Source organism: Staurois parvus, unplaced genomic scaffold (genome assembly GCF_062004578.1).
Source record: "Staurois parvus isolate SC_StPar_1 unplaced genomic scaffold, SC_StPar_1.0 ptg000634l, whole genome shotgun sequence".
NCBI lineage: Eukaryota > Metazoa > Chordata > Amphibia > Anura > Ranidae > Staurois > Staurois parvus.
In genome coordinates, this window is record NW_028318430.1 from 806516 (window position 1) to 1050308 (window position 243793).

A 243793-nucleotide genomic window follows, 5' to 3' on the forward strand; every position below is an offset into this window, starting at 1 on the left:
ATTGTTGGGTGGTCAGAGGGGCCTAAAGAAAGTGCAGTGTTGGGAAAAGAAAAGTGGCAGTTGGTGTCTAAAAGAGAATGTAAATTGAAATGAGTTGGGGGAGTGAGAGAGGGGAAGAGGGTCGGGGAGAGAGAGAGGAGGTGGAAAGGAGAGGGAGGGGAAACCCTAACCTCTCCTTTGCCTTGAGTTTTTTTTTTTCTTCCCCTCCTGTATCCACGACTCCCTCGCCCCTTTTTCCTCCCTTTATGCTAAGAGTTTATACAATAAGCTGTCCTCTGTTCCTGGAAGTGGGGTAAAGAAATGGAGGACCTTGGACAGGCATATTGATTGATAAAGTAGGAGGATTAGGTAGGTAGGAGGGAACCCTGAGGAAGATTAGTAGGAAATGGCGGGATGGCAAGAGGCCAAAAATGCTACCAAATTCTAGACCCCCAATGTTGTAAGCTAGGGGTCAGAGCAGGCATGCGTGTTTTGAGCCTCACCTTAAAATAGGAATCGTTAGTGGGAATAAACCACAACAGATTCCAGGGCATGGGTTTTTTAAGAGTAATATGGGAAAGAGGAAGGGAGGGCGGGAAGAGTGGGGGAAGGCGGGAGGTTGGACGGTGGAAAGAAGGGGGGGGAGGGCTAGATGGGGTGGGGAAAATGTCCATGTTCCAAATTGTCTATATTTCTATCCCTCTAAATGGAAATTTAGAGGAGAAGAGAAATAGTATTAGAAATGAGTTTGATCAATTTTATAACTTATAATGTGAAAGGATTAAACACTCTGACCAAAATACATAAGATACTTAGGGAACTACACCAATACTCTATAGATGTAGTGTTTCTACAAGACACACAGATATCTCATGATACAAATGTCAAGTTATACTCGAGGTATTATCCAACCTGGTATTATGCTGACTCACCAATAAAAAGGGCCAAAGGAGTAGCAATTGGGTTTTCAAAAAATGTAAGATTCACTTTGGAAAAAAGACTGGTTGATCCAGAAGGTCGGTTTCTATTTCTGAGAGGAAACCTCCAAGGACTAGAATGTATATTAGTTAACATTTACTGTCCGAATAAAAATCCAGTAGTATTCCTTGAGTGTATGTTAAAAAAAGTATAGATTTTAAAAGGGGTAGTCTAATTGTGGCAGGAGATTTTAATTTCTGTATGAATCCATGGATGGATATGTCATCACGTGCACAGAGAGAAGGTGGTAAAAAATTTAAATCAGTGAAAAAGATGTTATATCAGTGCCAACTGATTGACACTTGGAGAGTGAAACACCCAAGAGAAAGAGATTATACCTTCTTTTCTCCAGTGCATGGATCGTATTCGCAACTGGATTATATATTTATTGAGCATAGACAATTGGAATAGATGGTTAAATCTAACATAGAAGTAATGTCTATATCTGATCATGCAATTGTCACAATGAGACTGCGGGTAGGAGGGGAGTGGAATAAAATAACTATGTGGAGATTAAATGAGATGCTTATAAAAGATCCTGAAATAATGAAAAGATTCAAGAAGAAATGAAAGCAATATTTTGTATCTAACGAGACTTTGGAGGTATCAGTTGCTACAATCTGGGAGGCACATAAGGCATATATCAGTGGAATCCTTATCTCGATAGGGTTGGAAAAAAAGAATGACCGGGAGAAAAAAAATAATCTCAAAAGAGAAGAGCTAAAAGATCTTATGGAACAGGAAATGAGGAGGATTTTTAATAAGGTTTCAAAAGAAAGATATCAGTGGGGGAATAGACCAGGAAAATAATTATAGAAAAAATTAAGGGAAAAGAAATCGAAGAATTTTATAGAAAAAATTAAAGATGAAACAAGAGAAATTGTGCATTCCACCACTGATATCGCTAACACGTTTCAAAAATATTACAGCAGGTTGTATGATGTAAATACTAAGAACCAGAAAGAGAGGATGAAAAGAAGAAAAAAAGGCAGATATATTTAAAGTGGAGCTGCACACAAAAGGGGAAGTTCCGCTTTAAAGACTGGTCCTCCATTCCCCATTAAGGATTGGCACCTTTGGGGGGCGGGGGGGGGGAGCTGGTACCCGAACCTGACAGGTACCCGCTCCCACTTCTGCTCCGATCGCCTAGGTGTCCTCCCTTCCTTCCTCCCCATAGTCTTTTGGGACACGTGACAGGTCCCAGAAGACTACAGGACCATTCAGGAGGCATAGCGCTACTTGCGCATGTGCAGTGGGCATCTAGCTGTGAAGCCGCAAGCTGTCACAGATGGGTGCCCACACTGAAGATGCCGGCGCCCAGGGAGAGAAAACGACTTGTGATCGGCTGTCGATGTTAGGGCAGCGCGCTCTGTAAGCCGTTCCGTATTTTTCTCCCATTGCGATGTGGTGAGGTGTTGTGCTTGGTGTTCTCCTGTAGCACTGGATTTGTTCTCTGACAAGTGACTACGGGTGGAGGATTGTCTGCAATTATCACCCGGCCCGTCGAGGACGAGTCTTATTTCGAAGAGAGATAAGCAGAAATATTTCATTGAAGAACTTTAAACCTCCACTGGAAAATACACAAGACTTTATCCATAACGCCCAAGATTGTTTTTCACGGAAAATGTCACCATTGCCTTTTATTGAGGAAGAGATTGAAAATGAAAAGATGAGACTGAATTTACATGATAAAATGAGGACTTCATAAACCAGAATATGGAGGATGGGCTCCTGAAGTGAAGGAAAACATGGAAGTAATACTGTTACCAGGGATATCGTGATAAGCTTATGAATACTACCAGAGGATTAAAATAGGATTGGAATCCTTCCTACTGGACTTTTTTATATTTGTTTTGGTGGACTTTTGATTTGGACTTTAATTGGACTATTTTTTTATTAATTTTATATGTATTTATTTTTGGGAATATTTGGGTAGATAATATTAAGATTATTCACGTGGTATGGTGAAAGAAAGGTTATATTATATCACCTATTAGTCCCCATTTGGACTAGTTTATATATATAATTTTTTAATATTTTTTCACTTTTATTCACCATCACTTTAGATCCCATTTAGGATCTATTCACTTTTGTACCATAATTTCTAGTATTGGTTCACTTTGTTCACTTCTGGATCCATTGAGGATCAGGTCACGGTTAGATATCTGAAGATCCCAGGAGGATATATTACTTTTACATTTATTTATAATATATATCAGGTCATATTATGTGGAACTCCTCTTTAAAAGAGGCTTGTTTGCCAAGATCGTCAGAAGCAAACTTATTAGCCTTAGAAAGAGCAATCACCCAGGAGAAAATCATTATGACACTGAAGAGTATGGCTGCAGGAAAGAGTCCAGGACCTGATGGATATACGGTGTTATATTATAAGAAATTTAAAGAATATTGGTTCCTAAAATATGTACAGTATCTCACAGAAGTGAGTACACCCCTCACATTTTTGTAAATATTTTATTATATCTTTTCATGTGACAACACTGAAGAAATGACACTTTGCTACAATGTAAAGTAGTGAGTGTACAGCTTGTATAACAGTGTAAATTTGCTGTCCTCTCAAAGTAACTCATCAAACAGCCATTAATGTCTAAACTGCTGGCAACAAAAGCGAGTACACCCTTAAGTAAAAATGTCCAAATTGGGCCCAATTAGCCATTTTCCCTCCCCGATGTCATGTGACTTGTTAGTGTTACAAGGTCTCAGATGTGAATGGGGAGCAGGTGTGTTAAATTTAGTGTTATCGCTCACACTCTCTCATACTGATCACTGGAAGTTCAACATGGCACCTCATGGCATAGAACTCTCTGAGGATCTGAAAAAAAGAATTGTTGCTCTACATAAAGGGGCCTAGGCTATAAGAAGATTGCCAAGACCCTGAAACTGAGCTGCAGAATGGTGGCCAAGACCATAACAGGTTTAACAGGACAGATTCCAATCAGTACAGGCATCGCCATGGTCGACCAAAGAAGTTGAGTGCACGTGCTCAGCGTCATATCCAGAGGTTGTCTTTGGGAAATAGACATATGAGTGCTGCCAGCATTGCTGCAGAGGTTGAAGTGGTGGGGGGTGAGCCTGTCAGTGCTCAGACCATAAGCCGAACACTGCATCAGATTGGTCTGCATGGCTGTCGTCCCAGAAGGAATCTAAAGATGATGCACAAGAAAGCCTGCAAACAGTTTGCTGAAGACAAGCAGACTAAGGACATGGATTACTGGAACCATGTCCTGTGGTCTGATGAGACCAAGATAAACTCATTAGGTTCAGATGGTGTCAAGTGTGTGTGGCAGCAACCAGGTGAGGAGTACAAAGACAGGTGCGTCTTGCCTACAGTCAAGCATGGTGGTGGGTGTGTCATGGTCCGGGGCTGCATGGTTGCTGCCGGCACTGGGGAGCTACAGTTCATTGAGGGAACCATGAATGCCAACATGTACTGTGACATACTGAAGCAGATCATGATCCCCTCCCTTCGGAGACTGGCCACCGGGCAGTATTCCAACATGATAACGGCCCCAAACACACCTCCAAGATGACCACTGCCTTGCTAAAGAATCTGAGGGTAAAGGTGATGGAGTGGCCAAGCATGTCTCTAGACCTAAACTCTGAGCATCTGTGGGGCATCCTCAAACGGAAATTGGAGGAGCACAAGGTCTCTAACATCCACCAGCTCCGTGATGTTGTCATGGAGGAGTGGAAGAGGAGTCCAGTGGCAACCTGTGAAGCTCTGGTGAACTCCATGCCCAAGAGGGTTAAGGCAGTGCTAGAAAATAATGGTGGCCACACAAAATTTTGACACTTTGGGCCCAATTTGGACATTTTCATTTAGGGGTGTACTCACTTTTGTTGCCAGCAGTTAAGACATTAATGGCTGTGTGTTGAGTTATTTTGAGGGGACAGCAAATTTACACTGTTATACAAGCTGTACACTCACTACTTTACATTGTAGCAAAGTGTAATTTCTTCAGTGTTGTCACATGAAAAGCTAGAATAAAATACTTACAAAAATGTTAGGGGTGTACTCACTTCTGTGAGATACTGTACATATATAAACGCGTGAGGAGAGGGATTGAAAATGAGAGAAGAATCACTGCAAGCATATATAACAATTATTAAAAGGGAAGGATGGCTCACAGTGCACTAGCTAGAGACCTATATCACTATTAACCACTTGCTCTCCTGAGGATTTACCCCGTTCCTGACCAGGCCATTTTTTGCGTTACGGCGCTGCGTTATTTTAACTGGCAATTGCGAGTCATGCAATGCTGCACACAAATTAAATTTATGTCCTTTTTTTCCCACGAATTGAGCTTTCTTTTGGTGGTATTTGATTGTCTGTGCGTTTTTTATTTTTTTGTGCTTTGAAAAAAAAAAGACCAACAATTTTGAGAAAATTTTTTTTTACTTTTTACTATTAAACATGTCCAGTAAAAATTTTTTAAAACTTTTCTAAAAAAGAAATCTCAATACATGTAAATTAATTGGTTTACGTGAAAGTTATAGCCTTTACAAATGGCGGTATAGATATTGGAATTTTTTATTTTTACTAGTAATGGTGGCGATCAGCGACTTATAGCGGGACTGCGGCGGACATCCTGACACTGGAGGGAACAGACTTGGTGTCACTGACATCCCCAGTGACACCAATAGTGATCAATGCTAAAAAAAAAAAAAAAAAAAAGGACTGACACTGTACTAATGGCACTGGGCAGGAAGGGGTTAGCATGAGGGGGTGATCAAAGGGTTAACTGTGTGTAGGGAGTGTTTTACTAGGGACCCGTGTCAGTGTGCTGCACTATAATCACACTGCTCTAGTTGGCTGTGCTATGCATAGCCATCCAGAGCAGTGTGCCCAAGCTGACAGGGAGGAGGACTGTTAGTAAACAAACCAGTCCTCCTCCCTGTCGGAGATCTTCGGAAATCACCGGGCACCGGCGAGTATTTAACGTCCGGGACCCGGTGATTGACAGCCGTGGCTGTGAACGGCAGTGCGGGTAGGACGCGCGGCTTGCACTCTCCCTATCCGGAAATGCAAAATCAAGTATATATATGTGATTTTGTGCATCCGTGCTGCCCTGTAGCAGTATTTCTACTATAGGGCAGACAGGAAGCGGTTAAACATAGACACAAAACTATACTCTAAAGTACTAGCAACTAGGGTGAAAAAGCTGATGCAGGAGTGAATACATTCCTGGCAGAGAAGGGAGGGACAATGGTCTGAGATCACTGCTCCTTCTACAAAAATCAAGGAGAGAGAAGTTTCCAACAATAGTCCTGTCAATTGATTGATGCTGAAAAAGCTTTTGACAGGGTAGACTGGGGATTCATGATAGACACATTTAGAGGCATTAGAATTAGGGCCCACAATGTTAAAGTGGATAAAAGGGCTTTATAGTGGCCCATCAGCGGCTGTAAAGGTTAACGGGTTTCACGGAAAAACCTTTCACGGTTTTTCAAAATGTATACATTTGTAATCTCCCTGGAACCACTGTTAGCGATGGTAAGAAAGAGTGTAGATGTAATAGGAATTAAGATAGGCGACATGGAACATAAGGTAGCGGCGTACGCAGATGACATGCTGTTTTATATTGTGAACCCTAGATTAACGTTACCTAACTTAATGAGATTATTAAAATACTATGGAGAGTTATACATTTTAAAATTAACCCCTCAATGTCAGAGATATTGAATATTAATGTCTCAAAGATAGAGAAACAGACCTTACAAAAAGATTTTCCATTCACATGGAGAGAAAGAGAATGAAGCTATTTAGGAATAAAGTTAACTTCCACAATAAAGAACCTATACCAGGCAAACTATATCCCACTAATAAATAAAATAAAGGGTGAATTGAGGAAATTCTCAATGGGATGGCTTTCCTGGATAGGTCGTATAAATATGGTAAAGATGGTGATAGTACCAAAAATCTTCTATAAGTTTCATGTGCTCCCGGTACATATACCAGGGTCTTTCTTTCTGACATAAAAAAAATGATACTCAGGTTTATATGGGTAAATAAGAAACCAAGAATTAAATATGAAGTTTTGAGTAAAAGTGGAAAGGGGGTTTAAACTTGCCTAATTTTAGGAAATATTATATTTGGGTGATATCATCACGCAGAGTAGATTGGACACATAACTCACAAGGGAAATGTTGGGTAAAAATGGAAGGTACATTAAGTAAGGCACAATTAGAGAGGATTATCTGGTTGCCACGAGTTTCGTATAATGGATGAAAATACTAGCACTTTTGACACGGAAGGTATTAAAGGTTTGGGATGCAATGCACAAGCAAATGGGATGGAAGTATAATTCAATATTAATTCTTCTGGTGAGAATGGAGTTTTTTCCACCAGGGAAAGATAATATATCAGGGAAATCTATAAAAAAAAAATAGAAATGCACATTTAAAGGATATAGTAGATAAGGGGAAACTATGTTCTTTTCAAGATTTAAAGAGTAAAAAAAAAATATTTTTCACATTAGATAAATGGCGGTATTATCAACTAGGACATTTTGTTGCAGTGCTTCCACAGCCACTGAGGACGGTTGAGGACATGTATCCATTTGAAAAAAATGTTGAGTTCAAATACAGCTCCAAAACATGCCACTCTAGGATTTATAAGATCCTTATTGAATTGACTGGTTCTGATCCTTCATTGTTCTTAGAGAAATATTTAAATTAACACATGGGGCGATGAATATGAACACAGTTGAAATTAATTATAAATGTTTGGTGAGATGGTATATTATAACTAGTGTGGCACATAAACAATGATCAGAAGTTTCACCTTTATGTTGAAGGGGGTGTGGGACTAAGGCAGTGTTTCTCAACTCCAGTCCTCATGGACCCCCAACAGGTCATGTTTTCAGGATTTCCATTATTTTGCACAGGTGATTTGATCAGTTTCACTGCCTTAGTAATTACCACAGCTGTTTCATCTGAGGGAAATCCTGAAAACATGACCTGTTGGGGGTCCATGAGGACTGGAGTTGAGAAACACTGGACTAAGGGAACAATGGCACATATATGGTGGGAATGTCCTAAAATACAGAAGTTTTGGCAAGAAATAATCCAATATATACAGGAGATACTGGGGATCACCATACAGGAGGACCCGTGGGTTTGTTTATTCCATAAATTTATGATTTTAGTGAAACAATATAAAAATAGGGTATTATTTCATCTAATTAACACGGCCAAAGGACTTATTCCCAAATTCTGGCAAGTCGAAGAGCCCTCAAAAATAAAGGATTGGATAAATAGAGTTGAATGTATATATAAGATGGAGGAGTTATATCATATTTAGGAAGATAAAATGGAAAAATTCAGAAAAGTGTGGCGTAGATGGTACAATATTAAAACATCCAAAAAATATCTGGAAGTGGTCAGAGTATAAAGTGTAAAGAGTAGGAAGAGTTTAAATCGAGTAGTAGTAGTGTCTCTCATGAAGGAAAGAGAGAGAGGCGGCATGAGAAAAGGGAGGTAAATATACACAGAAGAATATAGGACGAACTGGAAGTAAAGAAAGTGGAATATGGGCAGGGGGAAATTTAATGGGGAGGGGTGGAAAGATGGTGGGAGGGGCAGGGAATAGGTAAATTTATGTGAAAACGTATTTTTAAATTGTTTGATACACTGTTGATTTTTGTAGTAAAAAAATAATAAAAGATATAATAAAAAAAAAACAAAACAGGTACCCACTAACATATATATATACAGTCATGGCCGAAATTGTTGGCACCCTTGATATTTCTCCAGGAAATCATGTATTTCTCACGAAACGTATTGCATTAACACATGTTTTGCTATACACATGTTTATTCCCTTTGTGTGTATTGGGACAAAACAAAAAAAGGGAGGAAAGAAAGCAAATTCGACATAATGTCACACAAACCTCCAAAAATGGGCTGGACAAAAGTATTGGCACCCTTTCACAACTGCGGATAAATAAGAATGTTACAAGCATGTGATGCTCCTGTAAACTCACCTGGGGCAAGTAACAGGTGTGGGCAATATAGAAATCACACCTGAAAGCAGATAAAAAGGAGAGACGTTCACTTAACCTTTGCATTGTGTGTCTGTCTGTGCCACACTAAGCATGGACAACAGAAAGAGGAGACGAGAACTGTCTGAGGACCTGAGAACCAAAATTGTGGCAAAATATCAACAATCTCAAGGTTACAAGTCCATCTCCAGAGAACTAGATTTGCCTTTGTCCACAGTGCGCAACATTATCAAGAAGTTTGCAACCCATGGCACTGTAGCTAATCTCCCTGGTCGTGGACGGATGAGGAAAATTGATGAAAGATTGCAACGCAGAATAGTCCGGATGGTGGATAAGCAGCCCCAAACATGTTCCAAAGACATTCAAGCTGTCCTGCAGGCTCAGGGAGCATCAGTGTCAGCGCGAACTATCCGTCGACATTTAAATGAAATGAAACGCTATGGCAGGAGACCCAGGAGGACCCCACTGCTGACACAGAGACATAAAAAAGCAAGACTACAGTTTGCCAAAATGTACTTGAGTAAGCCAAAAGCCTTCTGGGAAAACGTCTTGTGGACAGATGAGACCAAGATAGAGCTTTTCGGTAAAGCACATCATTCTACTGTTTACCGAAAACGGAATGAGGCCTACAAAGAACAAAACACAGTACCTACGGTAAAATATGGTGGAGGTTCAATGATGTTTTGGGGTTGTTTTGCTGCCTCTGGCACTGGGTGCCTTGACTGTGTGCAAGGCATCATGAAATCTGAGGATTACCAAAGGATTTTGGGTCGCACTGTAGGGCCCAGTGTCAGAAAGCTGGGTTTGCGTCCAAGATCCTGGGTCTTCCAGCAGGACAATGACCCCAAACATACGTCAAAAAGCACTCAGAAATGGATGGCAAAGAAGCGCTGGAGAGTTCTGAAGTGGCCAGCAATGAGCCCAGATCTAAATCCCATTGAACACCTGTGGAGAGATCTTAAAATTGCTGTTGGGAAAAGGTGTCCTTCCAATAAGAGAGACCTGGAGCTGTTTGCAAAGGAAGAGTGGTCCAAAATTCCGGGTGAGAGGTGTCAGAAGCTTATTGATGGTTATAGGAAGCGACTGATTTCAGTTATGTTTTCCAAAGGGTGTGCAACCAAATATTAAGTTAAGGGTGCCAATACTTTTGTCCAGCCCATTTTTGGGGTTTTGTGTGACATTATGTCATATTTGCTTTTCTGCCTCTGTTTTATATTTGTTCCAATACATACAAAGGGAATAAACATGTGTATAGCAAAACATGTGTTAATGCAATACCTTTTTTGTGTGAAATACTTGATTTTCAGGAAAAATATCAAGGGTGCCAACAATTTCGGCCATGACTGTATATATATATATATATATATATATATATATATATAAAATGTGCCAACAGTAGAAGAGGAGGGGTGAAAGAAGCAGAAAAGCGGAACTTCAACTTTTGAGTGAAGTTCAGCTTTAAGTAAGCTGTATAATTAACTACCCAGCTATTATGTGAGCGCTGTCTGAATTTTTCTATACTTTGCAGTGAACCTTTCAGAGGATTGGGTTTTTGCACTCAGCTGTAAGGCCCCATGCATTAGCTAACCTCTCCTAAATGCCTTTCCTCTTGTCAAACGTGTTTTTTTTTTCAGAAAAAAATGCTTAACACGTATAAATGCGCTTGGGCTCATCAAGCACTTGGGCATTAATCAATTAAAAAAAAATATAACTGTCCTGCACCTCGGAGTACATTAACTGTCAAAGGTGAGTACTCTGCTGCCACTCATTACCCCAGACTCTTACTGGATTTTCTGACCTACATATTTCAAAATGGGTCTAATAAGCTCCACAACACCCCTGTCTCTGTGTCCTCTGTTCCTTCCAATAGTGCAGCCAGAATCCTGAATAGGCCTGGTACAAGTGATCATATTGCCACTATCCTGGAATCCTTGCACTGGCTACCTGTCAGGTTTCACATAAACTTTCGGACCCTCTTGCTCACCTATAAAGCTCTTCATGACTTGGCACCCCATTTTCTCTCTGAACTTTTATCAACTTACTCCTCCCATTGTAACCTCCGCTCCTCAAATTCTCGTCTCTGTGTGTTCCCCTTACTTACCTAGACTCAATGGGAGATAGAATCTTCTCCTACTATGTTCCAAAACTCTGGAATTCACTTCCAAAGGACATCAGAGTCATCTGCCTAAAACTCATTCAAATCAGTTCTAAAAACTGTTTTCTTTACACAAGCTTTCATGTAACTGTCCCTTTTATCCTTTATTTTATCATTTGTATTTCTTGTGTTTTCTTTGTAAAGCGCTTTGAGAAGCTATGTTTAAAGGAGCTATATAAAATAAAGTTTATTACTATTATTAGTGCTTTCCCTTCAGTGTTTCCACCTCTTCCCCTTGTACATCCCACAGAAATGGGGAACATCAGGGGGTGTGTTTTGTTCAGCTGCTGGGGGTTGGTATTGGGAGCACTCAAGGGCTGGTGGACATTTGAAATATCAATAAATCATTTAATTGGCCAGAATTTTGACCATCGAGTGAATTAACACCAAAGTGCTTGACCTGCACATTGCACATTTAGGCGCATTTACAGGTGTCTAGCGTCTTTTCTGGCGAAACGCAGATGCTGCTGGAGGCACTGGTCGTGGGTTTTCTTTCTACTAGATAATACAAACTTGCTAAATTATATCAGTAAAAACATATCCATACCATACTAACCCAAACTAGTACAGATATAAAATTACTAATATATAGTGGTTGTAAGCCCTTACATATACCTACTGAAGTGACTAGCCTCAAGTGATACAAAATATGGAGCAGACAGAAACGACACTTAGTACTCTGTATTGCTGAATTGAGACAAGTACACACTATAGAAGGATATGCTTTGTAGGTATTTTAGGTTTACAACCACTTTACTGTCAGTAAAAACGTCACATTCAGTTTCAAAGGAAAGCACATAAATAACATAGTCCATGCATTGTCTAATACATAAAAGGCAAATTCAAGCATGTGATGTATTTGTAACTAAAGATTTGTGGCTCTATTTGGAAGATGGTCAATAGCAAAGGTTTACAGGTAAGCAAATTTGGGATACATTCCAGCAAGATACGTTCAAAGCAGGATCTTGATATTGGCCAAACCAAGTGCCAAACTTTGGGGTTGATGGATCCCAGCAACTTAAGCTAGGTACACACGGTCCAAAAATCGGCTGGGTCATCAGCAACCAACCAACATTTAGACCATGTGTACAGCTGTCCTTCTGACAAATGCTGGTCTAAGGACATGCTGGAAAACCAGCATCCAATCAGTGCTCGTAGGATTTGTGTGTTCTGGTGGGGGGAGTCCCTGTCAGAACAAAATGAACCAGCAGGAAAGATCACTGCACTAACATCACTTAAGCCTAGCACACACGTTTTTTTTCGTTCGACCCAGTGAGCTGAACGAAAAAGACTGACAGCTCAGGAGGGGTCACTGTACTAACTATCCAATGTTAGTACAGTGATTTCCCCCACTGTGCTATTATGTTCTGACAGGGAGGATGGCCCCCCTTGGCTGAGAGCGCTGATCGGGAACTGATCGGCAGACCTTTTTCGGTCATGCCCCTTCGACAGAAGTCGGCTCGGCTGCCATACACACGGGCCAAATGTTGGCCAGGTTCTATTGAACCGGCCAATGCCACCTGACATTCGATCCGTGTACTAGGCTTTAGATAGTACAGCGATCTCAGTTTTTTTTTTCGTTCAGCCTGCTGGGTTGAATGAAAAAGAAACACATTGTGTGTACCAAGCTTTATGATACAATGAAATACAACTATTCTCCACCATTAGATATCCACTCAGCAAAATGTTGACTTCTCAAGGACATACTGTATAAATAATGAGTGGCATGAGCCTTTCTGAACAAACAGCAAAATAGGCATACGCGAACATAGAATGCTCTCTACTTAGATATCAGAACCTGTAGTTCAGAAGTATATTCTGTGTGATACAGCAGGCATATGCTAGATGATATGGCTTCTAAAGTATAGATGTAATCCATATACTGACAGTGCGCAAGAAATTATAAGATCAGATCTACGGTTGATAAAGGTCACAGCTATTTATACTGAATGTGAATGGCTGTTGTACCAGTCAGCATCCAAAATGTACAGGTAATGCCTGATGCAAATATCAATAAATGGGTGCAGCGCTAAAGCATAATGTGCAACATAATACGTATTAAATACAAAGATAAAATGGATAATAAATGAATAAAACCTTAATGACATAAGGTGCAAAAAATATATTGGGTGCAAAATAATGTCACCATGTGGTGACCGTAGTGAGTGAATGTCCCAAATAAAACAGCCAACGTGAGGATCTTGTACAATAAACGTGTGTGGAAATCTGATCCAGGGTGGTAGATGATAAATCGGATTAAGTAAAATGCGCACTCACCAGAAGTGTGCTAATACACGCATTTGAGATATAGCCTGTCTCATCAGGTATTACTCAGGTCATCTGCTCCCAGGTCAGGCCAGGTTCCTATACACCGTCTGGTCCCATCTGAATTGGGTGCTCTGGGTTCCTTGATGTGTATCACCGTCTGGAGTCACCTTTAAAGCAGGCTCACAAGTAGAGCCCAATAAGGGACACCACATAGTGTGAAACTGTATAGGGAACTTTATTCCATCAAAGACAGGTGTAAACAATAATAAAAAGAATAATTCTTTATTTTTTAATGCCTCATGCAAAGTTTAATCAAGTCACTAAGATTCTCAGCCAACATGCATCTCTGTTGTGCAGATAAAATGGTCAATCAAATGTGCATAGAGTATGTTATGTACTCCGATCAGCCATAACTTTATGACCACTGGCAGGTTAAGTGAATAACACTGATTACGTCATTACAACGGCATCTGAAAGTCCGTGGAATATATTAGGCAGCAAGTAAACATGTCCATGAAGTTGATGTGTTGAAACAGAAAAACTAATCATTGCAGACCAATCAGGGTGGGCATATCGACCCATGTCCACAGCCAAAAGTGCTTACAATGGGCACATGAGTATCAGAACTGGACAATGGAAGAAGGCGATCTGATGACTTATGTTTTTTTTACAGCTTGTGGATGGCTGGGTGCGTGTGCTTTGGTTATCTGGGGAAGAGAAGGCACCAGTGTGCACAATGGGGAAGAAAGCAAGACGGCAGAGGTAGTGTGATGCTTTGGGAAATGTTCTGCTAGGAAACCTTAGACCTGCCATTTATGTGGATGTTACTTTGACATGTACCGCCTTCCTAAACATTCTTAGTGACCAAGCACACCCCTCCATGGAAACGGTATATCCTGATGGCAGTGGCCTCTTTTAGCAGGATAATGCACCCTGCAAAAATGGTTCAAGAATGGTTTGAGGAACACAACGATTTTGAGGTGTTGACTTGGCCTCCATATTCTCCAGTTCTCAATCCAATCAAGCATCCAGCATGTGCTGGGAAAACAAATCAGATCCATGAAGGCCCCACCTCACAACTTACATTACATAAAGGATCTGCCTACTGAGAGAACTTGGTGCCAGATACCACACTATACTTCCAAAGGTCTAGCAGAGTCCATGCATTGACAGACCATGGCTGTTTTGGTGGCAAAAATGGGACCTACTCAATATTTAGTTGGTATTCATAAATTTACAGCTGATCGGTATATATTATAAGTTCTTAGATTGATGTTGGATTCCCTGCTCTGTAGAGATGTGCATCTAAACCCGCAGTGGGCTTGCAGGTGTGGGAACTTCAGGGAAATCGCATGGTGCTTTTTCCCTGCAGCAGCAGTTTGAAAAAGGCACATGCACCCTTTTTCTGCGGAAAACGCGGGCACAGCCCTTGCAAATACAGGCTGCAACCCTGCACAGGTGTGAACTAGGGCTCAAAGTAGGCTGGAAAATAACAGACCTACTGGCCAGATCATCAGGTGAAAATAAAGGACAAGAGCCAAAAAAAAAACAAAAAAAGACAAGTAAAGCAGCCACCACATCTAAGAATCTAAAAGTGCAATTTATTACATTTTTGTTTTTGGGTTTAATACCAGTAAGTCTGGATCGAATTTATTCGATTTTGTTAAAATAAATTAGAATGTTAGGAAGTGGGTAGGAATAAGCGTTAAAACATATCTAAACCCAAAAACAAAAATGTAATAATGCAACTTCTACCAATCCTAATGCAGGCCATAGATGATGAGATTTCCTGCAATCACGAGCTGCACGGACAGCAAGGAGCCGTCCCTGCCAGGGAAACACAGTGATTATTGCCAGAAGCTATAGCCACGGTCAATAATCACATGTAAAAATACAACATGTACCCAAGTCGATCCATCAGTCTGTCCATAGAGGGTTCCAATCTCGGCCATTCCCTGCTGAACTGTTTTTTATCCACCTGGTGATCCAAACCGGTAACACACTTCTTGTCTTAGAATGGCTCCTCTATCTGTGGAGGGGCAAAGGCAACACCCTAGGGCAGCAGCATTGTCTGTTGATGGTAGTGTTACATGGACTACAAGATTTAACAATGTCCTTTGGGAATAATAAAGTATTCTATACCTGAATTTAGATAAACTTTACATAAGTGACCAACAATTCAATCAGTCAAAGAAATGTTTTTTTCCTTTTGTGATAAATATTTTAATCAAATGTATGAAAGTTGAACATTGTAAGCACTCCTGTCAGCATTTAATTTGTCTCAACACCCTGACTTTGACTTTTGCTGTACAACGTGGTTAAAGGAAGCTGAAAAATAATAACAGCAGGATCAAAAAGGTCAAAAAACTAAGTTACATCGGGGACCAAGAAAAAAAAAAAAAAGTAACAGGTGCGTTAATGCTAGTGACAGACTGCATTATATATGTTATTTTTTATTTTGCCTTTAGTACCACTTTAATGCTAGCAGGTATCTTTAGGAATGAGGCTAATGGTGATAATTTGCATATAAATGGAATTCAAATTTTTTTATTATGTATTGTTCTTTAAAAATATTTGAAAATATGAAAAATGTTGGAACGGAGTGATAGGTTAATTGGATCCTTATTGCTCCTAAGTCTCATTTTAATGGTTTAGGATAAACTTTGTTCATATACCTGGGAAAACTTATCAACTGTAATTCTCATTATATATATTTTTTTACTGATTAAATACAACAGTAAAAATGCAGATGCTGCAATTAATTAATAATAAAAAAAAGGCAAAAAAAAAAAGGCAGAGAAAAGTGCTTTTGGCCAAAGCAGCCATCTCCTTAGACAGCAGGATGATAGGACAAAGTACTACATGCATATTATCATCTGGGGAACAGAACAAATTAATAGGAATTGAAAATATATGGTACAATATACCATATTTTCATGATCTCCATTTACCAGAGAAATTTCTACATTGTTGTGCTCCAATTTGTTCAATTGCTGTTGAGTGCCACCAATTCCCTTCATCTGCCACACCCAGCAGGTATTGTTCATTCTGCCCCCTCTTCATAATCCTACACATGTGCAGTAACCTGCAGGTCTAAAGCGTGCTCTCGGCACCGCTAGCATTGTTTACCATGGGAATACAATCACATGACATTCACTGTATAAAATGTAAGAAAATCTGCTTTGGCTGCTTACTGTAAAGGAGTCATCTGGCATATTAATTGGGAGAGGTAGCCACCAGCTGACAAATCTAATAATGTGTTCATTTAGGTGGATATTTCACTGATGTTATGCTGTTGTGATATACCGTTTATTATTTCCCTTCCCTGAAAAGCTCTTTTCTACCTTTGTGATCAGTATCAATGCATGCTCCCACAAGCTTCCTCTGTCCCACAAGGCTGTGTTGGGAGTATGGCATTATGGTGACATCAACGAAGGGAGGAAGATGTTGGCATAAAAAGAACTAGTCGAATTTAATAAAATGTAAAAGGTAAAGATAAGTTACAGTGTATGCAATAATTGGCACTTTGTTTGCAGGCCTCTGTTTGCCTGAAATATTTAACTCCATATTTTTAAATAGGTAACAGGGTCTCTTTAAAGCAGGCACCTAAAACAAAAAAACAAGTTTCCGATGGTAGCTCCCACACGTCTGACAGATTCCTTATAAATAAACAACTTCAAACATAAATTAATAGACACATGAGGATTTTGTTAAATCAGTCTTTACCCATACTGTATTCTACAACAAAAGGATATTTACAATTTATACAAATTAACACATTTAAACAATGCAGATATCCAAATGGATTTAGTTAACTCTGAATTTGTAGAATTCAGAAAGCATTCGTGTAAAGTTCCATCCCAAAGCCAATGACAAGACATAGAGCAGTATCAGGGCTGCAAAGGGGTAAAGAAGGATCACTGTGTTTTTCAGAAATGGCAGCGCTGGAGAAGGAAAAAGGAATACGATTAGGGAAATAACAGTTTTTTATTTTGCAAAAAGGAGTTGAACAATTTTATAACACTTAAGATGCAACTGTCAAAACCAGAATGTGTATTTTTTACAGGGAAACTATTTCTATCAACTTGGTACACTTACCCTAGGTTCACATCAAAAATTGCATGCAATCCTGACTTTAGCAGACACACAAGGGTGCCATTCATTTTTAAAGTGCTAATTGCACCACAATGCATCTGCAACCATGGCACATTTTCATGGATGCCAAACCACATGGCACCATGTGGTTTAGTACGGTGCAATTTAAATTAAAAAAAAAAAAAAAAAAAAAGGATTGGGGATTTCCTTCCCCATGCCTCTGTGGGTAGGGCAGCCCAGTGGGCTGTCCCAGATGCAGAATACAGCTGCACTGGTGTGAATGGAGCCTTAGAGAGCAAGTCACTATGACAAGTAACATCGCTACATTTCAAATAAGGATGCACCACCATGAGAAGTAAACAACTTTTCCACACAACACAGCCCTGTCTGGCATGGCAGAACACCTGGTTTTTCAGTTTAGTTCAATAACCTCCAATCCCAGAGGAAGCCAGTTGTGGGGAAACACGTCGGGTGGGGTAATCTTGTGATGTCACCACACATCAGTCGGTGGACTGACACCGCGGCTGATTTGTATTTGTTTCATTGCTTCCTTTGTACCAAATTGAATGTAAGTGCAACATTTTATCTTAATAAACAGTATTTTTTTACTGGGTTGCACTATGAAGTTTCTTTTGTTTTAACTCTTCATATACCATTGTGGAGAGTGGTGTGGAGTATTATACTGCCTCCTGGGGAGCTCGCAGCTGTCTATCCATCCTCTTTGGAATTGGTAGTGAGAGTGTCAGTGTGGAGTCGGGATATTTTCTGGCTATTGGATCTCTATAGCTTGAGATCAATTTGGTTTAGTAAGTTTTTTGTTAAGAGCACCATTGAGCACTACAGCACTTTTTGGAAGATATATACAGCATGCAGCACTTTTTCTCCACATTGGTTTGGGGACTTTATATACCAATATTTGTGCATCATTTTTTGATTTACATGTCATATTATGGAGTATTTTTGCATTTTTATATACTATATATATTAATTGAAAACACGGTCATTTCAGTATTTATATAATTGGGGGGTTAAGTGAACAGCACACTTTGTGTATAAGTTGGTATGGCAGAACACCTGGTTTTTCAGTACACTTCAATGACTTTTATAGGTCTCCTCCCCACTTTGCAACTAGACAGCAATAGGAGTAGCAAGAGACTGACAAGCTAATCTAACTCTCTCCTCCTGTCAGCATGTTCCTTCAACTTCAGCACAATTGACTGGTTTTCTGTGCTTCTGCTCCCTTGAAACATTCTGAGCACTGCTGTACAAGGGTTTGAAAGAGACTGATACTACGTACATTCATTCAGTGCACACAAAGTAAATTTACTTTGTTGCAATTTGGGAATTAATTTAAATAAAAGCTCTTCTGGCCAGAGTCCAGCTTTAAAGCTTGTTAACTAACAGTCACATAAAGGGGAAGATTTGCTAAACTGGAACACTGGTGCAGCTGTGCACGGCAGCCAACCAACTTCTAAATTCTAGCTTGCCGATTTCAGCTTTGACAATAAAACCTGGAAGCGGATTGGTTTCATTGAAGAACTGCACCTGATTTTGCACTCTCCAGTTTGAGTAAATCCCCACCAAAATGTAGCAATTTGTTTTGTAAAGTTATCAAGTGAATAATATATACATCTCCAAGAGAAGTCATTAATTTATCTGCAAGAACATGAAATATGACTGGTTGCTATTAGTCACTGTACTTTGCACAATGTCGGAGCCCTTTGCCTACCCTTATTTAGTAATCATATTGTGTATTATGACAGCAGTCAGGGTCGTAAAGTTCTACATTTAAAGTAATGTAAGTCTTTAGAATTTCTCCTTTGCTAAAACAAATACATAAAAAGAAGGTCACAATGGCATACTTCATATACAAGATCTATACGCTAACGATAAACTACATACCTTTCAGGCTATTCGGGACAAATACCGAATTCCGGTTACCGAATATTTCACCTATATACGCTTAACCCATACCCTTCACAAGACGAAAGTACCACTCAACATAAAATTCTCAGTGACAGCACACCACTTCTTACAAAAATCTACCTACCCAAAAAAAGGTATATCGATTTTTTACACAATGCTGGTTGACTCACAGTTCACCACATATACATCATCCCTAGCAAATTGGGAAAAGATAACTCAACAACCGATACCTCCTTCCACCTGGGAGAGAACTTTCACCACTACGTTTAAGGCCTCAAAGTGTAGCTCACACTGGGAATCATACTTAAAAATACTCCATCAATGGTACTTAACACCTGTCAAACTGTCTTTATTTTATCCTCATCATCCCCAAACTTGCTGGAGACATTGTGGGGAAAGAGGCTCCCTTCTTCACTTGATGTGGGCGTGTAAATCCCTTACTTCCTACTGGAATCAAGTTTTCCAATTAATCTCCTTAATAGTAAAAACCCCAATTTCCCCAAACCCTGCTTTAGCGCTCCTCCATATTGGCATAGACAACATTCCATTGTCCTCACGCACTATTATTATACATGTCTTATCAGCTGCAAAACTGAACATCACCAGGCTCTGGCATTCTAATACCACTCCTACTCTGTCCCGCCTATTGACCGACCTTATCTTCTCCTGCGAGATGGAGAGAAACACAGCACTCCGTAATTCCTCGTACTATAAATTCAAGCCCCAATGGACTCGATGGTTACAGAATCCCAATTGTTCAATAAAATGATTTTACAACATCCCTTTATACTACATCACCTTGACAACTACGGTGCCTTCACCCCCCCCCCCCTCCTCCCCTCTCTCTTCTCTTTCTACTCCCCCTAAATACACCCACTAACGCCCCAACTGGTTCACATAAGGAAGCATACCTCTCATGTACCTTAACCGAAACTTTGCATAGTACCTCGGCCAGATGGCGAGGTGCCGTTAGCTCATTCTCTGAATGCATATTTTGCTTGTATTAATGTGAACTGCTTTATACCACTGTTTTCAAATGTTTTTGTATGTTCAAAAATCTTCTAATAAAAATATCTGAATAAAAAAAAAGAAGGTCACAGTTTTTGGAAATGTGTCAGTCTAAAATTTAATTTAAAGTGGATTTCCACCCAAACGCGGAGGCTCTGTTTATCTACCTCCCCCCTCCACTGCAACATTTGGCTCCTTTTGGGGGGGGAGGGTACCTGCTTTTGACAGGTACCCGTTCCCACTTCCAGCTCAGTTCGCTGCGACAAACTGAGCCAGAAGTTCGAGGCCCCCCCCCCCTCCAGCCTTCTGGGACATTTCACAGGTCCCAGAGGACTGTGGCCCATTCACAAAGCGCAGCATGATTCGCACATGTGCAGTAGGAAATCGGCTGTGAAGCCGCACGGCTAGATGGCATCACCAGCACCAGACAACCGATTGAAGAATCAGTTCGGAGTGAGGACACCGCTGGATCCCTGGACAGGCAAGTGCCCTAATAATAAAAGCCAGCAGCTACAGTATTTGTAGCTAACTTTTAATTTTTGGGAGGGGGTGGAACTACTCTTTAATAGAAGGAGAGTTTTTTTGCAAAAAAAAAAAAAGCTTAGGCAATTACCCATATAAACAAAAAGTGCTAAGTCTTCCTTACTAGCTGCGGTGTTGGGCGCCTGGGCGCCAAGAAGGGGCATGCTGTCTGACAACACAGCTAGTGTTTTAGGGTATCTACAAACTAAATAATGTAAAAAAAATATATATAAGTGATAATTCTTCTTTAATGTTCTACAGTTTAACAAACTTTACTACTTTTTTCTAGCTTTGGCAGGGCCTAATCTGGATTGGGTCTATGAAAATGAAAGAAGAGAAAAGTGTGTTGTCCATATCTATCAGATGCTAACAAACATTCCTCTACTGCAATCCAGGAGTAAAAACACGTAAGCAACTGGTTACTAGAGGCAGCACCTCCATTTCTAGGAATAATTTCTCAAGTTTATTTTCCAATGTTTGTAACATGTAAAGTAACATGAACAGAACACCTTGTGATTTAAAAGGGTAAAATAACTTCTTACATTAATAATATATATATTTATATATACAAACACACACTGATCAGCCATACCATTATGACCACTGACAGGTAAAGTGATAAACATGGAATATCTCATTACATCTGAAAGTGGGTGTTGATAGTAGAAAAAAATGGGCAAGTGTAAGGATTTGAGCAACTTTGACAAGAGCCATGTTGTAATGTCTAGCTGACTGGGCCACAGCAACTCCAAAACTGAAGCTCTTGTTGGATGTTTCTGGTGCGCAGTGGTCAGGACCTACTGAAAGTGGTCCAAGGAAAGGAAACCAGCAAACTGGCAACAGGGTCATGGGCGGGCATGGCTCATTGATGCACTTGAGAAGCAAAGACTGACCCATCTAGTCCAGTCCAATAGAAGAGCTACTGAAGCTCAAATTGCTGAAAAAAGGCATGCTAGTTCTAATAGCAAGGTGTCAGAACACACGGTGCATTGCAGTTCATTGTGTATTGGGCTGCGTAGCTGCAGAGTGGTCAGGGTGCCCATGCTGACCCCACAGCCAAAAGCATCTATAAAGGGCATGAGAGCATAAGAACTGGACCACAGAGTAATAAAAGAATGAAAGAAGGTGGCCTGTTCTGATGAATCACGGTTTCTTTAACATCATGTGGATAGACTGGTGCGTGTGCATCCCACTGAGCAGTGGAAAAAAGTGGCCTGGTCTGATGAATTCAAGAACGGTTTGAGGAACAGCGAGTTTGAGGTGTTGACTTGGCCTCCAAATTCTGCAGACAGTAATCCAATCAGAAATCTGTGGGATGTGCTGGAAAAACTACTCTGATCCACGGAGGCTCAAACCCCGCAACTTACAGTACTAGAAGGATCTGCTACTGACGGCTTGGTGCCAGATACCACAGCATACCTTCAAAGGTCTAGTGAAGTCCATGCCCCGGGTCATGGTGGGTGGTCATAATGTTATGGCTGACCAGTGTGTATTTATGTGTATATATACACATACATCTGAACACTTATACAAGACACTAAAGCTTACCACTATATCCAAGGAATGTAATATAGATGTAATATCCAATTGCAATCAGCCAAAACGTGTTCCCCACAAGGTAACCAATGAAGTAATCGGAAATGACAACTGCAAAAAAGGAAAAAGGGGAAAATTGTAAATGAACGCCTTACAACAAAAATTAGACAGCTTTGGGAAACATGGGTACTGCTTTACTGAGAAGTAATATAATAGGTGGTTTCGTGTATTAGATTTACATTTGTATAAAGAAATATAGTGGATAGTCTTCATGTTTTTCAGAGTGGTGCTCACTATCAATCCATAAGGGACCCATTTGATTTTTACAGCTTTGCCAACATGCCCTCTTCTGTTCAGTGGTATTAAATGCCCTGAAGTTACAGAAGCTATCAATTGAGATGTTATATCACAGCTACAGCAAGTTTTTTCTGGCCCCTGACAGCTGCCCAAGTTTTATGAAAGTAAGATTACATGATTCACCAGTGGCTTAAGCTATTCATCCACCAACATGAAAATGGAAAGAACAAAGAAAATACCATCAAATACCATTATTCAGATTTAGTGAATGCACATAAACTAAAATCCTGTGGGATTATCTTTTAATGGAAACCTGTGCTTACAGAAATATGCACGTTGCCACTGCTGACCTCTCCTTCTGAAAATGCTAGATGTCTGGCTGTCATTCTGATTCAAATGCTTCAATACATTGAGGCTGTATGGTAAAATCTGTATGGTATATTCTTAAATTGACATTTTACAGGAATCAATTGGATCAGCATTATCAAATAAATCATAGCTGCAGAAAGTGTATTTTCAATCAGCGGTGAGGTCGAAGATAACTCAGATTCCCTAGCCCCCTCTCCCTTGCCCATATGATAAAAAGAAAAACAATAAATGGCATATCAGACCTTAAATACAGACATAAAAAAAAGGTTCATACCTAGCTCAGGGTATGTATCAAAGAGGGCCAGACCAAACACAGGGGCACTAAATAGAAAAAGGGCTGCAGGGGCTCTGGAATTGAGTGGCTGCCAAGTGCTGGCTAGGCCAGACAGTTACATTTATATATCTGATATATAATTTACACTTTTATCAGGAAGGCAAGAAGAGTTGGGACAAGGGAACGTGAGTTATAATTTAAGGAAACCTGTACTAAGAGATATGCAAAAGCTTCCATTACTGACCTCCAACTTAAAAGGATATTTTGCTGTCTCAGTATTTTATGAATCACAGGCCTGGAACAGGCATACAACCAGTGAAGTGAGAACAAACTGAACTCCTGATCTCTATTCGGGTTATTGGTCAATAACTCAGAAACAGCAGCCAGGGAACTGGTATCTTCAGCAGAAGCAAGCAGCAAAGATGGCCTCCATATTCCTATATCCCAGGTTTACTTTAAGTCATTCTTTAAAGTAAAACATTTCTTACTCTTAAAAAGGCATCAGCTACTCTTAAAACAATTGTTTTTATCCAAATTTGCATAGCAGAAACATCAAATTGATTTACACTTTTGATCAACACATTGTAAAAACTAAATATAATATCAGACGCCTTAGGGATTTTCCTTACATTTTATAAAAAATAACTGGATAAAATGCAGGATAACCAGAAGCGGGTAGAAGGCATTTAAGTGCACGTCAAATGCATATCCCCATTCCACATCACAGTCTCTTCCTTGATGTTTTACCATGTACTTGTTGGAAATGAACCTGTAAAATAACATACAGAAACATATGTATTTATCACAAATGGGGAAAATGTTCTACATTTTACTTCGCTGCTATGGCTTACTTCGCTACTGTTAGAAAAAACAAACAGAACACTAGTTTTAGGTGGACAGCTCAAAATGTAGCAAACTCCCTATAAGCTCACTACTTGTAAGGGGATGTGCCGCAATATGTATATGCCCAGACAGTTCCAAAGATGAAAATAAAACAGTATACTGCCAACAATAGGTGTATGCAAAAGGTGTAAATATCATAAAAACTTTTATTGCAGCAGCTTTGACATGTCACCTAACTGATAACCACTTTTTTTCTGGTATACTATGTTTTACATACATTTGTATAATGTATAATCTTAGTGCAGCAGTGAAAAACATACCACATAAGGGTTGCAATAAGTAACCCAACACCAACACAGTCAATAAACACAATCCAAAGAAGCAGTTTCAATGTCTCGAAAAATCCCATGTGTAGGACAACTCCGAACACAATAGTGGAGACTAGAATAGGAAGAGAAAAACATACAAAGGTTACAACTTGTGAACAGCCTATATACAAGAACAAATCCTCTGAATGGCATCCCACTCTAGCTAATTCCCCATCCTGACACTTTTTCTTATGAAAGCATGAACTCATCAGCTCCAAACTTAAAGTGTAACTAAACTTGCTGGCACTTTCAGAATAATGGGCAAATATTTCTCCATCACAACCGCTGACATCTTTGCCTGGTCTTTTTCTGGGTTTTTATGTCTTTGGACATCTTGATTGACCAGGCTGGGATGTCTTAAAAAGGTAATAAACAGTGGTAAAAAAAAATACTGGTCCCCATGCAGGAAATGTCAATGTGCTAGTTTGCACCGCAGACTAGCACATTATGACAGACTTACCTAAAAAACTGATCCCTCCAGCAGTGCATTGTCACCGCTGACAGGGATTCCATCTTCACCTAGTCTTCCTTACGGCAAAGCTCTCTCAATGGAGGGCAAACTCGAGTGTACTGTCCATGGAGAGAGCAGTGCACATTTGCCGGTGACGTCACTGGCTGCTACACGAGGAATGTTTAGGAGATATTTACTGTACCTACAGGTAAGCCTTATTATATCCTTACTTGTAGGTACAAGATAAAAAAGCGGAGTTTACTACCGCTTTAACTTCCATGTTTGGGCGCAACAGTTAATTCATCCAGGCACCAAGGCATGCCGTGATTGTACATTAAGCTGTGCATATGTGGCTCCATGTACACTGAGATGAAACGTTGCTTAGAGGCAAAAGAATAACTTTTATTGAAGAGTCTTACAGAGTCTCTTCTGTAAAATAAATAAATAAATAAATAAATGTGCTTGCCAGCGATAGTTTTTAAGACATTAGTTTCACTTTAATAGTTGATGAGTTCTTAGCAGACCACACATAAAGCATTTATATTACCTATATCTGCACTCCACAATACAACTGTGCATTGGCTAGTGCAAAAGCAGGATGTGACAGGTGTAACGAGTTTTATTTGGCAACTGTCACCTGCAAACTGTAACATTACGCAAATAACAGACAAGAACTGTATTTGTTTTAATGCAAATCTGTGTTAAGATTAATAAACAGCTGTATCATATGAGTGCAGTAACCATAAAGTCAAAGTACATACCACATGCACTAAAGTGAACATCAGGAGTACAAAGGGCTGGGTTTCTGGATATGTACTGATTTGGGGAATATCAGAATATGCATGTCAAATGCAGACAAGTCCTCCTGGCTGTGCTTATAGAATTTACTGGCACCTTAACAAGCCTGAAACCATGTACATAATTTATTTTACTCAATACACAAATTATTTTAACCCCATCCCAGGGTATGTTGCCCTGCGAATACATTTATAAGCATTCTCAGTGGGTGGCTGTCATTTCCAGTAGTCACAGACAGGTAGGGTGTAAACTGATGATCAGGAATCAGCATTGTTCCCAAACATGTGATTACTTTGTCAGCTATGGCATAGTGCCAGTCAGTTGTACTGTAATGCTCATATGCTTACAAGAAACATGCTGATGGAGAAAGAAGTGTGACAGAGATGAGCTTGTTAGTCTTCTGATATCTTTTCATTGTCCAGTTAGGGGAGAGACAAGACCTGTAAGTGTTGCTTAAAGGGGATCTTCAGTCCTCACTAAACAAAATTTAGTCAGTAGCTACAAATACTGAAGCTGCTGACTTTTAATAAGAGAACACTGTCTTCGGGTCCCTGGTGCCGGCATGTTTACTTTGGGAATCCAGTTGTGACTCCTTGCGTCTTTACAACCAGCTTCTCACTGTGCATGTGCAAGCCAAGCTGTGCTTTGTGAGTGGTCTTGCAACAATCTGAGATCTGTGACATGTCCCAGAAGGCTGTGGGCAAAGGGGGGGGAGACCAACTTCCATTCTGATCGCCTAGGCAATCAGAGCAGAAGAAGAGGGAGCAGGTACCTAGCAAAATTAGGTACCTGCTCTCCCCCACGCTAAAAAACCCCAAAAGTATCCAAAAGTGGGAGAGGAGGGGAGGGAGAAGGAGGCGGAAAGGTGAAGCTTCCCCTTTTGGGTGAAGTTCCACTTTAACTTCAGCGGAGATAAATCAGGTTCCCCTGCCTTGCCAGACTTAAGAACCGGATCAGCAGAAATACAAATCCTTTAGCAGGTGAAATAGCACACATCTATATAGTTCATCTGTCTAGGCATATATTTAGTGATCTGTCTGGAGGTCACCCTTAAAATAAACCATTTATTTAACCTGCCCATATAAAAGACACAGAAAACACCTAAAAAGCTAAGACACCCTAAATAAACATATTTGAATGTACCAACATCTTTACATGAAAAGTCAAACATACTACTAGACATGAATTTTAAGGTACCACAACAATTACTGCAGACAATTCTAAAATCGATAATTTAAAAAAAATATTTTGTAAGAAAACAGCATTTTTATATTAACATTTTTTATTAAAATATATATTTTATGAAAATGCTGTGATAGAACGATCTGTATTATGGAGTAACTGATAAGGAACCTTAAAAGTCCTATCTAGAACTATGCTTCTGTGAAGACACAGACATTTAACACCAGCATCATCAGATAATTACTCCAGCCCACACATCCTTTTGAAAGACTATTGTATGTAATCAATGTGTGCAAATAACCTACCACACAGCCACATGCTTAACAGGACCAGGAATGCTGGATCATCTCTTGCCCACTGGTCTTTGGTTTGTTTCCTGCACTGGAAATTTCTGTAGACTTTCTGTGGCGAGGTAAAAAGATAGAGCATCTGCCAGAGGGCAAATTCAAAGTCCATATGCCTGAAGTGAAAGAGTCTGCGCAGATACTTATATCTCTTGGCCCCAGCAGTGTGTCTTGCTGCATCTCGAGAGCCTAGTGTGCCATTGCTCTGTGCCCGGGAATTCACAGATGTGGTGGGCAGCATTTTTTGCTGTGAATTGATGGTCTTACATAAAGCCTGCAAGAAAAAAAAAAAAATGAATATTACCATTGTTATTATTTATTACTAAGCTTCCAGTGTGCCTTGATGTGCATTTATGGCACTGTGAGAAGATGGCTAAATGTAATACCCAATTGTTGTACTCACTGGTAGATATAAAGGTCAGGCTGCCTCTGTGGGTTATCAAAGAATTCTCCAAACACTGGGGAAGATTTACAAAAAAAAATTTAGAACATCTCTTCAAGATATCAGCATTCCCAAACCTATCCACCTAAATAGGAACTTCACTCTGAGAAAACGAAATTACCTCTAATAACTGTACCTGAAAAATAAAAATAAAATGCTTTTTTTGTTTCAACACACATTGTTGAAAGGTTTTTGCTCTACCCCCCACAAAAAAAAACCTATTGTGTAAAAGGGAGGAGTAGCTGGGAGGTTAGTTTTGTGAGTGAATGTCTGCTTTGCAAGTAAAAAATCATGTAGTTTCAGTTAAAGTATTTACCAGCAAATGTGTGCCCGATCATTGAATTGTGGAAAGAATGTAAAAATAAAATGTGCGCCTCACACTGTCCAAATATGGCACTGCAAATAAATACACTGTCAGATGACAGCACTGACAGATTCAGGACTGGTGCACACTAGCTCACACTATGAACACGGGCACACAAATCAGTAAACACTGGCAAATTTATACATATGCCCGATAGCTCCTATCACTTACTCTAGTACACATAACCACCTGAGATTTACCGTGCACCTCGGAGAAACAGTCACCAGGGTGATGTAACAGTAGTTAACCAGTCCTGTCACGATCTGGAACTCCGCGCCTATCTTTTCAATGCTGAAATATGTTTTACGTAAAAAATGTGCTTTATATGTACCCTCCTGCTGGCATACAGGATGGGCTTCGGCTGATGAGAAGGGATCAACCATTCTGAGCTGCCAGCTGGAGACTGCAGCGATCGATGTTATCATGCTCTGTGCAAAGATATGATGTTCTGCAATCACTTTTAATCTACTGTGTGAGTGCAGTTTTAGGATTTTTAATAAAAGACCTAGTTTTATACAGAGAGCACTATTGGTTCTTTTTATTTGTCCTTTTATGAGCTGCATTTACCTTTCCTGGGAGCTGGACATAAGGGAAAAGAAGGTGAACATATAAAGGAGTCAATTGTTTTATGCTGATCCCAGCTGTAAAAGGGGAACACGTGCAGTAAGAAATGTTATTATTTAAAGGTCAACAGCATGAGGTTCTTTACCTGTCACTGGTTCAATCCTGTTATGGTCACGGTGGTTTTTTTCACTGTGAATTTGGATTGAAGATCACACTGAAGACTTTTGTCACATCGTTAATTTGCACAGTTTGCTGTTTGGACTGACATATGATTGGAATTAATATTAAATTATAATGATTACATTTAATGTTCGAATATTATAATCACAAGATCATGTGTATTGTTTCTATTGACACAAATGTTTTATTTATTTATTCTGAGTGCACTTTATGACATTTGGTAGCATGGCATTTTTTTCGGTATTATATAATATTCAATAAACTCAGAATGAACCAAAACAACAAGTCCTTGTTATGTGCTCTGGCACTGACCTTCATTTATCCAGTACAGAAAAACGCAGGTCACGGCAGATAGTGTGATAATGTAAGAAATTGCTGTTGGAGTGCACCATTAGAAAACTGTGGGCGACTCAACCCTTCAGCCCCTACCTATAACTGAAATACTACTATTTAGTAGTTGGACTCTTAAAATACTGATATTAGCACACGTTTATTGTCTACGTTAAATAATAATACAGACTGAATATGGATATAAGTATTATAAAATAACATCCCAATGAGCACTAATAAGCATAAAAAAAACAAACATTCTAAAAACAATAGGTGAAAAACTTGAAAACTGGTTTTTATTTAAAGAGGAGCTACAGTCTCTTAATGAAAAATGTAATAAAAACATCCCTGTGCTGCTTAAAAAATGCTTTTTTAACTTTGGATATTGTGAATATTGCACATGAACTGCTTACTTGCCAAATCCGTGGTTTACTTGCCACTGATGAAATGCTGGTGGTGGTGGCCACCTTAGGTGAAAGCATCTGAGGCAGCTGTCAGTGAGTTGTGGGATTTAGTGCAGCTGGTTTACCCAGTATACAAATCCCAATTTCACGCATGTGCATTAGTGACAGTGCCCGGTGCACTGTGTTGTCAACAGGTTGTTATAGTAATGACAGCAAAAGTGCCCACCCTGCTGTTATAGCAGCGTGCTCACAACCAAGGACCCAGAAGGAGCAGAGACAAGTGCAACTCCTCCCACTTGTGTCATTTTCTGTCTCAAAATACTGCGAGATTACACTAATAGGCATCCCAAAGACTCCTGGGATAGATGACACCGATATCCCAGGAATCCAAGGGAATCATCTAATGACGTAATTGCCTAGGTGGCCGGGACCAAAAGTGCTGCCAAAATAAATTAAAAAAGGTATTTATAAACAATAATAATAAAAATTAAAATATCCATTTAGCACTGTACTGCAGGTGGACATTGTGATCCGAGGAGGATGTCAAAATGGGTGAAGCTCTGCTTTAGCATAGAGTCAAATATGTGTAGACTCCTGAAGACCTGAGTTTTTTTTGTATGTATAATCTATAGTAACGGCAACAACAAATTGTGCAACTGCACACAGATACAAAGAATTGTAATGTACAGCATGCAGCACTCTTGGATATATCACAATGAAATGTGTTATTGCAGTTGTGTTATTCTCTTGCAGTTGTATTCCTTGATTCTATTAATGGAGGTCAGATGATTGCAACTTGTACCTTTCATTTCTGACAAGGACGTATATAGGTTCCACCTAACTTCCAAATGACATCCTCCAGGTGGTTAAAGCATAATTGTCATAACGGTTCGAATCCCAGCCACGGCACCACCTGCCTGGAGTTTGCATGTTCTCCCTGTGCCTGCATGGGTTTCCTCCGGGTACTCTGGTTTCTTCCCACACTCCAAAGACATGCTGGTAGGTTAATTGGCTCCTGTCTAAATTGTCCCTAGTATGTGTATGTATGAATGTGAGTTAGGGACCTTAGATTGTACGCCCCTTGAGGGTTAGGGACTGATGTGAATGTACAATATATATGTAAAGCGCTGTGTAAATTGACAGTGCTATAGAAGTACCTGAGATAAATAAATAAATAACAGACGCAAGGGGGAGGTAATTTCTGACCTGCTTAAAAATGCAAGTAAATGAAGTAAATAAATGTCAGACCTTTTTAAAGTGCATGCACTGGTAATTTTTTTGGTTTGTTTTGACTAGAATGCAGAAGGGCTAGATCCCCTGTCAGGTTTTTTTTATTGAACAACAACTTTAAAGTGTTACTAAACCCACAACAGTAAAATCAGTCTGTATATGCAGTAAATCATGCTTGTTATACTCACTGTAGAACCTAAGGGGTTAATCCTCTGCATTGTGTAAAAAACGCGGTTTGATCCTGACTTCTCTGATCCTTCCCTTATCTCCTGATAGACATATTATGTGAAGACACTGCACATACTCAATTTGGTGTGTATTGCTAAAGAGTTTTTTTTTTTTTTTAATTGGGAGAGGGCATGTGATCAACACAGGGCCAATCAACACTGTCCAGACAGAGGTCAAGGGTTCTGCAACCTCCTAGAGAAAACGCCTCCTACAAGCTTTAACCAGTTCTCTGCTGGATACTGAGAGAAGTCACAAGACTGCTCTAACTGCTGATGAGAAAAGGTATTTAGCAGTTTATATTGACTAAAGTAATGTTTTGTGTACTGTGGGAGATCAGATATGGTGAATGCAGGGTCCTGGATTTAGTAACACTTTAAGGCTCTTGTAATTTTCAAACGAGTGCAGATGAATGACAACCTTCAAACAAGTGCAAAAGCTCTGGCAAGGAAGCTCCCTCACAGCAAACTTCCTCCAATGGGCAATCAACAGTAGCTCAAAGCAAAGAAATATGGAAAAGATGCCAGAGAAAACAGTAGCTACACAAATCTATATTAGAACCAGTATTTATGTCTACGACCTTTCTCGCTGGGTATAAACGGGAAGATAACCTAACAGTACGTCAATTTCTCAAAGATTCTAAGCTCCGATCTAGAGAAGACATTACAAAGGCGTGGCCAGCCCTTACCTTAACGCCTTGGATGTATAGACAAATCCACCATTTTCTACGTAACTCCCCACATCTAAAGGATTATTCAAGACCGCTTACAGCTTTCGAAAAACTCTGCTTTACAGATCTCCCACAGAGGCATGTAATATCCAAATTATATTCCCTATTGGAAAGTTCCAATACATCTCACTCACTAAAGGCCTGTGCAGCCTGGCAGCATGATCTAGAAATTTCAATCTCACCTGAGGAATGGAACCACATTTACGATCACATGCATAAAGGTTCCATATGTGTTTCTACACAAGAAAGCAACTACAAAGTTTTTTCCAGATGGTACAGAGTTCCATCTGTGATTCATAAATTTGATCCTAAAGTGCCAGATTTATGCTGGCGATGCTCCCAGGCAAAAGGTACTCTTCTCCATATATGGTGGGAATGCCTGCTGCTACAGCCCTTCTGGAGAAAAGTTTTGGACACCATTAGACAAGTAACCACTTACACCCTAGACTTTACACCTGCACAATGTCTACTCCATCACTCCTCCCTTCCGGTGAGGATTTACCGTAAGTCCCTTGCATTACACATGTTAAATGCAGCAAAGCAGTGTATCCCTGTTCATTGGCGATCAGCCTATATTCCCACCGTACGAGAGTGGATTCTTAGGATCCAGAGGATTGCTGAAATGGAGGAACTGATCTCAGTGGCAAAAGATCACCCCGAGCGATTCAGGAAGACTTGGGCTTGTTGGACCCATTTCCAATCTACTGATACTTACCTTGGCTTGCTGAGGGATTGAACGAGAAAGACTTGGAGACACAGAAGGCCTCTAGAACTTTCACCTCGGCAATAACTCCATTAACGGTCATTCACTGAATTATATCGCTAATTAAAAAGATGGAATTAGAACCAGTATTTAGTTCTCCATATAGAGTAACACTGAGTGACAACTCTGTGGTTACTCTGTGGTTACTGCTTTCTCTGAGTCCACCCAAGTTGTATCCTGTGTTGAGCCCTGATTAATGGGGAAGTGTTTTTGCCTCCAAAACATGATGTCCAATTTTTATGATCTATTTATCAACAATTAAAACAACCATGGGCTCTTTGTTGTTAGTCTGACATTCCTTTCTCCAAAGTTCTTATTGCTGTTTATGTCCTTGCTGGGGAGAGGCACACTATTTGTTTGTCCTGGTGACCACTGTCACTGAGACAGAAAGTGAAAAAAAAAAATCTAAATTTTACACTTGTCACCAGAACAAAAAGTAGGGGAAATCTTGTAATAGATACATGTCCCCTTGACAAATGTATAAAAGGGATATTTCCATCACTTTGCTAAGAATGCCTTTCACTTCCTGTTATAGCTCCAGGACAGGGAGTGAAGGGAATTGTGAAATGCACAAAGACAGCGAAAAACTAATTGACAGGGGTTTTATGCATTCTATACTTTATCCAAACCTATATCACCCTATGCTCCAGCACCACACTAAACCAATGTAAGGACCATTTTTTCAGCCCCATCTGAATGTCAGAACTCCTGGCAGGAGAAAAGCTGCTTATAAAACATGCAAAAGGACCGTATTGCACATGTGTTTAGTCATGTCAAGTGTTTTGAGTGTTAACAGATTCCATTGGCCAGAATATGAATTTATTTTGGCCACTGGAATGCATTAATGCGCTAAACGCATCTACCTTTTTTGTACACTTCTGCTCCTCTCCTGAATGCGCTTTTGGTGTTTTCTTTCGGCCTATAAACACTTGTCCCCTAATATGTTTGTAAACACCTATGTGTGCATGGACATATAGTTCAACGTAGGGCTGCTTTTAGAGGCTGAACAGAAAAAACGGCAAATGTCTGTTGTCACAGAAACCACTGTGACCTGGGGGCCAGCCTCATTCCCACTGACTATGGACCCAGGAAGAAGACTCCCCCCCCCCCCTTGGGGCTACAAGGAACCGTTTCCCCAAGAGGGGTTATCACTCCCATACCTTGGTGGCCGTGAATTGTAACAGCTTCCATTTCCCTGCAATTAGGGCTGGAGGGACTGTTTTTGGGACCCCTATGCATACTGTGCCTAGTGGAACTATGTGCAGGAAGTGAATTCCAGCATATGTGTGGTTAAGGAACTTTATTTTCTGATACAGGTTTCCTGGTATCAACTATTGTTTTCCATAATTAGGTTTAGGTGATAAGCTCTCACTTTGTTTAACCGCCCTATAGCAGAAATACTACTACAGGGCAAAGCAGTGTGATTACAGTGATTACAAGCACAGGGATACAGCCTATAGTGAAACAGCACACAGTTAACCCTTTGATCACCCCTCATGTTAATCCCTTCCTGCCCAGTGCCATTAGGAGTGTCAGTGCTTTTATTTAGCACGGATCACTGTATTGGTGTCACTGGGGAGGTCAGTGACACCAAGCCAGTTCCCCCCAGTGCCAGAATGTCCACCGCAGTCCCGCTGTAAGTCGCTGATCGCCGCCATTACCAGTAAAAATAAAATACCAGTATATATACCGCCATTTGTAAATAAACCAATTAATTTACATGTATTGGGATTTTTTTTTTTTAGCAAAGACATGTCGCAGAATACATTTTGACCTAAATTTATGAAGAAATTTGATTTTTTAAATTTTTTTTACTGGACAGGTTTAATAACAAAAAGTCAAAAATATTGTTTTTTTTCTCTAAATTGTCGGTCTTTTTTTTTAACGCAAAATATTAAAAATGCACTCACAATCAAAAACCACCAAAAGAAAGCTCAATTCGTGGGGAAAAAAAGGAGGTAAATTTAATTTGGGTGCAGAGTTGCATGACCGCACAATGGTCAGTTAAAGTAACACAGTGCCGTAATGCAAAAAATGGCCTGGTCAGGAAAAGAGGCAAATCCTCTGGAGGGCAAGTGGTTAAACACCTCCTGAGTCCAGACTGCTAGGTGCCTGGAAGGAAGTTGTTTTCTTTTGTTTGTTTATGTAATGTAATTTTCTCCTGGGACTTGTAGTGTGGGTCATACCTGTCTAGAGGGAAGGTTTTTGTGTATAAATGTTGTGCTGTTTGCTAATAAAATCATTCTTTGTTTTACTCCTGCATTGGTTCTGACTAAAGCTTGGGGTAAATTTGTTATATTTTGGTTGCAGAATGGAGGAAGCTGTAGTTTGGTGGAGATACCCAGTCGGGGTGTCAGGCAGTCCATCACACCTGTAAAAGCAGAATTTTTTTAAGCCCAGAGTTCATGAAACCTTAGGAAGAAATGTAGTCTCCTTTTATGTCGCTCCACCACCGCCATGTTGGAATGTGCTCAGATATGTCAAATTGCTCTGCCCAGCCTTCATGTCTTGGCAGAGCCCTTCAGCACACACACACAGAGTGCAGAGTACTGGAAATTCATATCAACTGTCTTTACACATGAGCAGGGAAGCTGTGTGCACGCATGTGCTGCAAAACCAGCATGTGGGCAGATGTGCCACAGGGCTATTTGCAGCACAAGGCCACAACCTGTCCTTTTTTCAGCTCACATGATAGCGGTGCATTGGTATGAACTAAAATGGGACAAACTACTAAGCAACGTATTCACTCCCTTGTTATCTCTCGCTTTGACTATTGTAACTCCCTCCTCATAGGCCTACCTCATTGCAGGCTGTCCCCTCTTCAGTCTATCATGAATGCTGCTGCCAGACTCATCCACCTTAATAACCATTCTGTATCTGCCACCCCTCTCTGCCAATCCCTCCACTGGCTTCCCATTGCCCAACGGATATAATTCAAAACATTAACAATAACGTATAAAACCATTTATAACTCTGCCCCAAATTACATCACCAATCTTGTCTCCAAATATCACCCAAACCGTCCTCTCCGCTCCTCACATGACCTCCTGCTCTCTAACTCCCTTGTCTCCTCCCCCCATGCATGTCTCCAGGACTTTTCCAGAGCTTCCCCCATCCTCTGGAACTCTCTAGCACAATTTATCAGACTATCGCCTACTCTGCTCACTTTTAAGCGATCTCTGAAAACCTATCTCTTCAGGGAAGCCTATCCTGACCTCAGCTAATAATGGAATCTTCTACTCTTCCAACCAGTCCATCCCCCACAGTTACTACCTTTTGTACCACTAGCCCCTCCCTCCTAGATTGTAAGCTCCAAGGAGCAGGGCCCTCCTAACCCTCTTGTATTGTTGCTGTATTGTCTCCCGTTATATTGTAAAGCGCTGAGCAAACTGTTGGCGCTATATAAATCCTGTATAATAATAATAATAAATATGGTGAATCGTTGCCTCTGTGTGTTGGGAATGCTCACCAATGCATACAATGTGCATGGGTCCCAACGCTGTGATCACTACAGTAGCTTGTATCCTAATGATACAAGACCCTCCCTCAGAACACATCAGATATGTCTGTGATGTTTATAGCAACCAACCAAGAGCAATAGTAAACTTGACCTGAGAAGAAGGCTTCCTAACACTCTATATGAGCCATGAACAGAGTACTACCGCCTTAGAAGAGAGCTCCCACAAGCCCACCATACTGTGTATGGCTGAATACCAGCAGCCCATGATATCCCTGCTCACCCATGTACCTCGAATCCTCAGCAGTTTCCGGTAACACAGCCCAGAACACGTAGTGCCTACTGACGTCACCGACCCGGAAGCTTCTACATGCCTGGGAAGTGTAGCCGAACACAGGGCTTCAGCCAGCCTGAGAATGCGGAAGTTGTAGGAACTGTGCGACGGAAGATCGCGCTGTGCATTGTGGGTGAAAGATGGCGCCGCCCATGTAGAGCTGTCAGTTCAGGGAGGACAGAGGAGCAGAGATGCCGAAGTACTACGAGGATAAGGAGGAGGATTCTCACCCCTGTGCAGGCTCAAAGGAGGATCTGAAGAGCTGCCTGCTGGAGAGTGCCTGTGTGCTGCAGGTGGGCCTCTCTCCTCATCACCTGGCCATCTTCCATGTTTGATATGTATACGTGTAGTATAGACCTCAAACCTGCCTAGAACATTGCATTTAGAATTTACAGTCACAATAGGGCCCCACACAAGTCACAATAGGGCCCAATGTACACGGCTATCTTGGTTTGCTGGCAGAGAGATTCGCAGTAAAACGTGCTCTGTACTGCAGGGAAAGATCGAGCCCTCCGCCGATTGGACTGGAATATAGCTCAGAGAACGCCCGAGCTCATCCCCAGTCTGTATCTCATGAGAGGGATTTGTCAAAACTGGAGCAGTTATGCATGACAACCAATAGATGTCTTTCACTCATTTTCAGCTCAACTGAACAAGCTGAAGATAGAATCTGATTGGCTGCCATGTGCAACCGCTCTCCATTCTGTCTGCTCCAGTTTTGATAAATTCCCCCCATTCTGTGGCTGTGCCTCCACTGATTACATACTAATGTTTATGTGTTATCATACACTGCAGCTGGAAAGCTGTCCAGCTGTTGCCAAACTACAAGTCCCATGAGGTATTGCATGATTGACAGTTACAAGCATGACTCCCAAAGGCAGAGGCATGATGGGACTTGTAGTTTCACAACAGCTGTAGGGCCGACAGTTTGACACCCCTGCCACTGGTGTACTTAATCCACTATTAACCACTTTCCCTCTAGAGGATTAAACAACCTTCCTGACCATGCCATTTTTTGTGTTACGGCTCTTCGCTACTTTGACAATTGCATGGTTATGCAGTGCTACACCCAAATGAAATGTGTCCTTTTTTTTCCCCCACAAATAGAGCTTTCTTTTGGTGGTTGCAAAATAAAACTAAACGAGCGCTGGGTGAATAACAGTGTTAAGATAGCTGCCAGCATAAAAAGGAAAACCTCTAAAACCTCTACATGTGATATATATAAATATAAATATGCAGCGCTTGAAGACAATGTATAATCACAAATTAGTGTAATAATAAAATATACGTGTAAAACAAAGTTACAAATGGCGTACAAAGACGCAGCAGATCTCAGCCACCAGGGGGATCATACCCATAAGTGTACGTCAGGTCACAAATCACCTTCAAAAAGGGGGCTCGCAGGAACAAACAGGCCCAAGAGATAGAAGCTCCAATGGTGTAGTAATTTTATTGCAAGAAATGACATCAGAAGCAAGTAAACATGAACTTACATTCAGGAATCCAAGATGGCCATGAGGGAGGTGCCCTAACCATTGCTAGCACACCGCACGGCCTGTATGGACGGCCGGTGGCCATCTTGGATTCCTGAATTAAACTGTTGAGGCCTGGATCTAAGAATGGATTTAACTGTTGAAACCAGGGTCTAAAAATAGATCCTGGATCTAAAACTAGATCAAACCATTGACACCAGGATCTTAAAATAGATCGAACTATTGAGACCAGGATCTAAAAATAGATTCAATTGTTGAAATCAATATCTAAAAATAGATCCACGATCTAAAAGTAGATTGAACTGTTGAGACCTGGATCTAACAATGGATTGAACTATTGACACCAGGATCTAAAAGTAAATCGAACTGTTGACACCAGGGTCACAGATCAAACTGTTGAGACCAAGATCTAAAAATAGATCAGTCCATTGTTAGATCCAGGTCTCAACAGTTCAATCTATTTTTAGATCTTGGTCTCAACAGTTTGATCTGCTTTTAGACCCTGGTGTCAACAGTTCGATTTATTTTTAGATCCTGGTGTCAACAGTTCAATCCATTGTTAGATCCAGGTCTCAACAGTTTGAACTGTTGACACCAGGATCTAAAAATAAATTGAACTGTTGACACCAGGGTCTAAAAACAGATCAAACTGTTGAGACTAGGATCAAAAAATAGATCACACCATTGAGACCTGGATCTAACAAGAAATCAAACCATTGAGACCAGGATCTAAAAAAAGATTGAACTGTTGAGGCCTGAATCTAAAAATAGATGCAGGATCTAGAAATTAATCGAACTTAAATTAAGATAGATCCAGGATATAAAAATAGATTAATTTGTTGAAACCAAGATCTAAAAATAGATCCAGGATCTAAAAATAGATCAAACCATTGAGATCAGGATCTAAAAATATATTCTGGATCTAAAAATAGATTGAACTGTTGAGACCTGGATCTTAAAATAGATACTGGATCTAAAATTAGATCAAACTGTTGAGCCCATGATCTAAAATTAGATCAAACTGTTGAGACCAAGATCTAGAAATAGATCAAACTGTTGAGACCAAGATCTAAAAATAGATCAAACTGTTGAGACCAAGATCTAAAAATAGATTAAAATATTCTGAAAAGGATCTAAAAATAGAGCCAGGATCAAAAAATAGATCAAATCATTGAGACCTGGATCTAACAAGAGATCAAACCATTGAGACCAGGATCTAAAAATAGATCAAACCATTCAGACCAGGATCTAAAAATAGATCAAACTGTTGAACCTGGATCTTAAAATAGATCAAACTGTTGAGACCAAGATCTAGAAATAGATCAAACTGTTGAGACCAAGATCTAAAAATAGATCAAACTGTTGAGACCAAGATCTAAAAATAGATTAAACCATTCTGAAAAGGATCTAAAAATAGAGCCAGGATCAAAAAATAGATCAAACCATTGAGACCTGGATCTAACAAGAGATCAAACCATTGAGACCAGGATCTAAAAATAGATCAAACCATTCAGACCAGGATCTAAAAAAGATCAAACTGTTGAAACCTGGATCTTAAAATAGATCGAACTGTTGAGACCTGGATCTTAAAATAGATCGAACTACTGAGACCAGGATCTAAAATTAGATTCAATTGTTGAAACCAATATCTAAAAATAGATCTAGGATCTAAAAATAGGTTGAACTATTGACGCCAGGAACTAAAATTAGAGCAAACTGTTGAGACCAAGATCTAAAAATAGATCGAACCATTGAGACTAGGATTGAAAAATGTAATTGAGACCTGAATCTAAAAATAGATGAAACCATTGAGACTGGAATCTAAAAATAGATTGAACTGTTGAGACCAGGATCTAAAAATCGAACTGTTGAGACCTGGATCTTAAAATAGATCGAACCATTGAGACCGAGATCTAAAGATAGAACCGTTGAGACCAGGACCTAAAAATATATCGAACCGTTGAGACCAGGATCTAAAAATAGATCAGACCATTGAGACCAGGATCTAAAAATAGATCAGACCATTTAGACCAGGATCTAAAAATAGATCAAGGATCTAAAAATAGATTGAATTGTTCAAACCAAGATCTAAAAATAGATCCAGGATCTAAAACTAAATCCACGATCTAAAAATAGATCGAACTATTGACACCTGGATCTAAGAATGGATTGGACTGTTGAGACCAGGACCTAAAAATAGATCCAGGATCTAAAAATAGATCAGACCATTGAGACCAGGATCTAAAAATAGATCAGGCCATTTAGACCAGGATCTAAAAATAGATCAAGGATCTAAAAATAGATTGAATTGTTGAGACCAAGATCTGAAAATAGATCCAGGATCTAAAAATAGATCAAACTATTGACACCAGGATCTAAAAATAGATCAGACCATTGACAGCAGGATCTAAAAATACATCCTGGATTTAAAAATATATCAGACCATTGAAAACTAGGATCTAAAAATAGATTGAACTGTTGAGACCAGGATCTAAAAGTAGATTCAGGATCTAAAAATAGATTGAATGATTGAGACCAAGATCTAAAAATAGATCCAGGGTCTAAAAATAGACTGAACTGTTGACACCAGGGTCTATAAATAGATCCTCGATCTAAAAATATATCAGACCATTGACACCAGGATTTAAAAATAGATCAAACCATTGAGACCAGAATCTAAAAATAGGTTGAACTGTGTAGACCTGGATCTTAAAATAGATCGAACTGTTGAGACCTGGATCTTAAAATAGATTGAACTGTTGAGACCTGGATCTTAAAATAGATCGAACTGTTGAGACCTGGATCTTAAAATAGATCGAACTGTTGAGACCTGGATCTTAAAATAGATCGAACTGTTGAGACCTGGATCTTAAAATAGATCAAACCATTGAGACCAGGATCTAAAAATAGATCAAACCATTGAGACCTGGATCTAAAAATAGATCAAACCATTGAGACCAGGATCTAAAAATAGATCAAACCATTGAGACCAGGATCTAAAAATACATCGAACCATTGAGACCAGGATCTAAAAATACATCGAACCATTGAGACTAGGATCAAAAAATAGATTGAACCGTTGAGACCAGGACCTAAAAATAGATCGAACCGTTGAGACCAGGACCCAAAATTAGATCGAACCGTTGAGACCAGGACCTAAAAATAGATCGAACCGTTGAGACCAGGACCTAAAAATAGATCGAACCGTTGAGACCAGGACCTAAAAATAGATCGAACCGTTGAGACCAGGACCTAAAAATAGATTCTAACCGTTGAGACCAGGACCTAAAAATAGATCGAACCGTTGAGACCAGGACCTAAAATAGATCGAACCATTGAGACCAGGACCTAAAAATAGATCAAACCAATGAGACCAGGATCTAAAAATAGATGAGACCATTGAGACAAGGATCTAAAAATAGATCAAGGATCTAAAAATAGATCGAACTATTGACACGTGGATCTAAGAATGGATTGAACTGTTGAGACCAGGACCTAAAAATAGATCGAACCGTTGAGACCAGGACCTAAAAATACATCGAACCATTGAGACTAGGATCAAAAAATAGATGAAACCATTGAGACCAGGACCTAAAAATAGATCGAACCGTTGAGACCAGGACCTAAAATAGATCGAACCATTGAGACCAGGACCTAAAAATAGATCAAACCAGTGAGACCAGGATCTAAAAATAGATCAAACCAATGAGACCAGGATCTAAAAATAGATGAGACCATTGAGACAAGGATCTAAAAATAGATCGAACTATTGACACCTGGATCTAAGAATGGATTGAACTGTTGAGACCAGGACCTAAAAATAGATCCAAGATCTAAAAATAGATCAGATCATTGAGACCAGGATCTAAAAATAGATCGGGCCATTTAGACCAGGATCTCAAAATAGATCAAGGATCTAAAAATAGATTGACTTGTTGAGACCAAGATCTGAAAATAGATCCAGGATCTAAAAATAGATCAAACTATTGACACCAAGATCTAAAAATAGATCCTGGATCTAAAAATAGATCAGACCATTGACACCAGGATCTAAAAATAGATCCTGGATCTAAAAATATATCAGACCATTGACTACCAGGATCTAAAAATAGATCAAACCATTGAGACCAGGATCTAAAAACAGATTGAACTGTTGAGACCAGGATCTAAAAGTAGATTCAGGATCTAAAAATAGATTGAATGATTGAGACCAAGATCTAAAAATAGATCCAGGATCTAAAAATAGACTGAACTGTTGATACCAGGGTCTAAAATTAGATCCTTGATCTAAAAATATATCAGACCATTGACACCAGGATTTAAAAATAGATCAAACCATTGAGACCAGAATCTAAAAATAGATTGAACTGTGTAGACCAAGATCTAAAAATAGATTGAACTGGACACCAAGATCTAAAAATAGATTGAACTGTTGACACCAGGGTCTAAAAATAGATCCTAGATCTAAAAATAGATCAAACTATTTGGACCAAGATCTAATAATAGATCTACGATCTAAAAATCTAACTATTGAGACTTGGTTTTAAGAATGGATTGAACTGTTTACACCAGGGTCTAAAAATAGATGCTGGATCTAAAAATAGATCAGACCATTGAGACCGGGATCTAAAAATAGATCAGACCATTGAGGTCAGGATCTAAAAATAGATCAGACCATTGAGGTCAGGATCTAAAAATAGATCAGACCATTGAGGCCAGGATCTAAAAATAGATCAGACCATTGAGGCCAGGATCTAAAAATAGATCAGACCATTGAGGCCAGGATCTAAAAATAGATCAGACCATTGAGGCCAGGATCTAAAAATAGATCAGACCATTGAGGCCAGGATCTAAAAATAGATCAGACCATTGAGGCCAGGATCTAAAAATAGATCAGACCATTGAGGCCAGGATCTAAAAATAGATCAGACCATTGAGGCCAGGATCTAAAAATAGATCAGACCATTGAGACCAGGATCTAAAAATAGATGAAACCACTGAGACCAGGATTTAAAAATAAATACAAGATCTAAAAATCTATCAAGCTATTGATACCAGGATCTTAAAATAAATCAAACCATTGAGACTAGGATATGAAAATAGATCAAACCATTGAGACCAGGATCTAAAAATAGATCAAACCATTGAGGCCAGGATCTAAAAATAGATCAGACCATTGAGGCCAGGATCTAAAAATAGATCAGACCATTGAGGCCAGGATCTAAAAATAGATCAGACCATTGAGGCCAGGATCTAAAAATAGATCAGACCATTGAGGCCAGGATCTAAAAATAGATCAGACCATTGAGGCCAGGATCTAAAAATAGATCAGACCATTGAGACCGGGATCTAGAAATTGATCAAACCATTGAGACCGGGATCTCAAAATAGATCAAACCATTGAGACCAGGATCTCAAAATAGATCAAACCATTGAGACCAGGATCTCAAAATAGATCAAACCATTGAGACCAGGATCTAAAAATTGATCAAACCATTGAGACCAGGATCTAAAAATTGATCAAACCATTGAGACCGGGATCTAGAAATTGATCAAACCATTGAGACCAGGATCTAGAAATAGATCAAAACACTGAGACCAGGATGTAGAAATAGATCAAACCATTGAGACTAGGATGTAAAAATAGATCAAACCATTGAGACCAGGATGTAAAAATAGATCAAACCATTGAGACCAGGATCTAAAATTAAATTGAACTGTTGACACCAGGGTCTAAAAATAGATCCTGGATCTAAAAATAGATCAGACCATTGAGACCAGGATCTAAAAATAGATCAAACTATTGACACCAAGATCTAAAAATAGATCCTGGATCTAAAAATAGATCAGACCATTGACACCAGGATCTAAAAATAGATCCTGGATCTAAAAATATATCAGACCATTGACTACCAGGATCTAAAAATAGATCAAACCATTGAGACCAGGATCTAAAAACAGATTGAACTGTTGAGACCAGGATCTAAAAGTAGATTCAGGATCTAAAAATAGATTGAATGATTGAGACCAAGATCTAAAAATAGATCCAGGATCTAAAAATAGACTGAACTGTTGATACCAGGGTCTAAAATTAGATCCTTGATCTAAAAATATATCAGACCATTGACACCAGGATTTAAAAATAAATCAAACCATTGAGACCAGAATCTAAAAATAGATTGAACTGTGTAGACCAAGATCTAAAAATAGATTGAACTGGACACCAAGATCTAAAAATAGATTGAACTGTTGACACCAGGGTCTAAAAATAGATCCTAGATCTAAAAATAGATCAAACTATTTGGACCAAGATCTAATAATAGATCTACGATCTAAAAATCTAACTATTGAGACTTGGTTTTAAGAATGGATTGAACTGTTTACACCAGGGTCTAAAAATAGATGCTGGATCTAAAAATAGATCAGACCATTGAGACCGGGATCTAAAAATAGATCAGACCATTGAGGTCAGGATCTAAAAATAGATCAGACCATTGAGGTCAGGATCTAAAAATAGATCAGACCATTGAGGCCAGGATCTAAAAATAGATCAGACCATTGAGGCCAGGATCTAAAAATAGATCAGACCATTGAGGCCAGGATCTAAAAATAGATCAGACCATTGAGGCCAGGATCTAAAAATAGATCAGACCATTGAGGCCAGGATCTAAAAATAGATCAGACCATTGAGGCCAGGATCTAAAAATAGATCAGACCATTGAGGCCAGGATCTAAAAATAGATCAGACCATTGAGACCAGGATCTAAAAATAGATGAAACCACTGAGGCCAGGATTTAAAAATAAATACAAGATCTAAAAATCTATCAAGCTATTGATACCAGGATCTTAAAATAAATCAAACCATTGAGACTAGGATATGAAAATAGATCAAACCATTGAGACCAGGATCTAAAAATAGATCAAACCATTGAGACCAGGATCTAAAAATAGATCAAACCATTGAGACCAGGATCTCAAAATAGATCAAACCATTGAGACCAGGATCTCAAAATAGATCAAACCATTGAGACCAGGATCTAAAAATTGATCAAACCATTGAGACCAGGATCTAAAAATTGATCAAACCATTGAGACCGGGATCTAGAAATTGATCAAACCATTGAGACCAGGATCTAGAAATAGATCAAAACACTGAGACCAGGATGTAGAAATAGATCAAACCATTGAGACTAGGATGTAAAAATAGATCAAACCATTAAGACCAGGATGTAAAAATAGATCAAACCATTGAGACCAGGATCTAAAATTAAATTGAACTGTTGACACCAGGGTCTAAAAATAGATCCTGGATCTAAAAATAGATCAGACCATTGAGACCAGTATCTAAAAATAGATCAGACCATTAAAACCAGGATCTAAAAATAGATCAAATTGTTGAGACCTGGATCTAAGAATAGATTGAACTGTTGACACCAGGATCTAAAAATATATTGAACTGTTGACACTAGGGTCTAACAATAATCAGTGGTTCTATAAATGGTCAAGCCATTGAGACCAAGATCTGAAAATAGATTGAACTGTTGGAACCAGGATCTAAAAGTAGATCCAGGATCTAAAAATAGATCAGACCAATGAGACCAGGATCTAAAAACAGATCAAACCATTGAGACCTGGATCTAAAAATAGATTGAGATGTTGAGCCCTGGATCTAAAAATAGATCAGGATCTAAAAATAGATTAAATTGTTGAGACCAAGATCTAAAAATAAATTGAACTGTTGAGACCAGGATCTAAGAATGGATTGAACTGTTGAGACCAGGGTCTAAAAATAGATCCTGGATCAAAAAATAGATCAAAGCATTGAAACCAAGATCTGAAAATAGATCAAACCATTGAGACCAGGATCTAAAAATAGATCAAACCGTTGAGACCAGGATCTAAAAATAGATCAGACCATTGAGACCAAGATCTAAAAATAGATCCAGGATCTAAAAATAGACTGAACTGTTGACACCAGGATCTAAAAATAGATCCTGGATCTAAAAATATATCAGACTATTGAATATCAGGATCTAAAAATAGATCAAATCATTGAGACCAGGATCTAAAATGAGATAGAACCGTTGAGACGAGGATCTAAAAATAGGTTGAACTGTTGACACCAGGGTCTTAAAATAGATTGAACAGTTGAGACCGGGATCTAAAAATAGATTGAACTGTTGAGACCAGGATCTAAAAATAGATTGAACTGTTGAGACCAGGATCTAAAAATAGATTGAACTGTTGACACTAGGATCTAAGAATGGATTGAATTGTGAGACCTGGATCTAAGAATGGATTGAACTGTTGACACCAGGGTCTAAAAATAGATCCTGGATCTAAAAATAGATCAGGCCATTGAGACTAGGATCTAAAAAAATATCAAACCACGGAGACCAGGATCTAAAAATAGATCAAACTGTTGAGATCAGGATCTAAAAACAGATCAAACCATCAAGTCCAGGATCTAAAAATAGATCAAACCATTGAGACCAGGATCGAAAATTAGATCAAGGATCCTAAAAATAGATTGAACTGTTGAGACCAGGATCCTAAAAATAGATTGAACTGTCTTGAAAATAGATCGAGTTTTGTCTTGGCATCAGCAAGGGAGAAGGTCACCAGCACACCATAAAGGTGTGCTGGTGACCTTCTCTGTAGCTGATTCTGTTCAGTTCCAGCCAATGATCACTGCAGCACCCACTTATACACACAGGCATCTTTAACGCAGTAACGTGCGTGTTTGGATTGTACACTTGTCTGAGAGTCGGATACGAAGCTACATGAAGGATGGGTGGGGGAATGATATCAATCTTTTTATATGAAAGCAGTAGCATTTTTAAATATAATGCATAATACTTGTAAACTTTTATTATAATTTTTTTTTTCAATTTACCTCCGGAGTATTCGGTTACAGGTTCATATGCTGATCTGCCCTACATAGAACCCTTAAAATGATTGTAAATTTTTTTTTTATTTTAAAATTAGAAACATGTCATACTTTCCTGCTCTATGCAATGGTTTTGCATGCAGCCTCGGTCCCCCTTTTCTGGGGTCGCTTGCTGGCGCTCCTGGCTCCTCCTACCTTCAGAGTTCCCCCATAGCAAGCCGCTTGCTATGCGGGCATCTGTGCAGGCTTGATCCTTATCTGAGGAGGGAGAGAGAAAGCAGCGCTTCTTCTCCCAGGTATTGTGCTGGTTTGAGACTGGGATCAGATAAGTTTACAGGGGAGGCTGGGGAGCTGGTCACAGAAGGTTTTTTTTTTTTTATTATGTTTTTTTAAACTCTAATGCAGGGCATAGACGGTTTGTTTATCAGCCGATTTTTCATCCGAAAGAATAATCGGCCGATTTTCGCACATTTAGTGGGGCAATGGCATCGGCCGACTTTTGCCGTTCCTCCTCATTTTGTTTATCAGTCATGCTGGAAAATTCGTGAAAAACCTCCGATTTTCGCAATCATTGGTGGCAACATCTGTTTACAGAACGGATGTTTTGTTTTTTGGACGAAAAATCGGCCGATAAACAAACCGTCTATGGCCTGCATAATACATAGAATACATTAAGGCAGAAAAAGCCTTCTGCCTTTTATAATCACTTTAAAAAACTTCTTTCTCCTGCCCAGGACTACATGTCCCATGAAACATTGCGCCTCATACATTCACAAGTTCTCAGGCACTTGGTGACATGTATGGACGGTGTACTGAGCTGTAGGTGTACTGAGCTTTATGTGTATCGCATTGTGTATGCTGACATGTATACACAGTGCAGCACACATACTTCTCAGTACACCATTCATACATGTTAGTGTACATAGTGCAACACACATACAGTTCAGTACACTATTCATACATGTAAACAAATAATGCATTCTGTATGAAGGTCAGCTAATTGACTGACCACCTAATCTGTAATTTAAATTGTTGACAACTGTTTTTATTATCGATTAGAATTGATTATGTTGATTAATTGTTTCAGCCCTAGTTTTGAGAACGGTTGGGGGCAGGGACATAAAACCAGTTCTGTTGTCTGTTTACATTCAGCCCTGCTTTCAATGGGGAGTACAAGTACAGCAGGAGTGGTATCTTTAAAACTGAAAATGATTGTGCTTGGAGTTAGACTTTAATTGTGTTCATGTGTTGGAAGGTATATGTTATTAACTTGTGTTGTCTTCTTGTGCAGGAAGGAAAAACCCCCAAGCAATGTTTAAAAGAAGGCCACTGCAAATCTCTGCAAGTCAGCTTTTTTGAGTGTAAAAGATCAGTTGTAAGTCCATTTATATGTGTAAATACTGCAGTAGTACTTGGCCAACCTTGACTTCATAAATTTTGTTGCTAATGTTGCATGTTAAATATTTCTCTGTACTGCACATGCACAATTGTGAGCAATTTAAATGGCACCTAAAGGTACTCTGAAATAGCAGCACAATTTTTTTTGTCTGCATTGCCTTATTCTGCTCCACAGTGATGCAGTTGTGTTTTCTGTGTGACAGATTTTCTTTACGGCGGTAACGTTTGAAAGCCAAGCAAAACCGCACATTTAGAAAGTAAAATACATACATACGTTCATACTAAAGATACATTTTGTAAATGTGTGGCTGTTAGATTCGGTGAATTCAGTTTGATGCATGTAATTTGGAGACCATCAGAGCTGCCCCTGACCAGGATTGGCCATTGTACCCACTGTGTTCATGGAATCCTAGTAGCAGCATTTCCAAAATGTATGCTTGTACATGATCTCCCAAGTGCAGTGGGTGCATTTGATATCCTATTCAGGTGTACACAAAGTGCAAAAAAGCATCTATTTTAACTGTGGTTCCACTTTTGCAGTACAATTTGAGAACCCCACCATATGTTTTGAAATTGCGGGATGATAGCTTGAGTTAAAGTGGTTGTAAAGGATCACAGGTTTTTACCTACATGCATTCTATGCATGAAGGTGAAAAAACCTTCTCTGTGCAGCATCCCCCCCCCAGCCACCCCTATTACTCACCTAAGCCTCCTCTCGATCCAGCAATGTTCCCTGGCGTTATGGCTATCCTGAGACTCCCTCTCCTCATTGGCCGAGACAGCAGCGGGAGCCATTGGCTTCCACTGCTGTCAATCACAGCCAGTGAGCCAATGAGAAGAGAGATGTGGTGGGGCCAAGCTATGACTCTATATGGACACACGGGGCAGCGGCTGGTGAGTGCGCATGCTCGGGTGCCCCAATAGCATGTTGCTGGCTGTGGTGGCAACCGACAGGAGGGAGGGGCCAGGAGCGCCGGCAAGGGATTGGAGAAGGAGTATCCGGACTGCTGTACATAACCTCTGCACAGAGCAGGTAAGTATAGACATGTTTGTTATTTAAAGAAAAAAATTCAATAGAAAAGCAGTTGCGTACATAGGGGGTTTTCATAATCAAAAACAGGCACAGTAAAAATAATACCAAGTCACCTGTCTGTCTCTTCAGCAGCACTGCTGCTTAGGCCCCAAACCTTGGCCTATGGCTTTTTGATTGATCTATCAGACCGTCTCACACAGCATCTCTATGTTCCTGTGCCCATTTCTCAGCTCACCCAGCTATCCTGGCTCTCAAGCTCTCCTGGCTTTCTCAGCTGTTTCAGTTGCATCTCCCTGGTGCACTAGCCCACATCCTGGCCTTTTGATAGGGGATCTACTGACACCTCGGGCTCTCTCACTCCTCTGAAACCTTCAGATTACCTCGGTCCATTGGACTTGCCTAGTTGTCTCCATTCTGTCTGTCCTCCAGACTCACTTAGCCATCTCAACTCACTAAGCCCTACTGCAGCCTTTATCAATCTTTTCAACATAGAGGAACCCTTGATATAACTTTCCAGCTTCAGGAAACCCCTGCTTAAAATTACTGTCTACAACTCATGATACATTAGTGTGATGGTCAGTGGGAAGAATGCTCCTTACACTTGTGGTCAATGGGAAGAATTACCCCCTTACAGAGAGCTAAAAAGATCAACAGTGTCAGTGGGAAGTGTTCACTGCTGAAAGAACCCCCAGCAACCTCTGGAGGAACCATAGTTTAGAAACCCTTCCCTATTGTCACAAGTTAGCCTGCAGTTTCTTGTTTGTGTATTCGTACCGCCTTGCTGCAGTGCTATTCCTACCCTAATTGCTTTCACATGTGTGGCTTGTCTGATTTCACTTATGGGCATCGCCTGCTATTCTCTGGGTTTTATTTCCTTCCCTTCCATCACTTCCTGGCCCGCCTCCTAGCTACTTGTCTATATAAGACATTCTCAGTCTAGCTCACTTCTTAGTATTCTGAGCTCCCATTTGTTGCTACTCCTGTATCCTGTGTCTGACTACCTGTGTACCGACCCCAACTTTGTCCACCAACTGTGCTTGGTTTCCGCCTGTCCTGTCCTCCGCTTGTCTACTGGATTTCCTGATGTCTCCTGCTATAGTACTCTGGTCATGTGAGCATTCTCCGCATGCTCAGCTGGGTGTACCTGGGGGTCGTGACCTGGATCCAGCTTGCTGCAAGCCCTTCCCCACCATCAGGGGCCCTGGTGAAGAAGCAGACTGGGGCTTAGTCTCCATACCCTGGGGAACCCCAAGTTGGCAATCTACAAAGGCTCACTACCGCAGATGCTTGACACCTATGGACAAAGAAGCTCTCATCTCCAGCATGGAGTGCTGTCTCTTGAGTAGAACAGACCTGTCTCCTAATGGGAGATCTGAGCTATGGCTAGGCACTTTACTTGAAAGGCTGTGCGCACCTGCACTCACAGCCTGCCAGCTTCCTGCAAGACCTGGATATTGGGTGGGAGATTTTATCGCCCAAAAAAACTCTTTGAAGTCTCCAAGCTCTGGATCTCAATCTGGGAAAACCAAAAGTTAAAAAATCACTTCTCCGCTCAAAAGCAATATTCCAGAGCCCCAAACTCTGCATTTGTGCAAACCCTGTATGTTTACTACTTCTCCTTTCATAGTGGCAGAGCCTCACACTGTCACGATGTTCAAATGTTTCCGTTGGCACATACTGCTTAAATATGATTAAAAAAATATTTCTAACTTATACAGTAGTTTCTTCAGAGCAGGTGTAGGCAGCTTGAGTTTGTCCAAACTTGTTTGCAATGCGCAGTTAGGGGACATACACTCACTGCCATTTTGTTAGGTACACCTGTTCAATTGCTTGGTAACACAAATTGCTAATCAGCCAATCACATGTAGACATGGTGAAGACAACTTTCTGAAGTTCAAACCAAGCATCATAATAGGGAAGAAAGGGGATTCAAGTGACTTTGAACATGGCATGGTTGTTGGTGCTGGATGGGCTGGCTTGAGTATTTCAAAAACTGCTGATCTACTGGGATTTTCATGCACAACCATCACTACGGTTTACAGAGAATGGTCCAAAAAAGAGAAAATATCCAGTGAGCTCCAGCTGTGTGGAAGAAAATGTCTTGTTTATGTCAAAGGAGAATGGGCAGACTGGTTCAAGATGATAGGCAACAGTAATTCATGTCAATATGGACCAAAATCTCTGAAGAATGCTTCCAAGAACTTGTTGAACCTATGTCATGAAGAATTAAGGGAGGTCTGAAGCCAAAAGGGGGTCAGTACTAGCAATCCAGTACTAGCAAGATGTACCTAATAAAGTGGCCAGTGAGTGTATGTAGGGACAGTTTTTTGCACCTGCAGGCATCAACCCAGTATCCAAATTTGCAGCTGGAAATTCCCTCTTCAGCAGAAGTGGTTTTGATTGCACACAGGTGACCCTTATATTATGTCCCACCTAATTGTGGGACTTCTGAGTTAATAGGTTTGACCACATATTGTTTAGAGGTTTTCCTAGCAAAGGGGTGAATGCTTATGCAGACAATGTTGTTTTTTTTTTGTTTGTTTTTTTTTCTGTTCAAAACTGATAATTTTTTTTACATCAGACAATTGTTTAGTTTCCAGCACTTTTTTCAATACGGCACTTTTTTTTTTAAACTAATGGAACAACTGCATAGTTATGTACTGTCATGGCTAAAAATATTAGTACCCTTGCATTTCTGTCAGTGCACTACTTTTAATTGGTATGACACAAAATGGTTGAGAAACAAAAAGCCAAATCTGACACTCTGACAATCTGTTTGTTAGCACACCCCTTGGAAACGTGGATGACTGAAATAAATAGCTTCCTGTAACCATCAATGAGTTTCTTACACCGCTCTACTGAAATTGTGGACCACTGTTCTTTTGTCAACTTCTCCAGGTCTCCCAGATGCGGAAGGGTTGTTTTTCCAACTGCTGTTTTGAGATCTCTCCACAGTGCTCTATGGGATTGAGATCTGGACTCATCATCTGCTGGCCAGTTCCATACTCTCCAGTGCTTTGTCTGAAACCAATTTTTGGTGCTTTTGGATATCATTGTCCTGCTGTAAGACCCATGACCTCTGATGGAGACCCAACTTTCTGACACTGGGCCCTACATAGCACCCCAGAATTCTTTGTTAGTCTTCAGGTTTCATAATGCCATGCACACGGTCAAAACATTCAGTGCCTGAAGCAGCAAAGCAACCCCAAAACATCAAAGAACCTCCACTATGCTTGACTGTAGGGACTGTATTCTTTCCTTTAAAGGCCTCATTGCTTTTTCTGAAAACAATAAAATGATGGGCTTTACCAAAAAGCCGTAACTTTGTTTAACCTGTCCACAGCACATTCTCCCAAAAGGATTGTGGCAAACTCCAATCTGGCTTTTTATGTTTCTGTGTCAGCAGTGAGGTCCTCCTGGGTCTCCTACCATAGCATCCCTTTTCATTCAGATAGTGACGTTTAGTGCTAGCTGACAGAGTTGTACCCTGTGCCTGAAGGTCAGCTTGAATTTGTCTGGAAGTTGATCAAGGTTCTTTATCCACCATTTGAACAATCTTTTGTTGCAATCTTTGATCAGTTTTTTTTTTCGTCCACGTCCAGGGAGATTAGCTACAGTGCCAGGGGCTGTAAACTTAATGATAATGTTGTGCACAGTGAACATAGAAATATTAAAGTGGTTCTAAAGGCTCAAGGTTTTTTTTTTACCTTCCTTCATTCTATGAAGGAAGGTAAAAAGCCTTCTCTCTGCAGCATCCCCCCCTCCTCCATACTCACCTAAGCCCCCTTTTGATCCAGCGATGTTTACTAGAGTCTCAGCTATCCTGGAACTCCTTCTTCTCATTGGCTGACAATCACAGCCAGTGAGCCAGAAGAGAGGGGGTGGGGCCGAGCCGTGGCTCCGTGTATGAATGGACACATGGAGCAGTGGGTGCCTCCATAGCAAGCTGCTTGCTGTGGGGGCACCTGACAGGAGGGATGGGACAGGAGATCCTGCGGGGGACCCGAGAAGAGGAGGATCCAGGCTGCTCTGTGCAAAACCACTTCACACAGCAGGTAAGTATAGACATGTTTGTTATTTTTTCTTAAAAAATAACCCCCAAGAAAACCTTTAGAATCACTTTAAGATCTCTGGAGATGGACTTGTAACCTTGATTGTCTATGCTTTTCCACAATTTTTGTTCTCATATTCTCCAGACAAGTCTTTGCTGTTTCTCTTTTTCTTGCTCCATGTGGCCCACAGAGACACACAGCAGAAAGATTGAGTCAATTTTTCACCATTTTAACTGGTTGCCAGTGTGATTTCTATATTGTCAGCACCTGTTAATCGATTACAGATGAGTTTAGTTAAAAATTACAGGAGCATCACAAACATGGAATGCACTTATTTTTTGCAATTTTGAGTAATTGCCAATAATTTTGTTCAGTCCATTTTTGGAGTTTTGGGTGCAATGCGTCAGATTTGGCTTTTAGTTTGTCCTTTTTGTGTCATACCAATACAAACAATAGTAATAAACATAAGAATGCCTAAACATTTGTAATTGCAACAATTTTCTGAGCGAAGTGGTGCATTATCTGACAGAAATGCAGGGGTGCCAGTATTTTTGGCCATGACTGTATTAGACAAAATAAAAAGATATATTTTGTTTCATTTTATTTTCCTCTTTACTAATCTTATGTACAGTCCTGAAATAATTTTGTTTATTCTCAGCTGGACAACAGAGCACGCTTTCGAGGGAGAAAAGGTTACTGAAGTTTGGAAGATGCATTTGTCTGCACCCTACTACAAGCTGAGATCATAAATTTTGCAGGGTGCACAGTATAGTGATTTTCAATTCTTTTTCTTTCTTCTGTTCTCATTCAAAATACACACAGTGGTGACAAACTACATTTTCACAGTGTTTGATAAACAAAATATATGTTGTTAATAAAATGCATTGTTGGGAATTTTTTTTTTTTTGCAGTAGACCTCTAATTTGTATTTTTGAGACGTATAAGAGCTGAATATATTAAATTTATTTTAATTTGATGTTTGTGCTTTATGTTTTATGCTGCAGTCTCTTTTGTTTTGTTTAAATTTGTATACTTCTGTATAGATATAGGTACTTTACAAGGTAACCATATACCACTAGTGATGGACTTGATGGACTCCATGGCAGCATATGTTTGGGTAGCTCCGCCCTTTCTGCTTCCACATAGGACCCCACTCCCATAAATTTTGAGGCTGAGCCAGAGGCCTTGTTCTGTAACTAGTGTATTCATAACACTGGGAGGGGACTCATGCTGTCATGGAGTCCATCAGGAAATGAAACTTACGGTAGGAAATTTTCCTGACAGACTCCATGGCAGCATACATTTGGGAACTAACTAGCACCCAAAAAAACAAGGGTTTTTTGGGATGCTGGAAAAAGTAGGGTTTCAATCATAGCACTTTGCCAACAGAAACCTTATGGGTAAAATTTAACAGTATAAGGAAACTAGCTACACACCACAATGAGCCAGAACAGTCTTAATGGAAGACATGTCATCTCCTTACAAATATTCCTGGAACCCTTTCACACGGAGCCCACAAAGTCTGCACACTCCTGGTTGAGGGTGTTGTCACTGCTTTCATAAGAACCAAGGCCTAAGCCCTATAAGCCAGTTGGCTAGCTGGAATAACCCATCTAGCAATGATTCTGGATGGTATCTAAATCCCGCTGTCACTGCTGGAGAGAGTGATAAAGCGATATCCTAAAACTCTAAGCAAAACTGTAGCTTGTGAGCATGCTCGAAGTATCCCAATATCCAAGGAATGGAACCAGCTATCCTTATTGGTACTGCATATGGGAGGAACAAATCATTTGTTCTCATAGGATGCTGAAGCCACCTCAGATTGCAACCCAGTATGGATATAAACACTACTAGGCAGAATGCCAACAAGTTTCCCTTCTAGCCCAAAGTTCAGATCCTGGCAAACCTCCTGATTGAGGAAAAAACCCTTAGAGAGGATGACTTCATGACCGAGCCTTTACTCAAAACAAGACTGAAAGAGACCCTATCTGCAGCAGCAAGTTGCAAAAGGCTGACAGGCAGAAGAGAGGAAAGGCAGGATAACCCAGCCTCCTACCACCAGTATGCTTTAGTTGCGAAAACAATGTATCCTGAACCGTGATGAATTGGGCTTTCAGATACACAAAGAATTGCATAAGAGTCAGATGACACGTTTTGAAAGACTAGCCAGCCAACTTCTTGTAGGGCTCTTACAACTCCCTCTGTATTTTTGAAAGGGATCTCTGTCTAGAGAAGGAGTGGATCGAGAATCCAACGAGCAGACTTGTATGCTGCATAATGTCTTGACCCATGTAGAAACAGAAGTGCGTCAGAAGAGAGAGCTCTGGGGAGTTGGAAAAAGGCATTCCTCTGAACAATGGTACTCATCTTAAAATCACATTTGTTGGATTTAATTTGCCATTCCTAGAGACAGTAAAATTTGACGTTGGCTAGCAGGACTTATCTATCCTTGCTGGAGCAAAGTCATAGGCTTGAAGGTGACCAAGTGTCCGAGACCAAAGCTGTACGCTAAGATATGTATGATTGGCACAATCTGAAAAGGCCAGTAAGCATCCTCTCTCCCAGAAGTTTAGCTTTTGCTGATTTCTTGGTTGAGGATTCTCTCTTCAGTTCTTTCTGGACTTCAAGCCAGGATTGCAGGAGCAACCCTCTTTGGTGTTAGAAACTGACTCTTGAACTGCAGTCTTCTTTCATGCAGTAGACATTTACTCTGAGGCGGGAGGCCAGACTAAATGCAATCCCAGCTATTTGCTATCAAATGAAGTTTGCCCTTGAAGGGGACAGTTTAAACTATCACAAGTTTAGTGTTGAATAATATTCTTCATCCCAACTTCCATTGCATTGGAAGAGAGGCAAGGGTTAAGGCAGGTTCACAGGCTGCAACTGCAGACAGATATACCCTCTAAGATGGAGACCAACACAAAGTTACCATCAGAAGATGCTGCTCCCCCACAAGGACACACCCAATCACCATGATTGAGTATACCCCTGAAGGACACAGCATCCTCCAATGGCAACTCCATGTATCTGGCTAATCTCATGAAGTCCACGTTAACCAAATAGGTGACTCCTTATGCTGGAAAACCTCTTCCTCATAAGTGCATAATTTGACATCCTGCAGTGCAGGTAGAAGTGTCCTGGTTGGAGTTTGAACTGAGCAACCCATTGCTGCAAGGTAAATTTGCTGACCACTAAGTCACTTTGCTGCTCTGTCACTCTGTTCAATTTTGCACCACTCTTCTAGAACGAGCTTCAAGCTTAAACATCGTAGGGACCCAAATGCTACACACTCCTTTGAAAGTGCTAAAAATACTTGCATTGCAGGTACCTCTGCAGGATCTTACATTTTAGGCATCCTAACAGCCTTACAAAAGGGAAGTACAAAAACCTGCATCGTCATCCACATCTTCCTCTTAGGAAAGAGGGTTAAATTGGCCCATTGACTGGTCCTGCAAGGAAAAAAGCTTGACATTGCCAGAGCAGAGAATCCTTGCACAGGGAGAGTTGTGATAAACTTCTTTAGTGTGTCTTATGACACCCTCCTTTAGAATGTCTTGACTACCTGTGACAACTTGTTGGTCACTGTCATCTTCCTCTTTGGCTGCTTGCACAAAGCTGGAATACATACAGTGTTTTGCCTGCCAAGGAATTAGCATCACGGGCCCGTTTTATGGTGGGCATAATGCAGATCTGGAAGGACTTAATAGCAAGTGCCCATTTAGTCAGCTTCCCATACACCTGAAAGAAAAAAACTTACCCAACAAAATGCCCCTTACCTTCTTGGCAATGGCTGACTACAAGGATGAATGGCAATCCTTGATTCTAAACAGTAAGCACGTCTTGGCAAAAAACTAGCAGTAAGGAATGCAAGAACGTAAGGACTGTACAGCTTTAAAAAACCCACTGAAGGACTGACAATCTAGGTAAGGGTACCATTATGGAAGACATTGCCCCCTTCCAACTACAACCTGCATAGAGCAGTCACAGGATAGAAGGATTAGATTGCAGGCTACACAAAGACCTGGCACAGTAAAATAAATCCCTGCTAAAGAGGGACACTGCGCAAGTCTAAGGGAGAACTCCACATTGTTAAGAAAAAATATAACACGTACAATTGCTATGCAAGCCAATTATTAATTTAAAAATGACCTTCCCAATTTAAACTGCAGCTGCTGAAGTTCCTAAGCTGTCAAGGACAATGTAATAGTTGTTTCTGTTTGCTAGGTGACACAAAAACCCTAAGAGGTTAACCACTGCTAAAGGAATATTAACACTGCAGGTTCCCACATTAGAGCGCTGTGATTCCAATAGGTAATTAATGAACCAGACCCTGCTATACAGGAACAAAACCATGCTGAAACAAACCGTTATCTGTTCAGGACAGAAAAAAAGAAAAAGGTAGAAGACTGCACCAAGCTTTGATAAAATGCTGGAATGTTCTATCATCCAAAGAGCACATTCATCTCCATGTTTTAATTTTTGGTCATTTTTTCAAGTGGTTGTAAAGGCTCAAGGTTTTTACCTTTGTGCATTCTATCCATGAAGATAAAAAACCCTTTATGTGCAGCTGCCCCCCCCCCCCCCCCGTCACCCTAAAATTTACCTGAGCCCCATGACGATCCAGTGATATGCACAAGAGTCTCGGCTTGCCATGGGCTCTCCCCCTTCATTGTCTGAGCCAATGAGGAGAGAGAGAGGGGGTGGGGCCAAGCGGCAAAGCTGTGTGTGAATGGAGATGCAGAGCAGTGGCTCAGGAGCAAGGGTGCCCCCAGAGCAAGCTGTTTGCTGTGGGGGCACTTGGCAGGGAGGAGGGGCCAGGAGTGCTGGCGGGGACCTGAGGAGGATTGGGGATGCTCTTTGCAAAACCATTGCACAGAGCATGTAAATATAACATGTTTGTTATTTTTAATTTTAAAAAAAATGCCTTTAATCACTTCCCGCCCGCCATATTAGGAAATGACGGGCGGGTGGCGGTTCTCGTTCTGGAAGGACGTCATGACGTCCTCCCACTCTAACTGCACGCCCTCGGGAGCATGCGGTGCAGCAATCGGTGGTGCACTGTGCCCCTGGGAAACAGCGGATTATTGATCATTGTAAAGAGCAGATTACGTCAGCTCTGCCATGTGATCAGCTGTGTCCAATCACAGCTGATCACGTAAATAGGTTATCGGCAGTCCTCTCCTCACGCAGACGGCTCGTGAGGAGAGCCGGTAATCGCCATTCCCCAGAGGGGACATCTACACTGATCATCAGGGCACTGATGATCAATGCCCTGATGATCACTTTTATACCCAAGGAGGGTCTCGATGCCAGCATACTCAGACCTCAGGTGGGTCCCGATGCCAGCACCCTCAGACCCCAAATATGTCCCGATGCTGGCACCCTTACACCTTCAGGTGGGCCCCGATGCCAGCACCCTCAGACCCCAAATGGGTCCCAATGCTGGCACCCTTGTACCTCCAGCTGGGCCCTGATGCCAGCACCCTCAGACCCCTGAAGGGCCCTGATGCCAGCAACCTCAGACCCCAAATTGGTCCTGATGCTGGCACTCTTACACCTCCAGGTGGGCCCCGATGCCAGCACCCTCAGACCCCAGGAGGGCCCTGATGCTGGCATCCTCAGATCCCAGGTGGGTCCTGATGCCAACACCAATAGATTTCAAGTGGGCCCCAATGCAAGCACCCTCAGACCCCTGGTGGGCCTTGATACCAGCACCCTCAGTCCCCAGGAGGTCCCTGATGCCAGCACCCTCAGACTCCTTGTGGGTCCCGATGCCAGCACTTTCAGACCCCAAGTGGGTTCAGATGCCAGCACCCTTTAGAGACCTGGTGGGTCCCTATGCGAGCACTCTCAGACCCCAAGATGGCCCCTATGTCAACACCCTCAGACCCAGGTAAGCCTTGATGCCAGCACCCTCAGGCCCCAGGTGGGTCCCGATGTTGGCATCCTCAGACTTCCAGGTGGGCCCTGATGCCAGCACCTCCAGACCCCAGGTTGATCCCGATTCCAGCACCTCCAGACCCCAGGTTGATCCCAATGCCAGCACCCTCAGACCTTAGGAAGGCCCCCACACTAAAGCAGCCTGGGTCGACACTAAACAACTTCAACTGACCCTAATGGCCAGGATCGAGCCTAATGGGCTTAGCCTAATGCCTTGGCCTGTCACTGGCTGCCTGGGCTGTTACTAACAGGTTTGGGAGACACTAAAGGCCTCAGCCGGGGAGGTACGAGCAGAGAGCTGTACTTTCTGACTGAAGTAGCATGACATTACACGCAATATTTGTTGATTGCAGGTGTAATAATTTACAGGCTTCTAAAAAAAAAAATAATAAATGCACATTTTTTTTACCTGCAAGAAAATGTGCATTAATTTATAATAGTTTAAGTTACCCTTTAAGCCTATGTTATGATGACAGCCAAAGGCTTCTATGACCTATTTGCTGTCAGAGCGCCCTCCTCTCCTTGCAGCCTGTGCTGGTTGTTACAGGGGAGATGACCACATGTCTGGACTACAGCAGCCTGAAAATAGGCAATTATATTCAACTTTATTTCACAGGTTAGTTGGGACAACTGCAGCTTTATACCAAGGCTGCAGCATAGAGATGTATGGTTTCTTTTTTTTTTTAACTCTTATATCTCTCCTTTAGGGCCCATTCGCACTAGGTACTGCAGGAGAATTGCACAGGAACGCTGTAATGTGAATCGCACAATAACAGCACTTCCGTGCAGTGCGATTTCAGGCCATTCATTTTGAATGGGCTGAAATCGCACCACATTGCACCAAAAGCAGTGCATGCACTACTTTTCTAAATGCACTACAACCCAATCACATGGTAGTTTTGTACCATGCGGGCAAGCACACTGCATTTGTGACCTGTGTTTGGGGTGTCGTTAACTTTGCATTGACACCTGCTGCAGATTGCAAGGGGAGCGTGATTGGAATGGGGTGCTGGAAATCAGCAAAGGAACGCGGCTTTCCCGTACCGCATTCTAGTGTGAACAGGCTCTTAATATTGGGGAATAATGAAACAAGTGATTATAATTACATGATTTGTAGAGATATGAATAAAACACCACAACCTGGAAGAAGATTTACAACAATCATGAAACAAACTTACATAGAGGTCGGATTCTCATCACTCCACATGTGGCAAAATCGTTTGACTTTCCATCTTCAGAACTCCGTGTTGTAGATTTCTCGCATAAGAATAATCAGTCCACATAGGTATGATCAGTCCTTTACAGAGGTGTAACTAGAACCTTCAGAGCCCCAGTGCAAAAAAACATAAAGGGCCCCCCTTACCCACCCCTTCAAAAAAAAACATCTGCCAGCAATGAAAGGGTTAATCCTCTCCAGCCACCAAGGATATTCTAGCAATCAAACTTTCATTGCTAGAAGATCCCTGGTGACTGTAAAGGAATAACCCTTTCATTGCTGGCAGATGAGATCCCAGTTGGAAGTGCATGAGTAGCCCTTTCAGGTCTGTGTTGGAAGCAGATCCCTAATGGAAATGCATAATATTACCATCAGGGATTTGCTAGCAATGAAATGGTTAATCTTCTCTTGCTGGGTGCCCAGGGTCCTAGGTGCCAAAATCGTCCCCTTTGTGGCACCTGGCATCTCTTTTATTTGGGGGAGGGTCAGGGGCGGACTGACAGCTCATAGGGCCCCCCGGGCAATAGGGGATCATGGGGCCCCTGTTTCCTTCCCCACACTCAAAGCACACCCAAAAAAGCATATAAAAGGTACCAGGGGCATTGCATGGGGCCCCCTACTGACCCCGGGCCCTCGGGCAGTGCCCGAGAGCTCAAATGGTCAGTCCGCCCCTGGGGAGGGTATGGGGCAAGAGAAGGGGCACAATGTACAGACTTTAAGAATTCTTAAAGAGAACATTAGACCTGGATGTGGTCCTCTTTTTAACCATTTTGTTGCCATGTCCGTACTTCATACAGATTTGACAATGGGGGGTTTACACACAACACAATTGCTGCAGCCACCGGGATTGTGTGTAAAACTGACAAGCAGACACCTGCCTGTCAGATGGAAGATTTCAGGTGGCTGCCGCCCAAATGCTTCCACACACCCTCAGTAAAAGCGCCCCCCGCCTTATGTATTCCAGGCTTCGCTTGCCCATTTGCAGGCCTGGGACCGACCGGTGCTATCATGTAGAGGGGAGGGAGGAGAGCGGACACATATCCCCTCTCCTTCCCTTATAGTTGGTGACCCAGAAAATGATGTGTATGACATCACTTCCGAGTCTCTGTATTAGTTTCCCCACCTAGCCTAGCCGGGAAGGAATGTATTAAAATGCAATTTGTATTGCATTACATTCACTGGAGCACAGAGGAGACATTGCGGGGTCTTTTAGACCCTGCGTGTCTCATTAAAGAGAACCTGTCACTGAAAAAATCATCATATATGGGACGTTTTGTCCCCTATGTGACCAAAAAAAAAAAAGTTAAGCAAAAAAACTTTTTTTTCATTGCAAAAAATTAAAGTTACACCCAATCACACAAAATCCCCACATGTACGAAAGTAAACGCACAAGTCAGGGGCATCTACGCATGTTGTTTGCGATACACATGTTACATATCGCCGCGCACGCCAGCAATAATTCTAGCACAAGACCTCCTCTGTAACCCTAAACTGATGACCTTTAGGAGGCTTTTGAAGCGTTGCCTATAGAAAATATAGGGTATTGAAGTTTGTTGCCATTTTTCACACAATATTAAGGTTTGACAGGTTGGATATCTATTTACTTGGTGCAATCTCTTCTTTTATATTCAATGAAAATGTGGGTCATTTATTGCGTTTGGTTGTCCTAAAATTCACTTTAGTGTGTTTTTTTTTACTGAAATTACCCTTGCGGTAATATCTCGTGATCTAAAAAATTGGATCTACCACTATTTTATTCTCTAGGTCAGGGGTCTCCAAAGTGGCCCTTTACTTGTCTTTATCTGGCCCTTGGGGTACTATTCCTCCCTCTGACACCAACAATGGGGCACTATTCCTCCCTCTGACACCAACAATGGGGCACTATTCCTCCCACTTGATAAAAACGATGGGGCACTATTCCTCCCACTGATAGAAACGATGGGGCACTATTCCTCCCACTGATAGAAACGATGGGGCACTATTCTTCCAACTGATAAAAATGATGGGGCACTATTCTTCCCACTGATAGAAACGATGGGGCACTATTCTTCCCACTGATAAAAACGATGGGGCATTATTCCTCCCACTGATGCTAATGATGGGGCACTATTCCTCCCACTGATACCAATGATGGGGCATTATTCCTCCCACTGATACTAATGATGGGGCATTATTCCTCCCACTGATACCAATGATGGGGCACTATTCCTCCCACTGATACTAATGATGGGGCACTATTCCTCCCACTGATACTAATGATGGGGCACTATTCCTCCCACTGATACTAATGATGGGGCACTATTCCCCCCACTGACAGAAAGGATGGGGAACTATTCTTCCCACTGATAGAAACAATGGGGCACTATTCTTCCAACTGATAAAAACGATGGGGCACTATTCTTCCCACTGATAGAAACGATGGGGCACTATTCTTCCCACTGATAAAAATGATGGGGCATTATTCCTCCCACTGATTGAAACGATGGGGCACTATTCCTCCCACTGATAGAAACGATAGGGCATTATTCCTCCCACTGATTGAAACGATGGGGCACTATTCCTAACACTGATAGAAACGATGGGGCACTATTCTTCCCACTGATAGAAACGATGGGGCACTATTCTTCCCACTGATAGAAACGATGGGGCACTATTCTTCCCACTGATAGAAACGATGGGGCACTATTCTTCCCACTGATAAAAACGATGGGGCATTATTCCTCCCACTGATTGAAACGATGGGGCACTATTCCTCCCACTGATAGAAACGATGGGGCACTATTCCTCCCACTGATTGAAACGATGGGGCACTATTCCTAACACTGATAGAAACGATGGGGCACTATTCTTCCCACTATTATCAATGATGGGACACTATTCTTCCCACTAATATCAAATATGGGGCACTATTCGTCCCACTGATATCAAATATGGGGCACTATTCTTCCCACTGATATAAATGATGGGGCACTATTCTTCTCACGGATAGAAACGATGGGGGACTATTCTTCCCACTATTATCAATGATGGGGCACTATCCTTCCCACTGATATCAGTGATGGGGCACTATTCCTCCCACTGATACCAATGATGGGGCACTATTCTTCCCTCTGATATAAATGATTGAGCACTATTCTTCCCTCTGATATAAATGATGGGGCAATATTCCTCCCTCTGACACCAACAATGGGGCACTATTCCTCCCACTGATACTAACGATGGGGCACTATTCCTCCAACTGATAAAAACGACTGAAAGAAATGATGGAGCACTATTCTTCCCACTAATACCAATGATGGGGCACTATTCTTCCCACTGATACAATGATGGGGCACTATTCTTCCCACTGATATAAATGATGGGGCACTATTCTTCCCACTGATACCAATGATGGCGCACTATTCCTCCCACTGACACCAATGATGGGGCACTATTCTTCCCACTGATACCAATGATGGGGCACTATTCTTCCCACTGATACCAATGATGGCGCACTATTCCTCCCACTGATACCAATGATGGGGCACTATTCTTCCCACTGACAGCAATGATGGGGCACTATTCCTCCCACTGACATCAATGATGGGGCACTATTCCTCTCACTGACACCAATGATGGGGCACTATTTCTCCCACTGACACCAATGATGGGGCACAATTCTTCCCACTGATACCACTGATGGGACAATATTCCTTCCACTGACTCCAATGATGGGGCACTATTTCTCCCACTGACACCAATGATGGGGCACTATTCCTCCCACTGACACCAATGATGGGGCACTATTCCTCCCACTGACACCAATGATGGGGCACTATTCCTCCCAATGACACCAATGATGGGACACTATTCCTCCCACTGACACCAATGATGGGGCACTATTCCTCCCTCTGATACCAATGATGGGGCACTATTCCTCCCACTGACACCAATGATGGGGCACTATTCCTCCCACTGACACCAATGATGGGGCACAGTTCTTCCCACTGATACCAATGATGGGGCACTATTCTTCCCACTGATACCAATGATGGCGCACTATTCCTCCCACTGATACCAATGATGGGGCACTATTCTTCCCACTGACAGCAATGATGGGGCACTATTCCTCTCACTGACACCAATGATGGGGCACTATTTCTCCCACTGACACCAATGATGGGGCACAATTCTTCCCACTGATACCAATGATGGGACAATATTCCTTCCACTGACTCCAATGATGGGGCACTATTTCTCCCACTGACACCAATGATGGGGCACTATTCCTCCCACTGACACCAATGATGGGGCACTATTCCTCCCCATGACACCAATGATGGGACACTATTCCTCCCTCTGATACCAATGATGGGGCACTATTCCTCCCACTGACACCAATGATGGGGCACTATTCCTCCCACTGACACCAATGATGGGGCACAATTCTTCCCACTGATACCAATGATGGGGCACTATTCCTCCCACTGATATAAATGATGGGGCACTACTCCTTCCACTGACACCAATGATGGGACAATATTCCTTCCACTGACACCAATGATGGGGCACTATTCTTCCCACTAATACCAATGATGGGGCACTATTCCTCCCACTGATACCAATGATGGGGCACTATTCTTCCCACTGACAGCAATGATGGGGCACTATTCCTCCCACTGATACCAATGATGGGACAATATTCCTTCCACTGACACCAATGATGGGGCACTATTCTTCCCACTAATACCAATGATGGGGCACTATTCCTCCCACTGATACCAATGATGGGGCACTATTCTTCCCACTGACAGCAATGATGGGGCACTATTTCTCCCACTGACACCAATGAGGGGGCACAATTCTTCCCACTGATACCAATGATGGGACAATATTCCTTCCACTGACTCCAATGATGGGGCACTATTTCTCCCACTGACACCAATGATGGGGCACTATTCCTCCCACTGACACCAATGATGGGGCACTATTCCTCCCACTGACACCAATGATGGGGCACTATTCCTCCCAATGACACCAATGATGGGGCACTATTCCTCCCACTGACACCAATGATGGGGCACTATTCCTCCCTCTGACACCAATGATGGGGCACTATTCCTCCCACGGACACCAATGATGGGGCACTATTCCTCCCACTGACACCAATGATGGGGCACAATTCTTCCCACTGATACCAATGATGGGGCACTATTCTTCCCACTGATACCAATGATGGCGCACTATTCCTCCCACTGATACCAATGATGGGGCACTATTTCTCCCACTGACACCAATGATGGGGCACAATTCTTCCCACTGATACCAATGATGGGACAATATTCCTTCCACTGACTCCAATGATGGGGCACTATTTCTCCCACTGACACCAATGATGGGGCACTATTCCTCCCACTGACACCAATGATGGGGCACTATTCCTCCCAATGACACCAATGATGGGACACTATTCCTCCCACTGACACCAATGATGGGGCACTATTCCTCCCTCTGATACCAATGATGGGGCACTATTCCTCCCACTGACACCAATGATGGGGCACTATTCCTCCCACTGACACCAATGATGGGGCACAATTCTTCCCACTGATACCAATGATGGGGCACTATTCCTCCCACTGATATAAATGATGGGGCACTACTCCTTCCACTGACACCAATGATGGGACAATATTCCTTCCACTGACACCAATGATGGGGCACTATTCCTCCCACTAACACCAATGATGGGGCACTATTCCTCCCACTGACACCAATGATGGGACACTATTCCTCCCACTGACACCAATGATGGGGCACTATTCCTCCCACTGACACCAATGATGGGGCACTATTTCTCCCTCTGATACCAACGATGGGACACTATTCCTCTCACTGACACCAACGATGGGGCACTATTCCTCCCACTGACACCAACGATGGGGCACTATTCCTCCCACTGACACCAACGATGGGGCACTATTCCTCCCACTGACACCAATGATGGGGCACTATTCCTCTTCCTCCCACTGACACCAACGATGGGGCACTATTTCTCCCACTGACACCAATGATGGGGCACTATTCCTCCCACTGATACAAACGATGGGGCACTATTCCTCCCACTGACACCAATCATGGGGCACTATTCCTCCCACTGACACCAATCATGGGGCACTATTCCTCCCACTGACACCAACGATGGGGCACTATTCCTCCCACTGACACCAATGATGGGGCACTATTCCTCCCACTGACACCAATGATGGGGCACTATTCCTCCCACTGATACAAACGATGGGGCACTATTCCTCCCACTGACACCAATGATGGGGCACAATTCTTCCCACTGATACCAATGATGGGGCACTATTCCTCCCACTGATATAAATGATGGGGCACTACTCCTTCCACTGACACCAATGATGGGACAATATTCCTTCCACTGACACCAATGATGGGACAATATTCCTTCCACTGACACCAATGATGGGGCACTATTCTTCCCACTAATACCAATGATGGGGCACTATTCCTCCCACTGATACCAATGATGGGGCACTATTCTTCCCACTGACAGCAATGATGGGGCACTATTTCTCCCACTGACACCAATGATGGGGCACAATTCTTCCCACTGATACCAATGATGGGACAATATTCCTTCCACTGACTCCAATGATGGGGCACTATTTCTCCCACTGACACCAATGATGGGGCACTATTCCTCCCACTGACACCAATGATGGGGCACTATTCCTCCCACTGACACCAATGATGGGGCACTATTCCTCCCAATGACACCAATGATGGGGCACTATTCCTCCCACTGACACCAATGATGGGGCACTATTCCTCCCTCTGACACCAATGATGGGGCACTATTCCTCCCACTGACACCAATGATGGGGCACTATTCCTCCCACTGACACCAATGATGGGGCACAATTCTTCCCACTGATACCAATGATGGGGCACTATTCTTCCCACTGATACCAATGATGGCGCACTATTCCTCCCACTGACACCAATGATGGGGCACTATTTCTCCCACTGACACCAATGATGGGGCACAATTCTTCCCACTGATACCAATGATGGGACAATATTCCTTCCACTGACTCCAATGATGGGGCACTATTTCTCCCACTGACACCAATGATGGGGCACTATTCCTCCCACTGACACCAATGATGGGGCACTATTCCTCCCAATGACACCAATGATGGGACACTATTCCTCCCACTGACACCAATGATGGGGCACTATTCCTCCCTCTGATACCAATGATGGGGCACTATTCCTCCCACTGACACCAATGATGGGGCACTATTCCTCCCACTGACACCAATGATGGGGCACAATTCTTCCCACTGATACCAATGATGGGGCACTATTCCTCCCACTGATATAAATGATGGGGCACTACTCCTTCCACTGACACCAATGATGGGACAATATTCCTTCCACTGACACCAATGATGGGGCACTATTCCTCCCACTAACACCAATGATGGGGCACTATTCCTCCCACTGACACCAATGATGGGACACTATTCCTCCCACTGACACCAATGATGGGGCACTATTCCTCCCACTGACACCAATGATGGGGCACTATTCCTCCTACTGACATCAATGATGGGGCACTATTTCTCCCTCTGATACCAATGATGGGACACTATTCCTCTCACTGACACCAATGATGGGGCACTATTCCTCCCACTGACACCAACGATGGGGCACTATTCCTCCCACTGACACCAACGATGGGGCACTATTTCTCCCACTGATACCTATAGTGGGGTACCACTCTGCCTCCTAGTGACCACCAACCCTGAGGCAATATTTATTCTCACTGATGCTGGGCCCAGGACATTTTTACCCCCCCCCCCCCACTGGCCACAACCCGGCCTTCCTCAAGTCTGAAGGACAGTAGACTGGCCCTATGTTTGCAAAGTTTGGAGACCCCTGGTCTAGGGTATCTGCTTTCAGAAAATATAGAATGTTTGCGGGTTTTATGTAACCGTCAGGCTTGATATGATTTTTTTAAACGTGTGCAAACCCAGCTCTGGCAGAAAAGGGTGGAAGACCCCCACAGCGACCTGTCATCATTTGTGTGTTTGATGAGTGGTGTGGAAAGGACCATCCTCATACTCACTACTGTACTGAGTGGGGATGATGCAGACTGTTTAGGGAATTCAGCTCAGTGTATAGTTCACTCATGGCTCCCACTGCTCCCATCACAGGTCCCAGTGTTTACATAAGATGACATGTCACCCCCCCGCCCCTGTCTGTGTGATGGAGCCCAGCTGTCAGTCGTCGCCGGTGACACAGCCAGCCTCTGACCTCATTGCTCACTACAAGCACAAGACTCCGAGCTCTGAGCCGACATTGAGCAAGGAGGAGGCGGGGTCAGTGACGTCAAGGGGGCGGAGCAGGAATCTGTGCTGAGGCTGTATGTTGCTGAGAGGAACGCATCATCAACCTGCAAGGAGTGGCAGCTTCTTCCCTGCAACGAGCCATCCTGATCTCCCCTGCAACAAGCAGATCCCCCTGGAGGGATGGATGGATGGCGCCCCTGCACGGTAGGTGCACTCACTGCTGGCCTGTCAGTGTCTGTGTGATGGCCCAGCACTGATGTCTATAGACAGGACCTGTCTGTGTGCTCTCTCTCCATGGAGCATCTCTGCTACCTGCTGGAGGTAGTGAGGGCTTCCATAGGAGATGTGTGTGCTGATTGGTCCAATCAGCTGGCTGCTGGGATTGTACAAGATTCCTATTTCTTATGTTGTTCTGTGTATGGTCTGTACAGTCTGATCGGTCTTATTATTCGGCATCTTTTAGCAGTGAGGCCTCATTCACACCTGAGTGTTGCAGCAAAGTCCTGCCTGCTGCCTTTTCATGAACTTTTATGAAATCGCACGTCGTGAAGAGTTCCATCCAACACCAACCTAAGGCCTCCTGTACACAGGGTGTTAGTTCATCCCCTCTGAGCGCCGCAACGTCTGGCGGGAGAAAAATCGCCTAAAAAAACATGCCCAAAAGTTGCGTATTGCACACACGTTGAGGCGGTTCAAGCATTCGAGTGTTAATAGCTAGAGTATGAATTTATTCTGGTCATTAAAATGCTCAAACTTACCTGAATACATCTGCACATGTATAGGCGAATTCAGCGTCTCTATCCGCTCCTCTGCTGAATGCACTTGTGGTGGTGTGTGGGGTTTGGTTTTTTCTTTCTTTATAACATTTAAATACTTGTCTTCTATTATGCCTGTAAGCCCCATTCTCACATGTGATTGGACAGATCAAAATTGCATGACAGGTTACACCCTATATGTGCCCATGGAATCGTTCAAATCGGTGTGACTCCAACTTGCACCGATTTTGAAAAAGTTTCCTGCACTATTTTTGGTAATTTCATATAAGACTTACGTTGACATCTGTGCATAAAGTCACACAGATGTCAGCAAGCTCCATGTGATTTGATAGATCAAAATTGCATGACAAGTTGCACCCTATTTGCGTGCATGGATCCATTCAAATCGGTGCGACTCCGACTTGCACTGATTTTGAAAACGGTTTCTGCACTATTTTTGGCGATTTCATATGAGACTTACATTGACATCTGTGCATAAAGTCCTCCTAGATTGTAAGCTCCCAGGAGCAGGGCCCTCCTCACCCTCTTGTATTGTTGCTGTATTGTCTCCCGTTATATTGTAAAGCGCTGAGCAAACTGTATATAAATCCTGTATAATAATAACATAATAATAAAGTCGCACAGATGTTGGCAAGCTGCATGTGATTTGACAGTTGAAAATTGCATGACAAGTTGCACCCTATATGTGCCCATGGAACTGTTCAAATCGGTGCGACTCCAACTTGCACCGATTTTGAAAAAGGTTTCTGCACTATTTTTGGCGATTTTCATATGAGACGTTGACATCTGTGCATAAAGTCCTCCTAGATTGTAAGCTCCAATGATCAGGCCCTCCTATCCCTCTTGTATTGAACTGTATTGTTGCTGTATTGTCTCCCATTATATTGTAAAGCACTGAGTAAACTGTTTGCACTATATAAATCCTGTATAATAATAAAGTCGCACAGATGTCGGCAAACTGCATGTGATTTGACAGTTGAAAATCGCATGACAAGTTGCACCCTATTTGTGCCCATGGAACCATTCAAATCGGTGTGACTCCAACTTGCACCGATGTTGAAAAAGGTTCCTGCGTTATTTTTGGTGATTTCATGTGAGACTTGCGTTGACATCCGTGTATAAAGTTGCACAGATGTCGGCAAGTTGCACATGAAACCGCACTGACTGGCGGCTTTGAAATTGAGATACTTCAGCTGAAGTATTGTGATTTCAAAGCCGCATTTGGTGTGAACCAGGGCTAAACTGCAGTTTGTGCATGGACATATGGACCGACATAGAGGTGCTTTTACAGGTTGGAAAAAACGCCTATTACAGAGGTATTTTAAGCCCAGTGTGCATCAGGTCTAAAATGCAGCCCATAGATGTGAACCAACCCTTTTTACTAAGGCCCCGGTTACAGGTGTGTCTGCTCAGTTTATGCAGAGCAGACACAGAAAGAGCCTGCTCTGCTGTATGGGCAGTCTGGTGTAAACAGACTCCCCTGTCTGTTTACACCAGACTACTTCTGATCCAACCCACCTACATGGAGGAGAATAGATCCCTTTCCATTTGTTCTTAGCGGGTGTAGAGGGACACAAGTCTGTTTACACTCACTGATCAGTAAGTCCTCCTGCACACTGGACGTTTTTACAGCGGCTGTTTTTGGCTTTTGACGTTTTTTTCTGCAGCCAGTAAATGCCCCAGCATGTTATCCTATGTGTCCATGCACACATAGACTGCAATCAACGTTTTTTGGCTGGAAAAAACTCAGGACTAGTGGGTTTCTAGAGGAATTTTTTTAGCTGCAAAAACGCTCTAATGCTGGTAAATGCCGCAAACAGGTGTTTTTGGATGTTTTTTTGACCCCCCCCCAAATTTTTATTTTTTTGTAAAAAAAAACCTCTTAAAACCGCAAATGCAGGAAAATGCCGCTAAACACTTAAAAAAGCTGAAAACCTCCCGTTTTTAACCTGGCTTTACACAGCTAACGTTACCAGCGTTATGAAAACGCCCCGTGTGCATGGAGCCTTAGGGTGAATGGAGGGTCCGATCAGGTGCACCTGAAATACTGACAGGCAAACCTATTGGAGCGGACATGTGACAGGGGCCTAATGGTGACCATACACTATACAATCTCCTTTTAGATTTACCAAAGTTTTACAGTAGGACACACGTAATCTATCCAATCAGTCTGTATCTGATCTGGCACATTCTTGCACTACATAGTTGATGGTAGATATAATGGAGATTATACAGTATAGTGTATGATGAGCTTAATAACACACTGTACAATGTGAACCTCGGATGTGTCCTCCGATTTTGGATCCATGTTCCTGTAATGCCTTCTCCCCATAAAATCGAATTGCACTTACTTTGGCCTGGCAGTGGATTGGGGGGGTTGATGTCAGAGGCCACTTTTGTCTTCATGCACATGGAAGTGGTTGGTGATTTCTATTCTGCTTTCAGTTTAGAAATGATTTTTTTCTATTCTAAAAACATTTGCTAGGTTTAAAATGTGCAAATTTAGGCCTCATTCACATGGGGTGTATGCATTCATTGATCCGCATGGATTTCAGCAATGGGACTCCTGCATGGAACACCTGCACATCCATGCGGGTAAATGCGGTCCTCATACATTCAGGCAGAATTTGTTCTAAGGGAATATGTAGTATAAATCTGGTATGCGGAGCTCCGTACTTAATTTATACCTTTTGCAGGTTGGATTTAATGGCTAGTGTACACTGCAGCTGATAAACTCACATTCAGGAGCTGTTCAGCGCTTTTTTCAGCAGCCCCTGAACTCACCTTAATGTTTTCCTATGTGTCCATGTACACATAGTTGTTTACAGGTAGTTGAGTTTACAGTCGTTTTTTGAACGCACCAAACTTGCATTCAGGAGTAGATTTTACCAGCGCGCCAAGTGCTTGTAAATGCGGTTGACTGCGTTTATAAGCATTTGCGTTTAGATTCCTTTTTTTCACTGTTCCATATCCAGATGCTGTCCAGGGCCTTTTTTTCATCATCATAAATGCATGCAAAGCGTTTTCCTTGTATACAAATGAACCCGGTACACCAGGGCAGTCAGTTCCAGGTTTCACGTGAAGCAAAAAATGGTAGAACGTGCTGCATTATGTTCATGATGGGATCCATAGTGAATACAACCAGAAAAGACAGGTCATCTCAACACATACTGCTCTCTATGTTTCTGCTCTCTCTATTTCTCTCAAAATGTCTGAAATAGTTAATTTTTTACTATTTTTCAGTGCATTCTGGGCATTTGGGAAGGTCTCCTGAGGTTATCTTAAAAATGCTTCTAAACATAAACGTGGTATGCAAACACGGCTAAACTGATGTTTTTTTAACCTCCCTAGCGTCTGATTATGTCAGTATTTCTGTGCTCAAAGCAGTACATTTTTTTTTACATGGAAATATGTCGTTTTTTTATTGTAGGCCTGTAATTTTTAGGAATAACTCGCTGAAATCTGTCCCAACAAGAGTCTAGTAAACATCCCGTGTATGTTAAAATTTGAAACACGAAATCATAAATTATAATTTAATCAATAATCATAAAAAATAATAATAAATTTAATTCAATAATAAAATCACACCAAAAACACTGAAATTTGAAATATAGCGCCAAGTTCGCACATCACTGAGCAAAGTCGCAAAACCGTTTTCAGTGTCTGATGACAAATTTCCCCCATGAATCATTATCACTCAATTCTGCAAGTGGTTCTGATTTACTATCGCTGTTCTCTAGCTGGTCTAAAACCGCTTTTGACCTAAAGGGATGCTTTTTGGACACCATGGACATTTCTCAGTTTCCAGGCAGAAACAAACAGTAAAAATGCAGGCAGGGCGCAGGACAAAGCACTCGGGACAAAATGTATGTGAAATGCTTTGATACAGTAATGCTTTACTATGTGATTTTAGAGTATTCGTGAATGTCACTTTTTAAAATGTAAAATTTCCCGTCGGTTCCGGCCCCCGTACGTCCCGACAGTTGCAGGGACTGGGAGACGGATGCCGGCATCGGCCGGAGGAGATGGCCAGGGACGCTACAGGGGACACATCGCAGGAGCGCAGGACAATGTAAGTGATCGAGGGAATTCCAGAGCAACGCTGCAGGGTAGTCCTGAGTGTAGCTCGGGGTTACCGCTTTTGGAACTGATAATTAACTCCAAGCTACACTCGGGAATACCGCCAGGGAGGTTAACCTACGTTTTCCAGCAGTCAGTTTCCATCGTTCAGAAGAATTTTCCAAATGCCCCGTGTACTAATTCTTCCTATATTTTATGTTAGTATAATACATGAGCGTTTAAAGGCTTCTCTACGCCTGATGTGTTGGGGCTGCACTGGGGACTGGTGTCACAACACATAGAGAATGCAAAACACCCTTCTTGTCAATGAGGTCACTTCACCCCATAGTGTTGCGGTAATCAGGTACTTTTTTCACTTATTCACAACACGGCTGCGGTGCTTGGAACTGAATAAAAATGTCACTAGTGACATTGCAATAAAGTCCTAACAACACAGAAAAGTAAATGCTGCAGTGTTGCTGGAATTGGCTCATTGGTACTGCTCTTGGCAGCGCACACCAGGGGTGTGAATGAGCCCTAAACTCCAAACAAAAACTTTCATGTAAATACACTCACTGGCCACTGTATTAGGTACACCTGTTCAATTGCTTGGTAATGCAAATCGCTAATCAGCCAATCACATGGCAGCAACTAGACATCTAGACGTGGTGAAGACGACTTGCTGCAGTTCAAACTGAGCATCAGAATGAGGAAGAAAGGGGATTTAAGTGACTTTGAACATGGCATGGTTGTGGGTGCCATTTGAGTATTTCAAAAACTGCTGATCTACTTGGATTTTCACACACAACCATCTCTAGGGTTTACAGAGACTGGTCTGAAAAAGAGGAAATATCCAGTGAAAGGCAGTTGCGTGGATGAAAATGCCTTGTTGATGTCAGAGGAGAATGGGCAGACTGGTGGCTGTGACATTCAGATGGTAGGGTCAGAATTTGGCATAAATAACATGAAAGCATGGATCCATCCTGCCTTGTATCAACTGGTGGTGGTATTTTCTTGGTACTAGCAAGGTGTACCTAATAAAGTGGCCGGTGAGTGTATAGTTTTCAATAGCTACAAAAAAATATACATTTTATGTTTTGAGCACAGAATTCCTTTGCATACCCAGATATTATCTTGTAAAAGTAGCAATGACATCATCATGGCCTGTGCAGAGAACCGATCAAAGGGAGGGACCTAGCAGGCTCCACCCACTACAGGCTAGGTGGACAAAAGACCAGTCACCCTGTACAGGGAGAGAGCAGCAGTGACCAGTCTACTTCAGGACCGCAATGCGTATATTGTAAAGCACTGCACAAACTGTTGGCGCTATATGAATCCTGTATAATAATAATATATATGTCGCAGTTTTGAAGTGGCTTACCGAGGTTGTGGTTGTAGATGTATGCCATAAACCCGGTATTTAAAATTTTCCTCAGCCATTGCTCTTTCTCTTAAATGTAATCTAAACGGCTGATTAGCCGCTGGATCGCTTTTAGAAGCAGCAGGACCCCAGATCTCTCCATAAAAAGGACCTGTCATGCTTTATTGTTATCACAAAGGATGCTTACATTTCTTGTGATAGCAAAAAAAAGTAAAGGGAAAGTGTAAAAATAAAAGTAATAAAATCAATATTTAAGAAGCACCCCTGTCCTTATGCCCAGTGGCGAATGCATACATAGGTCATACTCATGTATGTAAATGGTGTTCGTACCACACATGTGAGGCATTGCCGTGAACATTCTAGTGTCCTATGGAGATTTTCAAGTACCATAGTTTTGCACCATTCCACGAGCAAATTTAAAGCGTGACATGTAAGGCATATATTTACTTAGCGTCATCATCTTTTATATTTAAAAAAAAAAATGGGTTATATACTGTGGGTTTTTTTTTTTTTTCCATTCATTAAAGTGTATTTTTTTCCCCCAAAAGACTGTAATTGATAAAAAACCACTGCCCAAATACCGCGTATTGAAAATTGCAACAACCAGCATTTTATTTTCTAGGGCCTTTGCTATGAAGAAATATATAATGTTTGGGAATTTTAAGTAATTTTTAATACTTATTTAAAAAAAAAAAAAAAAAAAAGAAGTGTCAGAGTGGTTATTACTGGAAGTTTCTATACAAAGGAAGTTGCACACTGGATTAATGCACAGATCTGGAAGAAATACACAAAGCACTCCTAGATTTAAGGATTTAGACAGCATTTGTTTATCCCAGGATCAGCTTTAGGCAGTCTAAACTAGTTTGCATAGATATGTAATACTATCCTTCAAGCGTAAGTTCACCTGTTCACAAAAAAGTGAAAAGGTAAATTAACACCCTACACCCTCCCCACCCTAGTCCCCGCTGCATTTACCTCTGTGGATGATTCGTTTTCACTGGTGTAGCGTTCTGGGAATTTGAAAGCTGTGGCCTTCTTCCCTTTTATTATTATTATTATTATTATTATTATTATTATTATATAGTATTTATATAGCGCCAAAGGGTATGCTCAGCGCTGTACAGTAGCAAGGGGGACAGAACATGAGACAAGACAGTAACAATACAATACACGAGGGGTTCGAGGGCCCTGCTCTTTCGAGCTTACAATCTAGGAGGGAGGGGGAGGGGGAGGTGGCACAGGAGGAAATGGCTGTGGGGGATGGAGTGGTGGGAGGAGTGGAGGAGGTTAGTTGTTAGGTGAGGTCGGGTGTTAGGTGAGGTTGGGGTAGGCTTCTCTGAAGAGGTGGGTTTTCAGGGTGCGCCTGAAGGTGAGGAGGGTAGGTGACAGTCTGATGGATTGGGGTAGGGAGTTCCAGAGGATGGGGGAAGTCCTAGAGAAGTCCTGCAATCGGGCGTGGGAGGAGAAGACCAGGGAGCTAGAGAGTAGGAGGTCCTGTGAGGAGTGGAGGGCACGGGTAGGGTAGTATTTGGGTATCAGGTCAGTTATGTAGATTGGGGCGGCATTGTGAATGGCTTTGTAGGTCAGAGTTAGCAGTTTGAATTTGATGCGTTGGGCAATTGGGAGCCAATGAAGGGATTGGCAGAGGGGGGTTGGTGAGGTGGATGAGTCTAGCCCAGGAATGGGCAAACTACGACCCGCAGGCCGTATACGGCCCGGCGGACCTTTTAATCCGGCCCGCGGAGCGTGATACAAAAAAAAACAGCCAGGGCAGGCAAACATTTGCATCATTCAGCGCGCTCAAATGCAATGATTGGCCAGTCTCGCTGCCACTCACATCCTGATAGCCAGTGATTGGCTGTCAGGATGTGTGTAGGCGGGGCAGCGAGACGAACGTGAGGGGAGCTAGGCTCCTCTCACAGTCCGCCCTGAAGACCGGAACGGCGCGGGAACACGGCGAGAAGAATGCGCGGAGCAAAGGTAAGTAAAATTTTAATTTAATTTATATTAATTCACACATACACATCATTCATCTACTCTTGGTCCGGCCCCCGGGTCCAATATATGAACCCATTGCGGCCCTCAAGTCAAAAAGTTTGCCCACCCCTGGGCTAGCCTCTGAGTTTAGGATCGACTGGCGTGGGGATAGCGTTCGTTTGGGTAGGCCAGTGAGAAGGGAATTGCAATAGTCCAGGCGTGAGATGATGAGGGAGTGTACGAGTTGTTTGGTGGTGTCTGGGGTGAGGAATGTGCGTATCTTGGAGATGTTGCGGAGGTGGAGCCTGTGGCCGATTCGTTTTCACTGGTGTAGCGTTCTGGGAATTTGAAAGCTGTGGCCTTCTTCCCTTGCTTTCTTTAGGGATACCGGGATGGACCAGAGCAATTCTGATTGGTCAAAGCAGTCATGTACCAGCACATGACCAATCAGAATCACTCTGATGCATCCCAAAACAAGACTGCGGCTTTCAAATCCCTGGGCTGCTGCACCACCTGTGTGGGCAGTGAAAGCTAATCATCCATGGAGGTAAGTGCAGCCTTAGGCTGGGCATACATTATACAATTTTCTTGAGATTTTTGGTTTAGATTTACCAAAAAACATATAATAGGAAGTCAGAATTAATAACACTTTCAATTGTATCCAATTAGGCAGGCTCTTACACTGTATAGCTGAAGGTAAATCTAAAGGAAATTGGGCAGAAATTTGACAGAAAATTGTATAGTGTATGGCCAGCCTTACACTGATTGAAATGTAGCCAGTCCAGCAGGGGCTGCAGAATTATGATCAGTTTCTGACCTCCCCCACTCAATAGAAGTCGATTATTTAATTGTGGCCACTAATCCGTACATTCTGACAGTAATGGGTACTGCTGTCAGAATGCAATGTCCTGGTGGTGGTGGTGGAGGGGGGTAGTGGGGAATTCCTCCATCCATCTTCTTTGTATGGAATAGGAGGTTTTGTTCTGTGGGCTGGCTGAATTTAAAAAAAAAAAAAAAACTTCAGCCAGCCCTACACACTGGTGTTCCTGCACGTTTACTGACTGTTGGTTTTCATAGTGATGGCATGACAGCAAGTGGATCTGGAGGTGTCCATGGTTCTGTTGGCATTTGGGAACATCTGATGCAATAGGGCATATATAATAAAAAGAAGATGTTTAGATAAACTACACAATATAGAATATTTACACTTACACCATGTCCACTGCTGCTTTATTATGGAACTATAGTGAAATCTGTCATGGCTGTGTTGTTTACATCACACAGAATTTCAGATAATCAACGACATTATTATTATACAGTATTTATATAGCGCCAACAGTTTGCACAGCGCTTTACAAAATGAAGGTAGACTTTACAGTTACAATACAATTTGGTACAAAAGGAATCAGAGGGCCCTGCTGGTTAGAGCTTACAATCTACAAGATTTACTGTAATGACTGTATTGGCGGTTGTCATAATGAATAACATTTCTGTAGTTTACAAGCAATAATTAGGTCTTTCCCAGGGATCAGATGTTTCCTGAAGACAGTTCTAAAACAGTTGTATGGGTTTAGCAGACGTTTCAAAGGATAAGTTCACTATTATACAAAAAAAAAAATAAACGCGCATTTTTTTGCAGGTAAAAAAATATGCATTTATTATTTTTTGTTACAAGAGCCTGTAAAGCATTGCACCAGCGATCAGCAGATTGCTGGTGCCATGCAGGTCTCCTGCAGACCTGTCAGTATATCTGTTTGCTCATAAGGGATGTACAGGCAAGCAGATATACTGATAGAATCAATGAACTACCATGGCGCACCATAGTGCCATGGTAGTTCCTTGAGACATACAAGCCGACAGCCACTAAGGCTGTTGGGACATGTAGTTTCTCATTCACAGTAAATGAGTGACACGGCCAAACAGGTGAAGCCCCGCATGGCTATGTGTTTTGTTTTTTTTTTTTTTCTTAATTTGACAACTAGCGAGGGTGGAGAAGATCCCCCGCTAGCTGGTCTGATCATAACATGTTACACCTGGAATATGGGTGTAACATGTTATTAAAGGTGAACTTATCCTTTAAAATTAATTGTGATTAACAAGACCTGTCCCCCTGGTATAATACAAGGCAGCCTGTTTGTCGGCCAAATGATTCACTCATCATTTCCAAATTCTTAGGTATTTGTAACATAAGACACCATCATGTACTGAAGAGGTCATCCTCTTGAGTTTGAAGTTGGATTGTAACATGGTAGCCTTGTAAAAATTCTGGTCTGAAGCCATTATCATTTGTTCTCCCAGACCAAAGGTTGGTTATGCTTTGAATATTCCTTCTGCATGAAGATTATCCCCATGTAGTGTATGTAGTTAATATAACCCGTTTTGTTGGCTAGGAAAACAATATCACAGCTTTGGCTATTTGCCCAACAACTCACCTTTTTGAATAGGTAAGGTTAAGCTGGCCATGTATGAATTAAAATTCCATCCATCTATGGGCAGGCTGGTTGTACCCAAGTCAATCAATCAACTTGGGTACAACTAGCCTCTTGGGTTTTTTACATGTGGTTACTGCCAGTGGCTATAGCTGCTAGCGATAATCATTTGTATTCTGCCAGCCGGGTAGGCTCCCCACGGGCAGAACACAGAGGCATTGTGAAAGAGATTCCCCCATCAAACTGACTGTGTTGATGGGGCAATCGAGTGATTTTTCTTTCCTTCCACCTGTAATGGAAGAAAAAAAAAAGAATGAAATTATCTATGGCTTGCCTTAATTCTGTCCTAAATTTAGAAAATTTAACTTGCACCCAGAAGAGGTAGCTCTCAAAAATGTGAGAAAATATGGTATGGGTGGCTTAAAAACCCTTCTCTTGCACCCCCTACACTTGTCATGTACAGACTGTGTGACATTTATTGTCATCAAAATAGATGAAACATGCTTATTGAAATCCATTCATACTATTTCTTATTACTACTAGGCACAATGGGTAAAGCAGTGTGTTGTTTTTTGTTTTTTTTTGTGTTTTTTTTCCCTTCAGGGTCCATGAACACTGGGCTTCAAAAAGGCTGCTTCTATGAGAGTTTTGCATTTTTTTTTTTTCTCCTGCTTGTAGAAGCAGCTCAATGTTATTCTATGTGTCCATGTATATTAGTACGCTGAGAAGCATATTTCGAGAGAAACATTTAGATGCAGAAAAAAAACCCCATCACAATTGTGTTTTTGAGAGGAGTTTTCAGGTAGAAAGAAATGCTAATTGCTCCTAAACATGGTGTTTAGAATCATTCGGCATTTTCAAGTGTACATTTTAAAATGAACAGAGGATTTTTTTGGGGAAAAAATGCCTATAAACTCTCCTAAACTCTTGTGCAATATGAGCCACTATGAGCCTTTTTATGCTGCTTTTTCTGCCAGAGGTTCTGGAAGATTTTTTTTTTTCTGCTCCTAGTGTGCATGGACCCTCAGCCAGATTCCTCCATCCATAAAAACAAGGTATACCGCAGCTTCTGATTGTCGAAGAACATATTAGAACATTTTTTTCAGAAGTTGATCAGACAATCGACTTCTGTCGAGTGGGGATGGCCACACATTATTTGCTGACCCGGACAAATTTTGCTTGGTATGGCCAGCCTAACGCAGTGAAATTTTGGACCAGTTACTTCATTATCATAAATACATTCTTTTATTAGGGCACCATACACACCTGTGCACTGTCATGCACTAGGATGCAAGGAGGGGAGCACACTGATGTGGGGGGCACACTAATGTAAAGGGAGCACACTGATGTAAGGGGAGGCAAACTGATGTAAGGATACAGTCCACTGTCCTGCCAACCCCATCCACTGCATTACTGAAAAAGACTACTGACATGCCATTCACAGTCCTACTGGCACCAGTGACGGAACTACCACGGTAGCAAAGGGTAGCACTTGAGACCGAGCTCAGGTTTTCTGCCACCATGGGGACACTGATGTAAGGTGGGGGGGCACACTGGTATAAAGAGGGGGAGCACACTGATGTAAGGAGAGGGCACACTAATTTATTGGGGGGGGGACATTGATGTAAGGAAAGACTCTGACATAAGGGGGGTACTGACGTAAGGGGGACTCTGACGTAAGGAGGAGAATTGATGTAAGCGGGGACACTGATTATAAAATGGGTGCTTTACTGTAAGAGGGCACACAGATGCAAGGAAGGACTGTGATGTAAGGGGGGCATTGATGTAAGAAGGGACAATGACATAAGGGGGAACTCTGATGTAGAAGGGGACACTGATGTAAGTTCAGTTTGCCATTTTCTCCCTGGGCACTGGATGACCTTGTCCTGCTTTCAGGATGGAAAGTGGGGAAAGGGGCCTATAAATATGTAATTTACTTGCCCCCTTCCTTTTCAGAATGGACACAGTGAGTGATCGGTACCAATATCTCCTGTGTCCATTCATTACTGCAGCATAGTAAACTATGTTTACTATGCTTCGGTTTGTGAATGAACGGGGAACTCTGTGCACGCTATTCCTGTACATTCATTCTGTTCTGTTGAGGCTGCAGGGAAGGAGATTGAGGACTGTGTCCTCAATCTTCTTCTTCTGTCTCAAAGGTGGAACATCAGAGGTATGTTTAGACCCCTGATATTTCACCAAATCCCTCCCAACTAGGCTCCTAGAAAAATTGTCAAAAATAATACAAAATAAAATAGTAAAAGAAGGACTAATATAATAACCATTAATAAATTAAAAACTACTGAAACTGTCCACTGCTCTACTGGTAATAGGGTTCATTTCCCCAGCAGGCACTCGGCAAAAAAAAAAAACAAAACTTGACAGGGCTGCTAGTCCCTTTCCTATCCAAAAAGAAAAACTTAAAAATATGGCTATAGATGCATTTCAAAGCTTAATTACCTCCTGAAACTGTTAGACATACATGGGCAACAGGCTTGAGAAACCATGATCTAGAGCAGCCATTCTCAGCCTTTTCAACACAGAAAAACCCCTGAAATACATTTCTGGTCAAAGGGGGAACCTTTGGTAAACTATCTACAACTCATGATACATTAGTGTGATGGTTGGCTCTGAGGAAGAGGTTGTGTCTTCGAAACGCGTTAGCCAGTTGGTCATCCAGGGTTCCATCGTATGGACTCAGATGTTGTTTAGATCATACATCTTGTTCAGTTTGACATGCCTGTGTTATTATGTCCATTGTGAGTATGATACCTATTTTGTTTCTTCAATTAAATTATTTAAACGATAATGCACTAGGTCGGTGCGCCCTTTTTCTGTTTCTCCATTTGTATTAGTGTGATGGTCACTGGAAAGAATGCTCTTTACGCTTATGGACATTGGGAAGAATTCCCCCCCTTTATAGATAGATAAAAAAGATCAGTGGTGTCAGTGAGAACTTATCTGAGAGGGAGAAATTTCTCATTGCTCAAGGAACGAACCCCTAGCAATCTCTGGAGGAACCCTGGTTGAGAAACCCTGATCTGGAGCTAGTGTTTTTCGTCTTTATTAAATTATCATGTATTATCATTTGGCTCGTATTTTAGGTTATTGCAGTGCTTGTCTTATCATTTATAGGTGAATTTTACACATTATTGCTTGCTAATACATGTAAATGTAGAGATTTGTAGATCAGGCATTAGTGGAAACTCTCAGTGGTTTTAATGGAATTAGAAGCATCATTGGGACTTTAATGGGGACCATGTCCCCAACTGAAGCACTTGTACCCTAGCTGCATCACCATGCTCGTATCTCAGCCTCTATCCTCATGAGAACAAGGCGCATGTGCGCCCCATCATGAGCCAAAGCACGCACACAAGGGTGGCTCAATAAAAAGGCAGCGGAACCACCTTTAGGTTGGAAATGAAGACGTGAGAAACCTCCAATGCAGAGTGCATACAAGTGACTGGCTGCAGACAGAGTAAAGATCATGCTGTAGTATGCTGCTATACATAACATTTCACACTGAATAACACTTTAATAATAATTTCTGCTTTAAATATAAATTATTTGAGTCTTTTTAAAATGTTAGGATTTTACCTTAAAAGGCAGAAATCCCTCTTTAACATGTCAACGTACGCCTATGTTTAAATCTCCCACAGGTTTAGAAAGTGGTGTAGAGTATGTTACTGGATGCCATGAGCAATAGTTCCTGTTTGCTGCTGTGTAATGCTGGCTTCCTTTCTGACCACTTGTGCTTTCATTTGTGGTTTATAGCACACTGTCAATGATTTTACCTTACAGTAAACCTTTAATGGGAGAAATACAGGGGTGGCACTGCTGTCCTTTTTGAAAATGCTAGTTAGCTGTTAGGCTGTATGATGACCAGCTCAAAGTGATTTTTTTTTTTTTGTAATTATTATTGTATTTAATTCAGAAAATGAGGTCCATATTCGCATAACGTTTATATGTGCTCAGTGTCCTGTGCTTACGTTGGGGGGGGTCCCAAACTTGTCGTCCCTTTCTCCCTGGTGTTGGGTGTCTCTTTTCGCTGGTTGGGTGCTAAGGAGACACTCGTGCCTGCCCATTTCCATCTGCAACCTAAGCCAGGTTTTGGGCATCAAACAGCTCCTGGCAAGTCACTCCTTCTCCCAGCAATTTGACTGATGGCAGCAAGAGGCTATTTCTGCTCTGCCCTCAGTGTCTGCTATAGAACAAGGGAGTTTGGGAAAGGGCACTGATTGTCACTGGACCTGCGGCATTGGCAAGGACAGCATGTTTGAGATTGGGGGAGGGGGTTAGCAAATGTGCTGGGCATTTGTACGGGGCTGTGCCCGCATTGGAAGGGTTAATCGCTCGTTTTTGTCTAGGGGAGAGATGAAAATAGATATACTTACCTGATCCTCCTCCCACAAGACTGGTCCTGTAGATCCTGCACCTTGCACTCTAGTGTTCTTGAGTCATGATATCATCAAGCCCAAAGGAAGCTCCATAGACCTGCACTGGACGTGAGGAAGCCAAGAACAGTCCACCACTGGATCGTGGGGGAGCGCTGGTTGCTGGTGGAACAGAGGATTGCGTGAGTATAAGGCTTTATCCTCTCCTTTTGGACAAAATAAGCATTAAAGGCTTGCTTTTTTTGTGCCCGGAGTTGGGCTTTAAGGTTAGAACCATTTAGCCTCAGTTCACATTAAAATGTGATGCAGAAAACTCGCGGTCCATGCACATTTCCTTCACCACTTTCAAATCACACTGTACTTGAGATCTGCAGCAGGTGTGAGAACAATCTTCAAGTGATATTAAGGGCATACATGTAACAAACATGTCTTGTGGTTTTGCACAGGGTAGCCCTGATCCTCCTCTTCTTGGGTCCTCTGCCAGCGCTCCTTGCCCCTCCCTCCTGCCAAGTTCCCTCAGAGCAAGCAGCTTGCTATGGGGGCACCCAAGCAGATTCGCTCCCAAGCTGCTGCTGCATGTCCATTCACACACAGAGCCGTGGCTCAGCCTCGCCCTCTATCTCTCCTCATTGGATCACAGGAGAGCTGAGGCTCTCGTGCACATCGCGCAATGGGCACAGATAAGTATTTGGGGAAGTAAAAAACCTTCAGCCTTTACAACCACTTTAATGACCCCCCAAACACAGGTCACAAACACAGTGCCTTTACCTGCTTCTTCTTGCATGGTACAAAACAACCATGCAATCCAGTTGCAGTGCATTCCCAAAATTGCTGCCTGCACAACTTTGGTGTGGATGCGGTGCAGTTTGAACACATTCAAAATGAATGGGCTCAATTCGCATCACACTGAATCACATGTGAGTTGTGCAGGAATTCAGTGCTCATTCCTGAGTGATTCATATCCGATTCAAAGTGTGAACCTAGGGTAAGCCTTTAGTAGTGTTCTACAGCTCCATTCACGTGGGTGATTTGCACAGCTGCAGGAATCTTTGTGTGTCCAGCCATGATCACCATAGGTAATTTCTGTGTGATCAATCACGAATATCTGTGACCACTGACAGCCTGTCATTGCATTTTACGGGCTTAGCAGCCGCAGCTATTTGCGCATGTTTGTCAATCCACAGATTCCTTCAACTGGAAATTGTAACTTGTGTAGTCACCCCTGTAAATGGATCCCAATACTGACCCATAGCCTGGATGTTATTCTGTTTCTCATGGAGTCTGATGGGTAAACTTCTGAACTTGTGTTCCTCATTCAAGCACCCTGTTGCAGATGTAATTATTGGATATGTTGCAGTGAAACTTCAGGATGAGTGACGCTCTGTGGTTAGTGACTACAGAACTAGAGACGCCTGCTGTGTATTTTCTCCCTCGTTAAATGAACCAATTTGACCTCTGGTCATGTGATGTCAATGCAGTGTCATTGTCCTAACTTTGGTATTCCTGACAGTGGCAGAACATAAACACGAGGTATGTAGCAATGGTGTGTGTTTTATGTTGTTTTTTTTTTTGCTTTGCGCTTGGTTAACATTGACCTTTTGTTTTAGGACATGCTTGAAATTTACTATCTTGTACAGATGTGGATACATTTCGTTGGTATCCTTACAGCTTGCTGAAACAGTCCTTTATTCCTCCTGAAAAGTGATTCAATTAAAAGCAATTGGCTTTGCCTATGTCATAGAGTAAATCAAAGAGAATGTGAAAAGAAAGCTTATTTATTCTGCAAAAGACATCCTAGAATGGTCTGGACAGATTTGTTGGTATCCCTAGTAAAGAATAAACATCATTGGATCATGATGATAATTTAAACTACCAGTTTTCTGTAATTGGTATGACATATGTCTGCAATCTTGTAACCATTTAGTCAATCCATTTAAAGGAGAAGTACAGCTAAAGCTCATTAGGCGGTAATTCTGTGGATCACAGGAGTGCAGTTCAATCACTCCTGTGACCTGTTTACAGCCGACAGTGGGGTAAAGGCCACTTCGGCTGATGTCACTCAGCTGGTCCAGACCGAGGAAAGATCCCGACTTTAAAGTCGGGATCCACCCAGATGTCTGGACCGGCACCTGGCTCAGCCTTTCAGCGATGCGCTGAGAGCCTGAGCCAACCCCTCCTGCCCCCTCCACAGATCAGTACTCTGCTCAGAGCAGCAGGAAGAACTGAGCGTTTCATGGTGTTCGGTCAGTTTTCACCCTTAGAACCAGTGGGGGACAGATGCAGGATTGGATCGATAAGTATATTTAAAAAGAAAAAACCCTCATACTTCTCTTTTAATGGCTGGCTCACACTAGCCCGCAGACTCTGTTGCTTATTATTGTTAGTTCTTCTTTTTATTGCCATGGGAGGGTACCAACAAACATTTTTATGTATGGCCAGCTTGTACTTTTCTGTTGTTTTCATTAGTTCTAGTTATTTGTTCTGGCTCTGCAAAACCCCTTTGTGGGCCTACTTTTTTTTTTTGCATCCAAATTATATCTGTTTTTTTTTTTGTTTGGTGACAGAAGCTCATTTTCGGTGCCCTGTTTGTGTTTAGTTAGTACTTTATTATGTTACAGTGCGGAACAAAAGTATTTGAACACCCTGCGATTTTGCAAGTTCTCCCCCTAAGACCTGTTAGTGTGCCATTAAAAAGTCCACCTCTACTCCACTCATTAATCTAACTTAGCAGCACCTGCCTGAGCTCTTTAAAGACACCTGTCCACCCCACAGTCAGTCAGATACCAACTACTACCATGGGCAAGACTAAAGAGCTGTCAAAAGACACCAGAGACAAAATTGTGGACCTCCACAAGGCTGGAAAGGGCTATGGGGCAATTGCCAAGCAGCTTGGTGAAAATAGATCAACTGTTGGAGCAATTGTTAGAAAATGGAAGAGGCTAAAGACGACTGTCAGTCTTCCTCGGTCTGGGGCTCCATGCAAGATCTCACCTCGTGGGGTATCACTGATGATAAGAAAGGTGAGGAATCAGCCCAGAACTACAAGGGAGGAGCTGGTCAATGGCACGAAGAGAGCTGGGACCACAGTTTCAAAGGTCACTTTCGGTAGAACACTACGCCGTCATGGTTTCAAATCATGCATTGCACGGAAGGTTCCCCTGCTCAAGTCATCACATGTCCAGGCCCGTCTGAAGTTTGTCAATGACCATCTGGATGATCCAGAGGAGGCATAGGAGAAAGTCATGTCGTCAGATGAGACCAAAGTAGAACTTCACTTGTTGTGTTTGGAGGAAAAAGGATGAGTTGCATCCCAAGAACACCATCCCTACTGTGAAGCATGGGGGTGGTAACATCATGCTTTGGGGGTGCTTTTCTGCGAAGGGGACAGGACAACTGCACTGTATTAAGGAGAGGATGAATGGGGCCATTTATTGTAAGATTTTGAGCAACAACCTCCTTCCCTCAGTCAGAGCATTGAAGATGGGTCGTGGCTGGGTCTTCCAACATGACAACGACCCAAAGCACACAGCCAGGATAACCAAGGAGTGGCTCTGTAAGAAGCATATCAAGGTTCTGGAGTGGCCTAGCCAGTCTCCAGACCTAAATCCAATAGAACATCTTTGGAGGGAGATGAAACTCCGTGTTGCTGAGCGACAGCCCCGAAACCTGACAGATCTAGAGGAGATCTGTGTGGAGGAGTGGGCCAAAATCCCTGTTGCAGTGTGTGCAAACCTGGTCAAGAACTACAGGAAACGTTTGACCTCTGTAATTGCAAACAAAGGCTTTTGTACCAAATATTAACACTGATTTTCTCAGGTGTTCAAATACTTATGTTCAGCAGTGCAAGGCAAATAAATTCTTTAAAAATCATACAATGTGATTTCCTGAATTTTTTTTAAATTCTGTCTGAGTGGGAATGCACCTACAATGTGAATTTCAGACCCCTCCATGATTTCTAAGTGGGAGAACTTGCAAAATCGCAGGGTGTTCAAATACTTCTGTTCCTCACTGTATATCTGGTTTTCTTTTTGTTTGGTGACAGAAGCTCATTTCCTGTACCCTGTTTGTGTTTAGTCAGTACTTTATTATGTTATATAGCTTTCTTTTGACCAATATCACCTTTTTGTTTTTGTATGTTGTCAGAGCAAAGTGACATTGACAGGTTATTTAAAGTTTCCTCATTTCTATTTTCTACATTTCTTTTTTATAAATTCTTTATTTTTCCAAGATATATTGGAACACAACATGACAAATTAATATTAGGAAAATACAAGTTTCTAATTTCCATATTTCAGCATAACACCTTTGAAAGGATAAGTTCACCCTATAACAGTGGTCGGCAAGCCGCGGCTCGCGAGCCACATGCGGCTCTTTACACATTTTAATGCGGCTCTTCTGTGTGCCGGGCGCTCGCTCCCCTCCCTCCCCTCCCCTCCCTCCTCTCCCCTCCCCTCCCTCCTCTCGGGCGGCCGCTCCCCTCCCCTCCCTCCTCTCGGGTGGCCGAGGACTCTGCAGCTAGCCCAGCAATGATTGGCCAGTCTCGCTGCCACTCACATCCTGATAGCTAGTGATTGGCTGTCAGGATGTGTGTAGGCGGGGCAGCGTGACGAACGTGAGGGGAGCTAGGCTCCTCTCACAGCCCGCCCTGAAGACCGGAACGGCGCGGGGAGCACGGCGAGAGGAATGCGCGGAGCAAAGGTAAGTGAATTGACACAGGAGGGACTTGACTTACTACTTGCTACTTACTTACTACTACTATATGAGGGATGAATTAATATGGGGGATGAATTACTATGGGGGATGAATTACTATGGGGGATGCATTACTATATGGGGGATGAATTACTATATGGGGGATGAATTACTATATGGGGGATGTATTACTATGGGGGATGAATTACTATATGGGGGAGGAATTACTATGGGGGATGAATTACTATGGGGGATGAATTACTATATGGGGGATGAATTACTATATGGGGGATGAATTACTATATGGGGGATGAATTACTATATGGGGGATGAATTACTATGGGGGATGAATTACTATATGGGGGATGAATTACTATATGGGGGATGAATTACTATGGGGGATGAATTACTATAGGGGGGATGAATTACTATATGGGGGATGAATTACTATATGGGGGATGAATTACTATATGGGGGATGAATTACTATGGGGGATGAATTACTATATGGGGGATGAATTACTATAAAAACTTATTGAAACTAAAAACAGTGTACCATCCTATGTATTTTCAGTTTTAAAAATGTGGCTTTCAAAATAAATTTCAATCGTGGTTTTGGCGAGATTTGGCTCAGTTGAAAAAAAAGGTTGCCCACCACTGCCCTATAACAAAAAATAATTAATGCATATTTATTTTTATCTGCACGGAGCCATGGTAGTCAAGCCGACAGCCGCAAAGCCTGTTGGTACTTTAGTGTTTTAATTCACAAAATACTGTGAATGAGTGACACGGCCAGGCAACCAGAGACTTGCACAAAAATTGTGACCGCTAGCAGGGGGGGGAGATCCCCTACCAGTTGTCACAACGGGGAGCGGAGGTCAGTCTGTTCGTAACATGCCACATGTTACATCCTGAATATGGGTGTAACATGTACCATGTTATGAAAGGTGAACTTCTCCTTTAGCCGTCCATAGATGGATCCAGCTATGGGTAGACTGATTGTACTCAAGTCAATCTATCAATCATGTTGGATTTTTAGCATGTGATTACTGCCAGCGGCTGTAGCCGCTAGCAGTAATCACTGTGTTCTCCTGGCAGGGACAGCTTTCTGAATTTTTGCTTGTGCCTGTATGCTATACTCCCATTTATGATAGCACCAGCATTAGTACAGTCGGGCACAGCCATTCGTGCCTATGGGAGCTGTACGCAGTACCTGGGCTTTCTGTTGATTCTGTACAGACTATATCTGTTTATGTTGGTAGAATTTCAGAATCTATTCTTGTAAGGACTTGTTCACATGGGCGTGCTACAGTGTAAAAGGCACGCGTTTATCTACATACAGGATATACAGGTGTTCCATGCATCTCCGTGCAGGCAGTCCCATTTATGTCAATTGGGACGCAACAGCTGCACAGACACAGCCACTGCCCCCTATATGGCATCCTCCCTAGCCTGATTGTCCCTGGAACACCCTTTTTCATTGATAGGATTTCAGCATTACATGTGGGAAGTCAGCATGCAAAGGCAGCCTGCCTAGGAATGCCCACCCCTCCATAAATCCACCCATCAAAGCATTTTGATATTTATATAACTCCTTTCAAGGGCCAGCCCACCTCTTGCATCAGGGCTGAGGGCTCATCAGTGGAGTAATGAGTTTTCAGAACGTCCTACCGGCCACTCCATCAGCCATGATGGAGAGATCTTTTAATCTTTTTATGCTGTGACTGCTTGTTACAATGCAATAGAACTGCAGAGAGGCCAAGCGGCCCCAAACCACCACTTCTCGGGTGCCCCTCTGGTGCTCCTGGCTCCTCCTGTCTGGGTACTGCCCACAATAGGAAGCCACTTGTGATGGGGGCACTCGTGCTGGCTCGCTCCCGAGCCTCGCTACTGCATCCAATGACATTGACAGCGAGACTCGGCCCCACCCCCTGCTCCCTCTGTCTCAGCCAAGCCAGTGAGACCTGGAACTTATGGGAGAGAAGAGCTGTAGACATGCACAGCACTGGATCAAATGAGGGCTCAAGTAGGTATGGGGGGAGGAGGGGTAAGGGGCTGATACCAACGCCTATGCATTTTTTACCTTAATACAAGGAATGCATTAACCACTTGGTGTCTGCCTTATAGCAGTTTTACTGCTACGGGGTGGCCACTCTGTGCAGAATCACGTGTGTGTGTGTGTGTGTATATATACATGATTCTGCATTTCTTGGTAGGGAGTGCGCACGCTGTCCTACCCACTGTCATTGGCTCCTGTAGATGTCAGTCACCGGGCCCTGGCCAGCGATTCATGGACTCAGCGATTGGTGGAGCAGCTGGCAAGAGAGCAATCTGTGAGTGTAAACAACACAGATCTCTCTACTGTCAGTGGGGACATGCTGGTTTTTATGTCTCTGCAAAGCAGGAAGATGAAAACCAGCATATCCCCTAGTAAAACACCAAAACGTACAAAGTTAAATCACTCCCTAACATACACTTAACCCTTTGATCGCCCCAGATGTTAACCCCATCCTGCCCAGTGTTAGTACAGTGTCAGTGCTTTTTATTACCACTGATCACTGTATTAGTGGCACTGGAGATGTCAGTGGCAGTTAGTCAGTTCCTACCCAGTGTCTGTTAGTGTCCCACTATAAGTCGCTGATTGCCGCCATTACTAATATAAAAAAATAAATAAAAGTACCAGTATATATATCATAGTTTGTAGATGCTATAATTTTCACGCAAACCAATTAATATACACTTATTGGGATTTTTCTTACCAAAGACATGTAGCAGATTGCATTTTGGCCTAAATTTATGAAGAAATTGTGTTTTTCTTATTTTTTATTGGATATGTTTCATAGCAAAAAGTAAAAAATATTGTAGGTCTTTTTTTCATTTATAGTGCAAAAAATAAATAAAACTCAGTGATGATCAAATACCGCCAAAAGAAAGACTCTATTTGTGTGAAAAAATGTATATAAATTTCATTTGTGCACAGTGTTGCATAACCGCGCAATTGTCAGTTAGCAGTGCAGTGCCGAATAGCAAAAAATGTCCTGGTTATGAAGGGGGAGGGTAAATCTTCAAGAGGGCAAGTGGTTATGGTAAAAAATGTTTAGGCTTTAGAACCACTTTAAGTGGTTGAAGCGGTGAATGTGATTTTGACCTAACATTTACTGGTGGTAATCTGTGTCATTTAAAACCACCTGTTCTTGGAGGGTTCATCTGCAGAGAATGTTTGGTAAATGTCAATTTTATTGCTTTCTAAATATTCCCTCTAGTTAAAATGCATTACCCAGGTTCAGGAGCTCAAGACATGAACTGATACATTGGTAAAATGTGTGACCATGTATTCCTGTGGGACTTTTTTACACTGATCATTTGTTTTTCAAAATTCTGCATGCTGCATTTTTTGGTGCAGGTTTGGTTCGTTAAAAAAAAAAAAAAGAAGAAAAAAAAGCACCTCCCCATTGAAATCAATGGAAAACACTGCAAAAACGCACCTGCGTTGCGTTTTTGGTGTGGTTTTTGAATCACATGTCCTTTAAAAAATGCAGCAAAAATGCATATGTGTTTTTGCCCTGGGTCAGTGCGAAAGTTGCCTTTTAGTATTACAGTATATGTACTGCAGTACCTCTGCAGAAATGTTCTGGTTTCTGTATTTGGCTATCATAGCTATATCCAAAGAAATGAATGTAATTTGTCAAGGTATTTAAAACCCAACATCATTTTTATTAGAAGTAACAATATCAAGGTATATTTGACAGATAAAGATTTATGGGAATATTCAATACACATCAGTGGGTGATAAAAGGGAAAAGAAATACAGTGAAGGAAATAAGTATTTGATCCCCTGCTGATTTTTGCCCACTCACAAAGAAATGATCAGTCTAAAAATCGAATGTTCGGTGTATTGTAACACGGAGAGACAGAATAGCAACAAAACATTCAAAAGATATGCATGTCTAACAAATTATGCCCTGATTTGCATGTTCATGAGGGAAATAAGTATTTGAACCCCTTCATAAACATGACTTAGTGCTTGGTGGCAAATCCCTTGTTGGCAATCACAGAGGTCAGCGTTTCCTGTAGTTGGCCACCAGGTTTGCACACATCTCAGGAGGGATTTTGGCCCACTCCTCTTGGCAGATCCTCTCCAAGTCATTAAGGTTTGGTGGCTGACGTTTGGCAACTTGAACTTTCATCTCCATCCACAGATTTTCAATGGGATTAAGGTCTGGAGACCGGCTAGGCCACTCCAGGACCTTAATGTGCTTCTTCTTGAGCCACTCCTTTGTTGCCGTGGCTGTGTGTTTTGGGTCATTGTCATGCTGGAACACCCATCCACGACCCATTTTCAATGCCCTGGCTGAGGGAGGAAGATTCTCACCCAAGATTTGACAAGTACATTGCCCCGTCCATCGTCCCCTTGAAGCGGTGCAGTTGTCCTGTCCCCTAAGCAGAAAAAGACTCCCAAAGCAGAATGTTTCCACCACCATGTTTGACAGTTGGGATGGTGTTCTTGGAATCATAAGCAGCATTCCTCCTCCTCCAAACACGGAGAGTTGAGTTGATGCCAAAGAGCTCGATTTTGGTCTCATCTGATCACAACACTTTCAACTAGTCCTCCTCTGCATCATTCAGATGTTCAGTGGCAAACTTCAGACGGGCCTGGACATGTGCTTTCTTGAGCAGAAGGACCTTGTGGGCACTCCCTTTAACCACTTGTCTATCAGGCACTTATAACCCCTTCCTTACCAGGCCAATTTTCAGCTTTCAGCGCTGTCGCACTTTGATGGACAATTGCGCGGTCATGCAAGGTTGTACCCATATGAAATTTTTATCATTTTTCTCATAAATAGAGCTTTCTTTTGGTGGTATTTAATTGTCGCTGGGTGTTTTTACTTTTTGCACTGATAGGCAACACTAATGAGGTGACATGCATAGGCAGCACTGATGATGGGTACTGATAGTCGGTCAGCACTGACTGGCGCAACTGCTGGGCAATGACTGGCGCAACTGCTGGGCACTGACTGGTGGCACTGACTGGCGGCACTGCTGGGTTGCACTGGCGGGCACTGCTGGGCACAGGTGGGTAGCACTGCTGGGCACAGGTGGGTGGCACTGCTGGGCACAGGTAGGTGTGTGGCCCAGGTGGGTGGCACTGCTGGGTGGCACTGATAAGCACTGCTGGGCACAGGTGGGCAGAGCTGGTGAGTGGCAATGCTGGGCACCGATCATCAGAGCACTGATCATCAGTGCCCTGATGATCGGTGCCGATCCCCGCTCTGACAACTGCCGGTTCTCGGCAGTACTTTCCTCACGCTCTGACAGCGAGAGGAAAGTGCAGCCGAGAACCGGCAATTGCATTTCCCTGTGATCAGTGTGTCACTGGACACGGCTGATCACGTGGTACCGCTGTGATTGTCCTTTTACCCCATCACGTGATCAGCTGTGTCCGCAGGACACAGTGATCACGGAGATTGCCAGGGGCGCTCAGGAGAGCGCGTTCTGGGGGCACATCATATGACGCCCTCCCAGAACTGGCCGGCCGCAGTGCAGCCGTCATTTGGCTATCTGCGGTTGGCAACTGGTTAAGAGACTGCTTCTGATCTCAGTTTGTAACCTGTATGAAAGACACCTGGTAGCCAGAAATCCTGCTGAATGATAGGGGATCAAATACTTATTTCCCTCATGAACATGCAAATCAGTGTATAATTTTTTAGACATGCATTTCTTTTGAATTTTTTGTTGCTATTCTGTCTCCGAGTTACAATACACCTACCATTTGATTTTTAGACTGATCATTTCTTTCTGAGTGGGCAAACATTCAAAATCAGCAGGGGATCAAATACTTATTTCCTTCACTGTATGGACATGTAATTCTCATCATAGTACTCAACAGAGTCATTTTTAGGTTTTTTTAGACCTGAGGAAAAATCCTGTTCTATACTTTGTTTGCTATAATACAGCAGATTTAAATGGGGATTAACATTCCAGTTCATATAATCGCTTGAGTGTCATTAATAAAGTCTTCCAACAATAGCAAAGTTTCAATTGAAGCCAAAATAAATAAATGATTACTAGCACTAGTTTAAAGCTTTATTAAACTGAAAAAAGTATTTTAATGCAATGAGTAGAAATACCTGAATTTGACTCAATTTCTGTCTCTTGTAATATCTTGTACAACAGTACAGACAGAGGGGCAGTACCTGGGGTCAGTTAAGTGCCTTACATTCATAGGTACTGACAGGAAGCGAGATGACCTGATCAATCTGTTTCTGCTCCTGGAGTCACAGGCTGAGGGTGAGGAGGTGAACTAACTGTGTTCCCAATCTGTAGCAGAGATTAATCAGGTCAGCAGACCTGGCTGTTTGGTGCGGCTGGGCTGGGTATATCTTGGAACTGGCTGGACAGTCTCCATTAACTGCTAGATACCTTCTTTCATCAGCAGTATATAGCAGTCTTGTAATTTCTATCAAGTGTCAAGCCGAGCATTGGTTAAACTTTTTGATGTTTTCATTCTCCTCTGACTGTCCTATGAGGCTGCATAACCCCTGACCCTCGGTCTGGACAGTGCTGATTGGCCCTATGCCGATCACATGCACCCTCCCAAAAAAAACCAAAAACAACATCTCTAGCAGTACACCCCAAACAGAGCATGTGCAGACTTGCCACTGCTGCTCTAACTATGGCAGATGGATTGGGTACAGCAAAATAAGGGGAGGATCATAGAAGACCGAATCAAATGGCCTTTTTACACAATGCAGAGGAGTAACCCTTTAGGTTCCAGAATGAGCATAACCAGCATGCTTTACTGCATGTACAGACTGATTTTATTGTTGTGGGTTTAGTAACACTTTAAGGGAAAACTATAGTGAATTATTAATTTGTACATATTATAACCACATGCATTGCGTTTAGTGCATGCTGACGCAGGTTAAATTCCTTTCATTTTACACGTGTTTTTTTGTTTTATTTTTTTTGCACAAGTTTTCTTGTTGCGTTTCATTGATGTGCATTTTTTTGTTTGGCTTACAGCTGGAGCCAAAATACCTATACATTTCTTTCCTCCATGCGACTTGTAGTGTAATGGGTTGTGCTATGTCTAAATGCAACTCGTTCTATTTTCACTCTGCGAGCGCCAAGGCAGAATATTGGTGTTAACTTGGAAACAATGGATTTTATCTTATTGCATTGGTTGTGAATATTGTAGCAATTAAATGCACATCCTTTTTAATGTCGCATATATTTCTCCTCTACAATATATACAATATGGTATTTCATATAGTAGCGGTCTGAATCTCCATTTATCGGCTGTCTACATATTGGGCAATGCTTTCAACAGTTATGAGATGAAATCCATTGCATCATAAACCGCTTGAAGAATGAATTGTTTTCTGTTTCAATATTTTTATTAGGAAAGTTTTGTTTTTTAGAATATAACAAGCTCAAAATACGCCATCACAAGGGCGGAGCAAAACAATAATACATAAACAGAGACATCCTGCTGACTTGTATTAGTCAAATAATGAAATGTCCAAGAATGAATTGTTTTCAGTCCACACAGCATCTCTAAAACATTAATATTAAATTGGAGAAGGGGTAGGTGAATGACACAATCTCCCCTTGTCCAATCACAGAAAGCCTTGCATTAAGTTAAAAGTCCAAGACTTTTTTCTGAATGGAGGAGGTATAAAAGGAGTGACCTGCTATGATCAATGTACTACAAGTCTCACTGCCAGATATTCTGCACTTACTTTAGTGTGTGGGCTGAATGAAAGTGGCAACCAAACGTGGGATAGGCACCACAATAAATAATTTGTTTTTATCCAACAAATGGCTCCAGATGTGTTTTTTGTTTTGTTTTTTTGTTTTTTTTACAGGATCCAGCTTTAACCTATTATTTTGTACCTTTGGATAAAAAAAACAAAATCTGCATATGTTTGCTAGGAAGGCTTATGGAGTCTGTATTTGATCTACAAAGCTAATCATGTCATGACAGGGCATCCTTGCTTGGATGAAAAGGGCTCCAAGTGTTCACCTTGCAGTAAGACAGAGGTTAATCATTTCACAGGAACCACTCAACTAGACACAGCTGCGAATGTTTGCAATTCAAATTTTCCATTGGCATGGACCATGGTGTCATCACAGACGCAGACTGACATTGCAGCTTCTCGTATATTTTTTTTTACACCAGGAATTCAAACATTTGGTATTATGTATAATACACCTTCCCTTTTTTTTAAATATAATTTAACTAACCTTGTCTATTACTTGAGCTTCAGTTCCTAAAATGTTTTAGTAATGTTTTACTGTTTGGAATGATAAACTAGAAAAGGGCAATCTCAGAGTGGTTGTCTTTTAGAGAAAAGATGATCAGTCCATTAACTGAAATGTGAGGATAGCCCTTTTAGAAAAATGATCTTTACTGTCATAAAGATTATGTTAGAGTAGGAGAGCTGAAAGGTTTGTGGGCCCTATGACATTCACAGCAGCCAGTACCCATTTGGAAGTAATGACTAAAAAAGGACGTAGTTACATGGTTATTAAAGCTGAACTCTGTGCACAGAAACTTTCATTTTAACCCTTTTCCTTAATAAACACAAATGATACAGTATAAATGCACTGTGTGTGCATCAAATTCCTTTACAAACTTGGATATTGCCTTGTAAAAGTAGCAATGACATCATCCCTGTGCTGTACATAGCTTGTGCAGAGAACTGAGCTGTAGGAGGGGCCAAGCAGGCTCCACCCACTACAGTCTGCTCACAGAACACTACAGGAGGGGGTGGAGACAAGACCAGTCACCCTGCACAAGGAGAGAAAGTAGCATGCCTGGTCTACATTGCAGGCTGTTTTCACATTGCATTATTGCACAAATCTGGAATACACAAAGCACACCAAGATTCATGGAAGAATACACATGGCATGATCTGTACAGACAATATTTGCTTATCCTGAAGTTCAGCTTTAAATATAACCATTGTCTAAGTATACTAGTGCTTAGCAAGTTACATACACCTATATTTGCACCATGATACAACAGTAGTATCCATATATATATATATATATATATATATATATATACATACTGTTTTGTCTCCTACCATGTCTAAAAGTAAACCATCCCCAATTTTATAGTGCCTATTTCTATCTTCAGTAAGTTAACCACTTGCCTACTGGGCACATTTACCCCCTTCGTGCCCAGGCCAAATTTCACCTTTCAGTGCTCACACTTTGAATGACAATTGTGCAGTCATGCAACACTGTACCCTTATGAAATGTTACCATTTTTTTCACATAAATATAGCTTTCTTTTGGCGGTATTTAATCGCCACTGGGTGTTTTAGTTTTTGCACTATAAACAAAAAAAAAAGCAAAAACGTTTGAAAGAAAAAAGTTTGCAGACAGGTCATTTTTCTCCTTTACTGATGTGTGTTGATGAGGCTGCACTGATAGGCAGAACTGAAGTTGAAGCTTACACATGGACTGACCTCACACATGATAGTTTATTGGTTGCTCGTTTCTATTTTCCCATGGTCCCTGATAGTTGCACAACGGCTCTTAAGGGTTTATGAGGGTTTTCAGTGTACTTTGGCCATTTTAACGTACCTGGGCAGTTGTAGCACATGTTCAGTTTTTAGGTCACTTCTTAAAGAAGTTTTCCAAATATTCGCTCTTTTCACATGCGTTTATGTGGGTTGATGTATTAATCATAACAGATGCTCCTTTTTTATGTCTTCTTTCCTTGTAATTGAGGTCTGTGATATTTTTATATTCTTATGGATCTGCATTTATTTCACTGGGTCCTATGGGTGGTAATTCTGGTGCGTCATTATATTAGACGCATCATTATTACTATCATTATTATTTTTATGATATATGCACTTTTTTGTATATGAATGTCATATGTGTATGGTTTTATCTTAAGGATTAGGGAGTATCCCCTCATTTCTGTATTTTGGTTTTACATTTTATATGATTTATGTTATTCTCATTTGACATAGGGATACATATATATACGTATAGTGGATCTCTGAATAGATGGGCGCCCGTGTCTCATGCACATGTGTGATATGGGATATAGGTATCAGAAGACCTGATCCCTCTTATGCCCTAGAACCGATAATATATTCATGAAGTCCCTCCTGTGGGGTATATAGCTTGATAATATCCAGAGGACTGCCGCCTGACTGTTTCCCTGTATACGGTGGATCAGTCATTCTGGCTCCAGTCCCCTCTTTCACATTTCAAATCCACTAGAAAATGGCCGCCGTCCCGGTTCGCGCATGCGCACTGTGGATCGGCTGGATGTCTATATCCAACCGAGAAAATGGGGACCGGACTATTCGCGCATGCGCAGTGGGACACGCGGCGGCCATCTTTATGGTTTCCAAACCACAGGAAAATGGCGCCCGCGCATGCGCAGTAGCGCCGATCGTCAGCAAGGCGGCGCTACTGCGGCTTGGCGCGATTTTTGAATCATATAAAGAGGCAAACAGAAGTCAGGCATGCATGGCATCACCCCTACAGTAGACGTGTATTGACACGAAACGCGTCTAGGAGGAGCCTTCGCACGCCTTGACGTTACGCCGCCGGGTCAGGAGGTCCGGCGGCCCACCTTTGGTATTTACTGGTCAGTGTATAGAATCTCTTTTTCAAGCTGCTTATACTGGCTACAGGCTGCAGGCATGCGTTTTGTAACTTTTATGGTTCACGTTATTGGATTTAATAAATAATTTTAAAACATACTACACTATGAGTATTCTTACTCCTTACATCTGGCACTGAGTTCCCATACCTCAGCCCCAGCATTTTTAGGTTCTCTGCGTGGATCCAAGGAGCAGTGTGATCCGACCAGGCCAGCATCGTCTTACCACCGACAGACCATCTGGGTACTATAAAGCAGCGCCTACATGGGACCCCGGCTACATGTAACCTGTACATGCGTATTAATATTGCGCTTCTGGTAAGCAGGCAATTTACCTATTCCTGGGATTGGATTGCACCTATACTCCCTGAGAGTCCCCCATCACTGAACTGTTTATCATCTTTAATATTCCTATATTTGATGACCGCATATATAATTGTCACTTGGATATTGTTTGTAGCGCTGCACTTTATTGTTTCTATTCTGGTTGGAAGGGCTTGTAGTTCCTTTTTTGTGCATTAGCCGCTCACTGAAGTGCGCTCACTTTTCTTTATTTTATACATATTGATGAGGCACTGATGATGCTGCACTGATATGCAGCAATGATAGGGCACTGCTGGGCAGCACTGATCATCAGTGCCCTGTTGATCCGTACCGATCTTCTCTAAAACAATTACCATTTATCGGCAGTACTTTCCTCACGCTGTGACAGCATAAGAAAAGTGAAGCCGATAACCGGCAACTGTATTTACTAGGTGATCTACTGTATCATTGGACACAGCTGATCACGTTTTAAAAGGCTGCTGTGATTGGCCTTTACCCCATCATGTGATTAGCTGTGTTCATAGGACACAGCGATCATGGAGAGCACCAGGTGGGGGCACGTGGGAGGGTGTGTTCTGGGAGGACGTCATATGATTCCCTCCCAGAAGTGGACAACTGCGCTGTAGCCCTCATTCCGCTATAGCACAGTTCTGAAGTGGTTAAAGTGGAACAAAACAATATCCTCATTCTACAAAAATAAGCCATACACATTCATTACTTAAAGCAGAAGTAAATTCTCCTTTTCAAAAAGTGCAAGCAGGCTGGCTTTTTATTGCAGAAGAGACATGCTGGTAAAACAGGTAATTTATATGTATTTCATCTGTGTATTTGTTGCCTGTAGTTCAGCTTTAAAGTGATTGTAAATGTTCATATTTATTTTTTTTTACATAATAAACATGTTATTCTTACATGCCCTGTGCATTGGTTTTGCAAAGACCAGACCTGATCCTCCTCTTCTGGTGGTCTCATGTTAGCACTCTTGGCTCCTGCCCCGCCAAGTGCCTCCATAGCAAGCCGCTTGCATTGCAGGCGCTTGTGCAGGCTTACTCCTGAGCCATGTTTTGTTTGTCCATTGACACACAGAGCACATCTCAGCCCCGCTTCCCTGTTCCTCCTCACAAGCTGTAATTGACAGCAACAGAAGCCAATGGGTCACATTGCTGCCTTTCTTTCCTGTCAGAAGGAAAAGAGTGGAGAGAGCCATTGCTCTCGTTTACAGCACTGGATCAAGAGCATGCTTAGGTAAGTATATGGGGGGATTGGAGGGGAAGGGGGGGGGGGGGGAGTAGCTACACACAGGTTTTTTTTTTTTTTTACCTCCATGCAGACTACCTTTACACTCACTTTATTTACATATGTTACATACATTACTGAATGATGCCCCTGCAGTAGGCAATTAGGTTAAAGTGATGCTAAAGTCAAAAGTTGCTTCTATGCATGAAAGTTAAAAACCTTCTGTGTGCAATACCCCCCCCCCCCAATACTCACCTAAGCCCCCTCTCAATCCAGAAATGTGCATTGGAGTCTCGGCAATCCTGGGACTTCCTCTTTTCATTGGCCGAGACAGCAGCAGGAGCCATTGGCTCACGCTACTGTCAGTCACAGCAAGTGAGCCAATGAGAAGAGAGAGAGGGCGGGGCAGAGCTGTGGCTCCATATGTGAATGGACACACGGCTTGCTCTGGGGACACCCGAGAAGAGGAGGATCCAGGCTGCTCTGTGCAAAACAACTGCACACAGCAGGTAAGTATAGACATGTTTGTTATTTAAAAGACAAATATGTCTTTAGAATCACTTTAATGTATTTGCTGCATTAGAAAAAAAAACACCCCACTACCTGTCCTACCCACCCTCATCCCTAAACACTTACCTGGCTCCTGTCACCGATTCAGCACTGTCTCAGCTGCAGCACCGCTGCCCCCACTTCCTGGTCTCAGTGGACATACTAAGGGAGACAAAGCCATAAGTTCCTGCTACTGTCAGTCAAACTGCTGTGAGGAGGGAGTGGGGGCATGACTTACCAGCGCTGTGTGTATATATGGATGCACACAGCTTGGCTGAGTGCGCATGGGTGCCTCCTTGGCACTTGGCTTGCTGAGGAGGCACCCAGAGGAGGGAGAAGGTGACTGTGCTGGCGGGGGATTGCCAGAAGAGCAGGTAATCTACATTTCTGTACAATATCATTGCGCAGAGCAGGTAAGCATTACCTCTTTTTTAGTTTAACCAAAAACAAAACAGCCTTTATCATCACTTTTTAAATTAATGTACTGTATTTTTCTGAACATTTTTATCAACTAACTTAACATACTCTTGCAGGGGCTGTGAATTGCTATGGTCCCAATAGCTCAGCCAAATGCAGAAAATGTCTTTTTTTTTTTTTTATTCTTGTAATTATTTGCCCTCATTCTCTATATCTCAAGTGATTTTCGTTTCGTCTCTGAATGTAAAACGTTACACTCCCAGAAGATCTGTAGCTCTTAGTAGAAAATTGAAATCGTTTCCTGAAAATTAATTTATTCCCTCTCTACCCTAAAGGAATGATTGGCTTTACCAAATAAATAGAACACACATTTACACATTCACTCCAATATAGAAAAGGTTTTACCTTTTAGCTCCATAAATGTCCCCTTCTCTTGGGTTTCAACATAGGAATACATCAGTAATACTGTACATGAAGAGGAGTGTTCGTAGAGGGTGGCTAATGGAAGATAAAATCAAAGAAAAAAAGAAACCTTTTATCTGACTATATTTAAAGTAGAAGTCCAGTCAAATCCTATCTAAACGTAAAACTGCTCCCTCCCCTATTCTAAGCCCTATACTAAGTAGCCTGTAGAAGAAAGATGTCTATACTTGCCTATTATGGGTGCTACAACTCAGTCGCAAGCTCTCCCAAGCAGGGGCGGACTGACAACTCATGGGGCCCCTGGGCAATAGGGGATGATGGGGCCCTGTGTCCTCATCCACACTCAAACCACACCCAAAAAAGCCTATGAAAGGTACCAGGGGCATCTCATGGGGCCCCTTACTGACCCCAGGCCCTCGGGCAGTGCCTGAGTTCCTGAGTGGTCAGTCCGCTCCTGCTCCCAAGTGGCCGGCTTCAGTGAAGAGGAGAGATTGCCGGTGCTGCAGTGCCTCAGCGGTGACATCACCCATAGGCTTACTATGGGGAATTTGTTGTTGGCTGTCCCTCCTCTACCCTGGAGCCAGCACTGGAAGGCGATCATTTGACCATACTAGAGCACCCAGGGAATAGGTAAGTCTCTCCTCTAGCATAGGTCTTCGAATGGGGGTAGGAACAGGTTTAAGTTGATAGGATTTCACTGAACTTCTACTTTAAAGACAAAAGCCGACAATAGATGGATCATTTTGTTTTTCGTTCAGCCAGTGGCCTGAATGAAAAAAAATTAAACGGAGTCACCCATTCCGGCTGATGGCCTGTAGTTCTCAATGAACTGCTAGAGCACTGATGAGCGCACTCGTAGTTTACTGATCTTCCTGTTCTCGGGTAACTGCCTGCCCGTATCGGAGGTACGGGCAGACAGCTATCCTGAGAGTTTGCAGGAGCTTTGCATTGTACCCACGATCTGTTGATTGTGGACGCAATGCTCTGCAGGCTCCTGAGAAAAAAAAATAATAAACACACATTTTTTTTTTTTAATCTGAAAAAAATTAGCATTTATTTTTTTTTTTCTTCAAAAAGTGAACTCCTCCTTTTAAGTATATCACCTTTATCAGTGGGCACTGGTTGAATGATTTAATTTTTTCTTGTTGGGATATGTTCAAAAAGTCAACAAGTGTACTTTGTTTCACAGAACTATAATTATTTACAATGGTTGAACTACTGATCTGAAATGAAGCCCATTGTTCACAATGTGCCTGTACACAGTAAACAAGTGCTGCCTATTTTTGAAAAAAACAAAAAACATTTGTGTTCCCTGTCAGTATTTTGCTCCGATGCACACAAATACGCGCATGCAAACATAAATATTAATAGATTTTGCATAGGATTGTATTGTGCATGTGAATGCTCATATGCACGTCAAACATCTGAAGTTGTGTCCAGAAATGCCGATGGTCAAACATCAGTACAGTGTGCAAGAAGCCTAAGGAATGTTATTTCAGATGTGGAAACCATGGTGTGGGTAATACTCTTCTGATCCCCATCTATGCTTGATGTATCAGTATAGTAAAATTGTGCCCTTTTCTGGCATGGATTTTAGCAAGGCATGCTAGAGGTACAGCACTCTGTATGAAATAATATGCATACTCGATGACAATATGATGGCAGCAGGGTTGGCATGATAGTGTAGGGTTTTTTATGTTTTCTAAAAAGGAAAAAATACATGCTCTTTAATGAGGGCCAGTTCACACCATAGAAACGCAGTCCAGATGTGTTCTGGATGTACGTTTTTGGTGCGTTTATGATGCATTTTGGTGCATTTTTATTTGTTTCGGTTTTTTTCCCCTACTCTTTTTCTTCTGTTTTAAAGAGGAACATGGGCATTCCAGTATGTTTTTGGCGCGTTTTTTGCGCATTCCAGTACAGTTCTGTGCAGGAAAAATGCAGCCTGTTCTACTTTTTTTTTTCTGCAACTGGAACTGCAAGCACTGATGTGAACTATGACATTGACAACCATATGACCAACTTTCTGTGTGTTCAGAGAAAAAAGCACACTGAAACACGTAGTGTGAACTGGCCCTGAAAGTCAGTGTTTTGTGATTGCTGCCTGACCTATGACACTTGCTATCAAGGACCCTTTGACTTGCCTAATTTAAACTTCTCATCGATACACCTTGTGAAAGTGTAGAGATGGTTTTTCCAAACCATCCAGTTATTTTTTAAAACTTAAAGGAGAAGTACAGCCAAAGCTCTTTTTGCTGTAGTTCTCCTGTGGATCACAGGAGTGCTGTTCGTTCTGCACTCATGTGACCCGTTTTTAGCCGACATGTCGGTTGACGTCACTCAGACTGTCCAGGATGGGGAAAGATCCCGATTTCAAAGTCGGGATCAACCCCAGTGTCTGAAGTGGCACCTGGCTCCACCTCTCAGCGAAACGCTGAGAGCCTGAGCCAGCCACTCCCGCCCCCTCCACAGCCCAGCGCTGCAGTGGGGGGACAAAGCAGAGAGCGGTGACTGACAGTCACCACTTTCTGCTCAGAACAACTGTGAAAACTCAGCGGTCATGTGATCGCTGAGTTCTCACCCTTATAGCTAGCGTGGGACAGAAGCAGCATCAGACCAATGCTGCATCCACCTAGGTATGTATAATTGGGGGGGAATAAAAAATATTTATTACAGACATTATATAGCATTGTTCATTTACACAGCACTTTTCCATAATGCACATTCACATTGGTCCCTACCCTCAAGGAGGTTACAGTCTTATTCTATAGCTAAGCCTATAAGTTCGGACAACCTTACAATGTATACAGCCTAGAGATATGGAGGATTTCATATACAGTACTAGGTGACATGGTGTATGGTTAACAACACAATGCATCAAGTGGACTAGTGTGTCTGCAATGCTGGATTTTGTGTGTGTTGAGTAAGTTGTGTGCCTCCACTTTCGCCCACATCACTTCCTGCATGCAGAAAAGATTTCCGCTGCTCTTTTTAAACATGTGTAAATGATCACTATCAATGCAGGTATAAACATACCTAGCAACAGTGCGACTTTAGACTGACATTAGTGTACTTTACAACACATGTTGTGTATAAGTTATGTAATAGCTCTATAAATTCTGAAAATGCTTTCCTTTACTCCTTCGCCAAAACAACACCAGCAAGGAATACCCCAGGAAGTTTCCAGGAAACTTTTCAGTTTTCAGTGCTGTGACATTTTGGCAGTTACTCCATCATGCAGTAGTGTACTCAAATGTAATTTACTCCTTTTTTTTCAGATATCACAGTTTTTCTATATGTCCTGTTTCTACTTCAACCCAGTCTTCAGGTGAGCTGTGGTGCCGTATGTCTTCATTTTTTCATCCCACACCGCAGCTCACTCACAGCTCTGTTTTTCTTTACATTTCTATGCACTGCAGTTTAGCACAGAAATGAATGAAATGTCACACTGCTTTAAAAGATCAAGGCGCTGATAGCCAGAATGCTAGCCTGAACCAACTCTTCTGCATGGTGAAACCATTCATGGCATGGCATTATACCATGCAAGAAGTGTGAGCGAGCCCTTTAAAGTGGTTGCAAACCTCAGACTTGAAATATAAACAAAGCATATCCTTCTATAGTGTGTACTTGTCTCAATCAGAGCACTAAATGTCATTTCTATCTGCTGCCTCCTTCCTCTGTATCTGCATGAGTCACTTCTGACAGGTTTTCCTGACATCAAGAGAAATATTGTGACAGAGGAGGGAGCTCCAGTACACAGCCTGTGATTGACAGCTTCAGCTCTGTTCCGGTGCTGGGTGAAGGGGTGTGCCCCTTCCTTCCAATTGACTTTCACAGAATTTTCTGCAGAGTATAACTTCAGCTGCCCCCCCACCTTCTGCCCTGCTTTCTGGAATCTGACCGCTGTATAAATTCAGCACGGATGTAAAGGAGAGAAGACGGCAGATACACAGGTACAATTGACGTAGGAGAATTTGTTTCATTTGTTTACATCTTGTGTATTAACAGAGGCCAGTTACTTCACTGTGTATATGGAAGGGTTTACAACCATTTTTAAGTGTTTACAGTAGAATTGTTAAAGGATAAGTTCACCTTTACAAAAATATAATAAATGTATAATTTTTCAGGTAAAGAAAATGTGCATTTATTAAATTTTTTTTGTTAGGAGCTTGTAAAGCATTGCACCCACAATCGTGCAGACTGTCTGTGTAGCTGTCTGCCCAGACCTCTGATACGGACAGGCAGTTACACAATGACAGGAAGCTCAAAGAACTACCTAGAGAGCTCAACAGCGATCTGCTCATTCATAGAGAGCTAAAAGCTGACAGCTGCAAAGTCTGACGGAACTTGTAGTGTTCCCATTTATAGAATACTGTGAATGATTGACGTAGCCGGGTGGACAGAGCCCTGCATGTTACATGTTACAACCTGCATATGACATGTAACATGTTACAAAAGGTGAGCTTATCTTTAAAAAATAAATAAATAAATAAAAACAATTTTATATTGCGTTACTGTTTTTTGCTTTCCAAATACAGATGATTGAAACCTCTACAGGACTATTGTTTATAAAGAGGCCAACATGAAACTTCCACAAAGAAATCTTTCAAACTTTACATTACTTAATGGAAGCCAGATCTTTGCAAAAGTAGGGTGTCCAACATGATCGGCAGCAATCTTCCTTCCTCTTACATAGAGTCTTTGTGAGAATGTGGAGGCCTGGCTGGTGATCACAGCCAGTGTTAAATGATTAGGTCACAGTGATCAGAAGACACAGAGCCACTGTGATTGGATCTTTTGATTTTGCCTGTGATCTTCAATGTCTAATGACAGCACGGTCACAGGCATTGAGAGTGCACATGGCATTTCAGAAAGGGATGCTTATAAATTTCCACTCAGAGTAACACCTGCCCTGACCAGTCATTTAATTACAGTAGCCATTCGTGAGGTGGTTAATCTTTGACTTGCCACTAATAATAGTGATAGTAATTTTAACAACGCATTGTATTAGTTGCCAATTTAACCTCCTAAATGTTGGACTACCACGCCACAATCGCATTGCGTGTGATTGCATTACATCCCTATTCACTTGAACGGGTCGCACTCAATGGGCAGCGGTCATGTGTTCACTCCCAGTCATTGCCTTTCAGGGGAGCTGTTGAGGTGCTGGTAAAATTGCAGATGAGCCGCAGGGTTTTAGCCCAGGTCCTGTGGTTGACAGCCAGCTTGATAGTCTGAATGCAAAGTGTTCTTGGAATGAGGAGTAGAGCTTGATACCACCATCCTGTCTCTCCACCTTGTCCAGTTGTAGAACGCTTTGCATTCTTCAGAAAATGCCAAGCATTCTATGAATGGCATCCATGCCGAAAGGCCAACCTCTTGTATTCACAATGCATCAGGCCAGCCCCTCGGCACGGAACCTGGAAGCAAATGGAGACCACTGAAGTAGCGGTGTCTACTACAGTGATTTCTAGCTTTCAGGGGCATCAGCCAGGTGTGGTCCAAGCAGGACCAATGTAACTTTGTAAAAATGTACCATGCCTGGAATCCTTCTTTGAGGTATACTGTAGGCTGTTCTTGACTTCTTCTTCTTCTAAAAGTGCTAGTTGCCTAACCATCTCCCTGGCTCCATTAGTTTTTGAGTTATTTCCCTGAAACAAGTTAGGTGTCCTGGCTTTACTTACTGTTTGGATCAGTGACTGAGAAATTATTAGGCTACATGTAAACTGGAGCTGCCTTAGACGTGAACTCTAATGGCAGCAGAAAAAAATGCTAAACGTTGCCGCGTTTAGCGCTGGGATGTTTATTCATTTCATTGGCCCGAGTACTTGCCATTGAAATGAATAAACACCCAAGGGCTAAACGCACCTAGCGTTAGGTGCGTTTTACGTGTTTTTCCCGCGTTTTGTGTTTTTTGGCCAAAACATTCCTCTCCTGAACGCGATTCTTCTGCATTGAGGAGAGAGATGTTTAACTGCCCCGAAACTCTGCTGCTCCTAAACTCTGGTAAAAAGCCTATGGTGTGCATGGATACATCGGCCTTTATTGAATTGAGTTCAGGGGCTTTGGCAAAAAAATGCCTTTAAGATAGAGGCAGACAGGATGGTTCGGTGTGGCAGAGATACGTAGATCTCGGAAACGTATAGGCAGAAATACAAATATTTCTGACAGGTAGTCTTTCTGACAGTGCCCCAATGCCGGTGTCGGTGGGAGGAACATTGCCCCGACGCCGGTGTCGGTGGGAGGAACAGTGCCCCGACGCCGGTGTCGGTAGGAGGAACAGTGCCCCGACGCCGGTGTCGGTGGCAGTCACAGTGCCCCGACGCCGGCGGCAGTCACAGTGCCCCGACGCCGGCGGCAGTCACAGTGCCCCGACGCCGGCGGCAGTCACAGTGCCCCGACGCCGGCGTCGGTGGGAGGAACAGTGCCCCGACGCCGGCGTCGGTGGGAGGAACAGTGCCCCGACGCCGGCGTCGGTGTCGGTGGGAGGAACAGTGCCCCGACGCCGGTGTCGGTAGGAGGAACAGTGCCCCGACGCCGGTGTCGGTGGCAGTCACAGTGCCCCGACGCCGGCGGCAGTCACAGTGCCCCGACGCCGGCGGCAGTCACAGTGCCCCGACGCCGGCGTCGGTGGGAGGAACAGCGCCCCGGCGTCGGTGGGAGGAACAGCGCCCCGGCGTCGGTGGGAGGAACAGCGCCCCGGCGTCGGTGGGAGGAACAGCGCCCCGGCGTCGGTGGGAGGGACAGCGCCCCGACGCCGCTGTCATTGGGAGGAAAAGTGACCCATTGTTGGGATCAGTGGGAGGAAAAGTGACCCATTGTTGGGATCAGTGGGAGGAAAAGTGACCCATTGTTGGGATCAATGGGAGGAATAGTGCTTCATATCAGTAGAAGGAAAAGAGGGCCGGATAAAAGCAAGCAAAGGGCCACATTTTGGAGAGACCTGTTCTATAGTATATCGTATTCCATTTTTTTTGTTCACATATAGTGTGTGTTTAAGGTTAGCTACATGCAAATCTGTGGATTTGCATGTCAGCATGTCATCCATAATATAAATTCATTTTTTTATCCTTTCACGGTTTGCATAGTCTCTCAGAGTACATGCAAGTGCCATGAGCTATGCCTAAATGAATTTGCATATTGTTTAAAATGAGCTGTGCAGAATATTTAAGTGTGTGAGATTTTTAGAGTACAAACACTTAGAGTCAGACTCTGGTCAGACTTGCTGTACAACATTACTTTCCTACAGAGTTGTATGGATGTATAGCTAAGTAGGTCATTTAAGTGCGACATAAAGCCCAACTCTCAGGCGTTCAAGTAGTCCTGTATTCCCTAAAAAGCCACTCCACCCCATCATGTATACTTTGTTCTACATTAGGCAAATCTTAATGCCAGGTTAAAGCGGTAGCAAACAAAAAACAAATCCCCTGGAAGGTACTGTGATAATGTGCTAGTATGCATCTCATACCAGCACAATATGAAGGACTTGCCTTAAAACAAAGCCCTCCAGCGGCTCGCTGTCACCATTCACAGGGCTTCCATCTTTTTTTTTTTTTTATTTTTTAGCAAAGACCTGTAGCAGAATACATTTTGGCCTAAATTGATGACGAAATTTTAGATTTTTTTACTGGACATGTTTATTAGCAAAAAGTCAAAAATATTTTTTTTTTCTCAAAATTGTTGGTCTTTTTTTTTTTTTTTTTTTTATAGCACAAAAAAAAAACCACACAGGCGATCAAATACCACGGAAATACAGCAATTTGTGGGAGAAAGAGGACGTATGTTTAATTTGGGTGCAGTGTTGCATGACCACGCAATTGTCAGTTAAAGTAACGCAGCGCCGCAATGCGAAAAAAATGGCCTGGTCAGGAAGGAGGGTAAATCCTCAGGAGGGCAAGTGGTTAAAATGATGTACAATTTTGAGGCACTCCTATCAGTTTTATATACTTCAGCACCACATGTAGGACAACCAATGTTTGAGATGATTTATACATGCAAAGCAAATACACTTTTGCACACTGATACTGGCATTTGTTCTCCTGCCCCAGTGCTAACAGAGAGGAATGAGGGAGAATCGCAAGGATGTTGTGCAGGTGCCAGATGTCCTCTGTATCAACCGATGACTGTGTCAGCAGTTGATAGGATGCTGGCGGCTGGTCCACACAGTGCCCACGGTTGTAATGCTGCACCATGAAAACCTGTGGCCTTGTGTTTCGTGTAACAAAAAGGCAGGCTTGATCCACTCACTGGCTTGTACACAATTTTTGAGCACTTTTTAGCCATTTTGTCAAGGCACCCCTGAAGAACTCAGAAGGCACCCCAGGGTGCCTAAGCACCCTGGTTGAAAAAGGCTGTCCCAAATGGTGCACGTATATGAGATATTCATTTTACCTACAGGTAAGCTTTATTATTACTACTGTAGTAGCAACTTTGGGAATACCAGGTAAAACTCCGAACACGAACTTGAGGAAAACAAACCTGGTTTGACCTATCCAGACTCATGTCTGCAAAGCTAAGTGGATTGAAAAACATCTCACAGGGTGTACATATTAACAATTACGGCACAATGCATATATTTCCTCTTTCACTTTTTGTACATTCAAAAGACTTTCTAAACTGTGCAAAATATAGCCTTGAATACCAGCTACAGATAAGAATACCAGCTACAGGGTGGAACACATTACTTCACAGGAAATAAGGGAGGGGGGAAATGAGCTGGTGACCTTGCTTTTGCAAACAGAGGCTGTTAGAAATGTTAAAGTTTAAAGGGGAACTCTGCAATATGTGCCACATTACCGCTTTTATCTACAATTCCCACTGTACTTCTGGCCCACTCGGATGTAAGTACTGCTGGCCTCATAGACCCCAGCACTTTAGTCATGTCTACATCTACTCCTTGCCTTGTCATTCACAAACACATAGCCCCAGGCTTTGTTATTTGAATGTCCAGGAGGAGAAGGAAGGGTGTTTTAGCTTCTGTAATCAGAATTTCTTTTGGTTTTGCTAGACATATGATGGGACTGCAAACTGCATGTAATCAGAAGGGTACTTGTATAAGGATTTTGTTTTTCTTCCCTCTTCATCTCCATCCAGATTCTTGAAATGTATTTAGGAAGGAGTCAGATCATCTTTAATGGCATCTTATGTACAAACCTTTTTTTTTTCTATAGTTATTTTAGGAACATTTAGGGCTTATTACTGCCATCTCCTGAACACCTGCCAGCTGTAGGTATACCGCCCTCTGAAAACCAATCCAGCACTGATTGCTTTTCAGAGGATGGTAAGCTTGCACAGCAAGTCTGAAGGAGACCGAAGAGCATAAAGCCTAGTCACACGATGAGAAAATTTGACAAAAATAGCTGCTTTCAGATCGATTATTCGATAATCGTTGGTACACAGCTTCCGACGTCCGATCACGTCTGATCACAACCGTTCAGACGAACGTGAGTGAAAATCTTTCTCGTTTGATAATAGAATGTACAATTTTTGTGATTAGTATAGTATTCATACGAAAATAGTCAAGGTGCCAAGACTAGAATAGAAAGATCACATTGCCTGTCCATATTATGGTCTGCTTTAAAAAAAAAATTTGCAAGCCTCTTCCTATTTTTTTTTTTTTTTTTTTTTCAAGCTGCATGATTCTACCCATAATACTTTGCATTTCCATTTGTAAAATATAACATGCATGAACATTGCAGCTCTTTTCACACTTTTATTCATCACAAGCAGTTAGAGGCAGCAAGACAACACTATGTATTTCTTCTACAGTTGAATGTAAATGAAGTAACACTTGTGGAAGAAAGAAGGCATTCAGTTTTATAAATAGGCCTGGTTCAATAGTGTGAAAGATATTTGTTAAAAAAAAAGTCTAATGCCTAGTACACACAATGAGAATATCGGACAAATGCACGAAAAACATTCAAGCTGTTCTCTTACGAGAAAAATTTTCGTGCTTGCCCGTTCGGTTATTTTTGCATGATGAGTTGTGATCGGCTCTCAAAAGCTACTAACGAACTTGACTCCCAATATGCAGTACTTGGTGTCTGAGAAGCCAGTGCTGGGAAAAGGTCATCTCCTTTCCAACTCCCCCAGAAAAAGAGCACTAAATTCTTCCTTCCAGTACAAATCTACCCCCTGCTGAAATCCTCCCTCCCACCACAAATCTTTGCCCCCCCCCAGCACAAATGTTCTTCCCCTCCAAGCAAAAATCCTTTCCTCCAGCACAAACCCCCCCCCCCCCAAAAAAAAATCCCCTCCTAGCACAAATCCCCCTCCCCAATTGTCCCTACTAGCATAGCCCCCTCCCCCTAAAAAAAAAAATCCCCTCCTAGTACAAATCCCCCCCCCCTTTAAAATATTACTTTTCTAGCACAATCCCTCCCAAATGCTAACTTCTAGCACATATCCTTTTTCCTCCATCCCAAATCACCACTCCTAGCATACCTCCCCAAATTTCCCCTCCTGTAACAATTCTTACCCCTTGTCGCAGCCCCCCCCCCAAATTCCCCCTCCCATCACAAATCCCCTCCCCCAAATCACATCGTGGTGCCCCCACATCTCACATGATGCCACAGTGCCCAGGGCAGCCACCCCTACTGCCCACCCCTTGTCCTGGCTCTGTGAGCAGCCATTTGCTAGGCCTGAGCACTGGTAACAGGGGCTTGTTCATTCATCTACAATTGTTGAGTAAGTGGTTAGTGGTCAGCACTTTTGCTATGCAGCACTGGGATCCTCATTTTTAATCCCTGGAGGACACTATCTGCATGGAGTTTGCATGTTCTTCCTTTGCCTGGGTGGTTTTCCTCCCACACTCCAAAGACATGCTGGTAGGTTAACCACTTTCCCACTGCCCTATAGCGAATATACTGCTACAGGGTGGCAGGGGTACGCAAAATCACCTGTGCAATTTATACGTGATTTCGCATTTCTGGGAAGGGGGCGTGCGCGCTCTACCCACGCTGCTATTCGCGGCCTCGGCTGTCAATCGCCAGGTCTCGGACGGTGATTGCGGAGCATTACCGACGGAGGGAGAGAACTGTAAGTAAACAATACAGTTCTCTCCCGTCAGCTCCTGCACACTGTTTTGCATGGCTCTGCATAGCAAAGTCATGCAAAGCAGTGTGCTTACAGTGGAAAGCACTAATATAGCACACAGTAAAACAGCACACAGTTAACACTTTGATCGCCCCACATGTTAACCCCTTCCTGCCCAGTGCTATTATTAGTGTCAGTGCTTCTTATTAGCACTGATCACTGTACTGGTGTCACTGGGGATGTCAGTGAAACCAAGTCAGTTCTCTATAAGTTGCTGATCGCCACCATTACTAGTAAAAATAAAAAAAAAAATCCCAGCGTATATATACCGCCATTTGTAGACGCTATAACTTTCACGTAAACCAATTAATTTACATGTATTGGGATTTTTTTTTTTTAGAAAAGACATGTAGCAGAATACATTTTGGACTAAATTTGATTTTTTTTTACTGGACATGTTTAATAGCGAAAAGTCAAAAATATTGTTTTTTTTCTCAAAATTGCTGCCTGAGCTCCTGTTAAGGAGATTTATCCTCATTATTTGTCCTGTTTACCATTATCACTAGGAGTGAAAGTAAAAGAAAGTCCAGAATTTTGGGTTGTTCCCATAACTGTAATAGAGGGTAAATCTTCCAATGGGGACACTAGTTTGGGTGACAACCAGGCATTCCCTCACTTGAGAGGGATTTCCTCTCACTTCCTGTTTTGACCATGGAACAGGAAGTGCAGGGGAATCTCCCTAATGGGACAGATGGCAAAAAAAACCCTTACTCTACCCAAAATGAAAACAATTGCCTTTAGCTGTACTTCAAGCCTAAAAAAAAAATCTAAGGCTGTAATAGCTACAGTATGACAATGAAATGCCCATATGTATGCTAGAAAATATTTCTAATGACAATATTTCAACATTCTTTCAAGTGGGCCTTGGGTTTTCCATGTCTCCTGGAGGAACTAGACCAAGCTCTAAGAAGCTCAACTGCATTTTCATAACAAACCTTTCTACCTCTGTATTCTCAGATGGAAGAGATGTGTGCTTGATATATAATTGATAGACTGATCATTGAAAAAGGCAGGTCTATTTATTTATTTATTTATTTCAGGTACTTATATATTATATACTTATATATTTAATCGGCCTTGTTAAAAATGCGTGTCTGCCACGCTGCTTTTAGCAAACAGATCGCTTCTGTCATTTCCAGTATAATTATTGGATATGGTTTTAGGGACTTTCTATCCACTCCTAAGAAAACGTAGAACAATTAAATATAGCCCAGATAACTGCTAGAATGTTCGTTCTGAGTGAAAAACCCTTTTATATGTGTAATCTGCCTATAAAAACATATAAGTTATTGGTACAGTTAGATGTGGCTCTAGCTCAGGGTTTCTCAACCAGGGTCCATGGAACCCTAGGGTTCCTCAAGAGGTTGCTAGGGGTTCCTTGAGCAATGAGAAATGTCTCCCTCTCAGACAAGTTTCCACTAACACCATTGAACTTTATAGCTATCTATAAGAGGGGTCATTCTTCTCAGTGACCACAAGTATAAGGAGCATTATTCCCACTGACCATCACACTAATGTATCATCAGTCATAGATAGTCATTTTTAGCAGGGCTTCCCTGATATTGGAATGTTACTTCAAGGGTTCTTCTATGTTGAAAAAGTTGAGAAAGGGTACTCTAGCTTTACAGGTTTTTACATACTATTATTATATATATATATATATATATATATATATATATATATATATATATATATATATATATATTTTTTTTTTTTTTTCTTTCAGAGTGTTTTCACGTGTACATAATATGCCCTACAAAATAGAACATAATCCAATGTTCTGTAATGTTTTGCTGGATTTGTGGAATAGTTTCCTTTATATTATTCACACATGCTTGTCTTTGTATTTTTCAGTTACGCTAAATGATTGGCGACAAGAAGGCAAAATAACACTTTTCTGAAACGGATGCAAGATGAGCACAGTGAGTACATCTGGTGGCTGTCAGGGGACACAGGCTTTGCTATAAATAAAGCTACCTGAGCATGAGTTTTCTGATGCTGTGTTTTGTTACTGCATATTTAATACTTAAGCAGGATTGTACAATTTCTAATTAAAGTGTGACTGTCCTGGCTATAGACCTTCAGTTATTTACATATTCATAACAGGCAGTCAAGTAGCTTTGCAATCAAGACATTACTAACCTCTGGTACTTCAGGCACTATGGTGAAGTTTATCCTCAACGTTAACAGCCGAAGCACTGATGTCTCCCAAGCTGTCCCTTCAAGAGGAGGCTTCTGTCTGTACAAATACTGTAGCTGATGACTTTTTACTTAAAGGACACTCTCCTGTCCAGGAATCCTGCACCTTCCTCACCCAGGCCGGTTCTTTGCCAGTGTTCAAGTCACTGGAGCGAGCATGTTTACTGTGGGAAGCAGGATGTGATTCCTTGCAGCTTCACAGCCAGCTTCCCGATGCGCATGCGTGAGCCGTACTGCACTTTGTCAATGGTCCTGCAGCCTTCTGGGACCTATGATTTGGGGGTTGGGGGAAGAACTTCCAGTGGAATTGCCATAGCTATCCAATTGGAAGTGGGAGCGGGTACCTGTCAAAACCATGTATCCCCAAAAATGTGTCAGAAGGGGGGGGGGACATAAAATGCAACTTTCTTTTTTAGGATGATATTCCACTTTCAGCAGCTTCGCTTCCCTCTCCCAGTAGGATCTCGGCAGCCTTGCAGCCTTTTAATCTTGAATGCTGTCATTCTCAGCCAGGTTTCCTCCAGAGGTTGCTAGCAGTTCCTTGAGTGGTGGCTAATTGATCTTACATTTGATAGTCCCAGAATAGTTCCTATTTTTGCCACTTTGAAGAGCCAGTGGCATGACACCAATATTATTTTTAGTTGTCTGTAAGGGTAGCATTTAACCACCACTATAAGAGGGGCATTCTTTCCACTGTCTATCAAAGTAAGATGCATTGTTCTCACTAATGCTTGATTAATTTTTTTTTGTAGCAGGGGTTCCCCTAGACTTGAAAATGATTGCAAAGGAACCTCTGGGGTAAAGGTTGCGAAAGGCTGCTCTAATGTAAATACAAAGCATGTCATCTGGGAGCGAGGGCATGGAGAACGAGAATTAATGCTTACTGAACAACGTTAGTGTTTTTGCTTTGAGCGTGAGGATTATTTGCTGCACACTGCCTGTACCTGCAGAGGTCAGTGAGGGTGTGTTTAAATTTGTTGCTTGTTAAGAACCATTTGTAAAGGGAGATGGTACTAGTGGGGAAAAAAGATAATTTACCAAGAAAACTTCCTCTTGTGTCTTCCCAATTACCTGGAGTCACCACCCGAAAACATAGTCCATCAAGGGTACTTGGTAGCTGTATAGCACGTTAGTTAAATATATTTCTAAATAATCTTAATGCTATTGTAAAAGATATCCTTTGTAGATTGTAACAGCATCATATAAAACCACCAAAAGAAAAAAATTGGATATATTTACTACAACATACAGCACAAGAAAGACAATAGCAAACAGGGCTTGTTGGATACAGTTAAGTATATTAGGCATAAGCCTAAGGGCCAGTTCACATGTACTTTATTCACGGCAAGTTTTTAGCTGCGTCACCATTGGACTTTATTAGAATGCACCTTTTAAAGAGAGCGCATTAAAGATGCAGCATACAGGACTCTGATGTGCTTTCATCAAAAGCCCGCTCTGATAGAGTTCAGCAGTAGAGTGCCTGAAAAGCGTTTAAAAACACAGTGCGCCAAAAATGCATCACACACGTGTGAACCGGCCCTAAGGGCCATACATGGATCAAATTCAGTTGATTCAGAAGGGAACTTCGATCCAGGCATGAGCAGGCTGGTTGTTCAAAAGTCGATCTACCAATGGATTTCTGTACAACCAGCCTGTTGGCTTTTTCATGTTTGGTGGCACAAACAATCATTTCCACCCGCAGAACACAATAGCACAACAGGAGTGATTCCCCCATCCACGTTCAGTGTGTGGATGGGGAGTCGGATCATTTTATTTTGGTCCAATCTGCTCTTTGAACAGGAAAAAAAAGAATAATGTATGGACTGCCTAACTGTTTAGGGTTACTAAATTCTTTTTAGGAATATGTAAATCCTTGAACTGGCAGGAATGACATTCTGTTTAAAAGTGTAAATAATTAAGGGGTCACTCTAACCAATATTTATGAGTTTTGTATGAATGTTGACTTTTATTTTATTTTTTGTTTTATTTTGATTATTTTGTCTGGGATTCTCATCTAGACAGGAATGACATCCTCAGTTGCCTGCAGCCTCCTGGGATACTCATGTCATGCATCCCAGGAGGTCACAGAGTACTCTACAGCCCATTTTCAGGATAGCTGCTGTCTTCTCCCAGTTCTTGCAGCTGGCCCCCATAATGATACACTGTTGGGCCTATGCATGATCAGGGGGTTGACTGCAGGGACCTGAAAGTAGTACATTTAAGTAGGGCAGTACAGTGGCTAAATGGTTAGCACTTCCGCCTGGCAACCCTAGGGCATTAGGGTTTGAATCCAAACGTGGCACCACCTGCCTGGAGTTTACTTTTTTTTTTTTTTCTGTTCAACCAGCGGGTTGAATGAAAAAAAAAACACGATTCCCACATCCTTACAAGTGTTGTGAATGTGGGAATCTCCTCCGCTGAGCTATTGTATTCTGATAGCGGAGAGTACACCCCATTTCGCGTTGAAAGCAGAAGTGAAATAACATTCTTTTGCTTCCGCTGTATGATGAGACACCTAGCTAACAGGTGGGAAGCCTTACTTTTGTCGTTTGCTGCGTATGATGCTAGTAATATGAAGTCATGTCAGAGCTTACTGAGCTTCAAAGAGGGCAAAGTGTTGATGCCGCTTAGCTGGTGTCTCTGTGACTGAAGTTGCCAGTTTATTTGCCATGTTGCGAGGTACAGTATCAAAGGTTATGACGGCATATACAATTTCAAGGAAAACGTTGCCAGATGAGCATATGTGCGGTTGACATGGTCATGAAAAGAGACAAAATGACATTGTGCAGTATTGTGACCCAGAATAAGAAAACAACTGCTGCAAAAGTGACTGAAGAGCTCAATCTCCGCCTTCACGGGACTAACTAATTTTTTCCAATTTTGTTTTATGAAAAGCAGAAGAAAAATGCATGACCATTATATTCTATGTAGCTCTTCACACCAATCAGTCACGGATCAGTTGTATTTTTAAGGCTCTCTGCACACTAGCTTAAAAAACCGCTGTTCCTAGAGGAGTTTAGCGTTTTGCCTGTAGAAGCTACTAATGTTATCCTATGTGTCCATGCACATTAGGTCATTTAGAGGCATATTTTAAGGTCCGCGTTTAGAGGCAGAAAAAAAACTCTTCTATTTTGCGTTTTTAAGAGCAATTTTATGGCAGAAAAAAATGTATAAAAAATGTATATTATATAGGGCGCGCTTGTTAGAGGATAAAGGTGCCAGATGGATATCATGGATGGATGGGAGCAGTAACACTGAGGCAGCTCTTCTTAGAGTGAAAGCAAGGCTCTAATGCAGTAACATGAAAAAGAGAGGAAGGCGCCTTCTAAGTGCAGTATTGACAATTTATTAGTAAACTATAGATAAATTGCACTTACAGGATAAATAGTTAAAAAGATTCATCATGTGGTGTAATAAGATCCAGGTGGGACTTCCAGCCGTCCAACAGCAAACTCTGTCTATAAGATCAGAAAGTAGAGCCCAGGATGTGCCTGAGCATCAAAATGAGGCTTGGAGAGCAGAGTCCGATGTAGGAGGTGAAGGGGGCAGTATTGCGTTTCAGAGCATGCTTAGTAGACTCCTTCTTCAGACCTCAGTCTAATAGATAAAAGAAGACCTGTCATGGCCCATGCTATTACAAGGGATGTTGTTCATCCCTTGTAATAGCAATGAAGTTGATTTGAAAAAAAAAATTTAATAAAAAATAATAAAATAAAAAAAACAACAAAATTTTAAAGCGGCCCCATTCCCCCGTGCTTGCCCGCAAATAGGTCCTGCATGCATATGTAAACGGTGATCGCACCACACATGTGAGCTGTCAACACAAATGTCAGAGCAAGAGCAAATGATGTTTAAATTGCAGAGACTGAAGCAGGCTAAATATTACAAAAAGTCAGAGAAACAGGTAGTTGTCATTTATTATTACAGGTACTTATATAGCACTGTCAATTTTACGCAGCGCTTTACATATATTGTACATTCACATCATTATTTGTAATCTGGTTTAATAAGAAAATGGGCTGCTCAGTCTAAAATGTCCGGGCCTTTTTTTTTTTTTTTGTCCCAGTCCGAACCTGGTGACAGCAGTACATAGGCTACTTTACCTTGATCCTTTCTTATGAGGCATAATAGTGGAGAAGACCAGAACTACACTGCTCAAAGAAATTAAAGGAACGCTTTGAAAATACATCAGATCTCAAGGGGGAAAAATATCATGCTGGATATCTATACTGATATGGACTGGGTAATGTGTTAGGAACGTAAGGATGCCCCATCGTTTGATGGAAATGAAAATGATCAACCTGCAGGAAGACTGAATTCAAAGACACCCCAAAAATCAAAGTGAAAAAATTATGCAGCAGGCTAGTCCATTTTGCTGAAATTTCATTGCAGCAACTCAGAATGGTACTTAGTAGTTTGTATGGCCCCCACCTGCTTGTATGCATGCTTGACAACGTTGGGGCATGTTCCTAATGAGACGAGGGATTGTGTCCTGAGGTATTTCCTCCCAGATCTGGACCAGGGCATCACTGAGCTCCTGGACAGTCTGAGGTGCAATCTAGTGGCGTCGGATGGACCAAAACATGATATCCCAGAGGTGTTCTATTGGATTTAGGTCAGGCGAGCATGGGGGCCATTCAATGTCCTTCATCCTCCAGGAACATCCTGCATACTCCTGCCACATGAGGCCGGACATTGTCATGCACCAGGAGGAACCCAGATAGGGTCTGACAATGGGTCCAAGAATTTCATCCCGATACCTAATGGCAGTCAGGGTGCCATTGTCTAGCCTGTAGAGGTCTGTGTGTCCATGGATATGCCTCCCCAGACCATCACTGACCCACCACCAAAACGGTCATGCTGAACGATGTTACAGGCAGCATAAAGTTCTCCATGGCTTCTTTAGACCTTGTCACGTCTGTCATGTGCTCAGGGCGAACCTGCTCTCATCTGTGAAAAGCACAGGGTGCCAGTGGCGGACCTGACAATTCTGGTGTTCAATGGCAATCGAGCTCTATGGTGCCGGGCATTGAAAACCGGGCCCACTAGAGGATGTCGGGCTCTCAAGCCATCCTCATGAAGTCTGTTTCTGATTGTTTGGTCAGAGACATTCACACCAGTGGCCTGCTGGAGGTCATTTTGTAGGGCTCTGGCAGTGCTCATCCTGTTCCTCCTTGCACAAAGAAGCAGATTCCGGTCCTGTTGATGGGTCCTAGAGTAACTGCCTGTCTCTTGGAATCTCCTAAATGCTCTTGAGACTGTGCTGGGAGACACAGCAAACCTTCTGGCAATGGCAGGTATTGATATGCCATCCTGGAGGATTGGGACTGCCTGTGCAACCTCTGTAGGGTCCAGGTATCGCCTCATGCTACCAGTAATGACACTAACCCTAGCCTAATGCAAAACTAGTGAAAAATTGTCAGAAAAGGTGAGCAGGGAAAACAGTGGCCTCCACCTGTAAAACCATTCCTGTTTTGGGGGTCGTCTCATTGTTACCCATCTAGTCCACCTCTTGGTAATTTAATTAACACCAAAGCAGCTGAAACTGATTAACAACCCCCTCTGCTACTTAACAGACCAGATCAATATCCCAGGAGTTTAAATGACTTGATGCTATACTCTGACTAAAAAATGTTCCTTTCATTTATTTGAACAATGTATTTGTAGAATGGAAAGTCGACTGGTGCAGTCATGAACCAATTAAAGAAGTGCTCCTCTTTTTATGCAGGGAGATGAGAAGTGACCCAGTTATCACAAGTAAAAACAAGCATCACTTGTAATTGATTGTAATTGATGTAATTGGTTGTGTTTAGCCACCCCTGCATGAAGTAGGACACTACTAGAAGGCAATTATAACAGGTTTCCTTACTGCTGGTGAGTCATCATTGAGATTTGCAAGTGACCTTAATTGCCTCCCATCCTACATTTTTATTTTTTTACTGTGCTCTAAATAACTTATAGTAATTGAGTTAAGTATTATTAATAGCACAGTAACCTTTATCATCCAGGAAGAATGTATTTGTCATGATCCTCCTGAAAGTGTATTTTCACTTTTTCAGTCAAATTTGAGAAAACCCTGCTATGTTTGTGTTTCCGTATACACACCATACCTGTTTTAATTTAGTTACATTTGGTTTTTTTTACTAAACCCAGGACCCTGCATTCACTATATCTGGTCTCCCACAGTACACACAACATGAAAATGCAATTATTTTATTAAATATAAACTGCTAAATACCTTTTCTTATCAGCAGTATATAGCATTCTTCTGACCTCTCTGTGTCAATCCAAGCACTAGTTAAAGCCCCTGACTGTCCTATTAGGCTGCACAACACTTGACCCTCTGTCTGGACAGCACTGATTGGCCCTGTGCTGATCACATGCACTCTCCCAAGAAAAAAAACTCAGGAGATGGATTGGGGACAGTGGAAGAAGAGGAGGATCAGAGAAGTCAGGATCAAACACCCTTTTTTCACTATGCAGAGGGTTAACCCCTTAGGTTCCACAGTGAGTATAACAATATAACAAGCATTCTTTACTGCATATACAGACTGATTTTACTGGTGGTATATAGCTGGATTGGAAGGGTGATATCTCGATCATCACTGCAGAGAGATATATCTTTCTTTTTTGGGGGGGGGGGGGTGTTGTCCGTTTCCTTTATAATCTTAGTGGCTAATACTAATAAGCTACTGGAATACTTTTACAGGCAGCAGAAGGGGGTCTCACCTCCTCCTGCCACTGCTGCCTTTATCAAGCGTTCTCTTGCAGTTCCTGGGACACAGTGAGAGTAACTGATGTTGTGCCCCCCACTGTGTGATGTCAGAAACTGGAAGCAAGGAGGATTTCATCACTTCCAGTTTTGATATTATGTAAACAATCCATTACAATCTTGGTTTGATCAGATGCTTTAGAGGGCAAAGGAGAGATATGGGGTCTAATAGACCCCAGATCTCTCCAAGAAGAGGACCTGTCATGGGCCATGCTATCACAAGGATAAAGATTAAAAAAAGAATAAGGATAAATTGTGTGTGTGTATGTATGTATGTATATATGTATGTGTGTATGTGTGTGTGTGTGTATATATATATATGTGTGTATATATGTATGTATATATATATGTGTGTGTGTGTGTGTGTATATATATATATATATGTGTGTGTGTGTGTGTGTGTGTGTGTGTGTGTGTGTGTGTGTGTGTGTGTGTGTGTGTGTGTGTGTGTGTGTGTGTGTGTGTGTGTGTGTGTGTGTGTGTGTGTGTGTGTATATATATATTGTTTTGTTTCTTTTTTTTAAATAAGTATTAATATTTTTAAAAAAATTTAAAGCACTGCCATAAGCCTGTGCTCACGTGCAAATGTAGATCCCACTCACATATGTAAATGACGAATGCACCACACATGTGAGATATCACTGCGAACGTCACAGCAAAGGAAATAATTTTAGAGCCAGACCTCCTCTGTAACTCTAAACTTGTAGCCTGTAAAGGCTTTTTAACACATCACCCATGAAGATTTTTAGGTACCATAGTTTGGCGCTGTTCCACGGGCGGACCCAGTTTAAAGTGTGCCATGTTTGGTATCTATTTACCTTGTGCAACATAATTTTTTATATTTTACCAAATAGTTGGGTATTCTGTTGTGTTTTTGTGCTTTTGAAAAACCACTGCACAAATATCATGTGACATAAAAATATGCAATCCCACCATTTTATTCCCTGTGGCCTTAACAAAAATATGTTGGAGGTTCCAAGTAGTTTTCTAGCCAAAAAAAATGTTTTTTACGTGTAGGAAAGGGATGTTTGAATTGACCCGGACCGGAAATGGTTAATGCTTCTTACCTTTTAGATTTTCCTGAGGAAAAGGCCTTATGTCAATTTGTATGCTTTTCTGTAGTTGGCACTGTCAGAATACAATAGCACAGCGGGGAGGATTCCTCCATCCACCTCACTTGTAGGGATGCAGGAATCTGTTCGTTTTTTTGGTTCAACCAGCAAGCTGAACAAAAACAATAACAGTCTGTGTACCCAGCTTTAGGACAGTGTTCAAATCTAGTTTACAACTGATATTGAACAGCTGCCAGTACAGTACAGACAGGGTTAATTATGTTAAATGTTACTCCACAGTCCCTTCCTAAACATTACAAAGTAGGAAGAGCTTGGTAGGATTTTGGGCAAGTAAAAGACACTTAAAAAGGTAACCAAAAATGTTTTAATAATTTTTTTTAGTGTGCTATCTTAAACTATATGTGAGCCCTGCTCTTGTAGAACAACCCATTCTGTTTAAAATAGAAACAAAAGGCAAAACATTTGCGTATATGTAAAAAAAAACAAAAAAAAAACAAAACATGAATACATTTTTTCCCTTTTCTAATAAGTGATCACATACCCTCAGTTTGCAGCTGCATAAGGAGCTGGGGGAGGAGAAACAGCAGCTCCACTTGTCTTTCCAGTAATTGGCTGTGCAAAGGGGAGGAGCATGTCAGCACAAGCCTGATCAATGGATTTAGCTCTCAGCACAGCCAGAAAACTGACCATGCTGTGCTCTCATGCCTAGAGTGGTCCGTTTTTAATAGGAAAGCATAGGAACTGGCAGGAACACCAGGGATTTCACACAAAGGAAGCAATACAAAATGAACAGGATTCTTTTTCTTACAAATACATGGTACAGCAGGCACATATCAAGAATATGAAATGTTGTGTTTACATATTCTTTAACCACTTGCCAACTGCAGATGGCCAAATGACGGCTTCACTTTTACCGGCCAGTTCTGGGAGGACATCTTATGATGTCCTCCCAGAACGCGCTCTCCTGTGTGCCCCCAGCGATCTCCGTGATTGCTTTGTCCTACGGACACAGCTGATCACGTGATTTGGTAAAAGGCCAATCACAACGTCCTTTTACCAAGTGATCAGCCGTGTCCAATGACACACTAATCACGGGGAAATGCAATTGCCGGTTATTGGCTGCACTTTCCTCGTGCTGTCACAGCGTAATGAAAGTAAGTACTGCCAAGAACCGGCAGCTTTCAGAGGAGGGATCGGCACTGATTCTCAGTGCCCTGATGATCAGTGCCACCCACCTGTGCCCGCCAGTGCCACCCACCTGTGCCCATCAGTGCTGCCCGTCAGTGCCGCCTCGTCAGTTCCCATCAGTGCAGCCTCATCAATGCACATCAGTGAAGGAGAAAAATTACCTGTTTGCAAAATTTTATAATAGAAACAACGAAAAACTTTTTTTTTTTTTTCAAATATTTTGCACTTTTTGTTTATAGCACAAAAAATAAAATACCCAGCGACGAGTAAATACCACCAAAAGAAGCTCTATTTGTGTGAAATTTTTTTTTAAATTTTCATATGGGTACAATGTTGCATGACCGCGACAGCGCTGAAAGCTGAAAATTGGCCTGGTCAGGAAGAGGGTATAAGTGCCCGGTAGGCAAGTGGTTAATGGAAACATGTAACAAATGTAAAGTAGACACTCTCCCAATTTGACAGCAAATGCAGAAACACTCTTGAAGATTTATTATTGTAAGTAAAACTATATTTATCTTTTGAAGTTCTACTGTTTGGGCAAAGCTCTGAAAGATCCATTGTTATTTTTCTTCTGTACTATACCTGTCTTGAGCAATGTTAACACTTTGGGAAGGAGGGGCAGTAAAACCACACAGCTGAGCTGCATTTTTACTGCACTTTTCACCCGCTCCCCCTTCTGCTGCAAAGCAGAAGACAGGGATGTACACATGCAGCAGCTGCAATGCTCAGCATATTTTAAATCCCCCGTTGCGGTTAGTGGGCAGTACTTGTCAAATGCAACTATTAAAACTGAATGGGGCCATGTCATCAATATAATGCCTCCTCACTGCTTGTCAAACACCCTCTGAAAAACGATCCATTGCTGTTCAGAGATCAGTGCATGTGTATACAAGCCCTTATTGTTCTTAGAGGATCTTGGATTGCTAACAGTAACATTAGAAGCAGTGATGGGAAGCAATCGCTGGAGAAACTTGACTAGGCTAAATCCTAGATGGGTATTTCAGTAGCAGGATGTGTATGTTTTTGTTATAGATGAATGTATTACCTCTCCTGACCCCATTCTTCATCATCTCTGTACAGTATCAGCAAGAAATCATCTGGAGCTCTGTGTCTGGGGTTCTATAATAGAAAGATAAGCTGGGTGTGGCTGTATGTCTAGTTTTAGGTTATAATCTATAGTACTTTCACGGAAAATCAAGTGTTACTTTTTAGTGGAGGACTTTTTATGAGAAGCTTTTGTAAGAAATGTGTTGCCTTCTCTTTTACATGTATGTTTGAGTAAGATGCCATTTACAGATGTCCAGTGTTTTAAAATACAGTGAGGAACGGAAGTATTTGAACATCCTGCAATTTGGCAAGTTCTCCCACTTAGAAATCATGGAGGGGTCTGAAATTCACATTGTAGGTGCATTCCCACTCTGAGAGACAGAATTTAAAAAAAACATTCAGGAAATCACATTGTATGATTTTTAAAGAATTTTTTTGTCTTGCACTGCTGAACATAAGTATTTGAACACCTAAGAAATAGCAAGAATTCTGGCTCTCAAAGACCTTTTACTGTGCCTTTAAAAAGTCCACCTCTACTCCACTCATTAATCTAACTTAGTAGCACCTGTCTGAGCTCTTTAAAGACACCTGTCCACCCCACAGTCAGTCAGACGCCAACTACTACCATGGGCAAGACCAAAGAGATGTCAAAAGACACCAGAGACAAAATTGTGGACCTCCACAAGGCTGGAAAGGGCTACGGGGCAATTGCCAAGCAGCTTGGTGAAAATAGATCAACTGTTGGAGCAATTGTTAGAAAATGGAAGAGGCTAAAGACGACTGTCAGTCTCCCTCGGTCTGGGGCTCCATGCAAGATCTCACCTCGTGGGGTATCACTGATGATAAGAAAGGTGAGGAATCAGCCCAGAACTACAAGGGAGGAGCTGGTCAATAACATGAAGAGAGTTGGGACCACAGTTTCAAACGTCACTTTTGGTAGAACACTACGCCGTCATGGTTTCAAATCATGCACTGCACGGAAGGTTCCCCTGCTCAAGTCATCACATGTCCAGGCCCGTCTGAAGTTTGCCAATGACCATCTGGATGATCCAGAGGAGGCATGGGAGAAAGTCATGTGGTCAGATGAGACCAAAGTAGAACTTTTTGGTCTAAACTTCACTCGTCGTGTTTGGAGGAAAAAGAAGGATGAGATGCATCCCAAGAACACCATCCCTACTGTGAAGCATGGGGGTGGTAACATTATGCTTTGGGGGTGCTTTTCTGCGAAGGGGACAGGACGACTGCACTGTATTAAGGAGAGAATGAATGGGGCCATTTATTGTGAGATTTTGAGCAACAACCTACTTCCCTTAGTCAGAGCATTGAAGATGGGTCATGGCTAGGTCTTCCAACATGACAACGACCTGAAGCACACAGCCAGGATAACCAAGGAGTGGCTCTGTAAGAAGCATATCAAGGTTCTGGAGTGGCCTAGCCAGTCTCCAGCCCTAAATCCAATAGAACATCTTTGGAGGGAGCTGAAACTCCGTGTTGCTCAGCGACAGCCTCGAAACCTGACAGATCTAGAGGAGATCTGTGTGGAGGAGTGGGCCAAAATCCCTGTTGCAGTGTGTGCAAACCTGGTCAAGAACTACAGGAAACGTTTGACCTCTGTAATTGCAAACAAAGGCTTCTGTACCAAATTTTTGTATCAAAATTGTGAATTTCCTGAATTTTTTTTTAATTTCTGTCTCTCAGAGTGGGAATGCACCTACAATGTGAATTTCAGACCCCTCCATGATTTCTAAGTGGGAGAACTTGCAAAATCGCAGGGTGTTCAAATACTTCTGTTCTTCACTGTATTACATCTTGTATTATTAATAATCTTCATATATTCCCCTGCCGTACAGCACTGCAGAATGCCATGATATAAGTAAAGGATCATAAAAAAAACAAATGAAATGAACTTGTGTATACGTTTATACTGCAGTGCAAGTTTTCCTTGCCAGTTGTTGTAATGACTGTTTTTAGCAATTTCTTTATCTGTTTGTCTATCTTTTAGGGCCTATACATTTAAACCAAGTCACTTCTGTGCCCTCCTCATGTCGAAATGTCAACAAGACAACGCAGTCCTCGCCATGGCGCCAGGCCGCACTCCACTTATGAAGTCACCTCTGAAATGTTGGGCTTGTCATTGGCTGGTATGTGTTTTATATTTTCTGGATGCAATGAAGTATACATAATGGGAACAAAGTGCTTTTTTATTTTGAATAGAGTTGAGAGGGATTAGAACCCCTGTCGGTTTGTATTGCTGTCTGTGTCGCTGTAAGGGAGATTCAGATCTCTATGTGTCCTGTTTACTATTATTACAGAGAGTGGAATTAAAAGAAAATCCCAAATTTTGGGTTGCCACTAGAACAGGAATGGAGCAGAAATCTTCCAATGCGAATGGCGTTCCTGTGGGATTCTCTTGTGAATTGGAATTTTGTACATCATTGCAATAATATTTTCCAAATGTTTTCTCTTTAAAAATACAAAAGTACAGGAAAGAAACTGTTGTTAATCAAGTGAACACTAAAGCTGGCCATGCATGGATCGAAATTCAGTTGATTGAGCAGGGGCTGGGCGAATTTAGATCCACGTATGTGCACCCTGCTTGTACACAAGTCAATCTATCAGTCGACTTGTGCACTACCAGCCTGTTTGGTCTTTTCCAAATGATTACTGCCACCGGCTATAGCCAGCAACACTGATCATTGTGTTCAGCCGGCAGGGAAGACTCCCTGCTAGCTGAACACAGTAGCACTGTGGGAAGGATTCCCCCATCAACACTGACTTGTGTTGATGGGGAAATCAAGAAATTTTCTTTCCTTCCAACTGTGGTGGAAGGAAAGAAAATTGCATAATTTATGGCCTGCATTAAAGTGGAACTTTAATCAGAAAATGAAGTCGTGCTAGATCTGTTTAGGCTGGCCCCTTTTGCAGGTATAGCTATGTAAAACATTAAAAATATGTACCTATACTGTTTTTAAAATCCATTAATACACCGTCTCACCCTGCTCTGCATATGCTCAGTTGCTCTCTATTTATCGGCACTGTGCCAAATATCTAGAGGCTGATCTGCTTACAACTAAACATTTGCTGCTGCTCAGTGGCTTTGGGCTTCAGCAAAATGGCAGCCTCCAGCAAGAAGAAACCGGAATAATGCTAGAGGCAATTTACAGCACCCACCAATTTCAGTAGCATAATTATTGATGTGGAATATATGTTCCTTGGTAAAGAACATTATTTTTTATCAAGTTGTTATGGGTAAAGCCTCCACAGTACATAGTATATACAGCTGTATTTGTGTATACAACCTGTGTTGTTCTCTGGTAATTGTTTTTTATTATGCTGCCAGCTTGGAGCATTTTTGTTTTGTTTTTTTACATGTTATTTTCTGTATTTTCTTTTTCCCTTCTTGTGAGGTTATTTATTTTTCCTGTGTGTGGGCTTCTGTAATACTTCCTCCTACAAGACACACATTGGGGCTAGGAAAGCCAATACTAATATTTGACTGCCTAAAACACTTGTATATCAGGTCTACAGCATCTTATTTTATTGCCACAGTGTTCTGCATGCAAAAAAGATATTTGTGGATGGCATGTGTTTGATGAGTTCAGCTATTTGATGAAGATTGTGATGGTCTCTGCTGTATTCAGGCATAGAGGTCTCGGGAAGGGATAGTCACTATCACAACAGTTGGAGTAAGAATTCTTCACATACTGTAGCGAGCTGACCCTGCTCCCTCTGCTGCAATGAAATTCCAAGCAATGTTGTCAGTCCTGCTCAGTTCTATCCTGTTGGACTACAGGTCCCCACTTCTTTCTGTTATGAAGCCCAACGGCAGGGCAGTGCAGACAACAATTCTTGGAATTTCATTACAGCAGAGGCAATGTTGTCATCTGTGCATGTATTGCAGATGCTTAGGCTGCGTTCACACCCACGCACCATGTCGTTCACATGTTTGTGTTTTTCCACATTTGGCACATGACAGCATAGGGCCATCCATTCACTTGAATGGGCTACTCTAGATGCAACAAATATGCCAAAGTAGCTCCTACAGCATTGTTTGGCGGTGAGCCTCATGTGTTTTTGGCATGTCACAAAACATGTGATTCCTACCCGTGTTTGGGGTGCCATTAACAAATAATAGCACTGCAAAAACGATGTGTGTTTTGGTGCAATTTTTTGAACGTTTCAAGGACCACATTCAGGATGTTTTAATTTATCGCTGTTTCAAGTGTTCAAGAAATGGAAGAGATACCTTCAACTATAATTAAAAATATACATACTCTACACACACACTCTACCCTCTCCTTTTTTTTTTTTTTCTTATCCCAACTAATATTTATTTCAGGTACTTGTATAGCGCCATCAATTTACGCAGCGCTTTACATATGTATTATACATTCACATCAGTCCCTAACTCTCAAGCAGTGTACAATCTAAAGTCCCTAACTTACATTCATACATACACATACTAGGGACAATTTAGACAGGATCCAATTAATCTACCAGCATGTCTTTGGAGTGTGATAGGAAACCGGAGTACCCGGAGGAAACCCACGCAGGCACAGGGAGAACATGCAAGCTCCAGGCAGGAGGTGCCATGGCTGGGATTCGAACCAACGACCCTAGTACTGCCGGGCAGAAGAGCTAACTATTTAGCCACTGTGCTGCCCAACTAATCGTAAGACATCAGAATATTCTTCAGGGCAGACTAAATTAGGCTGGATATCAGAAGAGAGCATTGTATAGAATTACTTTGATGACCTTTTGTAAATGACACTGTGACATATCATTGGTTGAATCTCTTCAGCACTGTGTGTAAACCTTGCTACGAGCAATCCTTTGGAAGTTGTCCTGATGAAGTCATGGAAGTATTCACAGTATGTTGTAAATGTGTAAGGGCTTCTTAGTCGGTATGCTGTGTCCATCTTACAATGCAGTACAGAAGTATATCCACAGTGGCTTTTATACAAGCAGACTGTCTATTATACACATACTGCCATTATCTTTAACCTTTTAGCTCTATGCACATGATTATCCATCAGACTGGGTCATTTTAAACAGTCATCTGTGAAGGATAAGTTCATAATAAATACACATTTTTTGCATGTAAAAAAAAAAATGTGCATTTGTATAATTTTTTTGAAGGTGTCTGCAGAGCATTGCATGCACAATCAGCAAATCTCAGGTGCAGTGTTAGGCTTCTGCAGGCTATCATCATAGCTGTCTGGCCGTACCTCGTACAAGACTTCATTAACAGATGTCCTTGCGAGTCGTAGTGAAGCAGCACAAAAAGAGTGCAGGAACCGTTTTCAGCTGCGACTCGAGTAGCACCTGTTAGAAACTGGGCCATTGCTGGTAATGGGATGCAACTTGTCATGCAACTTCGGACCAGTAAGTCACATGACAATCGCACTGGTGTTAACATATTTGTCACAGTTTGTGAAAATTGTAGTCTCTGGTATTGGGACATTTGTGTGCATAATGTTTCTTTTTTACAAATGACTTTAAAGGAATGCAGCAGTACAAGTTACTCAGCAATGTCTGCAGTATTTTGATGTTTTTTCTACCTTCAACCTTGGAAATGTGTATTTATTTCAGTTTAAACACTTGTCATTCTTATAAGCACGTTCTGGCTCTTTGGTTTTAATAACTGGATCGACTTAACACTAAATTTCTACATTCTCTTATCAACCCTTTGGCTCATTATGTAGCTAACCGTGCCCATAGTCATTAGATGACAGTCTGCTGATCTTATTTTTTGTTGAATCAAATGATGATTTTATGTCTACAGGACAATGCGAGGCTTACCAACAATAACAGTGGACCTAGACAGGTTTGAGAACCATGTCTCCAACTAACTAAATACATAGACCTGAACTCTAGCATTTGTCTCCTGTGACCATGTCTGTCCATATGATGGCTGGCACAGATGCCTGAGAGAGTTTTCATTGTACCTACATACCCAATTGTTTACCAGTGTCTTTGGCAATTAAATCCTTATTTTGACTATTGCCAATTCCAAACCCCAACATTTCACTAAAAGCTTCTTCCTGTACATACAGGTGGCTTTCCACAGTGATTTCAAAGAACAAAGGTATACCGCTCAGGCAAACAATCCAGATCAATCCACAACAGGTTTAGGCTCTGGCTCGCCACCACACATGATGCAACAGGAAGAAGGGTCAGCCGCACACCGGAGGATAGATGAATATAGTGTATAGATTCATAGGACACACAACACCAGGACATGAATGCAGGACCTGTTAACGCATTTCACACGATCTTGTATGATTAACCAGGAGATCGTGTGAAACGCGTTAACATGTCCTGTATTCATGTCCTGGTGTTTTGTGTGTCAATAAATACACACTATATTCATCTATCCTTTGGTGCGCAGCTGACCCTTCTTCCTGTTACACAGTGATTTACAAAGTCTCTTTTTTTTTTTTTTCCCCAAAATGTAACCATTTCTTAAATTACTGATTACTGTACCTGTATTGTATTTGCAGGAAACTTTCAAGACCCAGATGAGCCAATTTTGGAGTTTAGTTTGGGTAAGTTGCATCGCTGTTTAGAGTACTTTTCCCCTATCTAATTACCTAAATTATTTAACACACAATAAAAATGGAAAGGCACAAAGTTGAAACAGAGTAGTGGATTTGATTAAGGGCTCCTTCGCACCAGCGACCAGCGCTTAATGCATGCTCGTTGGTGTACGCTGGCAAGGAGCATTACTATTCACTGCAGCAGCAATGCAAAATGTTGGTGCATGTTGCAGTATGCTGTTGTGTGAACTGACAGCATGGGAAATAAGGCATTTTGCCTTGTCTTTGCACTGGGGCAGAGCTGGAAATATCTGCCAGTGTAACCCCCACACATCTGGTGTGCCCTTAGAATAAAAATGAGTTACTAGTTTGTTTGTTTTTGTTTTACACCTTGATAATACAGTGAGCTATTCTGACTTGAAATGATGGTTTGAAATGAGAGGGTAAAGTGATTGTAAAGGCAGATAACAAACACTTACCTGCTGTGTGCAGTGGTTTTGCACAGATCAGCCTCAATCCCCATCTTCTCAGCCTGTCCCTCCTGCTGTGGGGGCACCCAAGCAGACTTACTCCCGAGCCGCTGCTCCATGTGTTCATTCACATGCAGATACGGTTTAGCCCCACCCCCACTCTTTTCATTGGCTCACTGGCTGTGGCTGACAATGTCTCCCACTGCCTCAGCCAATGAGGAGGGCCAGACCCTGGACAGCCGAGGCTCTCGTACACATATCTGGATTGAGAAGGGGCTCAGTTAGGTATTCGGGGGGGGGGGGGGGGGGCTGCTGCTCACATAAAATGCATGAAGATAAAAAACCTTGAGCGTTTTCAACTACTTTAAAGCCCAATTCACATTCCTTTTACATGGCCTAAATACTTTTAGTGTGCATCAGTGCTCAGGCTTCCTGCTCCTTGCAGAAATGTAGGTTTGACTCAGCAGGGGGCTTGTCAGCCAGTTACAGGGGGACTGATGTTTCTATACAGAGCAGTGGTCCTTTCTTTGCAGACTACTAGGGGGGGGGGGTTTCTAATTGGCCTGGAGCTCTTTTCTAAACAAAATCAGCTGTAAAGTTCCATGCACACTGGGGCAGTCAGGATTGTTTCCACCTATATAGAAGTCTGGGTTTCTTTTATATTTAGGTCCATGTCTTGCTGGAACATAGCTATGAATAAAGTAATACTAAACATATAGTATTTAAGTGCCATCATCCATTCTATTTATGTATAAAGATCACCCCTTCCTTATTTAATTTTTTATAAAAAAAATCATCTTATCACCTTATCTAATTATTGCTGTTCAGAAGTCACATGATGTTTCCCATGTCTTTCCTGTGCTGAGGGAAAGTTCTGAGGGAGGAGTTTCTAGTACTCTACTAATTTATGAATCTGTGTCCACACAGTGCTGATTGGTGCTCTGCCTGTCATATGACTTTTAGGAAGAGCTTACACAAGCAAAAATTTTAATAATTAAAAGCGACAACATGATTTAAAGCTTCTTACAAATCTGTATTTTGGAGCAAATGCTTAATATATTTTTTGCAATAAAATGGTGTAAGCAGACGTTAAGTTGACTTACAATTGCTTTCACTTTGTTCACACTGTAAAGATATCTGGAGAAGGTTCTGCTAATGACAGGCTGTGTCATACCTCTCTAGTCTGTGTCTATAGTGCGTATGTGCTGGGACTAACAGGGAGGTGAAGCCTCCATCAATCACTAACTTATATCTCTTCCCCATAGTGTTTATCAATATGAGGACGCAAAGGAAAAGGGAGGGTTGGACACATCATTTACCTCTGTGTATACTCCCACATGTGTGACTCTACAGTCATGTGGGCTGCATGGATAAGGAAAAGGAGGAAATTAAGAGCTTAAAAGGAAACTGAGACTGGAGTGTGCTCAGTAGATGTCAACAGTTAGTCTACATAATCTCAGGCAACAGTGGGGACACAGACAAGCAGGGAGGGACAGTGAACAGCAGGATCAACCAGGAGTTCCGTTAAGCATTAAAGGGGCTGCCTAAAATGAAATGAATGTGGAATAATGTTTGTCCGATGGCATTGGATTGTCAGTTTGCACCTGTCTCCATAGAATACTACATATGTGTATCCACCATATAAATACTGAAACATTATTCACCCTCATAAGTGAAAAAAAAGTTGTCATCTGATAAGGTCCCGTGTATAAGAAAACAGCACAACAGTTACAAATTATGCGTTTAAGTTCTTTCACTGTATGAAATATGGTTACAAATATTGTACTAATGCACATCGATCTGCAAGCCAAGTGCCAAGATTGTTATTTGGCCAAGCAAATTTTACAAGATTAGGTTACTTGGCACTAAAGCTGCCAACACCAAGAGAGTTGCACCTGACTGACCTTTTAAGAAGATTTTTTTCAAAGGCTGGACATTTACTGTTTTCTTACGGGTATACCTTGGAAGCCCCCTGGATTGCAAACACAGCACTAGGCCAATCCCTGAAATAATAATGAACAATCAAACCTTATCTTGGCACCTGACTTGGTTTACATATAATTATGTTTTGCTGTGCTCTACTGTGCTTAGTATGATATTACAAATTTTCAATAATTGAACCAATACTGATCTCACCCAGACCAGCTACTTCATATTTTGTAAGGATCGAGGTGGCTATTTTCTTTCCTTGTATGCTGCAGTAAAGGAATAGCTGATATATATTTATTTTACACACACACTACTCAAAAAAACACTTTGAAAACACATCAGATCTCAGTGAGGAAAAATATCATGCTGGATATCTTATATCATGGACTGGGTAATGTGTTGGGAATGTGAGGATGCCCCATCATTTGATGGAAATGAAAATTATCAACCTACAGAGGACTGCATTCAAAGACACCCCAAAAATCAAAGTGAAAAAATGATGCAACAGGCTAGTCCATTTTCGGAAATTTCATTGCAGCAACTCAGAATGGTACTCACTAGTTTGTATGGCCCCCACTTGCTTGTATGCATGCCTGACAACATCGTGGCATGCTCCTAATGAGACGATGGATGGTGTCTTGGGGTATTTCCTCCCAGACCTGGACCAGGGCATCACTGAGCTCCTGGACAGTCTGAGGTGCAACCTGGCAGCGTCAGATGGACTAAAACATGATATCCCAGAGGTGTTCTTTTGGATTTTGGTCAGGCGAGTGTGGGGGCCATTCAATGCTATCCTAACACATTACCCAGTCCATATCAGTATAGATATTCAGCATGATATTTTTCCCCATTGAGATCTGATGTGTTTTCAAAGTGTTGCAAAGTGATTTGCAAATGATGTTATGTAAAATATTGTGTTCTCTCTCTCTCTCTTTCCTCTTTTTTTTTTCCCCTAATTAAGCTTGCAGTGAGCTTACTACCCCATCATTGGATCGGAAGCCAAATAGCTTTGTTGCTGTTAGTGTCACAACCCCACCCCAGGCTTTCTGGACAAAGCATGCCCAAACAGAAATCATAGAGGTGAGTCTTGTTTCCCTAGGCAGAAAAACATGTTTTTATGTGCAGTACTATTAATGTTTGTGAATTGGGTCTGTTGCTCACACTACGTTTGGCAAGGTGGCTACCTGATATTTAGATGTTCTCGGCAACATTTATTGGTATAAGACACCACTTACCTGTTTTAATAAGGATAAGGGCTGTTTACCTATTGCAGTAGCCTGACAAACAGTAACTCACTGCCACCCATCAGACATTTTTTCTAATTATTATTATACAGGATTTATATAGCAGAAGAAATACAAATGATGTAGCGCTAAAACACCCAGTTAAAGCGTCAGTGCCTTAGGACATGCAGCATGATGTTAAAATCCTATATGAACATAATACATATATGTGCGTGATGATACTGACAAAATGGAAAACAGATGTGCAACCCCTACACACAGTGCACATATATGAATATAAAGTCCAGTGATCCTGTATCAATATTTGCACTCAAACAGAGTCCTTGGACTGTATGTGGGCCCGCACACCACCACGTGCAATCCGAAATCAGCTGAAGTGGCCTCTCACCTCCTCCCTGCGACCCTGCAGGGCCACAGAGCTTTATCAGATCCCCACTGAGTCAAGGTATGCTTCCTCTTGAGTGGATGGTTGGTATATCCCCAGTATACAGCTTCCACCTCTCCTGTGGTATCCTCCGAGGTGAGCTGAGCAGGATGCACCCCAGCTCAAACCCCCATGGGATAAAGGAAGCAAAAGACATCCTCCATAGTGTAAAACCGTTTAATAAATGCCGGAAAATAAATGTATAATACACTCACATTTGCCAAATAACATACAAGCTGTTTCCCATAGCATGGGTGTATGCGTGTGGCTGAGGGTGTACCAAGATGGCGCCGCGCCGGAAGTGCGTCACCACGTATTGCCGTCGACGCGTTGCGTCACGTGACCCCGTGACTTCCTCAGGACTGACGTGATTGGTCTATAGCACTCACTTAAATAGGCCAGCCTTTCCTCCAATCGTGACCCGCTGGGAGTGGTCACGGCGGCCATGTTCTTGTAGCCCGTCGATCTTCTACTTACACATAGCCTGAATAGGTGTATATAGAAGTATACATACACCACAGGCTTCAGCTCTAGCACAAAAAATCGTGCCAGAACCGATGTGGAATGTAATGGTAAGTAATTATGATGTACTAAATCCACCAGCAAAATGTAAAAACACATATATGAAAAATGTGATGAATCTATAAACAAAAAGCCTCCTGAAATGAACTTTATTAGGGAGGTAAATAAAATGCAAATGCAAATCTAAAAAATGATGATAAAAATAATAATGAAATGTATATAAAAAATATATATAAAAAATATATATATATAAAACAGGTAGATCACAGAAAACCGCCGCTCTCTATTTGAGGAGATAAATATTGCCAAAAATCTTGGGAAAAAAACATATAAATAAAAAAATAAAAATATAAAAATAAAAATACCACCTCTAGACATACGCTGTTCACCCTTCATATGGTTACATATATGAATGCAAATAACCAGAAAACACATAAGTAACTCAAGATACCACACAAAAGAAAAATTAATAATTGCTAATGAAGCAATTTAAATCAAAATCAATGTTAAGCCCTTTGGGCGTGTGTGTATCTAAAATAAATATCCACTTTGACTCCGCCTGACTTAATGCTCTGATCTTATGGCTTCCTCTCCAGTGCCTATGATACTTCTCAATTCCCCAGAAAACCAGACTAGAGGGATCCTTATTATGATACTGTGAGAAATGTCTAGAGACACTATGCTTAGGAAAACCCTTGCGAATATTTTGAACGTGTTCTCTCAATCGGACCCATAGCGGTCTTTTCGTCCGGCCAACGTATTGGAGACCACAACCGCATTGCAGTGCATATACCACCCCCTCTGTCTTACAGGATATAAAATCCTTAATTTGAAATTCTCTTTGGTTGTTAGTAGAGATGAAAGAATGGCGTCTAGGATTGGGGCCTTTAATAGCTCTGCAGGCATGGCACATTTTGCAAGGGAAAAAACCCTTATAATCCAAAAAAGTTGTTCTATTTTTATTAGGAGGATCTATCACGTTATGTACTAAAACAGATCTCAGAGTGGGGGCTTTCCTGTATATAAATTTCGGAATAGTAGGTAAAATTTTACACAATAGAGGGTCCGTAAGCAAAATGGACCAATGTTTGATAAACACCTTTTCAATATCCTTATAATCAGCTGTGAAGTCTAGAATGATAGCCAATTGATTGTCAAATTCCTTCTTATTCTTGTTACTCTTGTCTACCAGAAGGCAATTTCTATCCATGTCTCCTACTTCTCTAATTTTACTCTTGATGTTATCTTGACAGTATCCTTTGTCCACAAATCTATTTTCCATAATTGTGGCCTGCTTAAAGAATTCTTCTTTGTCAGTGCAGTTCCTCCTCAGTCTAATCAGCTGTCCCTTGGGTATATTCAACAGCCATGGGGGGTAATGGCAACTATCCAATGGGATATACCCATTGCGATCGACTTTCTTAAAGAAAGTATTAGTATAGATCTTCCCCTCATATGTGTAAATACATAAATCCAAAAAATTGATACTTGCCCGATTAACCTCCCATGTAAAGGTGATGTTCTTCCCATTGGAATTCAGCTGATAGAGGAACGCCTGTAGATCTTGTTCTGCACCGTCCCAGACAATGAACACATCATCGATGTATCTCTTGTACAGGACTAACTGTTGTGGGGGATTATGGTATACTGACTCTTCCTCCCAGTGGGCCATGAACAGGTTGGCCACACTGGGAGCAAATCTAGCCCCCATGGCTACACCTCTGATTTGTTTATAAAAGACACCTTTATACCAGAAGTAGTTGTGGGATAGACAATACTCGAGACATTCCGTGATGTATCTCCTCTGGGCCCATTTATATTGGCTGAGCTCTCTCAGACTCCAATTGACTGAATTGATTGCATCTTCATGATTAATGATCGTGTATAGGGCTGATACATCTGCACTTGCAAACACCAATTGATTGCCTCCTTTAACATTCTCTAAACATTGGATGAGATGCTTGGTATCTCTTAAATAGGCCTTAGTTTTAATAACCAAAGGTTGTAGAAAAATATCTACATACTGTCCCATTCTGGCCATGACAGAATCTATCCCATTGACTATGGGCCTCCCAGGTGGATTATCTGGATCTTTGTGGATCTTCGGTACCATGTATATAACGGGTATCCTGCACACTTCTGGATTTAGAAACTTAGTCTCTTTCTTATTTAATATTTGTTTGGCTTTTCCTTTCTCAATCAATTTAGTCAGGTCTTTTTTATACACATTAGTAGGATCTTTAGGTAAGGTTAAATATGTGGCTCTATCATTAAGATGTACTTCCATTTGTTTTTCATAATAGTCTTTAGTTAACATCACTATACCCCCACCTTTATCTGCTGGTCTAATGATGATGTCATTTCTTTTTTTCAATCTGCTAATACCAATAGCCTGAGCCTTATTCTGTATTCCTTTTGTAAAGCTCAATTTCTTAATGTCCATGTCAATCATTTTTTTGAAAACCTCAATCTGATTGTTATTACTTACTTGGGGGTTGAACAATGACTTATTTTTAAGTCCTGTGTGTACTATGTCATCATTGGGAGCAGTAGATACTAGATGTTTGGGTCCTGGTAACCCTAAGAAAAACTTTTTGGTGGTCAATTTTCTGGCATATTTAAGGGTGTCAACGTATATATTGAAGCCATTGGCTTTGTGTGGAGGGGCATATTTAAGACCCTTATCTAAAACTAATAATTCCTCTGTCGTGAGCTTGGTGTTGCTCAAATTGAAGACTCCTTCTCCTATGACTCTCTTTTTCTTTTGAGCCTGGCGGCCTCCTCTGCATCCCCTCCTCTGTCTATACTTCTCCGGCCTGGGCTGACTTCTGCCCTGTCCCTCCAAAAAAAATCCCTATCTGGATGTTCATATCTTAGAGGCTCAAACCTATTGGAGGTTGGAGGTGGACTTCGCTCATGAGGGCGATAATGGTAATCATAATTCTGGTAAGGTCTTGGGCTTCTATCATAATAAGGATTCGGATTATATCCTGATCAGGCATTATTAGGATAATATTGTTCATGTCTAGATGGACCATTATAATACTGGGTCTGTTGGTGATTAGGTCCTCGTGGAGGGTATGGTCTAGGTGGATAGTAATAACAAAAAACCACCTAAGAAAGGTAACCAGTGGAGACCGAATTACTATCCACCTAGACCATACCCTCCACGAGGACCTAATCACCAACACACCCAGTATTATAATGGTCCATCTAGACATGAACCATATTATCCTAATAATGCCCGATCAGGATATAATCCGAATCCTTATTATGATAGAAGCCCAAGACCTTACCAGAATTATGATTACCATTATCGCCCTCATGAGCGAAGTCCACCTCCAACCTCCAATAGGTTTGAGCCTCTAAGATATGAACATCCAGATAGGGATTTTTTTTGGAGGGACAGGGCAGAAGTCAGCCCAGGCCGGAGAAGTATAGACAGAGGAGGGGATGCAGAGGAGGCCGCCAGGCTCAAAAGAAAAAGAGAGTCATAGGAGAAGGAGTCTTCAATTTGAGCAACACCAAGCTCACGACAGAGGAATTATTAGTTTTAGATAAGGGTCTTAAATATGCCCCTCCACACAAAGCCAATGGCTTCAATATATACGTTGACACCCTTAAATATGCCAGAAAATTGACCACCAAAAAGTTTTTCTTAGGGTTACCAGGACCCAAACATCTAGTATCTACTGCTCCCAATGATGACATAGTACACACAGGACTTAAAAATAAGTCATTGTTCAACCCCCAAGTAAGTAATAACAATCAGATTGAGGTTTTCAAAAAAATGATTGACATGGACATTAAGAAATTGAGCTTTACAAAAGGAATACAGAATAAGGCTCAGGCTATTGGTATTAGCAGATTGAAAAAAAGAAATGACATCATCATTAGACCAGCAGACAAAGGTGGGGGTATAGTGATTTTAACTAAAGACTATTATGAAAAACAAATGGAAGTACATCTTAATGATAGAGCCACATATTTAACCTTACCTAAAGATCCTACTAATGTGTATAAAAAAGACCTGACTAAATTGATTGAGAAAGGAAAAGCCAAACAAATATTAAATAAGAAAGAGACTAAGTTTCTAAATCCAGAAGTGTGCAGGATACCCGTTATATACATGGTACCGAAGATCCACAAAGATCCAGATAATCCACCTGGGAGGCCCATAGTCAATGGGATAGATTCTGTCATGGCCAGAATGGGACAGTATGTAGATATTTTTCTACAACCTTTGGTTATTAAAACTAAGGCCTATTTAAGAGATACCAAGCATCTCATCCAATGTTTAGAGAATGTTAAAGGAATCAATCAATTGGTGTTTGCAAGTGCAGATGTATCAGCCCTATACACGATCATTAATCATGAAGATGCAATCAATTCAGTCAATTGGAGTCTGAGAGAGCTCAGCCAATATAAATGGGCCCAGAGGAGATACATCACGGAATGTCTCGAGTATTGTCTATCCCACAACTACTTCTGGTATAAAGGTGTCTTTTATAAACAAATCAGAGGTGTAGCCATGGGGGCTAGATTTGCTCCCAGTGTGGCCAACCTGTTCATGGCCCACTGGGAGGAAGAGTCAGTATACCATAATCCCCCACAACAGTTAGTCCTGTACAAGAGATACATCGATGATGTGTTCATTGTCTGGGACGGTGCAGAACAAGATCTACAGGCGTTCCTCTATCAGCTGAATTCCAATGGGAAGAACATCACCTTTACATGGGAGGTTAATCGGGCAAGTATCAATTTTTTGGATTTATGTATTTACACATATGAGGGGAAGATCTATACTAATACTTTCTTTAAGAAAGTCGATCGCAATGGGTATATCCCATTGGATAGTTGCCATTACCCCCCATGGCTGTTGAATATACCCAAGGGACAGCTGATTAGACTGAGGAGGAACTGCACTGACAAAGAAGAATTCTTTAAGCAGGCCACAATTATGGAAAATAGATTTGTGGACAAAGGATACTGTCAAGATAACATCAAGAGTAAAATTAGAGAAGTAGGAGACATGGATAGAAATTGCCTTCTGGTAGACAAGAGTAACAAGAATAAGAAGGAATTTGACAATCAATTGGCTATCATTCTAGACTTCACAGCTGATTATAAGGATATTGAAAAGGTGTTTATCAAACATTGGTCCATTTTGCTTACGGACCCTCTATTGTGTAAAATTTTACCTACTATTCCGAAATTTATATACAGGAAAGCCCCCACTCTGAGATCTGTTTTAGTACATAACGTGATAGATCCTCCTAATAAAAATAGAACAACTTTTTTGGATTATAAGGGTTTTTTCCCTTGCAAAATGTGCCATGCCTGCAGAGCTATTAAAGGCCCCAATCCTAGACGCCATTCTTTCATCTCTACTAACAACCAAAGAGAATTTCAAATTAAGGATTTTATATCCTGTAAGACAGAGAGGGTGGTATATGCACTGCAATGCGGTTGTGGTCTCCAATACGTTGGCCGGACGAAAAGACCGCTATGGGTCCGATTGAGAGAACACGTTCAAAATATTCGCAAGGGTTTTCCTAAGCATAGTGTCTCTAGACATTTCTCACAGTATCATAATAAGGATCCCTCTAGTCTGGTTTTCTGGGGAATTGAGAAGTATCATAGGCACTGGAGAGGAAGCCATAAGATCAGAGCATTAAGTCAGGCGGAGTCAAAGTGGATATTTATTTTAGATACACACACGCCCAAAGGGCTTAACATTGATTTTGATTTAAATTGCTTCATTAGCAATTATTAATTTTTCTTTTGTGTGGTATCTTGAGTTACTTATGTGTTTTCTGGTTATTTGCATTCATATATGTAACCATATGAAGGGTGAACAGCGTATGTCTAGAGGTGGTATTTTTATTTTTATATTTTTATTTTTTTATTTATATGTTTTTTTCCCAAGATTTTTGGCAATATTTATCTCCTCAAATAGAGAGCGGCGGTTTTCTGTGATCTACCTGTTTTATATATATATATTTTTTATATATATATATATTTTTTATATACATTTCATTATTATTTTTATCATCATTATTTTTTAGATTTGCATTTGCATTTTATTTACCTCCCTAATAAAGTTCATTTCAGGAGGCTTTTTGTTTATAGATTCATCACATTTTTCATATATGTGTTTTTACATTTTGCTGGTGGATTTAGTACATCATAATTACTTACCATTACATTCCACATCGGTTCTGGCACGATTTTTTGTGCTAGAGCTGAAGCCTGTGGTGTATGTATACTTCTATATACACCTATTCAGGCTATGTGTAAGTAGAAGATCGACGGGCTACAAGAACATGGCCGCCGTGACCACTCCCAGCGGGTCACGATTGGAGGAAAGGCTGGCCTATTTAAGTGAGTGCTATAGACCAATCACGTCAGTCCTGAGGAAGTCACGGGGTCACGTGACGCAACGCGTCGACGGCAATACGTGGTGACGCACTTCCGGCGCGGCGCCATCTTGGTACACCCTCAGCCACACGCATACACCCATGCTATGGGAAACAGCTTGTATGTTATTTGGCAAATGTGAGTGTATTATACATTTATTTTCCGGCATTTATTAAACGGTTTTACACTATGGAGGATGTCTTTTGCTTCCTTTATCCCATGGGGGTTTGAGCTGGGGTGCATCCTGCTCAGCTCACCTCGGAGGATACCACAGGAGAGGTGGAAGCTGTATACTGGGGATATACCAACCATCCACTCAAGAGGAAGCATACCTTGACTCAGTGGGGATCTGATAAAGCTCTGTGGCCCTGCAGGGTCGCAGGGAGGAGGTGAGAGGCCACTTCAGCTGATTTCGGATTGCACGTGGTGGTGTGCGGGCCCACATACAGTCCAAGGACTCTGTTTGAGTGCAAATATTGATACAGGATCACTGGACTTTATATTCATATATGTGCACTGTGTGTAGGGGTTGCACATCTGTTTTCCATTTTGTCAGTATCATCACGCACATATATGTATTATGTTCATATAGGATTTTAACATCATGCTGCATGTCCTAAGGCACTGACGCTTTAACTGGGTGTTTTAGCGCTACATCATTTGTATTTCTTCTGCATTGTTTTGATCTTGGGGTATTGGATCAGATGTTAGCAGCTTCACACGTTTACCAATTGTATTTTACATAGGAGCGCAAGCAGATTCTTAATTATCATCTTAGGATTTATATAGCGCCAACGGTTTGCTCAGCGCTTTACATTATAGTGGGTGACAATACAGTAACAATACAGGTCAATACAAGAGGGAATTGAGGGCCCTGTTCCTTGGAGCTTACAATCTAGGAGAGAGGGGTGAGTGGTACAATAGATAAAACTGTGGGGGATGGAGTGGTTGGAAGCGTAGAGGATTCCAGTATTAGCAGAGGGCGAGGTAGGCTTCCCTGAAGAGATAGGCTTTTAATGATCCCCTAAAGGCAAGTAGAGTAGGTGATAGTCTGATAGATTGGGGTAGGGAGTTCCAGAGGATGGGTGATGGCCAGGAGAAGTCTTGGAGATGAGCATGGGAGGAGGAGATAAGGGAGCTAGAGAGTAGGAGGTCTTGCGAGGAGCGGAGTGTACGGTTTGGGTGATATTTAGAGATAAGATCGGATATGTAAATTGGGGCAGTGTTGTGGATGGCTTTGTATGTCATAGTTAGTGTTTTGAATTTTATCCATTGGGCAACTGGGAGCCAGTGGAGGGATTGGAAGAGAGGGGTGGCAGATACAGAGCGGTTAGTGAGGTGGATGAGTCTGGCAGCAGCGTTCAGGATAGACTGAAGGGGGGATAGCCTCGTTGAGGTAGGCCAATGACGAGGGAGTTACAATAGCCGAGGCGTGATATGACAAGGAAGTGAATAAGTTGCTTAGTGGTTAGCGGGGTTAGGAATGGTCGTATCTTGGAGATGTTGCGGAGGTGAAGTCTACATGATTTTGTCAGCGATTGTATATGGGGCTGGAAGGACAGATGGGAGTCTAGGATTACACCTAGTACCCTGGCATGAGGGGATGGACTAATGATTGTGTTATCGAAATTTATGGTGAAGTCAGTGGAGGGGACGCGGGCAGGGGGGAATACTAGGAGCTCAGTTTTTGAAAGATTCAGTTTGAGGAAGTGGAGTGACATCCAAGCCGATATGTCACTTAGTAGGCTAGCAATGCGGGTGGAGACTGAAGGGGTGAGGTGAGGGGTAGACAGATTTGCATGTCATCAGCATAGAGATGGTAATTGAAGCTGTGGGAGTTTATCAAGTGACCAAGGGAGGAGGTGTAGATGGAGAAGAGAAGGGGTCCAAGAACAGAACCTTGAGGGACCCCTACAGAGAGAGGGAGTGAAGAGGAGGTGGCAGCGTTATAGGTAACACTGAAGGAGTGCTGCGATAGATAGGAGGAGAACCAGTAGAGAGCGGAGTCTCTGAGGCCAAGAGAGTGTAGTTTTTTTAGGAGAGGGGGATGGTCAACCGTGTCAAAAGCTGCGGAGAGGTAGTAGGAGTATTGAATAGTGGCCGTTGTTTTTTGCAGTTAGTAGGTCATTAGAGAGTTTTAGTAGGGCAGTTTCAGTGGAGTGTAGAGGGCGAAAGCCAGACTGTAAAGGATCGAGAAGGTTGTTGTCAGTGAGGTAGGAGCTCAGGCGATTGTAGACTAAGCGTTCTAGGAGTTTAGAAGTAAATGGCAGCAGGGAGATGGGTCTTAGGTTGTTCAGGTTGGTGGGTCCAGGGAGGGTTTTTATTAAGTATGGAAGTGATGTGCGCGTGCTTTAGAGGGGAAAGGAAGGCACCTGAAGAGAGGGAAAGATTGAAGATGTGAGTGAGGGAGCATAGGATGGAGGAGGAGGGTGACCGAAGGAGTTGTGAGGGGACAGGGTCCAAGGGGAAGGTGGTGAGGCGGGCTTCTGAGAAGACCTTGAGGACCTCTTCGGTGGTAGCGAGGTCAAAGGAGGAGAGTGTTGAGGGAGGTATGGTATGAGGAATGCTAAGTGGGGTGGGTGTCTGTGTAGTGGCGATGTCCCTACGAATTGCATCAATCTTGTTTTGGAAGTGGTTTGCAATCTCGTGGGCAGTGAGTGAGGCGCTGGGTGGCGGTGGGGGCGGAGAAAGTAGAGAGTTAAAGGTAGAGAAGAGCCGACGAGGACTCGAAGAGAAGGTATTGATGAGAGTGACAAAGTAGGCTTGTTTAGCAGCGTGAAGGGAGGAAGTGTATGTTAGGAAGGCAGATTTATAACGGGTGAACGCTTGGTGGAATTTGGTTTTACGCCATAATCGCTCCAGCGCGCGAATGTGTCTTTTGAGATTCCGGGTGTGGTCAGTCTGCCAAGGTTGTAAAGGTTGGGGCCTGATGCTTCGTATTGTTAGGGGAGCAAGCGAGTCTAGAGCGGATGAAAGCGAGTTGTTGTAGACAGCAGTGGCCAGGTCGGGGCAGGACAGGGGGTTGATGCTGTCATAAAGTTGGTTAGTTGCAGAGTGGAAGGGAGCCGGGTTTAGGTTTTAGAGATTCTAATATTTTGGCTACTAAAAAAAGACATATTTTAGATATTTGTGATACAGAATTTCTCCTTCCATCTTATTGGGATACATTTTGGGTTCACATTTATGTATAAACAACCTTAAGCCTGGGTTCAGACTTTCAATTCGCACAGAAACCACACCGCATTCCTGTGCAAATCACATGCGAATTCTGTGCAGTGCGATTTGAACCATACATTTTGTGTGGCTCAAATCGCACCACATCCGCACCAAAAAGGTGCAAGACCCTTTTTTTTGCTCTGCATTAGAATCTGATCACATGGGTATTCACACCCATGCGATCCGATTCTGCACTGCAATTTCGGGGTGTTGTTAACTTAAAATACACACCCACAGTGGTTCGATGAAGGGGGTGCGATTGTGATGCATTGCGGAATTCGCACAGAAACCGTTGCATATTCTGCACCGCATCAGTGTGAACTCAGGCTAAATCTTTGTTTTCACACTTGTTTAAATAGCAGCAGTTCTAAACTGTTGCATGGAAAACTTGTCACCACATTTACCAATGCATGTTGGCTATAATTTTACCTTATGGAGAAGACCTGGATTACTTTAAAGAACTCCACATGGATGGCTGGCACTTCTGAGATCCTAGGCTGCAAGCTGACTCCTTGCTCCCCATGGTGCAATGCTAGTTCTCAGTCCTCAGTCAATAAGCTAGACAGCTCTTCAAACAACAGCCTTCAGTTGTTAACATGCAAAGAACAAGAATTAAAATTGTTACTATAGAGAGAGCCCTTTGTAGACATAGGCAAGTTCAAAAGTATCCCAACACTTTAAATCCAGGCCCTGGACTCGCTCATAGATGAGAGCAGGTAATAGATGGCACTATATAATGGTGGCTAAGTTTCATGTGCTAAATCTCTAAAATATGATCTTGTCACGGGCTAGATGGCCATTGAAAATGGTTGGAAGTATGAATCTCAGCATAATGTGTCGGAATCCATTGAGCATCTTTCCTCAATGTTTACTGCCTTTTTTTTTTTTCTCAAATGTTGACTATTCCATCCCATCCATCCCAAGATATTTAGCATTCATGGTGGTTTTGGACCAAGGTGGCAGGATATCCAACATGTAAAATAATTACATATGTATACGTAAAAGTATAGTGTGGTCATTTTAAGTTTCCAAAGATGACACTCCTGTCTGTTCTGCGGACACCATTCTAAAGCAAAGAAAAATGAAGCACTGCATTTAAATCCTGCATAAAATACATTAGTCTTTTCTTGTAAAAGCAATTTTCACATGCAGGGTAAACCAATGTGTTCTCCATTCCTGATGAAGCCAAGATGAAGCAGACATTTCTTAGGATCTACCTGATATGGAGAGTGTTTACTGTAACTCCCTCCTCATTGGCTAACCTCACTGCAGGCTATCCCCACTTCAGTCTATCTTGAATGCTGCGGCCAGACTCATCCACCTTACTAACCGCTCCGTATCCGCCACCCCCCTCTGCCAATCCCTGCACTGGCTTCCCATTGCCCAAAGGATAAAATTCAAAATGCTAACATTGACGTACAAAGCTGTTCATAATACTGCCCCAAACTACATCACCGATCTGGTATTCAAATACCACTCAAAACGTACTCTCCGCTCCTCACAAGACCTACTACTCTCTAGTTCCCTGGTCTCCTCCTCCCATGCCCGTCTCCAGGACTTTTCCAGGGCTTCCCCCATCCTCTGGAACTCCCTACCCCAATCCATCAGACTATCACCTACTCTCCTCACCTTTAGGCGCACTCTGAAAACCTATCTCTTCAGGGAAGCCTACCCCACCCTGAGCTAATTACTGAACTCCTCTACTCTTCCTACCACTCCATCCCCCACAGATATTTCATTCCTGTACCACTATCCCCTCCCTCCTAGATTGTAAGCTGCAAGGAGCAGGGCCCTCGAACCCCTCGTGTATTGAATCGTATTGTTACTGTACTGTCTCGTGTACTGTCTCCCATTATAATGTACAGCGCTGAGCAAACTGTTGGAGCTATATAAATACTGTATAATAATACTGCAGAGGCATATAGCAGTACTCTTGACCAAATAAGTCTTGTTACATGTGACAAGATGTAACCAATCACAGCTCGCACAGTATTTCTCGGCTGCAAGAATGCAGCCAGAGAGAAGGAGAAATGATTGCTTTTACACCCATAAAGGCTGTAAAAACAATCAATGTTAAAGAAAAAAATCTTCATCACCCCCAAGTAGTACAGTGTCACTATGGTGACACTGTACTGCTAGGGTGACAGTATGTTTAAAAAAGAAAAAAACACAAATAATATAAAAATTAAAAAAGTTTTTTTGAAAAATTATAATTTTTGGTTATAAACTAATTTTGGGTTATTTTTTTTTTTTTTTTTGTACTAAAAAGATAGCTGAATACATTTTGGCCAAGATTTATGAAGCAAGATTTTTTATTTTTAACATTTTATAAGAAAAACTTTATCATTTATCATTTGTTTGGACTTTATCATTTATATAGCAAAAAAATGTAAATCCCAGTGGTGAATAAATATCACCAAAAGCTTTTATCTGTTTAAAAAAAATGCTAAAAAAATTTATATGGGTACAGTGTCGCATGACCGCGCAATTGTCATTCAAAGTGTGATAGCACTGAAAGCTGAAAATTGGCCTGGACTGGAAGGGGGTGAAAGTGTCCAGACTTGAAGTGGTTAAGGAAAAAGTTCAGGAAAGCATAATCATAATAAAACAAACACATACATTCTCCAGCTAAAGGTCACTTGGCTGGCACTGTGCCCATTGGCTCAATTCTTCATTAGTAATGACTGAGTGCTGTAGTTTCAGAGAAGAATGTCCACATGATTCTAATTAAACCTTTGCTTGAGTCAAATATCATTGATGTTACATTGTTATGGTGGGACATGTTTTGTACAGTTCATAAATAAGAAATGTATTCAGGACACAATAATTATTTGAATATTACATTCTGTGTATGTATTTCATTTTAAAGTTGACTGATAATTTTAGGCTTATAGATAACAGCGCATACTTGCTGCATCCAAAGAAACGAGGTAAAATAAAGCTGTTTGGAAGGAATAGTTGCTTTGTGCACTCATTCAGACTGTAACAACTTATTATGTACTCTTGTATATGTTAAGATGGTTTTAGCCATTCTCTATCTAGATATATCAGAGAATTACACCAATTAGCCTTAACATTATGACCACCCACCATAACCCATCAAGGCATAAAAACGGCATTAAACCCAAAAGCAAAAATATATTATATTACAGCTTACAATATTTTAGATGTGATGGCTGCATTAGTTTTCTTTTTTAGGCTTTCTTTCTTCTACTCTCAGCTGGTGATCCAGGCAGTAAGTCTGTTTTTTTTTCCAGTAGAACAATCTGTTCTGCAGATTTATCAGTTACAGGTATGAGAAAAATCATGTAACACTGGCAGAGGAGCTTACAATAATCAGCTTTAATTTGTTTATGGAAAACCTTTATCCCAAAAGAAAAAAAATGTTTGCCCTAACTGATTATAAAGTATTCGCTTGAGTTCAGCTTCAATTTGTTTGTGTATTAAATTTGCCAGTACATCTAACACTCCCCTCCCCCCACACTGACAATGCTGCTAGCTAAAAGTGGCCACTGTGCTCTTTCATCCAGAGTGGGGGCACTCTAATACAGGAGGTGTGTTACTGGCCAGATCACCAGAAAGCAGAGGGAAAAGGCCTAAAAATAGAGAAAAAGAATGTAGCCACCACATCTAATGATCGGTAAGCTGCAAAATATTACATTTTTGTTTTTGGTTTAATACAGCTTGAGCTCCACTAGATCTCCTAAGGTATGTTGTGATATCTGGCACTAAGCCATCAGTAGAGGATCCTTTTACGTCCTGTAAGTTGTGAGATCAGACTAGTTTTTTTAGCACATCCCACAGATGCTCGGTTGGATCGAGATCTAGAGAATTTGGAGGCTAAGTCAAGACCTCAAACTCACTGTTGCGTTCCTTCAACCATCTTTGAATCAGACTAGGCCACCTAAAACAAAAACTTAAAAAAAATTTCACATTGTGCTACTTTGTGCATTCAGTTTGCTGTTATGGTAATCTCTGTATCTGATTCTGCAATGTAATCTGTAATGCTAGACGAGAGGTCTTATTGTATATGCACAATGTCTTCAATAAAACTATAAAAAAGACCAGGCTCCCTTCTTCCATTGCTCTATGGTCCACTTCCGATGCTCAGGGGCCAATTGTAGTCAAGGACATGTAGGCATGTAGGGTCTGCATGGGCACCCTCACTGGTCTGTGACTGCAGAGCCCCAAACACAACCAACTGTGATGCACTGTGTGTATGAATTTGAGCTGCGGTAGTGCTTCTATTGGATCAGCCTTCACTCCCCACATGGTTGCCCATGACTCTGTCGCCAGTTTTCCTTCCTTGGACCACTTGTGGTAGGTCCTGACCACTTAAGACCGGGAACATCCCACAAGAGCTGCAGTTTTACCTTCCCTCCTCACCTTCAGGCGCTCCCTGAAAACCCACCTCTTCAGGGAAGCCTACCCCACCCTCACCTAACTGCTGCTCTCCTTCATTCCTCCTACCACTCCATCCCCCACAGCCACTTCCTCCTGTACCACTACCCCCTCCCTCCCAGATTGTACGCTCGAAAGAGTAGGGCCCTCTTACCCCTCGTGTGCTGTTCGTAGCTGCTGTAATGTTTCATGTATTGTCCCCCCCTCTATTGTACAGCGCTGAGCAAACCCTTTGGCGCTATATAAACTCAATGTAATGTAATAATGTAATGTTTTGGAGATGCTCTGACCCAGTCATCTAACCATTACTATTTGGCCCTTGTCAAAGTTGCTCAGATCATTATGCATGCCCATTTTTTTTATGCTTTTAACCCATCAGCTTCAGGGACAACATGGTAATTTGCTGTCTAATATATCCCACCCACTTTTAAGTGTCATTGTAATGCGATAATCAATGTTATTCACTATACCTGTCAGTGGTCATAATGTTATGGTTGATCAGAGTATATTGCACTCGTAACTGTGACTTCTGAGAATTGAGATGTTCTTTAATATTTTTTTTCATTGTTTTTGTTCTCTTTCCTATTTTAGGGAACAAGTAATCCTATATTTCTTAGCAGCATTGCCTTCTTCCAGGACTCTCTCATAAATCAAATGACCCAGGTTAAGCTATCTGTGTATGATGTCAAAGACCGATCTCAGGGAACTGTAAGTTGTTTATATACGCACTTTCCTCTTTCACAGAAAAACAACGCACTAATTTTGTGATAAGATGTGATCATTCCATTTCAAATATGTTTAAAGCCCCATTCGGGGCTAAAACTGTTTTTTTTTTTTTTTGCCTCATCCTGTCTTCCTGCCTACCTCTAACCCATCCTACTAGGCAACTTTTTTCCTTTACTTTGCAAACCGGGTATACTCACCTAAAACTCCTTCTTTACGTCCGTTGCTGTGTCTTCTAGGTGTGGGGATCATGGATCCTAGTGACCAGGGGTTGAAAACGATCCCGGAGTGGGGCTTTAAGTTTTAATTGTTTAGCTGTTTTGAGTTTTTAAATGTTAAACCAATAGTTGTAAATTTCTAAATTCTTGCTATATTCTAAAATGTAGAACATTGTAAGCCTGATTCAGCTTTTACTATGTATTTTTTTTTCTAAATGAAAAATACTTTAAACGATTTCCCAGTGCGCCTGCTATTAAGGGGTCTTTTAATTGTAGACCTCAGTGGGCTGAGACACTTACCACTAGGTTTTTGCATCTGCCAGGTTCCCCTCCTTCATTCCCTGTAATAAAAATACAAACCATTCTGCTGGCAGAATAAAACTCCTCATATTGGATGTAGATATGGGTGTAGAGAAGCTGATCAGCAGTTTAATGCATTGACATGTACCGCAATCATATATTTGTATACACAGTGCTCAGCATAAATGAGTACACCCCTTCTGAAAAGATTTTTATCAATATCTTAACCTCTTTGTGCCGGCCGCACGCAAATGTGCGGCCTCCCGGCGTCTTGGCCTTGACGCCGAGCGGCCGCGCATTTGCGTGCCATTAGAAAAAACATATGTGCTGAGAGTGTGCGCTCCCAGCACACATGTCCGGTACTCACGGAAAGGTCCCGATCTCCTCTTTCGATCAGGACCTTTCCCAATCGTGACAGTGAATCACGGCGGTCACATGACCCTAAAACCCCGCCCCCAGGCTTCTGAAACCCTTAAAGGGCCAGGAGGCGCCGACGCCAAGGGGTTAATGAACACAAGAACAATTTCCGAAATTTTGACAAAAGTGAGTTTTATAGAACATTTGTTAAGCTCCTTACATGAAAGTAAGGTTAATAATATAACGTACTACTACATCTAGTATTTTGTATGACCTCCATGGTTTGTAAGGAATAGTACCAAGTCTTCTAGGCATGGAATGGACAAGTTGGTGACATATTGCAACATCCATCTTTTTCCATTCTTCAAGAATGACCTCTTTTAGAGCCTGGATGCTGGATGGAGAGTGATGCTCAACTTGTCTCTTCAGAATTCCCCATAGGTGTTCAATTGGGTTCGATCGGGCACAAACTTAGCCACTGAATCACATTCACCTTGTTCTCCTTCAGAAATGCAACAGTGGCCTTATATGTGTGTCTTCATTAAATAACACCCTTTTTATAATCAACTGTCTGCTGGACACCTGCTTAATAAATAATTAGACTCACCTGTAGTTGAATTCTTGTTAATTAGGATTTTGTTGTTTAAAATTTAGCTTCGCTCCTAAAACTTTCGTTGGGGTGTATTCATTTTTGCAACATGGTCTTGAATGAATTTGTTAGGAAAAATACCTTTTTGCGTTTGCAAATTAACAAATCTTGTTTGCAGTCAATGGCCTGCATTTGTGGGAGTAATTTCTAGTATAGTGTCCCATAGAAAATGTTGATTCTGAAAGTAAAGTTAAGGTTTTCTGACAAATCTGTTGGGGTGTTCTCATTTTATGCTGAGCATTCTATATTTCTAAAGGTGCTGTTGACATGAAGTTTTCACCACATGTTGATAACAACTCGTACAATCAATATATACAAAGAAACCAAAACAAATACATTCAGAAATTAAGTTATATTTAATAAAATGGACTGAAAAAGTATTGAACACGCTAACTGAAATTTATTTAACACTTTGTACAAAATCCTTTGCTGGTAATGACCACTTCAGGACACCTCCTTTATGGAGAAACTAGTTGCATGCATTGCTCAGGTGTGATTTTAGCCCATTCTTCCACACAAACAGTCTTCCGTGATTCCGGGTTCCATGGGCTTCTCTATGAACTCTGATCTTTCCATAGTTTTTCGAATGGTTTCAAGTCAGGTGATTGGCTGGGACATTTTAGAAGCTTTATTTTCTTTCTTTGAAACCATTTGAGAGTTTCCTTGGCTTTGTGTTTGGGATCATTGTCTTGCTGAAATGTCCACACTCGTTTCATCGTCATCATCCTGGTAGATGGCAGCAGATTTTTTATCAAGAATGTCTTGGTGCATTTTATCCATTCATCCTTCCTTCAATGACATGAAGTTTGCCAGTACCGTATGCTGAAAAACAGCCCCACACCATGATGTTCCCACCTCCAAACTTCACTGTTGGTATGGTGTTTTGGGGTGATGTGCCGTGCCATTTGACCTCCAAACATGGTGTGTATTATGGCTACCAAGAGTTCAATTTTGGTCTCCTCTGACCAGACTATATTCTCCCAGTAATTTCACAGGCTTGTCTAAATGTTGTGCAGCAAACTTTAAACAAGCTTCAACATGCTTTTTCTTAAGCAATGGAGTCTTGCATGGTGAGCATGCATAAAGGCTAAAGTGCGTTACTTATTGTTTTCTTTGAAACAATTGTACCTGCTAATTCCAGATCTTTCTGAAGCTCTTCACAAGTGGTCCTTGGCTCTTGGACTGATAATTCTTTTCACTCCTCTGTCAGAAATCTTGCAAGGAGCACCTGGTTGGGGCCGACTTACGTTCTTTCCATTTCTGGATTATGACCCCAACAGTGCTCACTGGAACATTCAAAAGTTTAGAAATCCTTCTGTAACCAATGCCATCAGTATGTTGTGCAACAGTAAGGTTGCAAAGGTCTTGAGAGAGCTCTTTGCTTTACCCATCATGAGATGTTTCTTGTGTGACACCTTGGTAATGAGCCACCTTTTTATAGACCATCAGTTGAGACTGAACCAGCTGATATTAATTTGCACTGACAAGTGGCAGGATTGCTTTCTAATTACTGATAGATTTCAGCTGGTGTCTTGGCTTTCCATGCCTTTTTGCACCTTCCTTTCTTATGTGTTCCATACTTTTTCCCATGTCGTTCCATTTTATTAAACATTACTTAATTTCTAAACTTATTTGTTTTGGTTTCTTTGTATGTATGGATTGCATGGGTTGTTACCGACATGTGGTGAAAATTTAATGTCAATAGCACCTTTACAAATATATTTACTGAGAAAAATGGTGACATGTTCAATATTTATTTTACCAGCTGTATATACTGTGAGTGTGATTAAAAGCATGCCAAAAAAAGAAACATCACACAAATAACAAGCATGTCGTATTTACCTGCTCTGTGCAATTGTTTTGCACAGAGCACCCCTGATCCTCTTTTTCTTGGGTCCCCCTCCATCACTCCTGGATCCGTCCCCTTGACTAGTGCCCCCAATAGCAAGCTGCTTGCTATGGGGGCACTGGTGCATGCTCGCTCCCGAGCCCCGCTCTATGCATCCATGAGACACATTCAGGCTCACCCCCTGCTCACTGGCTGAGATTAAAAGCATCAGAAGCCAATGGCTCCCTCTGCTGTGTTTTAGCCAATGAGGAGAGAGAGACCCAGGACAGCTGAGTGATTAGGTGAGTGTTAGGGGGGCTGTGGGGGGAGCAGCACACAGAAGGTTTTTTTTTTTACCTGTACAGCCACCAGCCACTTTAATAAATAGTTCATATGGCACACTTTTTATTCTTTTAGTTTACGTGTTTACTGTGTCTTCAGGACACGAGTGCTACATGGCATTTCACACTTGTTCTTTGTTGATAAATTCATTATAAAATTTCAGTTTTTTTCAGCTTAAAGGCACTTTTTCTTGTTAAGGGATAAGTTCACCTTTCAGAACATGTTACACCCATATTTAGGTTGTATCATGCTCCCACCTCCCACCATCAGCACTCCCTGCTGTGTGACAGCGGGCGGAAGGCTCTTCTCCCTGCACCTGCTGCCACTATTTGAAAACCGCATGGCTCTACAGAGCTCCACCCACCCGGCCACATCGTTCATTCACAGTTTTCTGAACTATAATTACCATCTGCCATTGTGGTTTATGGCTTTTAGTTCTCAAAGAACAAGGGCGCTGGTGAGCGCCATCATAGTTCATTGATTCTTCCTGCCTTTCAGTAACTATCTGCCCATATGGGAGGTACAGGCAGACAGCTTACTGAGAGTCTGTAGGATCCTGGCATTGCACCCACAATCTGCTGATCATAGGTGCAGTGCTTTAGGCTCCATGCACACTGGGGTTTTAATAACTCTGGTAACGTTAGCTGTGTAAAGTCTTGTTAAAAATATGAGGTTTTTCAGTGTTTTTGCATTAGCGTTTTACTGCATTTTTTTGCGTTTTTTTTGCTCAAAAAAAGTCCAAAAACGCCAGTTGCCCGCAATTTACAGTGTTTTGCCGTGTTTTTCAGCATTAAAACGTCTTTACAGCTAAAAAACTCCTCTAGAAACCCACTAGTCCAGGGTTTTTTTCCAGTCAAACACCCCTGCCATAAACCGCTGATGCTGGGGAGTTTACTGGCTGTAGGAAAAAACATCAAAAGCCAAAAACAGCAACTGTAAAAATGTCCAGTGTGCATGAGGACTTACAGGCTGCAATGTAAAAAAAATACTAAATGCATATTTTTTACCTGCAAAAAGGGGTTCTAAAATAGATGTGTGCTATCAGTGCTGCTTTTTACAATGATTGATAAAAGGAGGGTCAATTTAAATTGACCCTACCTATGGGTGGGGGGTATCAGCAAAATAACCTGTCCCTTGGCCTATTTGCTAAAATTTCAGGTTCTATCAGATCTTCTGACACTGATCCTTTTTCATGTTTCTGGGTATGTAGATGAGCATGTCTTCATCTGGATGCTGTGGGGCCTCCTGGTGACTCATAGATTACTATTGTGTCCCATAGAGACCAGGGGTTAGTAGGAAGAACCACAGCAGCCAGCGGAGAGACCCTCTATTGGTGATGCTAGAAGAATTGAATTGGATCAGTGCCTGGAGCTTTGCTACAGAGTGCAATTTTAGCTGACCTCCTGACAATGTTGTTTGCATGACTGTAATGTTGACCCTCTAGATCATGGGCGTCAAACTGGCAGTCCTCCAGCTATTCCCAAACTACAAGTCCCATGAGGTATTGCATGATTGACAGTTACAAGCATGACTCCCAAAGGCAGAGGTAACAGCTGGAGGGCCGCCAGTTTGACACCCCTGCTCTAGGTTCATCCCTTTCTCAGTAACTGATGTGAAGCACATGCATATATTGTAAAAGTTCAAAGATTCAGAGTATTGGGCAACAGAGTCAACATGACAGCCAGGCAACTAGTATTTGCAGAATGAAATATTTGCATTAGCATTCATTATTTCTCCAAAGAAAGGTTTCCTTTAACCACCTTCCGCCCACCATATAGTACAATGACAGGCGCAAGGTGGTTCTCTCGTTCTGATAGGACATCATATGACGTCCTTCCATTCTCACCACGCATGCGTGGCTCAGGGAGCGAGGGACACAGCGGATCACGGAAAGAGCCGGAGATGTCGGCTCGGTCATGTGATCAGCTGTGTCCAATCACAGCTGATTACATGTAAACACGGAAATGCCGGTTATCGGCATTTCTCTCCTCTTGAGCGGTCACGCTGACAGCTCGAGAGGAGAGGAGAGCCGGTAATCGGCTTTCTGTGGAGGGTACATGTACACGGATCATCAGGGCACTGATGATCAGTGTGCCCTGATGATCAGTGTGGCCCCAAAAGTGCCACCTGTTAGTGTCCATCAGTCAGTGCTCGTCAGTGCCACATCAATGCCAGATATCAGTGCATACCAGTGCACATCAATGCCACATATCAGTGCCCATTTGAGCTGCCTTTCAATGTCACCCATCAGTGCCAGTCAGTGCCACATATCAATGCCAATCCGTTGCACCTATCAGTGCACATCAGTGCCGCCTATCAGTGCCAGTCAGTGCCGCCTATCAGTGCCAGTCAGTGCCGCCTATCAGTGCCATATATCAGTGTCATGTATCAATGCTGCGTTTCAGTGCCCATCAGTGATGCCTGTCAATGCCGATCAGTGCAACCTACCAGTGCCTCTTCATCAGTGCCACCTATCAGTGTCCATCAGTGCAGCCTATCAGTGCCCATCACTACAGCCTCATTAGCGCACATCAGTGAAGAAGAAAAATCACTTATTTACAAAATTTTATAACAAAAACTAAGAAAAAACGTTTTTTTTTTCAAAATTTTCTTTTGGTTTTTGGTTTGCTTAAGAAAAAATAAAAATTCCAGAGGTGATTAAATACCACCAAAAGAAAGCTATATCTGTCTCAAAAAAATGATAAAAATTTCATATGGGTACAGTGTTGCATGACCGCACAATTGTCATTCAAAGTGTGACAGCGCTGAAAGCTGGAAATTGGCCTGGGCAGGAAGGGGGTATAAGTGCCCTGTAGGCTAGTGGTTAAAGAAAGCTGATAAGATTTGCTGTTATTCACAGACCTGCTAACCCAGCAGGAAGTAGATCAGTTTGAAGATTTGAAGCATGTTAACTTTGTACTTTCCTCTTTCTTTATTATTTTCTGCATAGATGTATTTGCTGGGCTCTGGAAAGTTTATAGTAAAGGATTTATTACAGGAGAAGAGCCACAGATTACATCTGCCACTATGGTAAGCATATGGTTTCTTGGTTGTCCATATGTATATTTGGAAATGCTCATCAATATTAAGTTGGATTTGAAGTGATAAAAGGTTTGAGTGTCTTGTTTTTCTCTGTTCCTGTTATATATGTCAGTGTGTATAGATCAGGAGGCTGATATGAAGTGACAGAAGCATTCGGTATCTATCTTATCTGTGTATGTAGTACATGTGTGAGAGTGTGTAGTGTAGAGATGGGCCCACCGCTTACACTTGTAGGGGTAATAGTCTAGGTGCAGTACATGAAATAGTACATAGAATATGCAGCAGGCAGTAGATGCACCCAGCGGGTCTTACAACCGGAGGAATTTGCCAAAGTAGTTTAATCAATGTCATTGTTTCGGCAGGACACAGCCTGTGTGTGTGTGTGTGTGTGTGTGTGTAATATATATATATATACATATACACATATATACACACACACACACAGAAGTGCAAGTGACGGGAGCAGTCGGTGTCTGTATTTGTCTTTGTGTGATTGTACACTGGTCTGGAGGCGATTATGAAATGACAGTCTATTGATGTCTTTGTCTGTACGGTATGTATGTAAATGTGCATGGATCTGGAAGAAGATATGAAATGACTGAAGCATTCTTTGTGTTCAGTATATATGTGACTGTGTATAGATCTGGAGGAAGATCTGAAATGACAGAAGCATTCCTTGCTTGTCTATGTGTATAGTATATATGTGACTGTGTATAGATCTGGAGGAAGATCTGAAATGACAGAAGCATTCCTTGCTAGTCTATGTGTATAGTATATATGTGGCTGTGTATAGATCTGGAGGAAGATATGAAATGACAGAAACATTCCTTGCTTGTCTATGTGTATAGTATATATGTGACTGTGTATAGATCTGGAGGAAGATCTGAAATGACAGAAGCATTCCTTGCTTGTCTATGTGTATAGTATATATGTGACTGTGTATAGATCTGGAGGAAGATCTGAAATGACAGAAGCATTCCTTGCTTGTCTATGTGTACAGTATATATGTGACTGTGTATAGATCTGGAGGAAGATCTGAAATGACAGAAGCATTCCTTGCTTGTCTATGTGTATAGTATATATGTGACTGTGTATAGATCTGGAGGAAGATCTGAAATGACAGAAGCATTCCTTGCTTGTCTATGTGTACAGTATATATGTGGCTGTGTATAGATCTGGAGGAAGATCTGAAATGACAGAAGCATTCCTTGCTTGTCTTTGTGTATAGTATTTATGTGACTGTGTATATATTTAGAAGAAGTAATGAAATGACAAAAGCATTCCTTGTGTTGCTTATCTACATGTACAGTATATATGTGAATATGCATATGGAGGAAGTTGATGTGGAGGAAGATATTATATGACAGGAGCATTTAACATCTTGTTGCTCAATGTGTACAGTATATATGTGAATGTTTTTATAGGTGTGGAAGCAGGTGTGAAGTTGCAGACACCAAAACATTTGTAGCAAGTGTCTGATCGGATTAGGTATTCAATGGATAAGTTCACCTTTTAAAAACAAGTTGTAAATGCACCTTTTTTGCAGGTAAAAAATATGTATTCATTTTTATTTCTAAGGGGCTTGTTGAGCAATGCGCTCACAATCAGCAAACAGTGGGTGCAGTGTCTGGCTCCTGCAGACTCTCAGGATAGTTTGAACAGAGCCCCGCATGTCCATGCTGTTTTTACCTTTTGACAGTGGGTGCAGGGAGAAGATCCCCTGTCCGCTGTCACAGGGAGGGGGGAATTGAGAAGCAGAGGGTGTTAATATGGCACGTTACACCATAAATATGCGTGTAACCTGTTCAGAAAGCAGATCAGATAAGTGAGCATTTTCAACTTTTAGGGGAAAAACCATACAATTCTGCTAATCACTGACAAAGGTGAAAATAATGCGTTGGAGATACTCATGACCTTATGAAAAAAAATGCACATCAAATGAAAATGCACACAGGTTTAATTTTTAGATTGCTCTATTTGTTTCTTTTTTTTTTCTTTTTTTTTTGTCACAAAGTAATATTGGTTACCAGGAATATAACCTCTTCAGAGGATGCAACTGTGACAGATCCCATGTGGTCATGGGCCCTTAAGTGTCTAGTCCTCCTAACTACCAGTTGTGATTTCATTACATACATTCATTACATGTTAATATAAACTGTGATATAATTATACAAAATGACATATAAAATAACCACAAATAATTGCGGTACCCTTAAGTAGAATAAATAAATAACTAAATCATTAAATCCACCACCAAATAAGTGCATAAATGTGTCAAAACGTATATCAAAATAAGGGTCCTCATAGAGTCCATTCAATAAAATTATTGAATGGACTCTGTGAGGACGCTAAATTTGATATATATTTTGTCACATTTATGCACTTATTTGGTGGTGGATTTAATGATTTAGTTATTTATTTATTCTACTTAAGGGTAGCGCTATTATTTGTGGTTATTTTATGTCATGTTGTATAATTATATCACAGTTTATATTAATTTTTACAGCAGTTTAATAGTAGCAGCTCCCAAATTATGTGATTCTGCTTGTATCCATAGGTGCGATACTGTGAATCTTGGGGTGTGGGATATTACTCACCTAGACACCGGTCAGGACTCATTGTACCTTTTAAGAATACATTCATTACATGTGCTTATATTGGCTGCTCTACAGTAGGAAAACAATAACCCATTTTTTATGGGTACCTGACAGCAGACTGATCAGGAACAAGGTTGGAAATCTTGGCTTGAGATATAAGATTTCTTTTCTTGTTTGGCCCTGTGATTATAAATTAAAGTTATTGCAGTAAAACGGAGATTAAAAAAAAATTTCATAAAGGCAAAAAATCTTCATTTTGCAAATAAACATTTAACGGCTAAGTTGACATTTTAATTAAAAAAAAAAAATGCACAGGAAAAAAGTGCATTTATAATTTTATTTTCCACTGGAGCCTACAAAGGATAGCGCCTGTGATCAGTCGCTGGTGCAATGTCAGGTTCCTGCAAACACTTCCTCCAGCTCTCTGCCCGTGTCTTTGTACAGGCTTTCAGTTAGAAAGCTGAATGAAGTGTAAATAGACTACAAGTGTGCTGATTACTGCACCTATGGTCCATTGAAAACTACAAGTCTGTCTGCTGCGGTGGAAGACAGGACTTGTAGCTTATTCATTTACTGATCTCCACCCGCTGAGCCACACTGATTTTAAATGTGACAGCGGCTGTAGGGGTGAGGAACCCTGGCACACTGTCACAGGGAGAGGGCTGTGTGGGTGTGAAGCGAGTGCTTAGGAACATGTTACACCCTAAATATGAGTGCAACATGTTCCTATAGGTGAACCTCGCTTCTAATACATCACAAAAGATTCCCAAAGCACTAAGGGCTAGCCAAACAAGCAGCACAGCAGACACAGAATTCTTTGAGTCATGCTTTGTCTGTTTGAAACCTCAGGCGAAGTATTCTGATAAGGGATGAATCTTTGCAATAAATCATATGTTTATGTAAATTTCAGCATATGAGTTCTGTAAACAGGCTGTAGGAGATGTAGTAAAATGTGAACACTAGCCTAAAGTTCTATCTGCTGGTTCAAAAAAAAAGTAAAAACACTGTAAGGTGCAATATTTAATATTTGCTAATCAAAAACTAAAATCTATATTTACTTCTTTATTCCTAAAGATAATAAAGAAAATGTATAAAAGTTAAAAACCTCATATGTTCCCTTTAAAAGGGTTGATTTCCATAAAGTATTGAATACAGACAATAATAAGGATAGCCTAATTGAAGAGAAAATTGATGTGCATGCCAAACTTGGGTAACCGTTATTGCACAGCATGAGCATTTTAAGTGCTTTTATGCGCCAGGCTCCCTGTATAAGGAGTGCAAATTATCAAATGAATGGAGTGCAGAAAAAACATGACTGGAGACAGTTGCAGCCTCATAGACCGAAATAAGCATTTTTCCTCACGTGCTGAATAGTGGACATGTATGTTAGGTGGAGGAAAGCTTGTTCCAAGGTCTGATTATTGAATGATTAGATTTCCCGGAGTTTGGCTGTTATAGATACCCTGTCAAATCAAATTCTTTCACTCTGCAGGTCTGCTGAACAAGAACGAGTTGGTAACATCACTATTATAGGCTGGCAAATGGAGGAGAAGGTTGATCAGCGCCCCCCTGTTAATAGATCACTGGATACTGTTAATGGAAGAGTAAGTATAATCTGGTCACAACAAGACAGTTCATATTTGTATGCCCATTTGGGTTTACACACCCATTAACTGAATAATTCAAAATAAAATGGGTTTACTAAATCTGTTAATGAAAATGTTACATGTTCACATTATTGTGAAGTGGAAGGAAAATGATAAATGGTTTTCAAATTTTTTTTTACAAATAAATATCTGAAAAGTGTTGCATGAATTTGTATTCAGCCCCCTTTACTCTGATATCCCTAACTAAAATCTAGTGGAAATAATTGCCTTCAGAAGTCACCTAATTAGTAAATAGCATCCACCTGTGTGTAATTTAATCTCAGTATAAATACAGCTGTTCTGTGAAGCCATCAGGTTTGTTAGAGAACGTTAGTGAACAAACCGCATCATGAAGGCCAAGGAACACACCAGACAAGTCAGGGATAAAGTTGTGGAGAAGTTTAAAGCAAGGTTAGGATATAAAAAAAATATCCCAAGCTTTGAACATCTCACAGAGCACTGTTCAATCCATCATCCGAAAATGGAAAGAGTACAACTGCAAACCTACCAAGACATGGCCGTCCACCTAAAGTGGCAGGCAAGGCAAAGACAGCATTAATCAGAGAAGCAGCCAAGAGGCCCGTGGTAACTCTGGAGGAGCTGCAGAGATACACAGTTCAGGTGGGAGAATCTGTCCACAGAACAACTATTAGTCGTGCATGCCACAAATCTGGCCTTTATGGAAGAGCGGCAAGAAGAAAGCTATAAGAAGTCCCATTTGCAGTTTGCGAGAAGTCATGTGGGGGACACAGCAAACGTGGAAGAAGGTGCTCTGGTCAAATGATACCAAAATCAAATTTTTTGGCCTAAAAGCAAAACACTATGTGTGGCAAAAAACTAACACTGCACATCACCCTGAACACATCATTCCCACCGTGAAACATGGTGGTGGCAGTATCAGGTTGTGGGAATGCTTTTCTTCAACAGGGACAGTGAAGCTGGTCAGAGTTGATGAGAAGATGGATGGAGCCAAATACAGGGCAATCTTAGAAGAAAACCTGTTAGAGTCTGCAAAAGACTTGAGACGGGCGGAGGTTCACCTTCCAGCAGGACAACGACCCTAAACATACACCCAGAGCTACAATGGAATGGTTTAAATCAAAGCATATTCATGTGTTAGAATGGCCCAATCATAGTCCAGACCTAAATCCAATTGAGAATCTGTGGCAAGACTTGAAAATTGCTGTTCACAGACACTCTCCATCCAATCTGACAGAGCTTGAGCTATTTTGCAAAGAAGAATGGGCAGAAATGTCCCTCTCTAGATGTGCAAAGCTGGTAGAGACATCCCCAAAAAGACTTGCAGCTGTAATTGCAGCAAAAGGTGGTTCTGCAAAGTACTGATTCGGGGGGGGGGGGGGCTGAATACAAATGCATGGCACACGTTTCACATATTTATTTGTAAAAAAATTTGAAAACCATTTATCATTTTCCTTCCACTTCACAATTATGTGCCACTTTGTGTTGGTCTATGTGGAACATTTCAAGGGGTATGAATACTTTTTCAAAGGTGTGTGTGTATGTATGTATATGTTTGTGTGTGTGTATGTATGTGTATATATGTGTGTATATGTATGTATATATGTGTGTGTATGTGTATGCAGTATGTGAAATAGGCAAGTGTAAAAGAGTTATTAGAGCCTTATAGTAATGGACTGATACTTTGTAAATGTTAGAAAAGGTAGGCATTGCGCTTTTTCATTTATAAACCTTCTGATGTATTTTGGAAGAGTTGACATCATGGCTGTTTCCAATACTATTTAAAATGACTCTAAAGGCAAAAGATGTTTTACCTTATTGTTTGTTATGGGGGCATTCAGTGGGGGGGAGCAGCCAGGAACCCTGGCGGGGGAACCGAAAAGAGGAGGATTGGGGCTGCTCTGTTCAAAACCATTACACAGACCAGGTAAGTATGACGTGTTTGTTATTTTTAGAAAATAAAATGGATCCTTTACAATTGCTTTAAGGATGGCCCACCCATGACCCACCCATGCTAGCCCTGCCACAGTGTTAGTAGGCTCTGGTCATACATCAAGACATTGGATTGTGAAAGGTATATATACCTGTCAGTTGAGTCTGTCATAGATAACATTTCCTGTAACTACATGACTTTCTGCATTGCCATAGTTAGACGAATAGAGTCATGTAGAGCAGGGCTCTCCAAACTTTCAAAACAAAGGGCCAGTTTACTGTCCTTCAGACTTTAGGAGGGCCGGACTGTGGCCTTTTGGGAGTACAAAAAGGTCCCAACATCAGTTGGAAAAAAACAATGCCCCAACATTGGTGTCATTTGGAGGAACTGTGCCTCATCATTGATGTATTTTGGAGAAATTGTGCCCCTTCATTTGTGTCAGTGGGAGGGGAATTATTCCTCATTTTTTGTGTCAGTGGATGAAATAGTGCCGAAGGGCTGGATGAAAGCAAGCAAAGAACTCATCTGGCCCCCGGGCCACAGTTTGAAGACCACTGGTGTAGAGTAAAGTTAGCCTTCAACTTGATCTTTCATTTATGATCACATCTATCACTAATGGAACCAAGAACAGCATCCACTACTGTTACCTTCCCTCAGGGCATTGTGTTATAGGTCTTCTTGAAAGATCACACAGAGACTGATGTTGTATATTACATTAGTTAAAATATACATTACCATATCCATACTCACTGAAACATGGATGGCTGTTTCTTCCATAGTGTGCAATTTTAAATTGTTTTTGACATGTTTCATCTGTAAACACATATGATTTTGTTTTTAGACTGTAATTCCAGTTGATGAAAGTTTAACAGAATCTTTAGGAATACGTTCAAAATATGCATCTTTACGAAAAGATACACTTCTAAAATCAGGTAAGCTGATTTCTAGTAATTTATTTACGCAGTGTTGCTTGCTTCTATGCACGGTTGTCTGCAAGTAGACTAGATTGGGTTTTCGGTGGATGAATAGTCACACACTCCTAAGTTACAAGTACAAACCCCTTTCTTGCAAATGTATCATATAAAGTTAAAATGAATTTGTATAGTTGAGGACAAATTAGACATTGGTTCTGCCAGATGTCTATACCTGTCATGTGTGTAGTAGAGCCTTAAGTTTATTTTCATCTTTTTGATTCACAGTGTTTGGAGGTGCAATCTGCCGCATGTATCGATTTCCTACAACAGATGGTAATCACCTGCGAATACTGGAGCAAATGGCTGAGAGTGTCCTTTCGTTGCATATACCCAGACAGTTTGTAAAACTCCTGCTGGAAGAGGATGCTGCCAGGTGAGATAAGTGTAGGCATCCTTCTTCACATGAAGTCCCACAAATTCACATAATAACTCCCATGTCTATATATACTGTAACACCAGTACTTTTGTTTCTTACTGGGCAGCAGCTCTCCTCCTTGTCCTGACCACAAAAGCTAAAAAATGTACATTTAGTATTCAGTCTACTGTTAAATTCTTTAATTTAAAGATAACATTTTCACATAATGTACTGATTATTATACCATTCATTCACAGTCTAAAGCTGGACATACATGGTTAGTTTTTTTTTTCATTCAGTCATGGGACATTGTATTATGATAGCAGCACCCACTAATTGGCTGCAGCCACTGGTTCAGTAGAATTTTCCATCATGTTCCTTCAACAGAAGGGGACAGCCGTACACTGATAAAACTTCAGCTTATCCCTACTGAACCTACTGAATTTCATCAGTGTCTGGCCAGCTTAAAGGCTAAGTTCACCTTTTGCACCATGCACCTTACACCTGTTTTTAGGTGCTGACCACTGCTAACACCCCCCCATTTGCAAGTTAAGTTATGAAATGTGTGTGAAGTCGCAAGTGGGTGGATTGAGAAAATACTAAATGTATGGTTACCACATATTCAGAAACTGCCTGTGGTTGGTTACATCCTGTTTATCATGTATAGTCTATCTACACAGTTATTTATTCCATCCAGGAAACATAATCTTGATGTAAAGTACTAAACTAGAATGACTAATATACTTTGAATATATTTTAGCAGCTAGCAATCAGTTTAGCAGTCATTACTGATATACTGCATAGCACTAAACATTCCCTGACCTCCCGCAAGCTATATCGCTTTCACCTTTCTTCTATTAGATGACACATTTTTCATACAGAATAAGAATTTCCTCAAATTATTGCTCTGATATATGAAACCCTCTGGTATTTGCATACATTTCAATGTAGTTAAAGATGGTTTCTCTTAGTGCACAATTTTTTATTATTTCAGTAATTCATTTGAGAGGCAATTTTAATTGCGTAAAAGTTACCTGCTACTATGTTAGAAAGTCCATTCAGCCCACCTAAATTTGAATTTATAGACATTACTTATGATTCCCTGTGTGAAGATACACTATATTGCCAAAAGTATTGGGACACCCCTCCAAATCATTGGCTTCAGGTGTCCCAATCACCTCCATGGCCACATGTGCATAAAATCAAGCACCTAGGCATGCAGACTGCTTCTACAAACATTTGAATGGGTCGCTCTCAGGAGCTCAGCGAATTCAAGTGTGGTACTGTGATACAAGTAAAATTAAACAAATAATATCCGCGTTATATCTGATATAAGGCAACTGACACCATTGGGTAGCATAACAGACCTACATGAATGTGCATAAAAGTAAAAATGCAGCACCAATCAAACAAATCTGATTAAAACATTTGACAAAAAACAATTCAATGTTCAAGTAAAAGTGAAATAACAGTCCTTTATAATCAAAACTTACGGTGAAGAAAACTTGAAAGTAACAGTCCACCACCAAAACGTGCTCTTGCTTCCAATAAAGTGATTCAAAGGTCCGCCACCGTTTCCCTGTGGATTCAAAACTGACCAAAACTGATGACTGCCATTACAGCAACATAAACACCCCTGTGTCTTAACAGAAGTTCAATATATACACGCAAATGGCAAATAACTGCATCCACAGGTACCACTCTGTCTGGATGGGCTGTGGCAAAATCAAGCTCACAAGGAGCACATATGCCTCCAATAGTGTAGTATTTATTGTAAGATGTAAATGAAATACTCCAAATACATCAAAGTAACATAGCTGGCCACTGCCGAACTGGGATCGCACAGCGGCGTGCTGTCAGCACTGTAAACTCCTCCTTCCTGGTACTGTGATAGGTTGCCACCTATGCAATAAGTCCATCTGTGAAATTTCCTTGCTACTAAATATTCCACAGTCAACTGTTAGTGGTAATATAACAAAGTGGAAGCAACTGGGAACAGCAGCAACTCGGCCACGAAATGGTAGGCCACGTAAAATGAAGCGCACAGTGCGCAGACGTCGCCAACTGTCTGCAGAGTCAATAGCTAAAGACCTCCATACTTCGTGTGACCATCGCCAACTGTCTGCAGAGTCAATAGCTAAAGGCCTCCAAACTTCGTGTGACTTTCAGATTAGCACAATAACAGTGCATAGAGAGCTTCATGGAATGGGTTTCCTGCATCCAAGGCTTACATCACCAAGTGCAAAGGAAAGCGGCAGATGCAGAGGTGTAAAGCACGCCGCCACTGGACTCTAGAGCAGTGGAGACATGCTGGAGTGACGAATCATGCTTCTCTGTCTGGAAATCCGATGGACATGTCTGGGTTTGGCGGTTGCCAGGAGTTTGATACTTGCCTGACTGTATTGTGCCAAGTGTAGAGTTTGATGGAGGGGGGATTATGATGTGGGGTTGTTTTTCAGGGGTTGGGCTTGGCCCCTTCTTTCCAGTGAAGGGAACTCTTAAGGCATCAGCATACCAAGACATTTTGGACAATTTTATGCTCCCAAATTTGTGGGAACAGTTTGGGGATGATCCCTTCCTGTTCCAACATGACTGCGCACCAGTGCACAAAGCAAGGCCTATAAATATGGATGAGCGAGTTTGGGGTGGATGAACTTGACTGGCCTGCACAGAGTCCTGACCTCAACTCAATAGAACGCCTTTGGGATGAATTAGAGCGGAGACTGTGAGCCAGGCCTTCTCGTCTGATATCCGTGCCTGACCTCACAAATGCACTTCTGGAAGAATGGTCAAACATTCCCATAGACACACTTTTAAACCTTGTGGGCAGCCTTCTTAGAAGAGTTGAAGCTGTTATAGCTGCAAAGGGTGGGCCAACTCAATATTGAACCCTATGGACTAAGACTAAAGTTCTTGTGCATGTAAAGGCAGGCGTCCTAATACTTTTGGCAATATAGTGTATCTTTTATAGATCGCAGTGATGGGACTGCAGCCTCTGCCAGTCATTCTGTAGTGTGCAACATCTGTAAACTTCAACATAATGGCTGTCAGTTGCACACAGACACCAACTCCCTGTTGCATATGCGGGAATGTAACGGGTGAAAGTTGGCTTCAGCTTTCCACCTCAAATGCGTTTCACCCTTTTTGTGGTTTACTCAAAGACGCCTCTACGAGTAATCTATGTAAGCTATGAGATTCTGCCTTTTCTCGTACTGTATAGAGTTTGTGAGCTTGAAGAGCTGGGGGAGCTGTCTCCATGCTGGGAGAATCTTCGTAGGCAAATTGTAACTCAATATCAGACCATAATATTGACATACCAGGAGAATCTGACCAATCTCCATCAGTATAAAGGTAAGCTGGCTGAACTTGACCTCATTTTCTATATTACATACACATAACAATTCTTTGAAGGGTAACTTCCCACCGAAAAATCAGTACAAAAATTAAACATTATTCTAACATTATGAGAAATTCACTGGGCAGCTCTTTTGCTTGTATTTACAATCAATTTGTTTTCTATACAGAATACTGAATGTATTAGGTGTGGCCACTACATTATGGCACATAAAATGCATTCTCTCTGTTTTTTTTTTTTTTTTCCATCAAATTTAACACCTGAAATAAAACTGACTCGAAATGACTTTTTCTACAAACACCTTTTAGTTTTGTTTAAACAAAAGAAGAAAAAAAGGACGGGTAGAGAGAGCGCCACCGTGTGAGTGTAGCATTTATTAAAACTAATAAAAGTGAAAATTATTCGCTCACATATAAAAAGAGGATTCAAGCATGTCTTCAGAGCTATATGGCTGTGGAGCATATGAAATTAAAAAGCATATGTGGAGGATGGGTATAGGGTTAATATTCCCTCTGGTGGTAACATCCCTCAATATTTATATGAGACAACAGCACTTAGGGTTGGGGCTGTATTTGTACCTCCCGAGGTATAAAACAAGAACAAATACCAGTACATAAAAGCAATATTTTATTATTCACATATGTTAGTATCACAAATACAAATCATAAAATAACAATAAAATGAATGTCGCTTGGAATATAACTGTTCAGAAGATCCTAGTCTTAAATGGCTGACGCGTTTCACGAAAAAAACCGCTTCCTTAGGGCCTTGGATCGCATTTGTATAAAAAACTAGGACAAAATATATATAATTAATGACATCATATAACAGTCATAGCACTGTAAGCAATTACGTGACATAGTTAATATAATCAACCCCAATTGATAACCCGCTCTGAATTGCGAGGCAAAATCAGAAAGGTAACAGAGAACTATGTGGAGCATAGTGTACCTTTTAGTTTTGTTTATATAAAAGAGAAACATGCCGAAAGTGCAGAAGGATTCAAAGTATGGGTCATAGAGACTATCCTGAGCAATGTTATCAAGGCCAAGCACTATAATAAACTGTGTGAAAGGGAGACATGTTAGTTTTATACACACAATTCATTGTCCACTTCAGGCCTTAATGAAGAATTGGAGATCAACATAGTAATTTAAATTTTGGTTTATTTATATATTTCGGTGGTATATATTTTGTGTTTTTTCTAGTATGTCTCCTCTGGGATAATTTCAGCTGCCATGCCCGTAACTACATATCCATACTTTGTTTCCTTTTATGTGTGTGTACACATATCATATGTGTATATATGTGTGTGTGTGTGTGTGTGTGTGTGTGTATATGTATATATATATATATATACACACACACACACACACACACACACACACACACACACACACACACACACACACACACACACACACACACACACACACACACACACACACACACACACACACACACACACACACACACACACACACACACTTTTTTGGCTTTTAATATTCGTGTTTACACCTTTTATGTTTGCCAGTATGATTATTCTTTTTATAGAATTGCTTGTGTGGTATGATTACTCTTTCATCTGTAATGTTTGCTGGGGATTGTAGTTACACAGGGAGTTTGGCCGGCCACTCCTCCCTGGAGTGGTTGATTTAGATTGATTGATATTTTTATGGACTTCTACTGCTAATTTTCATTTATGTATTATGTACTTATGAACATTTTGGGGTAATGCTCCGTACACACAATGAGAATATCGGACGAACGATCGGCTGTTTTTTTTTCGTCTGCTAGTCTCACATCGAAAGTGAAAAGGTTACTAAAGATACAAAAATTCTTCTATGAAAGAAAAGAATTTTGAAAGTGATGTCATGTATTGCGTTGTATTTGTATTGTATTTTCAGACAACTGCTGCACTGATTAAACGAAAATCGTATGATCTGGTATCGTACGAGAAAAATTTTTGCGCTTGTCCCTTCAGATATTGTCGTACGAATTGTCGTGATCGGCTCTCAAAAGCTGTGTACTAACAATCCGATTATCGGATGATCGGTCCTCGTACGAAAATTTTCATACGATTTTCTTATAGTGTGTACGGGCATAAGGGAGCCTCATTGATCTTTTCCTTTTACATCAGGTTGAGTGCACATACAAACACCTAAATTATTTCTTTAAAGCAACATGACCACTTCTGTCACCTGGAAGATCTGTGTACAGAGGGGATGCTTGACACACTTATTGCCATTTGTTTGTTTGTTTTTTCTTTTTATAGCTTTCAAAGATCTTTCAGCTGTCTGTGAAAGGTGTATCTTGCATTTTTTTTTATACATTCTGTGCATTTTTTGCATGTTAAGCTTTCATTGTACCACCACATTGTCCAATTCTGATGTACATTTTTAGCTAGCCTTCTAAAATTATGCTACTATAGCGTCCCCCTGCTTTCTTGCAAAATGTTTTAGAGAAATGTCTGATTAATGCTTTGGGAATAGTGGAGCATTTCGAGAAATTGTTTTTATAGCAGAAAGGCCATTAAGAGATATATATACCCCCTAAAATTACTGGCTCCTTCAGCAGGCATTATATATAAAAGAGTGTTAGATACACTTTTCAACAGTGTGGAAAATCCTTCTTTCTGACCCATTGTAAGCCTTATAGTGAAACTGGCCATACACTGTAGGAGTTTGTCGGGCCTGAGCAACCAGTTGAAATCTGCTCAGTGGATGACCCTGTCAGCCACCTCTTGCCTGACATCCCTCTATTGAAAGAGCTTAGCAGAAAACTGTCAGTCGGAAAGCAGCTGCATCCAATTAGATGCAGCCACTGTTTGGGTATTTTTATAGCTGGCGGCTGTCAAAATGCAATAATTGCAGCTTGGATAAAAGAATGTTTTGGTTTTTTTTTGGGGGGGGGGGGTTTCCAGCCTGTGGGTTGTATAGCCAGTATTGGTCTGTTGTCTGTAAGATTCGCCTGCCAGTGAACGGGGGTGGGGGTTATTGATAATGCAATGCTAGTGGAGGCACCCATGAATGTAAATTATCAGATGTACTCCTGATGTCCACATGGGTTAATGAATGTATGCCTTGCCTGCAAGTAAATTACGTATCACCTGAACATGTTTAAAGTACTGTTTTCATGAATACCGCACCATGGAGACACTGGGGTTGATTTACCAAAACTTGAGTGCAGAATCGGGTACAGCTGTGCATGGTAGCCAATCAGCTTCTAACTTCAGCTTGTTCGATTAAGCTTTGACAATAAAATCTGGAAGCTGATTTCTATGCAAAGCTGCACCTGATTTTGCACTCTGGTTTTAGTAAATCAACCCCAATATATGCTTACTATTGTCCACAAAAGGAAGGAATCTAGATTTCTGTGGCGTCACAGTAAATGGGAATTCAATATGCTGAAACTTTCACAATTGTTATGTATTAGGGGCCTCAGTTCATGGGATTTATTAGTCCATCTTTGTGTTTCTCCCAGGTGTTTCTTTTAAAGCAAGCAGCTTAAAAGCAGATAAGAAATTAGAATTTGTTCCTACCAATTTACACATTCAAAGGATGAGGGTTCAAGATGAATCAACATCAGGTATGAAATATGTTAAAAATAATTGGAGTATTACTGACTCAGTCACTTGAAGCAACTAAAGTTGGCTATTTTTATATTACTTATCTACCAACAATTAAAATGATCTTGGGCTCTTTCATCCATTTTTGGTCTGGAAAACCTTTCTGTATTACTATGGTTTAAGCTACTGTCAAGTGAAGGTGCATTGCTGTGTGGAAGCTGCCTTGCCAGAGCTATAGAGCTTGCTAGACGTTTTCCTTCACCTGGCTGCAAGTACAAGTTTGAAAGTTCCAAGCACCTTTTTAAATGTGTGGTCTGGAGTTTTTAAAACAGAAGGTATTTACTTGTCATCACTTTTATCGCTGTCCAAAAACAAGGGGTCTATTGCTCATTTTAGGAAAGTGGGCTGAGACATAAAAATAAAATGTATAGACCAACTGTCTATCCAGAAGTGTGGTTTGCAGCACAGGCAAATATTATAGGACTTTTTGATCCCATCAAAGTATGTGTTAACTCTCTTTTTAGTATGTTTGGTTTCCAATTTCACAGTATACAGTTTTCTTGAAGCAAATCATGGTTTTAATCTGTAGCAAAGTTTCTACTCTAAAGATCCTGCCAGTAACAGCACTTCCTGTTGCAGGCTGACAACGCTAAGCCATGACCTATCTATTTGCAGCATTGTTATCAGATTGTCATTATGCTCCTTTGGCTATTCACAGACCTGGTAGACCAATGCCAGCTGAAGGAGTGAAAGCCCTGCTGCTACTTTAACAGGCAGCTGCGTAGCATTGCCAGCTTGCAGCAAGAAGGGTTGCTATTAGCATGATCTCTAGGTAGGAAACTTTGCAACAGATTCACAAAATGATTTGCTTATGAAAACTGTTTACAGTGAAGCATCATACCAAACATACAGAAAAATAGATTTAGGTGTTATTTACACATTACATACACCTGTATGGTTATGCTTTCACATTGACTTCCAAACCCCTACTCCATAGAAGCCATGGTTTCCTTAAGCTGGGTACACACTGAGTTTTTTTGTTAAATCAGTGAGTTGAACATAAAAAAAACTGACTGATTGCCGTAGCAACACAAGAGATGTTGGTGTGCCGGTCTCCCCTGCTGTTCTGTGAATTCTGGTTGGTGGTCAGAATTCACAGATCAGCTCTCACAGCCATTGGCTATTTAGTGAAGGAAACAGATAATCTTGAGTCATTTTTCAGAATCGGTCAACATTCAAGGTGTGATTGGCCCTGTCAGTAGCACCCGGCTCGACAAAAGTCTATTTAAAAAATCAGCTGAGCCAGGCGGAAAATTATTGGATGAACAGTAACTGCATGCTATCATATGCAGGCACTGTTCAGTTATTCAGGCAGCCACAAGTGTCATGGCTGATTAAAGACGGGTGGCAGTGGAGATTCCCCCATCCATGCTGTTTAGCGAAGATAGGGGAATCATTTGGTTTCTCTTGTTCGTTCCATGGGCCTGATGGAGAGAAATCTAACCCATGTATGGCTAGTCTTTGTCAACATTGAGTAGTGTGGATTGCCACCTATATTAAATGGGTGTATCTTTTTTTTACACTGGCCAAGAAAATCTGATTTATGACTCTGTTTACACCAGATGGAGTTGTATGTGTTTTTTTAAATACAATACAAACTTATATGCAGTACAAATGAATGTATTTCAAGGAGCCTAGTTTTCACCATTGTGCTTATATGAGTGTACAGCATACTGCCTTTTTATTCGCACATAAATGCACATAAACATACTGGAACACACATAAATGCTCCACAAGTAAATATAAATACAACTCTGTTTAATGGCAAAAAGCATAACAAAATCATGTAAATACACACTGGACATAGAGATTGTGGTGTAAACGAGCCCTAAGGGATTTGGTAATACAATAGCCTCTTTAGCTTCTTGCTGTGTTTTCATATTTCAAATAAATGTGTTAATAAGAAAGGTCCTTTATCATGATAATCTACAGATCAAAACTATGATATAGTGACAATAGGAGCACCAGCTGCCCATTGTCAAGGATTTAAATCTGGGGGGTTACGGAAGATTTTGCACAAGTTTGAAGAAGCAAAAAAAAAGTAAGTTGAATTTTGTATCATCTTTCTTAGTGTTATTATTATTATAAACATTATTTTTATTGTTGTATGTATACTTTATATTCCTGTTTTTAGTTCAACAAAATCCTTTTAGGTTTAGAGCTTGCTTAAAGTGTAGGGCTTTTCTTTTTTTTTCCTGCCATTTGCCATTAACACACCTCATGTGTTAAACTAAAGCCCTTTTGCACGGGCCTTGGGTTTATATACACTTTAAAGTGAATGTAATGGCCAGCTATAATAACCTAGGAGATCCACCTATCTATAGTGATTTACGGGTTTTCTCATTAAGATTTCAAGTTAAAATGTTACTAAACTCAGGACCCTGCATTCACTATATCTGGTCTCCCACCGTACACAGAATATGGAAGTGCAATTATTTTAGTAAATATAAACTGCTAAATACCTTTTCTAATCAGCAGTATATAGCATTCTTGTGACCTATCAGTGTCCATCCAAGTACTAGTTAAAGCTTGTAGGAGGAGTTTTCATTCTTTCCTGATTGTCCTATTAGACTGCACACTTGACCCTTTGTCTGGACGGCACTGATTGATCCTGTGCTGATCACATGCACTCTCCCAAGAAAATAAAACTCAGGAGATGGATTGGGGACAGTGGAAGAAGAGGAGGATCAGAGAAGTCAGGATCAAACATCCTTTTTACACAATGCAAAGGATTAACCCCTTATTATTTTAGTAAATATAAACTGCTAAATACCTTTTCTCATCAGCAGTATATAGCAGTCTTGATACTTCTATCAATGTCCAGCTGAGCACTGGTTAAAGCTTGTAGGTGGAGTTTTCATTCTCCTCTGACTGTCCTATGAGGCTGCATTACCCCTGACCCTCTTTCTGGTCAGTTCTGACTAGCTCTGTACTGATCACATGCAACCCCCCCCCCCCCAAAAAAAAAAAAACAACCTATAGCAATACACACCACACTGAACATGTGCAGAGTGTCTCCTAGGGCTCTGTAATATCAGCAAATGGCTTGGGGACAGTGGAAAAAAGGGAGGAACAGAGAAGACAGGATCAAACAGCCTTTTTACACAATGCAGATGATTAACCCCTTCAGTTCCACAATGAGTATAACAAGCCTTCTTTACTGCATATACAGACTGATTTTACTGTTGTGGGTTTAGTAACACTTTAAGCATTTAGCATGAATCCGTTTGGACAGCATAGGGTAGTATGTGGGGACATTTTCAATTCAGTATGTAAGACCCAATACACAAGACAGTCATTGGAGACTTTATTGTTTCTAACAAATGTGCAGATTAGCAGTCATTGTCTAAGAAAGACTTATGAGTCAAGACAGCTAACAAATGTATGTAAGATCCAGTACACTAGACATAAAAACTAGGCGTTGACACCAATACTTCTTAAGGCCAATGTGCAGATTAGAATTCCTTTTCTGAAAACAAGTTATGAGTTCAGAAGGTCAAGAAATACTGATACTGCTCTGTTACAGTGTCATATACAGCTACAAAGTTGAATACATATTGTATTGCTTCCTATAATCATTACTTGCTGTTAATTATTGCTTGAAAATCCATTTTTGGCGTTATACTAACCCTCTCAGTTGCTGCCTTTGCTTGGCATTGAGACACTTTAAGGGATTTTCTGGAAAACTGGAAATGTGTTCAGGAAATCTTAATATAGTAACTGGAAGGGGTTACCACCTCCTGCAACTTATGGTTTTATTGGAAAGTAAAGCTGTCAACACAGATTTGTCTTGGCAGCGGTGAACTCTAGTACTGCAGTATGACTATAAATACAGTGTTTGAGAGACCACGGTATTGTATTACTCACACTATTTTTTTTAAATTGGTACTGGGAGATGGGTACACCTCCATGTTACAAAAAATCCATTTTTCTTTTAAATCACTCTTAAAGAAATCTAATATATTCTATTTTCTTTTAAGTTTTACATATCTTTACATGCTTTTAAAAAAAGCAAGGACTTGGTGACAATATTTTGCTAACTTCCTTTTTTAAATTAGTTGTTATCTAATTTTGCATTTTGTTTCTTGGTTCCTTATAGCAGTTATGAGGAAAGTTGGTGAGTTGGTTTTGCAGTACCCATTAAATCATACGTGTTCATGCTTTTTGTAATACTAGTTTCTTGTGATTTGATTTGGTCGAGTATGGGTTGTCATCACTGCTTTTTTGCATCTTTCATTTAGACATCACTTTGTAGGCCTGTTGCCTATTTTAGCATGGACGGAGTTCAATATTTCGGCACCGCTTCACTTCACAGCTACATGTAGATGCATAATCGTGTATGCTTTTTTTGTGTTCTTGTAGAAGGCCCGTTTTTACTTTCAAGCATGTTTCTGTCATGCCAATATTTAGTTGTTATCCTCTTCTATAAAAGGTTTGAAATATTTGCAATAATGAGATTAGTGCAATTTATCTCAAATTGTGTCAGAAGTAAAAAAAAATGTTTACCACATGTTTGAATTGCTTAGTCTGTTTCCAGTAGGCCAGTAATCTGGGAAACAAGATTTTTATGATCATGAATTTTGTAAAACCTTAAATGAAAATAATATTTGTGTAAGAATTGGGACTAACATGAACCCAAATAGGAAAAAAACAGATTAAATTGTTTGGAACCAAGCTATCAGGTTTCAAACAATCTGACATTTTGTTTTTTGTTTTTTTTGCATGTTGATGATAATGCAAGGAGGTTATAGCAATATTACTCCAATCATGTAAAGCAAATGCTGATTGCTACTATATTCTGCCAGCATTGTTATTTCAAACTGAGAAAACCTCCTAAATGTCCATGTAAGACAAAAGTTACTAAGTACTGCTGAACAAATTCATTTACTTATAAATCAGTTCTGGGAATGCTGGATTATTCCCTTTGATTTTTGTATGAGTGCATTAAAGAATGGATTAAATGTTTATTCTGCCTACTCACTTGTGACATAGATGCTGTAGTCCATCCATGCCATATAGTCCTATGTTTGCTCCATCCCTCTTGTTGGGTGATAGTATTTATGTATTATCATGTTAAAGAAGAATTCTGTTGGACACCACTACAGGTGAAACTCAAAAAATTAGAATATCGTGCAAAAGTTCATTTATTTCAGTAATGCAACTTAAAAGGTGAAACTAATATATGAGATAGACTCATTACATGCAAAGCAAGATAGTTCAAGCCGTGATTTGTCATAATTGTGATGATTATGGTTTACAGCTCATGAAAACCCCAAATCCACAATCTCAGAAAATTAGAATATTACATGCAATCAATAAAACAAGGATTGTACATAGAACAATATCGGACCTCTGAAAAGTATAAGCATGCATATGTACTCAGTACTTGGTTTGGGCCCCTTTTGCAGCAATTACTGCCTCAATGCGGTGTGGCATGGAAGCTATCAGCCTGTGGCACTGCTGAGGTGTTATGGAAGACCAGGATGCTTCAATAGCGGCCTTCAGCTCTTCTGCATTGTTCGATCTCTTGTCTCTCATCTTTCTCTTGGCAATGCCCCATAGATTCTCTATGGGGTTCAGGTCAGGCGAGTTTGCTGGCCAATCAAGCACAGTAATCCCACGGTCATTGAACCAGGTTTTGGTGGTTTTGGCAGTGTGGGCAGGTGCCAAGTCCTACTGGAAAATGAAGTCAGCATCCCCATAAAGCTCGTCTGCGGAAGGAAGCATGAAGTGCTCCAAAATTTCCTGGTAGACGGCTACACTGACCCTGGACTTAATGAAGCACAGTGGACCAACACCAGCAGATGACATGGCTTCCCAAATCAACACAGACTGTGGAAACTTCACACTGGACTTCAAGCATCTTGCAGTGTGTGCCTCTCCATTCTTCCTCCATACTCTGGGTCCTTGGTTTCCAAATGAGATGCAAAAGTTGCTCTCATCAGAAAAGAGGACTTTTCTTTAGCCCAGGTAAGACGCTTCTGATGTTGTTTGTTGTTCAGGAGCAGCTTGACAAGAGGAATATGACATTTGAAGCCCATGTCCAGGATCCGTCTGTGTGTGGTGGCTCTTGATGCACTGACTCCAGCCTCAGTCCACTCCTTGTGAAAGTCCCTAACACTTTTGAATGGCCTTTTCCTGACAATCCTCTCCAGGCTGCGGTCATCCCTGCTGCTTGTGCACCTTTTTCTTCCACACTTTTCCCTTCCACATAACTTTCTATTAATGTGCTTTGATACAGTACTTTGGGAACATCCAACTTCTTTTGCAATTACCTTTTGAGGCTTTCCCTCCTTATGGAGGGTGTCAATGATGGTTTTCTGCACAACTGTCAGGTCAGCAGTCTTTCCCATGATTGTGATTCCTACTGAACCAGACTGAGAGACCATTTAAAGGCTCAGGAACCCTTTGCAGGTGTTATGGCTTAATTAGCTGATTAGAGTGGGACACTTTGAGCCTAGAATATTGCACCTTTTCACAATATTCTAATTTTCTGAGATTGTGGATTTGGGGTTTTCATGAGCTGTAAGCCATAATCATCACAATTATGACAAATCACGGCTTGAACTATCTTGCTTTGCATGTAATGAGTCTATCCCATATATTAGTTTCATCTTTTAAGTTGCATTACTGAAATAAATGAACTTTTGCACAATATTCAAATTTTTCGAGTTTCACCTGTATATCTAAAGTGGTTACATTAAAACTCCAGTAGTATTTCAGAAAACCAACAATTTATTCTGTGAAAGCAGCAGTTATACAGTAGACATATAGACAAATTCGGATATGAGTTAAAACCTTCTCCGCATGATATAGCTGTAAGTGGTGGAGGAAGGGGGTGTTTATTGGCCGATCAGGCTCCTGGATTATACAAATGCTCCCCCATACCTTAATATACTAGATATTTTCAAGAGCTCTCTAGTTAAGAACTGAATGGAGTGTGGGGAAAGTGGGTGGAAGGGAGAGAGGACATACAGAAAGAACCTGTCACTTTGCCATGAATGCATGAATTAATTTACTGAATCTCTTCAAAGTTTACCTGTCACAACTCTGAACTCATTATAAAAAGATGTATATGAAGACTACCACATGAAAGAATTTTCTATCCAGGTTTAGTAATGTAATGGGGAGTAACCACACTGGCCAGAATTTACAAGAGAAGTTGAGAATTGCTTAAAATTACAGCTGCCAATGCTTCTAGATCAGTTGTTTGTTGAATGTAAGCTGAGTTTATGATGGAAAAAATGCTAAATTAGAGATTAAAGGGGTCGTGACATATTATTTATTTGAAATGCCAAAAATCGGCATTCTTGTTGCAGGTTAAAATCTGTACATCATTAATTTATATATACAGTCAGGTCCATAAATATTGGGACATCGACACAATTCTAACATTTTTCGCATTGTGGTGGTGTATAGAGCCAAAAATGTTAGAATTGTGTTGATGTCCCAATATTTATGGACCTGACTGTATATATAGTTATTCCAGCAACAAATTAGGACACAGATTTAGCATATATGATAAACTTCAACAAAGATTCACCTTTTTATGTTTTCCTAAAAAAAAAGACTAAGCATTCTCTTGGGTGTTCATTTAAAGTGAAAACGAACACAGGTACTGTCAGGCACTGGTCAGGTTCAATCTGATCCCTGTGTCCTTGTAGAGTATATTAGATCTCAGGCTTTGACTTGTAAAAGGATTCTTGACTGCTGCCTAGAGATGCGAAGGCCTGAGAAAAAAAAACTGAAAAATTGGAAATAAAAACTAGTGTTTTTTCCATTTTTTTTTTTTTCCAAAGCCATTTTTTTTCCTGAAAAAATGAAAAGAGCAAAAGGAGTGTGGAATGTGTTCTTTTACAATGATAAATATCTATGACATGATATTCAAACTATATAACACGAAAACCTTAATGAAAGGTTTCTGAGACTTTATGTAAAGTGTTAAATTATTGCAACTTCTCTCAGCTGAAGACTAGCAAATCCTGGAATACAATTTAAGTAACACTTAACATTTCAGTGCAGGTCTCGCACAAGAGAAATATGCATTTATGTCACTAGGGACACTGCAGTCACTCCGTCTTGTACCTCCTACAGTTGGGCAATTGTTGGGATATAGTAGATAATAGGTCTCCAAACTGCGGCCCTGGGGCCAGATGCGGCCCTTTGCTGGCATATATCTGGCCCTTGAGGCATTATTCCTCCCTCTGCAAGCAACACTGTGGCATAGTTTCTCCCACTGACATCGACAATGGGGCACTATTCCTCCTATTGGCAACAATGATGGGGCACTATTCCTTTTATTGACAACAATGATGGGGCACTACTCTCCCATTGATACCAACGATGGGGCACTAATCCTTTCATTGATACCAACAATGGGGCACTATTCCTCCCATTGACACCAATGATGGGTCACTACTTCTCCCATTGACACCAGTGATGGGGCACTATTCCACCATTGATACCTACAATGGGGCACTATTCCTTTCATTGATACTAAAGATAGGGCACTATTCCTCCTGTTGATAATAACGATGGGGCACCATTCCTCCCGTTGATACGAACGATGGGGCACCATTTCTCCCGTTGATGCGAACGATGGGGCACCATTCCTCCCGTTGATGCGAACGATGGGGCACCATTCCTCCCGTTGATGCGAACGATGGGGCACCATTCCTCCCGTTGATGCGAACGATGGGGCACCATTCCTCCCGTTGATGCGAACGATGGGGCACCATTCCTCCCGTTGATGCGAACGATGGGGCACTATCCCTCCCTCTAATACCAATGATGGGGCATTGTTTACTCCCACTGACGCTAGGACATTTTCTTCTCCCACTGGTCATAGTCTGGCCCCCCTAAAGTTTGAAGGACAGTAAATTGGCCCTTTGTTTAGAAAGTTTGGACCCCTGCAGTAGATGATAGTTTCTGTCCTCCTCTCAGGCCTTAATTGACAAGTAAAGGTACATTTATCTGACAAATATTTTTATACCTTTAATTGATTCCTATTAATGTTAATGTTCTCCACAACCACAGCATAACTTTTGCCTATAGTCTGGTCAGCAAACTGGTTTTTCTTTGGCTCCTCCCAGTAAAATGGTGAGACCAACATCTAGCGTTTGAAAACATTTGCACGGTGCAATTTCTGCTGAACGCAAAGGAACAAGGATGACAAAACATATCATGGCATGCCAGAGGTGCCCTAAACACATTGAAAAATACTTTGTGGAATTAAATAAGGACCAGAATGAAAGTGTGAATAGCTTTTCCCGCCAGAGTTCTCATTCCAGAAACACTCTTTTTGCTGCTTCTTGATCATCACAAGTTTTAAAAGGCTTGTTTAGCTGTACTCTTATTTCAAGCATAATAGTTTTCTATATACTGTGTTTCATGTTCCCAGACTTTGTAAAACTACTCCACACTGAATTTATTTTTCATTTTTTTTCAAAAACTTCAGGTTTTTTTTCTGGGAAAAAAAAAACAGGGAAAAAAACATTTTTTTCCCACATGGCTTTAAAATTTCTGAAAATGTTATATCTCTACTCCTGGCCAAGTTTAGATTCTTGCCCCACCTAGTGTTATGCCCCACCTTATGAAATGCTGGAACTTTGGTGGGCAATAAAGGCTCTGGAATTTAGGAGGTAATTGACAGGGGGGAGGCTTAGGGCCCTGAACGAGTGTGGATCATAGGCACCAGCAGAATCTTTAAGCACATCAGCACTGTTGCTGCCTAGCAATGTTTTAGTACAGGTAAGTTTGACTTTTAATATTTTAAAGGTGTTTTCCTTTTCACATCTTCCGATCTCAGTGGGAATTAAAATAGGGATGTCTGTGCCATGTGAAGCCCATCTAACAGGAGCATGATATTCATCCACTCAGTGTGATCTGTGTATAACAAGCCTGCCTTGATGCATTCACTTTGTCCTTTCATGTGTGTTTCACATGTGTGAATACATGAGTTACCTGTTCCATGGTTAATAAAGGAATTCATTTTATTATATTGACTATATTTGTTTTTTTGCAGTACTTCAGCGTGCCCCCAGTCTATTGTTTACATACCACAGGACATTATTCGAGCGAAGGAGATCATTGCACACATCAATACTCTGAAGACACAAGTCAGTTATTATGCAGAGAGGCTTTCCAGAGCAGCCAAAGACCGATCAGCCAGTGGCATTGAGCGGACACTGACGATTTTGGCAGATAAGGTGTGTGTCTCCTTATAAATGTAGTTATGTTTATAACACAGATGCTAGTTAACTGAACCTGTATATGCAACCGAATACTTAAACTCAGGTTGAAGCCCTCCATTGCCTTTGCTCAAGTAGCCAGATAATGCTTCTTGGAGCACAAAGGGGAACCACCCTTATTTTAATATTACCTATCTATTCCATTTCTCAAGAGGGGCTTTATTTGAATATAGACGTGAAACCATGTCATATTAATCACATTGTTACTTGGTATACATTTTACATTTAAAGCTGTTCATCCATTTGTGTGCACTTATCTGAAATATTAAATTAAACAATGTATAAAAAGTCACATTGAGGGTCCATATATTTGCTATAGATTGAAAAGCAGCCTTTGTGTGTTTGCTGTTTCTGCAAGTTTTCATGAATATCCAACTTTTTAAGCATAATCAATTGTCAGCAAGAGGGGTAGTGACATGACCACTCAGAGAATGGCAAAACAAAAGAAGCTTTACAGGATCAGTTGTTGGAAATGGTGTGTGGGCCCATGTAGTAAGGTTACTTTTGCCCAGTGTTGGATCATCTCCTTCTCAAAATGAGCAATATAATTCTGCATCAGCTGGGACTGGAGGCGCAGAGCTGCACAATTTATCATTTTTTACCCTACAGTGCCTTGAAAAAGTATTCATGCCCCTTGAAATTTTCCACATTTTATCATGTTACAACCAAAACCATAAATATATTTTATTGGGATTTTATATGATAGACCAACACAAAGTGGCACATAATTGTGAAGTGGAAGGAAAATGATAAATGGTTTTCAAATTGTTTACAAATAAATATCTGAAAAGTGTGGCGTGCATTTGTATTCAGCACCCTTTACTCTGGTACCCCTAACTAAAATGTAGTGGATCCAATTGCTTTCAGAAGTCACCTAATTAGTAAATCCACCTGTGTGTAATTTAATCTCAGTATAAATACAGCTGTTCTGTAAAGCCCTCAGAGGTTTGTTAGAGAACATTAGTGAACAAACGGCATCATGAAGGCCAAGGAACACACCAGACCGATCAGGGATAAAGTTGTGGAGAAGTTTAAAGCAGGGATAGGTTATAAAAAAAAAAAAATCCCAAGCTTTGAACATCTCATGGAGTACTGTTCAATCCATCATCCGAAAATGGAAAGAGTATGGCACAACTGCAAACCTACCAAGACATGGCCATCCACCTAAACTGACAGGCCGGGTAAGGAGAGTATTCATCAGAGATGCAACCAAAATGCCCATGGTAACACTGGAGGAGCTACAGAAATCCACAGCTCAGATGGGAGATGTGTAGCAGAAAATGAACACTACACATCACCCTGAACACACCATCCCCACTGTGAAACGTGGTGGCAGCATCATGTTGTGGGGATGCTTTTCTTCAGCAGGGAACAGGGAAGCTGCTCAGAGTTGATGTGAAGATGGATGGAGCCAAATACAGGGCAATCTTAGAAGAAAACCTGTTAGAGTCTGGAAAAGACTTGAGACGGGGGCGGAGGTTCCCCTTCCAGCAGGACAACGACCCAAAACATACAGCCAGAGCTACAATGGAATGGTTTAGATCAGCGGTTCTCAACCTGGGGGTCGCGACCCCTTTGGGGGTCGAACGACCATTTCCCAGGGGTCGCCTAAGACCATCGGAAAACACATATTTCCGATGGTCTTAGGAACCGAGACACCGCTCCTGTCTCCGGCGATGTGTGGGCGGGATGATATGCTGCCCCTGTCACCGCTTCCTCGCCGCTGATTGGCCACCGGAACTGTAGCTCAGGAGAGGCACACAGGCGGCCAATCACCGGCGAGGAGGTGGAGCTTGGAGAGGAGGAGCCGAGCGGCAGTGCGCGTAGATCAAAGAAGATCGAGGGAGCTGCAGGAGCGAGTGAAGAGAGGCCAGAGAAGGAAGACAGCTGACAGGTAAGTGCAAATTTTGCTGCTGCAGCCAGGTATGCAGGCTGTAGATGGGAGAGGGAGAGAGCGAGCCCAGGCTGGAGCAGGGGTCTGCAAGGTAAGTATCATTGGTGTCAGTGGGAGGGATAGTGCCCCATCATTTGTGTCACTAATACCAATGATAGGGCACTATTCCTCCCCCCACTGACACCAACGATGAGACACTATTCCTCCCCCCACTGACACCAACGAAGGGGCACTATTCCTCCCCCCACTGACACCAACGATGGGGCACTATTCCTCCCCCCACTGACACCAACGATGGGGCACTATTCCTCCCCCACTGACACCAACGATGGGGCACTATTCCTCCCCCACTGGCACCAACGATGGGGCACTATTCCTCCCCCCACTGACACCAACGATGGGGCACTATTCCTCCCCCCATTGACACCAACGATGGGGCACTATTCCTCCCCCCACTGACGCCAAGGATGGGGCACTATTCCTCCCCCCACTGACGCCGAGGATGGGGCACTATTCCTCCCCCCACTGACGCCGAGGATGGGGCACTATTCCTCCCCCCACTGACGCCAAGGATGGGGCACTATTCCTCCCCCCACTGACGCCAAGAATGGGGCACTATTCCTCCCCCCACTGACGCCAACGATGGGGCACTATTCCTCCCCCCACTGACGCCAACGATGGGGCACTATTCCTCCCCCCACTGACGCCAACGATGGGGCACTATTCCTCCCCCCACTGACGCCAACGATGGGGCACTATTCCTCCCCCCACTGACGCCAACGATGGGGCACTATTCCTCCCCCCACTGACGCCAACGATGGGGCACTATTCCTCCCCCCACTGACGCCAACGATGGGGCACTATTCCTCCCCCCACTGACGCCAACGATGGGGCACTATTCCTCCCCCCACTGACGCCAACGATGGGGCACTATTCCTCCCCCCACTGACGCCAAGGATGGGGCACTATTCCTCCCCCCACTGACGCCAAGGATGGGGCACTATTCCTCCCCCCACTGACGCCAAGGATGGGGCACTATTCCTCCCCCCACTGACGCCAAGGATGGGGCACTATTCCTCCCCCCACTGACGCCAAGGATGGGGCACTATTCCTCCCCCCACTGACGCCAAGGATGGGGCACTATTCCTCCCCCCACTGACGCCAAGGATGGGGCACTATTCCTCCCCCCACTGACGCCAAGGATGGGGCACTATTCCTCCCCCCACTGACGCCAAGGATGGGGCACTATTCCTCCCCCCACTGACGCCAAGGATGGGGCACTATTCCTCCCCCCACTGACGCCAAGGATGGGGCACTATTCCTCCCCCCACTGACGCCAAGGATGGGGCACTATTCCTCCCCCCACTGACGCCAAGGATGGGGCACTATTCCTCCCCCCACTGACGCCAAGGATGGGGCACTATTCCTCCCCCCACTGACGCCAAGGATGGGGCACTATTCCTCCCCCCACTGACGCCAAGGATGGGGCACTATTCCTCCCCCCACTGACGCCAAGGATGGGGCACTATTCCTCCCCCCACTGACGCCAAGGATGGGGCACTATTCCTCCCCCCACTGACGCCAAGGATGGGGCACTATTCCTCCCCCCACTGACGCCAAGGATGGGGCACTATTCCTCCCCCCACTGACGCCAAGGATGGGGCACTATTCCTCCCCCCACTGACGCCAAGGATGGGGCACTATTCCTCCCCCCACTGACGCCAAGGATGGGGCACTATTCCTCCCCCCACTGACGCCAAGGATGGGGCACTATTCCTCCCCCCACTGACGCCAAGGATGGGGCACTATTCCTCCCCCCACTGACGCCAAGGATGGGGCACTATTCCTCCCCCCACTGACGCCAAGGATGGGGCACTATTCCTCCCCCCACTGACGCCAACGATGAGGCACTATTCCTCCCCCCACTGACGCCAAGGATGGGGCACTATTCCTCCCCCCACTGACGCCAAGGATGGGGCACTATTCCTCCCCCCACTGACGCCAAGGATGGGGCACTATTCCTCCCCCCACTGACGCCAAGGATGGGGCACTATTCCTCCCCCCACTGACGCCAAGGATGGGGCACTATTCCTCCCCCCACTGACGCCAAGGATGGGGCACTATTCCTCCCCCCACTGACGCCAAGGATGGGGCACTATTCCTCCCCCCACTGACGCCAAGGATGGGGCACTATTCCTCCCCCCACTGACGCCAAGGATGGGGCACTATTCCTCCCCCCACTGACGCCAAGGATGGGGCACTATTCCTCCCCCCACTGACGCCAAGGATGGGGCACTATTCCTCCCCCCACTGACGCCAAGGATGGGGCACTATTCCTCCCCCCACTGACGCCAACGATGGGACACCATTCATCCCACTGACGCCAACGATGGGACACCATTCATCCCACTGACATCAGTGATGGGGCGCTAGTCCTCCCACTGCAAAATTACAGTTATGAAGTAGCAACGAAAATAATTTTATGGTTGGGGGTCACCACAACATGAGGAACTGTATTAAGGGGTTGCGGCATTAGAAAGGTTGAGAACCACTGGTTTAGATCAAAGCATCTTCATGTGTTAGAATGGCCCAGTCAAAGTCCAGACCTAAATCCAACTGAGAATCTGTGGCAAGACTTGAAAATTGCTGTTCACAGACGCTCTCCATCCAATATGACAGAGCTTGAGATATTTTGCAAAGAAGAATGGGCAAAAATGTCACTCTCTAGATGTGCAAAGCTGGTAGAGACATCCCCAAAAAGACTTGCAGATGTAATTGCAGTGAAAGGTGGTTCTACAAAGTATTGACTCAGGGGTGCTGAATACAAATGCACGCCACACTTTCCAGATATTTATTTGTAAAAAATGTTGAAAACCATTTATCATTTTCCTGCCACTTCACAATTATGTCCCACTTTGTGTTAGTCTATCACCTAAAATCCCAAATAAAATACATTTACATTTTTGGTTGTAACATGACAAAATGTGGAAAATTTCAAGGGGTATGAATACTTTTTCAAGGCACTGTACCTGGAGCTGGGCTTTAGAGGTTGTTATATTGTTATTTTGTTCAAGTTCAGCTACTGAACAATATTTGACAGAATAGGGAAGGGTTAAAGCCCATCTCCAGGCAAAGATTTACCTCCCTCTGAGCTCTCTTTCTTCAGATGTTTTTTTTTTAACCACTTGCCCTCTAGAAGACTTACCCCCCTTCATTACAAGGCCACTGTCAGGCCACTGAATTACTTTAACTAACTATTGCGTGGTCACTCAACGCTTTACTGAAATAAAAGTTATGCCATTTTTTCCCACAAATAGAGCTGTACTTTGTTAGTATTTGATCACCACTGCATTTTTTATTTTTTGCGCTATAAACAAAAAAAAAAACAAACAAGAAAAAAAAGTTATAAAAAAGCTATATATGTATTCTGCTACATATATTTGGTTCAAAAAATTCCAATAAGCGTGTATTGATCAGCGACTTATACCAGGACTGCTATATTGCGGTGGACAATTGGACACTAACTGACACTTTGCTGTATTAGTGTCACTGGTTCCCACAATCAGTGCTAAAAATATGTACTGAAACTGTACAAATGATACTGGTTAGGAAGGGGTTAAACCATCTAGGGCGATCAAAAGGTTAATTGTGCCTAGTTAGTAAAAGCAGCACACACTTCACACAAAAGCACTAAGAAAAGTGATAGATCTTATTCCCTGCTTTGCCAGGGACACAAGATCCATCACTTCCCCCTGTCAGAACGGAGCTCAGTTCTGTGCATCTTCCACCTGCAAATTGGTTTCTGCTTTGAATGCTGACAGCTGAAGCAGTCCGCCACCAGCTCACAAGCGTGCCCCCCCTAGGTGGAAGTGCAGGATCACAATTATATATGTGATTTTGCACAGGAGGGCCGCCCTGTAGCAGTATATCTACTATTTGAATATAGGAGTGAAACCCCTGCACTACCTCAATAATGAGAAGAAAATAAAATAAAATTTGGGATGATAGTGGAGGCTACTAACATCAAATTGTATTCCCACAATAGTAAAGCAAATTAAAAATAAATAAGTGATGTAACGCTGCTATATATTCGCTACAAAAAATGAAAAAGTAACATAATAAAAGTCCATAATAAGTTCATAAATGTGATATCAATCATAGTATATCTGCTATGGGGTGGTCCTAAAGTGGTTAAAGTCATTACTGAGTGCATCTTGAGGGAACCCCACCTTTGAACATCCAAAACACCCAGGCAGTGACATGAACACCTGAAGTAGGACCGTACTCCTCTGCAGAAACTCAGAAGACCTGGGACCCAGAGCGTCAAATAACCATAGATTTAGGAAAATATTTTGGGCATTTAGATACATTTTATTTTAAATCAAACACTAAATCTGTTTGGGGGGATGAGCACTGCAGAGCTTTGAGGGGGGAATTTTGCCTTTCATGGAGGTCGTGAACAGGTTGTCTGACATGTTCTATAGTGTGTTATGTAGTTATGGTTATTCTAATATATAACATGGATTTCAGGTAGGATTAACAGTTTGTCCATGTAATTTGGATATGCTGCATGTTTGCTTTCTGTGATTTAAAGGTAGTATACTATTCATAATTTACTAACATGGCATTGTATTTTAAACCAACCCAGCAATCAGTTGGATAGGGAGAGCCCGTTGTTCAGCTATAAGGACCTCTTTTGTGTTTTGAGTCCATTGGGGAGATTCTTTTTTTTCATTTTCTGGCTTTGTGTCGAAGACACAGTATTTATTACAGGTACTTATATAGCGCCATCAATGTACGCAGCGCTTTACATATATATTGTACATTCACATCAGTCCCTAACCCTCAAGGAGCGTACAATCTAAGGTCCCTAACTTACATTCATACATACACATACTAGGGCCAATTTAGATAGGAGCCATTCCACCTACCTGCATGTCTTTGGAGTGTGGGAGGAAACCAGAGTACCCGGAGGAAACCCACGCAGGCACAGGGAGAACATGCGGACTTCAGGTAGGTGGTGCTGTGGTTGGGATTCGAACCCACGACCCTAGTACTGCCATGCGGAAGTGCTAACCATTTAGCCACTGTGCTGCCCTAGTAAGATAATGAAAATCTCCCCACTGGGGCAGAGAAAAACAGGAAAAATGTCAAGTTGGGAAAGTTTGTTTTGGTTTTTTTATTTATTTTTTGCTTTCTTTGCCTTTCTGCCCCATTGACCCCAATATCCCTTATTTCTTCTCCTGTTGCAGAGATAAAAAAAAAATGAAGGGAATTGCCTTTGGAGTCACAATCATCAACAAAAATCTGGCAAATGTTCTAATGCTTCCCAGTTACCTGTAAAAAAAAAAAATTTTTGTCTGGAGCTTGGCTTTGAGAATGCCATCATGTTTCATTAGAAATAGATATACTGTCATCTAATATTTTGTGTTTTTATGGCTCTGTCTTTTCTTTTCAGACAAGGCAGCTTGTCACGGTGTGTGATTGCAAACTATTAGCCAGTGCAATACAAGGACTCAATGCTGCTAGGCCTGACTACATCGCTTCCAAAGCTTCTCCTACATCAGCTGAGGCAGATCAAGTTATGCTGAGGAATGACCAGGATACTCTAGTGGCACGATGGACAGGGCGGAGCAGCAGATCATCACTCCAGGTGGACTGGCATGAGGAAGAATGGGTATACATGCCCCCCCATTGCCTTATATTTTGTATTGGTAACTGTAAAAAAATAATTGTGTTTCTAGAAACAAAGATTGACAGACAGGTCATGCTGAAATGAATACCCTTCAGAGGGTGCAAACCACTGGAAGATACCAGCAAAAATGCCCAATATTTATCTTTTTGAACAAAAAGGCCTCTTGCACACAGACTCCATAATTTACTAATGTTTACTCAGGAACTTGTTGACAAAAAGTCTCTGAGCAAAAAAACTGTGTGTAAAGACCTTAGCAATGTTCAGTATAGGCAAGTAAAGGTGCGTAAGCATATAGATGAGTAAAATGCTTCTTCATTGTCAATGTTGTAATATACAGTGAAGGAAATAAGTATTTGATCCCCTGCTGATTTTGAATGTTTGCCCACTCACAAAGAAATTATCAGTCTAAAAATCGAATGGTAGGTGTATTGTAACACAGAGAGAGAATAGCAACAAAAAATTCAAAAGCAATGCATGTCTAACAAATTATACACTGATTTGCATGTTCATGAGGGAAATAAGTATTTGATCTCCTTCACAAAACATGACTTAGTACTTGGTGGCAAATCCCTTGTTGGCAATCAGAGGTCAGACATTTCCTGCAGTTGGCCACCAGGTTTGCTCACATCTCAGGAGGGATTTTGGCCCACTCCTCTTGACAGATCCTCTCCAAGTCATTAAGGTTTGGTGGCTGACGTTTGGCAACTCGAACTTTCAGCTCCCTCCACAGATTTTCAATCGGATTAAGGTCTGGAGACCGGCTAGGCCACTCCAGGACCTTAATGTGCTTCTTCTTGAGCCACTACTTTGTTGCCTTGGCCATGTGTTTTGGGTCTTTGTCATGCTGGAACACCCATCCACGACCCATTTTCAATGCCCTGGCTGAGGGAAGAAAGTTCTCACCCAAGATTTGATGGTACATTGCCCTGTCCATCGTCCCTTTGAAGCGGTGCAGTTGTCCTGTCCCCTAACCAGAAAAACACACCCAAAGCAGAATGTTTCCACCACCATGTTTGACAGTTGGGATGGTGTTCTTGGAATCATAAGCAGCATTCCTCCTCCTCCAAACACGGAGAGTTGAGTTGATGCCAAAGAGCTTGACTTTGGTCTCATCTGACCACATCACTTTCAACCAGTCCTCCTCTGCATCTATCAGATGTTCAGTGGCAAACTTCAGATGGGCCTGGACATGTGCTTTCTTGAGCAGAGGGACCTTGCGGGCACTGCAGAATTTCAATCCTTGTCGGCGTAGTGAGTTACCAATTGTTTTTCTTGGTGACTGTGGTCCCAGCTGCCTGGAGATCATTGACAAGATCCTCACGTGTAGTTCTGGGATGATTCCTCACTGTTCTCATTATCATTGACACTCCTCGAGGTGAGACCTTGCATGGTGCACCAGACCTAGGGAGACTGACTGGAGAGTTTGGAATCTGATTGTTTGATTGCTCCTGTGGACAGGTGTCTTTTATACAGGTAACAAAATGAGATTAGCAACACTCCCTTTAAGAAACTGCTTCTAATCTCAGCTTGTTACCTTTATGAAAGACACCTGGTAGCCAGAAATCCTGCTGCATGATAGGGGATCAAATACTTATTTCCCTCATGAACATGCAAATCAGTGCATAATTTGTTAGATATGCATTTCTTTTGAATTTTTTGTTGCTATTCTGTCTCTCAGTGTTACAATACACCTACCATTCAATTTTTAGACTGATCACTTCTTTGTGAGTGGGCAAATATTCAAAATCAGCAGGGGATCAAATACTTACAGTACTTCCTTCACTGTACCCACATAAACATGCTTATAGATGAGTGAACACATATGCAAGTACATTACTGCACTCAAACAATTTTCTATTGTTGTTTTATGGCTCTGTACTCATCGTTGTATTACTGATCTTTACTCAGCTGTGTGCATTGTCACATAGACAACAATGCTTCTCATTTTAGATCAGTAAAAAACTCAGCATTGTTTACTCCCATGTGCAAGAGGCCATAAAGTGGAACTTCAGTCATCACTTTGTTGTTTTTTTTTTTTTGTTTTTTGGTAGAGAGACAGGATAAAGGTTTAGAATGGATTTCAAGTTTTTTCTGTCTTTTGTTCCTCTTGGGATAATTTCCTGCTGTTTCATAAGGGCAGGAAATAACAGCCAACTATCCTAGCTAAGACAAAGACACTAATCTTTTTTTTGGTGTCTGTGCTCCCATTTTCCTGGTAGCTACTGACATTAGGACCGAACATGATGGGAGAAGAACAATTTTGTAGTTGTCATCCAAACAAGAGATGAGGGGAATTTTCCAATGGGGACACCTGCCCATGTGAAAACTGTCTAAGGGGAATTATTGTTGGAGAGATTTCCTCGCACTTCCTGTTGGGTCTCTGGAACGGGAAGTAAAGGACAATTTTCACAACTGTGACTGTAAAATAAAAAAAGAAAACAGACAAGGATTTCATTCCTTTCCTACTCTATCCAAAACTGAACAGGCAAAGTGACACACTTCTTTCTGTCCAGAAATTTCTGATTATTCACAAAACCTGAAAAAACACAATTAAGAAAAAAAAAAAACACTGTTAAGAACCATTTGAATGGATCATATGTTTCAATATCTTTCTCCAAGGGTTTAACTCTTGCCATCACTTTATCTGAGCCCTGTATAAGGCAGGCTATCACTCCTGAAAGTGTATTTATCATTTCTGCAATTGACTGTTTCAGGATAAAGTCTGGTCGAATGTGGAGAAGAGCCTTGAATGCATTATTCAGCGGGTTGACAAGCTTTTGCAGAAGGAGCGCCTGCAAAGTGACAGCTGTGATGATGTTTTTCAGTGTGAGATTAGCTGCTCTAGCAAGAAAGGTAATCCAAGGAGAGCGTATTGGATAAACCCAGAGGCCTCTGATGATGGGGCTGTGTTGTCATCCACATCATCTCCATGTTCTGCATGCCATCCCTCCCGGTTTACAAGTGCGTATGACTGTGACATCACTTCTCAGCATCTCTTCTTCTGCACTAACCTTTAAATAGCTGAAAGGCTTACCGTGTGCTGCACAGCTCATTGTGCTTCTGTGTTAATAAAAAAAATAGGCTGTTATTGACTCATGCCGCTGCACTGATAGGGTCACATGCTCATTTAGGTCTGGGGACTGGAAAAAGCAGTTTTTACTTACCCAGTACTTCACGCACTCAGAAGCTGGTGCTTTCCTCTACTCTCCTACTCTTCAGCAATAAACTGTCCCTTGGCATCCTCAAGCCCAGCACAGGGCTATGGGCTCTGCATTGGACTTCATGAGGTCAGAGGATCTGCAACTACTGGAGCATAGGGGTGAAGTTACTGCAGCTATGATCTCACATTGTGGAACCTGCAAGATAGGAGAATCAAGTAAGTAGAAGTGCTTATTGCAAATCCCTAGCCATAAACAAGCATTTAACTCTTGCAGAGCGGGGTCAGCCCCACTACAAGGGAGCAGTTTTACTGTCCTTCGAGTTCAGCTTGAAATATACGGACATACTTATTCTTTCATAATATAGAATCATAACAGACAATCTGACATTTTCTATAGTGTGTTTTAAGTGGTTATGGTTATTCTAATATATGACATGGATTGTAGGTATGAATAACAGTGTGTCCATGTAGTTTGGATGTGTTGCATGTTTGCTTTCTGTGGTTTAAAGGAAGTGCAGCCATTCAATGTCCTTAATTTTGTGTCTACTAACCTAGCAAGATCTCTTATTGATTTAACCTTATCAAGATTGTTTTCGCTTTAACCTTCACGCTTGATCTGTTATGCATTTTATTTCTTTTAAATGATTAATAATTTTTCCACCACTTAACTCTTATTGTGTATGTATGTGTGTATGTGCTCTGGGTTTTATCTCACTAGACCTTTTTTTTTTTTTTTTTAGTAATTTTCAAAAAATGTTATTACAATGTTGTTGATTAGTATTTTTTTTTTCTAGAAGTGCATCAATGTAAGTGGAGATTGTTTTACTTGACACTTTCAAAATTTTTTAAAAATGTATTTCTGTTACTCACTTGCTTTACCTATTTGCAGAGCCTTGGTGATTAGATTTTACATTAAGTTTATATGCTTCTTGTAGTTCCTCTGTTTAATGATATTAGTGCAATGTATAAAATGTCAATAATACACCATGTTCTAGCCATTTCTCTTGTCTTCCTGTTAGTCCAGTATCATCCCTTAAAAGAGTTTACTTTCGCCCTTTAAAATAAATGGAGTAGGATTAAGAAAGGGTAATATTTCTCATTATCGGTAAAGAAATGGCATTATAAGCAATCGCATAGCTCAAGGGCAGGGGCGGACTGACAACTCATGGGGCCCCTGTGTCCTTACCCAAACTCAAAAAAGCCTATGAAAAAGGTACCAGGGGCATCTCATGGGGCCCCCTACTGACCCCGGGCCCTCGGGCAGTGCCCAAGTTTCCAAATGGTCAGTCCGCCCCTGCTCAAGGGTTAGCAATACTGTATTTTTTTTTTTAACTGGAATTTTGGGTACAAACCTAACAAGCCCAATATCTGCAGAGGGTTTAAGCTTTCCCGTGTATGTCTCCTCCTGAGACCTCTCCGCAGCTTTCCATTATCAGTACAAATGCATACTCTTTAGGCTAATTTTGTGTTTGTAGTTGTTGTGGAAGATATGGACTGAAGTGAATCTGCCAGTGTCCTCCTAGATGTAGAAAGTAGTATCAAAAGGATGTTTTATGTACTAGCACACAAAAAAAACAACATATACCTGGACACTAAAGCTAATTATAAATTTACCTACTTTTTCAAAGCCTTCTATAGCTTGTCAGCAGGAAAGTAATGCTCTAAATATACAGTGTTACCTCTGGGTTATGGATTTCTGTATTCCAGTACATTAAACTGGTAGGCATTTGGTCTGTGGAGTCTGGACATGTGACTTCCCTCTATTTCTGAATCCTATTTGCAGTGTTATCAGCCTTTCCCTAGGGCTTTGAGTCAGTTCACTGTTAACGCTTTGAAGGCTAGGTCGAAAATATTATATGTTTAAAATTGTTGTGCAGCATCTGTACTTTGACTGCAGTTTTAATATACAAAAATACTCTGAATATATGTACATAATTAAAGCTTCTATTGTATTTTTGTTTTTGTTAACACCCAAAGTGTTCCTACTTTGCCAGCTCGTAAGCCGCATTGTGATTCAACAACTGTGCTGAGCAATGCCAGTTACAAAAACTGGAAATCCTCTTCAGTATGCTGATGAAAGTGTTGAAATGATTTTCAAGAAAAGTTCATTGAACATCAGGTTAATGTTCTGAAATATTAAATGATCATTACTGTAGATTACTACAATATGTAAATTGCTCTTAAAGCCAAATTCTGTTTTGCAGGCCCCCCAAAAGCCCCTGGGCATTATTTATTTTTATTTTTTTATTTATACATTTTTTTCAGATGTCTTCAGTTCTGTTACATAATGCACAGGGGTCCTCTTCCTCTTCACCTTTTCTCTGGCATTAGGGGAGCCTAAGTGATGCAGCGAGTGGTGCATACATTAGTATGTCTGTACCTCTTTTGTCATTTTTATACTGTGAATGAAGAGCTCAGAGGTAATCTGCACTCACAGTATGTCTTCACTCAATAGGACTGAGGACACCTAATGGGGAAAGGAAATTGCTGTGGTAGGACAGCACCAAAAAATAAATGATTATTGCAGTGAGATTTTTCAAAATGTTATTTATTGTTGGGGAACTTAGAAAATAGCCTGGAGTTGGGCTTTAAAAGGTATCTGTGCTTTTATGTGAAAGTGCAGGAAGTAGGGCACACATTTCCCAGATGAGAAATAAACTGATGATATGGTAAAAATGCATAAGAAGAGGTTACTTTAGAGAAAACTGCAAATATAAACGATCAGCTTGCATGTAGCCAGATCTAGCTGTTTGCAAACCTGCTTTTCTGCTACTTACAGCTGCAAGCTTAGTACTAATATTTCTAATGATGCTTAGACCTTTGCTTGCAGGTTATTTTGTTTTGTCTTCTTGAAACTTTTTGTTTGCTGCCCCCTAATCATGCATGTTGCACCTCCATTTCTGTGCAGATAGCAGCTTGACTACAGAAGAGGCCGGTCCAGGTACGTGCTATTTTCCATTCATTGCTTGATTTCATTTGGTAATTCTGTTTTTTTCCTAACGTTTAGTTTGCTATTGCAGACTCCGCTGCTTTAGTTAAGTTATTTAATAGTATTTTTTTTTTTCAAAAATCATAGTACCGGACTGTATAATAAATCTTTTGATGCATTTTTAAGCATTTCCATTCTGGGTTCCTCATAACAGAAGGCATTGACATTTTAAGGTTCAGTGAAGTTAATGCCTAGCCATTTCTAATTGGATCCCCTTACTGCTGGTTTGTTGTTTAGGGGCCCCAAATTTGCACATCTGAAAATAGGCTTTTTAGTTTCCTATCTGTTCTCCTAACCCCAGGTTAGCTTCCTTTTTTTTCATATGTATTCACCTGAAATAATACTAGTTGTATTGACTGCCTGTATCACCTGCTGCAATGTTTCCAATATGATTGCAATGCCTGTAGTAGACCTTGGTAAACAGCAAATTTATCTAATAAAATATTTTTGGTTGACTCTTAAAGGCATGTTTTAAAAGGTCCAAACAATCAAAAGGCCACTGTTATCCTAATTGTGCAGATATACTGTAGATTTGTGTTTTACATCACTGCCATATGCCTATAACCCTGACCCTTCAATGGGTCAACAGACCCAGAAAGAATGGCTCTAGAAGCTCAATGAGAACCTTCTGAAAGCAGAACAGCACCAAAACACCTAATTGATGAACTTAAGAAATATTTAGCAGATAAGCTCTCCAAAGAAACAGACCCATTAATCATCTTGGAGGCACACAGGTGCCATCAGAGATAGCTTCATTAAATTAGGCTCCACATTTAAGAAACTAAAAGCAGCTCAAATCTCCTCCATGCTAGACCAAATCTATAAAATAGAACAATCCCACAAATTCACATTGGCACAAGCTGCTATTCTGAAATTAAAGATTCATGGAGATTGCGTGCACTCCCTTTTTCTAGATAAAAAACAACTTTACTACAAACCTGATAAGAAACTGGGTAGGGCTTTAGCTAGATCCCTCAGGGAATCCTGAATTAAATCATGTAAGCTCTAACGAGCCGGGCCCTGTGATTCCTCCTGTATTTAATTGTATTGTAACTGTACTGTTTGTCCTCACATTGTAAAGTGCTGTGCAAACTGTTAGAACTATATAAATCCTGTATAATAATAATATATACCCCAAATAGCAGCACAGAATAACTCTGCTGGTTTCAGGATATAAAGGGATGGCTCCAAAAGTGCTATCATGTTTTATATAACCTCTCAAGGAGCCATCAAGGGAATACACTGGACACATGAAATGAGATATCCGCACATATCACATGCAGCAGGGCAAGACCCCAGGACCTGATTTTCCAATTCTGACCTACTACAAGACCTGCTCATTTTCTGTCCCCACACTTTCTCCAAGCCTATAATTCTATATTACAAAACAAATCCATTATAAATAAAGAATCTACCAAAAAACGGTGTAAATCAATCTGTTTTAATTCCCTCAAAATTAGTAAAAATAGCCTATTTGTTTCTCAGAATCTGTTACTATAGAATTAATTTACCAAAGTGAACTGCCATTACCCATTGAAAAAAAAATCACTGGTAGTATCTATGTTTTGTGTTGATTCTTGGAGCCTTTCTAATGTTAGACCCTTTTGGTACAGGTAAGTTAGGTGTGGATGATCATTATATTGATACGTTAATTATTTCTCTTTACCAGGAGAATGGAGTGAGGCACTTTACCCCTTATTGAGTACTCTGACAGACTGTGTAGCTATGATGAGTGATAAGGCAAAGAAAGCCATGGTGTTCCTCCTAATGCAGGACAGTGCTCCTACCATTGCCTTGTGCTTAAGTCTACAGTACCGCCGAGATGTTGTCTTCTGTCAAACAGTATGTCACAACTTTTTTTCTTTCACAATGTCTCCTTAAGTACAACTTAAGAATGGCTTCTGGTTAATAATGAAGTAGATCTAAATTGGGTGCCTTCAGATGAATCGTAGTCTGTAGCTGAGGGTTCCTGTCCCTATTTTCCCGGGCAGTACATGGTTCTTTAGTTTTTCGCAGCACAGCAGGCTCACTCTTGAGCTGTGGATTGGCCCCGCCCCCTCTCTCTTCATTGGCTCACAGGCTGTGATTGACAGCAGTGGAAGCCAATGGTTCCTGCTAGCTTCTTGGCCAATGAGGAGGGAGAGTCCCTGGAGAACTGCGGCTCTAATGCACAACGTTGGATTGCGATGGGGCTCAGGTAGATTTGTAAATGAATGAACTAAAAGTACCGTCTTCTACCGCAGCAGGCGGCTTGTAGTTCTCAATGAACTATAAGGGCATTGAGGAGTGTTCTCATAACTCATTGACTCTTCTTGGACTTCAGCAACTGTGTGCCCATACGAGAGGTAAGGTAGCTATGTTGGTAGAGGAAATTGCCAAGGGCTGGAATTGCAAAAAAAAAAAAAAATTCAGTTTTGGGGATTTTTTTTGTATTTTTAACAAAATTTAGGCTACTTTCACACAGGAGTTTTTGAAGCGTTTTTGCATTAAAAAAAGCGCCTGAAAATCTCGAGAAAAATGCTTCCCTGTGTATGTTAATATATATCTATGTATGTTTCCACACTGAGGAGTTGCGCTTGCGGTGCGGTGTAAAAAGTCCTGCTTGCAGCATCTTTGGGGCATGTTTGGGAGTTAAAAAAAAAAATGCCCCAAGACCGCCTCTTCCCATTGAAATCAATGGAAAACGTCTGAAAACGCCTCTAAGAAGCGTTTCTGGTGCAGTTTTTAAGTCACGTGTCCTTTAAAAAACGCTCAGCGCGGTAAAAACGCCTATGCGTTTTTACTGTGTTTTTGTGGCAGATCAGTGTGAATGTAGTCTAAGAAAAAAAAGTCAGGCTCTAGAGCCTCATTAGGGGTCCTTGCCCATACGTTTGGATTCGTAACATACGTTAACATAACATACGTAACATAAGTATGTTATCCAATATTGCATTTTCATTCTAGGTAATATTCATTTTCTGTGTTTCAGTTAACGGCTCTGATCTGTGGCTTTATCATCAAACTGAGAAACTGCCTTCATGATGATGGTTTTCTACGACAGCTGTACACAATTGGCCTGCTTGCTCAGTTTGAAAGCCTCCTCAGCACCTATGGTGAGTTGTTTGCACAATAAACAGTAATTCTATCTAGACAGTAAAGCATTTTAGTGCACTGGCATATGCCCGGCTGATAGAAGGTTGAACACAAGCAAGACCGGGTTAACTTTTTATTATTAGTGACAATTCTAACTTAATATGCTGTTTCTTGACTAAACAAGTCCTTAATACATATCCCCCAGTTAGACATACTTTTTTGATTACAAAGATTTCAAGCATCACATCTCGAACTACTGTTTGTCCTCTTCTTTTTCCCCTGACACAGAGGAGACAGAGATAGATGGGGTTTGTACATTGATAAGGGGGTCTTAGGTTTGCTCTGAGATTTTGTTTGAGTGTCAAGGAGCTTTTTCAAAGCCAAGCAGTCTGAAGAAAGAGAGAAATTATAGATAGCTTCTTTTGGCAGCCCAAGAAGCCATCAAAATTTTAGCTTACATCTTAATTTGTGGCTTTTTCTTGGAAAAGGAACTCCTTAAAGTGAAATTAAAGATGTTATACTTAAACTGCTCTGTGCAGTGGTTTTGCACAGAGCCGCCTCAATCCTCTTTTTGGAGCTCCTGGCCTCTCCCTCCTGCTTGCTATAAGGGCACCCAAACAGGCTCGCTCCTGAGCCTCTGCTCTGCATTTCCGTTCACACACAGAGCTGTGGATGCATAGAATGCATGAAGACAAAAAACATTTAGCCTTTACAACCAATTTAAAGTTTTTTTCCAAGCTAGACTACAGAAAAATAGTACAGGTAAAATGTGTGGGTTTTTTTCTTTTTTTTTTATAAGTGTTTCATGTTTAACCATGCAAGTCTGCTTTATTGATTAGGAGCTGGTTCAAGCCCACTGATAGTTATAAAGAGAATTTTGGTTTTCTTTTCAGTTTTTTTTGCCAATATATTCTCATTACATAAATATAAACACATTTTACATTATAATCCCGCAGTATGTTTGTTGGTTTTCAGTCACAACTATCTGCCACTCTGAAGCAGAAGACCACAGTTGACATCTGTAGTCTTGGTACAAAGTCTCTGTTGTGTTTCAGTGAACTTAACTTCAGTACTGCATTTTGAATCCCATTGCTACTTAATACCGGATATCCAGTGGCCCAATTTATTATTAGCAGACTTTGGCAATATTTATCTATTCAGCTCTGAGACATTTAGCAGTTCTTTTACAAAGAACATTGAAGCATTCATAATAGCCTTCTGTCATATAAATTTACTATCAAATACACCATTAGCTGTACACAAATTTACACTATTTTTGACAAGAACAAATTAACCAACTGATTTTCTTTCGATGGTGGTAGGAAGACCTTGCACCACTCACTATCTAACTATCTATCTATCTATCTATCTATGTTCTAGATGCGGTTTGAAGCCGTTTCTCAGCTCACTGCCATTTTGGACACCTCCTGCACTGATTGACATCCATCACCTGTCCCCCTTCCACACCCCATACTAAAACAAATACTTTGTTTTATTATATTAAAGACTTGTTTTGACCATTCTGTTTTCACTATTCAATGAACAGATTTGACCTTTGCTAGTTCTGCTAATAATCCAATCAGACAGTGCCATACATTTACATACATTACTAGGAAAACATTCTTTTTTTCCTGCCCTAGCAACAGAAATTCTCTAGTAGATTGTCTTAGCAGTGAGATTACAGCTTCATGAGGATGGTGTCTGCTGGAAGGGGACATCCTGGAATCCTGGGGAAAAAATCCTAACTGAAAACTTCAGTAAGAGAGGACGATGGTTATACTTTGAAGCCCAGTACCTATAGTCTATATCATCCCTTCCTTTTATTTATAGTTCATCATGGACAGATTTGCTTGTGTAGTGCTATCCCCGCAGGGGTCGCTTGATAATGCTTGTCCCCAGTGGTTGTAATGACCTTGCAAGCCTCACGACACCTCTGACACTCTGGGTTCAGACAAGTTTCAACAGTAAAGGATAATAATGCAAGAGACACAATTCTTTATTAACACCTTTATATTAGTCTTGTTCAAAAGAGTAGACCACAGGAATAATGGGTTTAGGCTATACAACCCCAGGTAACACATAAAAATAGAACACTGGTAAATAGGAATAATCAATTAGCAATGTTTAACAAATTAGACAGTCTTGAGTAGTAAGCTTCAAATATTAAACTTCAACATCAGCAGTAAGAGAGGGAAGAAAATGCTTGTTTATTTATCATCTCCCTCTAGGCCACCAGCACCGCAATAGTGGATACAGAGAATTATGTAAATTTATACTCTGACATAAATAGATATAAGTATCCTAATTTGAATAATAATGGCATTTTAAGAGACGAGGTCCCTTTAACTAGAGATTGTAGTTTGAGTCCTGTGATGTTTAAAGTTCCTCATATGGTGGAGTCTGTTGTCTTCTGCTAGCAGTGGTGGCGTCCATAAACCATAGTGAGTACTGGTAATTCAATAAAGTTAAACAGGCTGTGGTACTGCTCAAAGCCATGATCTCCTGATACTGAGGTGTAAAGGTGTCTGCATGCAGTGTCTCTAGAGTAATGATGGAAAGAGGTTGGGCATCTGCCCACTAACCAATCCCATGGATAGCATGGCCTCCTAGGAATAAGAGTTCTTACACAGGCTCTTGGCTGTTTGCAGGGATGTGTAGAGTTGCCACCTGACAGCTTTTCAGCACAGCCTGCAGAGATGTCTGTGTGAAGACCAGATAGTGACAGTCCTGATGCAGAGAAGCTGATGTGGTACTGATGTGGTGATCGCCATCACATCTGTGCTGAAATAAACTAACTGATGCTTCGCTACACCATAAATGCAAACTACAACAACCTAGAGAGTGTAAATCATAAGGCAAACCAATAATGTTCGTGACCAAATAAGGTGATCAATAGTAAGTAAGCACAAAAATATAATTAAAATAAATAACATGGAAACTCAATCAATAAAAAGGAAAAAATGCACCCGCACAGTGTAATAAAAAGTCCCAGTATAAAATATGTGACCAAAAAAATTATCAAAAAAGTGAACAAAATATCCTGAATGAGTAGCAAGGATCATATAGATATATAAATATATATAGTGTACAAATAAATGTGATAATACAACAGAGAAGTGTACAGTCCCAATGAATGTGCGTGTCTTCAGCAAAAAGAACGGTGAGACATCCAGTGACCACTGCAAAAAACAATCCTCCACCAGCTAGCATGCGCGCTCACCTCCAGGCTGCAACCCACAAGGGGTCATAGAACTTTAAATGCACTCAAACGATGATATCCCTGTAAATCCCCTCGATGGTTGTCAGGGCAATCTTCTATGGTGGAGATAGTGAGCACTCATAAATGTGCCAGTAGTAGTAGTGGCTCAGAGGTCCCCTCACGGATATGGCCAAACACCCTCCTCTCCAATGATCCACACATGGAAAATTAAATCAAAGAAAACTTCCCATAGTGTAGTAAGCCAAAAGATTTACTGAATAAAAAAAGCAAAGTGACACTCACATTAAAATACAGGGTTCACAGACCCATGAAGCATGTAACACTGCAATAGCAGAGAGGTGTATTAACTGAGATGTACCAAGATGGCGGCTGCTGTCCGTAACGGAAATGACGTCATCGCGCTTCTCTTCTACGTGTTGTGTCATGAATCATGGGACTTCCTCAGGGCACATCTGTACTGAACTGATGCTCAGTCCCCCAGCAGTAGGCAAGCAATCTGTCTCTGGAGGAGAATGACAGTCCCCCCTCTGAATGCCACGCCAAGTGAGAGAGCCAGTTCCTTGCTGTAGAATATATCTCTTCTCCCAGTAACCTCCTGGTTCTCCAGCTCTCTGGTAGTTGTAGTTCAATATGCACTCAGAAATACAGTATGTATTGGCTATAGGACTACAGGTCTCTGCTGTCAAAAGAACTGAATCCACTCTGCTAACAGGAAGTGATGTAGCAGTCCCAGTTCTGAGCACTAGGAGGAAAAGGAGTAATCCTAGTCTCATCTGGAAGTGTCCCTGAAAGGCATAATGATATAGCCGACTCCTGGTCACGCTTGGTACAAGCAGTAGATCGACCTTATCAGGGACACATGCTTCACTTATGTTTATATATGATAGCCAACTGGTGTGGTTGATAAAGCCCAGCTCTTGAAACAAAAATGTTTGTAGTCTTCTGGTATATAAGGACATGAAAGCATTCCACTGCTTATACAGAAGGTATCACCACAGCTTGTTAACAACAGTGCATGCAGATGTCCCCAATTTTTGGGTAGTCAGCTCATAGTCAAGGCGTGCTTCTGCAAGGCTTGGGCTCCAGTCTTTCAAGTCAGTACATAGTCTGTCTTTTCTGAGCTTTTTATCTAAAGGCTTCCATTGCTTAGGTTTGTGAAGCTGCGGTCTAGTGTTTGATCCACACTGTTGCATAATTGCAAACCTTCTCAGTTCAGTCACTCCTTAGTAATAAGGCTTTTCACTTGATGGCATAGATGGTCAGTCTGCTCTTAGGTTAGTCAGCATGTTTCATTGTTATCTCCCATTTGGGTATTGTCTTGCTTGTTAGCCATTTAAAAGAAAAAGGAGCAGGGACAGTTTTTCTTGGTGTCCAATCTTAGACTGTGTGCTTATACTGTACTTCAGACATCTGCTGATTTTCCTAATGAACTACCAGAAAATAGGATTTCATGGCGAATACAAATAAGTCCCTTTAGTTTAGCTTTGAGGTATGGTATATTCTGCTTTGTGGAATTTAAAGAAATAGAAAAGCTTACACCAAGCTGCAGCAGAGCCTTCAAGGTAATAGTCACCAGAACAAATCATCATTTCAGCCAAAACTCAACAGGCTTAAAGTTCTATACTTAATGCAAAGCAGCAGCCTCCGGTGCTTCCAGCTAACGATGACCATTGTGTATTGTAGCCCTGAGCTGCCCTTGTTATGGATGTTTGCCTCTTTCCATATACCCTAAGTTTGAATTACATAAAAAGTGTAGGTGCATTTATGGTACAGTTAAGGGCCCATTCACACCATACATGCATGATACTCAGTTTACAGTTTACATCAGTTTTCATGCGCATTTATGCACGCAGACATCAGTTTTCATGCGTGTCCATTATGTGCCCTGTTCACACCAGTGTTGATGACACATCAGTTTTTCTTTTCACGCAGAAAAAACGGGATACACATTGCAGATTAGTGCGCAGATAAAAACCCGCACGTTTGCCAGTGTTGTGGTGTGAACAGAGCACATAAAGTACAATTGTTTTTTTGGGCCCTTGCAGAATGCTTGCAGAAAAACTGACGTCTCTACACCATGGTGTGAACGAAGCCTAAATTTAAGTGCTAGGCCCCTTGACCCAGCCCCAATGATAGTCTTATTCTCAGCTGTCCCCGATTCAGCAAAATATTGGTTCCTGGATAGCACAGCCTTTTGTCTACAGTACATGAATTCAGCCATATGAAACAGCAGCTACAATGACTGACCCCTTTCCTAATCGTGATAATAATACTACACCTACTATTACTGTTATTTCTTACAGCTAAGAATGCAGACCCTTTTCTTTGCCAAGCTATAGTCCCAAGAAAACCCTGCTACAGATTGTATGCTTAACCATTTGCCGCCCGCCCTATGGCCGAATGGCGGCCGGCAAATGTCATCAGCGTTCCGGGTGGACGCCATATGGCGTCCTCCCGCACATGCGCAGATTGCGCTCCTGCAGAGCCGCGCAGCGGCGCGATCTGTCACCGGCCGTGTACCTCGGACACGGCCGATGACAGATCTGAGTATCGGCCCCCATTGCTGGTACCATGTGACCTGCTGTGACCAATCACAGCAGGTCACATGACAGTTGTATACAATGGATGGCTTCATTCATGCCATCCATTTTATACTAGTGTCTAGGTGTGAATGGTCACAGCTAATCACATGCACATGTCATGTGATTAGCTGTGGCCAAATCACAGCTAAGCACAAAAAAAAAAAAACCTGAATGAATCGATGTCATTCAGGTAAATGCTTGCTTATAGCAAAGTTATTCTTTGCTATAAGCAAATTGTGTAAAAAAAAAAAAAAATACTGATCACTTCCCCAAGGTAGTACAATGTTACTATGGTAACATTGTACTACTTTGGTCATAGTGAAATATGAAAAAAAAATCTTAAAAAAAAGAAAATTTTTTTTATAAAAAATAATAAAAAAAAAATATTTTTTTTTTCTCATACTGTCACCAGTCAGTGTCCCTGATCACCGCCATGCCAGTTATATGATGACGCTGTACTGCAGTGGTGACAATAGGTAAAAAAAAAAATAGTGAAACAAATTTTTTCATTTTCCGAAAAATTATGACAAAAAAAATACAACTTCAAAAAACTCGCCATGCCTCTTATGAAGTACGTCGGACTGTCTACTTTGCAAAAAGGGGTCATTTGGGGGATATCTGTACTGTTCTGATATTCTTGGACCTCAAGAAATTAGATTGGCTGTCAGTACTTCAGGATTGATCAATATTCAGATCTATCCCATAGTTTGTGAACTCTATAACTTTCCTACAAACTAAAAAAATACATCCTAATGTGGGTTATTTTCACCAAAGACATGTAGCAGAATACAGTCAGGTCCATAAATATTGGGACATCGACACAATTCTAACATTTTTGGCTCTATACACCACCACAATGGATTTGAAATGAAACAAACAAGATGTGCTTTAACTGCAGACTGTCAGCTTTAATTTGAGGGTATTTACATCCAAATCAGGTGAACGGTGTAGGAATTACAACAGTTTGCATATGTGCCTCCCACTTGGTAAGGGACCAAAAGTAATGGGACAGAATAATAATCATAAATCAAACTTTCACTTTTTAATACTTGGTTGCAAATCCTTTGCAGTCAATTACAGCCTGAAGTCTGGAACGCATAGACATCACCAGACGTTGGGTTTCATCCCTGGTGATGCTCTGCCAGGCCTCTACTGCAACTGTCTTCAGTTCCTGCTTGTTCTTGGGGCATTTTACCTTCAGTTTTGTCTTCAGCAAGTGAAATGCATGCTCAGTCGGATTCAGGTCAGGGGAGTGACTTGGCCATTGCATAACATTCCACTTCTTTCCCTTAAAAAACTCTTTGGTTGCTTTTGCAGTATGCTTTGGGTCATTGTCCATCTGCACTGTGAAGTGGCGTCCAATGAGTTCTGAAGCATTTGGCTGAATATGAGCAGATAATATTGCCCGAAACACTTCAGAATTCATCCTGCTGCTTTTGTCAGCAGTCACATCATCAATAAATACAAGAGAACCAGTTCCATTGGCAGCCATACATGCCCACTTCATGACACTACCACCACCATGCTTCACTGATGAGGTGGTATGCTTAGGATCATGAGCGGTTCCTTTCCTTCTCCATACTCTTCTGTTCCCATCACTCTGGTACAAGTTGATCTTGGTCTCATCTGTCCATAGGATGTTGTTCCAGAACTGTGAAGGCTTTTTTAGATGTCGTTTGGCAAACTCTAATCTGGCGTTCCTGTTTTTGAGGCTCACCAATGGTTTACATCTTGTGGTGAACCCTCTGTATTCACTCTGGTGAAGTCTTCTCTTGACTGTTGACTTTGACACACATACACCTACCTCCTGGAGAGTGTTCTTGATCTGGTCAACTGTTGTGAAGGGTGTTTTCTTCACCAGGAAAAGAATTCTTCGGTCACCCACCACAGTTGTTTTCCGTGGTCTTCCAGGTCTTTTGGTGTTGCTGAGCTCACCGGTGCGTTCCTTCCTTTTAAGAATGTTCCAAACAGTTGTTTTGGCCACGCCTAATGTTTTTGCTATCTCTCTGATGGGTTTGTTTTGTTTTTTCAGCCTAATGATGGCTTGCTTCACTGATAGTGACAGCTCTTTGGATCTCATCTTGAGAGTTGACAGCAACAGATTCCAAATGCAAATAGCACACTTGAAATAAACTCTGGACCTTTTATCTGCTCATTGTAATTGGGATAATGAGGGAATAACACACACCTGGCCATGGAACAGCTGAGAAGCCAATTGTCCCATTACTTTTGGTCCCTTACCAAGTGGGAGGCACATATGCAAACTGTTGTAATTCCTACACTGTTCACCTGATTTGGATGTAAATACCCTCAAATTAAAGCTGACAGTCTGCAGTTAAAGCACATCTTGTTTGTTTCATTTCAAATCCATTGTGGTGGTGTATAGAGCCACAAATGTTAGAATTGTGTCGATGTCCCAATATTTATGGACCTGACTGTACATCTAGGCCTAAATTTATGAAGAACAATTATTTATTTGCAAACTTTTATAACGGAAACAAAGAAAAACGTGTTTTTTTTTCAAACTTTTTGGTCTTTTTTTGTTAATTTAGCAAAAAATAAAAACCCCAGCAGTGATTAAATACCACCAAAAGAAAGCTCTAGTTGTGTGAAGAAAATGATAAAATTTTAGTTTGGGTACAATGTTGTATGACCGCGCAAATGTCATTCAAAGTGTGAGAGCGCTGAAACCTGAAAACTGGCCTGGGCGGGAAGGTGTAAAATTGCCGGTATTGAATTGGTTAAAACCTAATTGAACTTTGTTGAAATCAGCTAAATCTTCTGGATTCATCAAAACAAAGGATGCTTCAATATGTTATAGTGAGATTCCTTTCTAATAGCCTGACTAGAAAAGCATATCTGCTGCTAACAACTGCAGAGTGGGACCCTTGCTCTGTGAAGGAAAGCAGTCGTCTGTCTGCAGAGGTCTGACATGCCCCTTACGGGTAAAACATATAACTCTGCAAACGGAAAAGCTAATGCTTCCTGCTGATTGGATAGCTCTAGCTCAGATTAAGCAGGGGTGGGGTACAGAGAGATCACTGCTTCCTCACAATAAGCAAGGGTTCCTTTCTGCAGCATGCTGGTAGGACACAGGCTTTCTACTCAGGCGATAGCTGCTCTATAAAGAAAACAAACTGTAAAACATTGAACACTATTTGGTTTGATGTACCTGGAATGCATTTAGCTGATTTAAACTGAGAGTTCAGTTGGACTTTAAAGGATAAGTTCACCTTTCTTAACATGTTACATACTCCGGGTGTAACATGTTACAAATGAATCGGCACCCTCCACTCCCCGCTCCCCATTGTGACAGCTAGTTGGGGATCTTCTCCTTCCCGCTAGCTGTCAGAATTGAAAAAAAAACCTGCAGCCGTGCAGGGCTCCTTTGCAGCTGTCGGCTTGTAGTTCTCACGGAACTACCACTGCGCTGTGGAGCACCGTGGTAGTTGATTGAGTCTTCCTGTCAGTAAGTATCTGCCTGCCTGTACGAGATGTGTGAGCACACAGATACACTGACAGGTCTGCTGATTATCTGCTGATTATCTGCACTGCTTTAGAGGCTCCAGAAACAAACATAATAAATGCACTATTTTGTTACCTGCAAAACAAATGTGCATTTATTATTTTTTGTATAAAGGTGAACTTTTCCTTTTAAGAAGCATCCTTTCTGTAGTATACAGTATTTATTCCCAGTCATAATAAAATTTAACAGGTAAACGTTGGAGATGTAATATTTAGGGATGTGGTACACTAAATAGCAGTCCCAAGAGGGAAACTTAATGGTAAGTAAAGTAGAAGACACAAACCTAGTTTACAAAGAAACAAAAAAGAGGGCGCACCGGCCTTGTGCATTACCTTTTAAAAATTAATTTATTGTATAAAAGTTGGTGATATACTCAGAAAAGATAAAATATCAAAAGGCACATCATGTGAAGTACAGCAAGGTCCAATCAAACTGGATGATATCTGTGTTGGGATTTGTAGACCTCCAAATGGCTGACGTGTTTCGAGGCTTAGCCTCTTCCTCGGTGCCACTCTTGCATTATTTCGCATGATGTGCCCTTTGATATTTTATCATTTGTGAGTGTATCACCACCTTTTATACAATCCATTAATTTTTAAAGGTAATGCACAAGGCCAGTGCGCCCTCTTTTTTGTTTCGCTGCATGCAGTTCATTTGGATTCCCCTTGTCCGGTGAGGGCAGCAAGGCGTGCGTCCTCTAGGCATCCTAGTTGTTGTTATAGTTGCTGTGAAGTCTATCGTCCAGCGCAAGAGTAGACTCTCATGCTATTCTTTGACAAACCTAGTTTAACCTGTAATTTGACCATGGGTGCCCAAACCTTTGCACTCCGATGTATGGCCATTTTTTTATTTTCTCTCACTCCTTTTCTTTAATGCAGTAATAACCTCCGTATTCTCATTCAACATTTCTCTGTCTGTTTGTTAGGAGAAGAGCTGGCCATGTTGGAAGATATGAGTTTGGGTATTATGGACTTGAGGAATGTAACATTCAAAGTCACTCAGGCCATATCGAACGCATCAAGTGACATGCTGCCAGTAATAACAGGAAACCGGTGAGACGATATACAATTCCTCAGTTATATTTGTTGGTTCTCGAATGTTTCAGTGAATAAAACCTGTAGGCTCAGGTCTGTTGATATAGCTTTGAAAAGGATCAGTTTAGACCTTTATATATGAAATCACTCCTGTCTTTGTACTTGTAAATGCCTCTCCCTCATTTAACAATCCAATGGCAGAATGTCAGCAATCCGTAAAGAATACTGCATGAAATATTTCGGGGCAAAGGTGCAATGGTTAGTAAATCTTGTTATATCAGTGTAAGACACAATACCCACAGTACGCACACAAAGCAGCCAACCCGCCGTGCGCCTGCAAATAAGCAGTTCATAAAGTGTTAATTGTCTAAGCCTAACTCTGGGCTGAGTTCAAACAATGTCTTTCCAGGGGATGATTTCAAAGAGTATTACTTACCCTAATATTTAAGTTTCCAATTAAATTGGTTAAGTACACTCCATGTGCCTCAAATCAAAATATGTGCATAGTCATACTGTTGGTTTTCTTAAAAAATAGGCAACAGCCTGAGCAGAAAAGGTGTCCAATGCCAGCATGCTGTAGAGCAGGACCCTTACTCTCTGTGTGGAAGCCACGGTTTCTCTGCAGAGGTCAATTACACCCGTTGCTGAGTCCGAGCTGGAGCTCTCCAATCAGCGGAGATCATGAGCTTTGCTGATTGCACAGCTATAGGTTTAAGCCATAGGGGGTGTGTCTGACCCTGCAGAGATACCACTGCTTCCTAACAGAGAGCAAGGGTCCCACTTTGCAGTTGCCATCAGGGGACAGGCTTTATTTACTCAGGCTTTGGCTGCTTTAGAAAGAAAACAAAATAGAAGACATTTAATGCCTCTTGTTTTAATGCACCTCAAATGTGTTTAGCTGATTTAAACTGAAGGTTTAATTTGACCTTTAGCCTACTTTAAAATTTTGAGATGCATTGCTAAATATATGGCTGATAGTTATCACTACAATTATACAGAATATTCATCTTCACGTCAGCACATGTGTGTACCCAAAGGAGTGATGGTTTCATGGAGATTTGAATAGACAAGTTTATTAAAATCTGTGCAGTACCTGTAATAAGCTTTGTTTTCACATAGTTGTATAAAAATTGTGTATGGAAGCAGCTGTTTAAAGTATTTCTCGGGATCAGCTGGTATCTGTTTGGCTGCTCTTTCTCATGAGTATTGGCTAAGCACTCAAAATCTCTTCCATTGTTTCCAAAAGATGGTTTTGTAGTAACCCAAGACATTTTTTAAATCCGTCTTAATCTCATTTATTTTCCTGTAGGGATGGATTTAATGTGCGGATTCCTCTACCAAGCGCTTTGTTTGATGTTCTTCCTCGTGAAATTCAAAGTGGGATGCTGCTCAGGGTTCAGCCAGTCCTATTTAATGTGGGGATTAATGAACAGCAGACACTGGCAGAAAAGTAAGGCCATATACCAAAACAATGAATACACAGCAAATATTTTACTTCCAACAGACTTTATTATAATAAAGGAAAATGAAAGAGACCTTGGCATTTGCAGCTTAGGGTGCACTTTGATCCTTGGCATACTCTGTGATAAAGCAAGATAGTAAACCTCTGAAACAGCAGATAATTTCCATTCTGTCACCTTTCATTTCAGTTTTCTTTTGGAACATTGTAGTAATAATTTGAATGGTTAGTGCTCTGGGCTTTATTCATTTAGTTTAACTGTAGGCTAAATGAGCCGAGCTGTGTGTATCCATTGAAACACCCAGCGCCTGGAAAGCCATGCTCCCTGCACCATCTCTACAGCAAATTCACAGACCGATGCACCAGCCTGTCACTCCCCTACCCTCAGTGCTCTCCTGTACAACCCGGACGTTTGAGGAAGCGGTGCAGAAGGTCCTGAAGGCAGCAACAGTGAATATGGACCATAAGTAAATGTTTGAGGACAGGCAGCAGGGAAAGGTACAGTTTTTTTTTACCTTAAAGTGGAGTTCTACCCAAAAGTGGAAGCTTCGCTTATCTGCCCCCCCCTCCGCTGCCACATTTGGCACCTTTTTGGGGGGGAGGGAGAGAGGTTTTCATGGGTACACACTCCCACTTCTGGCTCAGTTTGCCATGGCAAACTATGCCGGATGTTTGCCCCGCAGCCCTCTACGACGCTTCGTGCATGCGCAGTGGAAAACCGGCTGTGAAGCCACAAGGCTTCACTGCCAGTTTCCCTTAGTCAAAATGGCAGCACCAGCACCGACAGCCGATTGGAGAATCGGCTCGGGATGTGGACACCACTGGATACCTGGACAAGGTAAGTGCCCTAATATTAAAAGTCAACAGCTACAGTATTTATACTCCTTTGTGCTGTCAGACTGATCCCCACAGCTTTTTTTTCCCCTCCTATACTCTGGTGGTCAGATGGCATCTCACATCATCAAGATGTGAGGACACCAAGGAACAATCCACTGCCAGAGTGTATGGGAGTGTCATCTGCTGGGGAAGAGGAGGACTGAGTAAGTAAAATAGCCTTTCCAATCCCCTAGACCTAAAGGAGTATTTAGGCTAATTTGCTAAGCTGCAAATCCACCTGCTTATTGTTTTGTTGTTTTTTGTAAAGTTGCAGTCTTAGCTTTCATCAGTGACCCCTCCTAGAATGTCTAATCTTGAAAGTGAGTGCTTATGGTACTCTCTACACCTGGAGCTCCAGTGTATGAGCCATAACTATTTTTCTTGCATGCTTCAGTAAAAGTTGCTTCCTAAGTTTGGCTAAGTGGTACTTTTACATTCCACTCATCTGACCTTTTATTTTCTATGATGGTTGCAGGTTTGGAGATACATCCCTGCAGGAAGTCATAAACATTGAGAGCTTGGTGCGACTTAATTCATATTATGAGCAGTTCAAAGAAGTCTTACCAGAGGACTGTAAGTTTTACTTATCTAATGCATAAACATTCTACTAATTTGCTTTACCCCCTAGATGTGGGATGTTGGCTACCTTTTAAACAGCTGTGTGCAAAGTGCAGTTAGCCATAGGAACAAATCAGAAGTTGACTTTCATTGTCTGGACTAATCTATGGTGATGTTAGTTACTGTATTATTAATGAGACATATATTTTGGATGAAAATATACCAAGAATGTGTAATGCGCCAACTCCTCATCCAGACATATAAATGAAATAAAAAAAAATTCTCCAGTAATCCCATGCAAAATAAATCCACACTCCAATAAAAGTCCAACTCCCAAATCACAGAATGTCCAAATTAGTGCATTTAACAATCACTTTCCAGAAGACGTGCTTGTGCTCAAGATACTCTCCCTGCTCACCTTTAAGTTTGGTCTACAAATTATAATAGGTCAGTTGCGTTTATACAGAAGTAAATACTTTTATATGGTGCTGAATCCAAAATTTCTTCACTCAATCACAACTCCAAAAACATGTATATAAAAAATAAATATTTATATTGTAGTGCAACACCATTTAATTTAAAGCTAATGGTTGAGTTCACAAAGTCTATACGCTCACATTACAGCAAAACACACTGTGCTCCACAACAGTATTGTAAAGTGTTCACTTCAACCAACATATACAATAGTGCTTCCCATCACCAATGAGTGTGCTATGCACTCACCCTCTTCCTTGAACCATATATCATGTAGGTCATAAGCACTATAAACGTTGGTAAATCTTTTGCTTGTCCACCATTATCCCTTAGTAGCTGTTTCCTTGCTACTGGCCCTTTAAGAGACCGGATTTCAGCTTCCCCCCGGGATGGTAAGTGCTCAGGGAAAAAGAGGACAAATCATTGTGCAACCCCATAAAAAAGATTTATTTTATTAAGCTATTAAAATCCACTCACAAAGTGCAAAACAATGAAGGCTTGTAATTCCCATGACAGGAATGCTTCCTTCTCACCACACTTCCTGGTTTGCACAATACTGGAAATGATGTCACAAGGCTCCACCCACACATTACGTCACTGGTCACATGACTTCCTCAGGACGTCACACGTTAGGTCACTAGGCTCCTCAGGACGCGTTACGTCACTGGTGAGTGATGTGTGTTTTGCTGTAATGTGAACATATAGGTTTTGTGCACTCAACTGTTAGCTTTAATTTAACAGTGTTGCACTACGATATATATTCTGTTTTTATATACACGTTTTTGGAGTCGTGATTGAGTGAAGAAATTTTGGTTTCATCGCCATATTAAAGGATTCCCTTCTGTAAAAACGCAAGTGACCTATTGTAATTTGTAGGTCAAACTTAAAGGTGAGCAGGGAGAATATCTTGAGCACAAGCACGTCTTCTAGAAAGTGATTGTTAAAAGCACTAATTTGGACTTTCTGTGATTTGGGAGTTGGACTTTTATTGGAGTGTGGATTTATTTTGCATGGGATTACTGGAGGATTTTTTAATTTCATTTATATGTCTGGATGAGGAGTTAGCGCACTACACATTCTTGGTTTATATAAATTTTAAGTGAGGCTACACTTAGTGGGTGCAGCAATCTTCGTTTGTTTATTTTTATTCAGGGTGTAGCAGGGTGTGAGTCTTTTCAATTTTTCCTATATTTTGAATGTTTTGTATCTAGTGATTCCCAGATTTGGTCCTATTTTTCAATCAGGCTTCTTCTCTTTTATTCTTTTTAGGTCTCCCTCGATCTCGGAGTCAAACATGTCTTCCTGAGCTGCTCAGGTTCCTCGGACAGAATGTTCATGCACGAAAAAACAAAAATGTTGACATCCTTTGGCAAGCTGCTGAGGTATTGAACAACATAATTTATAGGAGGAAGTATTGTCAATGACCATTAGAGTCTGTATTTCAAAGAAAAACTTTATACCATATAGTTACTGCTCTGAATGCTTCTTTTCAACACATTGACGTTAAGCCATTTGGGCCTAGAATGCCTGAGCTTTTGCCATCTTTTGGATCTATGGGTTGGCGCATAGACCTATACACAAAGTGTAGGGGTTAGTATAAATACCCACATAGTTGTGGTCATAACGTTCCACATTCCATTTCGATCAAATGGTTGCAAGCATATTAAAGTGGCTCTAAAGGCTCAAGGTTTTTTTTACCTTCATGCATTGTATGCATGAAGATAAAAAACCTTCAGTGCACAGCTCCCCCCCCCCCCCATACTAACCTGGGCCTGATCTCAAACCAGTGATGTGCACAAGAGCAGCGGCTCTCCCAGGTCTCTCTCTCATCATTGGCTGAGACACAGCTGTGGGAGCCATTGGCTCGGTGTCGAGCACACACAAGTGCCCCCAGAGCAAGCAGTTTGCTCTGGGGGTACTCGGTAAGGTAGAGGGCTAGAAGCACCGGCAAGAGACCTGAGAGTAGGAGGATCGGGGCTGACCTGTTCAAAACTATTTAACAGAGCAGGGCTATATGACATGTATATTATTTTAACCACTTGCCTACTGGGCACTTTTAACCCCTTCCTGCCCAGGCCAATTTTCAGCTTTCAGCGATGTTGCACTTTGAATAACAATTGCGCAGTCATGCAACACTGTACCCAAACAGAATTTTTATCACTTTTTTTTTTAGACAGAGCTTTCTTTTGGTGGTATTTAATCACCATTGGGTTTTTTATTTTTTGCTAAACAAACTAAAAAAGACTGAAAATTTTTGAAAACAAACTTTTTTTCTTAGTTTCTGTTATAAAATTTTGTACATTAGTAATTTTTCTCCATCATTGATGTGCGCTAATGAGGCTGCAGTGATGGGCACTGATAGGCTGCACTGATGGGGCACTGGTAGGTGGCACTGATGAGCATTGACAGGCATCACTGGTGGGCATTGACAGGCAACACTGGTGGGCACTGAAAGGCAGCACTCCTATATGGCACTGATAGGCAGCACTAATGGGCACTGATAGGCAGCACTGATTGAAACTGTTAGGCAGCACTGATAGGCGCCACTGACTGGCACTGATAGGCGCCACTGACGGGTGGCACTGATAGGGGGCACTGATTGACGGAAATGATAGATGGCACTGAAATGCAGGTCTGATGGGTGCTGATATGTGGCATTGATGTGCACTGATGGGCACTGTCAGTTGGCATTGATGGGCACTGTCAGTTGGCATTGATGGGCACTGTCAGTTGGCATTGATGGGCCCTGTCAGTTGGCATTGATGGGCACTGATAGGTGGCATGGATCAGCACTGATGGGGCTACACTGATCATCAGGGCACTGATCATCAGTGCCCTGATGATCAGTGTAGATGTTCCCTCTGAGGAATGCCGCTTATCAGCTCTCCTCACGCACTATCAGCCGATAACCGGCATTTCCTGTTCACATGCGATCAGCTGTGATTGGATACAGCTGATCGCATGACAGAGCCTGTGTCATTGGCTTTTTACTGTGATTGGTGATCTGCTGTGTCCCAGGGACACAGTGCACCATCGATCGCCGCACACGCCTGGGGGCGTGCATGTGCAGTTATAGTGGGAGAACGTCATATGACGTCCTCCCAGAACGAGAGAGCCGCCGCCCGCACAGTCATTTATGGCGGGCGGGAGGTGGTTAAAGAAAAAAAAAATGAAGACTTTGGAAATGCTTTAAGCTGGAGTCTCCTGCACCCATACAGGAGTTGATTGTCTACAAATATGGTCTACATTGACCTGTGTATTTAATAATAAAATGCCCAGAAAGGTCTGAGTCATGGGTTAATCATATTTTGCAGTCCCATTCTTACTTTCACTGTAACTACCATACACTCTACCATACAACACTGTTTTTGTAGCCTTGCATAACACATAGTGACATATTCTAACTAGCACAGGTCCCCAGTTCCCTTTTATGTGATGAAATGTCAACTGTGACTTGTATATTGTCATTTGAGAGGATCAGACCTTTACATTAAAGGCATCAGTTTTATTAGTTTCCAGGTACATTTAAAATGCTGTTGGGCATTTTTTTTATAAAAATGAATTATGGTACATTCAGTAAAATTGTGAAAAAGAAAAAATGTAAGTTTCAACCTCTGGTAGTCAACATACTATGAGGTATGGGGAGCATCAGCAGCAGCCCATGACCTCATCAATGGTCCGCATGTAATATTCCATTTATGAAATTGTAAAGGAGACTTTCAGAACTTGCAGACATAATTTTCAGAGATGTGTGTACATTCTACAGATGTGGTTGGATATTGGAGATCCAGAAGAGAGAAACTTGGGGTGTGTTACATGAGAAAGCTATCATTAGAGTCCCTTTGCCAAATAATGCTCCCGACACTTATTGCTGGGGTGCCATGGCTGTACAACTGTCAACAAAGGGCCACAAGTTTGACACTGTCAGTTTAAACAGTATGGTAAAAATGGGAACATACTTAGTTTGTTCAGTTTATTATGAATTTATTTTTTTATTATATCTTTTGAATTGTATGTTCATTATCCTTAACCAGATATGTCGACGACTTAATGGAGTTCGGTTTACAAGCTGTAAAAGTGCCAAGGATCGTACTGCTATGTCAGTGACACTGGAGCAATGTCTTATTTTGCAACATGAACATGGGATGGCCCCACAGGTCTTTACACAAGCTTTGGAGTGTATGAGAAGGTAAGGAAAGCTTGTTGTTTATTAATGCTTAAGTACAAGAACTGGATGAGCTACAGATGTGGGCTTCCCAAAAAAAGTTATTTCTCCACAAAAATAAAGATTGTGTACTTGGTTATTATGAACATTTCTAGATAGCAAGAGCATTTTTCTGCAAATCTCTTATTTGTATTCTCATATAGGAGTAATTAAAAATGCCATTTTGGTCCGAATTTTTAGGTTAAAATTTTAGGGATCCAGATTCTTATAAGAGTTGCAAAATGCAATTGTGCTGGCTGCACTGATGAAATCAATAAGGAAGCAATACGTAATGTCCTACAAAGACTGCAGCCATTACTATGATTGGGAACGCATCTGCAGGTTATGCTGGTTCACTTGCAGCTATACATTGGAACATAGGTAGGCAACCTATTGTTTCTAGGTGGTATGGAACTGACAATCCAGCCAATTGTGCTGGGAGAGGTTGTCAAACAATGCAGGAGCCATAGTTTGCCTACTTCTGCTCTAAACATCCCAGCTCCTTGTCAGAGCGCTCATAATGTTTGAATGTTTGTCACGACTTTGCCTCCCCTTGCCATCTCACTCTGTTGATATGATGTTCCTGCATCAATGTTCTATGTGCAGAAGCAGCTGTGGAATAAAAATATCTAATTGATAAAAGTAGCATTTTATTTCCTTTTAATGTGCTCGTATAAACATAGCATTCACATCTAACCCTGCACTTTACTTTCCTCAAGAAAGGATCTGATACCAGTCTGCAGCCTTTCCCCCCTTTGTAATTTAAAGATGCCCCCTCCCCCTTCCCTGGCTTGTTCTCCTCTGCCTTGTCTCTGTGTCTGTTTTCATCCTCATTCTCAGTTTCATCTTACCCTCTCTGTTTTGTTCTTTTATTTGACCCTTTCTTAGTTTTAGTACATACACGTTTCTTTCAAATTGACTTTTATTTAGGGAACACAGCAGGGGTGGACTGACAACTCATGGGGCCCCCGGGCAATAGGGGATCATGGGGCCCCTGTGTCCTTGCCCAAACTCAAAAAAGCCTATGAAAAAGGTACCAGGGGCATCTCATGGGGCTCCCTACTGACCCCGGGCCCTCAAGCAGTGCCTGAGTTTCCAAATGGTCAGTCCGCCCCTGGAACACAGATAAGTTACATTGGCATTGATAGCTTAGCTTTTGAGGTTATAGACAGGGCCACTGTTAGATATCACGGGGCCCTGTACAGCATACCTGACAGCCCCCCACTGCCAGAGGAAATATCCAAATTATATTTATGATAAAAATACACTAAAAACATTATTAATGGACACAATCCCAACCATATTCTTGTGAAATCTAAATGATAAAACTGTACTGAGTTCATAAATAAAGCTGTGTGTGTAATTGAGGTCTTGGGGCTCATTCACATGGGTGCTGTGGCCTGTAGAGTGGGAATCAATGGTTTGTTTTTGTGGCTGTCGCCGTTTGCAGGCAACCTATGTTACACTATGGAAATGCTGCAGGTCCTAATTTGACAAGCATATGGGTGCAGGTGTACAGACCTGAACACAGACAGTGAGCGTTCAGGGCCACTTCCCCACGCCTTCACACCTGTCAGATTAAAACCTGTGTTCATACAGCTGCTGTGTCCCCATAGTGTAACAGGTGGCTCCAGCCACATGAACAACCCCCTCATTCATGCTGTACAGGCCAGAGGACCTGTGTGAATGGGGCATTTTTGCCATTCTTTTTTCTTCAGGCAATTAATTTCAATGGGCTGCCTAACGTGTGGGAACATGCGAAAATACTGCAGGCATATTATTTTAAAAGTGTGTTGCACCTAACCGCACAGTAGTGGCTGTGAATGCGTGTGTGTTTACTAGACGTGTGGAGGTGCAATTAAGTTTGCCTCATGGTACCTGCACACATCTGCAGAGGGCATTGCATTTCATTGCTGTGCAGGAAAATGTGTGCTCTTGCATGCGTTTCTGCACCACAAATGGTGTGAACAAGTTCCTAAGGGCCGGTTCACTCTATAGAAACGTAGTCTAGATGTGTTCCAGATGCATTTTTTATGCGTGTTTGTTACGTGTTCCGGTGTGTTTTTTATGCGTTTTTGACGCGCTCCAGTTAATTTTTCTTCATTTTAATTAGGGACATGTGTGTTCCAGTGTGTTTTTGGTGCATTCCGGTGCATTTTTTTGCATTGTACCGTGTTCCAGTATAGTTCTGTGCAGAAAAAAATGCAGAATGTTCTACTTTTTTTTTTCTGCAACCGGAATGCACCGGAACTGCAAGCACTGATGTGAGCTATGACATTGACAAACATTTAACCTACTTTTCTGTGTGTTTTGGATGCAGAAAATAAGCAAGTGAAACACGTGTAGTGTTAACTGGCCCTAAAGACCGGTTCGCACTATAGAAATGCAGTCCAGATGTGTTCTGGATGCGTTTTTGCATGCGCGTTTTTGGCACGTTCCAGTGCGTTTTTGATGCGTTTTAATGCGTTCCGGTGCAAATTTTTTTTTATGCATTCCAGTTCATTTTTTCCCCTTCTCTTTTTCTTCAATTTAAATAGGGACATGTGTATTACAGTGTGTTTGTGGTGTGTTCCAGTGTGTACAGGGGTGTTTTTGGTGTGTTTTACTGCATTCCAGTACAGTTCTGTGCAGAAAAAAATGCAGCCTATTCTACTTTTTTTTTTCTGCAACTAGAACACACTGGAACTGCAAGCACTGATGTGAACTATGACATTGACAACCATATAACCTACTTTCTGTGCGTTTTTGGTTGCAGAAAAAAATGCAACTGAAACACGTCATGTGAACTGGCCCTAAAGGTTATTATAGGTCAGGGAACGGGACTGACCAGGAACTGTGAATTCAATCAGACTAGTGATGAGATACAATCAGGAATTGTATAATAATGTGATATCTGAGCTGGAGATGATAGGAAATGAGACACATTCACTTGATCAGTAAATAAATAGTTAAATAAAAAGAGTGGGACGGGGATGCATAGATTTGCAGAGGGAATAAGTGATGACAGTGGGTGGGGGTCAAGTGGTATAAGGAAAGAGAGGTGTGTAGCCATGAACAGAAAGGGATCAGCAGTCTGGGGGAGAGAAACAAAGTTGCAATCAAATGTAAACAGAAGGAAACTTGAAAGTGTCAAACCTGTGGAGGAGAGCAGGAGAGCCAACATTTCGAACACTGAGCCGCTGTGTAATAGAATGACAGGAGCAGGGGCGGACTGACCATTTGGAAACTTGGGCACTGCCCGAGGGCCCGGGGTCAGTAGGGGGCCCCATGAGATGCCCCTGGTACCTTTTTCATAGGGTTTTTTGAGTTTGGGCAAGGACACAGGGGCCCCATCATCCCCTAGTGCCCGGGGCCCAGTGAGTTGTCAGTCCGCCCCTGGACAGGAGGCTAACAATGAAATTTAGCAGCTGAAGATGGGCTTGTCTGCGCCCGGGCCCTCCCCCCCCCCCCCTTATCAGCGGCCCTGGTTATAGACATCCATCATTGGCAACAAAATAACATATGCTTAACAGAAGTGGCCAATAGAAAAAGACCATCACCATTAAATTGAAAGCAAAACAATGTAGCGGATTGGATGTTGTAGCAACAAAGTGCTTTCTTTTTCTATATCACAAAAAGAGAGCAGGGAGGATTGGGAGAAATCAGAAAGGAGAAGGATGAGGAAGAAAGCAAGTGGTAGGGTACTAAGATAAGACGCTAGTAGGAAGGTGTATCTGCAGCAGTCTGTGAACATATTATCTAGTAAAGGCAGTTTAGCTTTCAGAAGCCTAGGTGCTGTAAAAAAAAAAATTCTGTGTCATTGAAGATAGAGGTAGTCTAACTGTCAGAGTTGGTCCCATTTGCATTGAAGTCAGAAAGTCTTTAAATTGTTTTGAGTCTTTGTGCACCATCTAGGCTGACCAAAGAAAATTTTTCATCTGTATCTCAGCCATCGGCCACTAGCCTTTCCATATACATTATACTGTATAATTCAACCATTCAGGTAGTGGAGACACAAGAGGATTTCCAGTATCTAGGAATAGTTTGGTGAGCAATGTAAATGAAAAATCTTAGTATGGATCCCTTTGCCACTGAAAATGATTGTGAAAGCATTGTGAAGACCATGAGCTTGGGGGAATTCACAAGGTGTTCTTGATATAATCTATTATATAGCTTACTGGTAAAGTCCCAGAAGCATTTGATGGGTTGGCAGCCCCAGGGCCGCTGTTAGATATCACAGGGCCCTGGCACCCCCCCCCACTGCCAGAGAAAATATCAGAATTATATTTATGGTAAAAATGTGTGTAATTGAGGTCTTCGGCTCATTCACATGGGTGCTGTGGCCTGTAGAGTGTGAATCAGTGGTTTGTTGTTGTGGCTTGAGCCGCTTGGAGCTGTTTTCAGGCAACCTACAGTATGTTACACTATAGAAACACTGCAGGTTCTAATTTGATAGGCATATGGGTGCAGGTATACAGCCCTGAACACAGACAGTGAGCATTCAGGGCCACTTCCCCACGCCTGCACACCTGTCAGATTAAAACCTGTGTTCATACAGCTGTTGTGTCCTCATAGCATAACAGGTGTCTCCAGCCACGTGAACAACCCACTCATTCATGCTGTACAGGCCTTAGGACCTGTGTGAATGTGGCATTTTTGACAATTTTTTTTCCTCAGCCCATTAATTTCAATGGGCTACCTAACGTGTGGGAAGTGTTGCACCTAACCACACAGTAGTGTGGTGCCATGTGTTTTTGTGGCTATGAATGCATCTGTGTTTACTAGATGTGTGGAGGTACAATTGAGTATTCATGGTACCTGCGCACATCTGCAAAGGGCATTGAGTTTCTTTGCTGTGCAGGAAAATGCGTGCTCTTGCTTGTGTTTCTACAGCACAAATGGTGTGAACAAGTCCTAAGGGCTGGTTCACAATATAGAAATGCAGTCTAGATGAGTTCCGGATGCATTTTTGCATGCATGTTTTTGATGCATTTTTTAGCATGTGCTGGTTTGTTTTTGACACGTTCCAGTGCCTTTTTTATGCATTCCAGTTAATTTTTTCTCTTCTCTTTTTCTTCAGTTTAATTAGGGACATGTGCGTTCCAGTATGTTTTTGATGCGTTTTACCACGTTACAGTACAGTTCTGTGCAGAAAAAATGCAGCATGTTCTACTTTTTTTCTGCAACTGGAACGCACTGGAACTGCAAGCACGTATGTGAAGTATGTATATAGGATAAGTGCAGCGCTAAAAATAATCCGGACTGATTTATGGTAGCAATGTTCATAAATGGGTAGTTAGTCCACAATATAAGAGCTCAAAGGTGATATATTATTCCCACGATCGTAGTTCGAATAAGACTCCGTGAGAGGCAGGATATGTATAAAATGCGCACTCACCGGAAGCACAAAGAAAATGCGCAATGTATCAGCAAAAAGGAGGTCTGCCAGGGGGTCCCTTTCAGGATACGAATGCAGCCAGCTCAGGATGGATGGACATCGTCTAGGTCAGGGGTCTGCAACCTTTAAGACATAAAGAGCCACTTGGACCCGTTTCCGAAGGGGAAAAAAAGACTGGGAGCCGCAAAACCATTGCAACATTTAAAACAAATCCGACACTGCATATATTGCAAAAAGCGCTCTGGTCATGAAGGGGGTTTAAGGGCCCAGTAAGCAAAGGGTTAATCAGGGCCACAGTGTATCGTCATAATCACAATCATAGCCTTAGGTCAGTGGTGGGCAACCTTTTTTTTCAACTGAGCCAAATCTCGCCAAAACCACGATTGAAATTTATTTTGAGAGACACATTTTTAAAACTGAAAATACATCCCCCATATAGTAATTCATCCCCCATAGTAATTCATCCCCCATAGTAATTCATCCCCCATATAGTAATTCATCCCCCATAGTAATTCATCCCCCATATAGTAATTCATCCCCCATATAGTAATTCATCCCCCGTATAGTAATTCATCCCCCCATATACTGTAGTAATTCATCCCCCATATAGTAATTCATTCCCCCATATAGTAATTCATCCCCCATATAGTAATTCATCCCCCATATAGTAATTCATCCCCCATATAGTAATTCAATCCCCATATAGTAATTCATCCCCCATATAGTAATACATCCCCCATATAGTAATTCATCCCCCATATAGTAATTCATCCCGCATATAGTAATTCATCCCCCATATAGTAATTCATCCCCCCTATAGTAATTCATCCCCCATATAGTAATTCATCCCCCATATAGTAATTCATCCCCCCTATAGTAATTCATCCCCCCTATAGTAATTCATCCCCCCTATAGTGTCAATTCACTTACCTTTGCTCCGCGCGTTCCTCTCGCTGTGTTCCCGCGCCGTTCGGGTCTTCAGGGCGGACTGTGAGAGGAGAGGAGTTCGTCACGCTGCCCCGCCTACATCCTGACAGCCAATGTTTGGAGGAGGGAGGGGAGCGGGCGCCCGGCACACAGAAGAGCCGCATTAAACTGTGTAAATAGCCGCGGCTTGCCGACCACTAAGTTACGGCAACCCTGTTGCATGTCACCTGGTGGGCAGTGTGCTCCGGAGCCGCAGCAAAGTTGAAAAAGAGCTATATGCGGCTCTGGAGCCGCGGTTTGCCGACACCCGGTCTAGGTGGATGTTCTCAAAACCGGAGGTCCCCTTTAAGGACACGGGTGCAGCCTCTTAAGTACAGTGGAATAGTCACCAGAGGGAGCTCTGGGGGATTAAATGCTCAATGCAGAGCAACAGATGGAAATACCCATAGTGTAGTAATGTCATAAAAATTTAATGAAGGCTGTTATGCAGCTGCAAATATATATATATATATATATCTATATCTATATCCTCATACATGTAAATGCTGAACATGTGCCAAAGGTTGTATCAAACCAGCAGGCAGGAATATTGCAGCAACAAGTTGTTATGAGCACTAACCAGCTGGTGATCAAATGAGGCCGCCGGATCTCCGTGACCCGGCGGCGTGACGTCAAAGCTTGCAGGCTCCTCCAAGACACGTTTCGTACACTAGTACGTCTTCAGAAGGGGTGTGGATTGGATCTGCGGAGCATAATGGATTGGACTCCGATCCATTATGCTCAATCCGCAGATCCAATCCATCCTGCGGGGATCGTCGGCTTTCTTTACAACTTAACTTTTCTTGGAGCAGGTCCGGGACAACTGCGCATATCCCGGTTTCAGGCACGATCAATCGATGATAGCAGTAATTCTATCATCAATTGATCATGCCTGAAACCGTGACATGCGCAGTTGCTTCAGGGGGACATATCTACATGGGAGACACATTTTGCCGATACACCAGTGTCACCCCGCAGGATCGTCCGCATGCAACCTATACGGGGTGACACCGGACCGTGCCAAGAAAAGGTAAGTTGTAAAGAAAGCTGACAATCCCGGCAGGATCGTCGGTTTGCTTTACAACTTACCTTTTTGTGGTGCGGGTCCGGTGTCACCCCGTGTGGTCGATGTCACCCAGTGCGGACCGCACCCCCCGCACTTGCCTTGGGACGCCACTGGCAGGAGTACCCACTTATCAGCGTCCCTGGGCAGCCCCACCAAATATGAAAAGTATTGCTAGAGATATAGTCTGACATCAACAACAGGTATCCAGGTGGAAAGGGTATACAGTATATGCACATTATAAATTATACCAATCATCAGGAGGCTTTTAAAATAGAGAAGACTTTAAGTACACTTCACTGATCTCCCTCTGTATGGAGCTGCTTGTCTCAATGCAAATCTTACATATCAAGCAGCATGCCTCATACATGCAGTGTGAGAGATTGTATTTTGCTTTATTAGTCTAAGCAGCATATTTATTAATATGTGACATTCCTTAATTATTCACTGCAGGTGAATCTTCCTGGTGCATATGTTTTTATGTACAGTCATTGATTTAGCAGCAAACAATGTATGATCCATGCCACATTAACGTCATGATAAATATGCCTCCTTATACTGTATGTTGGCTAATGTGTTCATTTGGCTTTGTGCAATATCTATAATTAAAGGTAGACTCCTGCCGAAAATGAAACCTTGAAATACATACAGGAACACAGCCTACATGTTCCTTACTTTGGTTTTTCATCCAGTCATTTCTGTAGTGCTCTAATGCACCCCACTTATTTTCAGATAAAGTGAGAACCCCTGTTTCCAATGCCAGGAAAGAATTCCCAAACCCACTCAGGCTCCTTGCAGTGTCTCACATTTAGAAAGCCTGATACCTAGGTGTCAGTAAGTGTGTTAGAAATTATTGGTGAGGTGCTCTGTGGATTCTGGCTACATTGGATCAAAGTAAGCTGAACTGATTCTCAATGAAACCTTGTCACAGAGACAGGGAATGAAGGGAAGTCTCCTAAAAAGACAGACAGCTAATTATCAGTAAACCTACGGGTTGACCCCTGATACCTGAGCATTACCTGGACATTGTAGGTTACAGCAGAACTGACTGAGATAACTAACATGAGAGCCCTGTGCATGTAATCAGTGGCAAGTGTTGTTAGAATGGTTAGGACTGTCTTGTACAGTTTATAACCATACATTATTATACAGGATTTATATAGCGCCAACGGTTTGCTCAGCACTTTACATTATAGTGGGAGACAATACAGTAATAATACAGTTCAATACAAGAGGGATTTGAGGGCTCTGCTCCATGGAGCTTACAATCTAGGAGGGCGGGGTGAGTGGTACAGTAGGTAGTAACTGTGGGGGATGGAGTGGTTGGAAGAGTAGAGGATTCCAGAATTAGCGGAAGGCGGGATAGGCTTCCCTGAAGAGATAGGTTTTCAGTGATCGCCTAAAGGCAGGTAGAGTAGGTGAAAGTCTGATAGATTGGGGTAGGGAGTTCCAGAGGATGGGTGACGCCCTGGAGAAGTCTTGGAGACGAGCATGGGAGGAGGAGATAAGGGAGCTAGAGAGTAGGAGGTCTTGCGGAGTGTATGGTTAGGTTGATATTTAGAGACCAGATCGGTTATGTAAATTGGGCAGTGTTGTGGATGGCTTTATATGTCATTGTTAGTGTTTTGAATTTTTTCTGTTGGGCAACTGGGAGCCAGTGGAGGGATTGGCAGAGAGGGGTGGCAGATACAGAATGGTTAGTAAGGTGGATGAGTCTGGCAGCAGTGTTCATGATAGACTGGAGTGGGGATAAACTGCGAAGAGGTAGGCCAATGAGGAGGGAGTTACAGTAGTTGAGGCGTAATATGACAAGGGAGTGAATGAGTTGCTTAGTGGTTTACGAGGTTAGAAACGGTCATATCTTGGAGATGTTGCAGAGGTGAAGTCTACATGATTTTGTCAGTGATTGGATCTGGGGCTGGAAGGACAGATGGGAGTCTAGGATTACCCCTAGTACCCTGGCGTGAGGGGATGGACTGAGGATGGTGTTAGCGATATTTATGGTGAAGTCAGTGGGGGTGGTGGGCAGTGGGGAATACCAGGAGCTCAGTTTTGGAAAGGTTGAGTTTGAGGAAGTGGAGTAACATCCAAGCCAATATGTCACTTTTGTCACATGTATGTACCCTTAAAGCATCCCACTTGCTAAGAATACTAGACACTGACTGTAAAGTGTTTAATCTGTATGTCAAAACCAGCTTAAAGTGGAATTCCCAGGCTCTTACTAACTAAACATAAAACTGCTCCCACCTCTTCTGACTCCTGTACTAACTACCCTGTAGAAAACAATCCTTATACTTGCCCATTTTGAGAGCTCTCCAGGCTGGTCACGTGATCTTCCCAGCGACTGGCTTCAAGAAAGAAGAGAAAGCACTGATAATGGATGGAATGCCTGGGCAGTGACGTCTCCCATAGGCTTTCTATGGGTCATCCACTGTCTACTGTCTCTCCATTCCCCTCAAGCCACCACTGGGACCCAATCACATGACCGAACCAGAGCAACCTAAGAATAAGCAAGTACAAGCATCTTCCTTGTACAGGGTAGTTAGAAGAAGAGTCCGAAGAGGGTTGTGTCCTTTTTAGGCTTAGTAAGAGCTTGGAATTCCACTTTAGGCATAATTCATAACGTTTCTTGTAATATTTAATGTGTAGCCCTGTCCATATTAAACCTAGCTAAGAAAAGTGTTGCAGTGAGATATTTATGATTAGTGCGTATTCACACCTCATCATCAAAATAGGTATTTTTCAGCTCGATCTCTGCAGTAATTACCAGTATCTCATTAACTCTCCAATCCCACCATATAAGTTACTATCACGGTAGTATAAAATGTCATCTTCAAAGCTGAAAGGGTCAAATCCTGTAAAGGTTGTTCATGGTCCGCTTGCATTTCAGATTGCCACTGCTTTGCAGCATGTTGATGCATGGTAGCATGGACTAGTGGCTGTCACAGCTAGATCAAACATGAAAGCCTACCAGAAGTCTGTTTCTTTTACTCTTCACTAGTTTACAATGCTTTTTTCTTATGTTTTTTCTCTTTCTGTTCTCTCTTTTCTCTCCTTTTTTACTCTGCTAATCTGCTAAACTTATTTTACTTATATCACTTTTACCTTTGTCCTACAAATATACTGTCCATTTCTAACTTGTTCTCTTTATGTTGCGTCCTCCCTCCTGCTTCTTTATTTTCTCCACTGTATGTTTCTTCATTTTAATTTAATTCCCATAATCCTTTTTCTTTTGCTCCCCCCCCCCTCCCCCGAACGTTATCCTCTTCACAGCATTGGAACGCGAGAAATAGTCACCCAGAAGAACTTGAGTGGCTTGGTTCCGATCCGAGATTTCAGGCTGGACCCCAGCCTCCTTTACTCTGTCCCTTTGTTAGCACTCAGCCCTAACTTACTTATAGTGTGGCTGTTCCTCAGCATAGCATACCTGGTGGCCAGATTTCGTTGCAAATGAAGACTGGGCAGAGATGTGTATACCTGGAAGTGTGAACCCCCCTGGGGACGGGAAAAGGGACACCCAAGGGAAATAATTGAGCTGTACCCTAGATCTATGCCTTACTATTTTACTCTTGGAGTCTGGGACAGCTCAGTGGAATGGAGCAAACGGTTTTTGTATATATAGCTTCCTCATGACTACATACCTCCATGTCTTGATGCTGCTCTGTATTTAAATCATGCAAATGCAATACATGCAACTATCGCTTTGTAGCTTATGTACCAACAGATACAGTATTCTATTAGATTTTGTATCGCACCTGCTCTTGCCATTTCACATGGCTCATGCCTGCTTTCCAAAGCATAGATGCTTATCTGGGAAAACTATACTTTTTTGTTTTTTGGGGCCCTTAGTGGCTCTGTAATTGCTTTAGAGTACATTTTAAATTGACTGAACTCTACAGTGATTGAATCTCCCTCAGATGCATGCTGTTTAAAAAGTATTTATTTTTATGTAACTTTTTTTAAAGCGAAAAATCAAACTGTTCTTCCCAACTTTCTGCCTCCTCCATTTCCTTGTTATGACAGTTGTTAGACTAGTCCTGCAGTAGAGTCTACACAGAATTGTAATTGCACCACTACATGGGGCAACTTTGCTATTTTGAGGTTTAGTGTTGCCTCACGAAAAATCCATTGTGAAACCATTTGGTGTTGAGATGGGTGGTGGGGCAATGGTATGGTCCAAAAAAGTGCCTTCTGCACAGAACTGAATGAATATTACAGCCTGTGATGTTATATGCTTCCTTTATCCTTTAATATGCCAAAGTTAGACATGCTTTCAGACATTTCAAATATTTTATTTCAACTCTATGTACAATAAATGGGACAAAAACATAACAAATCTGTCGGGAGTTTACGTTTTATGGGATTGGTGGCTGTGGTGGGTTTATATTTGTATGAACAGTATAAAGTAGATGCTTGTACTAAATTGGGTTTTTGATAGCTTGAATAATAAAGTTTGCTTTACTGGAGTTTTATATGCATGATATTCGCTGACTTCTGTGATACAGTAGAGACCATTTGTATCACACGTATGGTTACCATCCAGTAGAATAGTATTTTACTTTTGCAAACTGGTCTTGTGCACATACAAATCTGATAGGTGCAGGAGAAACTGAAACCACACTTTAAACATTTTAACAATGAGGTGGCAAATTGCCTGAAATTTCACATAAAATTCAATTTACTAGTTCTGTGAATTACACTAAAGCAGGCCATAGATAAGTCAAAAACCAAACAAAAAATCTTGGTTGTTTATTTTTGGCATCATCAGTGTACCAGCTGTCGCAATCGAAGGTGCCTGATCCAACATGCTGGATTTTGTTTATAAAAACTAAACAAATGATGGCACAATCATATGCACCATTTTCGTTTTTCGGTCCAGAGAATATTTGGTTTTCGACTGGTCTATGGCCAGCCTAACACCCCTTACTCTAAAATGTTTTCCTAAAGTGGAACTAAACCCATCAATTTAAAGGTTAAATTCACCTTCTAACAAAAAATATTAAATGTACATATTTTGCATTTAAAAAAATGTGCATTTATTATTTTTTGTTTTTGGAGCCTGTAATACATTGTACCAGTGATCAGCAGATCGCTGGTGCCATGCAGGTCTCTCCCTGACCTGTCTGTATATCTGCTTGCTCGCACATCCCGTACAGGCAGCAGATACTGACAGGAAGGCTCAATGAACTGCCGTGGCGATGTGGAGCTGCAAAGGCTGTTGGAGTTTGTAGTTTTCCAATTCACAGAATACCGTGAATGAGTGAGGCAACTGGGCGGGCAGAAAATTGCGACAGCTAGCGGGGAGGAGAAGATCCCCCCTAGGTGTCACAACTGAGATCGGGGGTTTGGGGACCGGTCCATTCGTAACATGTTACATGCTACACCCTGAATGTGGGTGTAACATGTTACTAAAGGTGAACTAATCCTTTTACCATTTCAAAAAACGGTTACATTGCTGGCATGGTGGAAATGCTAACTGTCACATTTGCTTGTGTTGTCAACCAAACTGTCAGCCATCAAATGGCTGCTGTCATAGCTGATCAAATGTGCAGTACCATGACAGTTACAGATCAAACAGAGGCTAAGATGGCAGCTTCCTTTGCTGAAAATGATAGGAGGGATTAGTTCTAATACCTTTAAGTGTGGGCAAGACATCCAGGTGCTACCGATTTGTATTGTGATTGGTTTATTACTGTATATACTTCCATATTTTAGAAATAATCTAAGGTTAAAATCAGTGGTAAGTATTTTTGTTGATTTAGTCATACCACTGTTACTTAAATAGCATTTAGAATATTATGGAATCACCTGGTGTCTGCTAAAATGGAAGCATACCAAGCTTTGCAATTTGATTGGTTTTTACAAGGTATCATACATAGTACATACTTGTCTGTATAACATGCTACATATACTAGAACCTGCTACTTCTACAAGCATTCTGCTGCTTGTAATATTAAGCCCCATCATCATGTATCCTTCTGTCAGTTCTGCTTCCACCACTCCTGGACAGAAATTTTGAGGCTGTTTCCACAGCAGTAAGACTGTACTTTTTGACAAACAGTGATTGGCAATAGTTTACTACTTCTGTATTATCTCTCATAATCCCATTACATTAAGCACAGTGTCATGGGCCATACAGCTGTGTCCTGAAGGCCACAGGCAGCCAGCTCTTCACTGCCAGGAAGCATCGTAGAGGTTAGTTCTATTGCAATAACTGTGTATTATTTTCCTTAAAATATTATTGTCTAGAGTTTACAAAGAAGTACTGTTAGGAGGCCACAAATTTATTCTCAACAAGTCTTACCTTGTTTGTATACCTATTCCATGGTGCTTAATACTTTGTTCACTAGGTCACAATTGGTACACCAGAGGTTACAAAAGCCTGGGTCAGATTATGTTTTTTTGGGTTTTTTTCCATGACCCATGTGACACATCATGTCTTTTTAATGGTTGTTTTTTTAGTCAGCATTTTTATTGTTTATTTACCTCTCAGGTACAGTATAGCAAAGCTGGTTTACCTTGCTTTTATCATGCTTTACATGTGAACATAAAATGCAATACCTAAAGCTTTTTATTCCACAAAAAAAAAAAATCCTGCTTGTAAAGCTGGTCTGCACATACCACTCTATTAACATGCATCTGCATCCTTTAGCATCCATAGTGTGCTTTAAGTGTCTGCTTTGTGCATGTTTTCACTGTTTGTCCAGGTTTTAGTTTACTTTTTCTGCCTGTTTTCTCCCCAGTGAGGGCTGTCGCCGGGAAAACACCATGAAGAACGTGGGATGTCGCAAATATGCATTTAACAGTCTGCAGCTGAAGGCTTTCCCAAAGCATTACAGGCCTCCCGAAGGAACTTATGGAAAAGTGGAAACTTAGGGTCTCCCAAATGTTTCCTGAGGTTTACCACACAACCTCCCTCTGTAAATATGAATGAATTCATGCATATATATGACTTATTTTCTTTTTCTGTTCTTGGAGACGATGCCTGCATAAACTGAGCATGCACTAAAGAATCATTTGGTACAACATTAGTGTGACTTCTCACCAAGGCTGCTTAGGAATTGAACACCTGAATACAAGCTTGTTACCGACTTTCCTAAAGAGTTTGAAGGAGTGGGAGAAATCTATTGGCTGTCTTTGCACTCGGGTTTAGTAACCATTGAAGTCTCCTGCAGTTAAGGGACAAGTAACACATAGCATGCTTGGACTGCAGCCATTAAAATACAGTGAATCAAACTAATATGGCCTCATGTATGAAAATGCGCAGTAGAACGTGCTCCTATAGCTTTTAGTGGACTAAGAAAAAAGGTTGCTTTTGTACACGGGGCCCATAGGTTTTATGTGTTTTAAGTAACTTGGATGAAATGTAGTTCTTATTTAAGGCTATATTAAACATACTGTAATTAAGAGGAAATGGACTTTTCCAGTTTTTCCACATAAGTTATTCTAAATTTTTTGAAAGACAGTTGGTTATAATCCATACTCACTAGTAGTTATAGCTCGTTAACTTGCTCCTTACCTGTAAGATGGATGGAATAACTCATAAACACTACGAACTAAATACTTATCACAAGAGTCATCTACGTACTTTAGGGAGCACTTCCTTTTTGCCCCAATATTTTGCAAATAATCCAATTCTACCCCCCCTCCTTGGTTTTGGATTGGCCTGTAAAAGTGAAATTCTCTTATATATGTGATTGCTTAATAAAGGGTGCATGAGACAAATGGTAAACTGGTAATCATGGCATATCTACAAGACAGTCCAGTTTAATACTGCTCTAGCACCTCACCTTCAGCAGTCATTTGACATTTGTTTATTTCTTAAAGCTGAACTCCAAGCAAGCAGATAAATACAAATATGAAATACATGTAAAGGATTTGTTTCACCTGCCAAAAGGGTTTGTATTTCTGTCCATCCAGTTTTAAGATTTCCTCAGCCCTGCTATACAGCACAGTCAGACAAATGACGCTGTTTTCTCTATTATAGTTACGTTATCCTTCTGTTCTTTCTTTTGTCTCTTCCTGTCAGCATGTTCATTGACAATATATTTGCATGCAGCACAACTGATTGGCTTGCAGACTGCCTCTTCCTCTCCCAGTCTGAGTGCTGCTCTATAGGAGATTGCAAATAGTTGATATCAAGTCCAATGCAGATATTTAATAGTAGTTGTGTTAAAAAAATATTTATTAGTGTATTAATGAATACATAGCTGCATTAATGTGTCTTGATTTTATCTACCTGGAGTTCAGCTTTAAATTGTTACAAGTGAAATGGTGCCAGATAGTAATGTCTTTTAGAACACTGAAAATGTGAATATTCCTTGGCTATTAGCTGTAAGGTAGAAATTGCCCCCCTTGAATCTCAATTCAGATTTATATTTCCTGTTCAGTGTATATAAGCCTTTGATTGGTCAGTCATAGTCATTCACCTTAGCTCAGCTGTATGATGGGTTGTCGCACAACAAGCAGATGAATTGTTTGCAAGTATGGCTTCCCTCAGCCAAAGTGCACTCATACGTATGATGGTAATGGCTGAGGAGAAAACCTTGTCATGTTGCTTCAATGTCATTTTCCAAGTTTTTTTTTTTTTTTCTTTAATGGCACTTCTGACTAAGCAACCCAATATGGACATTACGTTCACAGACGTGGATTCTCAGTGCTTTCTTTCCTAGATCTGAAATGGACTAATGGGGGCTAGGAAGGAAGGGTGATGACATGTGGATTGTTATTTAATAGTTGTGACTAATGTATGCTGAATCAGGGGGAGCAAAAAAGGTAAAATTCAATTAGAGAGTTTTACCAAAAATTAAGATTTTCTTTTAAAATATTTAACAGTAAATGAGGGACGTAGGAGCAGTAAAATGTTGTGATGTTAGCCCATAATAAAACCATAAAATTGTGAAGTAACAAAAATAACATGTAGTGGATTTTAAATGCTAGCAGCTCTTAAAATGTTAGAATACTGCTTTATCACGGTGATGAAGCCTAACAACTTTGAATATATGAATTTTAAATCTACTAAGTAGTGAACTAATGATATCAATGTAAATGTATTTTTATAATAGTAAATTAGTAAGCGTGTGTTCTAAACTGCAGAAAGTCAGCTAGAGCCCACTTCATTTCCTGTCTGGAGGAAGTCCAGCATTATAGAACTCTTTCCTCCCCAACCAGACTTTCCCTGGCTCACCCTTTTCATTCATTGGATTTCACTGATTTCAATCAGAGGCTCAGCATCACATTTGGGCATTACCACAGCTTCCTGTTTTCAGGAAGCTACTATATGTACAGCACCCTGCCAGCCTTGCATTGTATAGAGATACCAAGGGACCTAGTGATGATGTCTCAGGTAAATAAAATAAGGAATGTAATAAAAAGGAAAGGTTCTCTTTTTTTATCAATAACATGTTGATGGATTGTGATGGGGGGGGGGGGAGGTTGGAGGAACCAGGGAAGGCAAAATATGTCAATTAGAAGCACTATTTATTGTTTGTCAAGACACAAATAAAATTGTAGCGGGTTTAAGGAGTAGGAAAAATATATTTCTATGTATGCCCTCCTGTGACAATATCTTGGTAATATTGTGTTGGTCTCCCAACCTAATTACTGCTTTGCCTAGTTACTTGGATACCTTTTTTGCCATATTAAAAGTGCCCAGAACATGTCAGAGCTTACATGTTCTGTAAACAATAGCTAATCAATAGCAAATGATCAGAACGTTACCAGTGAAGGTATGAGTATAAAATGAGACAACGTGTTTTGGTTCTTCTTAAGGATTTTGAAATTGTGACACTTCGTAGCCAAATACAAGAGCAAAAACCATAAAATTAATCAGATTTTTCTTTTGCGCTACCAATAGGTTTTGAGAATGCGCAGTCTAACCATGACCTAGTGTAATAATGAAAGGAATAGAAGGATTTGGATATTAATGTTAAGACTTGAATGCATACCAGAGGACAAAGTGTTTTAACATGAAAAATAGGAATAACTTTATTTTACATTTTTCATTTAGACTGCCCTGTAATGTTTTTTCAAAACTGTATATACTGCCGATACATATATTGTTTGTGTGTGTGTGTATTTGTTTTTCTTTTCATTTCATTTTAAGTAAAACAAAAAGATTAGGTTAAAAGCATGCATGTGTATTATGCAGCAAATCAAAAATTATACAATTGAGAATTGAGTTTGATTATGGTATCCACTTTGGATATGGATATTGTAGAAGTTGGAGACCCCAAACTGGAAGAACTGAGAGCACTGATATGTTTTTCTCTTCTGTATGTTGAATGTAGACAACACTTTTGACTTTTTACAGTCATACACCGCATGTTCAGTTATGTATATATAAAATCTTTTTTTATGGCAAACAGAGCCCCGATTTGTTCTGTAAATGGGAATGCACATGTTATGTACCCATGTGGATAACAAGATCCCATTCAGCCAATTCATTATCAAAGGTGAGCTAAATCTCAATCAGTCTTGCAGAATATTTCTCTAAACATAAAATGATATAAAACCTGTAAATGATTTTGTCCACCAGATTATAATAAAAGGAGTCTATATCAAATAAGATTATATTTATAGAAAGCAAGCCTTAGAAAAATGTATTGTCATATTGCACTGTGTATGTATATGTAAGTAAAAGTATACTTGTGGCCAATTCTTTAGAATCCTCATGATTCTTCTCTTTTTTTGAGTCTGATGACACCTTTAATATGTATATTGGTTGGTCAGCAGTACCCCTTCCACTTTTGTTGGTAATCAAGGAAAAAGGGTAACAATCTGGTTTTAAAATAATTTGATGTTCTACTGATGCTTTCTTTCTTTCTTGTTTGTCAGTTGAGGGGCTCAAGAATTCAGAAACATTCGGGTTATACAGCTGCCTTTAGGAGATTGGAACACTGGCAAACAAAGTGTAAGCCTGCCCCATATAATCCCTCCTCTAACCGGCATGGCTTTTTTTTTTTTTTTTTTTTTTTTTTAGCTAGTATCCTAGGAGGTTGGATGCCTTTTCTTCAGCTCTGGCTCTCTCTACCTTATTATGGTAACCTTTCTTGCTTTGTGGAATGTTTTTTTAAGCATTGACTTCAATCAAATTTCCTTGCTACAGTCAGTGCATCCAGAACGGACAATAAAGCTATAACATAACAAAATGTGGTAAAAGTTAAGCACTGAATGCTTTCTGGATGCACTCTATCTGCTTCAGCTGGTTTTTATAGCAGCTATCTGGATCAGCTTTTCTTTAGCATTAGCTTTGGAGGCTGTACTTGGACTTCACTATACTGGACATGCAGGGATAGCCAGGAATAGTTTGGGCACTGGGCTCTGCATTATGGCATTTCCAGGCTTTGGTGTACTGTGTTAGTTTTTAGGTCCATAGCTGTGGCATAGCTCCATGTGTGATCCTGTCTCTGAAGACTTAGTGATTAAGACTGGTTGGGCTGAAACACCTAGAACTACCTCATTGTTTGCACTGCTGGGCAGTTTTTCAAACATCCTGCCACCGCTGATTTTACCATGTCAACTGCTAGGCAGAATGCTCTGTTCTTTTAGCTGCCATTCAGTCTGTTCCTTTGCTCCTGAAGCACAACATGGAACTCAGGTCTGTATCCACTGCCTGCCTTCAATGACTTGGTCCCCTCTGGCCTTCTGAAACCCCTGTCAGCACTAGCTGTCCTAGTTTGTGAGCACCTGAAGCCCTGCCCCACATTGGGCCTAATTGCATTACCACTGCGAGAACACAACATGGCTTCTCAAAGACACAGAAGACAGTTCCTCCGCCCTTATTCCCCTAGTGGTTCTGGGGGCATTTACCCAGTATGCCCAGAAGAAACCAATTCCTGTAATCCAGAATCTGGGACACCTATTGTTATAAGGTTGCCATATTTGGTGTCTTCTTAAGCTCTGCTGGGGGAGGCCAAGGCTGACCTCCTGTCCACACTTCCATGTCCACCTTTCTAGCTGTGCTCAGCTACTGGGGCTCTCTGCCCACAGAACCTCTAAGCCCTCGCTCCCATTCTATCCTCTGCAGAGTCTGATTCTGACCCTACTGGACCTTTAAATCAAACCAAGCCTGAAGCCCCTGTTTGCCTTTTGGGACTCGAAATCATAAATGATATCAGTATTTGGAAGTCAATTTGTAAATTGGTCATCTGTTCCGGCCAAGGATGCACCAGTGATCCACCTCAACATCCCTTTCGGGATGCCACTGATAACTAGAGTCCCACCCCAAGTCCTAGTTTGAGTTGACTGGGTGATGCCTTCTATCCTGTGTTATCAGTAAAGTTAAGCTGCCAAAGCTTGTCAAAATAGGTGGATTTCTTAAAAAGGAATCCCGCCACCATTTAGTACATCCCTATTTCATTGGGCTTCTAGAGCAAATGTCTGGAGCCTTGTGCTTTTTTAGTTGTCATGGCTTGTTACAAGCATGTAAGCTTTTGTCTTGTATAGGACTGATGTCCATACAGATGCAGAGAGCATTCTGACTTCATAGTTAGGACTCTAATGTTGTATCCAAAGTGCATCTGACCCAATTAGCCTTTAGGGGACATCATATGTTCAGCTCTGCTCTTCACACAGGGATTAGCTATGCCAAAGGTAGCCAGAGTGTGCACTTCCCCAACGCAGGAGGTCGCCGAGAGGAATCCGACCTGCATTATCTACTTTGGCGACAGGTAACTATAGCCCCTAGAATCTAACTCCCACTCAGCTCATGGGCTCAAAGTCAGAGGTCAGCTTACCCCTCTGATTAGCCTTCTGCCTAAATGTGTACCCCCACTTCTACAACTATGGCAAGGTCTTTGTAAATCTGGAAGGATCCTTGGGTAGTTTCCCTCCCGGGCTGTTCCTCAGCATTGTTTTTGTGTTACTGCACACAGCAGTGTATTTTTCCAAATCCTTGCTTAAAGCGGAGGTCCACCCAAAAGGGGAAATTCCGCTTTAAGGACTGCTCCCCCACTCCCCATTAAGGATTGGCACCTTTGGGGAGCGGGTACCCGATTTTGACAAGCACCCGCTCCCACTCCTGGTCCGATCGCCGCCTCGATCAGAAATAGGTGTCCTCCCTCCCTCCCTGTAGTCTTTTGGGACACGTGACAGGTCCCAGAAGACTACAGGACCATTCACAAAGTGCAGTGCTACTCGAGCATGTGCAGTGGGTACCCGGCTGTGAAGCTGCAAGCTATCACAGCCGGGTGCCCACACTGAAGATGCCAGCAACTTGAATACAGGACGACCGGTGAAACGAGCTGCGGGGGACACACCACGGGACCGAGGGACAGGTTAGTGGCTGTTTTTTAAAGTCAGCAGCTACAGTTTTTGTAGCTGCTGACTTTTATTTTTTGATAGATTGAGTGGAACTCCACTTTAAGTGGGAACCTGGCTTCAGGAATTATACCCCCACTGACTTACACTGGTTTTACAGGAGAATTCTATATCTGGATACTGTTGGACCCCTTATGGTACTTGGTACCCTTCAGCATTCACCCTCTCCAGGAGGACCCCTGACCTGCAACTTTTGCCATGACCAGTTTTTAGTGCTCCCTTTCCTAACGAGGATCTAATCCCTAGATCTCAAAGCTCTGAGCTTTATGTCTACCCTAGTGCCTTGTCCTGGTATCCCCATTATGACTTTCTCTGAAGAGTGTCCGCTTTCTGAACTCTTGCAGTCAGAACTCTAAAGGCCTAACAAGTTCAAGCTTGGAATGGATGGGGCCTAACAGGTGTCTAGTGTTGGTAAATATTGATCACCAAAGGGTCAGGCTATTCAGCTGAAATCCTTGCTGAAGAAGTCCACACTCGGTGGGTTATTGGGCCTTTACTTAACTGAGTGCACTTAATCCTCTGCATGGCAGGAAAAAATGATCACTGGGGGGTGCAATAATCCCCTGTGATTTCAGCTGGAAGATAGGTCCTTCTTTCATGGCTGATTCTCAGCCTCTTGGGGAAGCTACTCCAGATCCCTTCCTCATGTCTGTCCGTAATCAGGTGAATGTTCTTAGCTGTTTGTTTAAGGTTCCCGCCCCTCAGTAAACAGCTCTGGTTACTTTGCTGAACCAGATGAGTGGATCAGATAATTTCTAGAACCATGTTCCTGATCAAAACAGGGCCTGCAGAGTTATTCTCTAAGGCCGCAGAGACACCTCATTCTGGAGTTGTGAAATACCTTCATCTCTGCCCTTGTAGGCATACCTGTCCTGTACCCTATTACCCTTCTTCATTCAGGTTGACTTCATGGTTGGTTCCGTGGGGGGGGGGGGGGGGGTTACAAGTCTTCGTGGTCTTTTGGCTATCTTTATTATCCTTATGGGATATTACACTGTCCCTTTCCTTGGATATCTCGTCAGATTAGTTGTCTGGCCATTCAACATTATTCTTATAATGGAACCTTCTGTCCTGATTCCCAAGGGATGAGAGTATAAGGCTTGGGACATGCTGCTTTTTGCTTGTAGACCTGTTTTTGTCCAAGGTTCCCTCTGGGTACCTATTGTCCATCATTTCTGTTGACCTTATTAGATTGTCGGTCTATTTTTTACATTTCAGGTTGTGATGCTGTTTTGGTGGGTTTTTAGTTTCACGGCCTCTTGTTGGTACATACTCAGTGTTCCTTCACATGGAGTCCTTTCCCTTGGTGGAGATCTCTTGGTTTCCTGTCCTGGTTTTGAGTATCAAGGTTGATCCTCTGTAGCCTTCTTTGGTCATAGATTTCCCAGTCTTGCAGGAGACTTCATCTCACCTAGTTCTGATTAGGTCATTGGCCCTTCAGGTATTCCTTAGTTGCCGACTGTCCCTAGTCCCTTCTTGGATCTGTCAGTGGTTGTTTTCCACTTCTTAGTTGCACTAATTTTGGATGTCTGGACTCTTTCTGAATTCCCATGTCCCTCAATGGACAAGTAAGAAAAAAAGACATTTGTACTTGCCATACAAATTGTTTTTTTGTTTTTTTTTTTCTGTAGAGTCCATTGAGGAATCATATGCCACCCCTCTGTGTTTTATGCTGGCCCTGCGTATAGCTCCCTCAGGCCAGCTGATTAGAATAGGGGTTAAATGGGGGCTGACTTACAGTTTTTCTGTTTGACTGTGCCGGGGTTGTGAATTCGTGTGTCCCCCAGTATAAACATAAGGTGCATAAAGATTTGGATTGTAAATATTTTGACAGGTAGCCTAATAACCGCTATGGTATACTAAATTGTCTGGATTTTTTTAAATTCACCACCAGCCAAAACATGAAGCCCCGCACAAACCCCTCTACCCACCCGCCCCTCCTCCCCTGCCCATCATGCATGTTTGTTTTGTTTTGGATGTAGAGAGCACTAATTGAGTGCTGCAGACTTGCCCGCTGGTCTGTTCTCTAAGTCACACTTTTATGGATCCTGAGAGAAACCATCTGCAGGACAGGCAATAGGAGGCGTCCACATCATGCAGGCCATGAAATGGACACCCAAAAAAGGACCACATCATGTGTAAAATAAGAAAAGTATCGGGACTGGAGGGATGTTATTTTTTTTTCTTTGTGCCAGTTATCATTTTGGGGGGTAAGGGACAGGAGTTATGAAATGCTAAAATGGGCTTAATTTAAATTTAAATATCTCTTGATAAACAATTTGGGAAGACAAAATTCAAATTTAGAGGAAATCTACAAATTATCACATATTAAATTGACAGTATAACTGGAAAACATGCATTGTTATTTGTTTCTAGTGACCAGTCTACGATATTGTGGGCCTCATCTTTCAAAGTGCCTGAAAGGAAAACTGTGACCAAAACTCAAATTTTTCCCCTTCATTCTTTTATTTGTATTGGGAAATCAAAAGGTGAGGTCATACGCAACACAGGGCCTCTTTAGACATTGTTTTAAAGCGTCCTCAGATATCTTTGGCACCAAGCTTCACTAGAAGCCTCCTATATTCATCATTGCCTAGATTCCAGATGTGTTGTGCCAGTTTCTTCTTTCATAACAGTTCTTTCCTAAGAGCATTTGTGCAATTGACTTTCTTCTGGCTTTCTGAGATTCATTCTTTAAATGTCTTATTTTCACATAAGCAGCCAATGTGCATTAAATTTAGCCTAGACCAGGGGTCTCCAAACTTTCTAGACAAAGGGCCAGTTTACAATCCCTCAGACTTTAGGTGGTGCCAGACTGTGGCCAGTAGGAGTAGAAAATTCCCCAGTGTCAGTGGGAGTAGACAATATCTCAAGCTGTTCAGTAAAACAATTACATAATGCCTGTGGTCAGTAGAAAGAGGATCAATGCCCTGTCATATCAGTGTGAATGGGGGGAATAGTGCCCCATTATTGGTGTCAGTGGGAAGAATAGTGCCCCATCATTGGTTTCAGTGGAAGGTATAGTGTCCCATCATTGGTTTCAGTGGGAGGAATAGTGTCCCACAGTTTGTGTCTCTGGGAAGAATGGTAACTCATTGTTTGTGCTAGTGAGAAGAATATTGCCTCATATCAGTGGGAACAACAATGTTCCAAGGGCTGCATGCAGGCAAGCAAAGGTCCGCAGTTTGGTGATCACTGGCCTAGACATAATACCATACAGATGGCGTATTTATCTTTCCTTGACTGTTTACTTTGGAAATGCCAGAATACATAGGTTTTTTTGTTATACCGTAGAAGTTCACATGTTGCTGACAAATAATTTATGAAATATCTATGTTTATTATTGATTTATATGAAAAAATGGACTTGGTAGCCATTTATCTAGCTTGTTAATTGGTAGCCATTTAGGATTGTCCTGATCTTCTGTCAGTAGTCAGTGCCTACTCAGTTGTACAAATATACTGAACTTTGTTCACATGTTGTCTCACATTGATAGGTGTTTGTGTTTTTTTTTTTTCTTTTTTTTTTTTTTTGATGACACTAATGGGTACATCTGCTAAATGTCACCTGAGGTGCTTAGTAGTGGGACAGTGCAGAGGTTCTGACGTGAATGCAGTATCATTTGATGCTTATTGGTGGCTCACAATCTCTGTAATAAAAGTGGGGGTTTCAGGCTGCATCTCTTTGATGTACAAAATCCCTTGTCTGCTCCAAAATGACTCTAGCTTGTACAAGGTATGCACCAGATTGGTAGCTCTAATTTATCTTCATTATAACTGTAAGACCACACATACACAGTGTAGTATGTCAGTGTTCACCTTTAAAGTGGATGGGGGGGGGATAAAATAATTGCTTGTAGGTCCCTGCTTTAAAGTCTGAAAATGTTTGAGGTCCAGTGATCATGGAACCTCCCATCCTTTGCCCCTCTGAGAAGCACGAGAAAGCCCAGTGTCTACAGGGTTTTGTAGAGGTGGGAATGTTAACTTGGTCATGTTTTGTAAACTTGTAAAGATATTGTATGATACTTTTTTTTTTGTTTGAGGCTTTTATACTTGCGATGCACTATTCACTTTCTAATGTATTTCGTTTTGCCAGTATTATGTATATGGTTAGCATTGTCCGTAATATTTTACCTCTTCCCTGTGCAATTGCTGTAAATGTGCTAATATTGAAATAAACTGATGTTAAATGTCCCCAGTGTGTTTTTTCGTGAAAAGTTATTAATACAGGGTGGTCTAAAATGATGTTGCAAAAGTAAAGCTGAATTAGTCATAATGAAATGAACCTAACACAACTATATTAAAGTGATTGTAAACACAAAAAAAAAACAAATAAACCAGTTGATACTTACCTGCTCTGTGCAATGGAATTGCACAGAGTGTCCCCAAACATCCTCTGCTCGGTCCTACTCCATAGGAAAATGCTTCCTATGGAAGACCACCTGCGTGCTCGTTCTAAACCCTGCCATCTGCATCTGTAGACACAGACAACGGGACTCCGACCCGTTCCCTGCTCCCTCGTCACTGGCTTTGATTGACAGCAGCGGCAGCCAATGGCTCCGGCAGCCTCAGCAAAGCCAGTGAGACCAGAAGAGAAGAGCTCCCAATGGGTACAGCACTGGATCAAATGTGAGCTCAGGTAAGTATAAGGGAGAGTGAGGAGACGAATATCGTGCCTAGACATTTTTTACCTTAATACAAGGGATGCATTGAGGTAAAAAATGTTGAAATGAGTGGCTTCACCAAGTTATTTTATATGTGATTTTGTTTAGCAGTGTGAAGCTTCTTCCACTTCCAAAACCTTGCACATGCCTAGAATAGAAAACATGATACAGTTGGTCTTTGCAATGCTAGTTCTTGGCACTGCTTTTCAAGCATCAACATAGTGAAGTTTTAAAGTGTGTGTGTGTGTGTGTATATATATATATGTATATATACAGTTGTATTCAAAATAATAGCAGTATGTTGAAAAAAGTGAATAAAGCTCAAAATCCCTCTAATAGCTTTTATTTCCATACACACAAATGCATTGGGAACACTACACATTCTATTCCAAATCAAAACATGAAGAAAAATATATCAAATTTGTGGTGTTCCTCTAAAAAAATTTAAGAAAAGTGAGTATTAGACTGTTCAAAAAAATAGCAGTGTTTTGTATTCTTCTTTACAAACTCAAACATTCACTATATAAACTGAAAAATGTTTGAAGATTTTGCTTTCCTTTGAATCACTTAATTAATATTTAGTTATATAAGCACTGTTTCTGAGAACTGCTGTACATCTGTGTTGCATGGAGTCAACCAACTTCTGACACCTGTGAACAGGTATTCCAGCCCAGGATGATTGGACTACATTCCACAGTTCTTCTCTATTTCTTGGTTTTGCCTCAGAAACTGCATTTTTGATGTCACCCCACACGTTTTCTATTCGCTTAAGATCCGGGGATTGGGCTGGCCACTCCATAACGTCAATCTTGTTGGTTTGGAACCAAGATGTTGCAC

General features: G+C 41.6%; 3 protein-coding genes across 16 annotated transcripts; 2 read left to right on the forward strand and 1 right to left on the reverse strand.

Moving 5' to 3' along the window:
- Positions 1-17105: 17105 nt before the first annotated feature.
- Positions 17106-36530, reverse strand: UNC50 (unc-50 inner nuclear membrane RNA binding protein). 7 transcript variants are annotated; one of them, XM_089693453.1, is made up of 8 exons: positions 36394-36525; positions 28929-29044; positions 27817-27871; positions 27375-27687; positions 24591-24711; positions 24057-24196; positions 22500-22598; positions 17106-17344 (listed from the first exon to the last, which is right to left on the reverse strand). In XM_089693453.1, the coding sequence occupies exons 4-8, from the start codon at positions 27652-27654 to the stop codon at positions 17208-17210; spliced, it is 777 nt and encodes a 258-aa protein (XP_089549579.1). In that variant the 5' UTR covers positions 27655-27687; positions 27817-27871; positions 28929-29044; positions 36394-36525; the 3' UTR covers positions 17106-17207. The 7 variants fall into 7 exon arrangements, with proteins under 7 accessions (XP_089549579.1, XP_089549580.1, XP_089549582.1 ...); XM_089693454.1 differs by having other exon boundaries at positions 36386-36496; XM_089693456.1 differs by lacking the exon at positions 27817-27871.
- Positions 36531-36540: 10 nt separating this feature from the next.
- Positions 36541-54279, forward strand: COA5 (cytochrome c oxidase assembly factor 5). Its single transcript, XM_089693461.1, has 3 exons — positions 36541-36729; positions 48112-48195; positions 53962-54279. Exons 1-3 carry the CDS (start codon positions 36628-36630, stop codon positions 54001-54003), a joined length of 228 nt encoding a protein of 75 aa, XP_089549587.1. The 5' UTR covers positions 36541-36627; the 3' UTR covers positions 54004-54279.
- Positions 54280-68859: 14580 nt separating this feature from the next.
- Positions 68860-242486, forward strand: INPP4A (inositol polyphosphate-4-phosphatase type I A). 8 transcript variants are annotated; one of them, XM_089693465.1, is made up of 26 exons: positions 68860-69026; positions 115059-115126; positions 127486-127624; positions 131987-132031; positions 135383-135501; positions 151240-151356; positions 158016-158095; positions 162197-162308; positions 165104-165194; positions 165462-165609; positions 168812-168942; positions 172430-172534; positions 174507-174615; positions 176674-176691; positions 182599-182782; positions 190177-190371; positions 193128-193374; positions 196482-196514; positions 198232-198404; positions 199531-199654; positions 209888-210014; positions 211306-211446; positions 212807-212904; positions 214633-214745; positions 217398-217552; positions 228247-229439. In XM_089693465.1, the coding sequence occupies exons 3-26, from the start codon at positions 127534-127536 to the stop codon at positions 228425-228427; spliced, it is 2937 nt and encodes a 978-aa protein (XP_089549591.1). In that variant the 5' UTR covers positions 68860-69026; positions 115059-115126; positions 127486-127533; the 3' UTR covers positions 228428-229439. The 8 variants fall into 8 exon arrangements, with proteins under 8 accessions (XP_089549591.1, XP_089549588.1, XP_089549590.1 ...); XM_089693462.1 differs by having other exon boundaries at positions 68861-69026; positions 190177-190395; XM_089693466.1 differs by lacking the exon at positions 228247-229439 and adding an exon at positions 231717-242486 and having other exon boundaries at positions 68862-69026; positions 190177-190395.
- The last annotated feature ends 1307 nt before the right edge of the window (positions 242487-243793 follow it).

Excerpts from the sequence above, each read along its gene's own strand:
- UNC50 (XM_089693458.1), bottom strand. The coding sequence starts at position 27,654 with ATGCTGCCCACCACATCTGTGAATTCCCGGGCACAGAGCAATGGCACA. Across the intron at positions 24,712-27,374 it reads GTTAAGCATGTGGCTGTGTG|TCTCCACTATTGTGTTCGGA; the intron begins GTAGGTTATTTG and ends TTCCTATTCTAG. Across the intron at positions 17,345-22,499 it reads TACATTCCTTGGATATAGTG|CGCTGCCATTTCTGAAAAAC; the intron begins GTAAGCTTTAGT and ends TTCCTTCTCCAG.
- COA5 (XM_089693461.1), top strand. The coding sequence starts at position 36,628 with ATGCCGAAGTACTACGAGGATAAGGAGGAGGATTCTCACCCCTGTGCA. Across the intron at positions 36,730-48,111 it reads AGAGTGCCTGTGTGCTGCAG|GAAGGAAAAACCCCCAAGCA; the intron begins GTGGGCCTCTCT and ends CTTCTTGTGCAG. Across the intron at positions 48,196-53,961 it reads TTGAGTGTAAAAGATCAGTT|CTGGACAACAGAGCACGCTT; the intron begins GTAAGTCCATTT and ends GTTTATTCTCAG.
- INPP4A (XM_089693462.1), top strand. The coding sequence starts at position 127,534 with ATGTCAACAAGACAACGCAGTCCTCGCCATGGCGCCAGGCCGCACTCC. Across the intron at positions 165,610-168,811 it reads CTGGAAGAGGATGCTGCCAG|AGTTTGTGAGCTTGAAGAGC; the intron begins GTGAGATAAGTG and ends CGTACTGTATAG. Across the intron at positions 190,396-193,127 it reads ACTGGCATGAGGAAGAATGG|GATAAAGTCTGGTCGAATGT; the intron begins GTATACATGCCC and ends TGACTGTTTCAG.